Source organism: Dermacentor silvarum, chromosome 1 (assembly GCF_013339745.2).
Source record: "Dermacentor silvarum isolate Dsil-2018 chromosome 1, BIME_Dsil_1.4, whole genome shotgun sequence".
NCBI lineage: Eukaryota > Metazoa > Arthropoda > Arachnida > Ixodida > Ixodidae > Dermacentor > Dermacentor silvarum.
The window spans coordinates 123,756,667-123,981,881 of record NC_051154.1 but is presented as its reverse complement, the minus strand read 5'-3'; the positions used below and the strand labels follow the sequence as shown (position 1 = coordinate 123,981,881).

The 225,215-nt window shown below is 44.6% G+C and overlaps 4 protein-coding genes and 1 non-coding gene across 8 annotated transcripts; 2 read left to right on the top strand and 3 right to left on the bottom strand.

Annotated features, from left to right (window-relative positions):
• Positions 1-10,051: 10,051 nt before the first annotated feature.
• LOC119435984 (plasmanylethanolamine desaturase-like) lies at positions 10,052-138,600 on the top strand. The gene is made up of 5 exons (XM_037702702.2): positions 10,052-10,414; positions 66,431-66,550; positions 125,319-125,410; positions 126,388-126,606; positions 126,923-138,600. Exons 1-5 carry the CDS (start codon positions 10,222-10,224, stop codon positions 127,178-127,180), a joined length of 882 nt encoding a protein of 293 aa, XP_037558630.1. The 5' UTR covers positions 10,052-10,221; the 3' UTR covers positions 127,181-138,600.
• Trnaa-cgc (transfer RNA alanine (anticodon CGC)) lies at positions 32,745-32,816 on the bottom strand. The gene has a single exon. It is a non-coding gene; the product is annotated as a tRNA-Ala (tRNA).
• A 13,356-nt stretch (positions 138,601-151,956) lies between the features above and the next one.
• LOC119435977 (uncharacterized) lies at positions 151,957-181,756 on the bottom strand. 4 transcript variants are annotated; one of them, XM_037702697.2, is made up of 6 exons: positions 181,201-181,756; positions 173,552-173,658; positions 170,485-170,669; positions 168,619-168,823; positions 163,344-163,491; positions 151,957-156,532 (listed from the first exon to the last, which is right to left on the bottom strand). In XM_037702697.2, exons 2-6 carry the CDS (start codon positions 173,639-173,641, stop codon positions 156,354-156,356), a joined length of 807 nt encoding a protein of 268 aa, XP_037558625.1. In that variant the 5' UTR covers positions 173,642-173,658; positions 181,201-181,756; the 3' UTR covers positions 151,957-156,353. The 4 variants fall into 4 exon arrangements, with proteins under 4 accessions (XP_037558625.1, XP_037558626.1, XP_049529143.1 ...); XM_037702698.2 differs by having other exon boundaries at positions 173,552-173,652; XM_049673186.1 differs by lacking the exon at positions 181,201-181,756 and having other exon boundaries at positions 173,552-175,141.
• A 2,306-nt stretch (positions 181,757-184,062) lies between these two features.
• On the bottom strand, positions 184,063-201,176 carry LOC119435978 (uncharacterized). The gene is made up of 4 exons (XM_037702700.2): positions 200,976-201,176; positions 200,571-200,818; positions 195,306-195,411; positions 184,063-186,408 (listed from the first exon to the last, which is right to left on the bottom strand). The coding sequence occupies exons 1-4, from the start codon at positions 201,080-201,082 to the stop codon at positions 186,183-186,185; spliced, it is 687 nt and encodes a 228-aa protein (XP_037558628.1). The 5' UTR covers positions 201,083-201,176; the 3' UTR covers positions 184,063-186,182.
• A 203-nt stretch (positions 201,177-201,379) lies between these two features.
• Positions 201,380-216,260, top strand: LOC119435976 (gamma-soluble NSF attachment protein). The gene is made up of 10 exons (XM_037702695.2): positions 201,380-201,598; positions 201,707-201,774; positions 201,887-201,971; positions 202,100-202,117; positions 202,551-202,691; positions 206,633-206,699; positions 214,617-214,687; positions 214,839-214,997; positions 215,127-215,247; positions 215,326-216,260. The coding sequence occupies exons 1-10, from the start codon at positions 201,522-201,524 to the stop codon at positions 215,533-215,535; spliced, it is 1,017 nt and encodes a 338-aa protein (XP_037558623.1). The 5' UTR covers positions 201,380-201,521; the 3' UTR covers positions 215,536-216,260.
• The last annotated feature ends 8,955 nt before the right edge of the window (positions 216,261-225,215 follow it).

Genomic DNA, 225,215 nt, shown 5'->3' with positions numbered 1-225,215 from the left:
TATAGTTGAAAATTGCATAGAGCTGTAGGAGATTGTGACACTGCTGAATTTTTAGCACTGTGGTAGGAAGAGTTGGTAGATAACATTGCATCTTTGGCCTCATCAGCAATGCAGTGTGCACTGAGCTTTTACCTTCGTGGAATGTGAGTGCTGCTGCAGTTATTTTGTCATGTTGGTTTTAGTTGACATATCAATCGTGGCATGATGCTTTTTGTCGATGCACTTAACCACAGTCGAACTGGCATGGCTCAAAAGTACTTAGGCTGTTTGTGCATGATGAACAAGGAAGCAAGTGCAGGGGCAATGTCCCTGAATGAGGATCGTAAGTGCAACTTCTTCCTTCATTTTCTGCAGTTATGTGTTGCACCTTTGGCAGAACTTCATGTGTGCCCGCTAAGCTACATTTGAAAGTGATGGCAGAAGAGCAGATTGTGCCTTAGAAACATTTTTTTTCCACAGCTGTCACACTGCTGTCGGTAAAGTGGTCTTAAGTCAGCACATGCCAGAATATTAAGCTCTGCAAAAACAAACACAGGCAAATTGTGTTTTATAGAAAATTGCTTTGTGCACATTCTGCAGCCAGAAAAGCATGCCAAAACATCCATTATGCATGGAATGAATATTGAGTTTTCATATTAGGCCATGTCAAGCATAATGTGCTCATATTTTGCCAATTAGGCTGTTGCCATTGCATTTTGCAGGCAGCTATGTTTAGATGAGCAAACACCAAGATATTGCATATGCATGTTGTTCTTTCAGGAAGCTATGCAGAATAATTGCCATGTAATACTACCGTTTATATGCTTCCACTGTCTTCTAATACAAGTTGGTAAGACTGGAAAATTAACTAGTGTCTCATTTAACTCATGAAAAGCTGCACAACTAAAATTGATCAATGGCAACATGTGATTCAGAGGCTTTCATATGTCCAATTTTATGGATAATTAAGAAGTTTGCCTCTTTAATGTTTTTCTTGCTTTACAATATTGCTTACTTCTCTCTTCTCCAACCCCCCCCCCCCCCCCCTTCCTTCCCAATTTCTACATCAGCAGAATGTGCTTCTGTTGTTATATTTTCTGTCCAATTTAAACATTCTTGAAGCCAAAATGGCTGAAATGCTTTGCAAGTAGTCGTCGTGGTTTCAAACTGGTAAGGGGTTAAGAAATTATCGTAGCATGCACTGTTGCAGAAATGTCTCCCATCTGTGGTTTATTGTGCTTTATTTGTCATTGTAACCCATGCCTTTGCACCCAGCCTTGGTGTGGAAGGCTTAGTGCCGCTTTTCTAGTACAGGGTTTGCAGTGCTTGCCTTGCTGTTGCAAGCTGTGTTATTATACAGTCACATACGCCTGCTTGTTCTGGATATATTTTTCTGCTATAACATGCTGCGCAGAACGCATTATGCAGGGAACACTTTCCCACGTATTGCAATCTCTTGGTATGCACATTGCTGTGGCTCCTTCGCAGCCTATCTTTGTAATGTGCCTATCCTTGGTGTTGATGGCCTTGCAGCACCACGTGGTGCATCTGTACTGTAGGCGCGAAAGGTTTATGTGCTGTGGGGTCTCGCAAAGGACCTAAGTTTCAGCAGGCAAGCAGCCTAGAATTAGTGCTTGCATAGTATGTTATTTTTTTCAGGGAGTGCAAGCTACATCTCTGAGTTTTAGGCAATGTGCAGTGGCGCTGTGGAAATTGACTGTTTTTTGTGTATACTGCATCTAGTAAAACTTTGGCACCAATAGTACATGTTAATAGTGCTCACAAAAGTTGGTCATGAGAAGCTTTGGAGTTCTCTCAAGAACCACGTCTGTAATCATGTGCAACTGCCTGCTTATCAGTAAAAAATGGGCTGTCAGTCATCAGTTTTAGGCTTTGATATTGAAAAAAGTCTGAAGTTGGCATTAAAGGGTGTCACCACCTTTCAGGAAAACATTTGATTTTGATTTTAAACTTATTATTACATGTCAATATTCTAAAAGATGGTTTCAAAGGCTCTTCAAGTCTGCTAGACAGTGAAAAAGTTGAAAGTTAGATTTCTTTTATTGATAAAGAAATGACTCAAGTATGCTTTATTATACCAACTGCAACTGGAGTGTAAGAACAGGAAGCGATTTGGTGCTAATGTAGTAAAAAAAAAGAAGCTGTGCAGTGAATGTAGATGTTTGCCATCTAATTAGTTGAGTGCGTTATTGCCAAGAAACTAAAAAGTGGCAAATTTTAAATGAAGCAGCACAACATTAAAAGTTATTTTCATCTATCATAATTCAGTGCACAGCCTCATATATAAGTAGGGTTCTGCGTTTTCGGTTCCGATTCTCAAAAAATTTGGCATACTTTTTTCGGTTTTCATTTCATTCATAAAATTCGGTGTCTTTCAGTGAATATACTTTTATAGATAAACTTTCACAAACTTTTTTCAGTAGATAAGTTTTGCTTCGAGCTTATTGGTTTTATTTTTCTGTGAAAATCTGTAGAGGCCCTAATTTTGAGCTAATTTTGTTGACGCCAAAGTGTGTTAAACTGCAAATCCTGCTATTCAACACTATTATATTGAATACACAGAAAAATAAAGTTTTCGAGGAGCCGTCTAGCAAGGGCACAATGTCATACGACGATGTGACTAGCATAAATTAAGAGTGAGTGCATTTGGTATACAAGCACAAAATGGAATTATACTTTATCTGTAATACTATGCAGGTACAGGGCTTCAGTGAATATCTCGGAAGATATTACTAGGTTGATGGGAGCCCACGTCAATATCACTGAGCTTGCCCAACTCGAACGCCACAGTGACCTCAATGTGAAGACTGTGAGGACCCAGGCCAGGGCACTCCAGTCCCCTGTATGTACTCCCACATCATTTCTGTTGCAATGGCAGGCAAAACAGATGCAAATAAGAAAAAGCAAGGATTGCTTCGGTGGCAGACTGATGCATGACCTTGACTTTGCCAGGCTGCTTTGCATTCGGAGCACATGTAGGTTTGCAGCTGCAACCCCCCGGATCGCTGTCTTAGCTCTGGTAAATCTGCTTTCACTGACCCTTTCCAGTTAAAACCAAATTCCAGAAAACTCTCTGTACTTTTTTTTTATTATTCAAACCGAAAACAATGAGCCCTATGTGTAAGGAAGGAGTATACAAAGTTTCATTCGAAAAGTTTTATTCATGATGAAGTTATCTATGTTTAAGTAACATGAAATTGCAGAAAAAGTGAGATTTAAAAAAAAAAAGAATGCTTTTCAGACACTGTACAGCTGCATTTGCCTAGCAGTTTACAATTTGTCGATAACGTATTAACAAAGCAACATACTAGTGTAATTCCTTCTGCAACACAGTTAAATATCTGGGGTTCTCAAAATGCCCAAAATGTAAAATTGGCTTTTTTTAAAAGAAAATGATGAATTTCCAAAGGTGGTGACATACCTTAAGCATGTCTTCCTATGCTTCTTGAGGCATAGCTTTATATTGTAGCTTTTGTTGTAAGACTGAACAAATGGTAGGGTTGCCCATCTTACAGGTAATATAATGTGACATGGCATTTGCCAGATGTGGACACATGCCATTTGCAAGCTAGCCATATTCTATTTCATGACCATGCTAGTTACATGAGCAGGTCACATGTGTAAGCTTTTGTTTTTCTATTTACCCATGTACAAGTTGTTTGTTAATGGAAAACCTTATTTGTAAGTGTTTAACATGCAGTTAACTTTAGCAAGCATTTTTGAGTGGTATGAAAACATGTTGTAATAACACCTCCATTACTGAGCAGGCACAAGTGCTGATGTGTCTTGTAGCTGCACTGTCTACTTTTTTTTTTCCCACCTGGATGGCATGAGCCTAAGCATAATTTTAACTGGAATGTATGTGTATACCAAATGTGTATATAACAGAGACATGTGCAACATGTTTGCTTGTCCTTTTGAGGAGGCGTTTTTAGATGTGCTTTTGCACAAACAGTGTTTGAAGTTATGTGTGGCGTCTAGTCTCTACTACACATGCAGTCAAATTTCAACTGCTCACAGCTGCATCATTGCCAGCTGCATTTATGAACACATGCAAGTCTAACAGGGCTCGAAAGTTTTGACTGTTGTGTTACGAGTCAACTTTAGACACAGTATGTCACTAGTTAAACCACGTGCAATTGGTTTGAATAAGAGTGTAAGTGCATATAATTCCAACATAATGAAAGGGTTCTTTGTGTTGGACAGTACTTGATGAAGTCTTGTTTACCGTTTCTGCAAAAATGAGTCACAAATTATAAAGCATTGGATGAAAAGATATTCAATTAGGCAGAAACATTGTGAATGGGCCTTAGTTGTTAATGAAAGCATGCTTTCATTATCTGTTGACTGTTCCATGGTGTTTTGTTTTCTTGCATGTGATGGTAGTGTTGTGGTAGCTAGCATTGCATAGACTGGTTCATTTTAATTGGTTAAAGATGCAGTACTTTTGTTGTTTGGTTTTTGAAGCATTTTGCTAAATTTATACATTTCTGAATATTTTACACCAGTAAAGATTCTGCTGATAAAGTAGGAGAGTTTAAATGAACAAATTCCGTAGTGTCTCCGAGTGTCTTGTAGTAGTGGTTGTTTTTTGCAACCTGCGAGATTTGAACAATGTGGGCCAGTAAATTTTTGATACTGGCCTTTGCCATGCCCGCGCTCCTGTAGTTGGGGCTTGCAATCACTGCACAACCAGCCACTATCTTGGCTTACTCCATTAATTAAAACACTTCCTTGGTGTCCTTGGGTAAAAAAAAAAATACTGGATCAATGAAATTCCTCAGCATGTTGGAGCAACTCCATTTTGCTTCAATACACTCGATATGTGCATAATGAAGCAGTTTGTTCTTAATGTTTAGCTACTGTTGTAAGAGGCGTACCACAATACCTTGCTTCTATATTGTGCTGGGCGATCTGTTTTATGACCCGTGCTTGCGCAGTGCAGATGCAAGTAAAATTCATGTCCGTTCCATACCTTCATCTTTGGATAAAGCTGTGGAATGCATGTCATGCTGTGCATATTCTTGCAACCTTTACAACCATGAAGCAAGGATTTTCCATTTGTACATAACTGTATATGTTAGATGTTCATGGTCTTGCCGTCTTTGGCAGTGTGCATTTTTTTAATGAATATTTTTACTTTGCCTTGAGTGGGGGATGTTTATTACCATTTTGTGCATGTTGCACAGCTGCTGAATAGTCAGATTTGTACCACCTGGTTTTTGTTGACATTGGTGCACTTGCAATACTAACTGTAATTATCTGCATGGATTTCTTGTGTGTTGTTAGTTTGTTAAAAAGCAAGAAATAAAAGGAGAAAAATTCATGCCTCCCTATTTTGCTGTCACTATGCTTTAGGGCCGTAGCGGGGGGTGGTCACACTGGGCAACTGCCCCCCTCCCCCTCCGCCTCTTCTGAAATATCTGTGTACTAGGATGCCGCCTGCTATAATACTATGAGGGACAACAAAAGTTTTTTCTGTCTACAGGGGAAAAGACAGATGCAAGTGGAGACTCTTGCGAATGATTCTGCTGTAGTAGAATCGCAGCTGTTGTGCAGACACACTAGTTCGATGAGCAAACGATGGAGGAGATCAGATATGCGCAATAGTTTCTAGTTGTTAAATAAGCATGGCTCACCTTAGGCCACCTACAAACTTGCTGTCTCAATTTATGCCAAGCTATATATCATTTGCCCAGTCTGACCATGTTTGGATTCTTTTAAAACGATGTGTGGTGCTGTAGTGTTGCACTTGACTCCTTCAACAAGCACTAAACTCTACTATGTGCATCTGGTGACATGCTATTTCATTACTGTCATTGTCATGAGACAGCAGATACAACCACCTTTACTTTGTTTCTCATTCACAGACTAAACCATTGAGCATAAATGCAGTTAATAACGGCTTTAGATTACCAAATAACATAAGGAATTTGTTGCCAAGCAGACTCCACAGTTTAGAAATTGGAAATATTCGGTATTAGATTGGATATTTGGAGGACATTTTTCTTGAATATTCATATTCAATTAGAAAATTTAGCTATATGAACATCTCTACTAAACAAGTTTCTGAGGCACCAGCACGGAGTAAGATAAACAGGAGCGCCGACTCCGCCGCCGCGCAACGCATTCGTTCGGGACAAACCGTGCAATGCAAATTATACATCGCGTAGCGCCATTTGTCGAGGCGCGTGGAAAACACTCAACAGCTTGCTTCCATGTGCGCATGCGCTGAGTGGCGGAGACCGGCGGCGACGGCAGCGCAGAACGGGCAGCGCGGCACCCGCAGAGCGTGTCGTCTGCTACAAACGTGAACCCTCGGCCGTCTCAATTTGACAGCAATCAAACACAAAAAATATATGCGCACAAATAATAAAAGCGCAAATAAACACGCGGTAGCGCTTTTATGCACGCATACGAAACATTTTTAGATGTCTTTAGAGGAAACAGACGATAAATGATGCTGTACAAAAAGACACGACAGAAGTACTTGTTTTTCACTCCTCTACGTCTGCGCGGAAATGAAGGTGCGAAATTTTCCTCTTCCTCGCTTTGTTTACCATGTCTGCAGTATGTTTATTCATGCCTGACGGAACAAGGTATCTTGATACTTGTGCGTGAAGAGACTGAGCAACAGGACAGTGTTTTGTTCCCGGCTGTAAATCTGGTTATGGCAAAGGTCACAAAAAGTTTTCACTTTTCGCTTCGCCATCTGATCTTCTACTGCACCAGTGGCATCAAAAAATTCCTGAAATAAGAGAGCGCTTAAAGCAATGGACAAAATATGTGCGCAACACTTCGAGAAGCAGCTTATTTTTCATAGTTACTTCAGCAAAGACAAAGGCGATGTCCTACTAGATGTAAAGAAAGTGCCTTGACTTCAAAGCGGAGCCGTTCCTTCAATTTGTTTAGGGAAGTCTGGCGTAGCTCAATGATGCTGAATGCCAGGAGGAACCAGAAGACGCCAATGCGGAAGGACGAGAGGAGCCCAATTTAAATTTGTCTACAACTACACACAGTGCAGGTGCCTTTCCTTTGTCCAGAGACATGGCGTAATTTATAGAGAGAGAGTAAGGCAAAGAAAGACAAGGAGGTTAGCCAGTGTAAATACCGGCTGGCTACCCTGTAATTTCTCAGCCTTGCCTTCGGGATGATTCCCCCAGTTATGCAGACACATAATCAGAGCTTCTCTTGTGAAATAATGAGCAGGAAACACTGGCAGGAATTCCCAATTATTATCTTTAATGAGAATGTGGCTATTCTGCTCGCAAGAGAACCGGGCGACACGAAAAGCACCGCGAGAAACAAAGAAGCAAGCGAAGCATCTTGGCACTTGATGCGTGCTCAGATAAAAAAAGTGATAAATGTCAGCTTTTCCATAAAAACTTATTTTCGTTGTCATCTGTCATTGCTTGAGACCACCCGAACTTTTCTTTCCGTCTTAGTTTCCGTAATTTGTTTATTTTCTGTTCCTGTGCCTTGTGAAGTTCCATATAGGCCACCTGACAAATGCCCTGCATTTGGCCTGTATAAAATAAATAAAATTATACATGACTTGTTTCTCCTGCTAACGTCACTCCGTGAACCGCAAGAGCTATGCGCGCTGCAGGTGTCAGGGTGTGCGCGGAGCAGCTGACAAGCAGGTGCCGCGAGAGAGTCCCCGCGCCTTTGCTCCTCTCCGCTGCAGAGTTTTTCTTCATTCGTAGCGCTGTCTGGTGAACACGCTGTGAAGCAGGAGCCGGCGTTGCAGAATGTGTCCCTTCCCGACTAGCGGAGTCGGCGCTCCTGTCTTATCTTACTCCGTGGGCACCAGTGTGGCCGAACAAAATATGTATGTGCTGCTTTATATTAGACCGATAACTGTACAGGCGGGTGCTGCCAGACACATTTGGGAAATGATCAACCAGCTTCAATCATTGTAAGCTGTTGAGTGCACACAATGCCATGCTTTACATCACTTAATACCTGCTCACTCAGTTTCATGAAAGGTGTGATGAAAGAAGTTTCTGATGTAATTATTTGTGGTTATACACATTATCCTCTGATCATTTCTTTCCTGCCCTGTAGTCTAGCTAAGAAACTGTTTTCCTGCCCCTCTAATAAAATACCTAGCACCTAGCATAGTGGTTGAAGTTGTATTGACTATTGGGCATGTCGTGCTGAAAACACTAGTTCTTGTTGAATCGCCAAAGCTAAGCAGCATCGCTAAGCAAATATTTTTAGTGCCCACTTGAAAATAACCGATTTCAGCTTGACCAATTAGAAGTTTGGTTCAACCTAGGAATCGGCTGGATGTGGTCACTAGGACCAGATGGGCCGAGTTTCAAGTTTTTACTGCACATTTGGCTACCAATTTAGTATGTGATTTGACAAGGGACAGATTTCAGCTGGCCAGAGTTTTTTGCTGGAACCATTTGGGGCTATTGTGAATGCCACTAACACATCTCCCTGGGTCAAATTCATACTGGCATACCTGGTGTGGTTATGCACTTGCATGTGGATTATTACTCAGAAGCCAGTGGAGTTCAGCACATTCTGTCCTGACACACTCTATGACCATTACTTTTTAGTGCAAAGAAGCAGTAGTTAGCCTAAAACAAAAACTTGATTTTGTCTTAGACTGTTGCTAGGGGATGGTTTCTACACTTGCTACATGATTTGTACAGGCCAGTCTTCTCAAGCATAATCTGTGTGGTGTGCACCATCATGGCTTCTTTAAGCGCCACTGAAAGGTAAAGTAGACGGTGTTAACTGGTGCAATCAATGCACTGCCTTTCTCTGTGGCGTCAGTGTTGTGCAAGCTCGTTTGTCTCCCTGGTGGTGTGGTACCTGTGTATGCACTGCTGTAGTATCAGAGCAGGACTGCTACCTAAACGGGCCGGCATTTTTGAATTTCTAATCGTGCACCAGCTGCAAAGTGACTTTATGCAGTTTGCAACCCTGCAGACTGATTCTATCACCAACAGACTGCACCAAGCTGGTACCATTTGTAACTAGCCAGTTACAGCTGGTTCAAGCTGCTACTTCATACATTTCGTATATTACTGTGGCCGAGACCAGTGAAGTCCTACTTTGAATTGGAGCTCGAAATCTTCTCTTGGGCTGAGTTTGGAATGTTCCTGGTCGGAAGACTAGCTGTGAGCGCAGTCTTGTCTTCCGCAAAGTGTGGTGTACCTAAACGGGCCGGCATTTTTGAATTTCTAATCGTGCACCAGCTGCAAAGTGACTTTATACAGTTTACAACCCTACAGACTTAGAGCGGTGGCGCACAGCTATTTTCCTTGAGGGGCCGTACTGGAACTGTCCTGGGGGACCAGACCTAAGTGCTAAATTAAAGAAATTATGAATTTTTTTGTTATTGCTACGGGTTGAAGAGTGTGGCGATAAGCATGTGGAAGTGCGGAACAGGCCCCTTCAACGCAGTACGCAATGCATTTCATTATGCCTTACAGGGCAGCACCGACAGGCTCGTCCAGACCAGCGTGTGCTCTGGCTGTGCGTCTAGCGTATTTCTAGATTCTTTCGTACCAGTACAAAATCGCATGTTCACTACTAGCAGCAGTGGAGTTTTCTGAATGCATTTTCCTAGTATGTGCTGAGCCCCGGCCGGTCCGCATAATAGCAATCCAAAAACGTTCGCTCGGCCTTCGCACAACGGTAGAGTGGTCAGAAATCACGCCTCGCGCCTGCTCGTACAGCATAGTACAATCGGTACAAACCACACTACTAATGCGGTACAAACGCCGGCCCAGCGCAAGCTTACCGACTACACTGTTACTGACTCACGGCCGGCGCCATGTTGCTACATAGCAGCATACCGGACCTTCAGGGCTTCAACTAGCTGGCACCCCCCCAGCGACTCTGCCGAGTGCATTTAATGTTCGGTAAGCGGGCCATATTATCTCGCATAATGCCTAGAAAATATGCTACATACGAAAAAATTAAATATTTTGTGCGTAGAGTACGCAAATTATTATTTTTTTAAATATTTGTCCAGGTGGCGCTCACCTCCACGTATTTACCTCGCGTGTGAGAGGCGCGGTCTGTTTTATTTTTTTTCCCCTCTCTATTGGAAAGCCTCTCCACTCGCAAATGAGGTTGTGATAGCGAAGTGTACGGACAGACCGGACGGTCTTCGAGTTCGGCTCTTCCGTTTCTTTCTTTTCCTTTAATTTCAAAACATTTTTATTTCGACTGTGCTGACTTGCCACTCGAAAACCGATGGCCATGGCGTGCAACCTGTTACCCCCCGTCAAAACTGAGAAACAGATCCTCGAAAACTCAATGCCCGAAGACGACCCGAACAGCAACTCGGACACATATCAACCGAGCAACGCAGTCGACGGCCAGCTGAAGCCAAGGTGGGGCCCACACCATGCTGGCGCTCGAGAGCTGGCGGGCCTCTACACCCGAGGTGAGACCAGCGCACGGATAAGCGGAGCCCGGAGGAGCATCCTTCCGGGTCGTTCTTTCTGCAACCGTGTTCTTTCGGCTGCGACACCAGCATCTTCATTATTTTTTAAATATATTTTGCTGCATGACTGCATATACCAGTGCCTTATTCCAAAGCAATCGCTTCGTTTCTCTCCTGGTTCGTTTCGAAACGGGTACCGAATGTGACCTTGTTAAAAGCTGTCTGCTATGCGGACTTGGGTATCGATACTATAACGAAGCAGGCTGACTAGGTACCGGGAACGCAAGCAGCATTGAGTTTGTCAGATGCGTCTATCGGGCACATCCTGGAGGAGTTGATGGCCCGCGCCCACACCACCGGCGAGATAGAGCGTGTGGACTGCATCGTAGCTGTCAATGTGCCGGCTACTGGAGAGACTCTAGGGAAGGGTCGGTATGAATCACCGTGCACGCGTTCCTTATATACACCTCTGGGCGGTTGACAGTTGTGAGACCTGCTGTTTATTCGGCAGAACCTCTGTTTACTTGAATGCGTGTTTGTAATACTTATGTTCAAATTTGACGCCGACATTTAAACATCACTGCCAGTAGCAGCACTACACCGCTTGGTTTCATTGATTTCCGACTGACATGTTCAGTGACTGCATGTTCGCGTAGGTCAACGAGATTGGTGAATGTGCTGTTTTAGTTCTGTCACCACGCGGGTCAAGCTGTCAACGCCCACTTTTTTTCTCCGCTCGGTCGAAGACAGAAACAGCAAACACTTAACACGAATTAAGATATATTTTCTGCAAAAATGCAAACCAGCAACACGTTTTTCTTATCTTCAGCAGCCTTTTATATACGCTGTTCGCTAAACCGTTAACGTTTCCGCTCCAGCGGTTCCTTGGAGTGTTATGTAGATATTAAAATTGTTCATATTCACCATTAAAAACGTAATTTACACCAGATAAACCTCAGCCTGGCTACTTTACGATGATAATCCGGCTTTTTGCTTATGCGCTGAAAAGAAAATCAGTGGCGATTTAGCAGTAAGTGCGAGAGAAAGGTGTCTGCATTACGTCCCACTGCTTTGAGGCCCTAGATCCATGATACCGCGTTCACGACATTGCAAAGTGTTGTTCAGGTCACTCGACACACGTCCTGCCCCTTCGAGCAGGGATGTGCAATGACTGCAGTGACGTCAGTTGGTGTGTGTGTGTGCGTGTGTGTGTGTGCGTGCGTGCGCGCGCGCGCGCGCGCGCGCGCGCGCCCACATACATGCTCTTCTAAGCTCTCCCATCCCCTCTCTACCGTGCACGTGACCGCGGCTTCCCATGCTTGACACACACGCTTTTTTTTTTTCAACTTAGACACTCCTAATATGCTAACGCATTAAAAAAAAAAGCGTTTTAGAAAAGCATATTAATGAGGACAAACTCACGGACCATTATTGCCTACTGAACTGGTAAATGAAAAAGAAAAGCTCGCCGTGCGGCCAAGCCGTCACTATTATTATTTTAGGACAAGCTTGATGATGTCTTTTACCATGAAGTATTAGTGAAACCATCATTGTTTTCTTTAACTCCCTCAGCAATTTGGCCATTATGGACGCCTTTGTTACTGTTGAGTTTTTATTAGTTATTGCAGTTAGCACGAGTTAAGTCGTAGGCTCGGTTTGAGTGGTGAATTAAATTTTATGCGTAAGTGTCAAATGACCCATTGAGCGAAATGCAGCGCCACTGACGTGAAACCTGGGGAGTTTCGAAGCATGCAGTGATGCACCGCTAATGGGCTCATACTGCCTTAACCAATGGCTCATAACCCCGTAAACGCGGCCTCGCGGCATCTCCATTACGATGACAGAAGAGAAGTGAAATTCTACGCTGGAATGATGAGCGGCAACGCAGCCAGCTGTGGAAGACTACGACGAACGCGGGAGCAGTGGCACGAGCGCGTGCCGAGCGCGAGCACGAGCCGCTTGCTTACCGTGACTACGACAGGAGACGCCGACAGCCTGGGCGCATAAGGTGCTTCGCACGTAAAACAACATATAAACAGACTTGTACATGGGTTCAAACGCTCGACTCCTTTTTGTATGAAGTTGGTGCATGACAAATACCAGACAAATACTTCCATGGGCTATATATATATATATATATATATATATATATATATATATATATATATATATATATATATAGTACTTTCTGGCAGTATCATGTTTATTGGTCAATTTTTTAAACATGTAATATCGTATAAAGGAAAATAATAAAATTCAAGCGCCGTTGCTAGCAATGTATGTCTGAGGCGAGCTTTATTATTGTACTTTTTTCAAGTGGAGCCGTTCTTTGCCTACCCCTTCTTGGTTTCCTTTCCGTCCGACTGTTTCTTGCCAAGTGGGCCAATCCCGGAGTCCGTGTAATAGTAAACTGGGTCGATCCTTACACCCGGGCACGATGTGTGTTGTCGCAAAGCTTTTAATGGGGTTTGTAGCGCGACCCGATCCTGCGGGATTGAAACTAGCTTATTTGCCTCTTCCTCCGGGTTTGGCGTTGGTGTCTCGTCAAGGTAGACATAATGGGTTTGTCTCCCACGCATGCAGCTGTGACACGGTGAGGAAAAACGCGAACATCTCGCCGGATAAATTCAGGAGAGGTCGCGTGGTGAGGGTGATTGGATTCATTGATTGATTGATTTATTGATCACGTGTTCGTCAGAGATGTTGAAGTGTGGACATTGCTGTTTCGTACTTATCCGTGCGTAAACCACTGCTCGAAATACTTCCTTCACCCGCCACTCGCAAAACGTTGAATTATGCTGTAGGTCATAGCTGCATCCACGTTGCATATTATGGAGCCATATATGAACTTGTGTTGCATTTGAGTAGAATGCAAAAGTGACATAAGTTGGAAATAAAATACAGTTGCACGCATCACGTGTCTCTTTACATAGGCACATGTCATTAACTTGAAATTATCCGATAAAGCCTCGTTTAACGCAGATCCCAACAAATACATTGGATCTGCCGTAATTATTTATTTAATTTTATCTCTGAGCAAATATAACTTTCGTTACGTTGCAGATTAATTTTCTGTTCTGACTTCAACGTATATGGTGGAAGCAACTTTCACTGGCAATAAGATGTGTTCGGGATTCATTAATTCATCTTCGACTAGTAGTCGCGTTACAAACAGTACGATAACTTCCTCTTCTGCACCCCTTGCCCACCACAAGCTCCTTCTGTTTAACCCTATCTTGCTAAAAGGCTGCGGTGTTCAAAGCAGAACTGCAACCTTTGCCATTCTGTCTGTTGCGACCGAAGGTTCTATCACAACCGGAAGGTTCTGGTCGAGGAGCGACAGCGGGAACTTCCGCGGTGACGCCATGTGGGAAGCGCAACTGCTTCCGACAGGGAGACGAGGGAAGCTCCTGAAACGAGGAGCAGAAGCGCCATAACGGGAAGAGCGTGAAGAACAACGGGGATTACGAAGCGCGGCGGCAGCAGTGGGAGTTCGTGAAGAGGCCAAGCTGCGGCATCTTTGAAGCTCGGAAGGAAGCGCCGCGTCTGGTACTGAAGTCCGCGAAGCGTTGAGTGAGTCGGCTCGGGACGATTCAAGAAAGGACGCCGGAGTGGCGTGCCGAGCTTTAGTGCCGAGAACAGCCCTCCTTGCAGTCTGCACAAATGACAGCACCAGCAGTCGTCGGTGCGACAGCCGTGTCGTTTAATTGTGTACGACGGCGGAATAAAGCGGTGCAAAAATGCGTATTCCTGACGCGCAGAGCCAGTGGTTGATGTTGCTACGCGTTATTAGGGAACTGAGGGATGCATTCTGAAGAGAGCACGGTGCTCTGGTGCGTCTCGAACGCAGACGAGCCACGGTTCCGCGTGTCGGCGCAGCCGCAGTTGCTCTGTGCGCATGTTTTCATCTGCACCGCATGTACTTGATTAACATAAATGGTGGACTATAGTTTTGAATCTACCTCAGCATTTGTTAGTTGCGCAGAACTCAACAACTACAGCTTTAATCGGTTCGCCTTTGGGGAGGCGGTAGCTACTGCATAGGAAGAGACACAAATGCTGAGTACAGTGAAGTCTCAGTTGATGCGAGTATCATGGAGTCACGTAAAATATTCGATCGTATCAAACAGAATAACTAAAATTTGTATGTTGAGGCGGAAAAGATTCATCATCCATGCTAATTTATTCACTGCTGCAAAGGCCCATCACAATCGGTGACTGATGTTTTGTTTTGGACTCGGTGACTACCGCGAAAATGTCCGCAAATCGTGCGGTCCGAAGAGAATTTTCGAGAAAAATATTTTGTTGCTTGTCACAACCCATGTACACGGAAAACTCAATATATTGTTGCTCATTCCCAGGGCGTCAGTAATGCCTATAGATTTCGATAGAGTGGGGCTTTTCGCGTTCGCCATTTTTGTAGCCTCATGTGAATCGCGCGTCACCGTATGTGCGTCATCGACGCTTTGGTCGGACTGCTTACGCACGAGCTTTCTCCGTTCCTTTAAGTTAGCGCGCAGAGCAACTTGCTAAAGAAGCGGGTCCGCGGCCGACCACCGTTCGGGCCCGCGCGCGCATGTGTGCGCGGGCCCGCGCGTCCGCCTGGCTTGATGTTTACAGAATGAAGACGGTGTGGATGGCAACCGCAGTGAAGGCGTGCATGCACGCGACAGTCAAGAGCCGATCGAGGCAAATGGTGTCCCAAATGGTGTTCCATTTGCCTCGATGTGTGGTGCCACACTTGAGGAACAAGGAGCTCCTCGACAAAAATGCGGTGACCGGACGACAACACGTCAAAGCTTGTCCTCTTGCCGCAGAAAAAAAAAAAAAAAAAACACACACACACACAAGGGCGTGGAAAGAGCGCTCGTATACGTGCTATAATTTTATAATTTTTAACATCTTACACAATGGACCTTCGGTCATTGAATTTTCCGTATTCGTATTATCCTGAAATTCGTATGAGCCGTGTTCGTATGACCGAGGTTATGGCTGTACTGCTTGTCACGTCTGCCTCCTTATACACCCCCCCCCCCCTGTGTGTGTGTGTGTGTGTGTGTGTGTGTGTGTGTGTGTGCGTGCGTGCGTGCGTGCGTGCGTGCGCACGTCGTCTTAAGCAAATTACCGTTCCCGCAAAGGCAGGTTAGCGGAGGAAATTGCACTATAACACAGATTGTCCCCTTTCTGACAATTTACGAATTTTTTTGCGAAACAAGGTTAGGTTAACGAATTCGCGTGATCTAATTTTATAAATTCCACAGTAAGCTCTTCTACGGAATGTGACTGTTGTCATGAGGTCGTCGGCATTTCGCTGTGTCTGTGCATGACTGATGCGTCAAGCTTTCGGGTGAGCCTATAGGATCTCACGTAGGCAGCGAGCCTTCTTCTTCTTCTTTTTTTTTTTTTGGTAACCCACGTGAGTAGGTGTGCGTAGCTTTCAAATCTCGCCTTGTCTCTCCGCTTCTCCTGACGCGTACGAGAAGCCGGTGACGCGCTCGATGCCACGCGTGAAGATGTGGAGGTAGGGTGCGATCGGCTGCCAGCGAGGTGCCCGCTGAAGAAAACGCTGTTCGAAGTCAACAACTACGCGGTACGTAGCGCGCTCGCACAACGTGACAGCTGCAGCCGTTGACAAGCTTCAGCAGCTGTCTCGTGACTGAAGTGTCTGTGCCGCTTATTGTTTTGGCATGCGAGACATGCGGAGCCGTAATCACTCGGAGCAGCCAAGCTGGTCGACCTGAGAGCCTTTCGCAACTCCAACTCTACAGGGTTCCACAATATGTAGTCCTCTGTAGGGCGGTGCCTGAGACACTTTGTCTCGAGGTACTTGTGTCGGTGTCCCTTTGTATACGCGCTACCCCATGGCAAGTGTCATGCGTTACTGGACGGCCCTCTATCGCTGCAGTCGCTCTCCACATGAAAATGCTTACATGTCTGAAAAATTACTTGCTATGTGCTAGTTCGGTCATGCCAATTGGCCCATGCCATATTGAACTGTAGCGAAAAAAAAAAAAAAAAAAGAGCAGAGAGAAGAACAGAGACGCATTCGAGCGTTCCTTCGTTCTTCCAGCTGCTCCGTTTTTCGTGGTTCTTCGAGCTGCTCTGTCTTTCGCATGCTGACCTACAAAGCAGTGCCAGTAAGCGCACCTCTGTGCTGCGTAATAAAAAAGATGAACTCCTACGTAAAACTTAATTGAACATACAATGTTGACACGTATGGGTATCTAAAGCACACCGGCCTCTTAATGGAAGAGCGCATTATATTGAACGAATTCTTTGGCAGTTTATTTTGTTTGATGTAAATATTCCTTATGTGCCGCTGGGTGTGTGCCCATTCTTAGCCAATGCTCGAGAGTGGGTATGTACCACTGTGACACAAGAGGTGCAGAAACCTTAATGTATAACCAGGTGTTTCTGCGAAGGCTTTAAGAAATTTTGTTTTTAAGTCTCCTGTGGCAGGTAACACAATCCTAGTCCATGAGCTGGTGCCCTCGAAGAGGCGGATATTACTTGCACGATAAATCGAAATACGTTATCGACTAATTAACAAAAAAAAAAAAACTATGGGGGCACCTAAACAGTTCTTATGATGTGTAAACCCGACAGCATTACTTGTCGCCGAGTTTAGTGCTGCTGCGTTAGTTTTCCGAGTGTAATGTTGCTGCTTATCAAGCTTGTGTTACTTCGTGGACCCGCCACCGGTTCTCGCATCTCGTAGCGCTGCTGTCGCTCCTTGCTCGGTTAGTACGGCGCGGACGGGGCGGCGAAGCACTGTCCGCGGCTGTTCACGTGGTTTGGCGGTGTGTATACATGTGTGTTTTGTTGCAGTCTCGGTGTTTTTTGCGACACTCTTGGGCGTGTTGGATGCCGTGTGCATTTTGAGTAGCTTACGGGCCCGTATTATCAAATTTTATTTGGTGACGCGAATGCATTTTTATGCGCGGTAGTAGAACGTGCCTTGGTTGTGCAAGTCTGCTCGCAAGCGAGCAAAGCTCATGTAGGATTGACCATTGCACTTGTGAGTGTGGTGCTCTGATGAAAGAAAATAGCGCTGGCTTCATTTCTTTTCATGTCGAAATAAAGTGCTGAGAGTGTGTATATATCGATAAGGTCACTTGCATTTTTTCGTATTATTTTAATAGAAATGCACCAATTGGCGTACTGACTACTACAACTGCTGATTAGTAGCAACTATTAGCACTAAATAATTAGTTTCCCGGTTGCCTGCTAACCGCTACAACTGCTGATTAGCAGCAACTAGTAGTACTAATTAATTAATCAATAATTAATTAGCACTTATAAGGAACAGCTGATTAGTAGAGCGCAGTGAACGGCCAGGGCTGCTGGTGCTGTGGACTCCAACAGCGCACTCCGGGGTAGCGCAGCAAGTAGTTTAAAAAAAAAAATCAATCTGCTAAACGCGAGGCTGTACAAACATTAGAGAGGTTTAGATTAGGGGGACAAGCGTTGGGGCCCCCTAGCTCCTGGGGCCGCGGTACTGCGCATGTGCAGACCCATCTGCACATGCGCAGTACCGCGGCCCCAGGAGCTAGCTAGGGGGGCCCAACGCTTGCATCCCCCTAATCTAAACCTCTCTATTAAACGCCAACGCAGAACTGCACCCGCGTAGAGCTACCTGCGGCGCTCTCGCCATCTGTCGGCGAGGAGAGTTCAACAACTGAACCTAGTCTAGTAACGTTGGTGGCAACAACGCAAGACGATCTGTAAGCCGAGTTTTATTTGTGGAGTTCTCATTAAAGTTGTGTTTTGAGCTCATTGCGTTGAGTGTTCTTTCTCGATGACACCACTTTGCCGAGCGATGACAGTATTTTACGGAGCGGCACCATGGTGTTGACTTTCTTCATCGGTTTCGTAGGCGAACTCCACCTCATACTCTGGGGGGATGTCGTCGTCCATGGGCTCTGGCGACGGCGTCTGCGGGCCCCCGACAACGCGAAAGGCAGAGAGAGCGGCTGCAGCTCGCTGCGCTCGCTCCGCAGCAGTTACGTTGCAGCCGCTCGCTTCGCCCGCCAGGCAGAGTCCTATTAATTAGTCATATTAATTCCCGAACTTTGCGGAGAAATTCAATGGCCTTACAGTTACTTTTGTGCTTTAATGCATAAAACGATGTTTTGTTAAGAAGGTAACTGTGTCACATTAACCATAACTGATCGACGCTTGCCCCGTCTGCGTTGATACATTCAAACGACAGAAATTGATTTTCTATTTGCGTTGATATTGCATCGTAGTTGGCTTTACTGTAAAATATTCTCCTCGACTCGCATGTCTCTGTTTTAATAGTAGCTTTAGATAGCTTAGCGACGACAGCGTTGTGGTCGCTAATACCAGGAATAGCATCTGCTTCGGTAATAACATCAGGGGTATTACAGAACAACAAATTCAGAATATTGTTACCTCGCGTAGGCTTTGAAACATACTGCATGCACGAGGCCAAGCACGTCAGTCAACGTTTTCAATTCACAATATGTAGCTGCGTTAGTTTTTAAAGCACAAGTGCCGTTAGTCCACTCAGCGTCCGGCAAATTGAAGTCACCCGCAAAAAGGACGCAATCATTAGAAAAACTGCAGGTAGTTTTTCTCAGCTGACGCATAACGCTTGGCTCAAAAACAGGAGGGCCATAAAAAGCACCGACAACGAAACTAGAACGGTCACTCTGCACTGTGCGACACCAAACAGATTCAGTTTCATTCTTATCAATAAAGATTTCCTCGGGCACAAGGGAATCCTCCACAAGAACGAAAACACCGCCATCATGTTTTGACCGGTCCTTCCGATATATGCCTGAAAATTACACGGCAACATCTCAGTTCAGTACTGTTCCATCAAGCCAAGATTCTGACCCAATGACTTTGTCAGCGTTTACTGACTTGATAAGCTCATCCAGGACATCAACTTTATTCTTCACACTACAGCAGTTTATAATCAGCAAAACATCACGGGCATAGCGAGGTTTTTTTTTTTTTTTTTCCTCTCTTTCCTCGTCACGAGCGCCTTACTTTTACGACGCCCTGCGCATCAGTATCTCAAGTATAAGTTTTACCATCAATGGTAAGCTTATCAAAAGAGTTTCACAACGTGGCCATCCCCTTTTGCTTTTGCTGTTGTATATTGCATTCGCAAGCGTATAGGTCAGAAGGCATAAGCTGATGAACGAAAAATGACTGTCGGTGCTGCAGGCACCCCGCGCTTCTTACGTTTATTGAACAGTTATTTATACAGAATCTTCGGCGGCGACGACCGTAGTGCGAAATAGCAAGCGTATATGAAGCAGGCCTGCGTCGCAGGTGTTACCTGACCTGCTGCAGAGTTTCATTAGCGGGCGCTGCAGCGGGTATTGCGTTTTCCGCGGAAAGAATATCTCGGTGGGTGTATCGCATAAATAGCTACACTTATCAACAGCATTATCGATAGTGTATCTATATGGCGGTTCAATATCTTTATCGGCAGCGTATACATACATCACTAATCGTGTTATTCCTTCGCATTTCACGGATGTTGCATGCAGCGTCATGGAGGAGCATGCAGATCCCATGGCTTTTTTCAATTATATACCAAGTGATTTGTTACTTTTATAATGTGACGTAGATAAGGAGTAGGTAAAATTATATTTACAAAATATATACAGAGGCGCCTCAGCCAAGATAGCAGAATAACTACAACCACGAACCTGCTCTTTCGATCGTCATCTTTGTCGTCCTGCTGAGCGCCTTCTTCAGAATGCGGTAATGGCGCAATCTGTTGCATTACTCACTGAAGCGCATCCCTTGATGCAGCAAGCAGACCAGAGAGCTCTAAATCAGATTGAGCGTGCACCGCTCATCGAATGGTCAATCGCTCCTTGATCGACTGATTCACCGCCCGTTTTCTGGCATGAGGAAAATGGCGGCGTTATTTATGAACATTGCTGGCATTTCTAAAAATGCTGCTTCAGTTACGCCTCCGCCTCCGAAAGATATCACCAAACACGTATTCCCCATTTATCTCACAATCCCCGACATACACAAAAAGTCTGATATGCATCTTTTGGCAATATTCCAATTGGCTCAGTCGTACATGTTCGAAAGATTTCCGGATTATCTTCAACTATTCAGATGCATTTGTACACAGCGACGGTCAAGGCGTCTCTGCAGCTTTTTTCTGCCCTTCGACTGAAGTACGACGTATATTTCGTATACCCTATCAAGCCTCGTCAATGACTGCGGAGCTAGCAGGGATTAATGTTGCACTGGAATACTTGCAAGAGGAGTTAGCCGCATCGAAGATTGTCATTTTTACGGACTCTCGCGCTGTCCTTATCATATTGATTGCCCAGTTGTGTGCAGCATTACTGACTCTGTCATCAAAATTGCATCACATGGGGTATCTTTCGTTGCCCAATGGCTACCTTCACACGCAGGGATCGCCGGAAATGAAGAGGCTGATTGGCTGGCTTCAACTTCAGCTCGCAACTATACTGTATATGCCCTGAAATTTTCTTCAATCTTGATGACGCTCGTCTGCTGATTCGTCGCAACCTGTCGCAACCTACACAAGCAGCATCGAGACCAACGCGTAGTAAATAGAACGTTCCCGCCCCGTGGTCGCGGTCGAGGCTTGCCTCGTCGCGCTAGAGCACGAGTTACGGAGTCGCCATCTGTCGGAAGCGCCTCGTAATTTTGGCTGTCAGCGCTCAATAAAATCACCACGCAGGAGCCCTCCTGGCCATTTCTCCAAACGAGGGAAGTTTCTTACTGTCAAAATAACCTTGGGCAAACAGAAAGCGCAGAATATTTTGCAGACGCTATCTATTTACCGAATACGCACAGTGAACGCCCATTGCGCGCAGTCGCCGCGATGGAGTCCCCCGAACCAGTTTCTTGCGTGAAAGGGGGGTAATCGCTGAGAGCAGACTATGTGAAGTATGTTCTTATAGTGCGTTGTCTGTATTACCAAATGGAGCATAACAGAATGAAGCCTCAATGCAGCGATCGCACGGGTTGGCATGCATGCGACCGACTGCGCGTCTGCATTCGAGCGCGTTTTCGCACCGTGCCGTGAGCTTTAAGCCGCAGTATATCAACATTTGACAGTACACAGGCAATCATTTTTGCGTGGACGCTATCAGAGCTGTTCAAAAATAATTTCGTTATAACTAAGGACTTCAACGCTATACGGCGACTCGTGATGTGCCATCGCGACGATTCAATCATTTTCTTTCTTTTGTTCTAAATTCTAGGACATTTCAATATCGTTATTTCTTAAGTTGCGTCGCACTGTATGTTTATCGGTCTTCTCAGCGAGGAATTTCCCTCTGCTTCTTTTTGTTAATCCAGTACATTCATTGTTTGGGGCTAACAAAAACATGAGCCTATGCCATGCCTTAGAAGGAACGTGCTTCTTACCGTTCCCTTTCCATTCTGGTGTACTTGTCAGTATCTAGCATCAACAAGTTCATAGACCAAATCTTCATGACATTAACCAGGCAGGGCGCGCGGGCGAGTTTCTCAGTGTGCGCTTTCTGCTACTCAATGAACATCGCAGCCCCAGCGCCGTAGCAGAAATCTTCCTCGCGGAAGTTCTTGCTGTACACACCTGAGTTATAGCCGATAGCTCCTTTCCATCCGCCGCGGTGACTCAGTCAGCTAAGGCGTTGCGCTGCTGAGCACGAGATCGCGGGATCGAATCCCGGCCGCGGCGGCCGCATCTCGATGGAGGCGAAATGCAAAAACGCCCGTGTGCTTGCGTTGTAGTGCACGTTAAAGAACCTCAAGTGGTCAAAATTAATCCGGAGCCCTCCACTACGGCGTGCCTCATAATCAGAACTGGTTTTTGCACTTAAAACCCCTGAGAAAAGAAGATAGCTGCTTTCCAGTTCAAGTTTCGTAATCCAAGCTACATGCACATTCTTGGCCTGCAGGTACGTGTAAAGACTGACACCGGGCTCCGTTGCGTGCGCGTCCGACACTGCGGTACCGAGTGATAGTCTACCACGTCGGACGCCTTCAAAGGCAGCCACTACCTGTTATAGTGCTTTCAAGTGTTGTCAAGCAGACACCCGAAGCGGGAAAACATCCCCACTTGATCAGAACCGTAGCGCAGGTGGGACTAAACTTTCGTTATCAGCTCGCCTCGGCACTTCTGAAGCAGACGACGCGGCCGCTGTGTCCACGTGATCCCTCATATCACGTCACGCCGACGGTGGCGCCAGCTTTTTCAGTGGTGGAGGTCGCCCCCAATACTCAAGCTAAGGGTTGGCTGTGTGAACGTGTGCGAACGTTTATACCATCGTGTACGTCTTGCGGTTGCTGCGAGACACTTCAGCACCTGATATTATAGTGTCCCGCTTTCACTGCGCAGCGCACGTCGCTAGTGAGGGACTATCCTCTCCTTGGCCTGCGGTGTACGACACTCGACGAGTATATGTACCCCAGTAGCTGTGCGTCTCGACGCAATCAGGCTCATCGCGCTCTCCTTACTTATCTAGAAGCAACTAATTTAGTTTCACGTTTGTAGTCTATTTCTATTTTCAAATGACAATACTTCAAACACCATTTCTTCTAAGATTCTTTAGTAGCGTGACCTACAGTGACCGGCCCCACTATGTGCGACCTGTGCTGTGTGTATTCTGCTTTATTTTTGAGATTTGCAATCTTTCTCTTTCTTTCCTCCCCTTCTTCCCATCTTACATTTCTATGTTTCTGTCTCCTCCTTTTTGAAGGATACGCAGGCGTTGTGCCCCTTCCCATGACAGTTGCCAGCCTGCACCTCGCTTTGCCTTTCCTGTCATGAGTATATATGCTTTCAGAACACAACAACAATAATAATAATAATAATAATAATAATAATAATAATAATAATAATAATAATAATAATAATAATAATAATGGCCGGTAACATATAGGATTATATGCTAAAACATACGGCTTGAGACGGGACACATGCACGACGCCGGTGGAGGGCACTGAAGTTGACGAGGGACCATCCAACGAGATGATCTCGTGTGACCTCGGTGAGCTGGCGTAAAACCGTGTAGGGCCCAGAGTAGCGGGAAAGTAGTTTCAAAGACAGGCCGACGTCGCGGCAAGGCGTCCAAAGAAGGACCAAGGAGCCTGGTTTGAAGTGAATGGTTCTGTGCTGGCTATCGTAACGGGCCTTTTGAGTCAGCTGCGAGGCAGAGAGACAGTGTTGTGCGATGTGACGAGCCGTTTGAGCACGAGCAGCAGCGTCGCGGGCATATTCTGTAGAAGCGTGCGTAGCTGATAGCTGATTGAAGGAGTGTCTCAAAGGACAACGTCGGGTGGTGGTCAAACAAGAGTTAAAGGGAGAAAAGCCGGCGGTGTCGTGGCGGGACGAGTTGTATGCGAATGTCACATTAGGCAAACTTTTGTCCCTATCACGGTGATCTGCTGAAACATGCTGTACATGGATAGCATCATGATGAGCGTGCGGTTGAGGCGTTCTGTAAGAGTCTACGGGTGGTAGGTGGTGGTTCGCTTGTGGCGTATAGAGCACGAGCGAATAATATCGGCGATAAGTTGTGAAAGAAAAGACCGCGATCTGTCAGCAGCTGCCGTGGTGGACGATGACGTCGTGAAGCAGCAAGTCTGCAACGTCAGTGGCCCAACTGGTCGGCAGTGCCCGTGTGATGGCGTATCATGTCGCGCAGTCCGTAACTACGGCGATCCACTTGTTCCCCGAAAGAGACGTCGGAAATGGTCCAACGAGATCAAGGCCGATGCGATAGAACGGACTAGTTGGAATGTTTCTAGGCTGAAGTGGGCCGGCAGGCTGCAAGGACGAATACTTGCCGCGTTGGAAGGACTCCCAACCAGCAACGTACCGGCGCATGCCTGGCCAGAAGGACCGAGGCCGCACGCGATCGTACGTGCGAGATACTCCGAGGTGGCCGGCTGTTGGGCCATCGCGGAGTTGGTCGAGAATAGTAGAACGGATGGTCGCAGGTACTACGAGCAGAAGCTTGGTACCATCGGAGTTGGTATTGCGATGATAGAGAATATTGTACCCGCCGGGGTGGCTCAGTCAGCTAAGGCGTTGCGCTGCTGAGCACGAGATCGCGGGATCGAATCCCGGCCGCGGCGGCCGCATTTCGGCGAAATGCAAAAACGCCCGTGTGCTTGCGTTTCAGCGCACGTTAAAGAATCCCAGGTGGTCAAAATTAATCCGGAGCCCTCCACTACGGCGTGCCTCATAATCAGAACTGGTTTTGGCACGTAAAACCGCAGAAGTAGAGAATATTGTTATGGAGCACGAACAGCTGGAGGGACGGGTCGGAGTGATTCGAGCTTAGACGATCGATTATGAACCGCAAGTTTGCATCGCTGAGCTGCTGTTTGCGTACATCACTCAAGTTGGAGATGGCGAGGACGCAGGTCTCGGAATCATGGGAAGTGGAGTCGGGAGTGTCCACTGGATGATGACGTGATAGGCAATCGGGGTGGTGCATGGCGCCGGACTTGTAAAGAACATAAAAGCTGTATTCTTGAAGCTTTAGCGCCCAGCGGCCAAGTCGTCAAGTCGGGTCTTTGAGGGACGAGAGCCAGCGCAGCGCATGGTGGACCGTGCGTGATGACCGAAAAGGTGCGGCCAAACAAGTACGGTCGAAATTTTGTGACTGCCCAAACTAGAGCAAGGCATTCGCGTTCAGTGATTGAAAACTTGCGCTCTGAAAGGGAGAGGAGCCGACTGGCGTGGGCGATGACGCGATCTTGGCCTTGTTGCCGCTGCGCGGGAACAGCGCCGATACCGTGTCCACTGGCGTCGGTTCGAACCTTCGAACTTCTGTAGGCGCTGTGGTGTCAAAATGGGCCAAGATTGAGCAATATGGTGAGCGTGCGGAATGCACCGGCTTGTTCAGGACCCCGTGAAAATGTGATTTTCTTCAAGAGCTGTTTAGCGGACGGGCAATGTCGGCGAAGTTCTTGACAAACCGTCGGAAATAAGAACAAAAGCCAACAAAGCTCCGAACGTCCTTGGCCGAACGCGGCGCAGGGAAATATTTAACGACACGAATTTTGTCGGGATCAGGCTATATACGCCACGAGAACTCGCACGGTGGCCTAGGACAGTAATTTCACGACGGCTGAAGCTGCACTCTGAAGAGTTCAATTGAAGGCCAGCTCATCGGAAAATGCCAAGCACTGCCGATAGGCGAGGCAGGTGGCTCTCAAATGTTGATGAAAAAACTATTACATCAAGATAACAGAGGCATGTCGACCATTTGTAGTCGAGAAGCAGAGAGCCCATCATTATTTCAAACGTGGCGGTGGCATTACATAAGCCAAAAGGCATAACATTAAATTGGAAAAGACCGTCGGGTGTAACAAATGCAGTCTTTTCGCGGTCTAGGTCGTCGGCAGAAATCTGCCAGTATCCTGAGCGGAGGTCGATAGATGAGAAGTAGGTAGGTCCTTGAAGACAGTAGAGGGCGTCTTCAATCCGCGGCAGTGGGTAGACGTCCTTACGCGTGACTTCGTTCAAGTGACGGTAGTCGACGCAGAAGCGCCATTTGTCATCCTTCTTCTTTACTAGGACTACAGATGATGCCCAGGGACTATAGGTTCAGTGACGTTTTTGGTGAGCATCTTGTCGTCCTCGCTCGGAATCACTTGCCGCTGAGCATGGGACACGCGATAATGACGTCGTCGGATGGGGCTGGCGTCTCCAGTATGAATCCGATGAGTTACAACGGATATCTGGACAACAACAGGTGCCGGAGATCAGCAGCGTGTGCTGGGACGATCTTGTCAAAACGGGCGTCGGCTGAACTGTACGAGGTGGTCGCCGCAGCGTAAGACGAGGAATCGTCAGCAGCGAATGCAGAAATCACATGCTCATCGACAGAAGAGACGTTGGCCAGAGCCATGCATGCCTATCGGGATAATTTGCGTGCACCAGCTAAAGTTCAAGATGGGCATTGACACATTGTTATTAGTGATGGTAATGAGGTTGTTGGGTACGGCATTATTTCGGGCCAATAGAACATCGGATATTGAGGTCAGCAAGTAATCACAATCAGAAATGGAAGGCAGAGAAGTCAAGTTCACGTACATAACAGCTTGAGGTGGCAGCCGAACGTGATCGACGGAGCACAAACGCGGTTGTCGTGCGGGAGTGAAGAGGTAGGTCGAGCTGGAACACACCACTTCCACAATCGAACAGGGCGGAATCGGCTGATAGAAAGTCCATGCCGAGGATGAATTCATGGGAGCACTGCTCGAGCATACCAAGCAGTACAGTCGTGGAGCGGTCGGCGACACTTATGCGTACTGAGCACACCCCAAGGACATGAAGTGTTCCACCATCGGCGACACGGATAGTTGATAACATGCATAGTGCGAGGACCTTCTCCAGGCGATGACGGAGCTCTGCGCGCATCACATATATCTGTGCACCCGTGTCAACGAGAGCAGCGACGAGTAAACCGTCCACTTTAACGTCTATTAGGTTACGTCTAGTCGGCAGTGTGGTCAGATGATTTTGCGGACAGATCGTCAATGCAGCGTCACCTCCGGGCGCTGCATCGTCTAGTTTTCCGGAGGCAGACGTCCAATCGGCGACGACGGGCGACGGAATTGGGGCGAGCGAGATGACGGGCGACGAGAGTGTGGAGCACGGGACTGGTGTCCACGCGGAGATGGTGAGCGTCGATATGACACGGCAGGAGCGTCATTGCTGGTGGCATGCGATTGTGCGAAGTGAGGTTCGAAACGGTCAGAATTGCTCCCAAGTTATCTTTTCGTACACTTTGTTTCCTTTTATTCATTATTTTCTACATTACAGTTATGCTTTCCTTGGCTTCATTGTGTGTCGGCTTTACATATATATATCCTCCGAAGACCCCTTGTACAATACATTGCTCATTGCCTTCAACATTTTTTTTTTCAAAATTCACTGAGAAATGATTACGCAAAATATTTATTCGGGGTATGAAGTACGGTGCATGTGTAACTGTAAAGAAGTGGTTTACTCATATTCTGGTCATCCGGTTTCGAGAAATTTGACACTAAATTGACCTATACCTCCCTGTCGTCCCAGACGGCCGAAAACAACCTTGAGCTGTGTTTCGAAATCACTGGGCTTGCGCTAAAATACCGGACGCGGCAGCAACATGGCAATGTACTAAACGTAGTTCCATCTTCATCATCTCTGCGTTTAGACAGTGAAATGCAGTTTTTGCCATAGCAAAAATGAGGAGATGGAGATAGTGGAGACATGGAGGCGCAGCTTTTGGCCCCCCATCGAACCATGGTATCTAAATTTTAAAAATTGTTTTTTCAAACTCATAACATAACATTAGACAATAAAAACCACCGTGAAGAGCGATGATGTCCCACAATTGTGTTCGGGTCTCAGGAAAATATATTGACACGTATATATATATATATATATATATGTGTGTGTGTGTGTGTGTGTGTGTGTGTGTGTGTGTGTGTGTGTGTGTGTGTGTGTGTGTGTGTGTGTGTGTGTGTGTGTGTGTAATTTTAGTGGGTACGCTCATTGAAGATCTTCTTTGCCAGCTGGCAAAGAAGATCGCAATTTTGACGCATCAGCTGGATTACTTGAAGAGGCGGACATAACTTGCGCGACAAATCATAACTTCGCGTTAGCTAATTAGCCACGTTTCACTGAGTTTGTAATTATTCACCTTAGAGCACATATCGAACGAAGTCTAGCAGTAATGAGGTGATCTGCATTTAGGCCATATGCGCAAGAGAGACTAAATACACTTTAATGACTGAAATTTGGACGAGTTTGTAAGAATTCATTCTTGACTTAAAGCGCGAACAACGAGGACACAAGAAGGACGACCAGAAAGCGCTCGTCCTGTCTGGGCTTCCTTCTTGTGTCCTCGTTTTTTGCGCTATAAGTCAAGTATAAATACACTTTGCTATGCACTAAGCATGTATAGGCAAATAACTTTTAAACTGGTTTACTTTACGCCACATATTGCAGTTTACGAATTGTAGCCGGTGACTTTAAAGTCATGCTCCCTTGGAACGAATTCAAGAATGACACCAATTTCGAGATGTGAGTTCCCACAGTTGGCGACGAGATACATTGGTGTTCCAGTGACTTTTCAGCTTCAGTGCATAAAATGGCGTTTTGTTAAAAAAAGTATGTGAAACAACAGTGCATTTTTACTGCAAATTTGACGGTGGTTATCTCGAAACTGGTGTAACACACACTATAAATCTTGTCATGTGTCCCTGCTGTTGTGTATATTGAATCAATGTTCTCCATTATGTGAGAGGTTTTCACAATCTACAAGTGCAATGCATCTTTTATATTGTGTAAATTTCGATAGTACGTGGCATGCAATGTGTGATCTGTTGTGTGTACTATTGTACAAGTGGATGGATGGATGGATGGAAACAACTTTATTGAAATCCGGCGAAGTTTAACGACCCGGGCTCAGGTCTCCCATGAGGGGACTTCGAGGCCTTGCCTCGTCGCCGCCTCCCGGGCTCGCTGGACTGCCCACTCTTGTGTCTTGAGGTTGGAGCGGCGGTGGCCCACTTCGACGCAAGAGCCTCCGGAGCTACTGCCCTTTTCGCTGCTATAACAGGACACTCCCACAACATCTGTGAGTGTCGCTCTAGTTGCCTGACATAACTTGCAAAGAGCACTTGGGTATTGCGTGGGGAAAATGTGTTGCATTCGCACCGGACTGGGAAATGTGTGTGTCTGCAGTTGTCGCCAGACGACTGCCTAGCAACGTTTCAGTTTGGGCTGAGGTGGGGGCAATATCCTCCGGCCTAACTGGTAGTGCTTGGTGATATCATTATAGCTTACTAAGCGTTCTCGCGTGTTTCGCACCAGGAGGTCCGAACTCGAAGTGGGTGTCTCAGACTCTGCGCGGCGGGTCAGTTCTCTTGCAGAGCGGCTTGCCACCTCATTTAAGTTAGGGGGGCCCTCGTCGGTGGGGGTGGCGACGTGTGCTGGGAACCACATGATCGCGGTGCTATCGAAGTGCTGTCGACCAGCTTAGGATCTGAAGAGCTTCGGACGAAATGCGCCCCCGCGCGTAGTTACGAACTGCGGATTGTGAGTCGCTAAGAACTACCTCGCAGAGAGGGGGTCGGTAAGCGCAAGCGCAATCACAACCTCTTCCGCTGTACCTGGGTATTCCGTGCTGACACTACACGCGTACAAGTGACACGTTCTCGTAACTCTAGGACAGTGTAAAATATCGCGTTGTATATCTTCTCTTGTTCAGCACAATTTTCTTTTCAATGCTTTGTAACTGCATCGCTCCGAACTGTTGCGGGGCAAAGGCCTCGTCAGGCACAAACTGCCTTTAGCTTCTGTCCCTGCATCAGGTTTTATATTCGGTGTGCTGCGAAAACTGAAAAAGGTATATGTGCGCCGAATGCAAATATCGGCCAACGAAAATAAATTACTTCATAAAACAGAAACACATGTTGACTCTCTATAAAGCACACCGACCTGTTAATGGAATAGCGCATTATATTCAAAGGATTGCTTCATTTACTTGATTTTCCTTGACTGCCATTCGGTATGGGCAACTGGGTGTGTGATCGCTCTTGCCCAATCCTCCAGAATTGGGTATATGCCACTGTGACGCAAGAGGCACAGAATCCTTAAATGTAGCGAGATATGTGTCGCACTTCTGTCATCGTCATTCTTCCGTCGACGAGCATTCGATACATCGCTCTCGTCTTCGTGACATCGCTGCGTAGACATCTATGACACTGTGCAACCTCCTAATTACTAGACCAGGAGGTCACCAATAGGATTCGATCCGATTGGTGACCATATATATCGCGTAGGTTACATCAGATTTTGTGAAATTTCCTGTAAGCAGGCATTTCCGCGCATCTAACTTGCCCTGTACAAGATGGTCGAGCTCCTCATAGAGCACTGCTGAATATTGAGACGCGCTTTGAAAGCTAGAATGGCGCGAGGAACGGTGGGTGGCAGGAATGGTGCCACCACCCCGCACGGCTTATTTACGATTCTGGCCTGAGGTCCGCCATCCTTGTCAGGTCTGACGGCATGTGTGGAGAAGCGCCCTTGCGGGTCTTGCATATCCTAGCTCTATTGTGTTTGAATAGTGCGTGCCATAGAAGGCCATGCATGGTTTGAGCTGTTGTGAGTAGCCCTCCGAACATGCGTGCTAAGCGAAACTGTTGTCAGAAATACTCAGAACCGAATATAAGGCAGACTAGCGTAAATGAAGCCTGAAAAATCTTGAAACTTTAAGCGCCAGCAGACCCGAAAGGGGAGAAAAAGTGAGTTACGCGCCGCGATTTTTCTTCACAAGTATAGAATCTAACATCGAGGTATTTCATATACCGCATTTAGTGAGTGAGTAAGTGAAATAACTTTTATTACAGGTCCGGCGAGGACGCGAACTCGTCGCGCACCCGGCAGGTCTAGCCCACCGGCCCGGTCGCGGGCACGCCGGACAGCCAGGATTTGCTTGTCTTGAGCGGGGCTACGCAGAAGCGAGTCCCACTCATCCTTCCTGAACTTGGGGTATCTCGACCCGCACTCCCAGAGCATGTGTGCTAGAGTGGAGGTCTGCCCGCAGGATTGGCAGGCGTCGTCGCGATATACGTCAGGGTAAACTTCGTGCAGAACGGCCAGACACGGATATGTGCCGGTCTGTAAAAGTCTAAGCGAAACAGCTTGCGCCCTATTCAATTTGGGGTGAGGGGGTGGAACGACCCTTCTGGACATGTAGAAAAATTTTGTTACCTCGTTGTGTGTAGCGGGAGCATCCCTGTGGCCGTAGGGGGGAGGGGTGTCGGCTCTCCTTACAGAGGAAGCGCGGTCGGTGAGGTCGCGCGCAGCCTTGTGAGTAGACTCATTGAGGTTCGGGGGAGCACCCTCGACCGACCCTACGTGATCGGGAAACCAGTGAATCGAATGATGCGTGAGAGCATCTGGACCCGAGACGCTAAGAAGACGAGCAGCTTGCTCGGCGATGCAACCCTTCTGAAAAGCCCTAACTGCCGTTTTGGAATCGCTGTAGATCTCAGACCCACGACTGTCTAGCAGGGCGAGGGCGATGGCGGCTTGCTCGGCGACTTCGGGGTCTGAAGTGCGAATGGAAGCGCTATTGGAAAGCTTGCCGCTGGAGTCGGCCACGACGACGGCAAAGGTCTTTCCATCGCTGTACTCCGCGGCGTCGACGGAGCGTGCTCTGATGCCTTGTTGATAGATCTGTTTCAGAATTGCTACTGCTCTCGCCTTGCGTCTGCCCTCGTTGTGGACGGGATGGACGTTTCGAGGCACGGGGGCCACTTCGAACTTGTCTCGAATGCACCTACGGATCGGGGTACTGACCCTCGAAGATACCACAGGAGGGTAACCCAGCTCATGGAGGATGCGTTTACCTGCCGCTGTGGTGGTCAGGCGAGCGAGTTGCGCGCGTTCTTGGGCTTCGGCAATCTCCTCGGCGGTGTTGTGTACCCCCAGCTTGAGATCTTCGGTATGGGTCCTAATGGGTAGCCCGAGAGCCCTTTTGACTACTTTGCGGATGAGAGCATTGAGCTTGTCTCGCTCCGCTCTGAGCCAGTTGTGCATAGAAATCGTGTACGTGAAGTGGCATAATACGAAGGCGTTGATAAGGGTGAGGAGATTGGCTTCCTTCATGCCTCTGTGTCTGTTTGCGATTCTGTGAACGAGGCGGAAGGCGTTGTCCGTCTTTGCGATGATCTTGCGGAGAGCCGTTCCGTTCCCGCCGTTGAATTCGACAAACATGCCCAGGACCCGAATGACGTCGACCCTGGGTATCAACCCTTACCGCATTTAGTGTGGGCAACGTTCGAAAAGTGAAAATTTCTAGTCGATAAGAATATTAAGAAAATGCGTGCTTCGAATAATTGGGTGCCGTATACTCTTTTCTAAATAAATGCAAAAAGAAACATGGAGATGAAAAGCTTTGGTTTATTTACTTCGGCATACCCAATAATCCCAATATTACATAAATCAGTGAAGTAAAGAGTAACAGGAGCCGGCACAGAAGTAGTTCAAAAAATAGAAGCACGTAGGAAAAACATAACAAGACTTTACTGACGTTTCGGCCGGACCCCGGCCGAAACGTCAGTAAAGTCTTATGTTTTTCCTACGTGCTTCTATTTTTTGAACTATATATATATATATATATATATATATATATATATATATATATATGTGCGAGAAGAAACGGAAACGAGGGGCTCGATTTTTATTAATCATAAGAAGCCAACAAACAAGGACAACATAGGGGAAATTACTTGTACTTACTAATTGAATTAAAGAAATTATAAATTAATGAAAATGGATGAAAAAAAAACAACTGGCCGCAGGTGGGGAACGAACCCACGTCTTCGCATTGCGCGTGCGATGCTCTCACCATTGAGCTACCGCGGTTTTCCCATCCACTTTTGGGGTAATTATGTTTTACCACTAGAACTAACCCTGGGAGTGTTAGCCAACGCCACCACTCACAAACCTAGGCGGCGTATGTGGAACATCCTTTCTGCCGCAGGCGTCACGAGTACGTGATCTTTTTGGGTGAAGGCAACTGGTCAATAAACCCACATATGCCATCTGAAGGCATCAATGTTGCCGGATTCGAGCCCTCGTTATGTAATGAACGAGAAGAAAGGGAACCGAGGGGCCCGATTTTTATTAATCATATCACAAGAAGCCAACAAACAATGACACCAAGGACAACATGGGGGAAATTACTTGTACTTACTAATTGAATTAAAGAAATGCTAAAGTAATGAAAATGAAAATGGATGAAAAAACAATTGGCCGCAGGTGGGGAACGAACCCACGTTTGTTGGCTTCTTATTATATATATATATATATATATATATATATATATCGAACATAATTATAAAACCGTTATCCTCCTGTATGCAAATATCATTATTAATTAAGGTACTGTCAAACTAGCGTGTGAGTTTCCTTTTTCTTTTTTTTTTTTTTAAAGCTCCCGCCCACCATTAATTGTAGACGAAGGTTCACAACGAGCGTGCTTATTGTAACGTCGAAAACAGAAACAAATAAAATGCCTTGCGACCTCCTCGCCGTCTCGCTGCCAATCGACAGAGAATGGAATTGAAGTAACAGCACCGACTTGGCACCGCCTGTCGACAGATGCGTCATGTCGGAGTCAAAAAGGAAGCACGCATCAGCATGACTTCTCTCCTGTCTAGTTTTTGAGCAGCGACTCGTTTAATAAATCACTCGCATTGTGTTCCGTCTCTCTTCCCCAGATCGCGTGACACGGACACACCAGCTGCCGCGGTATGTCGAGCCTTTCCCTCTACCATATAGCGCTCGCCTGTTTTCCGCCCTTAACTCTGGGTCAGACAGGCCAGGGTGTGCGCTGTTTCGACGAAAGCGTGCTCGCCCATATGTCATCGCACGGACGCCACCGTATTTTGATTATACGTTATCGTCGCTTGCTTCTGGGCATCGTTTCGGAACGCACTATATTGACCACGCGTCTGCTTCCCGGTTGTTATACGGTTCGCTGTAGTGGACAGCATGCTGTCTTACCGAAGCTCCAGAGGACTCGCCTGCCATTGTTATAGAATGTGTTGTGTGGCTAGCGTCACATGTGCGAATATGACATTCTATACAAATAACGGTGAGCGATTCACGCGTGCACGTCTCTCTCTCTCTCAGAGAGCGGGAGAGAGAGAAGTCATGCGCAAGTTGAGTGAAATAACTACAATACCTCAATTGCTTCTTCGCAAACATTTGTGAAGACGAAAATAGTTTTCTGAGACAGCGCGCACTTTGCATTTCATTAATTGAAACGGGATTCTTCTGCAGAAAACCGCTGCGTTACAGAGAATTTTCGTGCATAATAGCTTGCGATAAAGGAACACGTTGAACAAACGGCGCTCTTAAAAGAAAAGTACCAGCTTTAGATCTAGCTATAGGTAAGACGAAGGAGAAGAGAGCCGCAAGCAAAGGAGTTCGGACGGCCTTTATTTAAGCGTTTTGTGTGTGCGCAATAAAGTGTTGTTGTGGATTTAAATTAGTATTTTGATAAAGGCAATATGCGGCTATACGGTTTTCAAGCAGCCATTTGTTTTTTTTGTTTTTTTTTCCCAGTAATTTCAAAATCAGCACCTTTACGCATATCCATCGCTGGGTTTCAGTTGCGTACGTAAACTGTTGAACAGTGTGAGCGCAGGGCTTCACGCGTATTGCTTGAAGTTTTTGGGGGATATTGTCTGCGCGATGGAGGAAGACGTCTTTCAACATATTTTCACGCGAAGACCATGGTCACTGCGCTTTATTTATTAAGCACGTAGTACTTGCCAAGGCGCCTTGTTTGGTAATGTTATCGCAAAAAAAAAAAAAAAAAAAAAAAACAGTGCTTCGGAATCGGCTTTCTTTATTAGCGGGGAAAATAGGCAATGAAGTTTTAACCTGTTTTCTTTTTTCCGGGGCAATGTAGTATTTTGTAGAACTTCCAAGACACGGTACCTTCTACTAAAGGTATTCTAGAAACTCTTGTAAGAATAATACTGAACATTTGGTTGGCAAGGGTATAGTTCTTTTACTACAGGACGTAACAGCATTTTTTGTTCCCGCTGCATCCGTATAACGTTGCACAGAATACCATCACGCGCTTTAGTGTGCTTTCAGTGCATAATACGGCGTACGCCACCATAATTTACATCACAATAATGGCAGGCCTCTCCACGCGGCCGCGGCATTCGTTGTATGCAGATCTACACCGGGTTTCAAGAAACCTTCAGCGCATGCAGCTGGCGTATATACCATCGACTTGCAAGCTTCGCAACGGTGACGCGTATGCTTGGAGCTTTTAGACCGCTTTCATGTAGTTGAAAATCCCTCGTACGGCATAATATCCTTGAGCAGCTTCTCCGTATTGTGGAGGAGACAACTTCGGCGAACCCCTCTGATACATATCCATCCACGCGTGCAGGCAGGGAATGCTTCTGAGGCGCGCAGCAACAAGGCTGTACTATAATAGGGTGCATAATAGGTTTTCTCGTGCTATCGCCTGTGAAATTAACACCTAAAGTGCACCTACCTGGCGATTACCCAAGCAAATTAGTCGCCTGTCGCTGACGGAATCGACGCTCCATCGAGCCGGCGTAATTCTTTTTACGAAATTACAAGGATGTAGCTGTCATCTCGAATTAAGCGGATCCTGCGAGTTGACTATGGGAAAAAAAAAAAAAATCGGTGCCGATTTAGCGGTAAATGTGAGAGAAATGCGTCATCATTACGTGGCACCTCTTTGAGGTTCCGGATCCATGATTTAAGTCGCGTTCACCTCACTGCAAAGTGTTGTTCAGGAGCTCACACGACACCCGTCTTCGAAGAGCAGCTCACGGTGGTCAGTTGAACTATATGCCAACCGGCTTCCCACACTTCACACTTTTTTCCCGCTCCAAATACTGACGCATTAACTATTAAAAATCAAGAAATGAATCTGTTGTACTGGCATATTCCGCCGTTATTCTTATATTCTTCCCGCCTTCTCACCCCCCTCGGAACATAAATGCGGTGCCGTCAGTACGTGTAGCGAGCACGGTGGAGGTTGCTAATGTGCCTGAGGCGTTCCCCCATTCCCAGAGATAGTATGTGGTGTACAAAATACACGATCTTAACGGAACGTGTCACATGGTGAACATCCAGAGTGGTCCTGTCAGTACTTCCTTATAGTGGAACCTGCGCACTCGATTGCGTGACGGTCTCGCTACTTGGATCGGCGTCGCCGTGCGTGTCGTGATGGAAACGTGAACGCAGTAATTGTCGATGCTCGCTTGCTGGCATCTCCATTTAACTGTATGGCCGTTAGTGGTCCAGCTAGTGTGCGTGACGTCACGGCATCGAGTGCGCAGGTCCGGCCTCCACGCGTCGTCTCCGGCCGTTCACTGTTCGTTTTTGGTGCGACCCGTTTGCTCGGAGTGCGGCGACAAATCATTGCGGACGTGCGGTCCTTGTATTTGGCGATGTGTTCGGCGTGCTGTTTACTCGGGACGCGCGCCGAGGATGGCGTGCACTGTTTCTTTCTCGCGGCGCAGGCCTATCAAGCGTCTTCCCGACCACTTATTTCCTGGTTTGCTCTTTCCCCTCCCTGCCTCCCCTCTCCTTATTCTTCGACGTTACGTGTGCGGCGCCGCCAACTAACCCCTGATGGGCGTCTCTCGTAATGAGTTTGCTGTTGCGGGGCGCGCGCTGACCACTCTCCAGCAGCATACATACAAGGCTCTCTGAGAATTGATCGTCGCATGCGCCTTTCTCGGCACGACACAGCAGCTATATGTTCCGCGTCCGACCCACGCACTGTGCCGGGCGGCAGGCCGTCGCTACGGGGCGTGCGCGAATCCAAGTGGCACGCGTTTTACTGCGATTGAGCTGGTTTTCCATTGCATGTGTATCTGTGTGCCTCGCAGAGTCCGACTCTCGAGCTATATAGTGTATGCACGTGTAGAAGCAAAACAAAGAAAAAAAAATGAAAGAAAGACAGAGAGGGAGAGATAATAGAAAACACCGCCGTGCCTTATGAAATTTCTACAGGCGCATACGCTTCCGCGTCTGTAGCGTCACGCTAGCAACAATCATATCCCATGCAGTTCGTGTAACGACAGTCGTATCGATTCAGTCGCTGTCGGAACGCTGTCGCAAAGAATAAAGCTACCGATTTTCAATTCCGACGGTAAGCGTCGTTTCATGACTAGCGGAAGCGTGTCGACAAGGCAAACCCATCTTCCAAGTCCCGCTGCAAACAGAACGTGCCGAAAAGCTTTTCTTTAGCGGCGGTGACGGGGCTTCTGTGGACACACGCGCTGTGCTCAGTGAGCGATCGCTCTTTCGTGCGCCGCCGTCGTTCGGTTGTGAGGATCGTTTTATTGTTTTGTCTGAATTAGCTGTTGAGATCCAAAGAATTGTCATCTGTTGAGAGGAAAAAAATAAGGAAGGGCATCTGTCTGGGCTTTCTGGCCAACTTAAAAAATTGAATGCAGGCAGCCTTTGAAGATGTCAGGTTTGGCAAAATGCTAGTAATTATTCCGTGTAGTAACTTTCCCCTCAAGTTTTATGGCAAGTGTACAAATAACGACAAAAAGAAAGGATCGTGACTGCGCGTTTTTTTTTTTTTTTTTTAATAGACGAAAGAAGCCATTTCCCAACTTGACCAGACAGCCTAGTCAAAGCGATACGTCGCACTATATAAATATAATTGTTTATTCCTGATGTTCTGTCGGTGCACGTACCTTTATTTCTACAGTTTTCTCTTTCCTCGTCCACTTCAGTTTTGCCAAATTAAAGGGCCTCTCACCAAGCCCCGTTGGAAATTTTGGTTATAGCACACTGCAAGCTATAAAGCGCCTTCAGCAGAAGCGTTCTACCACACGAAATTTTCGAAAGGATCTATAGTAATCACGAAGATAGAAGCAAACGAAATCGCGTGGCGATGGCAACATTGATTGATATAAATTATTCACAGAGCGTGACCACTGCTTCAAAAGCTTCCATTCGGAGGATGGCAACAAAAGTGGCGCCTTTAGAAATTTTTAATAAGTTCAGGTACTAGTAAATTATGTAGCGGAACTTCGTGACCGCTGGTACATGTTATATATATATATATATATATATATATATATATATATATATAGCTGTTGTTTTACGTGCCAAAACCAGTTCTTATTATGAGGCACGCCGTAGTGCATGGAGGGCTCCGGATTAATTTTAACCGCCTGAGGTTCTTTAAAGTGAACTACAACGCAAGCAGACGGGCGTTTTTTTTTCATTTCGCCTACGTCGAAATGCGGCCGCCGCGGCCGGCATTCTATCCTGTGATCTCATGCTCAGCAGGGCAACGCCTTAGCTGACTGTGCCACCGCGGCGGGTTGGCACATATTCGAATCAGTGACGACGATATGAAGTGAATTAAATGGTCTTCTTAGTCAGTCATAGTTTGTTGTCACGAAGTCCAGCAGAGTAAGCCTTTCCAGTAGTGACAGAAGGTGGAGTTTATAATTTAGCACTCTTGGGGGGGGGGGGGGGGGGGGGCAGGGCGGTTGAGTCTGAAAATTCTGTGGACACAGGAGTTTTTTGCTGCTCGCTCGACATAACAGTATACTTTCGGACACCGGATTTGATTCGAGAAGGACAAGTAAACACTTGCTGGCATTAAGCCGGAAAGAGTCATTTTGTCAGCACTTGGTGTTGTTGGGCTATAATTGGTTCATTCATACTTGCGAAATGAATGATGTTTAAAACTATAGAAAGTTCAGCTAGTCGGTATGGATTCACCGTGAAAGAAGGTAAGGCTTGCAGACACAAGAGAACCAGACAACAGTGTTGTCTGGTTCTCTTGTGTCTGCACGCCTTACCTTATTTCACGAAAAGAATAAGTAGCGCACATTTAGAGGAGGACGAAAGGCGGAAATACACACAAGAGTAGCGCTTTCTCTCTTTAAAAAAAAAATTAAATCGTCTCTCACAGGAAGCGCCTGTCCTGAGCGTTTGTCCTCCCCTTTTTTGTCTGCGTCAAAGGTTGCGCTGCTTATTCTTCCACATGTTGTCAATACTGCAAAAAGTGGCATTGAGTATAGAGTCGACCCAACGAGGAATAAAGTCTGGGACGTTGTAGTGTTCGCCGTGAATAAAGGCTCGACACTGCAGCCCGTTTTCTTGTTTTCTATTGCCTTTTTTTTTTCTTTTTGCCCGAAGTGCTATTTATTTATTGTGTCGGCCACCTAACAATCGCCGTCGATATCACTGTACTATTTCTAGTCTATTCACTTTTTGAAGCACGCCTGATAACCTTTGCTGAACTTGATACATGTCTCTATCACTTCAATAGGAAACTACAATGACGCACTAAATCAATTTATAGACTGGTGAATAATTATTTCGGCGCTCTATTTTAATTACTTGGGTGCAAAAAAAGTTGATTAGCGTTGAAAATGAAGGCAAACTTCCCCTTTGTTGAATTTTGCGCCATCTCCGCAACGCCGGTACATACAGTATATATACGCCAGTGTGACGCGCCACGGGTATGAAATATTTTAACTTATTTGGACCGCTTCAGCGCCTGAAAAAAGTTTCTTAAAATGCTACGTATTCCTCCTTCGTCGATAAACAATTAACTAGGCAGGAGGAGACGCTGTCGAAATCTATGACGTCACGGGAAACTGTTCCGGGAACGAATACAACTTAACTTATAATGTTCCTCTTTAGTGTTCGAATGTTTCCGTCACCATGGGCAACGTTGTGAAAAAAAAAAAAAACTTAAAGGAACACTAAATAAGTTTATACCGATGAAGTATTCTTTCGAGACTCTTTATTTTCGTTAGTTTCGCTGTAAGAAGTTGATTACTAGAACGGAAAGCTATGACAAAACTGCAGTTTATTGACACTCGCGCCGAAACCCTATGGCACCGGTACGTACCGTCAGTGTGATGTCATGAGATCCAAGTTATTTTCTCGCATAGTCGGGCCCAATGTATGCAGGGTGCTTCGGTTAACTTGGGCCAAACTTTTAAAATATACAAATGGCTACGTAGCTGGACAGAACCAAGGTAATGTTTGTACGTCACTTGGACATATTCAGACTATTTTCTTGCATCCCGCCTAACCAGGTAATTAGTCTTAATTAATTAATCAACTTCTCAATTAATATAATTATATGAAAAGTGTCAATGAGAAAATTGTAGAGCAACATGAGAAAGTACCGATACAGCTTTTTGTTTCTCAATACGTGCTACATAAAAGTGCTACAAAATACGTGTACATAAAAGCGTGAAAGAAGCCCGCGAATACATGCAGAGTGCCTCGAGTGACTAGTCGCGCGGCAATTCTGCGTGTATTCGCGGGCTTGTTTCACGCTCGGAAAAACACTTTTATGTAGCACGTATTGAGCAACAAAAAGCTGTATCGGTACTTTCTCATGTTGCTCTACAACTTTCTCATTGACACTTTCATCTAATTTTAATAATTGAGAAGTTGATTAATTAAGGCTATGCAATTAGGTGGGGTGCAAAAAAGTCTGAGTATTTCCAAGCGACGGCAAACAACATTACCTTGGTTCTGTCCAGCTACGTAGCCTCCCCCCCCCCCCCCATTTGCATATTTTTAAAGTTTGGCCCAAGTTAACTGAAACACTCTGTATGTAAACTGGTAGCGAACCTTCCATAGAAACACATGTCTAGAAAATGGCGGCGTGCTGCAACCGTCGCCATCTGTGTGTCGCGGGGACAACTTCTGGAAAGAAAAAAAAGAGAAAAAACAGAGAGAGAAAACTCAAGAAAAGAGTGTGACGTCACAGTCGGAAGTGGAAGTGACGTCGAGATCTTATGCTGCTTGGCGCAAATGTTTGAATTTTTTAAGTCCGGCATTTGTACCGCTACGCGAACATTTTTTTTCTTCTTTCTTTATTTCTTTTTCTCTTTTTTTCCCCTTTTGAGCTTGCAACTCACCTCATCTAACGCCCGCCAGCGTGACAAACTGTTCGAGTGGCTTGTGTCTTAAGGTGAACATAATTGGGCTGTTGATGACGGCAATTGCTTCTGTACGTTCTTTAAGAGGGAGTAGGATGGGAACAAATGACAGTGCCAGAGAGGTTTCAAAAGCTACTTCAGTTTTATTCGCTTAGAATTATGCACCCAGTATAGAGGAAGAAATTAAAAAAAAATGTGTTTTAATGGGTGAAAGGTAGCATATGGCCAAAGCACAGTCACAATACGGGGTGATCATTTGTAAGTTTTAGGGAATACTTTGTAATTGCAGGAGAGTGGATAACCGGGCCAGTTGGTATAGATTCATGGTTGTTTGGGAGTGCAAACACACAACGTAGACGAGGCACAACGAGCGCAGACGTTGTGTCTCGCACAGGCATTTGGAATGAATTTCCAGAATGAACTCGCCGTAAAAAAATGCACTGTTGTTCCACAAAATTTTTTTAACAAAACGTTTTTTTTTTTTTTTACATTCAAGGAGAAAAGCAGCTGAACGCCCATGTATTTCGTCCCACACTCTGGGAAAGATCTCGAAACTGGTGTAATCCTGGAAATTCATTTCAAGTGGATACGCCTTATAAATCGCAATATGTTCCGTAAAGTAATCCCTTAAGAAGTTAGTTCGTGAATCTTCGCTAAATACTTGAATATGTGTTTAGATTTCTAGTGCTTATAGTGATGTCCGCCTATTCGAATAATTTAGCGCAAGGACATGCAAGAATGATGTTATCTGTCACAGGCGACTTTTGAAAATTCCGTAAAGCTTAAAAAAAGATCACCCTGTATAGGCTAAAGCTTCTCACAGAATACCTGAAGCACTCGCATTCTGTGCGACACCGTGCACTCATATCCAGCAGTTGTCAGACAAGACTGCGTCGCAAGATATTGTCATTTGTAAAGCACTCCAACCTGTTTATATTGCTGCCTGTAGTGCACTCAGAGACTGCGCTATGGAGAGTGAACAAACATAGAGCAGCGTTTCTTCGCGTAGCGCTATACGGCATTCGTTGTCACGGCGGGGGACAGCGCGTCAGACGCAGCAGTGTGAACATGCACGATGAGGAACCGTCGGCACTCGCACCTTTTCCCAGTAAATGCCGTGCGCTAGCTCAGATGAAATTTCGAGTGAAGCACATGCCACGCCTCGAACAAACGCGCAAGAAATGAAAAAAAAAAGAGAAAAAACTTGGAAGAAACCGTTGTGCTTATACTGAGCAACACCATTAACTGGTCTGTGCAAGCTTCAGTACAGATAAAAGCTGTACTGAAGCTTGCACAGGCCAGCTAACTCTTGCGCCAGAAGCACGTGTGGGTGGTATAGGGGTCACTGAGTAAGTCCCAACTAATACATTGTAAAATAAATAAAAAATGAATAACAGAATTGTTACTTTATTTGTCAGTATTCTGATTCGACCGCGGCGGCCGCATTTCGATGGAGGCGATATGCAAAAACTCCCGTGTGCTTGCGTTGTAGGGCACGTTTACAGTGTACTGGAATAGTATACACTGTAGTACACTGTAGTACACTGTAGGCACGTTAAAGAACCCCAGGTGGTCAAAATTAATCAGGAGCCCTCCATTATGGCGTGCCTCATAATCAGATCTGGTTTTGGCCGTAAAACCACCAGAAAAAAGTGTTCTGATTAAACATTCTAGATTTTTTGTAATTCTTTTTTTTTTTCACATAGGTTTTCTTGTTTCACTGTTTGTCCGCTCCTCCCCCTCACCTATTCGCGCTGCAATCGAGCTCCCCTAAGGAGGTCTCAAATACAATCAGCTTGTGCTACTCAAGGAGGTTATACAAGTATATAACCTCCTTGGTGCTCCCCTAATTGATGTCTCTGGCAATAGGTTTTGGCGCGCTTTTCATTCCAAGCTTCGCGACCTATATGTAGATCGACCTTGGCCGGGCCGCTTCAGAGCTTTGCTGTGTTCAGTCTTTGGCTCAATCCATTACACTGCAATGCAGTTGATCTTTGCCGATAAAAAAATAACTGTAGGCCTGAGCAGACGCCTTCAAAATTCATGACGTCACGGCTGGCTGGTGAGGAAACTACAGAGCGACGTCGCCACCCGTTTTTTTTTTTTTCATATTTTAGCAGCATAATTTATTCATGATTAGAAGAAACGCAACTTGTTTTTCTCTTCAATTTTTTCAGGATTGGCTCCTCGCGAATTTCGCTCGAGCTTCCGGCTTTTCTCCTGCAATACCTGAGGAACCCAGTAAGCAGGGATTTGTCGCGTTCAGCGACCCTTAATGTTTTTATCGGGAAGTTGCATTTGGGGTCTCTCCGTCGGTAATCTTCGCGCTTTCATTAGCAAGCTTCAGCCAAAGCTTTTATTGCTCGACGTTCACGGGAATCGGCGTGTGGCGCTGTCGTGTTCTGTCTGGAATCAAGGCAACTGCTTGTGCATATTCTGAGAAGTGATTCTTGATGGTACGTAGCTTACCGAAGCTCGTTGCTCACGCAGTTATATATATATATATATATATGGGGCTTTACGTGCCGAAACCACGATGTGATTATGAGGCACGCTGTAGTGAGAGACTACCAATTAATTTGGACCACCCGGGGTTCTTTAACGTATACACTCAATGCACGGTACACGGGCGTTTTTTGCATTCCGCCCCCATCGAAACGCGGCTGCCGAGGCCGGGATTCGATCCCGCGACCTCGTGCTTAGCAACGCAACACCATAGCCACTAAGCAACCACGGCGGCTCGCAGTTATTAATGCTTGCTGAAATTCGCACGACAAAAGCGCTTGCTTGCTCTCAGCAGTGCAGCGCCTCCTCGTACTTGGAACCTAAGTTATGTAACTCCGTCCCACGGGGAGCACGAAAGTTGTCAACTGAGGAACGCTTTGTTCGTGAAACAATTGAGGACGTATGCGACAGAATTTTCGTGGTTGTGTGAATCTGTATTCGTGGCGTCGATACCTACCCGCTGAGAAAAAAGTATTTTTTTTTTAATCTTTAGCACAGAAAGTGTACGAGCCAGTTATGGGTGTTGTCCAAGTTAGCTTAGATTCAATAAGTCGTCTGTGAAACGCCGATACGGTGACTACATGGACGTAGTAGGCGTTGCGAAGACCGGCAGCGCGGCAGGCAGAAAGGAAGATTTATTATCGTCTACGTGATTGTAGGAGAAGATGACGAAGGGAAACCCATATACGAATTGCTAGAGAAGGACACGTTGTGGATGCAAAATTCGTCGTCCTGGTCCATAAATAGAGTCCGGGACCTCGTGCCAGATTCGGTCAGTCACTGTTGCACACGTAGCTTTACTTGATATTTTTCTTTACCTTCTTTTCTCGTCCTGCGCGCTGAAGTTGCATGGAACAAATAAACATTTATCAGGAAGCGTGACATTGGTCTGGTGTCAAGTGTTATTTGTTGCATTTTAAGAGGAGCTAGATGTAACCATTACCCCGGTAGATGCGGGCTGGAGTGACTGCTCCTATATAGGCTGTAGACCCATGTTTGATTCCCACAGCAAGACAGAATTATGCCACGTTATATTTAATTTTCGAGGGACTCGTATATGGAATTCTGTTTGTAGCATTCTTTTGCAATCAGGTGGATGACAAGTTTTCTCCCGATGAAACCACTTCCACCGTGCGGATTCCCTCAGAACACACTAATAGTTCAATGGTTTTCTGAGAAACTCAAGTTCCGCTGAAAATTCCGCAGAGGCTTAAGACTGATAAAATCACACTTTCTATTTGGCGCAAGTTCGAGAAAAGTCTCATTTCAGCGACCAAGCTATCATCGTCATCATAATCATCATCAGCCTATATTTTATGTCCACTGCAGGACGAAGGCCTCTCCCTGCGATCTCCAATTACCCCTGTCTTGCGCTAGCGTATTCCAACTTGCGCCTGCAAATTTCCTAACTTCATTAACCCATCTGGTTTTCTGCCGACCTCGACTGCGCTTCCCTTCTCTTGGTATCCATTCTGTAGCCCTAATGGTCCACCGATTATCCATCCTACGCATTACATGGCCTGCCCAGCTCCATTTATTGCGCTTAATGTCAACTAGAATATCGGCTATCCCCATTTGTTCTCTGATCCACAACGCTTTCTTCCTGTCTCTTAACTTTAGTCCTAAGATTTTTCGTTCCATCGCTCTTTCTGCGGTCCTTAACTTGTTCTCGAGCTTCTTTGTTAACCTCCAAGTTTCTGCCCCATATGTTAGCACCGGTATAGAATGCAATGATTGTACACTTTTCTTTTCAACAACAGTGGTAAGCTCCCAGTCAGGATTTGGCAATGCCTGCCGTATGCACTCCAACCCAATTTTATTCTGTAAATTTCTTTCTCGTGATCAGGGTCCCCTGTGAGTAATTGACCTAGATAAACGTACTCCTTTACAGACTCTAGAGGCTGACTGGCGATCCTGAATTCTTGTTCCCTTGCCAGGCTATTGAACATTATCTTTGTCTTCTGCATATTCATCTTCAACCCAATTCTTACACTTTCGAGATTAAGGTCCTCGATCATTTGCTGTAATTCATCTCCATTGTTGCTGTATAGGACAATGTCATCTGCAAACCGAAGGTTGCTGAGATATTCGCCGTTGATCCTCACTCCTAAGCCTTCCCAGTCTAAGAGCTTGAATACTCCTAAGCATGCAGTGAATAGCGTCGGAGAGATTGTGTCTCCTTGCCTGACCCCTTTCTTGATAGGTAACTTTCTACTTGTGGAGAATCAAGGTAGCTGTGGAATCCTTGTAGATGTTTGCTAAGATATTCACGTATGCCTCATTGTACTCCTTGATTACGCAATGCCTCTATGACTGCTGTTATCTCTACTGAATGAAATGCCTTTTCATAATCTATGAAAGCCATATAGAGAGGTTGATTCTACTCCGCGGATTTCTCGATTACCTGATTGATGACATGGATATGATCCATCGTAGAATATCCCTTCCTGAAACCAGCCTGTTCTCTTGGTCGGCTGAAGTCAAGTGTTGCCCTGATTCTATTGGAAATTATCTTGGTGAATATTTTATACAATACTGAAAGCAAGCTAATGGGTCTATAATTCTTCCAATTCTTTAACGTCTCCCTTCTTATGGATTAGTATAATGTTGGCGTTCTTCCAGCTCTCTGGTATACTTGAAGTTGTGAGGCATTGTGTATAAAGGGCCGCAAGCTTTTCAAGCATGGTATCTCCTCCATCTTTGATTAAATCTACTGTTATTCCATCTTCTCCAGCAGCTTTTCCCCTGGTCGTGTCTTTCAAGGCCCTTCTAACTTCATCGCTACTTAAAGAAGGAGCCTTTGTATCCGGTTCATCACTATTTCGAATGAAAGTAGCTTGGCTGTTTTGGGCACTGTACAGGTCAGTATGCTATACGTAACGTTATCAATAGTGTGCTTGTGACTCGAGTTGTGCATATGTCCGTGAAGCTGTGATCTGAGGTTAAACGCAACAAGTCATTGGTAGCGTCGGTTCATCTGTAAAATTTATTCTGCCCGACCGCTTATTTCTTTCCCCCCCCCCCCCAATTTGTTCAATTCCCCGCCGCCTTCTTCCTATAGGGCCTTTGAGTACAACACAGAGCTCTTCGATATATATATATCTTGCGATATATATATATCTTGCTGCGCACGGTTTCATACTGTTCGTGTACGAGTAAGAGTAAAAAAAAAGTCGCAGTTTCGCCCGAATGCGTAGCATCAACTGTGATAGCAAATTAGTGGAGAGCTATACGGAGTGAAGATAGTTTTATCGGCTGCGTAAACTTCGACACATTCGCTTACGAACTGAATTAACAAGCATGGTGTCAGAGGGCACAAGCAAACATGAAAAGATCACACTAGATGACCGCAGACAAACCACTGTCAGAACGCTGGCGTGAGCAAGCGTGGCTTAAGCAGCGAGAGAAGGTTCGTATGGTCTATTGCTACAACGGAAACTGAGCGGCGAAGCCACAGCGACTTCAAAGGTCAAAGCTGTGTGGAGATCGCTTTCAAGATACGGTGCGCGCGACAGCCCGGATCCGCGTAAAGTACAAGTGTGCTGTTGCTGGCAGAGTAGAAGCCGCACCCCTTCCCTCCCGCGCTGCCTTCCTGCTTTCCTCCTTTCGCGTGGGTGATTGAGTCGCCAGTTCCTCTTGCGCCCGGTCGCAAGATGCGCATTTGGTGCCGCAGCTAAACGTCGCCTCCCCTCCTCCCTCCCATCCCCCCACGGCCTTTCTCACGACGGAAGACGTCGTGTTTGCTCTCCGCCGTGCGTTCGTTCTCCTTGAAAGCGGGTGTCCCTCGCGCGCTTTCACTCGCACAAACAGCATACGACGCGCGGCGACGATTTTATCGCCCTTGCACTTTATACGGAACCTCACGGCGACGGCAGAAATCCGCTTTTATTGCTATGGCAATAAAAAAAATACCTGAGGCGCCCGCCGTCCGTCGTGTGGCGTCGTTCATGGGCATGATGCTTCGCCGACAACTCGTGTAACTTGTTTGAAAGATCGCGAGCGACTGCCGGCAAGGTTGATTTCGTTTTTCGAGAGCTATCGAAGGTGAATCGTTGTGTATTGGATCAGTTCAGATGTATGCTCAATACACACAGACTTCAATTGATTCAAGCTGCAGCTTGATGATCCCAGTAATGATGTCTTCACTTCCATCTGTTCGCGACTTTCGGCTCAGCAGCGTTAACAGCTTACCTATAGGGGGAAACAGGACTAGTGGGAGTCGAATCCATGTACTCCTTAATGGCGTAACTCAGAGTAGCTCTTTTCCACGAGATAAAGAAACGTTCCCGCCTAAATGATGTCACGCTGAAGAAAATGGCGAAATTTGCGTCACGTTCGCCGCGCAATTAGGTGGCGCTGGCTCCGCTACATAATCCCAACAAGGAAAAGACAGCTTGGGTAGCGATCATAAACGTCAACTTTGGGCGAGATACCGACGCACGAAGGGAAACAAAAATAAAATAGCAAAAAAAGAATGCAAACAAACAAACAAATGGGAAATAAATAGCTGTGATCGCGAAATGCATAGTGAAGAAAATACGTACAGGCTCTTTCTAGGGGATCTGCGATTACAAGGAACCAGTAGAGTGCATGCAGCAGGAGCTCGATCATGTAAACGAGGTTCAAGAAGCGTTGGTGTGGAAAGAGGAAACCACGAAGGTGGTGGAAAAAAAATTAAATCATGGGATTTTACGTGCCAAAACCAGTTCTGATTATGAGGCACGCCGTAGTGGGGGACTCCGGAAATTTGGACCACCTGGGGTTCTTTAACGTGCACCTAAATCTAAGTACACGGGTGTTTTCGCATTTCGCCCCCATCGAAATGCGGCCGCCGTGGCCGGGATTCGATCCCGCGACCTCGTGCTCAGCAGCCCAACACCATAGCCACTGAGCAACCACGGCGGGTACGAAGGTGGTGGAACAAGGAAATATAAACAAGCTGTAGAAGGGACGTTCAACAGGGCTTCGACTGGGGCTAGCTGGTACGACGACAGTGTTCTGTTTGCAGCACTGGTATTTCCCACAAAAGGCAATGAAATGGACTTTCGCACTTCTCTATCCTTGTCATATTTGTGGTCTTTTGTGCGAAATATCAGCCCAGTAAACCGAATGCTGTAGAAGAGCGTAAAGAGCTAGGTGTCTAAAGAACGCAGAGAAGCCAAGAAAGATGGCACTACCAGAAGTAATACTGTTGATATGGAACCAGTAGTGGTAAAAAATAAGCATGGAAGAGATGCGTACGATAGGTAACTTTACAAGATAGGAAAATAGGCAGAATTGCTAGATTGCAATACAGTAAATCCTAATTAAATTAGCTCACGCAGGTTAGGCGACTATTTGTTGCCACCTCGAGTCAACGGGGATGTCAGTTGCAATAATCGATCAGCGTTATCAATACGCCATGTTCTGGACGTATGGGCTTCATGTAAGCTTCATTACCATGTTTGCATATAGACCTTGTTGACGGCACTGCGAGAAAAGTATTCATGCACGTATATCTTTTTCGCGACAGTATGTTGTTGCGTCCGCTCACCGTGGGCTTTAATAGTGCGGTGTGGATGTGCGGATGATCGTGTACGGCTGCTGCTTCACGTCGTAGCCTGCATGGCAGGGTTCTCTGTGGAGCACGGGCTTCCAGCCATCCCGTCGACCCACGCTGCGATGCAGATGATGCGCAACCAGCCGTAACTGAATACAAACTGCCCAATACCACAGCTATTCCGGCCCCTTTAGATATACGGCCGTCTGTTCATCTGTGCGTACGACGACGCGTGCCAAAAGACTGCGATCATCATGGCGTGACAGAAATTGGACGCCATAGTGCGTGCTCAAATGAATAGAAGTGAACTGTTTCCAACGTTTACCAACTGAGCAAGTTGGTAAACGTTGAATATGCTGAAAAAAAAAAAAAAAAGCAGCGCGAACAAAAGGCACAAGAAGGTCGTTCACGTCTCGCCCTACCTGTCCCGTCTTCTCGCGTCTTCTGTTGTTCGAGCTGTTTCTTCCACCTTGTTCAATTTAAGTGATTGTTGTGGCAGCTCCGCCATAGGTCGCCCAGGCTTCTCAATTCAAGATTCAATATTTAAGTCGGCAATAATGAGGCATACAGCCTCATTATACAGATAGTTGGACTGTATAGCAAATTAAGTAGAGGGTGTTTCAGCTAACATGTGCCAAAGCTTTAAAAAGGGAGGTGCGCGCAAATGCTACCAACTCAATATTGTTCAGCGTCCTCTTGAGCAACTCAGTCTCTCTTTTTTTTTTTTTTTCTTCTCGCTTCCTCGGGTTTTAATAAACACTGTCAGCAGACACACTGGCAGAGCATCGCAAGTTTCCACGCGCTCTTTATCGCTTTCTGTCGTGGCCCCATCGCTCTAGCAGGCAAGTTGTCTGGGCAAAATGGGAGGTCAAGATGGTTGTGATCGATCCATCACCGTCGCTTACGGCCTATTCACGCATCCTGTCTTCGTGCAGCGGCGATAATTCGTTCGAAGCATGTTTGAGGGCACTAACATCGCTGCGCGAGAACGCCTGGTCACGTGGTCCGCTCGCTTTTACTTGAGCTCGGGAACATTGAACCCACAACAGATATCTTCATGGAAAGAAACCGCTTAGGGGTTTTTCGGTATGCTTAACTTTTGCTTTTTACAAGCCGATAGTTATAAAGATTGCTACCGCAAGATCACAAAATGAGTATTTTATTCATTTTACTCGTATACTACTACTTGAATACTACATTCATTATACTTGGTAATTGCATATTTGTCTATTTGTAAACGTTTCCTATTTTTGTATTGACTTTTTGTATTGACTTTTTGTATTGACTTTTTGTATTGCCCTCCTGCTATGCTCTCGGTTGAAAGCAGCAGTATTCAAAATAAATACGCTCCACATTTTCAGCATTATGAAAACACGACATCTTGTACACAAGATAACACATTTTAAACTGATTCATAAACCACCTGTTAAATATTTGGATGAGAAGCTAAAATTTCTAGCCAGTTGGTAAACTGTGGTAAATTCAAGTGGTAAACTGTTCTATAGTTTTACTCCACTAAATTCAATCACTTTCGCCGTAAACACTTCAACACTTTAAACAAGACCGCGAGCGTCGTCATTGAACGAATGATTGTTGTCTTTCTCTTTAATATGAAATTAAAGGAGAGCTTGGCACCGTTATTGGCGCCGGCTACTTTTTTCGCAGAGCTAAGCAAAACTAAAAAAAAGAAAAGTGGTATGCACTCGCGACGGTCAATTCTAGGCGGTGGTCAATATGTTTCGTGGTATGACGTACCTTTCTTCTTTGCCATATGTGCGAAGGAGCGCCGCCATGTCATGGACTGATAATCCGGAAATAGTATAATATTATGCCACCAGAGCGCTGTGCTTACAGGATGAATAGGTTGCATTGAGTTGGAAGCTTTACACAGACACTGTAGCTGTCTTGTTCAATGCAGAATGCACACAATATAACTACTACACGCCGGGGAGTACAACGCGGAAACGTGTGTAGGAAAGCTCTAAGTAGGTATAATCAAGAAATGAAGGGTGAGGTGAAGGCGAGGCGGTGGCAGCTGACCACTCAAGGTGACTTGTCCCGCGCAGTACAGAACTTCAATGCCGTGCCGCTCTCTTCCATTAGGTCCTTGACGCGCGAACCTAACGGCAGAGCTTTTTCATCGTGTCCGTCTGGAGCCCCAGGGCGCCGTGCGTCGCTCTTCAAGCAGTAAAGCAGCTGTCCTGGCGCTTCAGAGTGAGTTTAATTGGAGCATTGCGCATGCTACAATGAGAAATCGATCCCGAATGCGCGTAGCGTTTTCAATACGACGGCGCCTCTTAACCGGCACGATATGCCGAGGAATGAAGAGGAAGACGGGGAGGATATAACCGGCCAGGCACTGACAATGAACAAGATTTACCGACGTGCGTGTCGGTTTGAAGAGGATGTCCGATGTTTGCTTAAACGAAAAGCATCTCTCTCTGTGTGTACGTGTGTGCGTTCACGTGTGTTGGGCATGGCGACGAATTGCGACAGCGAGCGGACGCAACTCAGTGGCAGTGGGAGACATGTGGAGTTTAATGAAAACTGAATATGTCAGAGTGGCAGTAGGAAAGGCGCAAGCTTCTGTATGTGACTGAATGACCTTTAAAGTGACCTTCAGTAAGCATGCACCACATGCGGATTCCTGAAAGAGCCAGAAATTAATTAGCTGCAAGACAAATTGCAATATTCCAGTAGTTTTTAAGAAGTTACTAATTAACTTTAATTATTCACTTTAGGGTAAACATGTTACAGTTGCGAAGTTAATGCCCAGCAGTAGTGAACTCTTGTCTGCTTATCAGAAATCTTAACTCTAGCCGCACTTTGAGAGATCCGTCCCCCACATCTGCTGAAACGTGCGTTGCTTTTCCAGCTATGATCGTCTCGAACTGCGAGATGGAAGCTTGTTCTAGTTCCTTAGTGAAGTGGCGCAATCCACTCTGAGGGATCGGCCATGAATCGGGCGGTGAAAAGAAATCACTTTTTGGGGAAGAAACGATGAAATAAATTTAGTATCTTGTAAATGTGAATTAAAATGTCTACTGTTACATATATGAGTGATTAAATATCTAAATATTACAGTAAAATTATGTGAGCATAAGAAGTAAAAAGAACAATTTTAGCATGCAGTTATTTTTGTATCGTGCAGAAAGTTGCTGAGAGCTTCACAAACGCTCCTGTGGCTATAATCCAGTGCCGTAGCCTCAAAGGAAAGACGTACTGGAAGAGTCAAATTCAAGCCAATGTTTTTTAAGAGTTCTTCCAAAAATATTTTCCTTTATGTAATGAACCGGCGACATGTTAAAAAGAAGTGTTGTAGAGATTCACTCTCGTTGCATAAATTTGACACATAAGATGTATAGCCAGACCAGACCTGAGGAGGGACTCGGCACCGTAGTCTCGTAATCGTTACTTAAATTTTTCTAGTGGAGCGCCATTTGTTGTTTCAAGGAAAATTGAGGTGCGGGAAATCAGATGTTGACAACGATGATTTGGCGAAGTTATTTGTAGTAGTATATTTTCTTAATCGCGCCGCAGTGAGGAATGCTGACGTCGGTAAAATGGGGATTACAGAACCATCACGGGATGCTACTGCGAGTGCATCAGCTTGTTCATGTAAGGCTAGGACTTTCTGGCCTGGCACCCACACTAAACGAACGAGACGTAAGTGTTTTGGGACAAGAGAATAGACTGCTTCTAATGAATTTGACGTTGGGCGTGGTTAAGGCGAAGAACGTACAGACAGACAATTAGTTAAAATTACGGCTGATGACAGAGATGATGGTAATTTGTGTTAATCTAAAACAATTGCCAATAATTCCGCCGGAAAGATAGGTGGGAAGTCAGGTAGTCGAATGGAAAGAGACCAATTTAGATATGGTGATACAATGCCCACACCTACCTTCTCTTCACAGATGGAAGCATCAGTCGCTATCACGGTCTTTAATTGTATCTAGGTGTGTAAGGTAATCTTCCAAAATACCATTCAGATATTGATAGGGCAAATGTTTAGCATTGTTTGGGAAAATATCATCAAATTCAATTTTAGCGACTGGAACAGAAGCATTTAGTAAGAACACCTCGCATAGGTGAACATTTAATAGGTCCAATAGTGTCTTTTCTTTTTTTTACGGAAACAACTTGAGGGCAACGTGAGCGAGACCATTGATGGTTAAAAAATGATGCCGATTCAATAATAAAAAAAACATTGTGACCTCCTCTGTGGAGATGCATACATCTTTAGGAATGTTTGTACTGCTAGGATATGACATCGCATTAGAAGAGTAGGCAGGCCTGCTTCTTGAAATATTATTCATAACATCAACAAAAGGGGGTACTAGCTGTTCCTGGTGAAATACTGATTGCGCACGAGATTATAGACGCCGAAAAGCTGCGTGGAAGAAACTTTTTTTGAACCAATGCCCTACTAATTGGAGTAATTAAAAGTATACTGCATGTGTGTTTAAAGAAACAATTTCATTGGCGAAGGGTAATTATGATGAAAAACGTTATACTTTTCTATAGAAGAGTGGTAATAAAAAAGCACTGTTTAGGTTTCTTCGCTCTCGCAATGCTATTCCAGCGCCCATAAATATTATTCAGTTATGTCGTCAAAAGAATCGTTATAATCATCAGATAAAATTGCGAAAGGTTTAGAAAAGCGCTTCACAACTGAGCTACAGATAAACTTCGTAGGGCCTTTGTCCAGGAATTATTTTATCGAGGTAACAATTGGAGAGATTGCGCACGTTGTTTGGCTGCTCCCTGGCTCAGCTCCAGGTCCAGATGGCATTGCATCAGGCACGTTGAAAATATTGTTTGGCCTCCATTATGAACGCTTCGATTCCTCTTGACTGGAGAAAAAACAAGGAGCGGGAAAATAAAGCCAATTGCACTAACTTTTAATGTTATGGAACTAATAGAAAGGACATTCGTATCACGGAATTTTTTTAGAGCCCACTTCAGACTGGATTTAGACCAGGATACTCGATATGGTGCGTACTTGTCGATTTAGAGAGACGCATTAAACTAGCTCGACACAACGGCAGTATGCAGCTTTAGTGACCCTGGATTTTCTCGTTATATTTAAATTTTATATATGCATTTTCAAAGATAGGAATATATACTCAATCAAAATATACTCAATCAAGAGAGCTCCCCAGGGTTCTATCCTTTCTCCCATTTTATTTAACGTTTCATGAAGTTCAATTCTAAATCGTGCTACAACAAGTGTATGTCTATGCAGACGATGTGGTATTCTTAGCGTCTGCAAGTGGCATTCACTCATTGCAAAAAACACTGCAATCATATTTAGGAACACGTGAAGCTTGGTTTGCGAATATTCGAATGTCGCTAAATGTTAACAAAAGTACCTTGATTGTTCTTCCTTTGAATGTAGCGGTTAATATCTCTCTCCAATACTGTCAAGAAACAATTCCACAAGTTGACTTTATCAAATATATAGGTGTAATATATAATGCAAAACTGAACTAGCGAAATCACATGGCAGCGCGCGCTGTTGGCATAATTAGCAAACTCGGTCGACACCGCTCTGTTCTACGCAGGTACACTCTCATCATGACTTATCGCATGCACATTTGACCGATACTGGAGTTTGGGTGCGTTCTCTTCTCTGGTGGGCCAGCGTACAAGATCAACCACCTTGTTCTTCTAGAACGGGAGGCTCTTCAGAATCGCCTTGGTTTACCTAAATTTTTTGCATATATCAAGAAGCACGACTGCCTACCCTTGCCTGCAGGTTCCGCAGTAAAAAGATAACCGTAAACACTAAAAATATAATTAAACATTTACGAATCCTCATTAAGACGATCACAGTGTTTATTTATTGGTGAAACGGGGGCATTTTTTGGTGAGCCATGGTCCCGCGTTTGTATAGACCTCGGTTTCTATTTGTGCAAGCTGAGCTAGCTAGAACCGCCATAAAATATGCGCGAGTCATTTGCCCAGACAAGCCCCTGCCTAAACTACAGATTGAATTTGATTATACATATAACATATCCATTTAATGTTAAACTCTTGCCCACTATACTTAAATGGCATGTTACAAGATCATTTAACGCAATTGGGAATAGATAATGTAATCGCGACTGATGCGCCAATGAGTGAGGAGAAAACGGTGAGTGAGTATTTTCTCTGAGTCATTATCCATTATCTGAGACATTACGCGTTCCGGATTTTACACCCGTATTTCAGGCTGAACCGTTAGCTATTGTTTTAGCTCTTCGAAAACTTCATTTAAATTATTAGCGACTGACCCGGCCGTGGTGGCGTAGTAGCTATATCGCGCTGCGCTACTAAGCTCGAGGGGGCGGCGCGGCCGCATTTTGTTGGGCTCAAAATGCAAAAGCGCCCGTGTATCGTGCATTGGGTGTACATTGAAGAACCACGCGTCGAAATTAATTCGGAGTTCCCCACTGTGATTTTGGCACATCAAACCCCACAATTTCATTCATTTTTTTATAATGACCGATTCACTTTCAGTATACACCGCACACACTTCATCTTTATATACTGCTGTAATGAATACATTTAAATCATTAATCCCTCCAAACTTACGACTTGTGCGATTGCTAGTTATATCAATTATGCCTATTCTTCAGCTTATGGCCCTGTGGACAGGTTTAGAAAATTTTCTCAATTCCAAGATTCTTTAAAACTGAAAATCTCAACACCGGAATTTAACCATTTGCGTTTTTTTTTTTCATTGGTCAATAAATGGTGCCCCACGCGTAAATTGGAACTCTCCCTTACAAGATTACGCTGTCGCATCCTACCGTTAAATATTTACCTGTACAGGTCCGGTCTGGCACCGTCCCCTCTATGTCATACCTGAAAACATTGACCATTTTCTACTAACCTGTCGTCGATTTACAAATCACAGGAAGAAATTCGATCTTTCATTCCGAAAATTAGGCATTTCTTTAAGTGCTCAAAATGTTCTCACCTTGGGGGTTTCAATATTGGGCCACAGGAACATCTGCGTGGCCATTTGTGATTATCTCTGTGACGCCAGGAGGATACTGTGGTAATTCTGCTGGAATAATTGGATAACTCGTCAAATCGCTGATCGTGTATTCTAAATTATTTTCAATACCGCCAAATTTGCTATTTATGTGTATTAATTAAAAAATTCAGTCTCTGTCAAGTTAGTCTGTTTCTTAATTCTCAAAAATTTTCTACCTTACCCTGACTTACTTTCTCTAAGTTCCTGCGGCCTACGGGCCTTCACGATATACATTAAGAACGCCGCCCCCTACCGCTCCATAGTGTACGCGGTTTGTTTTTGCTCGTCTCTCTTTCTCCCCCTTTCACTCTTTCTCTTTTTATCCTCCTACTCCTTCCCCATGTGCAGGGTAGCCAACCGGAACTACCTCTAACCTCCCTGCCTTTCTCTGCATTCTTTCTCGCTCTCTCTCTCCTTCCATTTAACTGCCGGGTTCTTAGCCAATCCCTCGTAGTGGGTAAGCGCCGTGAAATGAGGAGCAAGCAAGCATACAAACCATGACAGGCGCCCTTTCATTTCACTTTGCTACCTTGAATGTGAGTGACTTGCGCAGTAAAAGGAAGCAGCGCTATCGCGCAGTTTGGGCGCTTGGTAATTTGTGCACGCGGGGTTTTGTGCCGCTCACAGACTCCGAAAGCGGTGGCGTCTGTGCGTGTACTTCGGAGACCGCATTAGGGCCATACACAGCAGCGGACGAGGTTGTGCACGTTGCAAAGAAGTTGTTCTTCAGAACGCGGTATGCAGTGACTGCTGTAGCATAAGCGTGCTACTGTCGCAATAAATGGGTTCGCGTCGGGCCAATCGGTGGGAGTCCGCTGATTGAATCTTTCTTTCTTCAGTAATTGTACTATCGCGAAGCTAAGGACGGGTGATCTCTCTGTGACGGACAGGGACATGTTCAGCATTTAATGCCCACGTTCGCATCGGACTTGACGGAAGTCCACCTCTATGCGCACGCATTGTATGCACATATGTAACGCTAGAAAACGCGTATCGACGCATGGTGAGCGAGCGCACGTGTCGCCGCCCCTCTACTTCGACACGGTACAGCTTACCGAGAACTTCATCGTATACTGTACGTCGAACTCCGAGGGGGAAAAAATGTTCGTTCTGTTTTTTTGATGAGCTTCTTGATGCGCTTCTTGCACAACCATATAGCACCGCAGTACTCTTATCCTTACATTCGACAGCGTTGTTTCTTCCCCGGCCACCCGTGCACGGCGCTACTGTTACTGGTCTTCAAAACGCGAGGTTCCACACACTTGATACACCGATCACAGAAGCCGAGGTGCGCCACGCGTTGGCTAACCTCTGCACGACCTCCGCTCCTGGCCCCGACCAGATAAATAACAAAATTCTCCGAAACCTGGACGACAATTCTGTCAAGGCACTCACAAACTAAAATACTTCAACCACTGCTTCGACACTGGCACTCTTCCATCCTCGTGGTAGGATGCCGAAGTCATCTTTATTCACAAACCCGTAAACACGTCAAACCTCAGACCAATCTCACTCACCTCATGCATTGGCAAAATTTTCGAACACATTATCCTCAACCGCCTCAATAAATATATTGAGGACAACAACCTCTTTCTATCAGAGATAGTGGGATTCCGCCGCTCCCTGTCGTGCCAGGACGTTATGCTTCGCTTGAAGCACGACATCTTGACACCCAACCCTACTCACGACACACAAGCAATTGTGGGTCTTGACCTTCATGGCGCTTTTAATAATGTGGATCATTGCGTCATACTTCGGGAGCTAAACCTTCTTGGGGTACGCGAAAGGATCCACAATTACATTACCGCATTCCTCTCCAACCGCACCGCGACAATATTTATTGGCGCGGAGCAATCCCCCACCTATCACCTTGGGAGCTTTGGCACGCCCCAGGGGTCCGTGCTATCTCCCCTGCTCTTCAATTTCGCCATGCTCCACCTTGCACGCTCCCTTAAGACCATCCCAGGGCTGAACTTCTGCCTATACGCGGACGACATCACCCTCTGGGTCACAGGTGGCTCAGACGGTGAGATTCAAGACGTCCTGCAGGCCGCCGCCGATAAGGTGGAGGCCATTGCGGGACGCATGGGTCTCGTCTGTTCCCCCGAGAAATCTGAAATCCTTCTCCTTCCTGCCCACACCGGGAACCGTAGACACACTCCCGAAATCCACATCCTCCTCGGCAACAAACATGTCCCCAGGGTAGACAAGCTCAGGGTTCTCGGTCTGCATATTCAGAGCAATCGACACAACACGCACACCTTCCAGACACTCCAATCCACCCCACCGTCGGCAACACTTTCAGACTGCTCGGCCGCGTGTCCAACCGACACGGCGGTCTGCGGGAAAATGATCTTCTCCGACTAATACACGCCTTTGTCATCACAAAGGTAACTTACACACTCCCATACTTACACCTTCTCAGAAAGGAGACTAACAAGGTCAACACCCTCCTTCGTAAAATCAATAAATTCGCCCTAGGCCTCCCACTACGCACGTCCACAGAACGACTCATGCAGACCGGTACCTTCAACACCCTCGACGAGCTCGTGGAAGCCCATCTCACCTCCCAACACATCCGTCTTTCCAAGTCGAAAACAGGACGACACATTCTTAACTCCTTAGGTATTTCTCCACCGTCTCTCAATCACCCCAAACACACCATTCCACACCACATACACGCGAATTTACACATATACCACGACTCCCTGAAAACATGCGCCCTATACATCACATCCCACGCAGGAGGCAAAGTGCCAAGGCCCTACACAGAGGAGGAGGAGGAGGAGGAGGAAAAAGAAGAAAGGAAAGGCAGGGAGGTCAACCAGACGCACGTCCGGTTTGCTACCCTGCACGGGGGAAGGGGATTAAAGGGATGAAACGAAAGGAGAGAGAGGGAAGAAAGTACTCGCAGTATGAACATGTGCAGTTGTCCAACACTTCACAGTCGGTCACTGAGGCCAGTCGACTTCATGCACAGAAAATTCATGCCCTACACAGAAAATTCTCCAATTCAACCGACGTGCTCTTTGTCGACGCCGCCGAATATAACACTGGTTCCAAATATGCCCTCTCAGTAATAAATTCTCAGGCCGGTTAGCTACGGCGGTCTCTGTCCATGCTTCTTCTCCGGAGGAGGCGGCCATAGCCATGGCTTTCGCTATTCCAAATTCATCCGTCATTGTCAGCGACTCAAAAACAGCCATCAGCAATTTCGGAGCGGGCAGGGTGTCATGGCAACCCCTTTCCCTAACCCTCTCTCACCCTCCCACACAAGACGTAGGCCTGATTTGGACCCCAGCACACGCGGGTCTCGCCGGCAACGAGGTGGCTCACGCCAGCGCCCGAGGATTAACGGACCGGGCGCGGGCATTAGGTGAGTCGCAAATCGTTGCTTTCGAGAGGCCGTTTTCCGCGCGAGATCGCCTTCTCACATTCCACGACATCTGTGCACATTATACACTCGATCGTCTGACATTTCCTCCCTTGGCACGTAATTCTCCACGTAAACGCGAGATCCTGTGGCGGCAGCTACAGACTCGCACATTTCCCTCGCCTCACTTTCTACACGTCATTCACACTTCTCTCTACCCTTCCCCGGCCTGCCGCTTCTGCTCAGCGGCCAAGGCCAGTCTCGACCACATAATGTGTGGATGCCCTCAACGCCCATTACCCCCTCCCCTTAAAAATTTCATTACTAGTGAGGAGCAGTGGGGGGCTGCCTTGCGCAGCTCCAGGCCCGACGTTCAGGAGGCCATCCTGGGGTGGGCTGAGAGGGTAGCGGAGGACTACCTCGAGTAGGACCCCTTCCCCCCTCTACCCCGCTGCCCCTTTCCTTGTAAAAAGGATAAATAAAGTTGTTACTACTACCATAGTCCCTCTACTACTGCTCCACACCGCATCCGCCGCTGCACCGCGCTTAAAATTTTTGTTGGAAAAATTCGGGGGCGAACTTTGGCGCGTCTCTCTTGTGCGTCTTTGAAACTTCCTTTTTTTTTTTTTCGATCTCTCAAGCGGAACCTTGGCACCTGTACTACCTATATACGCAAGGTCCCAGATTTCTTGGATTTGTGTTCTTTTTCCTAGTTAAACGAAAGTGAAATAGTTGTCAGGTGGAATTTTGTTTTATTTCCTCGTGTGATATGCCATTCTATAAATAATTAGCGGTTTACTAACCGTGGTCAATCGTCATCTGACGCGTTCGCTCTGTGACTATGGCATTCTGAAGCAATTTCGTTGAGCACAATGTCGCGGGTTAGGTTCCCACGGTGGTGGTTTGAAGAGTTGGGCGTATTCTTCAGCGTTCAGAATCCGATGCTGTTCACTTCGGCCTCTCTTATGATCCATTATGGACGCCTTTCTGACCTTAATGCCCGTTGATCAATCATCAGCCAATCGTCGCCACAGTGTGCGACATCGTAGTGATATACTAAGGGAATTGGGAGGTGGAGCCGCCACCAACAATATATCCTGTAGTGAAGAGGAATGCCCGGCGCTGCAGCCACATCGCCAGTCATCCGGGAAGTGCGAGCTCGAGATTGTCTGAGCTGCTCTGGTTGAGACACGCTGCGAACGCTGCCTGCTGCTCTCTTGTCCTGTGTTCGCTCCTCAGGAAAAGCAACGGGAGTCGGCACCGGCGGAGTCTCGCGGGCAGAAGGGAGAGCTGCGCAAACTTGCTCTTGGATGACCTGGCTAAGGTTGGCCGGTAAATGCGAGGGTGATGACGTGGCTGAAGACAGCAGCGAAAGCTGACGAGCGACCTCAGCACGGACGAACTCTTTGATCTGGCAAAGCAGGGAGTCCATGTCAGGAGCCGCGGCCAGGCTCGCGAGGCTTTCATCGGACACAGGTGGGCGCCGTGTGAGAAGACGCCGCCTGCAGAGCTCGTCGAAACTCTGGCAAAGCTCAATGACCTGAGAAGGACCTCAATGACCTGTCAGGGCTTTTTGACAGCAGCATATGAAAGGCATCGTCGGAAATGCCCTCATGATGTGACGTGCCTTGTCCACCTCCGCCATCGTCGGATTGACACGCCGGCAGAGGTCGACGATGTCCTCTATATGTAGCTGGTGAACGTTTCACCAGTTTGCTGGGATCGGCTGCGTAGGCGTTGTTCAGCGCGAAGCTTGCGTATACGCCAGGGCGGCCGAAAACGTCTGCGATGCTGGTTTTGAAGCGAGCCCACGTGTGGAGATCGGCTTCATTGTTTCTAAACAACAGCTTGGCGACGCCCGAGAGATAGAACATCGCGTTGTTGAGCTTGAGGGTGTCGTCCCATTTGTTAGTGTTGCTGGCGCGTTCATACGATTCCAGCCAATCTTCAACGTCTTTCTCATCGGTGCCACTGAAGATGTCAGGATCCCGCTGACGCTGGGCACCGGCACATACGATGGCTGGAGTAAACGGTGGGGATGTCGGGCTGCGGGGTCGTCAGGCATGACGGGCGGCAGAGTTCGGGTGCGTGATTCCAGGTTGGGGGAAACCGCAGCACCTCCACCAGAATCTAATGCGCATGATTCGTAGAGTAACTTATCACCGAAAAGGTTTCAAGGAAACTGAGACGATCCGGCTCGTTCAGGCTTTTGTGCTAAGTCGTCTCACATATAGTCTCCCTTTCCAGTACCCCACGAAAACTGAACTAAATGCCCTAGATGCGTTGATCAGAACGTCGTACAAAGCGGCTCTCGGCCTACCACAGGGAACCTCCACTGAACGTCTGGTGGCCCTAGGAATACATAACCTCCACTGCCAGAGCATTACTCTGCCACGTTGGTTACCCCGCTTGTCCACAGTACGCGGGAGAAGAACTGGAATCTCTACCTAAAATTCTTCGTGAAAAGGTCACAGTAGCTCCAATCCCCAAAAACATGAGTCCGAAATACCACCGGGGTCGTAGAAGTGCACGAGCACGCAAGTTAATGCAGCAATTCGGTAGAAATCCGGATACGGTCTACACAGATGTCGCTCGATGCAATACTTATAAGTACGCCCTCGCAGTAGTAGGAGCGGCCGCAGATCAAGGGCTTCTGACTTGCGCCACGGCTCGAGTCGCATCTGCGAATACCGCAGAAGCTTCAGTCATCGCGCTAGCTATAAAAACTAAGGACGCTCTGGGAAAATCGTCGATAATTCTTACAGATTCCCAAGTCGCATGTAGATTATTCCTCACCGGGAGGATACCACATAGCACCACTCACCTATTAGGATCCAACCTAACGCAGAACCACATGATCATCTGGTGCCCGGGTCACATAGGACTCGATGGCAATGAGAGAGCGGACGGCGCAGCTCGTGCTTTTGTCAACCGAGCGGCCGACCACTCTTCAGAAAAACCCTTCTTACCGCGAGACATCCTTGAGTACCAACGGCGCGAGCGACGAAAGTACAGTCCACCACACCCTGATCTATCCGGGCGGGACTCTTACGACTGGCGCCGAATACAGACGCACACATATCCAAATCTTTATTTGAAACATGCCATTCACCCCACATTCTACAGCGCTCACTGTCCGTGGTGCGGAGGCCAGCCAACTCTAGCCCACATTACGTGGGATTGCCAGAACAGGCCACCCAAAATTAATACACCGCAAATAGCCGGCAAACTTTCCGGAAAGGAGCAGTGGGAGACTTGGCTCGCCAGCGAGGATCGGGAGATGCAACTAGCTCTCCTCGACCAGGCACGGCGGACCGCTCAAGCCAGTGGAGCCCTGGACTAGGGGCTCCACCCACCCGCTCCCTACACCTGTTATTTTTAATAAACGTTTTGATATATATATATAATGCGAACACAGGACAACAGAGCAGCAGGCAGCGTTCGCAGCGTGTCTCAACCAGAGCAGCTCAGGCAATCTCGAGCTCGCGCTTCCCGGATGACTGGCGATGTGGCTAAAGCGCTGGGCATTCCTCTTCACTACAATCCTAACGTTGTTTTCGGGGATATGCATGACCTGCTTTTGGTTGATGTAGCCCATTTGTTATCTTGGAAGTGTTGAAGGGACAATAAAAATTAGTATAAAGTATTGTTTTAATGCGAAGCATTCTTGACGAGTTCAAGGCAGTTTTCTGTAACAGGTATCTGGCCGTTTTCGTGGGCCGATCCACAAGATAGTGCAGGCTAAAAATGCGGGTCGTTCCCGTGGGTATGTGCCAGTTGGCATGTACCGATTTTCAGTGAACCTCTTTGACGCCAACTTGGGTCACTGGAAAACGACACCTACGTAGTGTTTGGATAATGCAGTTGACTGTGAATTTATTTGTTTATCTTTATAGATGTACACTACAGGTGGCGACGCCATCCAGCTCCATATCCCCTTGACGTCGTGGATTTTGACACTGTCTACTCCGGGCTAGATAACTGCTCATAAATTATGAATGATTACATCGCGTTCGAAAGCAAGCAGGCAGGCCTCAGGGTGAAAACTTGTGCGGGAAGTTTTCCTGCATAAGCGTTACGGAATTGTGCGAAAATAGGAAGAAATATGTTACGTCACATTGATAACATCGGCACCGTGGTTTGGGCGCGAAATTAAAAAAAAAAAACTTGGCTTTCAATCCCCCCCCCCCCCCCCCCCCCCCTAATGACGAAGTCCTCCAAAGTATCGCAAACAGAGTTTTGAAAGAATAATTCCGCGAGATACTCATTTAGCTCATTAGCGTCCCTTTATCTGCCAGCTTGGTTTGACATTTACTCGTCGTGCACCTTGTGTCTGCGCTCTTTCTTTCACTGTTAATTAAAAGCACTGTCCGGACCATGCGTGCGACCTAGGCGCGGCCGGCGCCCCCGCTATCGGCGTGCCCGCGCAGCTGTGTCCGGGCGCCGGAGCGTGTCGCCATCGCCGGTGTGCGCCGTTCCGCGAAGGCTGTGCGCGCTCGCGCTCCGCTGCCGAGGCGCGCACTGCCTCGGCTTAGTTTGGTTTTCGGTACACTGCGTCGTAATGCAACTCCTGCTGCACATCGCCCTCCCTGCACCCCCGCCTATTTGCTGTACACTTTCTTTCTTTCCTTTCTTCTTTCCCACCGTGGCACACTGTGCAACCATCGTGTTGTGATTATCTCTTCAGCTCGGCTGGAGTCTTTCCTCAGGCCCTCAAGGGAGATCCGATCGGTGGTGATGTCTTACGGGACGGGCCGGGAAGATAATGAGGCGCGTGTCGCGACTCGAAGGTGAATTGTCGGTGCGAAGGTGAAGAATCGGTTTGGTTAGTATCAGAAAAGTTGCAAAAAGGATGAAACAGACCAGCCAAGGCTTTGAGAGAGGTTGCGGGGGCCGCCGAAGATTTGAAACCGAGGCTTGGATTCCTTGATCATCAAAAAGTGCGACTGAGCAGAGTGACAAACCATGCCGATTTCTAAACGCGCCGTAGATCAAATTTTGTGTTTTTTGTCCTTCAGTTACCAGCCGTAGGCCGCTGCCAGAGTGTTTGCGTCAATAATTTGGGTCGCGCGAGGCAGACATTGCTGTAAAGCTGCCCTTGCAGCGACTGTTGTGGACGTCACGGGTAAACTTTGTCCAAAGCAATGGTCTAGCCTGTTCGACGGTGGTCAAAAGTATACCGGGTCCACGGCCTGTGATCGAGAGATGACTCCCAGTCGTCCATGACAGATGAAGAATTCAGCAGCGAATGCTCCTCATTGGGAGCGTGTATATGTATATGCACCAGTGAACCACTTCGTTTCCTTTCCATCTCCTTTCCTCTCCATGCTATTAACTTACCCACCTTCACCTTTCTCACATCTTACCGTACAGTGAACCCTGCATGAGGTGGAGAAAGTGTTCGCAAGTTATAAAAATATATTCCAGTCTCTCATCTATAAAAGATTAGTTTCACCTTCTAAGTTGTGCGCGAGGAGGTTGGACGCCAGATGGCGTTACACTTTGGACCACTCATCTGAACGACTCACGGCATATAGACATGCTCGTCAGCAAGGGTTAAACATCCGTCATGGGTACACCGAAGCGCTCGGCCTATATATAATTATTCCACCGAAAAATCCAGAACATGAGCGCCTGCGAAAACATAACCCGCAGTAAACTAGACAGACGGCCTGAACCTGAAGGTAAAGTCACAGGCCTTCCCTAATGTCGAAGCCATAAAATTCCTTGGTCCCTAAATCCATGTCTAGTAACGTCAAACAGTGGACAAAACACGTAGGCCAGTCCAACAGCATGCAGAGCCATATGCATACTGATTCCACCTTGCTCAGTTCGGGTTACGCCTCTGGTCTGTTCCGGCTTCAAAGTGCAGCTGCGGCGCAACCGAACTGGGTGCGCTGTCACTGCATAGTGGAGACGGGAGCCTCACCCGGCGGGCAGGTGAGGCTCCCGCCACCTACTACATGTGGAACTGTCAGAGAGAGTGCGGACGGACCGCCAGTGCATTGTATAGTCAACTAGATAATCATTACAGTACAGTGTTTCCGAGGTGGGGATATGGGCATCCGACCGATATGCCTATACCGGACCAGTTCTAGGGCCGCCCTATTGAGTCCTCTTTTTCGACTCCCCTATAGGCCTGCGGGAATTTTTATTTAAAGTAAGTATAACCTAGAATTGCACGCATCAAGTTCGCCCAAAGGCCGTTCTCTGCGTCGTATACAGCAACGTAGCATTACTTCAGTATCCAGGAGTATAAAATATTCCGGACATGAAATGCTTTGCCGAGGGCGTTTTCGCCTGCGTAAATGCTAACCACCTTCTCTGTTCAGCGTAAAGGTGACGAGCACGCCAGGTCAGTGGCTGCGCTTCGCGCGCTCTCGCCGCCCTGGGCAGGTGGCATGCGAGCGCGCGCTGTTGTCGGGGAACAAGAGCGTGCTGTGCCCTTTAATATTCAGGCGTGCAGCGCCGACACCTCAGGGGGTCCCGTATACAGTCTTGTGGCTTCTGTCCCCACGGGCCTCTGTCGGAGCGCGTTCGTTGTTGACTGCGTTGGTGTGCGATAAGCGCCAAGTGCTGCATGAACGCACGTGAACACTTTGGCTTTGAACGCCTTTAGATCTGCGTGTGTCACTGAGATAAAGGGGGTGGGGGGGTCTCTTGGCAAGGTATATTAATATATTAAATACCTTTTGCATGGCCATTCTACTCCTTAGGGTGTGCTGCCGGCTTCTAGGTTGCATGGAAGGCACCGTATAGACGCGGATACATCAGGCCTTTGTGAAGCAGTGTACCTGGTTGCCGTATGAAATCGAGGGACGCGCATCTATAGGCATCACCGCCTCGACCGATTTTTTTTTTTTCTCCGAGACGCTTCGCCTAGGGAAAAGTGAACTTACTGAGCTTAGTCCGCCGGTGGTCGCAGCGTATACACACGTGTACCGCATTGCACGTGGTCAGTTGACGCCTGCGCACTTTGTCGGGTGTGGAACATGCGGTTGTTGTAGCAATCACGACCGGCAGCCCGAACCGCGTCTGGATTTGCGGCCTTCTTCGCTTTTGTAACTCCAAGTGTGGTTTGCTTCGCAGGGAAGCGCACCCAGGAGACGGTGTGCATCGCCGTGTGCCTTACACTGATGGGCTACAACCTGTCCCAGCTGCTGCTGTACTTTCAGGCGTCCCGCTGGAGCACCATCATCGCCGCCGCACGTAAGACGACTGTCCGCATGCACCCCGTCTATCTCGCCCTGGTTTACCATTTGAAAGGGACACTATATAAATGCAAAAAAAAAAAAAAGCAATCAGTTTAGTCTGGTAAAGTATTCTTTCAAAGACTCTGCTTTCGTTAATTTCAATATATTAGGGTGATTAGTATAGAATAAAAAATAAAGGTGAAAGTCCCATCTTTTTTTAATTTTGCGCCGAAACCCCATTCAGAGCCGATGCGTCGATGTGACGTCACAGATCCCAATGTATTTGTTAACGTATTTGGGGCGCGTTGGCTCAGTAAACGTTTCTGAAACTTGCCATATTCAATCTTTGGCTCCTTTAGATCACAGTATAGTCCTTTCTTACCGATAAGCAGTTAACTATAGGCTCTAGCAGACGCCGTCAAAATCCATGACGTGACAGAGCATGGGGCGGTGCAAAGTTGCGGAGTGCGAGCTTCGGAGTTGGAATGATTCCAGAATCGTTCCACATTCCAGGCCACGAAGCGTGTTCGTTATTGCGCAAAAAAGTAGCACATAACATTATTTTTAACACAAAGAGGGACGCAAAGAGGATTACTTATAACGCAGGCAAAGAGGGACGTATCATAAACAATTGTAGAGAAATCGTTTCATTTACTGGAATGGAATGCATGAGCTCAGCCCCTCCACGAATGGGACTGGTCCAACCCTCGCCATTCCGAGGAATTAAAAGGAGTGGAATTAGCGGGAATCGGCCATTCTCCGCAAATGGAGTGGAATGGAACTCCGCAACACTGCAGGTGCGGGAACTTCTCAAGGCGGCGTCGCTATATACCCGTCCTTTCTTTCTTGCGCCTTTTCTGGCTAACCAAGCCTTTTCTTGCGGTAGGAATGGCTCCTTTGGTATTGCTACTGAGGTGAGCTTATCTTTCTCTTACGCGTCCGTTTAAATTGCATTTCCACGTGCAGATTGGGAGTGCCGTGTACGGCAGGAGGAGGCCTTAATTCCTTGGTTACTTAAGCGCGGACAGGAGCGCGTTGCTGGCAGAGTAACACATTGACCGATGAAGCACTATAAGACAGCAACGGCGGAGCATTTTAATTAAGAATATTTAATTTGCTAGCAGAGTGATGTTAATAAAACGAATACACGCACGAAGCAATCCAAATGTTAACTCCGTGTTTGGCACTGTGTTCCTCTGCCATATGTAAAAGTTGTAAAAGGGAAAAAAAAAAAAAGCCAGTTATGAGTTAGATTTGAAGGTAAAGATGAAGTTATTTTCTATCTTTCGCTCAGAAAAAATATTAATGCAACCGCGATCATCAGTAACGTGAAACATTGGTCGTGAAAATGCATTTGAGAGTATTGATTTAAATCTCTGTAAAAGCGAGAAATCGTTGGGCATGCCACGCTCCGGCGGCTTTGTTGTAGCCGCCACATATCACTACTTTGATTTCACCGCGTAAATTGTTTCCAAAATAAGAAACAGAAAAAAAAAACTTGTGGAATGCTTTTTTTTTTTTTTTTGTACGTATTTTTTTCAGTGATGCGCGTGGTTTTCACGGAAAGCAGTGTTCCCGCCGCTTCCATATAGTACAGGCTATGGTACAGGCTACTTCGTACAGTCGTCGACAACTGTGCGACACTTGGGCGTCTTTTGCAATCGCTTCTTCGTTATTCCCCTCACATCCTTTCGAGGAAAACGCTTGCCAGCTCGCCGGTGCTAGTTGCGCGCTTTCGGGTGGAAGGATGTGTGTAACTGAACGAGGTAGATTAACCGAGCCCGCAGTCGAAGAACCGGTTTTCCATTGCTCCGGCGGTTTGTTTGTTTTCCCCTTCTTTTTTCTTTCTGTTTATTGCTGGGAGCTATAAATCTCTACTTCGACGAAAGCAAGTTTTCTCATTGTTCGTATAGCAGCTGCAGCTTTACTAAACTTTAATTCTAAGCCGTGCGAACGTCGTGGCACTGTGATAAACTGGCTAGCGTGAGCGAATTCAGTGCAGGGATTTGCAGAGCACGTGCATTTGAGCGCGACATCTGTGACCTTGAGTATTCTAGTTCACTAATAACCATGACGAAATGTTTTTATGGCGAAGCTGTTAAGGGGAGTGCCGCCGCCGATTTCGTGCTGCGGAGGGGCGTAGTTGATATTAATCAGGAACGAAACCTGCGTCGGAGTCCAATTTATTTTTTCGCTTTGAAGCGTCATTATCGATTAATATAAAATAAGTGACCTTGCGTACACCTCACACGAATAGACGATACCTTCTTTGCACGGCATTTTTTAACTTGTTTCTCGCGTCATGTTTTCCCGGCTCCACGTTGGAGGTAAGCTGAGTTTGTATACGGCTGCGTGGTGGCAAAGAGCAGCCAGCACTGCAACATGCGTGGGCGCCCCGAAGCGGCCAGGATGTCGTTGAGAACGCGCAGGCGGCGTCGGCGATGAATCATCGCTAAGAACAGCCAGCAGAGAGATTCCTAATACTTCCCACGAAGGGTGTGAGAACCTTCGATGTCTTTGATGTAGCAGTTGCTCAGATCAGCATACACCTGCTCCTTTTTTAAATACTTGTTGCTCCGCGTCGCTGTTCACTGACCTGCCTTCAGCATTTTGCGCAGACTCCTGAGCAGCAGGCTGTAAGGCTGCCACGCGGATGAAAGGTCGTTACCTCCCTTCGACATTAGCCATGCCTCTAGCACGGAACGAAAAAACAGACTGCTGAGTTAGAGTTCACTCGCTTGTGCGAATGCAAGCGCGAGTAATTGTTGCGTGCAGTGATCAGCTTTATCGTATAGCTATTGCACATTACTTGTTAATTTTTGAGACCGTATACCACACGCCTGTGTGTATATCGTTCACTTTTGGGTAAATTTAAGCCACTCCTTGGCTGAAAGAAGAATAAAAAACCTGCCATATATGACAGGGTCGTCTCCTGCGTGTCACTGATGTTCAGCTGGATCGCGAAATACATCGATTGCTTCAGCATGCACTTGCGAAGCGTGCTGGTCCCTTCGAAGAGAGAGAGAGAGAAGAGATGCCTGCGCGCTAAAGATTGGCAACTCTGCGGTTACTGAAGGACGAAGCGAATGTGTGCGTAACACATATTTTACTGAAAGAGAGGAAGCTAGTGTTCCCGTTAAGAATATGTCTGCCGTGTCGCAGATGTCCGAACCAAGTTGTGGACAAATTATTTTTGCCCGAATGGACTTATCAACGTGTACTGTGAACATGTGGCAATACTCCGATTGTGAAGAGGCCGCCCGTGATGGGTTAACAATTGTATTGTTATTGTCTGTGCCGGGGAACGGCCGGAAAGAACTGACAGTGGTTCGCGGGCTTTGTCTTCACAAGACTGACAAACAGAGGAGCGCTAGTAAGGCAGTAAACACAATACGCTCTATGCTATAGTCACAACGCGAAGCTGTCAGAATTGGCAAAAGTCTGGTAGCTGGGCTCATGCATGGCGCACGAGAATGCCCAGAATGACCTAAAAAAAGATTTACTGCAGTTGTAACCCCCCCCCCCCCCCCCGCTTTTTTTTTTTTTTTGCAAGCATTTTACGTGAAGGCACAGAGCCCCGCCCTCCGTGCTTACATGGTATACAACAATAGGTATTTGAAAACACTTTACTTTATGCGCTACAAATTATACACGGGCTTTCACAGAACAATGGCAAGTTGATAAAAAGTTACAACGTAATACGCCATTGAATATAGTATATGTATGCTGCATGTTCAACCCAAATGGTTATAAAAAAGTTACTTTATTGAGTAATAACGGGAACTGCGTGAAGTATAGCATCTGCCTTCCATGTTCAGTGCAGCAAAGCGGAGTGCACCAATTTTTTTGTATTAATGCGACAGCATTATATGGCTCATGAAGCGGAAAATCCGCCGGCGTGGCCGGAGATGCTACAAAAAGTCACATGTTCACAGAGACGCCCTGCCAGTCGATCGGTCCGGTGATTTCGGTGAGTTCTGTCGGGCGCGCCAATGGCCCACACCCAGAATTGGATTAAGGTGGATTAAAGTCGGTTAATGTGGATTACGGTGCGTGTATTAATGTTGGTACAAATTAGAGCAAGGTGGATTAATGTAGAGCTTTAATTTAAGGTGATAACTTTGAGAAGTCATTATGCTTTCGCATTCAAGTGGGGCACGTGTATTTGGTTTGTCTTGAACCGTTTGATATTTCCCCTCACCAAGGGACAGCTTGTAGTTGAGAAATGATAAGAGCTGCGTATTATATAGTATAGTCTATGGAAAACTTTACTGGTGGGTATGTTCAGATATAAGGACATTCACAAGGGGGTCCCCATATTTTTTCATTTTTTTTTTCAACGAATTTTTTGTCGTGATGGGCGGCCGTGTAGCGCGCACGCCAGGCTTGCTCCTCGGACGAAGTCCAAACGCCTTGAACTCTGGTGACAGAAGACCCCCGTTTTATTCTCGCTGCCCGTCTTACACTTCCAAACACAACATCACATGATCATCTCGCGACTCACCTTGCATACATATCCAAGCACAACATATAGCATGATCAATTACAGCCTATTAACTGTCGCCGCTCGCCGCGTTTATCACAGGTGGCGTGGCGCGTGACATATGAAAGAGCAATCCCAGCACAGTTTTTATATGACACAGCGAAATCCCTCCGTACATGCCAAACGAGCTTTATTTCTTTTCAGTACTCGCCTTGTTTAAGCATGAAAAAATCTTAACTGAGACAAGGTAGCAAGTGCGGCTTATAACGCAATTGCACGACGTTCGGCTTTGAGAAAGTCTTAAAAAGGAATGCAATTTCCTGTGTTTTCATCCATTATACCTGACTTACACAACTTTGTTAATAGAAGGGAAAAAAAAACTACATTGTTAGTACTAACCCGCAACATAAACAAAAAACTGGCAAATTTAGCTTTTGAATAAAAGGCTAAAAAAATTGTTCCCCCTCTCCTTTTTTTGGGAGGGGGGGGGGAAGGGGAAATTTTTTGTGTCATGTAACTGCTCGATTCTCTTATGGTTTTACAGTGAATAGCTTTCTGTGGCTCTTTCGGCTGTTTTCGTGGTTGATCGGTGGTCGGTCGGTGGTCGGACTGGCGGCAAGGTTTACGTTCGTTCGATCTCTCTCTCGTTCGCTCGCTTGTTCGTTCGGGCTATTCGCTTACATTGACAGTCATAGTCGATGGTTTCATCGCAATTTTTCTTTCCGTGTATTTAGTCTTATTTTTTCTGGTACCTCTATTTTTCATTTCGGCGGCAAACTTGGAGAAATCGCGAAACGTGGAAAATTTGCGTAACGCACGGGGATTAAAGAAAAACAATAATTTCCAATGGTGCTCTAATTTACTCTAATTATTTTGTCCTGAGTGCAAAAGAAAGCAATGAATAGGGACGCTGCTGTGTTCGGCGCCCCACGGTTTCTCAGCCACGGCCGGGTTAGAAGAGTCTCGGGCGCCCACTCCCCCCCCCCCCCCCCCCCGCGCGCGCGCACTCTTGGTCACGTGACCTCCAACATTGGGCGCGCAAGAAGACGACGCGCATCAAGCCACCATCCTTTTCGGCCCACCCTCGCATGCTCTTACCAATTGAGTTACTTCAGATCACTTTTGGGACCGCTGCTGTCGCGGTGCGCGGGCGCCTAATCACGTGGCGCATCTTTCGCGCGCTGCGAGTAAAGCGTGGAAAAAGTAATTACACAGGACAGCGCGGATGTAAACGATTGACTGGGTTGTTTTAGGACGCTATGACAGTTTCCCATTGGCATTCAGGCTCTGAAATTAAAAATTATAAAAAGTTTTTTGATTAATCTTCTGTAATTAGCCGGATAATTAGTGCACAGAAAGTATCCCTGGTTGCCGAGGAGGACAGATGACCAGACACCTTAGGTCTCATAATCGTATATTGTGCCAGTTTTTTTTTTTAACAGTTTGGTTAACGTTAGCTGGGACACCATGTATAACGGTTGTTCCACATAACGTAGCCAAACGTGAAAGATACGCAAATGCCACGTACCTGGACGGAACCAAGATAATGTTGTTTGCCGTCGCTTGGAGATACTCAGACTATTTTTTGCATGCCGCCAAATGAGACAATTAGCCTTAATTAATGATTCAACTTCTCTAATATTATAATAAGATGAAAAGTGTCTATGAGAAAATTGCAGAGCAACATGAAAAACTCCCGATCCAGCTTTCTCTTGCGTAATACGTGCTACTTAAAGTGTTTTTCCGAGCGTGAAAGAAGCCCGCGAATGCACGCAAAATTGCCGCGCGACTGGCCGCTCGCGTCATTTTGCGTGTATTCGAGGGATTCTCTCATGCATGGAAAAACTATTTTATGTACCACCTATTGAGCAATAAAATCTGGGTCGGAAGTTTTTCATGTTGCTCTACAATTTTCTCATTGACGCCATCGAATCCCAGCCGCGGCGGCCGCATTTCGGTGGAGGCGAAATGCAAAAAATGCCCGTGTGCTTGCGTTGTAGTGCACGCTAAAGAACTCTAGGTGGTCAAAATTAATCCGGAGCCCTCCACTACGGCGTGCCTCATAATCAGAACTGGTTTTGGCACGTAAAACCCCAGAAAGAATTGACGCTTTTCATCTAATTATAATGTTAGAGAAGTTGAATAATTAAGGCTAATTGTCTAATTTGGCGGAATGCAAAAAAATTGTCTGAGTATCTCCAAGCGACGGCCAACAACATTACCTTGGTTCTGTCCGGCTACGTAGTATTCGCATATTTTTAATGCTTGGCTCAAGTTACGTGGACAACCGGTATATATAGAGGAATTCACTTCATGCATTTAACTTTGCTATTGTTCTTTTGCTAGTAGAATAAGGTACTGAATGCTGCTCACTCTGAATGGTGCAGGCTTGCGTCGTCTGCATATAAAATATGCTTTGGTTCGCAACTAATAGTTATGTCGTTAAGTATAAGATAGTCAGTAATGCTGCCACTACATGCTTCCTTGCGGGACGCCATTTTTATAGTTTGAGAATTAGAGATGCGCTTTTATATTGCTGCGGATTCGCGACGAATTTTTAATATTTTAAGAGGGAGCGCTGCATCGATGCGGATGCAATATAGACTAGTTCTTATTCTTTTAGCAGCATTTTATGATTGAGGCGGTCGGACGCCTTTGAATAGTCTACACACACGCATACCTACCCCTTTGTTTGCGAATGCCTCTTTTTCTTGGTGTTAGTAGAACTGGCTCTGCGGGCTTCTTCGGAATAAAATACCACGATGGGTTCATTGACTGAAACTTCATTCAAAACTTCACGGGATTCATTGGTAAATTTTGATGCGATGAGCATTCTTTGGGACCTTCACTCACTTTTCGGTATATGTCCGATATAGGTACCTAACCTCTTTCACGCCAACGAGGTCCACTGGATAGACAACTTGGGCCACAGGATATATGTGCCACTGGGCCAGTTGGCCAGATAGACGAGCAGAACAAGAAGAGCAAATGAAAAAGTCGGCAACAGAAATTTGAAGAAGTCAGTTACAGAGAAGTGAAAAACAGTCGGCATCTAAAGCTGCCGAGTGTGCAGAAAGAAGTGGACAGAATTGGGACCAGAACTGGGACTTGGAAGGAACTGGGACCAGTGCATTGAGCGAGGAGCGTTCAGGATGCCTAAGTGCGTTCCTCCTATACCCCGCTCGCATCTAGGCACCCTATAGGAGCGTTAAGCTATACAGAAAAGTGAAGATCTCCGTAACAAAAAAAAAAAAAAAAAAAAATGAACTCGGCTACGCATGTGAAGAATTCGGCAATAGGATGTGTTGATATACATTGCTTTCAATGCTAATCGCATTAACGTCGACATTCATCGTGAGGTGGATTCTGCATGCATATACCGAAAATTTTTTCTAAGGTTTTTTGAAGTAAAACAAATCGCAAAACCGGAATTCGGCCTGTAGTTGGACATATCGATCGTTTTGGTCACGATCTTTAAGTAGAACACCCACCTAGCTATTTGCATGATTTTTTAGGGGGCACAGTTCATGCGAATAAAAGGTCATGCATGAAATGAGCTTGTCGATCGGTAATGCTAGAACCTCTTTTTACCGGGGCAACCAGGATGTAGTCGTTGCCCCGTGCTTTGCTGTTATTGAATGAGGAAAATATAGATATTGTTTTAGCTTGATCAGTAATTTCGAGGTAAATGTTTAGGTGTTTCTGTTTGTCGGGATAAATGAGGGCATTGCGGACCACTGTAAGAAATGTTAAATTGTTCTGCGAGTTCTGGTAGGCTGCTGCCTTGTGGCGGCTCGAGAGGATGGTGTGGGGTAAGTAATTATAACAGTACTGAAAGTTGGGCGAGTTGGTAGCTATTCATTATGAAACTGCAGGCGCGCACACAAGAAACGGGGACACAAAGCAAAGGTAACACACGGTGTTGCCTTTGTGTTGCCTTTGTGTTGCCAGGTAACACACAGTGTTATCTTTGTGTAGCCTTTGTATTGCCTTGCTTCCCCGTTTCTTGTGTGAGCGCTGCAGTTTCATAATGAGTAAGTAATTAAGTTTAATCCGTAAGCCTGTAATTCCATTATCAAATTTCCGACTGAACTGGTCGTGTAGAAAGCAGTGCTTTTAATTTCTGAGAATAGCGTTTAACTTAATTGCTTCGATATATTGTTGAAAAAAAAATCATCGGGTGATCCGGTTTTGTGAAAGAAACTTGTTTCGTTTTCTTTCTTTCTTTCTTTTTATTATTCTTGAGCATTCACCGTTAGTTCGATGTTTTCGACTTTCGTTGCAAGTTCGTGTAGTTTTCCGTCTTAACTGAAAGACAAAAGACGGCGCTTTTGAAGAAAGAAATGAACGATTCGCATGCTACACCTGCTGTGAAGGAAATGAGAAGCATAATCCCAACCTTCTTTTTCAAGACAAGCGCATAGCTACGGTTTAGAGTTACGCACGCGATATTCTTCGCCGTTGACAATCAAATAAATCGGGAGGTGGTCGTTGATATAACTGCACAGAACGAAATGACGTGAAGCATAGGCGGAAAGTTTTCATTTCATTTTCCGAAACCGACCCATATATATATATATATATATATATATATATATATATATATGTGTGTGTGTGTGTGTGTGTGTGTGTGTGTGTGTGTGTGTGTGTGTGTGTGTGTGTGTGTGTGTGTGTGTGTGTGTGTGTGTGTGTGTGTGTGTGTGTGTGTGTGTGTGTGTGTGTGTGTGGCGAACCACATCGCCAGCGCAGTTATGAAGAAGAGAAGACGACGACGAGGTTAGACGGAAGAATGTAGTAATAAATGGATTCTGCCTACGTACAGTACCCTACAATTATATATATACCCTCTGCTAACAATTTTCTATTTCTAGCTTTATGGCGAAGGCAATTATATCGACACTTCACGCAAATTGTCGCGGTTGTCGTCGCCGTGATGTTCCGCATTAAATCCAAAAGCCATATTGTCACGTAGTAGTGACGCTGAACAGTCGTAAAACTGTGTATGACGAAACCTATTCTTTATTGGGCGAACCTGTGCCCACAAAAGCAAGCTACGCTCGAAGCACAACGAAAGCGGCGAACACGGTCGACGATCGTCGAAATCTGCTCAGCGGCGAAACGCGTCGGCTTTTATACCTGAGTCATCGAAAGTTCCAGATTAATCCCTGATGCCCGCGGGTCTTCCAGAAAGTTCTAGACAATTCGCGTCGGTCATACAATCAGATAACATAAGCGTCGGTGAAAACAGGCAACGGAAAGAAGCATCGATAACGTTCTAGAAACTTCCGATACAGGCGCGTCCTGCGCCGAGCGATAACGTTTAATATTTGTTAGCCGGTGGAAAGCTGCCACCGGTGAAAGATAAACATGTATACGTGTCAATACCCTCCCCTTAAAAAACATCGTCCCGATGCTACAAACACGAAAGCGAAAACAAAACCACGCGTTCAGAAAGGGACAAAAATAACAAAGCAACAAAGGACCTATATAAGTTCGTCAGCGGGCGTAGAAAGGCTTAAGACGCACCACGTGGATGACTTCAGGTCGTGTGCGGCGCCGCTGTGATTGCGAAATACCGTCTGGGACGACCTCATAGTCCAGTGCGCCAATACGTCGGATGATCTTATATGGTCCGAAATAGCGACGTAAGAGTTTCTCGCTAAGTCCTCGTCGGCGTATCGGAGTCCAGACCCAAACACGGTCTCCGGGCTGGTACTCGACGTAGCGTCGTCGAAGATTGTAGTGTCGGCTGTCGGTTCTCCGCTGGTTCTTGATGCGCAGGCGGGCGAGCTGTCGACTTTCTTCGGCACGCTGCAAATAGGTGGCAACGTCGAGATTTTCTTCGTCGGAGACATCCGGTAGCATGGCGTCAAGCGTCGTTGCCGGTTTCCTTCCGTAGACCAGGTTGAACGGCGCCATGTGCGTTGTTTCTTGCATGGCCGTGTTGTAGGCGAAGGTCACGTACGGAAGGATGGCATCTCACGTCTTGTGTTTTACGTCGACGTACATTGCCAGCATGTCGGCTATGGTCTTATTTAGGCGCTCGGTGAGGCCATTCGTCTGCGGGTGGTAAGCGGTGGTCCGGCGATGGCTTGTCTGGCTGTAGCGCAGGATGGCTTGTGTTAGTTCAGCCGTGACGGCCGTACGTCTGTCGGTGATGAGGACTTCTGGGGCACCGTGACGCAGGAGGATGTTCTCAACGAAGAATCGGGTTACCTCGGCGGCACTGCCTTTGGGCAAGGCTTTTGTTTCGGCGTAGCGGGTGAGGTAGTCCGTAGCTACGACGATCCATTTATTCCCGGACGTCGACGTCGGAAAAGGTCCCAGTATAAGTCCATCCCGATCTGCTGGAATGGTCAGCGAGGTGGGTCGGTCGGCTGTAGAAGTCCGGCTGGCCTCGTCGGCGGTGTTTAGCGTCGCTGACAGTCTCGGCATGTCCTTACGTAATGGGCGACGTCGGCAGAGAGGCGAGGCCAGTAGTATTTTTCTTGTATCCTCGCGAGCGTACGGGAAAAACCGAGGTGTCCAGCCGTTGGGCTGTCATGGTAGCTGCTGCCGAGGTCGTGCCTTTTGTCCTCTTGGTCTTGTCGGGTAGGGGTTCGTACTCCGGTGGCAGGTTCAATAGCCTACGGCTAGCTCGCTGGTCGGGGTAGGTGTCGACGTCTTCTGGACGGTTTGGGCTTGGCTCACGGCTGGACGGGGGAGTCCGGTACAAGGACATAAAAGCACCTCCACCAGATGTCACGTAGTAGTGACGCTGAAGTAAACAGTCGTAAAACTGTGTATGACGAAACTTATTCTTTATTGGGCGAACCTGTGCCCACAAAAGCAAGCTGCGCTCGAAGCACAACGAAAGCGGCGAACACAGTCGGCTCGAAATCTGCTCAGCGGCGAAACGCGTCGGCTTTTATACCTGAGTCATCGAAAGTTCCAGATTAATCCATGATGCCCGCGGGTCTTCCAGAAAGTTCTAGACAATTCGCGTCGGTCATACAATCAGATAACATAAGCGTCGGTGAAAACAGGCAACGGAAAGAAGCATCGATAACGTTCTAGAAACTTCCGATACAGGCGCGTCCTGCGCCGAGCGATAACGTTTAACATTTGTTAGCCGGTGGAAAGCGGCCACCGGTGAAAGATAAACATGTATACGTGTCAATATACATGAGCTACCCATACCCTTTGGGTGCGAGAAAAAGCACGTAACAGTGAGCCGAAAAGGATGGCGCCTTGATGGGAAGTATTTTCCACGCGCTCAATATTCGGGTTAGTTGTAGGTCACATAATCAAACGCGAATGGGAAGGAGAGCAGGCGTCTTCTCCTCTAGCCCTGCCGTAGCTGTGAATGACTGCGCGGCTGACGCTTATGGGGCCCGCGTGCCATATCTAATTGTTGGTAATCATTGGTGGGTGCAATGATAAAGGGCGACCAGGGATGGCTGCTAACTTCGTGCGCGCTATCTTCCTTGCCAGGCTGTCTTTCTGCGCCCCTAGTGCTGCAGAGTTAAGAGGCAGAGGTCATCGCAGATCACTCACAGAGGCCGTCAGTAGTGGACATAAAAATAAGCAGATAATGATGATGAATAAAATTTTCAGAGTTGCGATGAATCGCGCGGCTATACGAACCGTTCGCCTCCGCTGCCGGCGTTCTTCATAATGCTTGCGTTGTGAAAGCGAGTGCCCGAGGTCATCCAGTGAGGTATTTACAGGTTTACATGGTCCGTGCTTACTATGTCCACTATGTTGACTATTTTAATTTTAGGTGAATGTTTACTACAATTTATATGGCCACTATAACTAACGTATAGACTCGTGTAAGGGCCACACTTTTCTGTCGCGATTTTGACGAGCCTTTCATGGGACCGGGCCATTTGACCTCATTTTTCCAACTACGAGTATGAAATCCGCCGTAAACCTCCGCGATCGCCTCCTCTCGACATCCAGTAGCGACGCGCGAAAGTACGCTGCGCGCGACAATTCGCTGTTGAGCCCGATCAGAATCAGTGCACGGAACGCGATTGCTTCTCGGTTGGATGTCCTTTTTTTTTTTTTTTAATGTTGGCTGTCAAGTTATGGGTGCGGCGTTTACACGGGTGCGATCCTTACACCGATTTACACGGTAACAATTCGTGTGTCTTCTACTTCGCTATCACTAATACTGCTTCGCCTTCCCGGCCAAACTGCACTCTTTTTTATTTTTTTAGTACTTTGAGGCCGAGTATAAGCGCTGCTGCGCATGAATTCTAGACTTCTATTTATTCTGATTTTGAGCGAATCCGGCTTGACATCATTGCGGTTACTGAGTGAATTCTGTACAAGGTGTTTCAGCGAACAGTTTCCAAAATTTTTAAAGGTGACCTGTGGCAGATGGTACAATTCTAGTTCATGAGCTCGTCTACTCGAAGAGGCGGGCATTATTACTTGCACAAAAAAATTGAAATGCATAATCGACTAATTGAAAAATTAACCAATTAAGTTTTTAGCTAATTACCTTATGGCCCATGTTGCAATTTACAAATTCTAGCCGTGGAGTGCGGATCCACTTTGAACTAAATCTCAGGCTGACACCAGTGTCGAGATAATTCTCTAACTGTGCGGAGAAATACATTGGCGTGCCAGTCACTTTCTCAACAAAACATCGTTTTATGTATCAAAGCACAAAAGTATGAAAAGAACAAATTATGGGATTTTACGTGTCAAAACCACGATCTGATTACGAGGCACGCCGTAGTGGAGGACTCTGGAATAATTTAGACCACCTGGGGTTCTTTAACGTGCACCTAAATCTAAGTATACGGGTGTTCTAGCATTTCGCCCCATCGAAATGCAGCCGCCGTGGCCGTGATTTGATCCCGCGACCTCGTGCTTGGCAGCCCAACACCATAGCCACTAAACAACCACGGCGGGTAAGTGCAAAAGTAACTGGAACGCCAATACATGTCTCCGCAATGTTCGGGAATTAATATCTCGAAACTGGTGCCATCCTGAGAATTAGTTTCTAGTGCATCCGCCTTGCGAATTCCACAGCTAGAATTTGTAAATTGCAACACGGGCCATAAATTAATATATTAAAAAAGCCGGCAGATCCCATGCCCTGTTGGAATCGATGTTATGCGAAGCAGTGTGCGGGGAGCCTAACAAGTTAACGAAACGACCATGAGAGCACCAAGACGTAGGCGGCTCTTTCATGACCTACATGACATGCATGTCACGACATTCATGTCATGAGTCCTCAGGAGTCCCTTTAGCTACACCTAAGAGACCTTAGGGCGAAAGCCTTAGTCATACTCGCGACTATGACTTCTACCAACATCCTATAGTGTTTCCTTCACTTAGTACCCACCACCGAACCCATTTCAGTGTTTTTCAGTGTTCATGATTTTTTCGCTGAGTGTCATTTTTGCTGAGTCATGCTCATGACTACGATTTCTATCATCATCCTTTAGTGTTTCCTTCACTTAGTGCCCATGTCCGAACCCATTCCAGTGGTTTTTGAGTGTTAATCTTCTTTCGCCGAGTCATTGTCATTTTTGCTTAGTCATGCTCATGACTATTACTTCTACCAGCATCCTGGTACTTGGTACCAGGATGCTGGTTCCGTCACTTAGTACCCACGTCCAAACCCATTTGAGTGGTTTTTGAGTGCTAAACTTTTTCGCTAGGTCATTGTCATGACCTACATGACACGCATGTCATGACATTTTTGTCATGACCTATCACTTATGTTCGTCATACACTCCTGTCATAATATTTCAATTTTGGTACCTACCAAGTTAACGAAACGACCATGAGAGAGCAAACGTAGGCCTGGCTGTTTCATGACCTACATAACACGCATGTCATGATATTCTTGTCATGACATATCATTTAAGTTCGTCATATACTCTTGTCATATTATGCCAATTTTGGTACATAACAAGTTAAAAAGAATTATCGGGTTTTACGTGCCAAAACCAGGATCTGATTATGAGGCACGCCGTAGTGGAGGACTGGAATAATTTCGACCACCTGGGGTTCTTTAACGTGCACCTAAATCTAAGTACACGGGTGTTTTCGCATTGCGCCCCCATCGAAACGCGGCCGCCGTGTACATAACAAGTTAACGAAACGACCATGAGAACACGTACAGTCGCAGGCGGCTAGATAGATAGATAGATAGATAGATAGATAGATAGATAGATAGATAGATAGATAGATAGATAGATAGATAGATAGATAGATAGATAGATAGATAGATAGATAGATAGATAGATAGATAGATAGATAGATAGGATAGATAGATAGATAGATAGATAGATAGATAGATAGATAGATAGATAGATAGATATAGATAGATAGATATAGATAGATATAGATAGATAGATATAGATAGATATAGATAGATAGATATAGATAGATAGATAGATAGATAGATACGGTCAAAGTAGCAAATGTTCGCCAAGAAATGCTTCGCATTTAAAACCTAATTGGTGATTTTTTAATTAGACGATTATGCATTTCAATTTTTTGTGCAAGTAATGTCCACCTCTTCGAGTAGACCAGCTCATGAACTAGAATTGCGCTATCTGTCACAGGCAACCTTTAAAAATTTTTTTGAAAGTGTTTGCTGAAACACCCCGTATTTATGGCCTCTGCATGCAAGAGGCGATGTTTACATCCCTAATGTGTAAATGTTGTAAATAATTAGAAGAGCTTTTTTTTTTCTTTTATTTTGTCGCCAGTCGTTAGCATTGCCTACTGGAAAGAGAATCAATATTGAGACACATATCACTCACGTGCTTTTCACACGCAGTTGCTAGAAGACTCTGCCGAAGGGGTCACTGAAGTCTGCTGGTTCTTTTCAGGGTAAAAAAAAAAAAAAAGAAAAAAAAAGCACGCAAAGTAATTTGAAGTGAGGTGAACATACATCAACATATTCATTCTCTAGGTATAGCCTATCCATTTAGTTGGCTACCTCCTTCTCTTTAAAAAATATAATAAACTTTGTCCTTTGGATATATTTAAATATATTGTGTCTGTGCGTGGTGTTCTCAGCGGAAATTTTTAGAAAATGTTAAAGTGACAAAACACGGATGAGGTAGCCGCCGCTGGTGCTTCTAGTGCGCTTGTCCCCCTATTGTCAGGATTTGCCGAAATAAAGCGAAAGTATAAATTAAAAGCCGGGCACGTCCGCGCCAACAATGGTGCTGTAAGCTTTTAGCCACAACAAAAGTGAAAATGTGGAGGCAAGGCAAGAGAATCCTCAAATTATGTGGGTAACAGAACTCCGGTAATGACATTTTAGGGGCGGGGGGTAGGCTACGGATCTCCGGCGGGGGGGGGGGGGGGGGGGCTCAGACAACCCCCCCCCCCCCCCCGCTCCGGAGATCCGTAGATCCGGCTCATTTCTATACGAAATAATACCATGCATAAAGTTAGCACGGAAACCCGTATGGGGGAAAAAAGTATTCATATACACGGGCATGTTCTTACGCGGGTATGTTCGATTACCGCTGCACCGAGTTGCTCGCGCGTTTCGGACAAAACTCGATTCGCGACTCCGCAAGCACAGCTGACATGGATAAACTTATCGGTCATGCTTGGCGCATACTGCATTCTTCTTTATTTAGTTTCATGTACAGGAGATAGCGAATTAGGACACTCGACCGGTGTTTTTCGAAGCGTATGGAATGCGCATCGCTGCGTACAGAGCTTTTGGTAGCAGCTATTGCTTTCTGGTGGTGAGTCTTATAGATTGTGTCAAAATAACACCATAAAATAATAAATTGCATCCTAAACATAGTGGACGTACGCCTGCTAGGCAGAGAAGTCTCAGTAGTTCGCGGGAAATGTCTGATTCGTCGAGGGAATTGGTGCTCTGGAAAAATTGTCGACAATCTCTATAAGGTGAACAAGAACTGAGTATAAGTCTCTGTCGTTAGATTGCCAGTTTCGGTTCCTGCATTTGCGGAAAATATCGAAAAGCAGCAAAAAAAATTTAAGCTGTTGTTCGGCATCCTGGCGCGGGCTCACAGTCTGGTTCCTAAAGCAGTTACTCGGTAGCACCGCAAGGCAGAAAAGGAGAGCGAAAGAAAGACTTCCGAAATGAAAGTTCACAAATATTTAGCATAGATACTTAATACTTATAGCTGCTACTTAACGAATATTTCCGGCACCAAGTTGATGTGTAGACGCATGGGCCCTGAGAGTTGGCTTTTTATATGTATCACATATTCATGCGTCAATTTATGCGTCAATTTATATCATTATATGATGCGAATTGACGTCTGACCCAAACTTGTCGCGGTACTCTTGGTCGTTAATATTGTTATGAGCCAAATGCACCTATCCTGCGGACGATATAGAAGTGGCATAGCAGACGAGAAAGAGGACGAGCTGTATCCCGGGTCCGCTATATCGTTGTTGTTGTGGTGTCACTCGCTGTCACTTGTAAATATTGTATATAAACCCTTTTTGACATCTCCCCGTAGCAATATCTTACTTTTATTGCGACAGCAGTTATATGGACACTCCAGCCGATATTTCGCCGGCTTGATGTTCCCTACGAAGACCAAGATCCTATCGCGCCCGCGCGCCGTTTGCTGTGGGTGCGAGGTAAAGCGTGCGAGGGTGAGCCGAGAAGGATGGTGGCTTGATGTGCGCTAAATGTAGCAGGTCACGTGATGAAGCGCGCGTTAGGGTGGGGGGAGTGCAGGTGAGCGTACGTCTCTTTCGCTAGCCCGACCGTGGCTGCGCCTGCAGCTGTCAGCGCGACTGAGCGCATGTGCGGCCTACGCGCCGTATCTTGGAGGCAATCTGCGGCGGTTATGGATGGCTGGTGGCTTCGTGCGCACTGTGTTCCCTGTGAAGCGATAAGCATGCTCGAAGCGTTTGCTTCCCGCTACCGGCGCTCTTCATCACGCCAGCGTTGTGACCCGCCGCCGTAGCTTGGTAGCTATGACGTTGCGCTTAATGAGGTCGAGGTCGCGGGTTCCATCACGGCCGCGGCGGCCACATTTCAAGGGGCGCGAAATGCAAAACCGCTCGTATACTTAGACTTAGGTGTACGTTAAAGAACCCCAGGTGATCAGAATTCGGAGCGTGCCTCATAGTCACATCGTAGTTTTGGCATGTAAAACCCCACAGTTTATTTTTAACGCCATCGTTGTGACAGCGAGTGTTCGTTTCGTGGTCATCGAGTGAGAGCTGTTCATGTTTGCCTGTGTGCGCGTGACATCATGCTTGTTCATTTAATTAGTAAGCGAATGTTTACTGTAATTTATGCGACCGATAAAACTGCGAACCTTATTTTGTTTAATTGTCTAATACTTTGCTATTGCTATCAGTGTTTCACCTTTTGAGCGAAACAATGACTTTTTAACGCGACAGCGTTAAAGGCCCCGTGTCGCAGAAAATCGGGCGTCGGCGTTGGTGTCGGTCTCAGCGTCCGCGGTTAAGAAAATCATCCCGAACCACCCCGACTATGCAGGCCCTCCGCGTGGCGGAGGGCCTGTATAGTCGGGGTGGTTCAGTCACTAATCTAATCAAGGTTCAGTCACTAAACTAATCAAGTTTCTCAAAGCAAAACGCGTCTTAAAAATCGTAAAGTACGACGTAACCACAACCTGCAGACGTGATAGCGTCGCATTATAATTTGAATATACGAGAAAACATAATTCTCTTAGACGGAAACTCCACAAGCCCCTTTTCCAGCATTTCTACCACTCATACAGCGGCGCGCCGCGATTTGCGCCTTGCAAAAATACCATCCAGATGGCGCTCGCCTCTTCGGCAGCCTAAGGTCCCTGTATTTTTCGAAGAAACATAATTCTCTTAGACGGAAACTCCACAAGCCCCTTTTCCAGCATTTCTACCACTCATACAGCGGCGCGCCGCGATTTGTGCCTTGCAAAAATACCATCCAGATGGCGCTCGCCTCTTCGGCAGCCTAAGGTCCCTGTATTTTTCGAAGAAACATAATTCTCTTAGACGGAAACTCCACAAGCCCCTTTTCCAGCATTTCTACCACTCATACAGCGGCGCGCCGCGATTTGCGCCTTGCAAAAATACCATCCAGATGGCGCTCGCCTCTTCGGCAGCCTAAGGTCCCTGTATTTTTCGAAGTTAGCGCAAACTCCTCCGCTCCGCGCCGTTTCCTCCTCGCCCCTCCCTCTCGGCCGCCATTAGTGAGCGAAGCGCGCGGCTGCTACCGCCCGCTTCATTTCGTATCGCATGCGGCGCGTTGAAGCGCTTGCTTGAAAGGCGGCTGTTCTGGGCGCATTTTCACAAGGCTGTTCGTACGTAAGATATCTACGTGAGATATGTAGTACCTTCAATTATTAGTAGAATCTGCGTCGCTCAGATGAGGCAACCGAAAGGTAGAACAAGTTAAACGCAATCCTAAGCAGTCTTTACTACAGCTGATTGTTTCTCGGAATCGAATGGTGTTCTGTTTACCTGACGCATTTACAAAAACAAAGAGCTACATCAAACTATGCACACACAACACGGCGGAGACATTTACGTGCTAAATATCCTCAACGTGCTTTCTTTTATTTCCAAAATGCATATGGGCAGCTTCGCATTTGTTTCATTTTATAGCTGCACCAAATTTTAAAAAATTGCCTGTGGCAGATAGCACAATTATAATTCTTGATCTAAACTACTCGATGAGGCGGCCATTACTTCCGCAAGAAATCGCTTCCGCACAAAATCGCTCTCATGCGGTCTGGGCTTAAAGGCGAACCTTTAAGCCCAAACCGCATGAGAGCGATTTTGTGCGCGACGGCGACGAGCGACGTATTCAAGCGACGAAACGGGCCGTCGCGCGAACAGATCGCTCGTTCTTGTCGCTCGATCGCTCGGTTAGCTCGGTACTCTAGCTCGGTTCTGGAAATCTAGAATTCGTCGCTCGTCGCCCGGAAGTGCTATGAGCGACTAGCCAATAGCGCGAAGCCGGAACTGGATATACATCAGTCAAGTACTACCGATTGTCGCGCGGAAAGAGAAAAACGACTAAATTTTGATACGTGCAAGTATAAGAACGTAGTGCAAGACCTTTGGAAATGTTTGTGCTGCTCTTTACACTAAAACACATCAACTTAATAAACATAGCCTGTGTTAATGAAACACGCGTCACGCCAGTTTCGGCGAGTATTTGCTGTCCTCATACCGGCAACACCGGGGAGACGTCGCTCAATGTCGTCGCTCGTCTCGTCGCTTGCATGCGGTGCGGTACGACTTGTAGGCGACGAGCGAACGCGACAGCCATCTCCATCGCGTCGCTTGTCGCTGTCGCGCGCAAGATCGTGTCAATGCGGTTTATACTTAAGCGTCCTCCAATTTTTGTTATCTGTGTCTGATAACTGCTTATTGTAGGACGACCTCCGAGATTCATATCTTCTTTCTGTGACATACTTTAAGTCTACTCGATAATGTTCTATTCCCCCCCGCTCTCGAGAGCCAGCGCTCGCTCACGTCGCCTAATGGTCGGACTGTTGTTACGCAACCCTGCATGTTGCAAGTGTCGTGTAAAGCGCTGTCGCGTCCTCCGAGGTGCACTGACCCCTTGCCGTTTTCACTCATGCAGAGCTCAAAATCTTGCCGTTCAGTCACGCTGTACGCCGCTCGTTGGTCACGCTGCGCTTGTGTACAGCTCATGCGTGGCCTGCGAACAACGATCGTTGTGAGGTTAGCTGCTGCATGATTGCCATGATCCGTTTTCTTTTTTTTTTTTTTTTTTTTTCCTGCGCTGACGTGCTTTTTAGCTATAAGTGGAAGCCTTTATAAGGCCGGTGCTGGCCGAACACACAAAGGCTCGCGTCATTGGAATTCGGATCTCGATGGCGACTAATTTCTCCTCATAAGGTCGAACACATATCGAATAGTTGCAAACATTACGCAGGTGTTTCGACTTAGTTTTCGAATTTTGTTAGTTGCCGTAATGTTGTGTTAGGAATATCTTCGTTGAAGCGAAATTTGGAAATGGTTTAACAGCAGACAGACTTTAGCCTTAAGGAATTAAGTCATTCCTGTCGGCATACGTTTGTTTCAGCACATCGAGTTCACTGTGACCTCTGCGATGAGAAAGCAAACGGCGGAAATGAGTTTTCACACATTTGCAAGAAGTGAAAACTACACTAAGAGCAGCGCATGCAAGTTTATAGCGTTGTATTAGTCTGCACATTCATGAAGATCTACTTCGTCGACATACTGTTCAGCACTAGCTGTGCCGATGATATTCTAAAGAAAACTTGAGCAGCTTTAGTTTCGTACATTGTTTTTCATTATGTGATATTGCAAAGCTTCTGGCAACCTGAAGAACCCGTAAACATAGGTGGGCGAGGGGGAGGTAGGTGGTCACAAGGCGATGTTGTATATTCTTGGTAGGTCTCGTTGCACTAGAGTTCAAGAAGCACTGAGCTAATGGACAGTCCCATGGTGCACCTAAATAATCTCAGTGGCGACTTTTTGCCGCAACGACGTTATTGCGGTGACCATGTTAGCAACGCCTTGGAGCTGTCTTGGTATCCTTACCATGTCAGCTCATGGTTGGCGCCTAATGTCGAAAAAGTTCATTTTCGTATAGCGAAGCGACTTACTTGGGCGAAACGATTAAGCGACGTCAACAAGCCAGGCGCCATACTGAATCCTGAAAAGATAGGGGCTTTATCTGGTTACTTCGTTCGCTGCTCAGCAAAAGAACTACTACAATGTTTCGTACTTTTTGCATCACAATGCATACGTTTCGTAGAGTACTTTGCTGACGGTATTGCCCGGTAACAATCTTGCCCTGAAACGATTCTGACGATTTTGTACAAACGTACTGTGTCATTAGGGTGGGTCCTTCTGATCGTTAAGTAACACATCTAAGCGCTCCGCGTGAAGCGTGTAGTGAATTAGTGTTTTAGAAATGTACAGGTCCCGCATTTTTAGCTATATCGCGCGAGAGCGCTATAATATGGTCTTACGTCGTCCTGAAGGGAACATCGCATTAGACGACTCTTGCACAGGAGAGTGCTTAGTGCGCTTGAGAGTACTTCTGCCGGTCTCGCTGATTATCGCCGCTTAAAGGCGCTAAAATGGCGCGTGGTTGTTTACATCGCTACCGATCGCAGCGGCGCCGCTCCCGTGAGTTTTCAGCCGCCCTGTTTAAAGCCCCTCCATCCAACTGCCATCGCCGCTGTTGCTTCGGCGAAAACGTCTATCGACGACGACACAAATCAGCACGGCGGCCGCAGCCCGGCATGCCCGACTGTATAGTGCTTGCAGTAAAATTTTTGTAGCGAAATACCTGTTCAATGAAAAGTGCCTAATAGACGGCAATACATTTTGTATATCTCATAATTTTCGTAACATTTTTTTCTTAGTAGATACCCAAGCGTGCCTTTACAAACTTTGTTCAGTTTTATCGCACAATCTTGATTTTAACAATTTATATATTTTTATGACATACATCTCGTTAATAAAACTTTTATGCGTGAAAAGTGCATTCATTTTGCTTTCTGTTCATGTATTACGTTAAATATTGAGTGCAGTAGTTCCTTTAGAAAGAAACATCTGCTGTAACATACAAAAAACACATATTTTCCCCATGGTAGGGAAAGAGCTAAATTGTGGCGCGAATGTTTTACTGTAGCTTTACCCTACGCATCTACAAAATTTGTCTAAACCGTTAAAGCCCCTCCATCCACGCGCCACCGCCGCTTTTTGCACCATCGGCGAAAACGTGTATGGAGGGCCTTTAGAGTGACCAAAACAAGAAGCCGCATTCGCTTGCATCAAAAAGAAATGAAGTTCTGGATGTCATCGATTAACGTTGGCTTACTTTAACGAAAGTGAGCTCAGTGATCTGCACACTGCTACTGCTACTTCTGCTACTGCAAAAAATTTCCCCGTGTTTTCTCGTCGCACGTCGCCAGCTTTTCTGAGTCGCCGTTCTTCCGAACATGAGTATCTTGTTCGGGCCTGTGGGAATTTTCGGCTCTACACGTTTACGGTTGCCACTCTGCCGTCGCAACAGATTACATAGCGCTGGTGTATGATTTTGTACGTCGAAACACTTGACCTCTAAATTGACGCGCTAGTCACTATACAGTCCCGAGTGTAGACCTCACGATCGTTCATAGGATTTGGGCAGTCCGCCAGGGCGCTGAATTCTTGCCCTGCTTCCTTGTGCCGGCAGCAATCTGGGGAGGTTTCAACACTCACGCTTGGAATCTGAAATTTGCGCGTGTAATCTATTCTCATTCTCTTTACTGTGACATATCCGGCCAGCCGCCGTCGTATTTGAGGAAACTGCAACTACCCTACGGCGTGAACAGTGGCTTTCTTCTGCCAAATTGTTTTCTCGGACCAGTAGCGCATCCAGGATCTCTGCCAGGGGTGGTGCCAGGGTGGTGGGGGGGAGTAAGCACTTTGCATAATATGCAATTTCCTTGCTTTAGCCTCAGGAATCCAACAGTAAATAAAATGTCTAATGATTATAATAACGACACCAAGGATGACGATGTTTATTTCTTCAGCGTTGTAGTCAAAGTAACTTAAGAGTCAATGAATAAATACAAGACAGTGGTAGTGTTTTTGTTAATCCGGAAAATTCGACCTCGAGCCACCGCCTGAATTGTAATGACAATGTGAACAGAGCGCTGAAGGTACACGTTGGACTGGTGGGGCTGGACGGGTGGGGGGGTTTACAACAACCGACCCCCCCCCCCCCCCCCCCCCCTGTCCTCGTCGGTGCGCCACTGTGTCGGACGTCCTTGTGTCTGGTTGCCCGCGGTACCACTGTAGCCTGGCCTGGCTACTCTGCATGACACGGCAGTTTGGGAAGCCTTGACCGACCTATATGCAAGACTCTCGAAGCGTTTTGTTGGTACAGCGTGCAGCACTGTGTGAAGGCCTGCTTAACGTTTTATCGACCTTGGCAGTTTCGTAAGGCAGCTTGCGTAGTCGATCCGCCTACAGTTTCGGACTCGAATTGCGCATTTGAGGTCGTCGGCTTGGACAAGCTTAAATAAGCACGTGGTATCTTTTACAAATACTCGAAATCACAACGGAAACCGTCTCGTCACAGCAGTCGATTTATCACGAAGTGGGTCGAAGCCGTGGCATTACGTGACAATTCGTACGTCATGCCGTGACTGTCCGCATGTACAGCGGTGAGCACTGTTAGGGTGAACACGCGAGCGCGTGGCCGACGGCACTATCAGCGCCGCGTAACAGCCATCGTTGGAAACATTGCACATGCGCAGCATGTGCTTTGCGAAACACTCTTTCCACCGCGCGCATCACGTCATCGATACGCTTGTTCGTCGTCTGCTAGCCGCATTTTTTGTTCGCTGAGCTGATACCTTCTGCATTTCAAGGTCCATCTGGATTGAAGATTGGCGCGTGAAGGAAAAAAGTGAGTGTAAGAGGGATAATTATTAAACTTTTTATTCAAGAAAATTGCTTGCAATTCAAGTTAAACAAGACCATGAGAACAAATATAAAAACATGAGCAAATCTAATAGCGAGTCATGTGACCACTTACAGCAACGACTGCAGCTATTCTGGACGGTAACGAGTCGTAAAGTGATCGAACATATTCCCGATCGGCTTTCAGCCTTTCCCACTCGTTGCTGACTTGCGCCCACAACTGGTCCGAAGTCGCGGAATAAAGGGGCTTCCTTGCCAAAGAAGCTTTCAGACGGCCCCACACGTTTTCTATCACATTCAGGTCCGCTCCTTTCGGAGGCCATTCCAGTAGCTGCATGTGCTGCTCCGCCTGGAACTCCTTGACAGCCCGCGCCGTGTGTATCGGTGACCGGTCCTGTTGGAACAGGTAATCACCGTCTGGGAATAAACTGCTCGCATATGGCAACAGCACATTGTTCAAAATGTTGCAGTATTGTTCCGACGATAAGTGTCCACGTATACGTTGCAGGGGCCCTAAACCATATCTTGAAACAGCACCCCACACGTTCACACTCGATCTCCCACTGGCAGAAACACCTTGCACGTTGTCCGGGTCGTTCCTGCGTGGCATTGTGACGTTAACTAAAACAATTGCTTTTCAAAGCAGGAAGTTTGCCTCACCGTGTGCCTGGTAGTCTCCAAACACGCAATCTTTGGTCTTGTCGCGTCGAAAACGTCGACTCATCCGAAAAGATGACGCGACCCCACTCTTCTGATGTCCATGCTTCGTGCAGCTCAGCGAACTGCCGTCGTGCGTCCTTGTTTGCCGCCGTTAGTAGTGGCTTCTGCGCTGCGACGCGACTGCGAAGGCCCGCAGTACGCAGGCGACGTCGAACAGTGGTGTCCGAAACGTCCAAATCCAAGTCGCGTATTGCTGGGGCTGGCAAGAAAGGGTTACGAACAGCAGCTGCAACTATGAGGGCGTCTTCATCGTCTGTGGTAGCTTTAGGGCGGGGCGCGCGGAATGCATCCTGAATGCGACCTTCATACTTGTAGGCTTGAATTATCCTGTTCACAGTCTTCAGGGGCCTATTAACTAAAGCGCCAATATACCGCTGGGAATAACCTTTCAGGGAAAGATCGACAATTGAGCGCCGTTCATCATCGGGAACCCTAGCCATAATACGATCTGGCGACAGAATGAACGGCTGCGAAAGATGTTTGGTTGTTTTATATACGGCGTTGCATGCACAACAACTTTGAAGGGAACGAATAGACACGCCCCCATAGATATACAAGTTTTTTTGTCTTGTTCTGTTCAAGCACAGATGTTTAAAGAAATCTTAAAATGCAGGATGCATGGGCTTAGAAAACAAAAATGCGGCTAGCAGACGACGAACAAGTGCATTCATGACGTCATGCGCGCGGTGGAACACTTATTTGCGGAAGGCGTGATGCGCATGCGCAATGTTTCCAGTGATGACCGTAACGGGGCGCTGACAGTGCCGTCGGCCACGCGCTCGCGTGTTCACCCTAACAGTGCTCACCGCTGTACCAAGTGGTAACAGGCAGTAATGTACCTGATGTCCGCTGGTTGTGGTATTCGTGCAAAAAAAAAAAAAAAAAGAGAGAAGAAAATATATGGTCAGCGATAGCCATGTGAAACTTGCGACGTACCCTGAAAGCTTTTCCTGTCTAGAATAGTAGTAATTATATAGTAAACAAATGCATTCGGGGATCTTACGTGCCAAAACCACAATATGCTTATGAGGTACGCCGTAGTGGGGGACTGCGGATTAATTTCGACCACCTGGGGTTCTTTAACGGGCACCCAATGCACGGTGCACGGGCGTTTTTGCATTTCGCCTCCATCGATATGGGGCCGCCGCGGCCGAGATTTGATCCCGCGCCCTCGAGCTTAGTAGCGCAACGCCATAGCCACGATGCCACCGCTGCGGATAGTAACTGTAGCAGTAGGAATTGCGAAGTAGTTGTATAGTAGTAATGTATTTCGAATGCCTCAAGCGAGAAAGTAAATGAAAATGCTGCGGGCATTGTATCTGTCTCGCTTTTTCATGGAAGCCTGAATTCACTGTGCGGTGGTCGTGGAAAAGATACAAACAACATAGGAATACCAAGTGCAGAATCAGTGAAACGCGCACTCCACACGAAGCCAGGGAACTGTGTTGCTGCGCTTTTTTTTTTAAGTTGAATTTATTTTCATCAGTAGTACACGTAAAAAACAGGTGAAGTATAATTGCACAGTCGGAGGTCCCGAAGTAAAAACTGTCGGGGCGACCTCCTAACAGGAAACAAATGGGGGTTAGTACAATTGTAGCAACAGTAGCAGGCTACATCATACAATGGTTGTGTTTGTCAGCAAAAATAAAACAAACAAAAAGAAAAAAAAACGGCTTCGAATACAAAACTGTGGTAGTAGTATGTGGAACACGCAACGAAGAAGTCTTCATCGGGAAGAAAAAAAAAAGTGTTTTAATACGAAACTAGGTGGTGGTAGCATGGGGAAAAAGCAATGCTGTAAAGTAGTCACAGGGAGAAAAAAATCAATTATAAAAAAATTGGAACAGTACAATACACATATGTTTAATAATGTTTACATCGCACAATAAAAATACTAGGAGTTCGGTAATGACTTAATATAATACGCCTTAGCTTTGCGCTTGAAGGCTTCAAATGCGCATGATTTGACATCGGACGGAATCGAATTCCACAATGATATGCCTGAAAATATGACGGTAAATTTCCCATAGTTTGAATTGTGACGTGCGGAAAACCATGTGTTATTAATATTATTGAGGTCAGTACGGGTAAAACTTTCTATACCTGACTCCGCATTTATGAAGCAGAACATTATTAGCAACAGCTTATGACTGAATAACATGCGCAAGGGGAACGAAAAATGAGAGCAGAGTGAGGTGTAAAAGGTTGAAATGTCATCAATCGTACCGCTTGCTTTTGTAAAGCTTCTAGGTGACGGAGATGTATTACCCCATGATGAGAGTCTATATGAAAGATGACTGTGAATATACGCGTAATACAAAGACAAGAGAGTGCTTGGCTGAAAAAAGGAGCGCAAGTTGATGATGACGTGAATGCCGAAAGAAATTTTTTGAACAAGAGATTGGGCATGGCGGTTGAATTTTAAGTGCTCATCTAAGATTATGCCTAGAAATTTGGCTGACCCAGATCTTGTAATTATGTGATTGTTAAGTGATACAACTAAGGAATCAATCTATGAATAATGTTTGAGGGGAATTAAATATCATAAATGTTGTCTTCGATGGATTGACGTATAACGTGATTTTCATGCACCACGAATGAACATTAGCGAGATCATTGTTTAGTTTGTTTAGTAGTGTGACGGAATTTTTGTCGGATACGAAAATGGTTGTGTCATCAGCGTAGAGAAGGCAGTGGGCATGCGTTAATATTTGTGGCAAATCATTAATGAACAATAAAAATAACAATGGCCCAAGTATTGATCCCTGAGGGACGCCTCTATTAATAATTTTAGGTGAATGGAAGGAACTATTCACTTGGACTATTTCTGGTCGGTCTGTTAGGTAGTCATGAATTAACTGCAAAGGCGGGCCAGAAATGCCATAAGATTCTAGTTTGTGTAGGATGATGAGGTGGTTAATTGTATCGAACGCTTTAGTGAAATAAATAAAGAGCACCGACTAATAGGCCTTCGTCTATAGCTAATTTAACTTTGTCAGTAAACGTAATAAGTGTAAGTTCTGTTGACAAATGCTCTCTAAAACCAAATTGATAAGGAGATAATAGCTTAAATTTGGATAAGCAATTAGTTAAACGCTTGTGAATAAGTTTTTCAATTACCTTGCTAAAGAAAGACAAAATGCAAATAGGACGATAATTATTCAAACACTCACGATTGCATTTTTAATTGGGATTACCTTACCCATTTTGAGGCTTTTGGGAAAGACACCATCTTTAAATAATTTATGTATTACGTTGGCAAGTACCGATGAAATTTCTTTATGCACAAGTTTAATGTTCGACGACCGGATGAGATCAAGGCCAGGACCAGTTGTTTTGAGTGATGTGAAGATACTGCAAACTTCTTGTGAAGTTGTAGGGTATAAGTAAAATGAATAGGGACTGTGTGGTAAACTAGGTAAGGGTGGTTCATGCTGTAGATCATCTATAACACTAATATGGTTACTGAAAGCGTTAGCGACGTCCTTAGGGTCGGTTAAATGAACTGAATAGTAGCTGACGCATGAAATGCCATTTTCACTGGTATTATATAGTGTTTAAAAATTCTTTAATAACTTGCCAGTTTCTTCTGGTGTCGTTTCCATTTTGTCTAATCTTGTTTTCGTAGTAATTACGTTTAGCACATTTTAGGGTGGCTGCAACAACATTCGAATATGCTTTGAGTCGTGACCGCAATGTGTGATTGAATGGCTGAGCTTTGAGCTTCTTACGAAGGTTGTCTTTTTTTACTATGGACCGCATTAGACTGTTGCTGGTCCAAGGCTTTCTTGGTGTACTGAACCAGCGCGTCACGGTGAAGTCACTCATGCATAAGTTAGTGCACTCTGATATATTCGCTGAAAAAGATGCACAAGCTTTTTCTGCACATTGCTCCTGAAACACGTCAGTCCAGTCAGTCGCACGAATTAGGTGAATTAATTTATTTGAATCAAAGAATGATCTGATGTTTTTTCTAGATAGACTAGATGTTACGGAGCCTGTGCGAAAAATGTGAGATAGTGGTCTGTTATATCGTAGTTCGCTACACCGGCCGTGGTATTATCAGTAGGTAAGCTGGAAAGGACATGATATATTTAAGTGCTAGAACCGCCTTGTTCACACCTAGTTGGAGTATGAATTAGTGAAGAAAATCCACAGCTAAAAAAAAATGCTGACGTACTCGGAGCATGACTGACTGTTAGGGTCAATTATGTTAATGTCACCGCAAATTATAATATCCTTGTTCTTGTCAATTAACTTGTTCAGTAACTGTTCGAATTCTCTGCAGAACTCAATATAAGAAGACGAAGGTGAGCGATAGATGGAAGTAATTATAATATTACTATTGGTCGGCAACAAGTTACTGCTTCACTGAAAGTTACTTTGATCTACTTCCAACCAAACAGATTCGCAGAGAGAGGTGCACACAGTGAGGTCATGACGGCGTTTATATGACAGTTTTGAATTTGCTAATATGGCCGAACCGCCACTACGATGTCCTTCGCGATGACAGTTTTCAGAATTATAACCGGGAAGACAGTACAAATTTCCGTCATGTGATGACAACCACGTCTCAGACAGGCAAATGAAAGAGAAAGCGTGGTCCAGAATGGAAAGAAATGTGACAAGATCATCGTGGTGTCTACGAATACTGCGAATGTTAAGATGTACTAAACATAGCGTGGGCTGCATTTTTTCAGCAGAGAATTAGTTTGATCAAGTGAAAAAAACAGACTCAACCATGATTAATTGTAAAGATCAGAGCGTGCTAAGAAAACGACTTGTGATTACGTGAAGATAGCCGTGTGCACCGCATCTCCCGTGTGACTGATCTATCTTCCGACTTTCTGGCCTTGATAGCGCAGTTGTCGGTCCACAGAAATTTCCAACCTTTAGATTTCTTAAGTTCTAGCGCCTGCGCAAAAAGCCGCTTATTTTCCGGTGTTAGGTGATTGTTGACAAAAATAGGTGTCGGTGGCTTATGCGAGAGCCCAATAGCGGTTTTAGTGAGTCGGCCCTTTCGCGCTTTGCATGCAAAGTCAGCCTTTTTTGTCCTAGAGCAGAATCGTGCTATGATGTTGGTTCCCTGTTTAGCACGTGCGTGGTGAACAATATATCAGCAGCAGCCACAGGACAGCCGATCTTTTCGCCCAAGGCCTGTACAATTGACAGGCAGTTTTCTCGGTCTGTTTTTGGGATGCCCTTAATTTCCCCATTGTCTTGCCGCGAGTACTGCTCCAGGTCACCAACTCGTTGCGTAAGGTTCTTGTTACTATCCACGAGGGATTTGTTCTCTTGCACAGGACTCTCATTCCTTGATTTCACAGGTTCATACAAGTCGTTAAAAGCAATCAGGCTTTGGCGCATCTCTGCGACTTCAGAACGGAGTACTTCAATTTCCTTTGCCAGCTCAGCGTTAGTCGGCATCGCGGTTAAGCACACAGAGCAATAAACACAAGCAGTAAAACACAGTGAAAAGGCAGCAGTGGCGGCGGCACAGAGTATTTGTGAAGGGATATGAAAAAATTACTAAAGCACTAACCTGCGCAAGAATGCAGACAACGGTTAGGACCGTACTTTAGGCCACAACCACTGCTGCCGAAATGAAAAACACCGTCCAGAGCCAGCCGCTTAAGAAGGCTTGTCTTCGCCGGCAGCCACCGCACGCAGCGCAGTTGTCTCGATGCACGCAGTCGTCACGATGAAATGGTAGCCGGCTGTTCACGTGTCCGTCATGATAGTAGGTGCTGCCGCAGTGTTGTTCCTTGAGCTCAGATGCTACGTAATCTGCGCAAGAATGCAGACAACGGTTAGGACCGTACTTTAGGCCACAACCATTGCTGCCGAAATGAAGCTCAGCTCGCCGAAAGTTGTGATACGCGCCACCAGGCCTGTCATCTCCAGAAAATTCACCAAGCCATGCGTGGGCCCTCGCGCAAGTCCACGCAGCGGCTTCGGGGAAGAGCAGCGCGGTCTTGCATAGTGACCCAGGCTTCTGAAAGTAGGCACGAGCCCACAGCGCTCAGCAGTGTGCGCCGGGCAACGGAACCACAACTGTTCGATGGTATTGCAGACGGTTTCTCGCGAGTACTAGCCGCTGCCAGCAGCTCTTTGCTGGCGAGTGATGGGCTGTGCTCTCCCTGGCGACTCGGATGTCTGTTCGGTGCGCCAGACGAGGTGTCCACCAAACGTCTCGGCCCGCGAGCACGAAGCAAAATCTCGGCCGCAGGGCGATCGGCCTTCTCGTTCCCCGTTACCCCTCGGTGGCTGAAAACCCACTGAAAGCGCGTTAAACTCCCCGAGCAGGACGATTCTCGTCAGCTGCTGAACTGCACGCTCTGCTGTTTTGCGCTTGCCGCGGATGCCCGACATTTCGGCGTGCACCGCAACTGGCGTTTCGCCCTGCATGGCTTTTCAACGTCAAAGTTGGCTTCTCCACAGTGAAAGGCTTTGTGCGGGAAAGCCCGTTTCACCCGTTTCAAATTTACAGTTGACGCGTACGATATAGAGAGGAGGGTAAAGGAAGAAGGGAGGCACATAGCCTCATCGGCAAGCATTGTATATTAGTCAGGCAGATTGCTTTTAAATTAAGTAAACGTGTATAAACCATAATCAAACTTGGGCACCATATCTTCAAAGTGGCATTTAACCGATTGCACTATCTCTACTTTACCTGCAAGTCATTTTCACGAAGCGCCAGACATGCAAGCTAGTGAGTCTTCTCCACGAGCACAATGAAAGACGCACACACACGCGGTATACACTATAAATGTCGCTGCATAGGCAGAGAAGTTCAAACTTTTACGCATAATAGTTGAGACCAAAACCGTGGCAAGGATTCTTACCAATACTGGGTATCAGTCTGAGCTAAGTTCGCCGAACAAACAAGTCATTTAGTTGGAGACCAATTAGAGTGAAATGGCGCACCAAAGTGTAGTCAGTCAGTGGACATGGGTCATTGCATATGTTGCCTTACGATACAGCAAGTGGGGTGCGCCGCATGGCAGCATGCTGAACCCTGACAATTTGTGGCAACACTAACTCAGATGGCGTTATCTGCGACGGTTCAGTTTCAGGTACAGAAGATAGAGAGGAGCGCTGATTCACCCGAATCGCAATTCACTCCGCTCTGCTCCCCTTTTTTCTTTCTCGCGCCTTCGCGAAGTGCGAACACTATACACCTTGTCCGCAATACGATAATCGTAATCTGTCTTTCTTACGTTTCCTCTTTTGAAAACTTGACTCTCGCTACTTTCCTCACGCATGCACCCGTCGGGGCTTCTCTAGTCCCCAAACAATAATCATCTTGCGTGCCATTCCGTCATTTTTTTTTAATTGCGCGCTCGGTACTTCCAGGTCACGAACGGCGTGCCCGCTATCAGCGTCGCATAGCATTCTTGACAGGAAAGTAGCGAGAACTTTCAAGAAAGGAAGCGCAAGCGAAACACATGATGATTATTGTTTGGGGACAATTAAACAATATGTAAACATTTTATTGCGATAGCAATTATATGGACACTTCAACCGGATTTCTGCCGTCGTCGTCGCCGTGAGGTTCCCTATAGATAAAATCTTCGCCGCGCGCCGTATGCCCGAGCGGAAGCGTGCGGGGACGCGCGCTATCACGGAGAGCGAACGCACTCAATCACCCACGCGCAAGCAAGGAAGCGGGAAGCCAGCGCCGGAGGGAGCGCGGGGGGGGGGGGGGGGGGGGGGGGTCGCACTTCTACTCTGCCAACAACCGCACTCGTCGCTCGCTCGCCCGCACAGTCTCTTATCTCCACACGGCTCTGACCTTTATGCGCCGTGCATTCGCCGCTCAGTTTCCGTTGAAGCGATAGACCGCACGTATTTTTTAGGGCGCTGTCAAGAAGGCTACGTCACGCTGATTATGCGCATGCCGTTCGTGACCTCGAATCGTACTGTGCACAAAGCGTTAAAGAAAGGAAGGCGCGCAACACATATGACAACTATTCAGGAGTACAGATGTTTGGGCTAGTTGGTTCGTTGCCCAAACAATTCCTACACAATAATTGTTTAGGGACAAGGTAAGCCTCCAAGAGGGTGCATACTTTTTTTTAGTGTAGCGCTACTGTGTCCAGTGTATATAATTATACCACGTGTACCACGTAACTTCTGCCAAAATTTAAAAATAAGCAAGTGCCATGCATAGCTGGACAGTACAAAAGTAAAAGCAAGTCGGACTATATTTTGTATTTCGCCTACTTACATAATTATAGTTATTATTAATTAATCAAATTCTCAAATATGTTCTTCTTCTTTCTGGGGTTTTACGTGCCAAAACCACTTCTGATTATGAGGCACGCCGTAGTGGAGGGCTCCGGATTAATTTTGACCACCTGGGGTTCTTTAACGTGCACTATAACGCAAGCACACGGGCGTTTTTGCATTTCGCCTCCATCGAAATGCGCCCGCCGCGGCCGGCATTCGATCCCGCGACCTCTTGCTCAGTATAGCGTAATTTTCAAATATTATATTCAGAGCAAAAGTGTCAATGTGAAAATAGGAAACCAGTCTGAAAAATTCCCGATCTAGCTTTCTGTTTTCCAAACCTGAAAGAAAGCTCGCGAAACACAAGAGTGCCGCGTGATTAGTGGCGCGGCACGTTTTTGACATAGAATGCAAGTCATCGAAGTGTGCTCTACTCTTGCTTTTCAGCTGCGCTCGAGAGCTCACGGTGTTGCCATCATGGAGAGCGCACAGACACCAGACTGTGCGGCTGCTTCTGAATTTCAACGCCATCTGTGTATCGTGTCACGGGAAGCTGTATTAGTTGAACCGCCTTATCAAGCGATCTGGCATTCGTCTGTCTGTCTTACTCTGAAGTTTTAGGCGCGGTTATGAATTCCGGATATCGCTTGTTTGTTTTTCTTGACGCAGTTGTTCCAACTGAAGGTTTACGGTAGGAAGGAAGCTTGATATGGGGGGGGGGGGGGGGGGGGGAGGGGGGGGATGCGAGTAAAGCTTTATTTTGAAAAAAGGCGAAGCATTGGTAGCGCTAGCAAAGTGTTAGACAATTACACGAAGTACGTAATATCCGTAGTTTTATAGGCCGTATAGATTGCAATAAGCATTCGCTTACTAACTAAATAAGCAAGGTGTTATGCGTACACAGTCAAATGTTAACAGATCTCACTCGATGACCGCGAGCAGTCGCTGTCGTCTCAAAAACTCACGATTATGCGATCTCCAACACTATGGGCGCGGGAACACAGCGCGCATGAAGCCATCTCGGCGCGCCCCTTTTTCCCTGGCCAACATGCAGCCACGTATGCGCTCGGCTGGCAGGAAGGCGCAGACGTCCTTTAGCGCGGCAAGGCGGCTTGCATCGAGCCACCATCCTCGGCCCGGCCGTGCTTGGCCTCGCTCCCGCAGCACATCACGTGGCTAACAACATACGGCGTGCGCAGGTGGCGCGGGCCGCTCATTCTCCCTGCGCTTGGACTTTATTCGGGACAGCACGGCGGCGACGACTGCGACGGCTAAAATGCGCCTAGAGTGGCCGTATAATTACTTTTACAATAAAATCCCGGCCCGGGTTCGCGCACGAAGATGTGGTGTTGGAAAAGCCATGTAATGCATGTAGTGAGCAGCATGGGTCGTGCCTCGTACCTGAAAGGAAGTCTATCAGTTTGTGCATGACTACGTAATCGTTGCTACAGGCACCAATAAAAGTTGAATCTCTCTCTCTCTCTACAGGAGATCGAGGCTAATATGTTGAACGCCATTTTCCACATTGTAAACACGCATTTTCTTTACATTTCCAATGTGATTAGCAGTAGTTGCCTACTTCAGGTGGCAACGAATATCTTCAGATATCTGCCTATCTATCCTCATATGCCGACCCAGTGGTCCAAGTGTCTACCAGCTCGGGCTACTAAGTATGTGCTCGAGGTCGTGATGCCTTCGCGGTCGTTCCATCGTCGTCATTCCTGCTTTGTTATCAGACTCATGCCGTCATCGTCACGTCTTCGCTGACCAGTGGACCAAGTTGTCTGATAGCTTGGGAGCCACCCAAGCTCGTGACGCTGTCGTGGTCGTTGCGTCCTAGTAATTCCAGCTTCGTCAATCGCATCTCGTCATGCCATCGTCATACAGGCTTCGTGATTCAGTCGTCGTTACTCCATCGTCGTCATTGTGCCGTCGATCGTCATACCGCCGTCGTGATGCCGTCGCGGTCGTGCCATCGTCATTCCAGCTTTCTCATCCGGTTGTCGCCATACCATCATCGTCATCCCAATGTCCCCATGTCGTAGTCGTCACGCTGTCGTCGTAATACCATCTTCGTCATTTAAGGGGAGAAGGGGGGAGCGGGGCGTGGCTTTCGAAATCAACTTCATTTCTTCATGGACTTTGATGAAAATTGGCAGAGGTAGTGGTAATACTTCTGTGACGTTATCATAGAACAACTTTTCTATTGACAATTTTTGTCTCCTTTTGGGCTTGTGGCAAGGCTCAACTACTTACAAAATGTGATAGAAGACTCGTTCGAAGCACTGTGCGTTAAAAATGAATGGTTGAGGGCATGACATTCTTAGATTTTCTTATTTACAACATTTAGTTCTCATTTTTGAGGTGACTGTACAACAGGCATCTAGACTGTGAACTAGTTGAATCATTAATTCCGAAAAAGTCACACTAGAAAAGCAAGAATGTCACGCCCTGAACTGCACTTCAAAGAACATATAAAGAAAAAGCCGGCAGATCCCACGTCCTGTGGGAATCGATGTTATGCGAAGCAGTGTGCGGGGAGCCTACCAAGTTATTGAAACGACCATGGGAGCACCGAGGCGTAGGCGGCTTTTTCATGACCTACATGACATGAAAATGTTAAGTCATGATATTCATGTTGTGACCTATCATTTGTGTACAAATCCATTTCAGTGGTTTTTGAGTGTTAATTTTTTTTCGCTGAGTTATTGTCATTTTTGTTGAGTCATGCTTATGACTATGACTTCTAACCATCATCCCATAGTGTTTCCGTCACATAGCGCCCACGTCTGAACCCACACCAGGGGTTTTTGAGTGTTAATCATTTTTCGCTGAGTCATTGTCATTTTTGCTGAGTCATGCTCATTACTACGACTTCTACCATCATCCTTTAGTGTTTCCTTCACGAAGTGCCCACGTCCGAACCCATTCCAGTGTTTTTTCAGCGTTAATCATTTTTGCTGAGTTATTCTCATTTTTGCTGAGTCATGCTCGTGCCTATGACTTCTCCCATCATGATTTAGTGTTTCCTTCAATTAATACTCACGTCCGAACCCATTTCGGTGGTTTTTGAGCGTTAATCTTTTTTCACTGAGTCATGGTCATTTATGCTGGGTCATGGTCATGACTATAACCCAGCAGAAATGGTACCTTGGATTACCATCATCCTTTAGTGTTTCCTTCACTTAGTACCCATGTCCGAACCCATTCTAGTTACATACCAAGTTAACGAAACGAGGTAGCTGTTTCATGACCTACATGACACACTATGACATTTATGTCATGACCTATCATTTATGTTCGTCATACACTCTTGTCATACTATGCCAATTTTGATACCTAACAAGTTAACAAAACGACCATGAGAGTGCCAAGACGGAGGCGGCTGTTTCATGACCTACATGACACACTTGCCATGATATTCATGTCATGACCTTCATTTATGTTCGCCATACACTCTTGTCATACTGTGCCAATTTTGGTACCTACCAAGTTAACGAAACAACCACGAGAGCACCAAGACGTAGGCGGCTAGGTTGATAGATACTGTCAAAGTGACAAATGTTCGCCAAGAAATGCTTCGCATTTAAAGGGACACTAAAGCAAAACAATAAATCAATTTAGACTAATAAAGTATTATTCGAAAACTCTGATGTCGTTAATTACACTACAATAGGTCAATTATTAGAAGAGAAAATGAAGCTCAAAGTTATTTTTTTTTAATTTCGCGCGGAAACCCCTACGTCAGCACTTCAGTGTGACGTCATGACTTCTAAAGTAATTTTTCGCATTTGGGCCACGTTGGCTCAGTAAAAGTTCGCGAAACTTGCCATATTCAGTCTTGGGCTCCTTTAGAACACAATGTAGTCAATCTTTACCGCTAAAGAATTAACTGGGACCTAACAGACGCTGTCATAATTCATGACGTCACGGTGAGCTGGTGCAGGAACTTAAAGGTGGCGTCGCCACTCGCCTTCTGTGTTTTTGTTTCTTTCTGGCTTACCAAGCGGCTTTTCGCGCTAAGAGTGGTGCTTTTAGTATTCTGGAAGGGTAATCTGCTGATACAGAAGAAATGATTTTTCCCTTTAGTGTCCCTTTAAAAACGGAATTGAAATAGACCTAGCAGTCACGAAGAAAACAGCGGGACAAACTGAGCAGGAGGCAATAAAAACAGTTTTGAGACAATGAATTTCAACGTTGTACTACCTTAGATTTTACTTTATCAAAAGGCACCAGGGTTGTATTGTAGCCATTAATGTCCTATGAAATGCGGGGCTTCTGGGGTGTTTTGCTTTTAGTCTGAAGTGCTTTGCTTGCCCCCCCCCCCCCCCCCCTTTTTTTTTTTTCGCCCTAGACGTACTTCTCCGCTGCTTTGTGAAGAGCACGTTGGCCAGGTTGCAAACCAAATGTTGCACAATATCCCACAAAAACACAGCGGGTCCCATAGTTGCATTAGCATACTGCCTTGTTGACGGCTGTCCCTAGTGGAGCAGGGAGGCATAGCGCACATGTCTCTGTCGCATTCAATGGCGCGTTTTCGTCTTTTTGTAGCTATGACCAGATTACTAAATAAAGGCTTTCAGCAGCATTTAGAATTCTTTTTTTTTTTTTTTTTTTTTTTGCTAGAGAACGTCTGATGAGCTGCACATTAGAAAGGCACTGGTACACGGGCAGCAATGCAGCTGAAACATGCATGCCTTGTAAGCCAGCACTTATGTGGAGGTTTACCAGCTGCCATATATTGAGAATCGCACACACTTTTTCTCCTTTGAACCTTGTGAGGGTACGGAGAGTTTACGGATGGCAGTCGAAGGCTTGTTGAATATTGTGAGCATAGCTAAATGTGACATTCTTGGTCCCCTCCTCCCTCTTTTTCTTTCCTTTTTTTTTTCGGACATAAAAATTCGCATTTGCACTTTTCATTTTTTTGGCAGCCTTCATAGCAGACACATGCTTTGGGTTTTAATGAATTGAAATAATCAAGCCAGAAAAGCGAGAATGTCCCCGACCTACACTGTAGCTCAGGAAACCGTGACTAAAGAAAAATAAATAAAATAAAAGCCCGACTTCGGTGCGCGATGTGCTTGGTCGCGGAGCCCGAGGCATCATGCGCGAAATGCTTAGCCGCGGGTCCGAGGAGTGTGCGCGCGATGTGCTTGGTCGCGATGTCCGAAGCACCGATGCTCGAAAGGCTTATCCGCGTGTCCGAGTATTCCGTGCGCGAAGTGCTTGGTCGCGAAATCCGCATCGTCGATGCTCGGAATGCTTAGCCGCGGGTCCGAGACGTCCAAAACGCGGGGATCAGCCGCGCTTCTGCGATGTCCGCGTCGCGCCCGTTTCGACACTGGTCGAGATTACTGTGGTCGAGACGTCGAGAGCTCGCGAGGTGCAAGGAGCAGACGACGCCCTTACGGAGCGAACGCCAGACCAATGGCGAAGCGCGCTGGAGCCACGTTGCGGGCGCAGCCAATCGGAGACTCTGAAACGACCTTCAATCATTTGCTTTATGTGCGCTTGGCAGATTTGAAGACGGAGAAATTCGCTTTCCGACAAGACCAAGATGAGGGCGCTCGGTTGCGCCGTTCATGGAGATAGTGTGGCTTGAAAAACGCAGTTTTTTATTGATTTCCATGAAAATTTTCGCCACCTTAGCTGTTATAACAATTTCTTTCGAGCACTTCTACATGGTTTTCAGTGAAGATATTTCGGAATCAGATAGAAAAAGAGTTATAGAAACTGAAAATGTGATTTTCAAAAAATCGTTTTTTTTTTTATTTTGGCCATTTTTCGCCATGCGAAAGGCGCTTCCCCCTTAAGAATTGTCATTTCATTGTCGTCATGCCGTTGTCGTCATACTGCCTTCGTCGTTCTATCACGTCATTCCATCGTCGTTAATGCGTCAATGTCACGCAGTCGTCGTCATGCCGCCACGCTCATGGAGGACCTTGGCAAGCTAGTGCAGTAGTAACATGGGGGATACCGGATTATGTCACATATAGCTGAAGCAACGGAAGTCTCAGATTGACAACCACAGATGTTATTTGGCTTAGAAATACGGAGCGTCTCTACATTGCTTGAATGCTAATCGCATTACCATCGGCAGTCATCGTGAGATGAGTTCTGCTGTAATGTTTTTTCTCTCTATCTCTTGCAGTTTTATACAAAACCTGTTCACTTTGCATTAATTTGTTCCGTTCTTTTTAATATTGGTAATACCTTGTAATATATACTTAACATTATACCTAAGTTAGCGAGAAGAGAGTCATTGGACATTGTTGCTAATGCAAACCTTGGCAAGTCCCCCCTCATAGGTACGTGCCATACCATATTTACTCGCGTACGGCCTGCCCTCGTGTAAGGCCATTCCTAAGGCCATTTTGGTCATTGCTACATATTATCATAATTATACAAGGTGCATTGACCTACCAAATGCCGAAAATTACATGAGCAAAATCAGTTCGCATGTACTGTTTATAGAGATCAAACAACAATACTCAAAGAAACAACACAAGGAACATCTGATGGGCAGATCTAGAAGTTACAACTTGCTGTGTTCATATTTATCAAAAGTGTCACTGACTCACTCAGTGGCTGTGGGCAGGGCCGGATTAACAGTGCTGAGGACCCGGTTCCAAAAAACAAGGGGGCCCCTCCCCCCCCCCCCCTCCAACCTTACCCTCTCGTCATTCTTGAGACTTGACACTTTTTAGAATTCGCTACCAAAGAACACATGCCGTATTTACTCGAAGAATCTCCGACCATCGTCTGGGCGTCTACTTTCTCGCAGAGCACGTGGAGAGATGGTCATTGGAATTGAATTATAATAGGGGACGAAGAGACAGACAGCATTAAGATTTGTCGAGCTAGTTGGTACATACTGAAAGAAGAATAAAATGCGCGAGAAGTTAAGACGAAAGACATACTGTGGGGTCTCACACGGGCTCTTGGGACAAAGGAACAACACAGTAGTGTAAACAATCAAAAGGGCATTTATTGCACCTTTCATACACTAATACACACTAGCCGAATTACTATGAATAGAACAGTCACATGGGCGCGCGACAAATCAAGAAAGTCCGACTCACCGCGACCCGATAGCGAGCGAATATGTTCGCCCCATGCTGTGACACCATCGCCTTGTCGTTCACGTGTACGGTCACGCGAAAGGTGGCGCGTTCGAACGATCCGTGTTCGTCCATACCGGTGTCCTGCTCTTAGCCTCGCGAGACATCCCGCGAAGCGGGCCGGCGCACGCGCGAAGCGTTCGTGCGTATTGGTCGCCGATCCCAAGCCAAAGAGGAAGCACTTTCGACCTTTTCCTCCCAAGGCACCCCGCCGTTCGGTGGCGTGCATCGCGACACTCGCGCCAGCTCTCACAATGCGCCGCAACCACTACAACCGCCTCCGGCGCTTAGCCACGCAGAGAAGCCGGACTGCAGGAGACGCGAGCTATATGGAGAAAACATCTGGGGACGCGCGAGGGTCGCGCATCCCCACAATACATACGACACCTAGAAGTGCTGGTAGAGTGTACTAGACAATGGTCGAGCGCCGCGTGTGGAAAAATAGTGCGAGGGCGCTGCGAGCGAACTGGATTGGGGCGGAGACGCGCTCCGCGGCATATTCAACGTACTTTCGCTGCGGGCGCCGAGGCCGATTGCGCGTAGTACGCTCTTAAAATAGTGCTTTATTTCAACTGCAAATTTATGTTTCTACCATTCTGCCAAACATATATATTTGAGGCATGGATTATACAACGCGACGTCTTCAATTTTGCTGTCGTTGTCAAGCGCGTCGTCTGCTAGCGAGCGCGGGACGCCCAGTTTTTCTCGCAGAACCTCTGTGCAGTACATTTTATTGCGATAGCAATTATATGGACACTTCAACCGGATTTCTGCCGTCGCCGTGAGGTTCCGTATAGATAAAATCTTCGCCGCGCGCCGTATGCCCCAGCGGAAGCGTGCGGGGACGCGCGCTATCACGGAGAGCGAACGCACTCAATCTCCCACGCGCAAGCAAGGAAGCGGGAAGCCAGCGCCGGAGGGAGCTGGGGGGGGGGGGGGGCGCACTTCTACTCTGCCAGCAACCGCGCTCGTCGCTCGCTCGTACCGTCGCTTATCTCCACACGGCTCTGACCTTTATGCGCCGTGCATTCGCCGCTCAGTTTCCGTTGAAGCGATAGACCGCACGTACCTTCGCCCGCTGCTTGCTGCCAGCGTTTTGGCAGTCGTTGTCTGCAGTCATTCAGTGTGATCTATTCATGTTTGTTTGTGCGCGCTCACACCACGCTTGTTCAATCAGTTAGTAATACTAGGGCCACATTTTCCAACGCACGCTACACATGCAATGCTGCCCGGGTCGGCAGTGCAGCGCTACAGGTGTGTCCCTTCGCACGCGCTGCCCACGAGAAGCGCTTCTCATCAACACCACCGTTTCACACGCGCCTCCTCGTGGTCATCGAGTCTCTCTTCATGTCGGTCTACTTACGCCGCAGCACGCCTGCTTACTTAATCAGCTCTTGTTTACTACAATTCATATTGCTACCAAAGCCGCTCACCTTACTTCGTATGACATTGCTGTGTTGCTATCGCAATCATTGCTTCGCCCTTAGGGCGAAACTGTGACATTTTTTTTTAAATATTTTAGTTGCTTCGGTGTGCCCATGACTCTTGACGGCCGGTCCCAAATGTAGTTTTAGCCAGGTGAACTGCTGTTTTTACCACTGTCCTCTAAAAGTAACTGGTATCTCCGCACCATGAAGGCTACGTTGAAAATTTTATTATTGATACCGTGTCATTTTACGCGCGCTTCTTGTTGCTGGATATTTATCAGGGACAATGATTGAAGAAAACAATATTAGAGTGAAATAAACCAGGTTTATTAAGTGCATGGCGCGAAAAATGACCAATGTGTTTCTAGGTAATTAAATCAAAGGGTACATAGACATATATATTCACGATATATATGTAAGGGAAAAAATAACAAATCGTCTAAATGCAATGATTGAAAAAGTGAGAACTCCCGACCGGAATAAGCGCACGTGTTTGCAGTAACAAACACATTTACTAGTGAATACTGCAAATAAAACTCGCATTTGCAGAAATAATAGTCATAGCAGGCAAAACCATTATATATATATATATATATATATATATATATATATATAAGCATATCATAAGAAACCAACAAACAATGACACCAAGGACAACATAGGGGAAATTACTTGTACTTACTAATTGAATTAAAGAAATGATAAATTAATGGAAATGAAAATGAATGCAAAAACAACTGTCCGCAGGTGGGGAACGAACCCACGTCTTCGCATTACGCGGGCGATGCTCTCACCATTGAGCTACCGCGGAGCCGTTTTCCCATCCACTTTCTGGGGTATTTATGTTTTACAACTAGAACTAACTCTGCGAGTGTTAGCCAGCGCCACCACTCACAAACCATGGGGCGGATGTGGAACATCCTTTCTGCCGCAGGCGTCACGAGCACGTGATCTTTTTGGGTGATGGCAACTGGTCAATAAACCCACATATGCTACCTGAAGGCATCATTGTTGCCGGATTCGAGCCTTCGTTATGTAATGAACGAGAAGGAAGGGAACCGAGGGGCCCGATTTGTAATAATGTGTGTGTGTGTGTGTGTGTGTGTGTGTGTGTGTGTGTGTGTGTGTGTGTGTGTGTGTGTGTGTGTGTGTGTGTGTGTGTGTGTGTGTGTGTGTGTGTGTGTGTGTGTGTGTGTGTGTGTGTGTGTACGACACCGAATAGTCGTTCCCGTTCGAATGTAACGCATAACAGCACTATTGAAGTCTCTATTAAGGTAAGTGACTGCATGCAAGTGAGGACTGTTATTTCGAATGATTGTGCTGCCGGAGAGTCGTGGCTGTTGCGCAGAGGCGCAGTTCCTGAGAGAATTAACGGACGGGTGCACGTAATAAGTCCTGCTTAACAAGTTCCTAGCTCTCGATCAATATAAACGCCCCGTTTTAGGGCAGCCTGTAAATCTGCTAACTTGATTCAGACAAGGTTTTTTGACAGTCTCAACATGTTTTCAACCCATTAAAACTGAGTGCCCCGTGTGGTGCCAAACTTATCTTCTTCAGCGAACGCAACAGATCTGCACATCTCTACGTGTATGTGAGACATGCCGTTCCTTTAATTGTTTCATTATGGTCGTTATGATAGTGCACCGAATAACTGAAAGCAGCCGTTTATAATATACTAGCTGCTGAGTTAAGCGGTCATACATTTGGGAACGGCATTACATTTATGCATAAAATGTAGGATAAGCGTAACATGTTTTTCTCGGAAATCAGACTCGAGAATAATTTATGTTGTTGACACCCTCAGAAATAAGCCGAAGAACGCAGCCACCTGCTTTTTTTTTTCTTTTTTTAATATAAGCAAATTATTCGGTTTTACGTGGCAAAACCACGATATGATTAAGGCACCCGGTTTATATAGTTTTTGCCACCTGGGGTTCTTTAACGTGCACCTAAATAGAAGTACGCGAGTCTTTTTCCATTTTGTTCCCATCGAATTCCGCGACCTGGATTGAACCCGCGAGCTCAAGACTTTTCTTTTTCTTTTCTTTCTTTGAAGTATCGACTGGAAAAAAAATTTCCACGTACGGTTTACGGCCAAAGATTAGCATATAGAATGGCCGCTTTAGGCTATGGGACCAAATATCTTTGTACGCATTTTTTATATTATTGTTTAATAAAATTCCCCTTTGATTTGATTTAATTAACTAAAATCGTTTTCGGCGCTCGAGGTCCGACTGCAATAAATGACCCCGTACCAATTACTCCGCATTCTGTTACGCGAGAAAGGCAGAAATTTGAATGAAATGTTGCGCTGCAGCTTTTTTTTTTTTTTTCTTTTTTCTATAACAGTACTTCCCGTAAATCTGACGGCAAGGCGCTGGATGGGGCAGCTATGTTTTATTTGTTTGAAGCGGCAAGCAGGAAGGTTGCATATGTTTCTCCTTCTGCGTTTCGCAGGACCTACTGATGAAAAACTTTATGCGCAACAATACACACGAGAGATACATGCTGCTTGAAGAAAGAGAAAAATATTTTTTCTCCGAAGGGAACCGTGCAATAACATAGTAGAATGAAAGCCGATACTGCGGCCGCAATGCACGCGCAATGACCGAGTGGTATTAAAAAATAATAAAAAATAAATAAAGAAGAGAAAGGAAAGGAATTTATTCTTAAGGCATAAATACATGTCATATGCAATTATGAACCTCATTTGATCGGTCTGAACGCAAATACCAGCGCGCGAAGTAGTACGAATGACCCTGCCGAGCAGTATCGCCAGCAGTTTCCAACGGCGCGACCTTGATGCGGCCCAATCCACTTCGACCGCAGCGCCGCCCCAGTATTTTTCCACGTCGGGCGCCTCACTGCAAAGCATGCGCCGCCCCAGCCGCTCGTTCCACTCGACCATATTCTAATAATCTAGTGCTGGTCTCTTATGTTTCTTCCATTACCCTTAACCTTTAGCGCAGTTTACCCGTGTTTCAATAGACATCTTCCCTCGAAAGTCAGGAAGCGCATTCGTGAATAAAGGCTTCCTCTGTCTGCTTCTTTTTATTCATATTTTAAGAAAAGAAAGGTAGAGTCGAATCTCGTTAATTCCAACACGCTTAATTCGAAGTGCAGGTTTATTCGAACTGACGCTGTGGTCCCGTCAATGTTATGTGTATTTCAATGGGCGATAACGCTCGGTAATTCGAACGCGAAAGCATTTGCGATGGTTAACTAGAACATACCGCGGACCGACAATGCTCTCAGCAGCGCGCCAAATAACGCGGCGGCGCCTCCGACCGGCATTGCTCCGACACCGCCATAGAGCAAAAGCTTAGGAGAGACCCCTTAATGCAGCGGCGGAGACCCAGTCCGGCCAACGAAACTGCCCGCACCGGCAAACGCTCGCTTCCCGATAACGACAGAAAACGAAACTTCAGGAAGCGGGGTAAGCTGGCGCCGGGCCGTATTATTGCGATAGCAATTATATGGACACTTCAACCGGATTTCTGCCGTCGGCGTCGCCGTCGCCGTGAGGTTCCGTATAGATAAAATCTTCGCCGCGCGCCGTATGCCCCAGCGGAAGCGTGCGGGGACGCGCGCTATCACGGAGAGCGAACGCACTCAATCTCCCACGCGCAAGCAAGGAAGCGGGAAGCCAGCGCCGGAGGAAGCGGGGGGGGGGCACTTCTACGCTGCCAACAACCGCGCTCGTCGTTCGTTCGACCGCACCGTCTCTTATCTCCACACGGCTCTGACCTTTATGCGCCGTGCATTCGCCGCTCAGTTTCCGTTGAAGCGATAGACCGCACGTACCTTCGCCCGCTGCGCGGCGTATGCGCTCGCTGCCAGCGTTTTGACAGTCGTTGGCTGCAGTCATTCAGTGTGATCCAGGGGCGTAGCCAGGGGGGGGGGGGGGTTGGGGGGTTCAAACCCCCCCACCCGAAATTTTTTCCGCAACCCCCCCCCCCCACTTACCCACCCTTTGTTCTCGTCGCTTCGCGCTGACATAATTCATGAAACCGGTGCTACTATCACAATTTCATGCCTGAGCGCTTCCGTTTGGGTTGGTAATTTACAGAGAATCATGTCTGAATATGGAAAAAACTGTCACAGTGTTTGTAAGGCTTTGACATTCTGTGAAATTTTGGGCGAGAATGTGGCGGCCGCATTCTGAAGCAACAAATGCGCAACAAATGAAGCAACAAATGCGGCAGCCGCATTTTAGATGATGGCGAGAACGCTCGAGGCCCGTTTACTTAAATTTAGGTGCACGTTAAAGACCCCAGGTGGTCAAAATCTCCGGTATACATTTCCGCCGCTTCCCTTCAGGTGCCGGTTAGGCCGCGCTCGCGCAGGATCTTAGGCTACGTTCACACTTGGTCTCGAAGCTGTCGGAAGCGGCAAAATCTTGCAAAAATCCGCCCGCCTAGGTGGCAAAACAGGCAGAAAAGACAGGCTGCGAGCCAAATTGGTCTCGGGCCGATTTTTTCGCCATGGCGAAGCGGAAACGCGGCGGAAAGTCGTTCTGCTTCACTGGAAGCTACACTAGCATGTAAACAACCGGTCGTAAAATTGAACATGGCACCAAAAGTGTAGGCTGTAATGCTGATCGACGCGATCAAGAACCAGCCCTTGCTCTACGACAAGAGTGGCACTAAAACGTACTGTCAGCAATACTCGCGATAGTATTCAACGTCGCGCGTCTGGAGGTGCGGCAACGAAGCCTTGGCGTGACCCAACTTCTCGCGCTTTTGCAAAGCCAGGCGAACCCACCACCGCCGTTTCCGAGATGTCCGCGTCTTCCGTTTATTCATTGTCAATTTCTAGAAAACAAGTAGGTAGAAGTATAAAAGCCATTTCTTCTTCCACTTCCATGGCAGACAATAGTTAGGCAGATTCCTCGTTGGCGCACCATAATTCTCCTCGCACGTGTACGGTATGTTGCAGAAGTCGCGGGGTGCTTTTCTCGTCGCGACGATAGATTGAGAGCGTAGGTCTCACGTAGGACGCGCAGGCTTTGGCGAGCCCCAACACAACGGCCAGCCCGGGTTTTAGCTGTGGTGTTCCCGTTGCCCCTTTGGTGTCCTGGAGGCGCCGACAATACGAAATGATGAAATGTTATTACAACTTGTAAATAAAAGCTATTAAAGAAATATTATCACGCCTAGGCACCAACCTGTGACTCAGCGCTACCGCGCCCTTGTGAGAATTACGGAACGCCAACGAGGAATTTACCGAAGGTCGCAGATGACACGCGAAGTTGCGTAAAATGATCACTTTTGATGACTGTACGTGGGTCAATGAATGAACATACCGCTCGAAATAATGCGATAATGAGCGCCACCACGCCGACAAACGTACGCAGACTAGATGGATCTGGACGAAAACGGCAGCGGCGGCCGCGGCGGTAGCAAAACAAATGTGAACAACTTGGACAGGCACGGAAAAAATTTTCCGGCCGCTTTGGCCTTTCCGCCCGCTTGCCGCTTCCCAAGTGTGAACGTAGGCTTAGTCTGCGCGAGAAACGTCTCTTGTTTGCGATTGTGCCCCTACGGAAGGCTGGTAATTACTGTTGTGTTGTTGAATCCCAAACCAGCTATTACGGAAGGCTGGTAGTTGCTGTTTTGTTGTGGAATCCCAAACCAGCAATGTACACACAAAGGGGTTGATGACAGCAGTGAAATTCCACCGACTCGCAAAAGAATGCACGAAACAGACAGCCGACAAGCATGAATTACTGCTGTGCGCAGTACAGCGTGAGTAAATTCTTGTTGCAGGCGCTGACAGTTCTCGTCGGAGTTCACGCGTCCTGAGAAATTGATTATGTGCACTATGCACTGAACAAGACCGGAGTTCATTTCTGCATCACTAGTACACCAATCAGTCGAGATTCTGTGAGGTACAAGGCCGCTTCCTGTTTGCACCGGCGTAAGTGAAGCAGAAATTAGTTGCACGCACTACTTAAAATGCGTACACATGCCATATCTATGCTGTGCGGTGAAATATTCAGTACAATTCTGAATCTGATGACGTAAAGGCAAATGACGGCTGCATGCTCACACACAGCGGAAGACACAGCGGCCCATGCACTTGCCGCAGGAAATGCAACCCTCTCGTATGAGGGAGCAGGGCGACGAAAGCTTCGAAAAAAAAAAATCCTTACGCGTTTTTGCGCGTACTTAAGTTTTCTAGCGCAAAGACGCAGCGAACAAGCTATTGCTGTGGGCTGTACAGCCTGGTCACACGTGCATTTTCACGCGTATAGCCGTCCTTGACTGTGAAACGGACTTCGCCCCGACGAGGACGACGCCATCTACGCTTAACGTAAATGAACAATTAATGATGTCTTCTCCGATCGCACGGGTCATCTCAATAATGCGTTTTAGAAGACTGGTCCATTCAGTGGCGCGATGAGAGACCGTTGCTCCAAACGCCCACTGTACCTGCCGTCCTTACTGTATTTACTGAGCTTACATTACTTTTTACTTAATTTCTTCACAAGCACACACACACGTGAGGGGGGGGGGGGGGGGGGGCGGTCCCATGTCTTTGATATACATGTATAGCGTTTGCTTAAACTACCGATATTTATTATCGATCACCTGACGTAGAGGAAAGCAGAAGCTTGCCCCCCCCCCCCCCCGGTTGGGCCGGTGAACCCCCCCCCCCCCGAAAAAAATTTCTGGCTACGCCCCTGGTGTGATCTATTCATGTTTGTTTGTGCGCGCTCACACCACGCTTGTTCATTCAGTTAGCAATAGTCGGGCCACATTTTCCAACGCACGCTACACATGCAATGCTGCCCAGATCGGCAGTGCAGCACTACAGGTGTGTCCCTTCGCACGCGCTGCCCACGGTAAGCGCTTCTCATCAACACCACCGTTTCACACGCGCCTTCTCGTGGTCATCGAGTCTCTCTTCATGTCGGTCTACTTACGCCGCAGCACACCTGCTTACTTAATCAGGTCATGTTTACTACAATTCATATTGCTACCAAGGCCGCTCACCTTACTTCGTATGACATTGTTGTGTTGCTATCGCATTCATTGCTTCGCCCTTAGGGCGAAACTGTGACATTTTTTTCTATTTGCGCCCAAGCCCCAGTGCTCGACCGCTGGCGCCGCCATGCGCCGCTCGCGCGTACCATGTTTCTAACCGCCGCCAGGGTCCTTCAATAGAAAAGTATTGAAGGACCCTGCCGCCGCCGTTGGAACGGAGAACACAATGGGCTGGTGGTGCTAGTACTAGGCACGATTGTGGCTGCTGCTAAGGGATCGATGCCATTCCTAAATAAACGCATCACTGTTTTGATGATCCAGATATAATCTCACTATCAGGAAGGGAGCAGTCTACCTGACTAGAGCAGTATTTTTTTATTTGGGGTGTTGCTACGCTGCGCTCCGCAACACCCCAACGACCGCCGCTTCGCGTCGGCGCCCGGGACCGCGGCCCCGGGGTTCAACCGACCGCGCTGCAAACAGAGAGGGGAAAAAAAAAAGAAAAGCGTGATACCAAGAAAAAAGAAGTTTCTCGCAAAAGCGGCATTCGAACCAGCGTACGCCTGGTCCCGCAGCGAGCGTCGTACCCACTAGGCCATACAGCCACGCTTTCAAAGTTTGCATTCATGATTGCGGTCAAGCGCCCTCAGCGAAAGAAACCACCTAGAAACATGGTACGCGCGAGCGGCGCATGGCGGCGCCAGCGGTCGAGCACTGGGCTTGGGCGCAAATAGACACACGCCGCCGGTCTGGACCGGCACCTACGCCGGTAAACGCTCCCTTCCCGATAACGGCAGAAAACGAAACTTCAGGGGCGGGCTAATCTGCGCCGGGCTAAGGTCCCTGTATTTTTCAAAGGTAGCGCAAACTCCTCCTCTCCGCGCCGTTTCCTCCTCGCCCAGTGAGCGAAGCGCGGCCGCTACCGCCCGCTTCATATCGTATCGCATGCGGCGCGTTGAAGCGCTTGCTTGAAACGCGACTGTTCTGGGCGCATTCTCACAAGGCTGTTTGTACGTGAGATTTCTACGTAAGATATGTAGTACCTTCAATTATTAGTAGAATCTGCATCGCTCAGACGAGAAAAACGGAAGGTAGAACAAGGTAAACGCAATCCTAAGCAGTATTTACCACTGCTGATTGTTTCTCGGAATCGAATGGTGTTCTGTTTACCTGACGCATTTACGAAAACAAAGAGGTACATCAAACTATGCACACACAACACGGCGGAGACATTTATGTGCGAAATACCCTCAACGTGTTTTTATGCCTTGAGTCCCGTGTGTGCGCGCGCTTTCTACGTTATGCTCTATAATTGTCGACTCTTTCATTATGCTCATTTTATTAGAAGTCATGCTGGTATTCATATTGCCAAAATGCGCCCTTTTGTTCGCCGCAGAGCATAAACCGGGACTTTTTTTTTTTTTTTTTACTCAGTTGTTGGCTGATGGTGAACTCGCGAACGCACTCCCCTTACCGCGTTCATCACTAACTGGGTGAGAACAGCGATCAGAAACCGTCTCAGTAATGACCCCCCTCGGTGGCAGTCAAATTTCTTTCTTCCGATACGGTGGAGCCATATCGCTCGCCGATTGACGTTTCGTTTGCCACGAGGAACCGCAAAGAGCTTGCCCCCCTTGGCAATGCTATTCGTACATCCAATAGCACAGCAAGTCGGCATCGTGCTGCAGCCGAGCGCGTCTTCAAAAATGTAAAAAGCGTACGCTCACGCACAGCGCACATGTGCACGGTGTAAGAATAAGCAAGAGAGGTGCTGACACTCTCCCCACAGCTCGGTCGACGCCGTCGTAGAGGGCGCTGCGGAATGCGATCCCAGTCTCGGTGGCAAGGCGCGTGCTGCCGCTGCTTCGTCTTCCGGCTTGCAAGTGCGGCCGCGCTGCTTTGAAGGCACGTTTTTTGTTCGCGTGCGATTGATGAGCTTGTGCTTGGGTATTGTCGCCACGGGCCCTCGACAAAGATGGTAGCGGCCTTCTGAGGGGCGTTTGAAATGGGTATGAAATGCTTCGTTCCGAACTGTAATTCTGGATACCGGACTTGTGCGGAGCGTGCGCCTTTATTCAAAGCGCCGTCCGACAGCGGTCGTCTAGAGCAGTGGCGCCGTGCAAATGTGAGGGTAGACCGAACTCTAATGCCTATCCGACCATGTGTCTCAGCCAACCATTTTTCAGAGGATACGATATCGACGGCATATTGCGCGGAGCTCGATGAGATGGTTCCCACCTTATTTCCGAACTGTCCAAAGAACCTCACACGGTCAAATAAACCTCGATAGGCACTGCGGAAGAGAGAACCTCCTGTGTGCCACAGCAGTTTGTGCAAATTTTGCTGCATGTACAAGATATACACTGGGTGGCTTAATTATCACGCACCAAGATATAAAAATATGCAAATGTCACGTAGCTGAACATAACTAAGGTAATGTTGTCTGCCGTCGCTTGGAGATACTCATATTATTTTTTTTTCGCATTCCGCCTAATTATAGTTATTTTCATAATTGATTAATCAACTTTTCTAATGCTATAATTGGATAAAAAGTGTGAACGAGAGAATTGTACAGCAACATAGAAAACTCTCGATACAGCTTTGGGTTGCTCAATACTTGATACGTAAAAGTGTTTTCCGAGCGTGAAAGAAACCCGCGAATATACGCAAAATTGCCGCGCGACTGGCCGCTCGAGGCACTTTGCGTGAATTAGTGAGCTTCTTTCACGCTCGGAAAAAAAAAAAAACACTTCTACGTATCGCGTATTGAGCAATAGAAAGCTGTATTGGGAGTCTTTCATGTTGCTCTACAATTTTCACATTGACATTTTTAATCTAATTATAATATTTGAGAAGTTAATTAATTGATTAAGACTATATATGTAATTAGGCGGAATGTAAAAAAAAATAATCTGAGTATCTCCAAGGGACGGCAACTAGATCACTATGGTTCTGTCCAGCTACGTGACATTTCCATATTTTTAAATCTTTGCGCACGCTGTATAAGACTGCTGTTTTCTGTGCAGATGTATGCCTGATTTTCAAATTTGTTCCATCCTGGCTAACGAATTTTTTTTTACAATGTGCGTGCGGTGTATATTACACGCTTGCATGTTTTTATTCAACGTTTTCCCATTGTGGGAGTGTATGAGAGTGTAAGCTTCTGGGATGGTTATCCCCTATTAAAGCTATCGAGCTGCTTCATACACAAGTTTTTTCGTATTGTGTCTGAAAAAAAAAATGTCTATGGGATTATTCTGTGGTGGGCGTAAGTGTATTTGTGAACAGGCTGTATCATTCATTGTCAAACACGCTTACATTGGCATATTCTCATATGCAATTTAAGAAAAAAGAAAGTCGCCTCTTTTTTTAGATCTTGCTAGAGTTACTCAGTCATCAATGGACGAATACCAAATGAATAATGTACACGGCCTATGTTAAGTGGAATTGAAATAAAAAAGGCATTTGCTCAGGTTGTCACCAGTGAACCAACTGTATTAATGATGCTCTAATCCAAGATAAGACGCCTGCCTTCGTCCGCCTAATAAATTCTCATTTGAAAGAGTTTTAACATAGCTGATGTGCATTCTCATCTTAAGTTCTAGCCATGAACAGTCACTTTGCTCTAGTGCGTTGCATATCGCAAGCTTGCGCCGTTTCATTTCGTAATTTATACCGCGGCCACACTGAATTCGCGCAACGATGCTTGAACGGTTTTCTGAGTGTGCATGAAAGCAGCGATAAGCATGAAATACATTTTCCGGTGCAGTCATTATTTTCTTCTGATCGAGGGGTAGCACGTGGGCTATCGCTTTTGTTTTTTTATGCTTGGATGAACGGCTAGACCGGACGAAACAAATTGTGCGCGCGAGCGTAAGTTGAGTGGGTTTTGAGTGCTGCCCGATAGATCCGTGTTCACGTCGTTCACGCCCTGCACAAGGAACCTTCATGTTAGCGAAGCATTAATCCTGGTATACTTATCATTTAATCTGAAATAACGAATTTTCTTCGAGCTTTACTCACTCCACTGTGAACGAAAATTTAGCGGAAGCAGAGCAATGTCAAGCCGTCGGCGCCGCTAAGCTGGGACCGCTGACCGCGGCGTCATCTATCGGCTTGCAATAGAGCTACTCGGTGCGCCCGCGCGCTGCCGAACATAATCTGGACGCTCGCGCGCGCGCAGTGTCAACACAACTGTTCTTACACCGTGCACATGTGCGCGGTGGCGCATTTACATTCGCGCGCCCGTCCATGGATGGATGGATGGATGAGGCTGAACCCTTTAAATCGGGCGGTGACATACGCCACCTAGCCATGACTATTAAGATAATTTGTACTTTGTGGTGGGTGAAATTTCACCCCTGCCTTAATTTTATCCACCAATCAGATAACCTCTGTTTGGTTATTTCTACCCGCTTAAAGTCTATTTTGCCTTCACTGTCCCTAAACCCCAATGCTTTGAAAAAATCAGCCCCGTTGCCTTGCACTGTAGGGTTAAGCCCCTTACAGAAAAGTATGAGGTGTTCAGCCGTTTCCTCTTCTTCTCCACACGCACAGCACAACGTGTCTATACCTTGGTACTTGACTCGGTACATCTTAGTCCGCAATACTCCCGTCCTGGCTTCAAACAACAAAGAGCTTCGCCTAGAATTATCGTAGATATTTTCTTTGGCAATTTCTTGCTTGAAAGTTCGATATGTGCCCAGTGCTGATTTCGTCTGCATCCCTGTTTTCCACAGACCCCTCTCTGTTTCCTTAACCTTTTTCTTAACCGCTGTTTCCTGGTTTGCACCCCTCCTGCAGTCCAAATATTTGATTGACAGTTTTCTGGTCAGCTTCCTCCATTTTGTATCAACATTCCTCATGTACAAATAACTGAAAACTCTCCTTGCCCACCGCTTTTCTGCCATCTCTCTCAATCGCTCCTCAAATTCTATCTTGCTGCTGGCTTCCCTGCCCTCGAATGACGTCCATCCCATGTCACCCTGTACCCCCTGATTTGGTGTATTTCCGTGTGCTCCCAGAGCCAGTCTACCTACCCCTCGCTGCTTAACTTCCAACCTTGCTCGAACCTCTGATCTCATGCACAGGACCGCATTGCCGAAAGTCAAACTAGGGACCATCACCCCTTTCCAAATCCCTCTCACCACTTCGTACCTATTGTAATTCCACAGTGCCCTATTTTTCATCACAGCTGCATTTCTGCTACCTTTAGCCGTCACATATTTTTCATGTTCCGTTAGGTACTCAGCCCCATTGTTTATCCACACTCCAAGATATTTGTACTTATCCACCACCTCCAGCGTAACCTCCTGTATCCTATGCTCGCTGCCCTGATTATCATTAAAAGTCATGACTGCCGATTTTTCTTTACTAAACTTCAAACCTAAGCTATCTCCCTCTTTACCACAGATGTCCATTAATCTCTGCAAGTCTTCCTTGCTGTCAGCCATAAGTACAATGTCATCTGCATACATCAGTCCTGGTAATGACTGTTTAATCCATTCTCCCTGCTTGGAATAGGAAAGGTTGAAGCCAAGTCCGCTCCTCTCTAATTTTTTCTCTAATCCTTGTAAATACAGCATGAACAACAGAGGTGACAGAGGGCACCCCTGCCTAAGCCCCTGCTGTATCTCTATAGGCCCAGATACCTTGTTTTCCCATTTTATAAGCACCCTGTTACTTTTATAGATATCTTTTAAAAGATTTCTTACTCCATCTTCCACCTCTAGAGTGCCCAGTATGTCCCACAAATCCTTTTGGATTACACTGTCATAGGCTCCCTTGATATCCAGAAAGGCAAGCCATAGGGGCCTGTGTTCCTTTTCTGCTATTTCAATACACTGTGTCAATGAGAACAGATTATCTTCTAACCTTCTTTGTTCTCGGAACCCATTTTGTAGTTCCAGCCGGTCGACTGCAGCGCACCCGCGCGGCACCAACGGGAACTACGCATCTAGGTGCTTTTCGGTCCTAGAGGTCGCGCGTACCTATCGTCGAGCCCCTTAGTCCCCGCCACGGTGTAAGAGTACATATTACACCGTGGTCCCCGCTCACCGCCATAGCCGCGGGAATGCCTCTGCTGGGCTAGGCGAGCAGGAGGCGCGCACACTGCGGGAATCTATGTCTATCCTGCATTGTTTGAGATAAAACGAAGCGATACTAGGAGGAATAACGCGTTTGTGCGAACGGAGCTGTGCGTGCGCAAACAGCGCGACGACGACCACGTTGAGAAGACGATCGTTTTCTAGTGCGGCCGTGGCGAGCTGACTGTTGGGTTCTAGCGCAGGTACTGAACGGGCATTAACTAGAGAAACACGGGATTTTGACGCGATTAGCGGCAGTGTATACAACCGTACGGGCACTTACGTTTGTGTCATGTGGTCAATGTTAAAACAACGATGGCATTTGTGCGCCGGCGAAGTGTTAACGATCATGAAGTCGGAGGGAAGTATGCATGCGATCGTGGACCAATGGTACAGCATCAAGCTCGGAGTCATACCTGAAAGAACTTCAAACTTTTATTCTCTGATTATGCCAGAGTGCTAGAGCCTAATTTCTTGCCATTAGTAAAGAAAATACATTGCTGCTCTACTCCTGTCGCATAATGATGATAGCGGCTAACATTCAGGCCTTGCAGAATGGAAGAACTATGTGCTGAGTGCGAAATATTAATTTTGGCAGATACCAGAAAGCTTTAGCTTGTCCATACACGTATTATTCTTTACGGAACTGCCGTGTTACGGCAAATGTGGACGCCAGTCACAAAGCTGGTGGCGAGATCTTGTGACGCTTTGTCCAACAACATGTGAAACCTTTTTTTCTTACGTAGGTGTGTTTGTCAAAGCAATATATAAAAATAGGACTGTTTGTTGTAAATTGCACCGCTGCCGACACTTTACACCAGCAGATAAGTAGAATATAGTTAGTTACTGCAATAAACACTCGGCGCCCCCTCTACCTCACTAGATGGCGCCACCAACCGAAGTGTTTTTTTTTTTCTGCCACGCTTTATGTTCTGTTTCTTTGGTTGATTTTCGGTTATTTTAATTTTTTTTTTTTCATTCGGCCTGAGGATATTACTCGCCTGTACGAAGGGTACGGCCACAAGTTTAGCTCAGCTCAAGGTTATGCTTCCGGTTAAAGGGACTGTCATACTTGCCACGTCGCAGAAGGTGAATTAAATTTAACTCGTCCCTTGGTCCTACCATGGTGAAAAACACACGCGAGACGCGGACATGCACGGCGTGGGCTCTGTGGCCGACGCCACTTGCTCGCTATGTTTAGGCTTGGTCCGACTCGGCTCGCAAAACATGGTGCGCACGTTACCGTATGCAGTAACGTATGGTAAAACTAAAAGGGGAAAGAAATTGAGATCCAAGCTAAGTGACAAATTGTGTCCAGTCAGTTTTAAACACCGTTAACTCAATGCATCATTCTGACGGACCACGGCGACGCGCCCGCCTGGCCATTGCGCGGCGCGCTCCGTGAAGCCATGCAGAAGCTAGGGAGGCGGCGGCGCTAGGGCGCAGGGACTCGCAGAGCTAGGGGCGTTCGCGGTGACGCGGCCCCTGCAAGTACCTAGATTGTAGTTCCCTTTAGCACCGCGCGGGCGCGCTGCAATCGACCGGCTACTCGCCATTCTTAAAGCCCCTATATAAAAAAGTAGCGTCACGCTTTGAAGAATGCCGCCGCCTCCTCGCACCCTGTCCGAGGCCGACGCCGCGTCGGTATTGGCCTAATGGCATCGCGTGGACCGTCGAGCCCCCGGGCGCTGGCTGCGTTTGTTTACGATCACGCTCCATCGCCATTTTCGCCCGAGAAGCGTCTACCGACTGGCGAGAAGCACAACGATAGCGGCGAACAGTCGGCGATCGTCGAATCTGATCAGCGGCGAAAGATAAACAGGTGCACGTGTTTCGAGCGGTGTAGGCGGCGCAACGGTCGAAAAAGGAGCGCGAAAGAGATGAGAAACGAGAAGGAGGGAAGGTGGAGGAGGAGAGTGTCGCTACTTTTTATTAAAGCCCCTATATTTATACCGGCTGCACAGGCGTGCGAATGAATGCGCGTCCCGGTGTTTCTACGCTCACTAATGGCGCCGTTTTCCCGCGATAACGAAAGCCGCGCGCATTATTCGTCACGTGTCAAGCCTCGTCCAATGGGAGAGCGGAAAAGGGCGAAGAAGTCAGGAGAGGGGTAGAGGGCCGGGAGGAAATTCTCCTTTCCTATTTGAACAATGGTTTAGCCGGCTGTAGTAGTAAGTGGTTCGTGGGGAAAGGGAAAGGTTGGCGCTATCTTCTGCAGCCCTTGAGGGAGCACGGCTCAGCGCCAGCCGGCTGTACCGGCGGCGGGCGCGCAAGGAGACAGTCGAAGGGAGTTGAGAGAGAGGGGAGCCACCAAAGCGGCGGAGTTGCCGAGGCTGAATCCGCTTCCCTGCCGCCCTCCAACCTCACCTTCGACGGTCGTCGCGCGCCCGCCGCCGTCCGCTCCCTGAAGTATCGTTTTCTGCCGTTATCGGGAACCGAGCGTTGGCCGGCGTGGGCAGCTGCGCTTGCTATGCGCTTGCGGGCCGCGATATTTCACGGCTCGCACCGTTCGTGCATCGTGCTCGAATACTTCAAAAATACGTCCTTCCTTTAATTCGAATAAATTTTCAGGCACCTTGGAGTTCGAATTATCGAGATTCGACTGTATGTACGTTTCTACAAGCGTTTTCGTGCCTTTTGCTGGGACAGTTTGTTGACGAGATCTTCAACGTTGACCCTCCTAAGAATCTCCGTCACTCTGCAGCGACAAATCGCTGAGGTGGCTGTCAGTCATCGTTGATCGAAGCCTGTTCTTGATCAATTTCAGCTTGCTGAATGATTGTTCACCAGTGCAATTTGTGACCATCAAGCACAAAAAAATTCTAACAGCAACATGAACATCTGGGAATGAACCTTCAAGCTTTTCACGAATTAAAAGTTTCAGCATGTCTGCCACAGAAGAACAGCCTTTGTTGCTCGCAAATGAAATAAACTGTTCAAGCTCAGCGGGAAATGTGCCAGCCAGATCAGAAGGATACTTTTTCACGAGGTCCATTGCCTGCAGGTGCCTCTGCGCTGGGGAAAAGCAGTACTAATCAGTAATAACAGCAAACTGCAAGCAGACTTTGATGTAAGCGTTCAAGCAAGCTGTGAGAGCGTGCAGGAGATCGTTAATCATGACGAAGATGGTTTCACAGCGGAACTTAGCTGAAGAATCTTGTGGCTCTGGCGTGCTCATGCCTTCAGTGCTGTCATGTCGTGTCGATTGTTTTCGCTTTCTCTGGGTGCTTGCTTTGTACGAAGCATTGTCCGACACTTCCTACACAAGCTTTTCAATTTCATCGAACCTCTCTCTTAAGCCGAATACATAATCACACAACGATTTCATCAGGCTTACGGCAGCATTCAATGACAGTGTTGGGCTCTGAAGTGCCTTGCTGGTAGTGTTGAAGCACTGCAAAACTCTATCCCAAATCTCGCCATCAGCGCGGTTTCCAACATTGTCATTGCTTTCAGCAAAGAATTAGCCTCATGCTTCGTTTCTGCTCATTCATCGTTATTTTTGGATAGTTCCATCACGGCGGCTTTGATTTCTTTAGAACGTGCCACAAGAGCCCTCGTTACATCTGCTCACACTGACCACTATAAATCGGAGAGTTCCATACCTTATAAATATTTCATTGGGCATTGTTTACACTATCATGAAAGCATAATATAGCATAGAAACCTCTGCGTCAGCTTATTTCCGGTTTTTAATTTTTTGCAGCGCAATAAACGAGACTTCAAACAGAAACCGCTCTCTATGCATCTTTGCATTGCGCATTCCGAAACTGTTGGACCGTAGCTGCTCAAATCCCAGTCTGGCTGCTCTCTGTGTCCATCAGCTGGATCAGCTCTGTCGCTCTACACGATCCATGGTTTTGGGCGAGTGCAACATTTTTACCTCGGACTGAAGAACTGTGAGCTGACTTCAGGATTATGCACGTTATGCAACGAACAGCCTTTTCAAAGCATTCATTATTAAAATAGATAATCTCTGTTTCAAACAGGGGAAGTCAGCAGGAGGCTTAAACTTTTTTTAACCATACCACGAAGTCTGCCATTTTTTCCAGCCCTCGGGTGGGGACCGGGCCCTCCCTAAGCTGGGAGGGCCGGGGTCATTTGAACTCCTGGCTGTGGGAAGCCTGGGTCAAGTGAAAAGTAGAAACCTATCTAGTGCACACAGATTTGATTATGAAAATCTGGTGCACTAGACAGAATTATCTGGTTTTCATTTCTGTCATTGCAGTCATATGGGTTGTTTAAAACAAAGTTTTACAATATTTCTCACTACCTTTTTGTGGACATGAATTGAATGCATGTATATGTATGCTTGTCCTGTGCAGTGTGTGGAGTAGTGACAGCGGATTTTCTAAGTGGCCTTGTCCACTGGGCGGCCGACACCTGGGGAAGTGTGGAGTTGCCTGTCATTGGGAAGGTACGTACGTACACTACCTCTCATTGATTGTGTGAGCACTTGAGTTGTTACCGAGTCAGGGCTTTAGAAGGTACCCTAGTTCATGTGGTGCAGTTGCCGTAAGTGCAATGTTTCACACATTCATGAAGGCATCAAGAATGATTTGCCTATTGCTGGGCGCTGTGTAGGTATGCTGTGGTGCAGCCCAGACTAAAGTGCTGCCCTGCTTTTTTCCCGTTTCATTTTCTCACCCTTGTCTGCTAATGATTACCTGAGATTCTTCTTTTAATTAATACGCTACGTACATGAAATGTGTTGCCTTCTATGTTTCTTTCTTAATTGTAGTGCTCCTTTTTTTGCTTTGTCTTTATCGTCCAGAAACTGCAATCAACTAAAGACCATGATAAAGTGTATATCTCTGCATGAGTGTGTTTCTTTATTTGATTTTACTTGTACCTCTTTAAGGTCTACCTTGCTTGCACTTGTTGGTTGTCTTGCAAGATATTTCAGACAAGGTCAGGCACTAATGTGTATGTGGCTTTTTCTAGTGACGCTTCAGCCAGCATCAAAATGATGGAAAATACAAGCATCGACTCAATTTGGCTGATGGCTTTGAGTTTCATATGTAAATTCCCTCTCTGGCAATAGAAGTGTCACAACCATATTGTTAAGCCAATCTTGCCAAACATTTTATCTAAGATATTTTATTTTTGCATCTTTTGTGGCTTACCAAGTCTCTCACAGTAATAGTGACTTTTTGTCCCTTTTAATTGCAAGCTTACATTGTATGTGCCTTCAAGAGGCAACTTTTGGAATGGGCAGTCTGGATTATTCATTCATTGCATCACATTCATTGCTTCATTCATTGCATCAATGTGGATTCATTGCATGCACAATGCTTCCAGTGAAGTTGATGACAATCTGTCTGAAATTCTGTAAAAAGTACTGCAAGCTCTAGCAATCATTGCAGTCTTTCTAAATAATTGGTGTAACTGCAGGCATTTATACGTCCTTTCCGGGAGCATCACATCGATCCAACATCAATCACGCGCCACGACTTCATTGAGACCAATGGGGACAACTTCATGGTGCCCATTCCAGTGTTGGCTAGCATGGCCTGGGGCTTTGCCTCCAAGCCTCCACAGGCCATCCTGGCCACATACCACTGGAACTGTTTCCTTTTCCTTCTGGCCCTTTTTGTGGCGTTCACCAATCAGGTACGAATGTCAGAATTCCCGTATTTTGAATTTTTCAGCTAAAGGCTTGTCTTATTTTACTGCTTTTTTTTGCTTCCCAATTATTGTGCTAGGGCTGTACTATCTGTGGTTAACATTTCTTGAAGTATGCATCATGGAATGCACAATAACTAAATGCAGCACTCCTTGTTTAGCAAGAAGGCAAGCCATAGAATTTCTGATTTTCAGTGGTTTGTTGATTGTGACACACAGATGGCTCCCACTGACTTATGGGCAGAGTATGTAGTATGTGTGACGCAAGATCTTTGTTGCATGGTGGCTGGTTTCTTCATTGCAGATCCACAAGTGGTCACACACATACTTTGGACTGCCACGGTGGGTGACTCTTCTTCAGGAGTGGCATGTGGTGCTGCCCCGACAACATCACCGAATCCACCATGTGGCACCCCATGAGACTTACTTTTGCATCACTACTGGTTGGCTCAATTATCCATTGGAGAAACTCCACTTTTGGCCAGCGCTGGAAGCAGTCATCTCTGCCCTTACAGGCTGTCGGCCACGCTCGGATGACCTCCAGTGGGCGCTCAAAAAGTGACCATCCACATTTCTGCTACTGACCTCTTCCAGGATAGTGGCCATCAGTGTTCATTGCCCTCAGCATTACACCTGCTGCTTGCTTGACTCGGGACTCAAAGAAGCATGTAAAAGGTCCCCTGGCCCCTGGGTGACTTCTGGACATTTGTTTATAGTGCAAAGCCTAGTCGGTGCTTGGGGGTGTCTGTTGACAATGTTTTCAGCAGCTGCTATGTGCAAAACACCTTATCCAAGTCAAAAAGCATAGGCATAGGAGAACTTGTGGTAAATGCAGGATGCAACGGTCACACTGGCAGCCACTGCCGTTTTTGCCAATTCTTATATGCCGTGCACAATGCTGGCCTTTATCATGCAACATGTTGGCTTGAGGTTGCCCTACAACTTGCCATAGGCATTTCTTCTGTCACCGTGAGGGACCTCTGTGAGGCTTTATAATGGACTAAACTGATGCTGGTCCTTGATGGACATAGGACCAAATAGAAGTGGCACTTTGTAAAAATATATAAGAAAAGTGTAAAATGGAAAGCAAATGTTATTTTTCCAAGCAACATTGCATTTTGGGGATTAATGCAGTTATGTGGGCTAAACCACAACAAAAGCAAAGTAATTTCTATCTGAATTTTTTATACCTGTTGAGGTTTTTGCTAGGGAAGTTCAGTTTACACTGCTGCTGTTATTTTGTTTTCTGTCTCCATTAGAAGTAGCGCTTTATTTTTTTGTCTATTCATAGGTGCTATTGTACTTGAATATACATAGATCTCATTAATTGAAACATGGTCTTTGGCGACTGATCTCTATATAATTGCTCTTATGCCCATGTTACTGCAGGATAACAAATACTTTACCCTGTAATTGAATTATTAGTGCAACTTCTGGCTGCCTGTATAGCACACTCAACTTATTTCTCTGTTTCTGACCTTGCCATTTTGTGCATGTTTACATGTCAGCAGCTACAGCGTATAATGTATAATGTAAAAGTATAATGCGTAAATCACTTATCAGCAGTTGTTCTTGAATGAGGTCTTCACACTTGAATTGAGCGTTAATCAGCTTTAATAGTATTGTTTACATGCTGCAGATATATTTAGTGATCCATTGACTACAGTCCTTCACTTTGACTGAACCCCACTTCAGCATATTTGCTCTCAGTGGGCTTGAGCAAGTTGGAGCTTAAAGTTACCTTAAGCTGCTCGTTGCATGTAGAGACCTATTAACATCAGTGTACACTGCATACTGTAAGCCTTTCCAGAACTTGAGGTCCCAGCTATCACTGTGAAAAGATGCAGATAGAAAAATGCTACTGCTTGACTTTGATGCATAGTCGTATACGGCAGTTTATAGACTTTTCAGAAGGAAGTCAAGGCACAAATGAATGGCTGAAGTGGTCCAAGGTGCATTAAAGAAGCCGTCCACAGCTTCTCAAGCTGTTATCACTGTCACAAATAATAGCTAATGACCAGGCTCAAGCAGGAGCTTGTCTCGATCTCTACATTTAGGTACAGCCTCATCAGAACATTTCAGCACTGATGGTTCCCACGTGTAGGATAATTTTTCACTGCAAAAGAAAAATTTATCTTTGTTAGCAGCATTATGCACTACTCATTTCTGCCCATTGTAGAAGTGAAGTTGTTGCCATCATTTTCTTTTAAGTGGCTACAAATAAGGAAAGCGTTTTCGTCAATTTTTTTACATGGTGTTACTCGAAGCCAGAATGGCTATTTTTACATCATTAAATAGCTGCAAAAAATTAAAACATTTCCGACAAATTTTTTTTCATGGCAATGCTCAGAGTCACAATGGCTATTTCACGTCACTAGGTAACCACATTTTTTTGGCTGGAATACATTCACTGAAATGGACATTTCAGTACGTGACAGAATAGGACACATTTCAGCTGGCATTACATCAATCACGCAGCATAAAACGGACGCTGTGACAATAGGTGATGTCATGCCAGAAATATGTATGAGGTGCGTTTCTTGTAGCTACCACATTCTTTTTGTGGAAATGTGACAAGGCAGAATATTTTAGCACTCATTTAGCAAGTGCAACAGGTATCTTGACCAAGATTACTCGTCAGATCAGAGTGCCATATCAACATAAATGTTTATTTCTTGTATCTGTGTCTCGCTGCACTTGATTATCACATCTTGTGTTCAAGGACAAACACAGGCATAATGGAAGGTGACTGTGTAGAATGAATTATGAGTGAGAGCAGCCTTGCTTTTCCAGCCACACCATACCTTGTGTGACTTTGACTACATTCGGCAGTTGTGCAAGAGTACATGGCACAAGAAGAAAGTATGCATATAACAGCACTGCAATCTCAACTTTAGTTTACAGAGAGGGGAGTGTGTTTTTTCAGTGAACGTTGATTTCTGAGTACATATAGCACTTTTGCTTGTTTACCTGCTTTCCTCTTTTGCATTGCGTCTTCGTGTGCCATAGATCAGTATGATTTCCTTTAACAATTTGCCCAATTTCCTGCTCTGCACCTAGTAGTTAGCCACACTGCTCAAGGAGAAAGGTGAACAATAGTAATACCACAGCAGATCTTTTAATTTGCAGCTGCACATAGCCTTTCAATTCAAAAACATTATGGGATCCTCAGGGTCCCTTTTGTTTTTGCAAGTTTTGCTGCCACAGGGCTTACCAAGGAAAAACTACTGGACAAACTGCACCATACAACTGCTGTATTGCACTTCTAGGTATTTGGTCGGTCTTCAAAAATGAAAAATTTTTTCCAATTCCTGTTACATCTGGCAGATGATTGACCACAGCGAAAAAAAAAAAAAAAAAAAAAGTAGGAAGTGGAGTAGAAAACATTACTGCAAATCAGTCATTACCATTTACCCTTTCTCTGATGTGAAAGTCAGGCAAGTGTGCTTATGGTAGACAAATGTCACCTGTGTGTTTGGTTTCCACTGTGGCTTTTCGAGAAACTCTTTGCTGCTGCAGCACCCAACAAGAAATTGTAAAATATTTTACAAATGTTTCACTAGCTCACACATATTCTGTGTAAGCCTTCCGTACTCTATCCCAGGTTATGGTAGTCTCTAGTGCATGTGGGCCTGTGCATCTCACCATCTGCCAGTGCATTTACTACATGCACTCAGTCATCTAAAACAGTGCAGAATATTGAGATGCACTCTAAACTTGCCTGCAGTACGAGAGAGCCTAGAATGAATCTGATACATGTTGCTGCATTTTATGTTGCATGTTGCTGGCTAAGGCTTTACTCATGTAACCATGAGGTGTGTAAATGGAAGGAGGAAACAGAAACTGGCTGACAGTGTTCACCATCATACATATTGCGTGTAATGAGCATTATTTGTGGCCATTTATTGCATGTGAGTTGAACAGGCAAAAGTGGTTTGCTTTATGGAAAATCAACATTGGAAAACTAAAAGCATAAATAATGTTCAAATATACCATTAATGTTCTGATTCATTATGAGGAAAAAAAACAGGCACTATTTGGTTATTGAGTTAGGTGATATTTGTATAGATAAAACCTGCTGCAAAAACAGCAGTATAACTAGATGCATCTTTACAATGGAACCCCGATTATATAAGAGTTTCAGGCCACAATATGACAGCATTGTGTACTTGTGAGTCACGCAATACTAAGGACAGTAACTGTGGTTGTTAGCTTCACTTTTATATGACAAAGGTATGTAGAACCTCTAAAGAGCTTCTGAGTTCGTTTTAATTCCTTGGAATTGCCTATGCTCCGAGTCCTTAAACAGGCAAAAGTACATCAAGGGGCTGCAAGTAACAAGGCGTTTTGAAACCTTTGTCACCTTGAAACTTGTTCATTTCTACTTGACTCAAGTTTTTCTAGCCATGCAACACTACTCGAGGGCTAAATAAGGGCGGCAGCATCTAAACCTGCAGATGCTATAAAAGTATTGTGTGACAGCATGTGCATCTCAGAGCTTGTTAGCGTTCAATGACGAACATGCCCCGCAGCTAGGCTGGACAAGAGCAAGTGCCCTTAACAGAGAAGTCCAAGTATTAAACCAGGCAAAAGACCCAAAGAAAAGTATTTGCTTTAAGACGTGAGAAAGAGAAAAAAAAAATCATTTCAGTTTATTGAATAATGAGGCACTTAACAGCATGTATTTATTGCAGTGAGGATATTTAGGTAATGTTTGTTGTTTCATAGTGTAATTCTGTAGAGAACAGAGCTGGTGACTGCAGCATCTGTAGCAGTAGCACAGATGGCTATATCTACATGCCGACTTGTTATATGTCGACTTGTTATGGTGAGTGCTGTCCTGTGTTGAGCTATGCTGGGTGAAGACGTAGTTTCCGTGAAATGGTAGTCTGCTGGAGACTTTGAGCAAAACCACTCCTACAATAATGATGAAGCAGAGATTGAAAGGCAGGAAGGAGAAAAAGAAGAGATTAGACAGAATGGCAAAAAAAAAAAAAGCAAAGGGGGTGTTGCATGCTACTACTGGCAAAAAAAAGTGACTTGTCACTTCCTTATGGACATGGCCCCTGGTGTTCATTAAGCCAGCTATGGCCTTCCATGTATGTCTTCACTCTCTGTGGTTTGCCACAGTTTTGTGTCATTTCTATGGAGCAGATTGTTTGTTGTACAAGCTAAATTCTTAATGAATTGCTTTTTGAGGACAGTGACAGGCTTTGGCTGATCCATTGTAAAATGCAGGACATTGTGTAAAGCTAGGAGGCATAATCAAGGTTCCAATGTAACATCTATTCAGAAGGGCAGCTTGACGGCATACCTTGCCACTGCCAAGTGTGGCTTTCAGAAAAATGGGTACTGCTAGTGAGAGGCAAATGTTTAACTATACTTTGAAATATTGCATTATATTCTGCACATTGCAAGCCTTTGCACAAATGTATGCACTATTGAAAGAGTAAAGCTGGATAACTTAAATGTGGTAGTACATCAAGACTAAAATTTTATTTTATTTTTTCTTATTTTTTATTGTTTTACTTATTTTATTTTTTGGAACTCGGTACGGTGTGAAAAAATTCACCGACGATTACGATGCTCCCTAATGCAAATTTTGAGCACAGCCGTTTAGGTGTTTTGAATGGGCGATATATTGTGGCAAAGAATTTGATTCTGAAAGACAGGTTCCTCTCAGCGGTGGCACTGAGCCTCTGCTCGGGCAGCTCGTTTAGCAGCAGCGGCAGACGAAGCATTTCCACCGGTTGCGTGGCTCATTGTTCAGAAAGAAAGCGTGAACACGGGAACGCCTGGCTCGGGCGAAGCGCATTCTCTAGCGGCGGCGGCACAGGTGAAGTAGTGCCTGTGCCACCTGTAAAATATATTTCGTACTCTCTGCTGATCCCAGCATAGTGCAGGATGTAGAAGTGTTAGGTAGGGTAAAGTGCAGTGATCATAGGTTAGTGAGGTCTAGGATTTCTCTCAATTTGAAGAGAGAAAGAGTAAAATTAGTCAAGAAGAAACAGGCCAACCTAGATGCTGTAAGGGTAAAAGCAGACCAATTGAGGCTAGTGCTCACAAATATGCATTTTTAGAACAGAAAGATGAAGATAATGTAGAGGTAATGACTGAAACCGTAACTAGGCTGATCTCAGGAGCAACAATTGAAGTGGGAGGTAAGGCACCAAGGCAACCAGTAGGTAAGCTCTCCTAAGTAACAAAGGACCTAATAAAGAAACGACAAAGCATGAAAGTGTCAAACTCAAGAGATCAGATCAAATTTGCTGAACTGTCAAAACTGATCAACAAGGAGGAAGTAAGGGATATGCAAAATTATAACATGGGAAAGAGTGAGGAAGCCATAAATATGGACGTTAGCATGAAATCAGTGAGAAGAAAACTTGGCATAGGACAAGGCAAGATGTCTGCATTGAAAGATAAGCAGGGTAATATCAGCAATTTCGACGACGTAGTAAAAGCAGCGGAAGAATTCTATATTGACCTGTACAGTGCCCAGAGCAGCCAAGCTACTTTCATTCGAAATAGTGGTGAACAGGATACAGAGGCTCCTTCTGTAACTAGTGATGAAGTTAGAAGGGCCTTGCAAGACATGACCCGGGGAAAAGCTTCTGGAGAAGATGGAATAACAGTCGATAGAATGAAAGATGGCGGAGATATCATACTTGAAAAGCTTGCGGCCCTTTATACGCAATGCCTCGCGACTGCAAGTGTACCAGAGAACTGGAAGCCAACATTATACTGCCAACAGTATGCCAACATTATACTAATCCATAAGAAGGGATACATTAAAGCCTTGAAGAATTATAGACCCATTAGCTTGCTTTCAGTATTCTATAAAATATTCACCAAGATAATTTCCAATAGAATCAGGGCAACACCTGACTTCAGTCAACCAAGAGAACAGACTGGCTTCAGGAAGGGATATTCTACAATGGATCATATCCATGTCATCAATCAGGTAATCGAGAAATCTGCAGAGTACAATCAACCTCTCCATATGGCTTTTATACATTATGAAAAAGCATTTGATTCAGTAGAGATACCAGCAGTCATAGAGGGATTGTGTAATCTGAGTACGGGAGGCATACGTGAATATCTTGGCAAATATCTACAAAGATTCCACAGCTACCTTGGTTCTCCACAAGAAAAGTAGAAAGTTACCTATCAAGAAAGAGGTCAGGCAAGGAGAGACAATCTCTCCAATGCTATTCACTGCATGCTTAGAAGTATTCAAGCTCTTAGACTTGGAAGGCTTAGGAGTGAGGATCAGCGGCGAATATCTCAGAAACCTTTGGTTTGCAGATGATATTGTTCTATTCAGTAACAATGGGGACGAATTACAAATGATTGAGGACCTCAACCGAGGAAGTGTAAGAGGGGGTTGAAGATTAATATGCAGAAGACAAAGATAATGTTCAATAGCCTGGCAAGGGAACAAGAATGCAGGATTGCCAGTGAGCCTCTAGAGTCTGTAAAGGAGTATGTTTATCTAGGTCAATTACTCACAGGGGACCCTGATCATGAGAAGGAAATTTACAGAAGAATAAAATTGGGATGGAGTGCATACGGCAGGCATTGCCAAATCCTCACTGGGAGCTTACCACTGTCGTTGAAAAGAAAAGTGTACAATCACTGCATTCTACTGGTGCTAACATAGGAGCAGAAACTTGGAAGTTAACAAAGAAGCTCGAGAACAAATTAAGGACCGCAGAAAGAGCGATGGAACGAAAAATGTTAGGCCTAACATTAAGAGACAGGAAAAGAGGGGTGTGAATCGGAGAGCAAACAGGGATAGCTGATATTCTAATTGTCATTCAAAGAAAAAATGGAGCTGGGCAGGCCATGTAATGCGTAGGATGAATAACTGGTGAAATTGCCATTGTGAGGTTAATGCCCAAATGTTTGCATCTGTTTTTATGTACATTCACTTATCATTGTCACTATATATTTCAACCTTAGTGCTTTCTTTTCTTTTCTTCTTTTTTTAAAAATTTTTGCAAGCAACTGTGAAAGAGAAAAATATGTCACATGTGAAAACCAGGTGGAGTAAAGTAGCCATGGTAGCTTTATACAACTGTGCATTGACAAAGTTTCATTAGTGGTGGCCTCTTCCTAACTGGCAATGTACTAGCTTTTATACCCTTTTTACCTTTGAGCAGTGCTGTGTGTTTTGTATACATAGTATTGTTAGCTAAGAAAAATCATGCAAAAGTATGAAATTTACATTGATTGGGCCATGCAACTTTTGACTGCATGTTCAACCTCGGTAGTGCTTTGCTCATTCTAGCAGTGCTGTTGTAGATATTGTGTTAATAATGCTACTATGATGTGCCACTTTTAGTGCTAGTGTGCTTAAGACAGGGGGAAAAAAAGCTATCTTTGGAGTGAATGCATGGTAGTTGAAAGAAATTGGTGCAGAATGCACTGATGTGGAATGTGGCTATTGTGTATAGTGTAACGTTCAGTTCACATGAGTGTGCCTGCACAAGATGGAAGTGCGTGCATGTGCGTATGAATCTGTGTGGAAATGTGCAAGTGTGGAACTGGCTTAGGAACAAAAGATTATTAGCCTTATTTTTATATTGTGAAAAATGGAAACTGTTTATGAACAAGATAGACAGCACAAAGCATAGAAATGCCACGGGTAAGAAATATTTCCTCATATATGAGTGCGTTTCTTTAATAATTCCAGGAAGGGATTGCATTAGGCGAGCCTTGCAACCTATGTTCCTTTTTTTTTCTTCTCGCTCTTTCTCAGGTATAGCACCACAAGACAAAATATATTTAAATACAAATGATTTTGCTTGTGTAGTAGATTGCCTCTGTTAGTGGAAATGGCTTCTCATATTCCATTTATCATTTCACTGCACTGTGTTTTAGTCATGACCTAAGACTGAGAAAAAAAATTGCACATCGCATAATTGCAATAGAGAAACAGCTTTGGGCTTGAATTTTCCACTGGTAACTCCACTGGGCGAAGCCAAGCTAGGCTGTGGTACTGTTGCTCTTAATTGTTATAACACATTAAAGTGTACTTGTGGAAAGCGTAAAATATAAGTGCTTCATGCCTGCTTTTTTTTTTTTTTTATCTACTGATTTAACTGCACAAGTGGATGGTGTCCTTCTCCATTTTATGAGCCACTTTTGCAAGGCACACTGAAATTGTGATTTCACTGCTTAACAGCTGTGTATTTATCGTATGACGTTTTTGTAGTTTCATTACATTTAAACCTTATTTGTATGAACATATGAAACTTCATAATATGTTGCGAATTCGCTTAGATATGAACTTTGAATTCTTCCGTCATTCCATGGTAGGAATGCTGATTAAACGCACATTCATTAATTTCCAGTTGAGTGAGCTTTACTGAAATAGCATTTATTTTATTCAGTAGTTAGAGTTGGCTGTCTTGAAAGTTTACTGTGCACTTACATGTAACATGGTTCCAAATGTACTTGTCAATAGACCCAGGCTAGTCCCATTTTGTGGTGGTAGCTGGTACAGGAGCTGTAAGGACCACCGTATTGTCAACCTTTCAGTGTCTGGTTAGCTTTCATGGCACTTCACAGGCTGGAAGTACAGCAATTGTTGCTTCAGCATGCAAGATGTTCTTATTTTTCCCCACTTTTATTCATTAACTGAGGTCTGCCAAGCTGTTGCTTTAGGTAAAATGTTCTTTGACAAGGTTTGCTCAAGGAAAACACTGCAAATTTTGCACAGAAGGTGTTGGCATTCTTGCATTTATGTTCCCATTGGCTTTAGTAAAAAAAAAAAAAAAGAAAAAAAAAAAGAAAAAAACGTTTCTGCTGGCAAATATAATCTGTTCTTAAAAAACAACTTGTTCACCAGAGTACCTTGTTAATGTGCCATATTTCATTGGCATATCACTGTGGTGTTCTAATTAAAAAAAATGGCAGCATTTTGAAACATATTATTAAAGATAGCACAGATTTTTTTAATCCAGTGTGTGTACTGGTGTATGCCATAATCAAAGATGCTCTATATGTGTACTTGTGCAGTTTTTAACCATATGCCTTGGGCACCCATACTTGCCTTTGTTTTGTACTGAAAGTTTGAGTTGCAGTTTAGGGTTTTCATGTGCTTTCAGCTTTGTTTCAATTCCCAAAGTGCCGTCACTGACCCCAGCTTGTCAATTCTCTTCCACTTAAATATGCCTTGGACAAGCTGGGCTCGTCCATGGGTACCTAATCTTGCTGTCTGTGTGCTCCGCTCATCGGACTTGTATAATATCCTGAATGTTGGCAGTACCATGCGTTTTTGCCTGCTTCTCATCAAAGATGTTTGTAGAAAAAATGGACTATGTGCGCTGCCAGTTAGCATTTAATAAGCATCACCCATGTATAAAGTGCACCCATCTTTACTGTAAAAAAAGTCTTATGGAAAGCTCAGCTGTTATTAAGTATGTTAATCAGTGTTCTTAATGGTAAAAATTGCCACTTAAAAAATTAAGTACGCTTAGTGAAAATTATTATGTATAGGGTAGTTACAAATGTCATGGTTAGTCCCTTTTGTTATGTTGTAAATGCTGGTGTGCCATGTATGTCATACATTTTTTGTTTGTTTTGCTAGAATGACAGGAACGTGAGCAAGTTAGTAAGTATGCGTGGTTTGAAAAGGCAGGCATAGAAAACACAAAGCAGGAACAAAACGAGAACGATTGTAGCGCAGGTACACGGGGAAGAATAATAAGAAACAACATTATTCTTCCCCGTGTAACTGCATTACAATCATCCATTTAGAAATAGTGTATTAATAAGCCCAAATGGTCACAACTAGAAACAAAAATGACTACGCAAACACTGACCATCAACTGAAAGATTGCACAAAAGCAGAAAAGAAGGAAGACACAGAAACTATCTGCGCATGCTCTATGGAAGGCATTGTTCACCCGTCAAACATGGACACACATGCATTCTCAACGAATCAAGGTTCAGGAATGACAATTCTTGATCATGAAGGATAATTCCTCTTCATTCCTCTTTTGCCTATGTTTTCTGTTTGGCTTTTCAAACCATGAGTTTTTTTGCTAGTGCCACTGAGTTCTAATCAGATGAAGCTGTGCAGAGATATCATTGTCCAATCAATTTGTTTAATAGTGTCGCCTAATACTATAGTGTGCACCTATCCATGCAACATTTTGGAACACGGAACTTGTGAAAGAGCTGAACTGCCTCGTGGCCTACACACAACCTGCAGATGAGGGAGGCATTGAAGAGGTGTTACACAGACCTGCACAGTGCATGCCTTAATTTATGGCTGCATAAGTAGGCAGCAAGGGAACTTGGCTTTATCATGGTGACCCTCTTACCAAAAGCTTCTGTGTGTTCACAACTTAAATTGGCATGTGCTTGTGAAAGATAAGTCTCGGTTTTTTATACACCCTGTTTACACCATGCCACAGAAAACACGAATGATGCAGTTGACCGAGAAGCTTGTCTTTTTTGTGCATGTGTGGGTTTTGAAACAAAATTTGGCTTCAGGTGATGTGTTGTGCCTGGGAGTTGGTAGCTGAATTTAGCAGGAGTGAGTATTTTGTGTCCATAGACGCATTACACAAGCTGGTCTTCAGGCTCTCTAGGGTGGGTTTGAGGCGGCAAATGGTGCAAATGCCTGCATATGAGCGACTTTTGTGATCTCCTCTTTTTATAATGTCCATCAGTGTGCTGAGGTTGCAAAAACAGTGATCATGATGTGCACTATTTTTCTACAGGCGCATTGGCACGCTTTCATGCAGAGGCGTGCTTCATTCAATCATAGTGTCATAGTGTCTTCAAGCATGTGTTTTCTGTACATGATGAAATGTGCTGCTGTGTGACAGTGGCCACCTCCACTCTGCTACGCAGCTTCTGTTACTAGACTCATGTTGGGGGTCATTAGATAAGCTCTTGGAGTATATTTATTGCTTACAGAGCCTTTTTGAATATCGGGCTACATAAATAACTAAGGTTTCAGCACATGTTTTGCTTGATTGTTTCTTTTTCTCCCATAAAACATATAAAAGACCAACAAAGTCAACTTGCTTATCTTAGTGCTGCCTCCTTGGGCTCAATACTGTTCAAATGGATAGTGAAGATATTATTTTCCACCAGATCAGTGTAGGAGAGGGGCACATTGAACATGAGAGCTAGAGGTTGTATCACGGAACACTCGCAACATTATGTGATGTCATAGCTGGCATTGCATTCTAACAGAATCCAACGTTGTCTGTGACCCGCTGTTCTGCTGGTGAAACATGTTGATGAAATGGGGTGACGTATTACGAGGTGCGCTGCACCCTTCCTGAAGTGCCACCCTAGGCAGCCACCTGTTTGGCCTACAGGACAAAATGCCCCTGGTGTTATCCCGTTCTCTGCAAGTAAAGATACTGGCACTTCAGAAATCCTTTGCCATAGATTTTACTGTTGTATTCTCCAGATGCTAAGACATTTATGAATGCTCTTATACAGTGCCAGTGTAGATGAAAGCTAAATAAAAAATAACTACTTTTTAATGCCAAGTTTATGACATAGTACACTTTTCCATGAGAGTTTGACAGCTGCCACATATCGCTACTATATTAACGGATGTCCAAGGTATGTTCATGAACAACTGCAATTTTTCACATCACCATTGCAAACACCAAGATAATTTTCTTGGCACTTGAAAACTGAATATATATTGTTCATGCGTCAACATTGTCCCACAAAAATTTATTCCAATGCATTCTATGAATCTTCAGCACCATAGGAAGCAGAGAAGGGTGAAGTGAAAAGTAAATTTTAAGTTAATCTTATTTTCATCTGTCTACAAATCCGGACTCCATGCCTCAAGCTACAAATATAGCCAGGGTACTGGAAGAAAATTGTGTGCTTCAAGTTAAGTGTGCCTCGAAAACATCTAGCCATTTGCAAGAACTACCTGGAGTAATGTATTAATGGCAAAGACAAAAGAATACAAGCTTTTACATGACTAAAACTTGCACAGCAGTCGTCCTCGCATGCTTTGTTCCTAACACACTAAGTGCCTCTGACATGCATCAAGATTACCTTTGAATGATTTATGTTCAGTGTCTTGCCCTTTGTGTATGTTCTTGGCCTATACCACAAGGAAAAAGAGAGTACCGAGGAACAACGCCAACAATATCCATGCCACTGCTCCCCTGCTTTTAATGCATTAGCATTCTTGGGGTATTTCACACACTTTCCGGGGGCTATCTATGTATGTATTTTTGTATCTAACTATTTTCCCGCCTACTTGGGTCACTGGGTAGTTCGTGGTTGAGAGGGTAGCACATCAGGCTGCTGTGCTGAGGTAACAGGGTTCGAAACCAACCATCACATCAACTTGGGTCACTGAGTATGTGGCAATGCATACATCCGTGCCGATCTTGAATGAACCTCTTTCACGCCGACATGGATCACTGTAAACGCAGGACTGGGTAGGTACCGCTGTTCGAAGAAACTCTTTGACGCCAACTTGGAGTACTGGAGCCACTCGGTTTGTGCTGGTCTCTAGTGAACTTCTTTGATGCCAACTTGGGTAACTAGGTACGTGCCACTGGGGAGGTGCCGCTCTACAATGACAAAAAAGATCCCTTAAATTTCTCCAATGCTGAACAAAATTGAACCCATGCCACAAGGGTTCTTCAAGGGCAGCCACCCGACGCATTTGCAGGCTGTGCCACAAATGCACCGAGTATGTGCCGCTTTTCAATGAACGCCTTTCACGCCAACGCTTTAGCGAGCTGCGTCATGAATGTAATCTGTACGTGCTGCTCTTCAACGAACCTCTCGCCAACTTGGGTCACCGAGTATGTGCCACTGAGTGTACGACAAGTAAGGAAACTATTCTCAGTATTCGCAGGCACCGGCGCCATGTTTGTTGTCTTGGAGGCCACGTGTGGACTTCTCGGCAGTGCCGCTAGATTGTGCAGCAAGTCCAGAAAGAAGTGCAAGAGAGGAGCCTGGCTGCTGCATTACGCGTTTCTCGGCATTCACATGCACCGGCGCGTCATGCATTTCGGAGGCCACGTGCAAGCTTTGTGGCAGTGGCGTTAGATGGCGCCGAGTGTTCTTGGGAAAATAGGAGTCCCGCTGCAGTAGACACCTCATACATAACTCGTTTTGGTGGTGGCAATACCTTGTGTTGCTATATTGATTCAATGCTATTGCATTACCGTCGACAGTAATCGTGAGATGGGTTCTGCCGCAATGATTTTTTTTTCTCTTTTTACTTTTCCCCACCAATCAACAAATCCACGAAAAGATGAACAAGATATGCAGGAAAACTACCACAGTCTGCCTTCAGTATCATCCTCCTCCTTTTTATCCATGTTCGCACCTGCGTTATTCATAATGCATCACTGACTGCTAGAAAAAGCGATCGAGTTGGCCCACAAACATAGCACATTAATAAAAAAAATATGAAACAAACCCAAGTTTTGGTTTGAGACAACATTCACTTTGTGGTGATTTGACCCAACCTCATGGGCAATTCACTTAAAATGTATATCACTCTGTATTCAGCTTGTAATAAATAAAAAAATTTATTAAATTCTGCAGTTTTACGTGCAAAAACCAGGATTTGATTATGAGGCGCACCGTAGTGAGGGACTCCGGATTGGCCATAGCAATGCTGCTTTAGAATTTCTCAATTCATAACCTTGTGAACGGCTCATAACCTATCACTGTGAGAAAAAATTCTAATATGACAAAGAATCTCTGGTTCTTTTATGCCTTTACTAAACAAAACAAAATTAGGAATGTTAATTAGGAATGCTCGAATATAATAAAATTTTCAAATTGAATGCAAATATATTTGAAAAATATGGCTTTTGAATATCAAATTCAATTCCACATATCTTTCTCCAAAAAGTAAAAGAAGGTACTTAAGAGTGAAAGTGGTACAAAAATTTAATTTTTTTTTTCATACACACAATGCTGCTTGAAAGTTCTTTGGACTCGGCAACTTCTAAATGAGCAAAATATGACAGAATACCACAGTTACCGATTTCCTTACAGCAGTCATTTGAAGCAACCAATAGACCATTACATAGACTTTTTTTCCATCACAGGCAGGATCCAATAATTGTAGCAAATCTGTGTTATACGCAGCCATACTTGAATATCAAATTTTTTTTATTTTTCAGTCACAGTGGCCACATTTCAGTGGTGGCAGAATGCAAGAATGCTCATGTACCGATGTTTGGATGCACATTAAAAAACTGCAAGAGGCTAAAGTTAATCTACAGCCCTCGACTACTGTGTCTCTCATAGCCAGGGTGTTGTTTCGAGATGTTAAACCCCATGAATCAGTCAAATTCTTGGATTGAATGCATTGATTTGAAACAAACTTATTCAATTTATTTTTAACACTTCGAATATTCACACACCTCTAGACAATATCCCTGCTTCTTGTACATTTGTGCAGGAGTTTACCGAATACTGAATTTTTTTTACCTGGTTTTTATGCATGCTACAGCCATGCCAATGCCATCAATCAATAGTTTGAAGTGTCACCATTGCTACATATCCAACATACAGTGATGTCAGTCACATAGGTGATTTTCATTCAACTTTTTCAGTTTCCTGCTGACTAATTCATGAAATACGTTTTCTGGCCAAATGACTATCATTTGCTGTCACATGGCATGTGGCTTGACCAAACATGGCAATACGTCATGTAGACATTGATAGCACTGTTCATCACGAGAAAGTCAAAATGCTGCTCAGCAAGTACATCTTACCCATGGCACTACTAAATTTCTTCCTTACCGGGCCCAATGAAATTGACGAATTTGATCGACCGTTTTTGACACGTTAAACATTGGTGTTGCAGTTATTCCAGAAGAAAAGCGACACACCATATGAAATGATGACTATGGTCATATTTGACAATTTTCTGAACGTTGAGGAGTCTCGAAAAATAAAAATTCGACAGGAGGTATCATCGGAACTAGCTGCCACTGCTCTTAGCACTTCCCAAATCAAACAACGCAAAACTTGCGCTTTGGTCAACTCATTAACATAATTTTTAATCGACATTATGAGTGAAGACACAGAAGCTTCTTTCAGGTTGCCTAATTTTCTGATCTGATGTTTGCGCTGTTTTAACAATGTCTCAAACGTCTGTACGTGCTCAAAGTGCATGCTGTTTTGATGATTGCGTGCGATTATTATCAAGTGAAACTATTTTTTCTCCCGTGGGTTGCTTTTATCCATCAGCATTTCAACATTGCATGTACAAATTATTATGAGCAATGCTTCTCGTCATGTGGAGTTTTTATTCACACAAGAGCTCGTAGTAGATTTCAGACGAACCTTCGGTACAAGCTTGACTAACAGCCTAATCTCTTTTTAAACACCACCTGTACAAATGCCCTTATTCATTACTGTACATTACTGTGCAACAATGTATGTTACTGTGCAGTACTGTACAAGTATTGCACAGAGAAAGTGAAGGCTCCAGTGCCTGTTCAAGGTGCACGACTAGACCAGCTCACTTGCACAGAAAAGCTGATCGAACGCAATAATCAAGCATGAGGAGGCTTTAGGTGCTCCGTAATCTGAAAACCATTGCTTCGAGAGCATTTTACATTGTGTAATGCAGCAAAAAAGAAACCACGTGCTTGCTGCAATGAGTAAATACAAATGCTCCCTGAACTATAGGCGCCTCACCCATTTTCACATTTGCAAACCCACGGCTTTCCCCCATAGCGTGGGCATCATTATGGCTAATATTCACGCCAACAAATCTGCATATCTTTTTTGCATGGTCTAACTTGCCTAAGTTAATTAAAATTAAATTCTGGGGTTCTACGTGCCAAAACCTTGATCTGATTATGAGGGACGCTGTATAGTGGGGGAACTCCAGATTAATTTTAACCACCTGAGGGTCTTTAATGTGTGCCCAGTGCACGGTACATGTGCATTTTTGAATTTCGCCCCCGTCGAAGTGCGGCAGCCACGGCCGAGATCTGATCCAGTGACCTCGTGTTTAGCAGCGCAACACCAAAGCCACTAGGCAACCACGGCGGGTCTTGCAGAAGTTGGGAACTAGGATAGGGTGGCTAGAACTAGGAGCAAGGCAGATATTTTATATATTTCAGTTCTTTTTGTACTCTCAGTATCTACACTAAAAGAAATAGCAAATTATTACTTTAATTTATGCTTGTTGAGGTTATTCGTTGAAGTTTCACATAAAAATCTTCAAAAAAAAAAAAAAAACGAAAGAAACAAATTATTTCTGCTTTACTTCCATTTGAAACACCAATGATCAGGATACCATTTTATGCATCATGGTACAGAAGAGAAGGGAAGCGCAATCGAGGACGGCAGGAAACTAGGTGGGGTGATGAAATTAGGAAATTCGCATCAGCTAGCGCAAGACAGGGGTAACTGGAGATCGCAGGGAGAGGCCTTCGTCTTGCAGAGGACATAAATATAGGCTGATGATGATGATGGTATACATTGTGACATATACATCTTGAAATAAAAATATAATACATAAAAGCATCGAAAATGAGCATATTTCTAGCGGTAAGGAAAGAGTTAACCTTAGTGGGCATTTCATAATTCGCAAAATGTAATGCGCTGTTTTGTTATATGCTTTAACTTAAACTATTAATCCTTTAAGGACAGAAGACGAGCTCAGTTTGTCAAGCACGTGCTTGCTAAAAAGACGAACGACGAGACCAGCTCGTCCAGCACTGTATTGTTTTTCATGCAGGCCTGAAGAGGATTTGAGCTCCTGTGTTGCTCCGTGCTTCTTCTAGATGGTGCGTTATTTTGTGCTTGTTGTAAATAATATCAGCGCAAGGGAGCAGACTTGACTTGTGTACAGTGAAGACCACCTTTGTTACAGCGTAAAAAACTTTTTTTTTTTCCTAATAAACTTATCCGTTTGACAAACTTTTTGCATGGTTTTGATTTACATGATCGTCCGAATCATTTGCATGGGAAGCATAGCCAGAGCATAGACTTGCTTGTGTGCAGTGAAGCCTGCCTTTGCTAGTGTAAAAAGTTTTGGTAAAATTTACCTTGGGGCTGACAAATTTTTTCTCATGCTCTTGCTTTATATGATCATAAGAATCATTTGCAAGCGAAAAGAATTTCATTTTTCATTTTCAGCAAGCTTTTTTTTTTTTTTTTTACCGTCTTTAAAGGGTAAGGGATATCGATGACCTCAGCTCGTCATGAGCGATTGTCAATTTTTAGCTTATGACAAACCCACCTCTAGTGTAGACATTCTACAGTCATCATTTTTATTTAATTGCATTTCTACACTATTTGCGGATGTATTTCTGTGTTCTAACTATGCTATGCTTATGTCAAGAAAACGAGCCATTATGGTAGTATTTTCTTTTTTTAAGTGAGCCTTAAAGAACTAAGGTTGCTTCTATTTATTCTGCATGTAGCTACTCTTGCCAAACAGGTGTTAGACGACCACACTTGTTGACTCCTGTAAGACTGAAGCTCCAATACAGTTCTGACTGAAGGCATTACTTTAATGTTGTGGCACTTGTTAAATTAATGCTGACTGGCCTTTGAACTACAGTACATAAAATCTGTGTCCCTTATGCTAATATAAATAACAAAATTTGGCATATGTTAGTAAGCCCAAAGTTTTTTTCATTTGTAAGTGCTGTAATATTACAAATACAATTTAGCATCATGGTATGGACAAAGTTAATGGAGGCTCTTGTGGTCTTGATCAAATATACTGGTGATACTAGTTGCAAAGCTCCACTTGAAAACCTTATCACTTATAGTGACATACATTTAAGAGCTAGCAGATTTTTGTCTCGTATGAGCAAGAGATGGCCTTACATTTGTTGCTTTGGTAGCAGCAATCATGGTGTAGATCTCTTCTCTGCCAACAAGTGATGCTACAATCATTGGATTTCCATCCAGCACAGCAGCTCAGTGGCTGCAACATTCTGCTGCTGAGCACAAGGCTACAGCTTCAATTTCCTGCTGTTTTGGGTGCGTTGTATTTTCGAGAAGCCCTATACCTATAAAATTAATGTGAAACTACATCTGATGGTGGCAGAATGCAAAAAAACATTTGTTTACTGAGATTATAACACAAGTTAAACAACCCTAGATGTTAAGAGCCCTTATTATCCCATATTAGCATGAGATTATGGGCAGTTAAACAAGTGGTGTGAATAAATGGCTTTGTCTCTAATCCAGCTGCACTTTTATTTTGTAGGCTGGTAACTATCAGATGTTAAACAATTGTATGCTGCTCTCAGGAAGGTAAGGTGTCCCCCCCCCCCCCCCCTTTTTTTCTAGCTTTCCTTTTTCTCTGTCTTCAATTAGCACCGACCCACAGCAAGATTTAGAAATCATAGGAGCAGTAAGACATCTCTGCTATGGATACAAATACATGTAATGGATCTTGGCATTGTTTCATTGCTGTGGGAATCTCAAAATCAAAGTTTTTCTGATTTCCACTAAAAAAAAAAAAGATCACTACAAAATAAACTGTAAAAGCTCCAAGCTCTTTGCTTTAACTTTTCAACATGGCATTGTGATTTATACATTATCTGGATCTAGATCTCCAGCACATTTTCTTTCCAAGGTCCACTTAAATGTTCACTTGAATAAAAACAGACGAATCAAGATTAGCAGCTGGTCTAGCAATGGTGTGCCAGCCACATGAAGTTTTTGACCTTAGACTCACTGTCACACTTCGTGAACATCAAGGCCAACGCCTACAGTATTTCAGAATTTGATGACATGTGATATGGTCTCACTGTGTTTCTCAAGCCACCTGTGGCTGAAGTGTATGTATACGACATCCATCACAGGCTAAGGCACAGTGCACCACGAATCCAGGTGCACCACGATGCTTGCATTTGGTTTCTCAATGTAGAGCTGTACACATTTGCACTGTACAAGTAACTTTGAAAGTCGCCAACCTAACTCTTATAAACAACACTGCACACCCTACTAGGCTAGAGGCCAGTCCAAGTCAAACACTACCCCAGACTTCAGATGGAGCCTCTCGGCTACTCGAGTCAATGACACTACAGGAAAGGCATTCGGTGTAGCATTTACTTCCCAATATGGAATGTACATTACATAGCAGAGTCTAAAGAAGTGGAAAATGGCAAACACACTACAATATGTGACTCTGGAGATGTACTAGATGATCAAGACAAGGATACAAAAGGTACTGGAGCAACAAACCATGGCTCCCATCAAAGATGGCTCCCATCAGTACAACATGTACTTATATACTAAACCCAAACATAGTGGCCAGATCTCGTGCAGTAGTACAATTGCTCTCGATCTTATCAGCATTCATTGATGATAAGATCTGCAAACATCTTGCCCATGTGATGTAAACATTGCTCACACACACATGAATATTGAGAATTTGGCCCTCACCGGCATCCAACACACACTAAAGAATGCTCTTTTGCCTTCAAGCTGGATTGCAATACCATCCGAAGATACAGAACAGCCTGTTAGTATAAAGAGAAGCAATATAAATATAAAGAAAAGCAACACAACATAATTTAATGTTGTGTTGCTTTTCTTTATATTGTAATTTTCGACCAATGGAAACAGTGGTTTTTGACAAAGCCACTCACAAAATACAGGTCACAAAAAAAAAAAAAAAAGTGCACTTCAGTACCTAGATATGGAGCTTCTGTTGTGTACGAAGCATCTGCTAAATTCAGAGGTACCTATAAAGTAAAGTTCTAACAGGACGTTCACCATCAAATTCAAATACCTCTTGCTTGCATGTCACATAAGGTTCAAAACTTGATTACCTCTTCAACAATAAAATGGCAGACTTATGGTTTCTGTTCAGTATGCCCATACTCAGTTGGCCGGATATTTTACAAAACTTAAATTAAACTTTAAAAACATACATACAGTGATACACCTTAAATGAATGAGACTAACAGCATATTTTTTGTAGTCACTTGAGTTATTCAGACTGTTTATTCAGGTGCAATTAGTTAGCTCATTAGTTAGGTTTAATTATGCAAAACATTAAATATTGTTTTAGGGCACAAGTAGTCGTATTTGAAAGATTGTAGAGCATGCTCAGAAACACCCAATAAAGTTGTTTCCATGACATCTCTTATGTGGTTCTTTTTTGGGGGCTCTGAAGAACGCCCGTGAAGTATTGAAAAAAATGGCATCACTGCACTCTTGCACACCTGTTGTGCAATCGTAAAACTTTGATGTTCCAAAACAACAAAGTTTGCATTCTCATTGCCAAAAAAATCGATCAGCCACGGCGTCCAGCGTTCATCAGCACCTTCATTGTGAAGACTGAAATCCACCACGATCCTAAATGATGAGAGATAGGCCATTGCTGACCACGGATGCAAACATTCTCGTTGGCTATTTTTGTTATAGGCATAGGAGCATTGTTCTTTGAAAACATGATTTAGAGCACTGCAATCCAGACACAAAAACTGTCCAGTGATGTCACTTTTTCATAGTTTGTGCGCTTTCTTCACAGACCTGAAAGAACTACTATGTAAAAGTTGACATCGTAAAAACTTCATTCGGTGTTTCTGCGCACACTCTACAGCTTTTCAAATATGACTTATGTCCTAAAATGAATAGTTTGAATTTTGCATAATTAAATGTAACTAATTGGCAAACTAATGGAACCTAAAAAAATTGGAGGACGCTTAAGCTTCACCTTTAAGAGTGGAACGCGATAGTGTTATCGAGCCCCATTCGCATCACATTTTTCTTTGAGTACTCTTCACTGCAACACAGAACTTGGGAAAGCCAGCTTACAAAGGCCAAGTTGCACCGATCCCCTTAAAGTCGGCTTAACTTTTAAAAAACAGAAATGCGTTGCTGGGAAGAAGTTTTTCCAGGGGCAATATAAGTCGTCTTATATTAAAATGTGAAGGCCCTAAGACCTTTTTTATTATTTTATGAATTGTTTGCTATTGCCCCGACGTGCACGCGTGTCCAAAACGCATTAGGCAGGCCAAGTCCCAATTTGACCTGGCGAGGATGCGAGCGCCATCTGGATAAGATTTTCGCAAGTAGCCTACCCGAGTGCGCCGCTGCTCGTATGATAGAAATGCTGGAAAAGAGGTTTGTGTTTGAGTTTCCTTGTAACAGAGTTAAGTTTTCTCGTACATTCAAATTACAATCTAACGCCACCATGTCTGTAGGTTGTGGTTAAGTCGTACTTTACCATTTTTCTGACGGATTTCACTGTGAAAAGTTAAATTTTTATTCACTAACACCTTGCGCCACGCGGAGGGCCTGCGCGGTCAGGGCATCAGTGCATCAAGTGCGATAGCAAATTAGTAGAGAGCTATACGGAGTAAGGATAGTAGTTTTATTGGCTGTATAAACTTGGATAGGGGCAACTTGTTCTCGAGCTTCTTTGTTAACCTCGAGAACAAGTTAAGGACCGCACAAAGAGCGATGGAACGAAAAATGTTACGCCTAATGTTAAGAGACAGGAAGAGAGCGGTGTGGATCTGAGAGCAAACAAGGATAGCCAATATTCTAGTCGACATTAAGAGGGAAAAATGAAGATGGGCAGGCCATGTAATGAATGCATAGGATGGATAACCGGTGGACCATTAGAGTTACAGAATGGATACCAAGAGAAGGGAAGCGTAGTTGAGGACAGCAGAAAACCAGGTGGGGTGGTGAAGTTAGGAAATTTGCAGGTGCAAGTTGGAATCAGCTAGCTCAAGACAGGGGTAACTGGAGATCGCAGGGAGAGGCCTTCATCTTGCAGTGGACATAAATATAGGCTGATCATGATGATGAAACTTGGACACATTCGCTTACTAAACGAATTAACAAGCATGGTGTTAGCGCGCACAAGCAAACATGAAAATATCACACTCAATGACCGCAGACAACCACTGTCAGAACGCTGGCGTGAGCAAGCACGGCAGAAACAGCGAGCGAAGGTTCGTGCGGTCTATCACTTCAACAGAAACTGAGCAGTGAAAGCACAGAGCATACAAATGTAGGAGCCGTGTGCGGATCGCTTTCAAAATACCGTGCGCGCTACCACTTGCAGCCGCGCAAAGTACAAGTACACAGTTGCTGGCAGAGTAGAAGCCGCACCCCCTCCCTCCCGCGCTGCCTTCCTACTTTCCTCCTTTCGCGTGCGAGATTGAATCGCCAGATTCCCTTGCGCCAGGTCGCTAATTGCGCAGTTGTTTCCGGAGCACAACGGCACCCCCCCTCCCTGGCTTCCATCCCCCCACGGCCTTTCGCGTTTGCTCTCCGCCGAGATTTCGCTCTGCTTGAAAGCGCGCGTGCTTCGCGCGCTTTCACTTGCACATACAGCATACGGTGCGCGACGATGATTTTATCGCCCTTGGACTTTATACGGAACCTCATGGCGACAGCAGAAATACGCTTGGAGTGTCCATATAAATGCTATCGCAATAAAAGTTCACATTAATAAAAAACTTATGTCTACGAGTGTAAGAATTTACTGAAAAGGTTTGTTTTGGTGGATGTGAATGTGCTAAAAAGACCACAGTGTGATTTTTATAATCTTAGAAGTGTTCTATTTTCTTGCTTTTATATCTGACATTCTTACATTTCTATGTGTATTGTGGCTGCAAGTGTATGCGAATGTAAAGGTTACCGCTTTTTTTTTTTTTTAATTCACAGCTTCTGAGCTCTCTCTTTAAACTAAGTTTTGCTGTAGCACTTCTAAGGGTGACATGCCCTAGTCGAGCACGAGTTTTGCATTTTTCTGTGCTAGCCAAAACAATTTCTTGTAAACTGTCTGGAGCTAAGAAGGATAAAGGTGCAAAGAGTTTAGAGGTCCAGCATAAAGAAAGAAAGAATATATTTCAGATTTAATTTTAAGCAAAGTTTTTAGGTAAACACTTATCATAGGATAAAGCTTGCTTTGAGCAGTTACATTAACAAACTTTTCTTGAAACCTATGAAACAGGCTAGACTGAGTGAAATGGCTTTAAATTGCGAGGTTTTCTGTCCCGAAACTGCACAGAGGATTAAGAGGGATGCTGTAGTCGATTGCTCCAGGTTAATTTGACCTCTTGGGGTTCTTTAATGTGCACCCAAAGCACAGTATTTGATCGTTTTTGTTATCAATGAATATATTTCTGAAGAAACTTTTGATAAGGGCCTAATATGAATACTATTACATAATGAATGCAATGTTTACTTTACGCATCTCCTTTTCTAGCACGGCCATAGCTGCGCATGGCTGTCAGCGTGGCTAGGCACATACGCAGCCCACACATTGTTTTTTAGAAGTAATCTGCTGCATGTGAAAAGAGTAGGTGCACCAAGATGGCGTGACATCATGTGTGTTGTCTTCCCATGCCTTTAGTAGTGGTGTTTTGCTGCTGGCACTTTTCACGATAGCATTGTCCCACCACTGCGGACGGCACTATCAGTGGGAGGAGAGGCAGAGTGGACACGAAAGCGAGGCTGGCTTCGCTTCGTACCGCTGAGGTGAAGATATACTAGTCAACACAACATGAAACCGTATCTTTGGTCGCCGACTCTCTATTTCAAGAAAATTAATTTTCTTATCATTCAAGTTTGCTTTTTCCGATTGCCCAATAATTCAGAAAATGTTGTGGCCCCTTCCATGTAAAAAAAATCCATCGGCGAGTGTACTTAGTTGCATAAAAGGTTGTATTTCAATATAACAAAATTTCTATATAACGAAGCAAATAGCCAATTTTATCGAATTCGTCATATCGAGGTTTAACTGTATTTCATACTGAAAGAAAGACTGGCCAAGATTTGCACATAGTACAAGAATAAAGTGCCTCACAAGTACTTGGATCAATTCAAGCAACTGAGCAACACATTCAGCATGCAGCTAAGAGATATGGCTGTATTTCGGGCACAAGAAACCAATATATTTCATTACAAACCTGCTGCTTTTTTTTTCACAAACTACAATGGCATCAGATCCCCCCCATCTTCTGTCCTCTACTTCAAAAGTACTATCCCCAATGACTCCTGCCTATTTTCTCCATACTCTACTGTTCCTTCATTACACTAAAGGTCTGTTTGCAAACTTAAATACTTCAAACGCAATGAAAACTTCTCAATAGATATTGCATATAGACCCTTGCACACATATCTATAAATCTCTACACAAACATCATTCACACCAAGAGCTAATTCAATTAACTCAGAATTTTGATCAGATTGGCCTGTTCACTGACTGCTTATTATGCAACTTTAACTACAACCTATGCACAAAAATCAGCGAGGCGATTATAATATTCATGTGTGTAGCATTATTGACCTTGGAAACTAGTATGGTTCAGTGGCTAAATACAAGATGTAAAGAAAAGCTGAGACAATAGCAACTTTTCAAAGCAGCTTTATTCCACTCCAAAAGCAACAGAAAACTTAGCAAGGTGGTAAGAAATAATGATCTTAAAAGCAGGCATATAGACACATAAAAAACGGTGTTTCTGCTGTTCTTTTTGTCCCTCTCATGTCTGTGTACATGTATTTAAAAATGTATGTGTCTTTTAAAATAATTATGCACATGTCAAACACTTCTGAACAAAGATCCAGGTGCAAACTCAGTCAGATGTAGCCACTGTTACATTGTATATTCATTACAATATCACACTCTTGTGACAAACTGCTTTGTGTAAAAGAAAAATGTATATCTGCAACAGCATCTCTCACACACATTGTGTTCATAAGGAAGCGGACAAGATACAAGGACAGAGCATTTGCAATGACAAGGTTTGCTGTTAGTCAACCATACAAACATGGTGATAAAAGCTACTGCTAACCTATAGCATTAACTTGCAATAGACAAGTTACTTAAGATTTTGGTAGTAGGCAAGTCATATATTTAATAAAAACAACAATATTTGAACAAGAAAGCACATAGATTGCACTCAATAACTGAGAAGAAACAGATTCCATTGTGACAACCACCTTTGAGTTTCACTGTAGCTGCACACACACTAAAATGCCCTATTATACAGTGCTTATAAATGTGTACAATGCACTATACACAATATTAAGACAGACAGATGTTATGAAAAAGTGACTGATGCTGCTACAGTATCCTTAGCCTATAAAAGCAAATGTGATTAAGTGAAGCGTGCTTTTTAGGCAGAAACTTACAGGTTTGGTTGTGGAACCGCAGAAACAAGAAAAAGATTGTCTGGCAAAATAAGCCTTGAAATTTAATGAAGCAGACAATCATAGAAAAAGACCCCTCTTTACAAGAATATATGGCTTTGACGGAACCTTGATAAAATTGCATCTTTGTACAGTGTTATGTCTCATTTTCGCAGCTCTTGAAAATTAGAGTTCATGAATAAACAGCTGGGCAAACATGCGACTTAGTCCGCATATTGTTGCACCTTTTCATGCATCACAGGGCTATGAAAATGCTCAAATCATAGCCAAAATACCAATGCTTCAAAGTGCAAACTTGCATATGAGATACTTAAACTTTAAGGAGCATAGTTTCTGCAGAATGCATCTATGCATAAAGTACTGATGAAACATGCATTTTGAACTATTGTAAACTACAAAGTGGTTCAAATGGTAGAAGCTATGAAAGTGGTGAGGACTGCTTTTCCAGAAAAATACTTTTGTAGGCTTCAAGAATGCCTCTCCTGTTAAGTATTTGGCATCAGAATTTAATGAGATAACCCTGACTAGACTATGGTAACCAGCAGATTCAGCATTGTAGGTGCAAGCTACATCATCGTCATTGTGATTGCAGGAATAGTGCTAAGTCAAACCTGAACGTATTAGGGAGGAGCGCAAAATAGCCTGATGTACCGAAATTTGCTGTCAAGATTATGTGTTAACATAAATACTTATTCACCTCCGATAGGGGAATTTGATCTACACATCACAGGTGTATGTTAGCTGGTAAAAGTGGCCTTAATAAAGCAGTGCCACAAGTGAAGTGCATAAACATTGTGTACACATGGGCCAGTCACCTGGTCCAAAGCACCTGCCATCGATATATCTGTCCATACTTGTTTTTGTGCTCTCCAACCCTTTATTAGGTGCTATGAGGCCTCATGTGGCTAGAGCTGCATGAGCAGCAGCTCAAGATGATATGGACACAGTAGCTGCACTGACATTTTAAGTTAGCCTTCACCTGTCAAAACTGATCATGGTGGCAGCAACACAGGTACTCACGGGCAGCCTGCCAAAAAGAGACATGGTTTGATATATCAAATGTGCACCAGTGGCACTTTGATACACAACTACAATGTTTCCATACTTTTATGTGGGATTTCTGGTGATATATGCTCAAGAAAGGCAGCAATTCAATATATAAGACTGTGATATATAAGATTCAAAACATAATTTTTATTGGGAGGGTAAACTTGAGCTGCAACATATTACGTTACGAATGTAAAAGTGCTACTGTACTTCGTAAAAATTTAAGATATTTGCTATGATGATAGCACACATATTATTACAGCATTGAAATTTAATGCTGCGCCCAAACATAAATGAGCCTCCACTAGGTCACAAGAGTTTTTTAAAAAGTGATCAATGACTGTGGGAAACAGTGTTGGGACAAAGAAGAAAACAGGACTGATTGACAATGGTTACATATTGTTATGAATTTCTGGCACAAACTGCATGATGTGAATCACCTGTTTCCTAATGTCATGGTTTCAGTGCTGTTTCACAAAGGCACAGGCTTTATGTGGCTTAATATAACCAATGGTGAGACGCATAAGGTACACCCTATCACAATAATGCAAAGGCCAGCCAGCAGGCTATTGCTGGGAATGGCTAGTTGGCCTTTATTTTATTACAATATGTACACTATGTACCTGTACACTATGAAACGTATTACTGCGAAATGGAAAAAGGAACGGCCTACTACAGATGACAAAATTTTTAATCAACTGAGTTTTCAGTTTATGGCATCCCTACCAAACCCTTTTTTTTTTTTTTTGCTTTCTGTTTCTCTGCCCACTACATTATAATAGTTCTACTTCATACACTCTACAGTCATCTCCCTTCATTTGATCTTGTCATGACAGTAAAAATCAGTTTGATGTTAGGAATAAAACTTTCTTTTATGCAAATTTCAGACAGGTAATTTATTTACTTTGAACACCTTGAGGTGTGGTAATAGTCAGCACCGATGCTTGGAAGTGGACACTTAGAGACTATCTGAATCTGCAATATATGCTGTAGACCATGGTTTATATTGTCTTTGTATGCAAACTATTGTGTCAGTTTCCTTAGTCCAATTTTCAGTAAAGGTTCAAGTCCAGGCCAGCGTGCCTTTACTGTAGAGATACTGTCAACAGCTCACAATAGGTTACACCAACACATATACAGGGTGTTTCAGCGAACACTTTCAAAAATTCGTTAAGGTTGCCTGTGGCAGATAGCACAATTCTAGTTCATGAGCTGGTCTACTCGAAGAGGGGACATTACTTGCGCAAGAAATTGAAATGCATAATCGAATGATTAACAAAAATTCACTAATTAAGTTTTTAACTAATTACCTGATGGCCCATATTGCAATTTACAAATTGTAGCCTTGGAGTTCGCAAGGCGGATCCACTTGGAATGAATTCTCAGGATGACACCAGTTTCGAGATATTAATTCTCTAACTTTGCAGAGAAATGCATTGGCGTTCCAGTTAGTTTCTTAACAAAACGTCGCTTTATGTATTGAAGCACAAAATTAACTGGAACGCCAATGCATTTCTCCGCAAAGCTCGGGAATTAATATTTCGAAACTGGTGTCATCCTGAGAATTAATTCCAAGTGGATCCGCCTTGCCAACTCCACGGCTACAATTTGTAAATTGCAATATCAGGTAATTTGTTAAAAACTTAATTAGTCGATTATGCATTTCAATTGTTTTTAATAATGTTCGCCTCTTCGAGTAGACCAGCTCTTTAACTAGAATTGCGCTATCTACCACAGGCAACCTTAAATAAATTTTGAAAGTGTTCGCTGAAACACCCTGTATGTACCATTCCCAATCTTTTACCCCCTCTTGGTGCTGACCTCCCAAGTTCTGCCGTGCTGCTGCTTTTTCATTCATACTGCTTTTTGTGTCTTCTCCACATGAGCTGCAGGAGCTGAGCCTGGAGCCTTGGTGGTATGGACACCACAACTTGTACAAAAAGTCCCTCTAAAAACCTTGAGCTCAATTGGTAGTATTTATAATCTGTACCTCTTGGCAATTTCATATTGTTTGAATAGACTGATTTTCAACATACTAAGCTTGAAATAACATGCTTATTTAACCAAAAAAAGTATGTGCATCAATTAGGGCTTTGGTACACAGTCACATTAAATGAGAAGAGAAACCAACTATTATCTAACCAAAGAAAGTGTACAATCGCATAAAAATAAACTCGAAACAGTTTTAAAATAAGATACTGGCAATATAAATGGCTTTTTGCATAGCACTTGGGACAGACAAACTTGTCATCATCGTACAGCACGAAACACAGGTACAGTGAGCTTACAGAGGGTTTGCACGGTACAATATTAGGCAATTATAGGACTAAAGAAAATGTGGTTGCTTGGCTTTCGATTACCTGCATATTTGACTCACACTTCCAGTTTTAGTGAGCTGAGAAATATGCAACATAAGGGTTGCTTACAGTGGCACAAAATGTGTAGTCTCCCTTCTGTACTTGGCACAATATCGCCAGGATCCCAGCATCAACTGGGTGTCATGTTTAGAGAGCCAACATTCCTTGCAGAATACACACACTTGATTGAAATCAAATGTTTCGCACTTTAGTGCAAAGGGTACTCAGGAGTGTGATTGAAAGCTGGAGCTTGCCACCCGATGTGATTTGCACACCTTGCTCAAAACTCAGAGCCAATGCTTCATCCAAGAACGCCTGCCTGTTTTCCATTGGGATGCGTGCTACGAATGGGATGGCCCAGCTCAGGAACTCTGCACATAGCGGAAATGGCAGCTTTCTTTGCTTCTAGACAGCTCCAATGGAGGCATATTTGAGGTGCCCCATCATTGAAATTACTTGCCCTACTAGCATAAAATGAAAGTGGTACCTATGTTAACTCTACCATTCCAAAAATACTAGCATTAAAAAACTGTTTCAATGACCTTAGCAAGTACGGATAACTTTTCGAAGCAATGAACAAGGGGAAACACTTGCACACACTATAAAGACCAAGATGTTTTGTTGACTTTAAGTGAGTGAAAAGGAACAAAAGTTGCTGCCTTGAATATGGAACTATGAGCAGTGCATGATGCCCAGTTAACAATAAAACTAAACATTGACTTTGGTGGACATTCAAACAAAACTGAACAACACTTTATTTTGAGACAGGGGTTCTTCTTTGCAACCAAATTTCTCAAACAGTTTTAATTTCTTACCTTGTTAAAGGATACTTGAACATCCATTAACTAAGTTTTATTTTGAAGTGAGCTTCCTTTTCACCAAGTCAATAAGTTTATTAGTTTATTTTTCTATTTGAGTGGATAGATTGCTTTAATGCAGTGGTTCTCAAACAAGGGTTCCTGAAGCTTTTAATGTCTATAAGGACAGTTATAGGGAATGTGAAAGCCACTGCTGTCAGTAAAGTCTCCTTTCAAATCCATCTGCACAGCAAAGCCAGATGGAGCCATGCAAAATTACATGATCAGATTGGAGCTGAGAAATTGAGTGATAAGTTTTCTAATATATATTAATTGCAAATAATTTTTCTAACCATTCATCCAGCTACAGACATACAAGACAAATAAGTCAAATGTTTGCTTTCGTAGTTCACCATATACTTGAAAGAGAGTACGCTTCTGATTCAAGAAACTAATCTCCTAGTGCAACAGAATAAATAGAATGGTTATCACTTTAAACCAGCAGCTTGCTTAGAGAGTGTGACAATGAAAACAGCAAACCTAAAGTTCTAAAAAAAAGGAAGAAATGAGGCAATAATTTGTAAACACCACCTTATCTACAGTGCTATGGCTTGAAAATTTTTTTTTATTTCAAAATGTATGTATTTGCTCATTCCTTTAGATGCTATACATGTAAATCAACACAAGCAATTAATTAAACAAGTAATAAAAAAGTTGCAATTAATCTAGTTTATAATTTTAATCAGTGCTCAGTCCCAATTCATAACACATACAAATCACATATTTTCCAAAATTGCTTAAAGATTAAGTGCAGCAGTGCATTAGTACACATTGGTGACTTGTAAAATTAAGTGTTGCCAGCTTTCTTAGTTTGTTCTATCCTGTATATCCATAAAACAAGCAAAATTAAAAGCAATATTTAGTTTAGGCAGCTATCTTCTTATTGTCCTAATAGCTTGAGCACCCCCATCTGTGCTCCAGTGTCCTCTACTCTCCTAAAGATGGATTCATGCAACGAATGCAGTTGATTTTTCATTCTGCAGACCGTCATGTGGCTTAGTGGCACCAAATCACACCACAAGCAGCCAAACTGCCCTTATGGGCTACATGATTCAGTGCCACTGAACCATGTTACGCTCAGTCTGCAAAATGAACTGTGATTCTGTACATAATGTGAATCTACCTTTAGCTGTGTACAAAGGCTCTCTTGATACATTTATAGGTGAGAGCCACTGTTTCAGCATTCTTCATAAGTCCAGACTCTTGTATCTCTAGAGATAGAGCTACTGTGACCAACTGATCAATGGCAGTGAGAAAAAAAAAACATTTTTCTCTTTTGCAGTAGTGATAGTATCAAAGTATGACAGTCCCTGGGTATACAAAAAACAAGCACCACTCTTCAGCAGCCAACGATTATTCGTGTGAATGACATAAAACTAGGGAAAGACCATGAACTGGCATACAAGATTATATCCAAACTTTTGCATTTTCATGTCTAGAAATTATGCAAATATTTTGCATACCATTGTAGTCATACAGCCTAAATTTTTTTCAGAGAATTCGAGGCTCTTTATCGCTATTAACTACAATGCAAGAGAAAAAACAAAGGCCAAGAATAAAGTGAACATAATGAATCCACACAAACTCGCCTAGCTTTCAGCTCTTGATCAGTTTCATAGGGGAGAGGATAGCAAAACACGTCTGTACAGGCCAGAAACAGCAAGTCAGTGGTGCACAAAGATATGCACGAGCAACAATTCTTCATTATGTTTCCAAGCTTTCTTGTTCTGTGCAATTGCTACACCTTGACTGCATACTATTTCTTAATAAACATTAATTATTATGAATTGTTTGTCTCTTGCAAATGTCACCTCAGGCCAGGCACTAGCTACACTGTGCTATAGCCGTTCTATATTGAGAACCAAGATGCATTTTTCAATTGAAAGGTGAAAGCTTTACAAGCAGACTGCTCTCAATAAACATCATTACTACCAATAATTTGTGGGGTATCACATGTGCTCTTGGGACAAAGGAACGACAACACAGTAGTGCAAACAAACAAAAGGGCATTTATTGCACCTTTCATACACTAATACACACTAGCCGAATTACTATGCATAGAACAGTCGCATGGGTGCGCGACAAATCAAGGAAGTCTGACTCACCGCGACCGGATAGCGAGCGAATATGTTCGCCCCCTGCTATGACACAGTGGCGCGTTCGAACGACCCGTGTTTGTCCATACCGGTGTCCTGCCCTTAGCCTCGCGAGACCGTCCCGCGAAGCGGGCCGGCGCACACGCGAAGCGTTCGTGCGTGTTGGTCGCCGATCCCAAGCCAAAGAGAAAGCGCCTCCTTCCTTTTGCGCCCAAGTCACCCCGCCGTTCGGTGGCGTTAGCATCGCGACACTCGCGCCATCTCTCGCAATGCGCCGTAACCACATGACCACCGCAGGTGCTTAGCCACGCGGAGAAGCTGGATTACAGGAGACGCGAGCTATGCGGGGAAAACAACATCAGGGGACGCGCGAGAGTCGCGCATCCCCACAAACTTCAGCACCATCTTAACCTTTAGCATATCAAAATAGCATCCAAAGGTATTCCATATGGATGATCTGTTTAGAGGTAAGCATTACGCTAGATGGTTTAGAGCCACAAAAATTTTAATATCCACAGAGCTGTCCTACAACTCTTACTACCATGTGAGTAGAGGTAAAGAATGCAAGTGATGACTGGTAATGAGGGCTACGAAAGAATTTCCTCAATACTGCATTTTTTTTTCTAACTGAAGTTGCTGTGAGTATGCTTAAAAGGATGCTAAAGCAAAAAATTATTTCACCCGTATTTGTAAATTACCCTCTTACCATACCAAAATTACCACTCTTGCCACGAGAAGACACTTTGTAAGCCAGAAAACGCGCAATAACTAAAGACGGGTGGTGCCGCCGCCTTGGAGTTCCCGTACCAGCTCGCCGTGACTTCATGGATTTTGACGGCATCTGCTAGGTCCCAGTTAATTCTTTATGGGTAAAAATGGACTACATTGTGTTCTGAAGGAGCCAAGGACTGAACATGGCAAATTTCAGGAACTTTCACTGAGCCAACGTGGTCTAAATTAGAAAATTACTTTGAAATCCGTGATGTCACACTCACATACCTGCTTTGTGGTTTTGGAGCGAAATTCAAGGACTTAAATTTTGACCTTCATTTTCTTTTCTGATAATCAACCTATTATCACAAAATTAATGACATAAGAGTTCTCAAACAATACTTTATCAGTCTAAACTGATTTAGCATTTTGCTTTAGTGTTCCTTGAACACAAGCTACTGCAAAGTCATTTTTGCAGTGCGCTTTTGACAGTACTACCGTGTTTCACTTCAGAGAGCGACTTTCACTTTCTAAAATATGACAGGTAGTCCTATTCAGAAAACATCCAAAAGATGATGGTGTTAGCAGTTCCAAATGAATGTGACCGGTGCAGGCTGGTGTTGGGGAGCATATGTTAGCTGTAGCTCCCTAGCTTACTTGTATGTACTCTATGATTATATGTTGTTACAGTATAGCTCCAGGTAAATTAGTGGCATATATTACAGAGGAATGCAATCGAAATAAAACCAAGCACGTGAATAGGGCATGAAGGGAGGCTCGTTCCTGGATGTGCAGGAGCAGCATACAGCAGGAAACATTCATATCTTGTATCCGTAGGATGTTAAATTAAATTAAATTATGGGGTTTTACGTGCCAAAACCAGTTCTGATTATGAGGCACGCCGTAGTGGGGGACTCCGGAAATTTGGACCACCTGGGGTTCTTTAACGTGCACCTAAATCTAAGTACACGGGTGTTTTTGCATTTCGCCCCCATCGAAATGCGGCCGCCGTGGCCGGGATTCGATCCCGCGACCTCGTGCTCAGCAGCCCAACACCATAGCCACTGAGCAACCGCGGCGGGTATCCGTAGGATGTCATTATGCAATTGTAGTAATCCCCCCCTCCTCCTCCCCAGTTTAATCTTCAAGCATACTAACTATTTAGCATAACTGTCATCATGATACCATGAGCCAACAAATGCCCTCTTAACACAAACAACATTGAATGAGCCACATTCAATCTCAAGTATTGTGCTCCTATGATGTTAAGCATGCTTCAGTTGGAGACAATTAACTGAACAAAACTAAAAATTGCATCACAACGCAATTTTTCTCACCTTGATTTCTACATATTTTCCCTTGGCACTGCAGTTTATTTCAGTTGTTAAAAATTAATCTAAAATATTCTGATCATCTGCACTAAACCAAAATTTTTCTAAATCTAGCTTGGTCTTAATGAAGTAAGACACGTCAAGTTTGAGACAAATTTTATTTTTGGTTGCAAGTTCATTACAAGATTTGCAATAAGCATAATAGACATGACCACAATGACCACGCAATGTGCTCAAGTTAGCTATAAAACTACTCACAAGAGCTTCTGTAGCATGTGAGCCTAAAAAATTAAAAGTAATAAAAAATTTCGCAGTTTTGCCTGAAAGGCAAAGCATCGAGTACAATAGCAAATTAGTAGACAGCTGTATGAAGTAAGGATAGTAGTTTTAGCGGCCATGTAAACTTGTAAACATTCGCTTACTAACTAAATTAACAAGCATGGTGTCACGCGTGCACAAGCAAACATGAACACATCTCGCTCGATGACCACAAAAACTTGCTGTCAGAACGCTGGAGTGAGGAAGTGCGGCAGCAGTAGCAAGCGAATTGACCTTCGTGCTGCCTCTCGCTTCAAACTAAGCGGCGAAAACACAGCACACACGAAGCTATCAGCACTCGGCGCACTCTGTCTCCATTGCAGATAGCTTTCAAGATAGGGCCTGCGTGGTTGTGCCATACGCAGCAGCCACTGGAGTAAACTCCCCCTCCCCCCGGTGCCTTGAGCGCAACAAAGGATAGGGTGCTTCCTCCCCACTTTCCTCCCTTGCGTACATGACATTGAGCCACAATCGCACATACAGCATACGGTGCACGGCAATGATGTTATCACCCTTGAACTTTACACGGCAACGCCAGAAATGCGCCTGGAGTGTCCATATAACTGCTATCGCAATAATACAATGAACTTCTTGGTAACTTAAGGCAGGAATTTAGAGCACATATTGCATGTGTGTATATAAGCCAGGCACATTCAATGGCGAGCAGCATGTTTAGGCAGAAAAAAATTTGGTTCTTGCATGGATTGCATGTTCAGTAAACTTCCGTTTGGTTCTTTTTCGCATTAAATATAAATATTTCACAATTTGAAAAAAGATATATACATTTAAAATAATTTAAACCTTTTTGTAAGGGTGCTGTCCTATTCTCGTAATATTACTGTATGTGCCACTGTCTCCTGCAGGAATGGCACCTCTCCTCAGCCAAACTGCCCTCATCAAAGCATGGTGGCCAATACTAACGTCTACATGTCAACAGTTGCCAATACTGAAGCCTCCTTTATTTTGTACACATATACAGGTACCTTCCTTTTAGAGCGCAGCTCTTTGGCGCCCGTTCCTACGTCGAGCATCAGCGTTCCTGGTGTAACCGAGTGAACAAGCACAGCGCATGAAAGAGCAAAGGCGGAGCGCAGCGACAATCGCTACAAAATGGCACCAGAGTAGCGCGCCATTGTCTGTTCACCGATGACTTCTTTATCTTTCTTCGGTCACTGCTTTTCACTAGCTAAGCTTAACATGTTAAACGTTATCCCTCAACGCATGACGTGCCTGCATGTATCAGAAGTTTCTCAAATGTTATCGATAGTTCTATCCATTGGCTGTTGTCACCAAAACTTTCTATAATCTGATTGTAGGATGCGTGACGCGAATTGTATAGCACTTTCTGGAAGTCACGAGGGCACCAGCGATTACACTGGAACATCAGCAAATGTTTTGTATTTTAACAACTTTAAAAGAAGGTTCTGCGCATACCCATGCTTCGTGGTTGCTCAAATTTCACAGCAGAATGACATTTTTTTGGTCTGCATCGTTCAAAAAAACACTTGATGTCTTTGCCTACTTTGTCCAGAAAAAATAAAAAGGCACTGTCGTATGTGCACCTCACCATTGGAGAAGCAAGCCATTGTGAGACGTGGTCTAGTACTTTCATTGTTTGCCAACAGCTAAAGCCAAGACAAACCAACCGAACATTGATGCTGAGCGTTTTATTGATTAATGCACACCAATAAAGCAGCAGTAAGAGGTAGCTCTTCTATTAAATGCTTAGAATTAAATTAAAGGTCACTGTAGAATGCAACAATCTCCCATTTTCTCACAAAATGTGTGCATAACATCATCCCTATAAACCAGGGCTCTGCACTAGGCTATGTAAAGGAAGCTCATATGATCTTGAATATATAAACTTACCTTGAAATTGGCTACTGCTGTTAAAGGTAACCTCTGTGGTGTCAAGCTTAACATTTTTCACTTCCATGCCAGCTTGCTCTGCTTCTTTTCTAAACATCTCCACAGGTTCCTGCCAGTGGCTCTGAGGTGGTACCAGACGCATTGCATCCTAGCGAAATGAGGAGAAAAAGCTGATGGACTGTTGAACCTTTTTTTACCAACTTTGAAATCATATATGTATCCTACTGAGAAAACTTCTAGTGGCACAATAACCACCAAGTCAGACAATTCACAGTTTATTTACACTTTAAAGACAAACCACATTGTCATGAAATATAGACAAGAAAACATATTTGTTCTCAAAACATCTGTAATGCCCATCTGTAGCATAGTATATACTTGGCACAATAATGACCTAAAACACAGTGCTGTTTTACTTTAATTGCAAATGCAACGCTTAGTATATCGGAACAAATGCAACCAAAATTTCAAGCAATCAGAAGCATATGCAATATTCAAAAAAGCACGAAAATATCTGTCACACTGATTCACTTCCACCTTCTTCTCCTAAATACAGCTCATCATCTGTGTATTGACTGTTAACTGCTGAATACATGTTGTGGCAAAAATTCCCAACTCTCCCAAACTACCACTATTTTGAGTTTGAAGTATCAAGCATATTCAAGGAAATTAAATGCGATAAATCGAACCTCATTTTAGCAAAACCCAGTGGTGTAAAATTCTTGTATCAAATGAGTCAGCCTCTACTCCCATAAGGCCCAGCTTTGTAGTTAAGTACACTTGAATAACCACCCAGTCTAATATATTCAATAATCCTCTGCACTAAATATTAAAAACTGTGGTGCTTCTTAAAGCACTCTTGCCAGTCACTACGTGAGAATATAAATTGATGACTCTGCCTCACACCCACACATATTCAAGTTTGTCATTATTACAAAGCAGGACACTGTCCTCATGTTAGTGATTAACTGCTCAAAATTTTCATGATTTACAGGAAACAATTTTAAACAGGAGCTTTATCTTGGGACGAACTCAAATTTTTGCACACAAATGTTATGTGAGATATGCAAAAATGCTCGAATTAGGCACCCACCAATCCAGTTTGATTAAAATTTGTTGCATTTACAAGCAAATGTTGAAGTCTAGACTGCAGCCCTCAAATTTTATACTAATGTTGCTGACAATGAAGCAGAAAGAAACAGAAAACATTAAGCACCATGTTTACAATTCTGTAATTCTCCATAGATATTGCATTCCCATAAACTTTAGCTATAAGATCATCTGAAGTAGGCAAATATAAATGTATCAGTTAAAATTTCATGTGGAACCATTGATTTGTTAGAATTTTGCAAGAGTCTTACTCATGAATTTATTGGCATATTTCACAGCAATGTATATTAGACAAATTTTTTCCAGTTCAGATGCCCTGGAGAGGCAGTTTACAGAATGGTGATATCTGTTTTTTTAAGGCCTCATAGACGTGTAGACTTCATTCTTTATCTTATTTGGTTTATTTTTGGCAACCTCCACAAAAAAAAAAAGAGAAAAAAATTGAGAGCCAGAATAAGAAGTCTGCTTACAGAAGTCACTACAATGGGACATTTCCTTTTAAATTCAATAAATTTATTTTGAATCGATTAAACGGTTGCGACATGAGAGTATTTCTGTGTTTTACATGTGCATGACTATGAAGGACCCAGGTGAAATCTTTCTTTTAAATGTGTTTCTAGAGCAGACTTCACCTCATTACATTGCATGTGGAAGACAATCTGCACTTGACACTTGCTTGTGCTGGACCGGCAGCATTCCTGCATATACAGCGTCGTCCACTCTGAGGGAAAACACCTGAGTAGTATTCAAGCCGGCACAACTTCAACATATCTTTTACTTTAAAAGAAAGTAACCTGCAGGCCCCAATTTTAAATTTAAAGCTTCTCTGAGCACTCAATACTGGTGAAGTGTTCCCCTTCTGACTGGATGACCCTGTACACCCGTGCACAAAATAAAGGGAGAGTGCTTGAGAGCACTACTGCTATGACACGTAAGTGGGAGACTGTTTTTTTTCTGCCGAACTGCTTCAGAGCTGCCGTGCGCCGATATAAAGATATCCTGCATGTTCTAAAGGTCACAGCTCTTATCTGCAGGGTGTTAACAACCTTTAGTCACGATCATTTGCCGGCAGCCGCGCAGCGAGTCGAGTTTCAAGTGAAAAGACGCCCGAGAGTCGACCGTGGCATCCCGCTAGTCACTATCACAGCCACTGGGGGAAAAAACAAAAAGGTGCAGCCTGCCGCGTCAGGCAGCCCCTGCAATGGGAGTGAACGTCACAGCCGTAGTTGCAATGTCGACCACTTAGCTGGGCCGAATGGCGCTACCTGACAGGGATGCGACATGTTGGCTTCCACGGGCGACGTCCTTCCATGCGTGTTCCTGACGCATTATCTATGCCGATCCCAGACAGCAGTCCCCGACTGGTGGCGCCGCAGCGAATGACACCGCTTGCAATGCACACGGCAGGCTGCACCTTTTTTTTTTTTTAATCCAGTGGCCGTGTCACTATACTCCGTTTATTGTCACTATACTCCGAACAGGTGCAACACTGTTCTAGCCTCCTTAATGCTGTGGAAGCTACACAAGAAGTACGGCCATCAAAATTTACCACTCCGCATATTCTATCTATGCTTCGATGCGCGCCTGCGGCGTTTGCTCACGTGAGCATGCACGTGAGGCTGTTGTGACGGGCTGCAGATAAAAATTAAAAAGAAAAGCAAACTGATCTAAAACAATGTGTTAGCAGCCGTATAAGTACATGGTTTTTTTGTTTTTAAGGCTAAATTCTTTTTTTTTTTTCATTCAGAACTGAACTTATATAAAGTACATTTTCACAAAAATACGTCAAAAAACACTTAACTATTTCTAAGTCCACATGCAGCTACTACAAAATGTATCTCTAGCCTCCACAGCTTTGCACCTGATGCATGAATTGGAGTATTGTGTTAACGTCTTCTTATATATCGCAATAAATTTTTACATAGAAAGATGATATTTGCTGGAATACTGCACAGGTCATTTGCGTTGAATATGTATGCCCTTAATTTTTTTTTTATTTCTGTGTGGAGCAGCAATGACGTTTTTATATAACTTATATATTTTATTCAAAAGATATGTTTAGATATTTTTTTCCCATTTTTTTAAAGCATGTTGTATGGGAATAGTACTGTCGGAAAAAATTTATTCACCTTCGATTTTGTCTATACACTTTGGTATAAAGCATGCTCTGCGATATAAAAAAAAATTTTTTTACTAGACCACAAAAAAAAAAAACTGCTGCTTTTCCCGCGGGCAGGAAAGTGTTAAAGCAGAAAAAGAGATTTGCCAAATATAGCATGCCACAAAACTGAAACTGATGCTTTTCAATGTGCTCTAAAAATCTTGCATTGACATAATGGCTGCAACTTCAATCATTAAAAGATGAAATAATTATTCACAAAAATTTATTAGTTAAAGAGAACAAACGCACAAAAAAACAAAGAAACTGGAGTCTTCGTCAGGTAGCTCTTAACAATGTAGTGTTGCTTCTACCTGCATAAAAGCTTTGCTTTTTAAAGAAAACTTGGTGCTTGTTATCTGGGCCACTATATACACACACTATATAAAAGTGTGTAGATATGCAAACTATACATAAACCATACAAGTGCATCACCGCTAAAAGCAGCTTTCTGTTCAGGCCATGCCTAGAATTTAACAAGACAGTCCGGAGTTTCCTTGTACAAAATGTGCGCATGCAACTACTGTGTACATTTTATAAACAGTGTGTAGGTACAGAAAACTATACAAATAAAATGCAAATGCCCGAATCATGGTGCACCACATCCATGCATACAGACCAGTTTCACAGAAAAAAAGTTAAAACAGCTTTATAGGGGCGTGCGAATAGTGATTTTTGAGACCGAATTGAATACGAGTTGAACAGTGCCAGAAGCAAATTGAATCGAATTGAATATCGAACAGTTTTTGAATAACGAACAGCCGTTATCACAATTAGTATAAAATGATGTTCACATCCTAGAATTCGTAAAGTTAGCAAGTTTCTGTCATTACATAGTACATTATGAGGCATTGTTTATTAAAAGTGCATGTGTGGAGCAGTAGGAGAAAACAAGTAGTTTCTTCGCACGCACAGGACTCTTCAGAGAGTGCAAATGATCGCTGTATAACCTGTAAAGTATGGCTACCCAAGCAACGTAGCCTGTTCAACTACGCAAGTTCTCATATTTTATGTCTATGCTAGGCCCACGAGGGTGAAAATTTACCTTACTTTGGCTCCAATTTTACAGTTGACGTATTGAAATATTAGAAAAGTATTCGAAAAATGTTCACATTTACTAATAGTGACTATTCGATCCGAAGACCGAATCGAATAGGACACTATTCTACTCGTTATTATAAAGTTTCGAATATTCGCACACCCCTACAGCTTTCGCTGCATGCAGGCCATATCCGGAATCTGCCCAGGTGTCTCGAATTATTTGTTCAAAATAGGGACAGGAGTCCAGAGAAGACGCAGTTTTTTGGAGAGTGCTTTGCTCAGTTGCACACTCCGGGCACACACAGAGGTCACAGTGAAAAGTCTCAGGAGTAAAGCATATGCAACAATTCAGACTATCCTCATGTACAATTTTGTTTAGGTATTGCCATGTGGGTATTGGGAAATCAAGTCTCAGTCAACATAGCAGTGCTTTCTGGCTTTGTCAGATCCAAAGGGGAAGTTGGAACCTTAAACCTGCAATGAGTCTGTGCAGACGGTTTAGCCGAGGATTGGGATCAGCCCAATGTCCCTCCATGGCCGTTCTGACAAAATGTGAAAGAAGGACGGGTAACATCAACTCGTGAAAACGTGATTTCTATGGAGATGCCACAGATGTGTGCCAGTTTTTCTTGTGCATTGGCTTCACTGCCTGCTAGTCCTCAGTAATATGGAATCTGTAGCGTGATGATGTCTCCATTGACCTCTCTAGTGATGTCTGCACTTGCAGCTATGTGGACAGAACAGAGTCAATGCTGCTTGCTAAATTTCAATGCACCTATGAATGAAAACAATTGTGACTGGATGTGTCGAAAGTTGCGCATGTAAACACAGTTGTTTGCAATATGAGTGTTCATGCATTTGGACTGATGCTTTCTGAATTCTAGCCAGTGTCGCCACAGAAGTGAAATGAAGGAAACACAATGCTCGCATAATGCAATGCGTGAACGCATGCTTAAACAGACATACTCGCATGTAGGCCTTCCAGCGTGGACTGCTCGAAAGCTGCTCGAGCACGTCAAAGAGACAACAGCGCACGGGTAGGAGCAGAACACAGCAGCCTTGAATGTCCAGTAGTAATGATGCTTGGCGTAGTCCACTGACTTCACTGCATGGCAAAGCTCCACCATAGTGGAAGAGCTTGCTGAATGCCCCTTGCAGCTCTACTGGCACACTGGATATCAAGAGAAGGCATCCTAGGGCTGCAGCTAGCAACAAACCAGCGCAACTACAGTGAATAAATGAGGGAAGACTTTATGATCGCTATTTCGCTTTATATTCCATATCTTGCAGAGTATTACTTGCACATTTAGATAAACCACCACCAGTTATTACCAATTTCATACATGTCACACCTTTGTGTACGAAATATTCATTAAGTCTTACATAGACTGAATAATGAAAATCATTCATTGATCCCTATAACATTTACTGTCATTACAACATATCCTGTTTACCTACTTGACCACATCCTCAGTTATCATTCACCGAACTTTTTGTGGTCCTGAAAAATTTTGTAATGCACTCCTGCACAAAATTAACATTGAAAGCATTATTCATACATAAAACACATGTAAATATTATTTACACTCTATGCCACAAAAATTATCGTCATATATAAGAGATGGCAAAAACAGGAAACAGATGCCGACCAAGGTAAAATTTTTTAATCTTAACTGACGTTTCAGCCCTCACACAGGCGCCTTGTTTACAATGAAGAGCGAAGCAGGAATGGAACGAGGTTCTATGCAGTTGAGTACAATGGCGTAAGGTGCGGGCGTAGATTGGGTTAAGATTTCCGTCGTTATGATTCAAAGTGCGTGCTGTCGTCTGGATATGAGGTGACTCAAGATAAAGTCGTTGACTCAAATTTCTTTCACTTGTTAGGACGCAGGCCCTGTCCTAGCCTATCTGGTGACCTGTGGAGTCGGCATGTTCCGCAAAGGCACTAGAGGCCACATGGTGCTTGTTTAAGCCGTATCGATGCTCCTTGAGTTTTCTTTCAAGATTCCTGCTTTCACTGATATGTATTTGTAGTTGCACTGCGTGCAGGGGATAGCGTACACGACACCAGGGAAAGACGGTCCTTAATGTTCACGAGGGCATTGCTGAGCTTACGCGAGGGCACATGGGCCATCTGCACACCATATGGACGCATGACACGTGCAAGGCCTGTTCAAGGCAAATGTGAGCAGTTGGAGGACTCACTGAAACAAGTGGTCACAATATGTAACCCTTGAGAGCTGCATATTTATAGGTGCATCACCCAGATGCAAAAGAAAGGATAGAAGGGAACCAGCAAAAGTGTCAGTGTTGGGCTGCATAACCCAGGAACAAGAATTGAGTAGTTTCCAAGCACTGGTGATCTATGGTGAAAAGTAAACAGCTGTCATAAGCAGTGTTATCTGGTGACATTAAGGAAATAATAATAATATGGAATAAAATATAAACTTCCAATTAATGTTCATGTCATGCTACAAAATGTAATCGCTACAGTTTACACAATTGTTTGCACATTTCTAGCTGTCTCAAAGCAGTCACACAGGAATATAAAACACATGTGGCCATGGAGAGCTTCAGTGATCATGTTTCATTTTTGGCCAAACATATACTATTTTTCTAAAACCATAAAATGACATTCAGACAACATAACTTTTAAACTTTACAGCATTAATTTCTCAACTTGACCTCACACCAACCACAACAATGACATTATTTGTTATCAAGTAGACACAAGTTATGTGTACAACAATAATGTTTGAATGGAGGGCTACTGTACCCCACACTTCTAATGAAATTTTTCAGAAACTGTAGGGACACTTCAAATTATTTTACCTGGTGTGGAGATCAGGAACATGGCGGTATGTGATGTCCCTGTGGTGAGAATGCTGCTGAGCATACAGAACGGCCTCTGAAGCTCTGTCAACTGCAAGAAGGCGGGCAAAATGGGCCTCGCACAAGGGCTGTAGCACTTGTCGGCTTATCAGGCCAGGACCACAACCCAGTTCCAGAACTTGTTCCTGAAGGAAAAAGAGTTATCTTGGCCCTTTCAAATGCTGGTGACAAGGGCCAGAACAAGCTTAGCTTTGGATGCAATAGCAACCAATAATGTGGATGCCCACTCTTTCCTAGTGCCTAAAAGCAACATATTGAGGAAATGGTAGTATAACATTTCTTTTAACTTCAACCTTTCATGTTGATACTATGGGTTGGACATGAAGTACACATACAGAGCTAGACAACATGAGGCAGCATGTGTCGCGGAATCAACTGATAGTAAAGGCCAGCCGGTGCATGTTTGCAATATTTAGATTACACCCTGCTGTCATGATTTTAGTTCGACTGCTAGCTGGCACTTGTAAGTTTTGTATAAATAATATTCCTTCAATAAAAATACCAGATGAGAGTTTGCACTCTTGTCATCTAGTCCTTTCCTACATCCATGTATTTCTTGCACAATCCAAGTGTGAATATGAATAGGTACAAACTCGCCCAACTTTCAGTTTTTCTGTTTCACCCTTTTAGTATGATAAGTTGGTATTCAAGGTATTGCGGGGGAAAAAACCTCAGCAAGCCAAAACCATCACTGTGCACTGTGGCACCATTCTAGTGACAGTGATGTTGCAGACGTTACTGGCAGTGCTTTCGTGTGCACAAGTAGTGCTTACTAGTACATACTGTCTTTCATGTAATGTCTGACGTGGGTGAAAAGAGTGAAATCTTTTCAAAACTCTGAGTGTGAAAGCATTGATTCACTGAGCAGAAGTGAACAGACTTTTGTGATGTGGTAAGCACAAGCACATCATATAACTTTTAATTTTATTTAGTTTGATTTATTTTTATTTAATTTAGTTTTCAGAGAAACAAAATGCCACACACATGTGCAATTCAGCACACATAACGAAGACGCAGAGCTGATTTTTTTTTTTTTTTTTACATACATGGACCTAAATTCACCCAAGGAGTTCACCCTTTTAATCCTTCAACTTTCAAACCAGAGCTGTACTTTTTGTTCAATTGATGCGAATATCATGAAACACAAGCCCTTCTCATACAGGCCATATCTAGTTCATTTAGCACTGCTTGCCAGATATTATCCATGCTTGTAAACTCATTTTGGGTACTGTAGTTAAATTAGAGCACTCATGCATTTTATGTACATTCTTCATTATCATAAATTAAGGTAATTATAAAACTGACTTTCATAATTGTTGAGGGAAAACTACTTTTGCAGATGAGGTCTTCTCATTCAATCATTTGAGTGAAAATGTGCCTGACAATATAAAACACAAACCATACATTCATTATAACTTTCAAATCAGGATATCATGTCTGAAAATTGTGCAGAACAAGAATTGGAAGATTTCATTTATAAAGTCATTATAAAAAAGGTCATTGATAAATGTTACAGTAAAACACATTCATGTTTCAGGATGCAATCACTGCTGCCCCATCCTTGCTTATCAAATGGCCCGTGTTATGGGAATCTCTGTGAAGCAAAGCCTATCAGCAAGACTACAATTGTAATCTTTTATACAAAGTGCAGCAAGCATGATTAGGAGAAAGTTTTATCTTGTGGCCAACTCCAATTTCGCTATTAAAATACACATGAAGTGCAGAAATACTTTAATTACTCAAGCACTGAACCAATTCGGACAAAATTTGTTGCATTTAAGAAAGAAAGCTAAATTAGATTGACTCATAGAAGCAGAATTTTTATTTATAACCTCAAATACTTTACAAAAATTGTCTAAAATCAGCAAATTTCACTAAAGCAAAGCACAAAGTTAACTCCCCCCCATCTCCGCAACTACTTCGCACTAAAAACAAATGTCACACTTCCACAAACTGTATCTGTTAGACTGCTTAAGGCAGACAAATATGATGTATTAGCCTTTGTGAAATTATTACATTGCTTATGTGAGGTCTGCGTAAGTCCTACCAACAAATTAGAAGTATATTTCAGAGCAGTGTATAACGTATCAATTTTCTCTGCTTTAGATGTATAAACAGATGCAGTTTACATAATTGGGATATTGTTCTTCATTGCTTATTAAAGTTGTAAACTTGATGCTTCATTTTTTTTTCAATTTTTGGCAATAATTGTAAAACAATCAATGACCTAAATAAAAAGTCTGCTTCCTGCAAAAGACAGGTTTTAACTTTTTCTCTCAAGTGCAACAAACCTTGTCAAAGTTGGTTCTATGGATACCAAACAAGACAATTTGTTGATTCCCGTATATTTAGACAGGGACACACTAGTTCCTCCTAACTTCCTTCTAACAAATTGCAAGGGCAAGGAAACTTTACCTAGGTGCTTCTCATATCCAAATATGACTGCTCAAATATAAATAAGTGCATCCTACAACGATAAGTTCATATGAACAAGAGATCTGCAAGGACCCTGCAACATCACTGTTTGCTTTTGATGACATGTTCTATAATGATGCTTCAAACTGATCTGATGGCATCACATCAACCTCTCATTTAAACTGTGAGTTGAAGGATTAATGGACAATATTCAAGACTCCATAAGCAGGCTTTCCCACAAATACAACCTGGCCTAACTAAGATGGCCGCAATCCCGGTAGTAGCACCGTTAAAGCTCAGACACCACATTTTGAAAGCGTGTCACAACACGGAACTGAAGGTGGCCAGAATAATGTCACCAGCCCGCATGCCAACACCTAAAATATGATTATAGCACTATAATATGATTCTAGCCTGAGGACCGTTATCTTGCATGGTTCAGTCAAACGAGAACTGTAGAGAAGTGCACTCATAGGTTTTGCATATTGTCTACATGCTCTTAGATGTTTGTTGCAATTAACCAGACTTGCTTTAGACACTTCACTACACTGCAACTTGCGGGCAGGTTTGTTAAAACGTACTCATTACTAACCTGAGAAAGCCATGCCATCCAAGAGACGTAATTGCTGTACTCTTGTCGGATGTAGTTTAGAGGCAAAGGAAATGATGCTGCCTTATCCATTCTTGCACGCACTGCAGCTTTTGAAAGCAGTACATATTCTGTGTCAACAATTAGTGCAAGTTCCCATGGCCATAGTACAGTAGGTATTTTTGGGAAAAATAAGTACACATAATTTACTGCAACCCAGCAACTACACATTTATAAAGGCTAAGAGCAAAAACAAACACTACATGTAATAAACCAAAGCTACTCCTGGACTACAGTGCCTCCTTGGAGAAACACCACAGTGGAAGGCCTCACTTTAATATTGACCACATAGTGCTCTGAAAATCTCAGTATGTGTGCACTTTTACATTACCCCTGTATTGCCACCACTACTTTATTTTAAGGCATACGCAACATGACATACATCTATTTGGCCACAGAGAAAGGGCATGTGGTAATTGTGCAGCATTTTCCCATCTGTGTTGAAAAAGTTGTGCAAGTAGTTCATTACAAACTATATTCAAAATAAAATGGCTTGCACCTTTCATTATATCACTAAGAATTATTTATACATGCCACTCTCTATGTGTTCTTGACTTGGTTCGATTAACTCTGCTATGGCGCCACTATCAGTGGCACTATGACACTCATAATACTAAAAGGCATCTGTAAGCATTGTCAGGTAAATGCCAACAATGTCAGTTCACGGTAAAGCAAAAAGTAATTGTGTGCCATAAAATTGTTCTATCATCTTCAAGTAATACATGTTATAACAAGCTTATTATCATCTGCCTACACTGCTAAAGGCTTCAATCCTTTCCAAACCACATAACGAATGCGAGTAAGCTGCACTCAATTGTGGTAAACAATTTGATACATTTCTTTCAGAAAATGAAATCATTACTTAATGTGAATTTCACTGTAAATTGAATTAATTTATTAATAACTGTAACAATGTGACTTATATGCATAAATTCATAACCTTTCATGCAAATTTAACTTTTGCGAATTAGAAATGTTCTAAATACAAGATGTAGATAATTATCAATGTCAATATGGCAATCATAATGATGTAGATTATGCTATATAATACACATAAAGGTTTGAGGTAGGTTGATTACATTTATGAAGCCACCATCTGCAATTTCCATAATTCTTGATAATGGTAAAAGCACCCAGTGGTATTATTGCTGGAAACTATGAGATATGGAGCAAAAACATGCCCATGTTCACATGAACAATAAATGTCTGAGTTTTGGGCATGCAAGTCAAGACACTGAAATAGCTGATGGCCTTTATAAGTATTAACCAGCTGCCTTTCATGGAAAGAAGTGACTGTACATCAGAATAAGCAAACACTACTTCATATTGCAGTTGCAGATACTAGATCCTAACTTGACTTTGGTTTCACAACTCACAGTGGCACCTGGGCTTTAAGGGAAGGAAAGCTAAGAATTGACATTTATGGACTGTAACTCATCTTAGTTTTTATTACAGCATCACCAAAACCCAAGGCACAATCTGTACGAGTGTCATGGAGCCCTCACTTCACTTATCATGGATGACTCACACAGTGTACACCAGTGGCGCACCGACGGGGGGGGGATTCGGGGGTTGTAACCCCCCCCCCCCTGAGGCCGACTTAACCCCCCCTTTTGTATAACCCCTTTTCTTTCCTTACGCATTTGAGTGCTGCAACTAAGATGTAAGATGCGCAATCGTCTGCACACTCGCAAAAAGCGCATTTTTTACAATTTCCCGTGAAGAAGTCGAAATTAGTGCTGTTTAGATGGTATTGGCAAACTGTCAACCCCCCCCTGGCAGAGATCCTGGGTGCGCTACTGGTGTACACTATAAACCACACCAGCAATTTTTCTGCAGACCACTATGTACCAAGAGTTTAAGTGAATTTTGAATTACTAGTGATAGAAAATTTGACACAAGGGGATAATTTTCTTAGCCAAGAAATTTATAGCAGTGGTAGAGTTCAGAAATTGTCATAATTACTATCAAGCTATTTAACAAAATTTTACCAGTTAAATTTTAATAACGCTAGTGCACATGTTCCAATGTGTAACTGAAGCCTGTCAATGTTTAAGGTATGTCCACTTTCTAGGAATTCTGAAACAAGCAAAAGTTTCAAGATATCTGTCCTCAACCTTGCAGCAAAATGCACTGGTGTTCCATGTATTATTTTCCCACAAAGCCTTCCTTGAACACTGTGGGACAAAATTGTACAGTTTTGTAGCACAAGTAATGGGTCAAACCTTTTTATATATTCTGCATGCTTCACACCATCCTGGTTCCTATAATGTTACTGTTCCAAGTGGTTTATTGTTTTCAGGCACGAATTAATTTCTGTTGATATAAAACTTGATTTCACCACATTCCTTATATTTTCAGAATTATAAAAAGCATACAGCTGCACAACCGAATAAGAATTTCAAATTCTTTAGTGAGTTTTGTCAAGTTTACAGAATGCAGACTCCATGCAAAAACTCACTACAAGAACATCAGGTATGAGAACATCAACTATTTCATTTCTAGCAGGATTGAGAAGCACCCATCCAGTTCCTTTAAAATTATGCCTGGTTCAACACACTGAAAAACAATGAAAGAAGGGAACCCACTGCATATGACATAGTCACACCGAGCATAAGTACCGAACCATCATACCTTCCCACTTATTTTACTAAAACATCTTGCGTATATTATACAAGCTTGCAGCGCAATTCCAATAAGAATTGCTTCAAGATGTATGTGACACATTTTAAATATTAATACTTTCACCAATGTTCTTGCTGTTGATGCACAATCTTTGCATACACAATTGTGTACACAGCGCCCATAAAGAGTTATACACATTCCTCTCATTTTGCATGCTTATTTGTATCCCAGTCATTTCTTAATGTACCATTGCCATTACTTACATCTGTAGGGTCTTTAAGGGCAACGAATAATGAAAATGGTAGTATCCACCACATATTCAGCTCTATAGTCCTTAAGGACACAATAAAATGCTACTAGGCACATCTTTTTGTATCTGTTCTTGACCAAGACATCATAGATGCAGCAAACGACTGAGCTGGCAATCTCATGTTTAGCAACACCAGAATATATTAGATGCTGAACCATCATGATGAATAACACTGGACCCTCCATACAGTAAAACCTTGTTACAATAACTCTCTACATAGTAAACTCCAGTTATTCTAAATGTAAGCATTGGTCTTAATTGAAGCTTCATGCTTTTCGTGGTAAAGAAACCTGATTTAATAAAAAGCCGGACCCAACTAACTCAATAGAGCAGACAATGGTAGCCTCAGTGCCATTAGTACAGATTAGAAATGTGCCCCCTTAAGCACCAGATTATTATCCAATGCCTTAATGGTATCAAAGATATTTTATTTATTCGCATGATAGTACATGGAAACGGACCGGAGCTAAAAGCCACGAACATGGCTTGATGCAGAGCTTCTGGGGAATCTTCAGTTAGCTGAAGCTTTCAGGCTGCAAACTTCCTTGACATGTAAATGTGCCAGTGTGTATTAATAATATTAATTGGTGTCTGTCCATATGTTGATTCAATGTGTATTAATACACATTAATACGCTTTGAGTGTAGGTTGCTTTTGTTGGCACAGGTTCGCCCAATAAACAACCAGTTTTGTCATACACAGTGTCACGACTGTTTTCTTCACTGTCACTGCTACGTGACAATATTAATTGATGTCAACAGGTTGATATATCTATGTTCACACTGGCTGTCGAGGTCTGCAACAAACAAGGATAGTGGGCCCTGTCCTGTATTCTTCCCAGCAATCTTTTCTGCATTTTAGTGTTTGTGGAGATGGAAATTTACCAGGTTGCGTCCATCCTTGAGTGAACATGGCACACAGTGATCTTTAATGCATAAGAGCACTTGCTACAGCAATTTGTATCACTATATACATACATACATACATGCATGCATACATACATACATGCATGCATACATACATATATATGTATGCTAAAAGCTATGTATGTAATTGTACTGAACTGTCTGATTAGGACACTACAACTTGTCCCAATCAGAGTTATATATATTGTAAAGGAGAGACAGGAGACAGAGACACAGCACCCGTTTACTGGGCCGGCTCTTCTATCTTCTGCCTCGTCTGCCTCGTCGTCTTCCTCCTGCTCGCGCCCGCAGTCCTAGCGCGGAAGCCTCAGTGAGTCATTCTCTTCATTACACTTGGCCACGCTGCTGATGATAGCTCAGGTGATTGGGAGAGCGTGCTGGTGATGGACATCTATAATCGACATGACTTGGGAATGGGAGTCGTCATCGTTAGGGCTGTCCTGCGCGCAACCAGCTTCTCTGGGGGTCGGCACTGAGTGTTGCGCTCAGGTCGCACTTGGCAAAGCACTGCACACTGCCCAGCGGCTGGCCGCACTGATGCGCCATGTATACAGCGAAATCCTGTGCTCAACCATCGTGTGCCTCTTCGCGACATTGCCGTTGATGGGTCAAGGCTCGCAAATGCACTCGAATCGGCAAAGCTCAACAATATGCCAACTGCTGCCGAGTCGTCTCTGTCCGAAGGCGGAGTCAAAAGCGATGCCTGGTCAGAGCCCGCAATAATTTACACGCTGGAACCAGGGAACAGCTGTTTCTGCGCTTTAGTCTGTAGTATCTTGTTCGTAGGATAGGGACTTTTAGGCGGCACGATGAGGTCTTCGATAATTACGGTCTCAGCGATGCCAGCCGCCTGGGCTTCCTTTAGCGAGACCTCACTCAGTGCGTAGCGAATGGTCGCACATTCAGCCAACGGTTTCTGCGAAATCCCGAGGTGTGGCTCCGGCGGGTCCAGAAGTTTATCGCCTGCGCAATCCATAGACAGATCACGGTTGCGGACCGGTAGTTCCCCATCATCGCAGCTTGACGGACCCGCGATGTTCAGAGATGTAGACAGCCGTTGCTCGTGAACTCGAACTTCGCTTCCACCAGCCGTTATTATGGGTTGAATGGCTCTTCTGGAAAGCGTAAGCTCGGAGGCCGCCTGGTGGTGGGTCACAGCAAGAGCAGTGGTTTGCCGGGCTATTCCCGCCGGCTGCTGGAAGTCGCAGTGCCTCATCTCCGCCAGGCTGCTTGTCCAGCTGCCCGAGGTACCAGGGCCGGTGTCCACGGATAGTGCAGTGGTTGTGGTAGTCGTGGCAGCCGGTTCTACTACAAAGGAAGCATCAACGGCATACCTTGGTGGCTGAGGAGTCGAAGAAGTGCTGGGCATGATATTTTCGCCAAGGGAAGTGTGGACGGCGTTCCCAGGCAGGGCAGGTCCAAGACAGAGGGCCCGAAGCGCTGTCCCACTGTCTTCGGTAGAGCCGACGGCGACAGCCGGTGAGCCGGTGCCTACGGCGGGGCAGCCTGCGGCTCTCCCTGTCGAGGTGTTGCTGGGCACACCTGCCACAGGATCGAAGCGGTAGCTCCCCGGAGCGCCGTGCGCAGAACTGTGCTGATCGCACTCTCCGCAGACATAGGGAAATGGGCCAAAAGCAGCTATCAGAGCTGCGCTCCATGCAGACCAGGACAGCTGCTTGATGCCTTCATAGTTTTCCCATGCCTTGGCGCCACCGCAAAGTCGTTGTGCTGCAACCAGCCATCTTGTGTGGTCGGGCCAGGCATGACGATCACCCAAGGCATTAATGTTGCGGAGCCAAAGGATCACGTCGTCTGGAAAGTCGTGAAACGTTGGTATTTCCACGAACGCCGGCGGCAGGGAAGCATGGACGGCGTTCCCAGGCAGGACGCAACCGCCGACGGACACGAAAGCAGTCGTCATACCCTGGAGCTGTTGTGTCAGCTCGGCGATGTCGTGGACGAGGGCATCGGTACATCCCTGTCCGAGAGCCGCCGAGGAGGCTTGGACGCCGTCCCCGGACGGTGCAGTGAGTACCTGCGACGGTAGGGTGGCGGGCTCCATACCGGAGGAAGCGTGAACGGCGTTCCTGGGAAGGAGGGACCCGGCACGCCGAAGCACCGTGCGAGGAACACTGAAGGCTGGAACACCTTAAGGCAGGTTCATTGTCGGCTGCGCCATTGTAAAGGAGAGACAGGAGACAGAGACACAGCACCCGTTTACTGAGCCGGCTCTTCTATCTTCCAGCTCGTCGTCTTCCTCCTGCCCGCGCCCGCAGTCCGAGCGTGGGAGCCTCAGTGAGTCATTCTCTTCATTACAATATATATATATATATATATATATATAAACTCTGATTGAAGTTGTAGTGTCCTAATCAGACAGTTCAGTACAATTACATACATAGCTTTTAGCATTCTTTCTCGCTGTAGGTAGCATCAAGCAGTGACACTTGGCAAGTGACCACATCAAACACACTGCTATGCAAAGGACCATAATATATGCTCCAAGCAATTCAAGGCTTAAAATAAAAACTGTTATCTATTAATTATGAAAATATTCTTGGAACTTTCCAAGTTACATGGCAACACAATAAAACGAAAAATAATTTTGCACACCCATATCTTGGGCAACATTATTTGGCACACTAGCTGCTACACTGCACAGGCATGTCACAAGTATAGGCCAAATATCGGCAGCTACATTGTCTAGATTAGAAGGATTCTTCAATAATTTTTCAACTTGTAAAATTCTCTTGCACATCAGTGCATGGCCCACTTGTTGGTTGCTAACAATTACTTCTAAATTTTGTAGGGTACCTTATTGCATCTATTTTCACAAGTCTGAAACAACTTGAATGACAATGGCATATTTAACCCATGAAATCAGAGAAAACGACAGGTTTTGTTGCTTACACAAAACTTCGTTTTTTCTCAAATGAAGTATATATGCACAGTAGAGACCAAAAGCGTGCATGTTACAGATGTTTATAGCAACAATGAGGAATATGGCAATAGGTTGCTCTTCATTTTTATAACTTGTGCAAAGTACTTCACATACACAAGGAACACTTGCGCTCCAGTTGTGTTCCTTGTGTTTGTAAGACACTTAGCACAAGCGGTAGAAATGAACAGGAGTTCTTTCCCGAGTAATGAAGTGAAATGCTGTTCTTTTTGTCAAGGTTAAAGCCCGCAAATTGCAATTTTTCGTCGTCGCATAGCCGTGCCCAAGTTCAAGGACGCATGCAGAGATGGTCGCACACGATTGTTTGTTTCTGTGTTTAACACGTTACCATATAATTTGTAACCGCGCATATGTACAGTGTTGTCAGAAAAAAGAAAACGGAAAAAAAAAAGAAAAGAAAAAACGCAACAAGGAAATAGCTGAGCCCAGCATTTGTGGAACTAGCTCGTTACGCACACTACCAGCGCTCACTCCCACGTGTATCTCACGGAAGCCAGTCAACCACCTAATTCTGCGACAATTTTGTTTAAAGGGTCAATACATGTCAAACAGCTAATTAAATATATGCTGCGAGCTCCCAACAAGTGTGCAATGCTGACTTCAAAATTTTCCTAACAACACTTAAGGGCAGCCACACGCGGTCAGCTGAGATAGTTGCAAGTTTGAAGGTTTTCAGCTGTTAACGCGTCTGGAACCCGCCGATGGAACCCGCCGACGACTGGTTCCATTTGCAGGTGATTAGCACAAAACCTTACAAATAAAAAAAACGTACCTTCTGAGATAAATCAAACCACCTGGTTTTCTGTCCTCTGTGAAAAACGCAGAAACATCTGCGTTTCAGAGAGCCACTTGTGCGCCTCAGTTTTGTGATTACTTCCTTAAGTATAGATAGCATACACTACGAGTATACGCGGTGCTTACTCGACGCGAGCACCAGCAATCGCGCGTTCCGAGACTGTCGCGACACAAGCTTTACTAGCAGCGTCTTGATGACATCGTCCACGTAGTGTATTGCGAAAAGATCTTCTTGAAATCCTTTATCGCACACTACAATGCGAGTAGTCACGCTGTGTGCAAACCTACTGCTAGCACGTAGCAGCGACATTGCTAACGTATGCTTTTCCATCTCTTGCCGGCAAAATGTGGTTTTAAAAAAATATATGAGCTAAGTTCGCCCGCTTGAGTCTATCGTGTTATGCAAAGCGAGCGCAGGGGAGTGGACGATAGCAAATTATCTGGCGATTGCGCAGCACACAACTATCGTTCAAGGTTGATTCTGGGGACGCGGTTATGTACTTGAGAACGTTGTCTGAAGTGCCATGGCAACGCCTCCTATTTGAGGCGTTGGCCATGGCAACAAAAATAATCTCGGGCTGAGAAAGTAAACATATACGCTAAAAATTATTGATGCTAAGTCCGTTGTACGATTAAATAACATGTGGAAATATTTAGCAGTAAAAAGACTTAAAAATTAAAGTGGCTGTTTTAATTTGCTGCAAAGCTGTCTGAAATGCCAATGCAAGCCTCCTATTTGGCCAATGTATCAGAGCATGGGCTCAGAGATTTCGCGCGAGCAGAAACTGCGTGCACTGGTCAGCGCCTCTTCTCAGCGCGCGCCATTCTTTCGCGCTTCTCTTTGCGGGAAGAAATTTACGTTTACTGTGCGATTTGGTTTTATCGAACTCATCCAGCACGTGAAAATAAAAACAATACCGGCAGACGGAGACCTCAGGAGTGAATCTGATAAAGCGGGCGGCGGCGGTGGCAGGGCCCGGGGATGGGGGGACATCAACGCTGGAAACAGGGCGGCCCGTGGGTTGGTGCTGCCGAGGCCGGAGCGTGCCGGGGGCTGTACACACGCAATATCGACTGTCAGCTTACCTCCGACACGTGCAGGCGGCCTCGGCGAGTCCCAACCTGGGGAACATTCATGGTTCAAACATTAAAAGTCCCCATTGCCCCTTGTCCTGGAGACGCCGCCAAAGCACATGTATAATAATGACATGTTTATGCTTAGTACTTGCGCAAATTCTTACTTCCCTCGCGGCCTGGCAAAGGAGAAAACTTTAGCTGCTCACCTGAGGCCCAAAAAACTACTGCAGTATAGTAGCAAAAGTAGCATACACATCAACAATAGTCATTTTGTCAGGTAACCACAAGCCAACTGGTTAACTGTCACTTTGCCTCTGACACTCACAGAACTATGTAATTTGTTTTGTATGAGAAGTCATTAGGTGTGCACTCACATGGTACACTCTATCCATTTATATATATATATATATATATATATATATATATATATATATATATATATATGAACTAAGGAGATTTGAGGTAGTCAACCTATATAATTACCATGTCAGAATGGTTCCTCAAGCTCCCACTCCCCTTGGAGCTCTCCAAAACACTTCCTATGTTTTCTCAAGCAACTACAACATGATCAGCCTGCCTTTCTTTTAGTCAGCATCTCCCAGGCCACAATTTCATTAACATATGCATACACAAAAGGTTTCGTTGCTTTATTTTTTTTTTGTGTGTGTGTTAGCAAGAACTGTTTTCTTGTCGCACGCATCATGTCAGGACTATTGAGTAACTGCTTTCAGGAAGTGGAAGCAATAACGTTCGATAATGGTGCAAATTTATAACAAGAAAGTATAGAGGAGAAAAAAAAAAATCAAATGACAGTCATCTTAGTTAGACATGATGTGTGAAGTAGTTAAATAATGGCAGAAACCATGCGTATATTGATATCTAAAGGCAATCTCTATCATAGTAAAATTTATCGTTGCAATTTCTAGAGAATTAATATGCCAGTCATCATACATACTATATACTATACAGGGTGTTCATTTTTAAGTTTTACGGAATTCTTAAAAATCGTCTGCGGCAGGTAGCGTAATTCCTATCGTTGAGCTGGGTTACTCGAAGAGGCGGACATTAGTAGCACAAGAAATCGAAACACATATTCAACTAATTAACAAAAAATGACTAATGAACTTCTCAGTTAATTAATTTACGACACATATTGCAATTTACGAATTTTGGCAGGTGAATTTGCAAGATGCATCCACTTGAAACGAATTTCCAGGATGACACCAGTTTCGAGATATTATTTCGCAAAGTGTGGGATGGAATACATGAGCATTCCCATTACTTTTGTGCTTCAATGTACAAAACAGCATTTTGGTAAAAGAGTAAGTGGAACAACTGCATTTTTATGGAAAGTTTGATGGTGCATATCTCCAAACTGGGGTCATTCTGGAAATTCACTCCAAGTGGATACGCCTGACAAGCTCACTGGTTACAATTCATAAATTGCAATATGCGTTGTATAGTGATTAACTAAGAAGTTAATTAGTGAATTTTTGTTAATTAGTTGAATATCTGTTTCAATTTCTCGTGCTACTAATGTCTGTCTCATCGAATAACCCAGCTCAATGATAAGAATTACGCTATGCTGCCACAGGCGATTTCTAAAAATTTCGTAAAACTTAAAAATGAACACCCTGTATACTATACCTTCATACCCAAAGAAATATAACCAGAACATCAAAACCAACATCGTTGTTACCTTTAAATGTAAAAAAATGCACTTCTATAAGGGTAACAGTGACACAAGTGTATAGTTGAAGTGTGCACTTAAAACCAAGCTTTATTGCAATTTCACAGATAATCGCAGAAATTCAAATGATTAGATTAGGGCAGAAGGAAAGCTATCTCTCAAACTGTACAACTGGTACAGTGCAATTTTACATCAAATGGTCATTGGAAAAGCAGAATGCATTATAACAGCAGCTGTGGATGGCAGGGCACACAATCTCAAAATGACAAGGATAAATTCTGCCTTCAAGTCTTGCCAAATACAAGTTTATTATAGGAGTCCTGAACCACCCTTCGGACTTGGTGAAAAAACATAGTCTGCAGATAGCATACGCTGCTGTCAACATCTCACCCAAGTTTTGCAGTCGTGCGCGGCGTGTGGAACTCACAAGCGAAACACAGTCACTTTTCTCTGAAACGATCTCTTTTCAACAGAAGCCTGCTCCTCACTCTTTTATGGACGCTTTATTTCGTAATATAGCAGATTCCCATATGCGGCTGCCATTGGCCAATAGCTGCTGACATCAATCAAGAAGGGTATTTGGATCAGTGCGCTTCTTCCCACTGTTACTGTGCATATTCATTGACGAAGTTTATTAACAGGCTGAAGTCAGCGAAAATCTGCTTTCAAATTTCGATAATTACATACTTCCGGAAGAAGCCGACTATCGTCTGCTCACGCTCGGCCACAGCCACCGACGTAGGAATTAAACTTTGCCCATCCTGCTTATCGCCTGTTTATCGGTGTCATAACCGCCGAGTCTCCCTAATTTCGACTAGTTTTGAATACTCAACTAGCCTTGAACCACGCGAAACTTAAGGTCAAACCAGATGCACGCTTGCCAGCATGCGCTAACTAATGGCAGCTAGATGCCTTGGCAAACTTCGCTTCATACTGAGCAATTCATAGCGCTTCAAAATGTGCAAGTTGTACGTGGCTATTATTTGTCGGTCAAGCTGGTGCAGGAAAAGCCAGTCTGCACCACGTAGCACGGCCAGACTGGAGCATATGAGTGCCAGTGGACACTCAAGCCCTGTCGTGCACAAAGTAAACACTCCGTATACGCACTACAGTTGCATGTAGCTGCGGTCTGCTATGTCGCGCAGATACCGCTGCCGCCGCGGGGTGCCGCGACGATTCCGCTAGCTGAGTGCACTGCGGCTCACTGAGGACAACCGTTGGCTTACGTTTGGCGCGTCGTATGTGCCAGTATTGCCAATCAGCCTCTAGAGTCTGTAATGGAGTATGTATATCTAGGTCAATTACTCACAGGGGACCCTGATCATAAGAAGGAAATTTACAGAGGAATAAAATTTGGTTGGAGTGCATACGGCAGGCATTGCCAAATCTTGACTGGGAGCTAACCACTGTCGTTGAAAAGAAAAGTGTGCAATCACTGCATTCTACCGGTGCTAACATATGGGGCAGAAACTTGGAGATTAACAAAGAAGCTCAAGGACAAGTTAAGGACCGCACAAAGAGCGATGGAACGAAAAATCTTAGGACTAACGTTAAGAGACAGGAAGAGAGCGGTGTGGATCAGAGAACAAACGGGGATAGCCGATATTCTAGTTCCATTAAGCGGAAGAAATGGAGCTGGGCAGGCCATGTAATGCGTAGGATGGATAACCGGTGGACCATTAGGGTTACAGAATGGATACCAAGAGAAGGGAAGCGCATTCGAGGACGGCAGAAAACTAGGTGGGGTGATGAAGTTAAGAAATTGGCAGGCACAAGTTGGAATCAGCTAACGCAAGACAGGGGTAATTGGAGATCGCAGGGGGAGGCCTTCGTCCTGCAGTGGACATAAATATATAAGCTGATGATGATGCGCCAAAATTGGAAGTAGTGGCGTCTACGTGAACATCCAAAATCAAATTTAAACTGCGCACCATGATGTTCAGTAGGCGGAGCGTTGTGGGCACGCCCCATTCCGCCGCAGCCTTCGCAGAGCAAGGCATTGAAGAAGGAGCGGAAACACCGCGAAGGGGGTGTTTGATTGCCACTAACTGCACTTCTGCTGAATGCATTGAAGTACTTTTTGAGGCAAGGTATTTCTGAAATAGCCTATTTTACCTTCAAATGTATTTCTCCACTTCAATAAAAAGTGGTTCAGGGCCCCTTTAAGAATAAACCATCAGAAACTGTACATCTCATGTGTCTACAGCCATAGCACAATGGTCATCGTCAACATCTCCAACAATTATGTCAACCACACGATCGAGTAGGGAGCCATCAAGGTTGCGCTGAAGCAAGTCGAGCAGATAGGTCTCATCCAGGACAAGGTTTGAGGCCAGACCTCGTTCTAAATTGCGCACGTTCACTCGGAGGCGCTTAATCTCATGCCACTGCTTCTTGGCAATGCCCAGCAGCCTTTCTCTGCAACGAAATAAATCAGCACACCAATCTTCAGTACAACACAAGTACATAGGCAACTGACAAGAAGACGCACACCACAAGTGCCTCCTGGGGCTGCATTCTAAATTAAATTCTGGGGTTTTGACGTGCCAAAACCATGATATGATTAAGAATGCTTATATTTGTTTATCAGTAAATAAAGATTGATTTATTGAGTGAGGCATGCCGTAGTGGGGGCTCCGAATTAATTTTGACAACCGGGGGTTTTCTAACATGTACCAAATGCACGGTACAAAGGCGTTTTTGCATTTCACTCTAATTGAAATGCGGCCGCCACAAATGGGATTTGATCCGGCGCCCTCAGGCTTAGCAGTGAAGGGCTGCATTCCTAATTGACTATGACTTCGATATGATTGACTTCGATATCCCACTATAGGGATATTGCTTCAACACATGCTTTTTTGCCTAAACCAGACGAAGCAGACATTACAAAGGAAAATTGTAACCAGGCACACTTGACATACGAATTATTGTCACAGCATGCTACTGTTGAGAGCACTGACAGAGATATGCAATGGCAACATCCGAATGTAGATAAATGCTTCATGTTGCATGTTATAATGATCAAGTGGATAATGTTTTTGTTAGATGTTATACAGTATCGTTAAGTGGATAAAGCTTTCTATTATTTCATTTCTGTAGCTAGCACTTATTTCTTTGTGCATTGATGATGAAAAAAATAATTATCAATAATATCACATGTTCTTTTTAAGCCTTATACAGAACAATAGCTGATATTACTGATAATGCAAATGGAAAATAATTTTTTTTTTTTGCAATGCCAGAGGTGCTTCATTGATCTGGTGAAGTTCTTAGGATTTGTTCTTCGCTTTCAAATTAGCTCCTAAGTTAGCTAAAGCTAATTTGCTTAACTGAATAAATATTATTAGCTTTGTAAAAATGTGCTTGCTCACGTGAGCTTGCGGTACCTTGTCATGCATGGGAAAATGTTTCAATGCTATGAGCCACAAGAAGGGCCAAGGAATGCAGTTTCAACTATAAATAAACCTCTCACGTTCCAACTCTAATAAAAGAAAACATCCACTATAATTTTTGAAACCAGAACGCCAGAAAATAATTATTAGTTGTTATTCTTGAGTTAAAAGAGTGATTTTCTTAAAACCACATCTTTGCTTACAACACCATAATTTGCAAACTTACTATATACTAGACCAGGGCCGGTAAAACGTAAAACTAGTCCAATCTGTTTTTATTCCAAATCTGCCATTAGCGCTCCGTCAAAGGTCAAAATGGCTGGGGCTCCGCCCATGCAATTCGGACCTATGACAGAGGGCTAATGGCAAAATTGGAATAAAAACAGATTGGAATAGTTTTACGTTATACTAGCCCAGGCCTACTTTGCATAATAGTAATATTGCATGTTGGTGAAGACTAAATTTATTAAATCCATGACTGCTTATAAGTGTAGTCTGCAATGTCACTTTAGTAACTCTGAATATTTGTTGCTTACATTAAGGATCTGGGTAGTACTGCTCTGATGTCATTTGACTTGTTTCTCTAGTTCCAAAAGACATGTTTTTGCTACCCTGTAGTAAAGTGTGATTGCATATTTTGCTGCTAAACTGCATAGCTGTGCCTTTCTTTCTTTTTCTTTTCTTTCTAGGGTTTTACGTGGCAAAACCAGTTCTGATTACGAGGCACGCCGTAGTGGAGGGCTCCGGATTAATTTTGACCACCTGGGGTTCTTTAACGTGCACTACAACGCAAGCACACGGGCATTTTTGCATTTCGGCTCCATAGAAATGTGGCCGCCGCGGCCGGGATTTGATCCCACGACCTCGTGCTCGCTGTCGCGAGTGGCACTAGAGCAGCGACGCACATGCATGTAACATCATACCTGCCGGAGCGCCATATTGCTTTGCCTGATGAGGAACGTGGCTCGTCGACTAGACGTGAACGGGGCGCCGCTTCCTCTGCTTCGTCGCATCTGGGCCACTATTAAACTGAGTGGTTGCAGCAAAGCTGGCACGCGTGTACTTCATGCATCACATTTCTCCCATTATCACGCCATCTACTGCCTTCTTTTGTGCCTTTTAATGACTCACGCATAATGACTTTCTTTTTGCTGTGGTCTTATAGTAGAGAAAACACTTCCAATGTTTGCTGCCGTGTATTCAAGGATGGTTTTCCAATCAGTGTCTTTTCTCGCACAAATAGAGCGCACCAGAGTATCCACATTATAATATCTGAAAGTAACAGTAGCATGTTGACTTGCCCTAAGGATTCTCATGGGGGAAATTTGCAGACTGTCATCTCCGCCCATTACGCAACCTAATCTATCCGCAAGGGACAACTGTGAATGAAGCTATATTGCAGCTTGTGGCACATATTTGCCCCTGTTATTTTTTTGTGCACGTGGCAGTATTGCTGCAGCAGTACATAGGCTTTTATACTGCACTCTGTCGCACATCATTTGTGCAACGAAGGGCACCGATGCACAATAACTGAAAAATGCAATGCCTGACTGACACACGTGCCAGCTTTGCCACAGCCACTCAGTGAAAAAGCGGAGCAGATGTGACGGAGCGGAGGAAGTGGCACCCTGTTGACATTTTAGTCGACGAGCAGTGTACCTCGTCAGGGAAAGCGACATGACATGCCGCAGATATGAGGGGACGTGCATGCGCCTTCTTCTTCTTTCTGGGGATTTACGTGCCAAAACCACTTCTGATTATGAGGCACACCATAGCGGAGGGCTCCGGCATAATTTTGACCACCTGGGGTTCTTTAACGTGTACTACAACGCAAGTACACGGGCATTCTTTGTATTTCGCCTCCATCGAAATGCGGCTGCCGTGACCGGGATTCGATCCCGCCACCTCGTGCTCAGCAGCGCAACGCCTTAGACACCGCGATGACTGAGCCACCGCGGCGGGTGGACGTGCATGCGCAATGCCACTCTCATGCCCAATGTTGTACGGAATAGCCTTCCAAGGAACAGTGTTCCTGGAACTAGTTCCTTTTGGGAGGAACGGAGGAACACCACCATTGCGTTAAGGGTCGGTGGAACTGTAACGGTAACTCGTTAGGTTTACAAAGGAATGGCAGAGGGAACGGCATCTTTTTTAAATGTTCCACCGCATGGCAAATAAAGACAGAGCTAGCTGTGGTGACCAAACCAGCAAGCGCAGATGTTGCCACCTCGTCCGCACCCGAAGCTTTCCCCTCATTCAGGCACCAAACCCTTCCAACCAAGGCACAGGATGAACTGTCGCGGTACCTGCTGGTACCAGTTGACTACCCGCTGTCGCAGACGAACTTAAAGGAACTGAACCAACGTTTCCTCAAGTACAACACGGCAGTACCCTCAAGTGCTTCTGTGGGAATGGCTCTTCAACATTGCCAACGAAGTGCTGACGAAAAAAGGGGTTCGTCTGTCGGACACCAACATCGAGATACAAATCCTGCTGAATTCAAATAAGGGACTTTACTAAGTTGCGAATATGTATTCTGGACATTTTTTCCCCACTCATACTGCATTAAACGCCTATGTACAGTTCCTTTTGATGCGGTTTATTGTGCAAGAAATTTAATTATACTGGTGCATGTTAACTTTCTTTTTGCACATCTGAAGTGCAGTATCCTGACTACGCAATTGAAGACCGAAGTGGAAAGTGCCATGTGTGTTGCACTTGTAATAGACGAGCACCAAAGTTGCACTAAGACGTGTCTGGAGTATTTCCGGTGATCCCTGAAAACATTTGCCTAGGAGCATTTCTTTGAATTCTTTTTATCTCCATATAATCTGCTGCTGGCGATGTTCAAATTCGTATAACATACGTAGTACGATGCAAGTTTTAAATTGCGCACTTTATTTCACCTCAGTATTATCCGACACAATATTTTAATTTAAAAAATCAAATGTAATGTTAATGTAACGACACGTTATAATTTTCGAAGTGTAACTGGAAAGCGTTCCTTTCGCATTAACAGAACTTGGGACGGAAACTCGTTTCAAGATTGGCAACGAACCAGGAACGAGCTTTCGTTTCTGTTTTACAGGAACATGTACAACACTGCTCGAGCCTTTCTCGACAGCAGGTGTCTGGCATGCGTTCCTGTGGTCCATATACTTTTGCTCACGAGTGTGCTATGCACGTGCATTTCTGTGCTGCACAGCTTTTTGATGTGCCACCATTAAATGATTAAATATCACAGACCGATTTACAAAGAGAGCCCCTACACATCCACACAACATTACATTACTTTACTAGAGCTAAAACACTGGTTAGTTGGTTATTCACGATTGTCAGATAACAGTGCATAAAAAACAAGAGGCGAGCATAAAGAGACGTACACAGCGCTGTGCATGTCTCCTTACGTTCGTCCCTTGTTTTTTACACGCTGGTATTTGATAGACATTACTTTAACTAGCTGGCAGTAAATGCAATCAGTATGCAGGTTCAAAATTAGCTAGATAGAAATAACAATCACACGAGTTTTCATTTAACCATGTGTATGATGGGGCAAGAATGTGATATGCATGATTTAGGGTCAATTACCAGGTCAAGCAATTCTTCATAATGACTTCATGGCTTTTCTGTATAGGCGTAGTAACCACAAATTATATAAATTGAACATATTACAGCAAAAACAAGGTGAATCGATAAGTGTATATATATGAGCATCACAGTGAGGAATACGGTTGCTCGGAAGCCACGTGGCAATAGTACACCAACACACATACATCATTGCATATTATCCTGTAGATAGGCTTAGTCCCACTTCTTCCAGCTTGATGACACTTTGCACCATCCGTAGAAAATGCCAATCCTTTCTCTCTCACTTTTTTTGTTTCAGATTTAAGGCCCCGAAAAAGAAGAAATGCTTCACAGGCTTAAACATTCACTGCAACAACTCTTCAGAAATGTGTGGAATATTTCAAGATTAAAGGGCATCATATTGTAAATCTTTTCCAATAAAAAGTTCTTGAATGCATCTTGTACGAACTGAGTTATGTGTCCAGTAAAACGATTATCTTCATCAATGTCCACCTTTATTTAATCGACTTAATCGATTAGGCCTGTTCGATTAATCATTTTCGAGAGTTAGACAGGAGTGGCACGAAAATTTTGAAATCGTACTGGAATGGTGGCCCACAAGTAGTGACTGTGCAGCTGTGGTAGAGTGACTGTCGGCTGTTTTTTCGAGTCTCGAGCGACATGGAGCTGAGCGCTTCCCCTCTCTTTTGCCAAACCGCACACGCCACCATGCCACCTGAAGCTTGAAATACACTTGCAATTCAAGGCATACTATTAGCAACCCAGTCGTCCATTGTCGTGCCACTCCCAATCTACTAAAAATGTGGCACAGCATGCGCGCCGGCTTGGAGCATGTATTTTTACATAGCGATGAAGTTCATGTCGATTCCAGCAAATCTATAACGTCCGAGCACCTATTCTTGCATGCTGCTTGTGTGGCCATTCAAAAAAGGTGCCGGTTTCACCCAAACATCCAAGCCAATTGACATTCCTTCGCTCTGTAGAAAAGAGCATGTGGTTTAAAATCTTAAACCAGTAATTTTCTTTTCCTTTGTGTGTATGCAATTCCTTGCATATTTCAGTTGTACTTCACCTTTTGCTTTTGCTATTTTTCTTATTTCTTGTTTAACTGTACTGTACAGGGATTCAACAGTGCCATGTATCTTATTTATTTCTGCACTAAATGCCATTTTATAACAGATATTATATTTTCAAAAGCCACTAGTGCCAAGTATATTTAGTTTTTAACAAGTTAAAGATTATCCTTTATCAAATGTTTATACACTTTTGTTTCAAACTTTGTTCCACCTCTCAAACATTAAGATAAGGTCCTACAAAAGTCGATAACTTAGAAGTGCATGGAAAAGATTTAGATTAACAAATTAATTGATGAAAAACCCTGCATTGAAAGTAATTATCAGTTAAAGGCTAGAATGATGAAAGATTAATCGTTAATTGAATAAAAAAATTAATCGAACATCCCCAAGTTATGGGCCATAAAATGTTGCCCCTGCCCTGTTTTCACGGCTTTCCCCGTGCTTTTTGCCACTCCTTGTACACTGGAAGTAGTCGTTACAGAGCAGCGCCTGCTCTGCTCACATGGTATACATCAGTGTGCTGATGTATACTAGCGCAGTGACATCACTCTTCAACAACAGATCAGCTGTTAGAAAATTTCAGATTTTTTTTATTGTCTTGCCTTGAGCTGTTGGCTGATTTTGAATAAAGCACATGACTACTGTCGTTAAATGTGGTAGTCAACATGCCATAATCCAAATTTGTGCCAGTGGTTAGCTCAACCAATGAAGCATAGAAAAAACTTTCTACACAGAACATGATTCCACAATGCTTGCATGAAGTACCATGCACAAAAGGCACCAGAACATGCAAATGTAAATGAGGATAAATGAAAAGTAAAGCTTTAGTAACAGGCCATAGAGAAAGGGGCAAAACTTGAGCAGATGGCCATTCCCTATAAATGGAAATATAAAACTTAAATCCTTCACTGTGCATTTTCAGCTGATGGACATTTATAATGTTCATTTAGCAAAGTTGCAATGAACAAATAGCATTTCTGGGGACATTTTTGCTTTTCCAAGAGGCACCAATTACTCATGACATATGGAGAAATTTAGCCAATAATCAATGTGTTTCATGCACCTACATAATAAGCATAGAAGGTCACAAGGAGATGCAAATGTTGCAGGCAAGGACGGCTGGCATTTCGAGCAAAATTTAGGAATTCCTACTGTCTGTGCAGGAATAATATTTAGCAGTGTATTTGTCATATTCAAGAAGTGTTACAAGGCATTTTTATTCATCATTAACCCCTTAAGCGTTTGGATGAGCTCAGCTCATCAACGCAATCCTAGTTAATTTTGCTTTAGACAAGCTCAGCTCGTCAACAGCAATAATACCATTTTAAAAGAGATTTGGATAAGCCCAGCACGTCCACTTAGTTTCTCTCTACTACATAGACGGCTGCAGTGCCAGCGTTTGAAATCCACTGCTACTTCGCTCTTTCTTGTTTTACTACAGAGACGTCAGCACTTCTTCAGTGCTTCGAAGGCCACGTTGCTTCAGTCTTTGTGTCCTACAATATAGATGGCAGCCATTTCGTCAGCACTGGAGGGGCGCATTTATTGCAGTCTTTGTATTCTACTGGCAGCACTTAGTCAGCACTCGAAGACTGCGTTATTTGAATGCGCCTTTTGGCAGATTTGTAACGATGGTGTCTGCCACTGACAGCTCACATGTGAGTTGTGCGTGCAAAAGAAAGCCGCTGCTAGATTCTGACAGTGAAAGTGAGAGTGAAAGCACTGCTTGTTCTTTGAGCAAAGAGTAGGATGATAGTGTACCAGGAGAAAGCAAGGATCTGGTGTGAGCCCAGTGACAAAGCTATCTGTGCTGAAACAGGGTAAAATGAAGCATTTTCCCCCCTCACTTCTAACTATACCGTTTGTGGCAAGGACATAGTATGGAGATAAAATGAGGTTTTCATGCCTAAAATATAAAGCTAACTGGTTGAAAAAGCTTTAGAAGGGTTTTCAGTGAAGTAAGTTTGAAACCAAGTCATGAAAAAAGCAATGGTCAAAAAACAAAACAAAAAAAAAAAACACTTAAGGGGTTAAAGAACATCTGTCTGAGTCATTGCTTCAGCAAAGGAATATTTAGAATGACAAGCCTTTTTGGTCTTTCTCTTGGAAGTGCTTTATTGCATCTGGAGATTACTTGAATGATGATGATGTTAGTTCTCAGATTGTTGAATTGAACACTCTGTGATAGTCATTAGCAAATGGCAGAACTGCAGGGTATTTCACTTGGGTGCCAACATCAACAAGGTGTGCAAAGTGTTTATCAACAGCATTCTAAACACTACATATTTCCATTTTGTTGAGGTGTCGTAATTGGCCCAGTTCTGATAATCCTTTCGTGGGAACAGCAGCTGACATTCTCACATTGTAAATTTATTTAGCGCGCTGTTCTAAAAGAACCTGCTGTCCTATTCTGATTTTGCATTAATTTCTTTCTTCCAGAACGACACAACAGAACAAAGAATGTTCCACCCGGGGCTCACCAAATAGCTTTATAATTATTGCGATAGCAATAATATGGACACTCCAAAGCAGATTTCTGCCGTCGGCGTCGGCGTCGCCGTGAGGTTCCGTATGACGTCAATGAAGATGATATCGCCGCCGCGCGCCGCCGAACGCTGTATGTGCGAGTGAAAGGGCGCGAGGGATGCGCGCTTTCACGGGGAGTGAACGCACGGCGGAGAACAAACGCGCGTTATGTGCCGTGCTCCCTTAAGGGCTGCAGAAGTAGGCGTCTCTTTCCTCCTTTACAATCACCATATATGTAGAGCAAACGCGCCTTCTTCTGACGCGCGAAAGGCCGTGGGGGAGGGGGGGGGAGGGGGAGGGAAGGGAGGCGACGTTTAGCTGCGGCACCAAGTGCCTATTTATATCAGAGGCTCCGGCAACAGTCACCAACGCTGCACGCATTTTGAGCAAACGCGGGCAAAACGCTGACGGCGTCGACAACAGTTCCGCGTGCTGCCGGTGCTGCTGCATGTCCAAGTTTATACAGCTGATAAAGCTACAATCATTACTCCGTATAGCTCTCTACAAATTTGCTATCGCAATTGATGCTTCGCCTTTCAGGTGAAACTGCGACTTTTTTTTTTCAACTTTGTTTTCCTATCAAGTTTGGTACTTAAAGAGGACATGAAAAGCATCTACAAAGCCTCTCAGAAAATAAAATGCAAGTAGTAGCATATACCTTCCTATAACCAAAAGATGTTTACTCAAGTTCAGCTATCAACTAGAAAATCTTTCGCACAATGTAGTTGCTCACCTCCCAAATGTAGGCAGAGCAGCCATTTCATAGTCCTCCACGTTTACTCTTGCTCCTGGATTTACTGGACTTTCAGTTTCCTGGGAGGGTGGGTTGATCAGTTTCCCTGCAAACAAAGTGTTTCACCTGAGTAAAACATAACACAGATAGCCACCATAACGCACCAGCCATAACATCACTGTAACACTAATGACCATGCCAGTCTGTATTCTGGAATTAATTGAATTATGCCTCTTTGCTCTAACCTAACTCAAATTTTATGTTTGTCACTGTACCTGCTGCCAACTCATTTTCAAAAATACTGCATACAGCAGCAATGTTCCTTACTCTTTCTTTCACTAACAAATTCCTAATTCCTGGCACTTTCTTCCTACCAGTGCATAAAAATACCCACACAAAATGGTCTGCATATAATCTGTTGCTATGTATTTTATTTCTTTTGCTACATCATGCTAGTCTTCACTTACGTTGGCTGCAATATGCGTGTCAGCACACAGAAGCCATTAGTATCAAAAATCAGTTTATGTCTACCAATGTTTGCAAGCATATCTAACACCAACGTCAAGAACAACGACATCTGAGGGGTTAAATTTTTTTTTTTTAGTTACAACCATGTGAAAAAAACAGACAATAAAACCGGATAAAGAACAGGGGGAAATTATTTGCTATGTTCATATGGGGGTTTATTGGCCAGTTGCCTGCTCTTAAGTATAAACCGCATTCACGCGATCTTGCGCGCGACAGCGACAAGCGACGCGATGGAGATGGCTGTCGCGGTCGCTCGTCGCCTACAAGTCGCACCGCATGCGAGCGACGACTTCGAGCGACGTCTCCCCGGTGTTGCCGGTATGTGGGCAGCAAATACTCGCCGAAACTGGCGTGACGCTTGCTTTATTAATTTAAGTTGATGTGTTTTAGTGTAAAGAGCAGCATAATTATTTCTAAAGGTCTTGCACTACGTTATTATCCTTGCACGTATCAAAATCTAGTCGTTTGCTCGTTCCGAGCGACAATCGGTAGTACTTGACTGATGTATATCCAGTTCCGGCTTCGCACTATTGGCTAGTCGCTCATAGCACTTCCGGGCGACGAGCGACGAATTCTAGATTTCTAGAACCGAGCAATTGAGCGAAAAGACCAAGCGATCTGTTCACGCGACAGCCCGTTTCGTCGCTCGAAGCCGTCGTTCGTCGCCGTCGCGCACAAAATCGCGTGAATGCGGTTTGGGCTTTAAGCTCATGGACTATGTGATGCCTGTAAATGAAAGGATGGTACACATGTGCTGTCATGGCCGTAAGCAGCACCAGCCAACACTCCCAGGGCTAACTCTACACGTACACAATTAACCGAGTAAATGGTTGGGCGGACGGTCACTGTGGTAGCTTAACCCTTTCAGACACCAATAAATTCAGTTGATTGAAAACTTACTTTCACTGCATTTCTTGCATATTCAGAATCATAAAAAGCATACAGCTGCAGAATAGTTCAGAATTTTCAATTCTTTAGTGACTTTTGTCAAGCTTACAGAATGTGGACTCCATGTGAAAACTCACTGCAGAACATTACATATGAGAACATGTCTATCAGGCTTGAAAAGCACCTATCCAGGCACTTGAAAATTGTGCCTGGTGCAACACACTGCGAAAAACCATGAAAGGAGTGAACGCACTACATACAACGACATACTCGCACCGAGCAATTACACACAACTGTCTACCTTCCCATTCGTTTTACTAAAACATTTTGAGCTGTTATTCAAACTTGCAACACCAATTGCAATCAGAATAGTTTCAAAATGCATGCGACACATTTTAAATACCATTACTTTCATCAATGCTTTTGCTGTTGACACACTCTCTTGGCGTACACAATTGTGTACACAGTGTCTTAAAGGGCTAAATGGTAAAGTGATGCAGAAGATGTGGGTTCATCTCCCACCTGCGGCAAACTATATCTTTTCGTTCACTTTCATTTCCCGTTTCTTATTTGCTCTAAATTTCAATTACACATAACAAATAATTTTCTCTTTGATTTCTTTGTGTTCAATGTCTTGTTTTCTTCACGTGGTCGAAACACAAAAGGTCACATTTCGTTGTCTGCTTTAAAAAGTAAGGCATGTAACATCAATAGTGTGTGGTTAGTCAGGCAAAAATGACGAGCCACTGTTGTGTGCAGTTATTTGTAGAAATAGTCCATCAAAACCAATCAAGTACTGTTGCCATTTACCAGCGAAAAACCTAGCAGCTGCTATGCATGTTACTTGTTTCATTCACCACATACTGGCAAGTTGCAACAGCAATCCACCAATGGTTAATAGGGTTGCTGTACATAGTTAGATTATACAATTCCACATGACTGCAATACAGTGTCACCAAAATGACAAGAATTGCTTTTTTTTTTTTTTTCATTCACATCCATGAGAGGCAGAACATGTTTTGAAACTTATTAGTTAGACCAATTTTTCTTATCTGCACAACTTCCCAAAAATTCTACGCAGTTGTGCAAAAATTCCCTTCTATGCGAACAGCTGTTACAAGCTAGGAAATGATTCAAGTGTGTCTGTGTGCTAGTTTTTCACACTTTGATTCAGGCACACCACATTTAATGTAGAAGACATCCGGTCTGGCATTGAACCAATGAACAATCGGTTTGTAGCCAAGCATTCTAAACATTAGGCCACAGCTGTGTTGTACATGTGGACAGATACCACATGCATTGTGCAATGACAAGTGCCAAAGGTCTTTTGTCAGGATAATCTTGTACACTGCAGCATGCTCTTTTCATTGCTCAACTGGTGTTCATATTTTGGTATTCCTGGTGTCATATCTTTTAGACAAAAAATGGCAGAAAAAATAGAGGTCCAAAAAACTTTGCACTTCTCATCAATTTTTTTTTCTTCAAAATTTCTCATGGCAGTTAATGAGTTAAAGCAACTTCTTTATGATAACACCAAATGATGCACCTCTAGCTGCTTTAATGGCAGTAGGGCGACTAGAATTGGGAGGTGTGAAGACCAGCCTCCTGAGGCTGGCCCAAAAACATGTTCCTGCCGTGTGACGGCGCTGCCGGCAGGGGCACCGTAGTTTCTCGTGGTGTCTGCATACCTCCAGGTGGGCAAATGATTTGGTCCCCCCCCCGTGCTTAGTTTTTCCGCTTGTATGCTTTCGATGCTGACGAGTATTTTTTATTCAGCATTGTAGATGCTGAGAGAATTTAATGAAGTGTTTCACTGGTCTTATTCCACGTACAAACAGCGAGCACCGACCACGCAGCTGATACAGTGAGGGTTGTTGCGGCCACCTCTTGCCAAGGTTGGCGCCCTTATGCTGCTTATGCCTTGACGAAACTACAGTTCATAGGAATCACCGTGGAAGGCCAGCACGTTGGAACAACTTTGAATGTGATGCCTGCACATTAGTCACATATTTGCAATTGTAATAGTACTTTAAAGGGAGGAAGTTATTGCATGATATCAGGAATGTGGTAAAAGAATTCTAAAAAGTACTAAGCGCTGGTGCTGGTGACTTAATACAAGTTTATTGCAAATAGCACAGTCATTGCAGAGCATCACATTTTTACAAACCACAGGGCTTAACCCTCTTGACTTCGTTCTGAGTAGCACACTGGTTTAACCCTCTGAGCAAAAAGTGAACATGTGTGATGCAGTTTTATAAAACCTAGCCACCGATACTGTTAGAGCAGTTAAATGCTCCCTGCAGCCAATCTGTAGCACATTGGCTGCTAGAAGCAATAAATCCGTGACCATTTTTGCGTGTAGTCGTTTAGTGCTAAATGCACAAGTGAGTCTGTCCTCGAGGGTCTGAATAAGGTTGTACAGACAGACTGATGGGTATAGAAGCCCCCCCCCCCCCATGTCCAACCGTTTGCAAGCTTCTGCTGGCAATTCGTGCAGCACACTTTCTCTTGTTACAAGGCAGACATCCCTGCATGCCTTGCAATCAGTTGGAGAGATGCGCTTCCTGGTTATGTAGCCAGAAATTCATCTTTGCAGGCAGGTGCGTGGAAGAGAGACACTCTTTGTCTGCATGACTTGAACCCGGCATCGCAACCTGGCACAAAACACCCCCTTTGCATTTTTTTCTTGGTCATTGACGGCATTTTTCAGAGTGTGTCATGGAATACCGACAGCAGCTCACACCACCTACTTTGAAGAATTACTTAGGAAATGCAAGAAAAACAGAGCTGCATTACACAGAGCACGAAAGCTACCTCGTGCAGCAGCGCCGTGGCCTATGAAACTGACAGGCTCATGATGCCCCTGATGAAAGTGCCGAATTTTCCCCCAGCGGCAGGAATGTGCAGCGGGGCCTTGCTAGGCAATGGTGGCGGCGGCGTGGTCTTCACAGCCACCCTAGTGGCAGTGCATTTGACAGTTCCTTGTTGGCAGCAGATTTTAGGCCACTTTATGCAAGATATTGTGTACTCTCAATTAATGCTTTTCCTGATGCTCCAAGCTAGTGCACTGGTGTATGCCATTGGAATTTTCAGAAAAAGTGTTAAAAGATATGTTTTTTTTTTTCCTAAGCAACATATAACTACTTTCCAAATAACTACCATAGCAACAAATCCACAATTGAGGTTTGTGTAGCTGCCTAGAGGAAATGAACCTAACTTGCTCAGTGTCTTATGTGTACGGCGGTTCTGTTTATGTGCAATAACAACTTGAAAATACAGTGCACATTAATTTTCTTTAAAGCACACTTCCCACTCTTTGCAAATGAAAATATATAATTAAAACGTTCACAAATAATTTTACACTTTTTTTTGGCATAGCTACTTTGCCCAAGGACTGGCAGGCATTACACCTCATGTAACTACATCACAGCACTCAATGCATGGCAGGAACACAGTGCACAAGGCCCATTGCTAACACTTTGTGTGATATTACTGTTCCATCTTTAAATACAGCATCATCACAGATTGAAAAGGCGTTCTGCTATGGCGCTTTTGATGTCGTGCTTAGTACATGGCTTACACTTACCATTCAAGCAACTGAAGTGTACTTGAACAAAAGCAAAATGTAAAGCAAAACTGAATCCTGAGTACGCGCACAAGATATAAGCGCACCGAAACCAATTCGCGCGATCTAGTGTTCATCGTATGGGTGAGTTAATTAACCTGGTACAACGGCACAAACAACAGGTGCCTTAGCCAGTGCCGCAGTGTAGATGATGGACGTAAACAAAGGGAAAAGATTCAGTGCTATATTCAAAAGTTGTTGTTGAACTTCAATTTCACACTTACGAAGCGCGGCACACGACTCAGCGGCCTCCGATACGTTCTCCTCAGACCTCAGCGGCAGCGGAAACAGTGTTGGAATGGCATTCCAAAGAAGCTGCTTCGGCGTGTTCACTTCATTTCTTTGTCTAGGCGTCATGAACTGGGATCGCTTAAAGTGTTTTTCGCATAGGACAGCTCCACGCCGAAGCAGTGCTCGACGATCGCATCCAGACAGGTGACCGCGACCGCAGTTTATGCACCACTGCCTTGACCTGCGACAAGAGTAATTGAAGCACCGACTGAGCGATTGACATACACCAACACTAATTGGAAGTTCCGTGAAAGCACAAAAGAAATAAACTTTTCAAAAAAAAGAGAGATGTTCGCAAAGTCAACAAGCTTGTGTGCGTTCTCGAAATAAGCACTTACAGCGTTCGATCCGTTGGGAAGTTAAAGAACTGCAAACTTGGATTTTTATCCACTGAATTCTTACAGTTTACAGCCCAACAGTGGTGTGCTGACATGCTTATTTTCATCTAACCAAATGTCAAGACGCTTATTTGAAACTTGCTGGTTTCAAATGCAAGTGCAAACTGCGCCAAGACTCCAAGACTGCACCACTGTACTACATACATGACTGTAGTCGGCTTCAAAAAATGACTTTGAGTTATTTACAATGACTACCAACGCGTAATAATTTTTTGCATATTGTCAGTATACCTTTACTTCACAAAAACGTATTAATAATATTATATTAACTATAATAGCAATTAAAATATAATTTTATGTAGCATTTTGATCATTTTGATATGGCGCAACAGCGGCTTGTGTCAATGCCGTTACTTAGTGTCATGCGGCTTCTGTTGCTGCAGCCGACGGGTTGACGTCTGGTTAGTTTCAATTCGTATTGATGTAGTTGTTGGTCGTGTTAAACGGTTGCTCGTATCCGACACCTATTTCTTATTATATATTATAATGGGTACACCGGTCAACTCTTCGGCCAGTCGCAAGGTTGCTGAGGCTACGGAGGCACTGCGACAAGCTGAGAAATGGTAATGCTATATGTGATCACTCTAAACGTCACTACTAAATTAGTTTCGCAGTCCACAGAAGTCACCAGTGCACGATGTCCCGTTTTAATGTTCAATATTTCTTCACAGTTTAAAAACAGGCCTGCTGAAATGGAAGCCAGATTTCGACAACGCTGCAAGCGAGTTCAGTAGAGCAGGTAATGCATATTTCGCGCGTTCTGTGCAATTCTATGTAATGTGTAGCGCACACGCGTTACTTTGTGTACTTTACTCGCTGATGTTTCTCTTTCTTTGTCGCACTGCGACTAGCGACTTGCTTTAAAGCTGCGAAGTCTCTGGATCAGTGCAAAGACGCCCATCTCCGCGCAGCTGACTGTTACCTCAAGAATGGATCGTATCCTTTGAATCTTCTTGCTGGCTGTTGCATTGAACTAGTGACTCTTGTTGCTAGTTGCTACATTGAACTAGTTAATGAGCGCATGCTGAATGAGCCCCGTGGTGTCCTTAACTTTGTTCATTCAGATTCTTCGCTAGCGGCAAGTAAGTGGATCGTTTTGAACATTCTGTCTGTTCTGCAATGATGACATAACTACGGCTTTAGTACACCGCTGCTGGTTATCTAGTAGGTACACTGGGTAATATGCTGTGTACTCGGCATTTAGTACCACGCTTGTCAGGATCGCTGACATATAGGCCCGGGGGTATGCACTGACTAGGTGCACGTGCTATAGCCAAATATTTAGCACCATAGCATAGAGTAATTACACTTTTGCAAGCAGCTGTTGCCACTAATGGTGCCAACTTCATTACCGAACTGATGAAACATTTGTACTTGTTCAGAATGTAGTCACAGTGCAGTCAGCAATCAGCATGTTAATCAACAAGTGTCTTAATAAGCTGAACAATTTACAAGAATAAAATGAAACAATAATGTATTTCAGTTTTGTGACTAACTTGGTATTTTGTATTTCAGGCAGTTAGAACAAGCAGCACTGGTCAGCAGGGATATGGGTAACCTGCAGGCTGCAGCTGAGCTCATTGATAGGGCATCTCGTTTGTTTATTGACTCAAGAAGCCCTGACACGGCTGCATTAGTTTTGGAGCGAGGGGCAAAGTGAGTTTTGTGATTGCATTCTTATAGTCAAATTATGTACTCGGCCATGCTCTCAGTTGTTTCATTTTATGATGTTTAGATTGCTTTTAAAGTTTTCTGCACATATATTTAGAGGGGTTTTGGGAGGTGTGGTGATTAATTCTCAGTTGAATGGTTTGTAGTCTGTGGAAGTTGCTTTATGGCTATTGTCATGTGGGTTTGTTGGTCAAGGGTTCTTGCAGTGTGATACAGGTAGCTAACCTTGTCATAAATTCACATGACACGTCTAGGTCAGATGGCTTGAAGCTCCTTGAGGATGTGCAAGTTCTTTCTGTTCTCACCTAGAGCAGACAAGTAAGCTACACCGGTGTCAGATGGGCATTTTTAATTGCATTCAAGTCCGATTGCAATTGAATTTCTACATCGTGGTTGGCTTCCATGCAGAAGGGAGCCAATCATGATTGAGCAATACTATCCCGATTGAGCTAGATCATGATTGAAGGTACACTGTTTAATTGGGGTATTAGAAGGATGAAGGCTAGGGCAATCGAATCTCTCAAAAGAATGTTGCACGCGATGTGTCGAACCAAAACAGATACTGGTTCGCTTCGGGTTCAGTGCGCTCTAATTTCATTCCAGTTCAGCTTTATAATGGTTCGCAAACCGATTTGCAACACTGAACCAGTTTGCGAACCGATTGAGCACAGTAAACTTTATCCTGCCCTATGGCAAAATGCTGCAGAGTGCTTTCGACTTGTCCGCATGGTGCATGCGCAGGCTTTGTCAAGAGGTGAAAGAAATGGGCTTTCTGGCACATCGGAGACAACAGTTAATGTTTTTTACTTGAATATCAATGAAGTTTAATGTTTTAAAGCTACAGTAGCCATACACAAAGATACGCTCATTTTAGTGTCGTAGCAAGAGTGTGCAGCGCCCGGTGTGGTGCCTCGCTTCATCCCTCCTCGTTCCTGCGTTTCGGTTTATTGTCATCCATACTGAGTATGGGGAAAACAGTAGAAATTTATAGGGGTGTTCGAATAGCAAATCTTTCTAATAGAATCGAATACGAGTACATGAGAGAAATGGCCATCCAATATCGAATGAAATATAGAATATTTCCACTTTCTAAAACAGGGAAATGAAAAATTTTGCTGAGCCTTTTCGGCAACAAAAGGCATATTTACATTATTTTATACATGTACAACGTGATACAGTATGGTCACATCTGGTGCACAATGAAATTGAAAGTGATAAAAAAAAATAACCGACGATTACAGTACTCCCTAATGCGAAATTCTAGCGCAGCTCTACACCTGTTTTCATTACGCATGTCAATATTTTGTATTATGATTATATAGGCACACAGTTTATCTTAGGAAGAGAACGCTGTGAGTAGCATAGCTGGTATGGACAATCTGTCTCGTGCGGCACATTGCAAACGTAGTGAAATGTGGTGCGACTGCCTCGCTGATCGGGAGAGGCAGCGCGTGGGTGATGCGTGGGCACGATTCACAGCAGCCACCTCAGACAGACCTCTGCTAATGCGGCGCTTTGTTTCCATACAGACGACTTGCACTACTCTGGCGCCATATCGTAGACATTCTCGCCACACAGCCCATCTTGCACGGCACTGTGCTTTTCTTCGCACGCTTTCGTTCCACCAACGACGAGAACGGCCCTTTGTTGCGGGGAAATCGGGCCACCAGTGTCAGCGGCAACAACACCCAAGGGAGCGTCACATAGAGCCTTACTCGTAGCCACTCGCCAACACTCCTTGCAGGAGCAGTGATCCCCGTCACACACGCTGGTACCGTGGACTGATCTCAGCAGCTGATGCCGCGGACGAGCGTAGCCCTCCCCACCTCTTGCCACCCTGCCCCCCTCTCCACGGAAGCACAGATGAGATGATATCATCGGCAGCCACAGATGCCTTGGCCGCCAGCAACTCGGCACATGTGCAGGCCATCTCCCCTCCGCACCTCCTCCGCTTTCCGCCTTGCACTTTCTTTAATCTCCCGCTGCGCTCCACATTCACTTTCATCTTTCGCTGAGCTTGATTACGAGATACAACAACGCATATGCTCACCGCAGGAATGGGCACCTCAGAGCTGCGCTCTAAAACAAGTAATAGCACAAGACACTGGACATAAGAAGGATATGAATGCCTGTGTCTTTGCGGGGTGGGCTTAGTTTCTATGCCTTAACAGCAGCCTAGTTAGTTATTATTGTTATTTTTTGCTTTGAGTAAATATTACTGGACTGGTGGTGCAGTGAACTGTAACAAAGTGTGGATTCACATTACATAGATTACAACTCCAAACTTCTAGTCTGTAAGGAAGAAAGACGCCAGCAAGTGACATTTCACTCAGTTTCCTGCTTTTAAAAAAATCAGTGCAGACGAGGACATTCATGTTTCTGAACCACGAAGAAGGACAGTTTTACAGCGAAGCTGTTTACCTCTAGCCCTCGTATGTATTCCTCGCATGCGTTCCAACGGGGGTACCCTGGGCGGCTTGCGTCCGTATTGACGACAGGAGTGGAGACGATACGATTGGACAGGATTGTGCACGTGGCCTGTGCTTCTGTTGTTATAACATCACTGTCGCATGTTTGTGGGGAGAGGTGGAAAGAATGTGGCAGACGGCGCCTGTGTACGTGGCTTGCACATCTGTGATCATAACGCCACGCACGTCGAAGGTGCCGCCGCGGCTGCAGCAGCGGTTGCGGCAGATGCATGGGAGGTGCGGTGACCGCGGCGGTGCTTGTGTCGGCATAGTGTGGTGCTGTATGAAAAAAATGTATGATTTCATTATGTATGCAGCCCATGTATGCAGGATAAACAGCTTTTCTGGTACTCCATCCCTTTATGGATGTTGTGGCCCCACGAAATTTTTTGCTACACACCGCAATGAAATTTCTTACGCAACTGCATTTGGTGCACAGTGTCGTGCTAAGCGCAGACAAAAAAGTCCAAATCACGCATATTGTGCCCCGAGAATTATTTGCAAAAATCAAAGAGCGTTTTGCTCTGCTTGGAGGCGCCAAACGTGCATTGAACCATGGCACGCAACAAAAGCACATTTCCTGTGCTGTTTACCGTTGTTACCAAGCACTGAGAAAGTGATGCCATTGATTACTGAGCGCAGTATTATTCTTGCAAGAAGCTTTACCGATGAAATAGTTGGTCTTTCCATTTTCACATGTCAAGGACGCCGTCGTTATTGTGCTTCATGTGTCCTGACGTGGGCGTTTTACAGTGTATCAGTAATAGTAGCGAGCTGGCCTAACGGGCGAAGTGGGAGCTGCAACAGTACTGCGATTCTGCAGCAACTTTGAAACAGCCATTCAGTGGCAGGACATAATGGACGTGGCCGAGTTCATAAAATGCAAGCGTCTGCAGAGTTGGCTGTATAGTTAGTTACCAGCACGTACCAATCATCTATTCCCATTCCCGCACATAACTCAACTCGTAAGTCGGAATAATGTTCTCGTGGGGTGCGCCTGCTGAAAAGTAATTATTTCAAAGAATCGCTGATGTATCGAGCAACCATTTGCATCCTATATGCTTGAATCGTTTCATGTTGAACTGGTAACCGTTTTTTTTTTTTTTTTGTCAAGTTCAGTTTCAGTTCAGGCATGCTCTAAGAAAATCGGTTCTGGTTCAGTTCTGGCTAGAATTCCAGTTCTAGTACAGTTTTCAGTTTGGTTTGAGTTCGTGTTTGGTTCGACATCCTGGTTGCAGGGGAAGCAAATCATAGTTCTCTTGTAATATACTCGCTATAACCTGCACTAAACCTGACAAGACCTCCATTGTGAAAATTAAAAGCACATTTATAGTTTAAGCCATGCTAAAAGCATGTATCATGTTTATGCCACATTTCAGTGGGCTGTAGCTTGAAAGTATTGATTTTTTGTGTGTGAGTTGTACACGCCTTTTTAATTTGTGTGCATCTTTATTTCAGAATTCTTGAAGGCAAATTTCCTGAAGTGGCTGTGGAATTCTTCAACAGAGCAGCTGAAATAGTTTCAGTAAGGCAATACTTTATCATGTCTTATTTGTATGGTTGGTCATTGATTAAAATTTAAAACCAGATTAATCGGAACCTTTTAACTGAAGTAATAGATTAACTGGATTGTGGCTTTATGTACATGAGCTAAAAATAATAACGAGCAGTTTGTGTGCATAAACTTTGAAAAACAAACCGTGCTATTTGAATTGGCAGTTGCCCTTGATATTATATCAACAAAACTTTGTGCAAGTGGACATTCAAGCATGTCAGGCCCTCACAGATCCAGCTTCAGAGGCAATGAAGCATATAATGTTCTCTGGCTGTAAAGAGTTTCTAAGGTTATTTAAGTCATGCCAGCTGCACTGAAGGAGCGCTTGTACGGCATTGATGTTATGTGATGTAGATGGGAGTTTTGTGCTAGTCACCACTGCACAAAGGCTCCAAGTAATCAGTGACTTCTGACATTAAAAGGTATAACAACAGCTGACTTGGAGCTGTTTCCTGATTGTTTTCCACTGAAAATGAGCACTTCCTTTGTTTCTTTGGGGCACATTGGATTTGCGTGTGCAATGATGCACTGGCTAGCCTCTAAAGCCATTCCTATACACTCCCTGTGGTCTTTGCTGAAGCATGCGAGGCTCCTGAACATTGGATCAAGAGAAGCAGCCACCTCATAATCATTGTAATGTTGCCATGCTAGAAGTTTCTTGTCATTGGAATCCACCAGAATCATGTTGAAGCAGGAGATAAATGCCAGATCACAGTTCCTTGTTATTGACTTCTTGAGCTCCTTGACTGGAGTGGAGATGATATGATTGGACAGGATTGTGCACGTGGCCCACACTTCTGTTGTTACCAACTTTTGTAAGGCTGGGTTGGGAACAGATCGAGTCATATATACCTTTCTTCCCCAAGGAGCTCTGTCACATCAAGCAGAGATTTCAGGCTGTCTCTCAGTGTTTATAACATGTTGCATTCCACACCAATGACGCTTGGAGGCTTGCTGCCGTTCTAGTCTTCCATGATGTGTGGTGCAAAGGCTTCCAAAGTTCAAGCACGCCATTTATAATTATGTATGTGCTGTTCCATCATGTGGCAACATCCTGTTGGAGCTTCTTTCTAGGTGCACCTAGTAGATCCGCTATATGCTTTAAAAGGACTGACTGGTAGTTCAAGGTGTGCTTAAAATGACATGCAGCGCCGACAAATAGCTAACAGCCAGTCCACGTAAGTCACGTCGGGTACCTTGGGAATGCACACTTGCAGCATGTGCGCCACACCCTCCAGGCTCTGGAAGTTGCCTTATTCAACCCCGTGGCAGATGCTGCATGTGTAACCTTTGCAGAGAGCTACCACATTTCCATCAATTAACTGAAAACCTCATGGGCTTATTGATAAGCTGTGTGCCATTTTGGCACATTTCGCACCTGTAATGTTGTCAATCAAAGCACCCAGTTATGTATCTAATGCACAAAGACATCAAGGTGACAATAGCTGGCGAATTAAGTTCAGAAGTCAGCTGTTGAACTGATGGAACCATCAGCGGGAAGTTCCTCTTGGAGACTACATTATTGTGTTAGACAGGATGCCCACCCCAACGTTAGTAGACTAGCTTCAGTTGTAAAACTCTCCGCCCGTGCGCTTACCGCCACTGTCGCCACTCCTTGGGCAGCCGCCAGATGGCGGCACCGTTCCATCGCGCTCCATTGCAGACACCTCGCCGCAGCCTTGAGCTCGTGTGGACGGGCAGCTTGCGCGTGTTTCATGTTCGCTGGCGTTCTCCCTATAGTCCGAATTAGTGATACCATGCGAAATCGGTACCCACCTACAGCGATAACATATATCAGGCTAGTTGGTTCATACTGAAAGAACGGTAAACTGCACGATAGGAAGAAACGCATACGACGAAGCGCATACGACGAAGCGCAGAAGCTGCGTTTTTAAGTGTCGTGTGTTTCTTCCTGCCGCTTAAACTTTTCATGCAGTTTACTTTTCCCATACAGCAGCGTGGCACGTTTTCTCGCTGCTTTTACTTGCTTAACGCTTTGGTCCAGGGCAGTTATACGCCAGCTAGCGAGACCAAATTTGTTATCCACAAAAATAACAGCACAACTTTCTTGTAAATCAATGAATGCTTTATTAAAGAAAATGAAGTAAAAAACAGCTGTATGCCCCTATATATAGCTAAGACTTACTGTCACAAAGGACATAATCTACACCAGGGGTTCTCAGGTGCGTTCATCCCAGGGAACCCTGCTAAGCTCCATAAAGTGCCAAGGAACCCCCCCCCCCTCCCCCCCCCCCCCCCGATTTAACCGAATTATCAAGGGTATCAAGAAAACAAACAAATGCTGCACTACGTCAACACGCTTTTATTTACTCAATGAATCGTGAAATCTTGTTTCTATTTAGCACAAGACCAGTGCGCAAGCTGAAATTCTCTTCATCTCATGACTGATTAGCGCTAGCAGCGGCGAAGGCCTCGCGACATCCTTCGCGGCGCACGTTTTCATCTGAGACGCGCTTTGCACCAACGGGCGCACATCCCGATTATTTTTTCGCCACTCAGCTGCTCGCCAACAAATTGTCCGTCCATCGCGATGTAGCCGGTGCTTTTTATCTTCGACAGCTTTGCACTGAGTAAAAGCGAAACTACTGCTTGCCGCAACCGCTGTCGACGAAACCGCGGCCGCTATCGACGCGATCATGGACGGCCACTTTACGGTTCAGAAGGCAGGCGGCTGACAGACGGACCAAGTCAAAACGAAACTACCTTTCGCTGCAAGAAGTGCGGACGAAACTGCGGTCGCTATCGACGCTGCCATGGGAGGCGACTACGCAGTTGTGAAGGCACGCAGCCGACGCGCGCATCGAGTGAAAACGTAACTACTATTTGCCGCAACCGCTGCGAACGAAACTGCGGTGGTTATCGACGCGATCAGAGATAGCGACTACGCACTTACGGAGGCACGCGGCTAGCCGCCAACGCGGTGTTACGCGCGGCGATAAACGCAAGAATAAAGGCTTTAAAGGCACAATTAGGCAGGAAGCGCTTCGGCGTTGCTGTCAGTCACGTGCCGCGTACAATTGCTGCTGAGGACCACGGTGCAAGCTGAGGACCACGGCGATGCGGACTGCGCCGCTTCGTTTCGGTTGGACGCTACGCCGTTCTTGCTCTTCTGCGGCGCGCATTTGCGGTTCTCCGCGTTTTTTTTTTTAAATTTTCCTCCAACGTATAGGTCAGTGCGCACGCTATCGGCACCTATCCTATCTACAAATAGGAGAAAGGCGCATGGGGGTAAGTTACGGCCTCCGAGATTCAAGTGCGAAAGCTTAGGCGCGCTGCCCGTTCTCAGAGGTTGGGTGGCTACAAGCTGCTTGAGTATTTATTGCGCAGTTCGCGCGTTGCTGTTACGCACTGTGATGTGCTTTTTGACACTCTGGCATGGGTAATGGAGGTTCTTTGGATCAAGCGCACCTCGTGTTCGCCGTTTTAGACACTTGTCGAGAGCGGGACCAGGGAAAATTTATCAGTGGCTCGCGGAACCCCGAGCAGGGGCCTGCGGAACCCGTAGGTTCCGCGGAACCCACTTTGAGAACCCATGATCTACACAAATGATTTGGGCCTACGTGGAAACCAACTCCACCTACAGCAGCTTTGCACGTTTCCTCACTGTCTTCACTTCAAGACTGGATCCCTGCCGCTGCTCCAGGAACCTTGCCTAAGAATGCATTTTTATGCAAGGTATGCGTGTATGCATGCACGTGACTAAATAGAAATTAGCGTAGCTTGCACAAGTGGCGCAAAGCTAAAGAAACAGCGGAGCTGATCGGCACCTAGCTGATCCTGGCCTTATACAGGTTATGCTTTTCTGGAATTTATTGATTATTGATCGATTACCTATTGATTGGCTATTGCAAGGTATTGGCCACGTATTTGGGCTTGACTAATCACTACCAAGTCATCCCCAGAATTTTCCGGAATTTATTGATCTATTATCGATTAGCTATTCGTTGGCTATCGCAAGGTATTGGCCACATATTTGGGCTAGACTAAGCACTACCAAGTCATCCCTAGGATTTTCTGGAATTTATTGTTTATTGATCGATTATCGATTAGCTATTGATTGGCTATTGCGAGGTGCAGCTGTGCGCAGTGACGTCATCACTAGGCGAATTTTTGCGAACATACGCGGGGAAGCAAAAAGCTTAAACAGTTCTGCTGTTAAAAATTTTATGATGCGTGCACTCAGTTCCTGAAAGCGCAAGGGACACCCAACATGACTCATCATATTCTCTGACAGCTCTTCTCTTCTAAGATGGCCCAGAACAGGTCACCAAACATCTCTCTTCGTTTGCGTTTTTTTTCCCCCCGGTTGGTTCGACAGATACGAGGGAACGTTTGGGAACACTTCAGGCACCGCACCCTCGGCAAGTGTCCACTTGTCTCGTGGCACCTCAACCGTCTGTCCATTGATAATATGCACAAACACTTTAAGATGTCCTGCTCATGAAAGTGTAAATCACACACCATGGATTTCACAGAGAGTTCCCGGTCGGTACGAGGAATCGCTCTGTTCAATGCTGAGCGCAGTGTCGCATTGCTGGGAGCACACAAGAAGTGGTGCGCCAAACTGTCGACATCGTTCGATAGCCGCTTGTTGCAGTCAGGAACGCAGCACGTTGGCATTGTCTGCTAATATCCTTAACAAACACGGTGAAGGCTACAGTTTCGCAGATGACATGCTTCCTGAAATTCGCCGTCAACAACCAACCACAGAATACACCAACGCTGCACCGCGTGTTTCGTCCGGCCAGTTCGCGTAGCCAGCTAGTGGGAAGTGAAGCTGGGTGCGACGGCAGCCCCAAAAAGGCGTGGGCAGGTGGCAGTTCCACGCAACGCCGCTGAGTTTTACAACTGAAGCTAGTCTAGTAACGTTGGCCCATCCTAGCATTCACTGCTGGATGTGATGGCGGCTGTTATGAAGGTGTGTCCAAGGCTGTCTGGAGGACCTTTGCTAGTCAGGTGTCTTTAACAGTAGCCAGAGGCTGACTAGCAAAAACAATCCAGAAAGTAAGAGTTTGCACTAGGCTTTCTTCTATCAGTCCCTGAAGTGGGTGCCTGGCGTAAGTGTTCATAGTTGCCTGCTTTTTCTCGGGACTCTAGCTGCATTAGCAAACCTGGGCGCTTCACTTGCTTGCGATAGTTAAGCTTGGCGATTAGGGGTGTGATAATATTGTAAACTTTCGAATATCGAATCGATTAGTGTCCTATTCGATTCGGTCTTCGAATTGAATACTCCCTATTTCTAGATGTGAATACTTTTTGAATACTTTTCAAATATTTCAAAATGTCAACTGCACCCATATAAACATAAAATAGGAGCAAAATTACGGTAAACTTTCATACCTGCTGTCATAGATAGACATAAAATTTGAGAACTTGCGTAGTGAAGCAGGCTATGTCACTTAGGTAGCCATACTTTACTGGCTGTACAGCGATCATTCGCACTCTCTGAAGAGCCCCATGCATGCGACGAAACTACTTGTCTGCTCCTAATGCTCCATTTGTGCTTTTAATAAACACTTCATATTGTACTATGTAATGACAGAAACTTGCTAACATTAAGAATACTGGATTGTGAACATCATTTTATATTAATTGCGATAATGGCTATGTATTATTAAAAAAATTGACCAACGATTACGATACTGCCTAATGCGAAGTTTGAGTGCAGCTCAATACGTATTTTTGTTTTGCAATATATTGGCTGGCATGGACAATCTGTCTCGTGTGGCATGTTGCAACGGAGTGAAGTGTGGCGCGACAGCCTCGCTAATCTGGAGATTGCGAGAGGCAGTGTGTGGGTGACGCGTGGTGTGGTGACGATTCACAGCAGCTGCTGCAGACAAACCTCCCAGACGACACGCGCTACTCTGGCGCCATCTCGTAGCCATTGTCGCCAGACTAAGCTTTTCTTCTCACGTTTTCGCCATACCTTCCTCCTCCGCTTTCTGCGTCATGGTTCTGCTGCACCCTTATCCTCCGCTTTCCTCCTCGCATCTTTCGTCACCTGCTCCTTCGTTTGCTCTTTCATCCTTTGCTGTGCTCGTTCGCTCGGTTACGCCGACGCTCGCCGCAGAAACAGGTGCCTAAGAGCTGCGCTCTAAAATTATTTGATAGATTCGCTTCTGGCACTATTTGATTCGTATTCAATTCGGTCTCAAAAATCACTATTCGCACACCCCTCTAGTAGGGATTCTTCCACTATACGAAAATGCCTTTTTGCTTATACTAATGCAGTAAACATCACTAGGATTACTGACTTCACCCCTGGAGTTTGCTGTGACTGACTGAAGGTGCGAACGCCATTGATCCGCGTGGATTTTCTATCTCTCTCTCATTCCTGCTCTCGCTTTCCTTAGCAATGGTGGTGGCAACTGGAACCACTACCCCCGCTCAGATAGCTCAGAGATCGCGACAGTAGTAGTAGGTCTTCATCCCAGTTTACTCATCAACAGCATCACCATGTCCGGACGTGGCAAAGGCGGCAAGGCGAAGGGCGAGAGCATGATCCGTTCCAGCGGTGAAGGGCTCCAGTAATATTTCCAGCAAGATTGCCCTTCATACTCCTACACTCGACCATACGTGCGCCTTGCTGAACACTGGGTGAAATACTAGCAGAGCATGGAGACAACACGTCAATGCCGAGGAGGAAGTTCAGGTAGTGCTACAGTAAGGGATAAGCATTGCACATGCTCCATTCTTTCATACAAAATTTTTTAAATGCAGAGCATTTCTTTAACTCACATGTAGCGTGCGCCGTCCGTCCGCAACAGCTCGAGCACAGGTGCGCCCTCTCCCCCACTCCTCCTCTCGCGCATCACGCTTGCAGCACATGTGCAGCGCGCGAAGCGTCGTAGTTGAGTCGCGCTCCAGCGCTGCAAGCACCGTAGCAACAGCAGGTGCTGGCGTGATAGCGCGCCCTCTCTCCACCCCTCTCCCTCTAACGCGCGCACTAGGAATATAAAGCGGGTTGGCGCGGGCTCCACTCGTCAACTCCTGCGCTCTCTTCTCTTGCGTTCGTCGGCGGTCGCAGTTGATAAGCGATGGAAGCAAGACCTTCAACTAGTACCTCGACGCAATCCAACATCAGCGCCGAAGCACCAGTTCAAGACATCGCAGTGATGCCAATAAAATAATAACTTTACGTTACCTACTTACGATTCTCTCTTCTCTCTCAACCCAGACCACCACCACCACACCAACAACACCAACACCACGGAACACCACTATGCTCCGCATTTACACGTGTCCCTCGCACGGGGGCATGCGACGGAGCTTTTTCTAGATGAGCAGATTCGCTATTAGCTTTCTGCAGTCTTCTTGTGAAGTGTTTGTGAGGCAATAAAACTGCAGTTAGGACTAGTTGATTCATGCTGAAATTAGGGGTATTCACCTGTCCATTTGCGCAGCAGGCACTTGGACAGGTGAATACTTGCCAGGAAAACACTGTGAAAGGTGCAGTGCATTTCACCATCGTCAAATCATAGGACATGTAAACCTTCTTAGCATGTCGTTGGCTCTTTATTCAGTGCCCGTGCACTAGAGCTGCAGCAGAGACGATTTTGTCTCCACTGGCTCGGAAGTGCAGCACACATCAGTGGCTTTTGTCCTGAGAGAACCACAAGTGCCGTCTTATTCAGAACATTGTAGCTCAATCTGTCATTTCCTTTCTTGCTGTTCAGCAAGTAAAGTGTGAATGTCAGTGCTGGTGTTGCCTGAGCCTGATATTGCTCATGTTACCTGAACCGATTGACAATAAAAAATACAGAACAGTAAAAGAATTATTCAATTAATAGGGAGGCTTACCTATCAGTTGGCCATCCATAATTATTTACATTGAACTTATGCTAGCATTTTCTTTTTCCTTAGGTTGAAGATCGCCCAAGGCAATCAGCTGAGTTCTGTGGCCATGCAGTTCGTCTTCTGCTCAAGCTCTCTAGGTGAGGCACTGTCTTATGCCTCTATGTAGTTTGTACCCACAGATTATTTCACTGTCATAGGGCTTATTCCTGATGCGCTGCCTAGCCTGTAATCTTACAAGAACTTTGTGTGCCCAGTGTTTCACATATTTTGGATCTTTATTTTGGCTAGGTGGGACGAGGCAGCGGAAGCCGTATCTCGGCAAAAGCAGCTCCTGACAGAAGCGCAGGATGAACGAGCTGTTGGGCGCCTGGTGGTGGCACTGGTGCTTGTGCACTTGGCAAGAGATGACTTTGTAGCAGCCAGCAAGGCCGTTGACCATGATGGAGGGTGAGCAGGAGCAACCTTTCTGCTGTTGCCACTTAAGTGGAACACCAGAAATTTGAGTGTTGCCACTGCCACTTCAACATCAACTTGAGTGTTGCCACTCAAGTTGCCATTCAAACATTGTGTGTGCAGGTTTCTTGAAGCACAAGAACAGGACACCCTCTCGTGCTTACTGAAAGGATACGATGAAGGGGACCCAGATATGGTTACTCGTGCCCTCAATGCACCCTTCCTCCGGCACATGGATACAGAGGTGAGCAGGAGATTGATAGGGATATGTGCCTGAGAAAGTGCGTGGCATGTTGTACACAATGCTGCATACTCATTTCAGTATGCCAAGTTGGCCAGAATGCTTGGGCAGCAGGTAACAGAGTCTGCCAAGAAGACAGCCTCGGAGTCTAAGCCCAGCGCTGAGGCAAGAGATGATGCCAAGGATGCAGACACTGGAACAGTTGATAAACCAAACCGGGACCACCTTGAAGTTCCTGATTCAACAACTGCTGGAGAATCTGATGATGAATATGCTGGTGGTCTTCTGTAAGAATGAGGGCGGCCATTGTTTATCTTGTAATTCACCTTAATGCAATCATTCCTATCTTTATCACGGCCTTCGCTCAATATTGGTTGCTACATATCCTGTCAGGAACCCATACAACTGAACTGTTGAATGTCATGTAGCTGTGGGATGAAGATTTTCTGCCCTGCATGGGTGTTCAACATGCTGCTTTTATTAATACTACACTGATGGTTCAAAGAGAGCTAAAAAATTGGTGTTTGCTGAAGGGCCTATATAGTGCCATTATTTGCACCAGTAATTAGAAGTACATTGCAACATGGTGCTTGATGTAGTCATCTTGGCTTGGGAGGACTGTTGCTACATGTGATATGTATCATTGTGGCTTTCCAAGTCTGCTCTTTAATGTGATGGATGTATGCATGTTGGCCGTTCGGATTCAGAAGTACTCATACATGCTTTGTAAGTGTATGTTTAGATCAATTTTCTTTGGTTATTGAGGCACGTTTTTATTGCTGTTAGATAAGAGCATTGTTTTTACTAATGAGACGTGAAAATTTTAGTATATCTTTTTACAGTGCTGAGGATCAGTACTTTATATAAGTTTGTATACTTTATTCGGTTTACGTTATGTAAACATGTCGCTAAACATAATGGCATCATTGTCTAGCTGATGGATTGTTATTCTGCAGAGCATCTGTACTTTATAGGATGTACTTCAATTTTGGCAGAATAAGAATTGTTGATCCTTACATTGTGTTATGTGTTCGTCATATCTGTAGTTAGTGATGGAGGAGGTTCTGGAAATGGCAGTGTTTGTCATTGATTGGAATAAATGAAGCATGCCTATGTTATAGACTTCATCATTATCAGACAGCAGCTGCTGTAGGCACTGAAATGCAATGGAAATTTGTTATGTTGACACTTGCACAGTCAAATTTATGTTTGCAGTTGGTTTGAGATTTTTGAACTCTTTATTACAGTACAAAGTGCTACCATAATGCTATTAACTATTAATGTTCTAGTACTTGGCCTGAAACTTGTGTTTCTTTTCCTGTCTTCCCTGTTCTCGATGTGACAACAGTCATCAGGGAACAGATGTCTGGCGGCCAGAGCAGTGATACCTCAACATGCAGTTCTGCAGTTTACAAATTTGCCAAAAACAACAGCGTTGAGCCATTCTTACACTTCTGTTACAGCTCAGTTCACCTTATAGTTAGCACTTCAAATTCATCTTCAATTACCTCAGAAGCTAGCTACTCAAGTTTTTTTCAGAGTGAAAACTGGCTATGAAATCGCCACTATGACTGAAGAGTGGCATTGGCCTGCCACTTTTGCTGTCCACGTGCTACTTGCAGCACTGCATGTTGCAGTGTCACTGCTTCAGTCACTTGTGCAAATGTTTTTCCCGGTGGCTGTTCCTGTTCCACAATGGCTGCAAAGGACTTAGGGTGATCTCATCTTCTGGTATTTGCATGCTTAACTAGAATGTGAATCAATCCTCTGACGTGCAATGTTTTATTGTTATTGTCTTCATTTTTTGTTCTCCAGCTATTACACGAGGCTGAGTAAGGTAAAATGAAAAGGCAGCATGGCCATCGGTGAGGACTAACAGACAATCTTTCGTTGTCAGATACTGGGGCTTAGTCTCGGTCGATAATTTTCTGCAATATGATCACTTTCATTAGGGTTCGCGTGACTCGGCACTGGACGCATCAGCATCTGTGTTCCTTTCACAGTCCCAAAAACGCTGTTGCTCATAGGTGTCGACATGTCCGGTGCTGGGGTACGCGAAATCTCACAAAAGTAATCGTATCCCTGAAGTGATCGACCAGTGCTTCTGTACATCCATCACCCATCATCTCTGCCAGCTTAGTCTTATGCTAAAAACTAATGCCAGTTAAGACTTATCAGCACTGAATTTTCCATGGTGCTCATAAGTTTTTTTTTTTGCATGTGTAGCAATATGTGCTTTCCCTGTGGCACATTAAGTGTGGCACTGTTAAGATCAATTTAGCGTCCATCACCGCACCCTTCCGTTTGTGCTTTGACGCCGCGGTGCTCGCAGTGCATGTTCACGGCGTCCATACGCTTGCGCGTAACGCGCATTCACGAAGTGAAACATCCCTGTAACTTTTTTCTTCAACTGTGGGAAGCTTTCTGAGAAAGGTGCGTGGGTTTAGTTTGTAGCTTTGTACTACTCTCAGGTGGATCACACTTTTTCCTGTTCAAGATTTTAAGGATATATTTCTTGAAAGTTGGGCTAAGCACTGGATTTATGCTAAATGGATATGAGTTTATTACTGCTCAGCTTCAGTTCCACAGTTGGGACGTGTGCCCTGAACTGAATAATTTAGTCAAGCTTTGTTCAGCCAACATAATGGAGGGTCGTGTTAGAGGATATGAATGCACGGCCGGCTCGATGGTAGATTTCAATTGTGTAAGCAGAGAGTGAGTTCGAGGTTTCAACCCCCCCACCTTCCCGAACAATGTTTCAGAGGCGGGCTGTTGAGTGGAGGTTGAAGACATGGATGACAAAGAAAGGTTGAATGTGAAAGGGAGTCAGGGGCCAGTGGCGATCCTAAATTGGGGTGGGAATCACGGGGGGATGCCCTCCTACCCAGGAAACATTGTCAGTGTCCCACCAAGAACAAATGGGCGAAGGGCCTGACGTACTATGTGTCCACGTCAACGTCCGTCCAATTATGGAAAAAGCTGCTGCTATTTGAGATTGTTAGAAGCAATAAAGGAAGAAGAGTATTCTGCAGGTTTCACCAGTGACGGCTGACACCTGAACAATGGCCAGCCAGAGGGCTGCATCAATAAGGGAAACCATGGAAGGGGAAAGACAAAAGAGGGACTACTTTGTTATATTTGCAGTATTTACAATAGCACCTATTGGCATGATTCACTTGGGAGATTCTGACTCCTGTGCAGGGCACACCATGAGTGCATGCCAGCTAGTGGGCACAGTATGCCATTGTAGCCATGCATGGGCAATTGTGCATACACTGATATTCCAGAAATTTGTAGGGTCTCCCATCTTTGTTCACAGGCCAATGTGGAGGTGTTTGAAGTGAGCACACAACTTGCCCCCCACCTCCATTTACAGACTTGAGGCTGGTAGGCTGATATCTGGCATGTGCAGGTCTGGGCGGAACTCGTGAGTTTCCCCTGATGAGACACATCAGACATGTCAGGAACAGATAGCTAACCGATTATAAGCAGCTAACCAGCACTTTCGTTTCGATCCCCAGAAGAAAATTGCACTCTGCACCAAAGCATTCCGTTACATTGATCAGCCTCCAAGTATGTAACCTAATAATCCAGTAGTTTCGTGCTTCATTTAAAAACTTTGGGAATTCTTTAAAATAATTAATACCACACACTTGCCTTGCGTTAGCCTACATTCACCTATGCACGACTAAAGTTCCATGGCGATATTTTGGAGCAGAAAAAGATGCAGTAAACTGCAAAGCATTGTCGCTGACCTATTGTGAAAATTTCTTGTATAAAGGTGAGCAAGTGACAGGCATTCAAGCAAAACTGTCGCACCACCTGAAGGTGGCGGTCTCACTCTGGCGGCACAAGCCCCCCGTTTTCAGTACTTTTGGAGCAACCGTGGCAGCTCTTCTACTTAGGATATAAAGTTGTCGTATATACCGTAAAAAAGCTGAATTCTTTTAGATTCCAATTATATATAATATAAAGAAATTTATTAATGTGATTTAGATATAAATGTTCAAGAACAAGCATGAGATACGTGGTTTTTGCCAACTGTGTCTCAGTTGTGACCATATTTCGAAGAAACTACCACATTTACTGCATTGCGGCTTGCTCTGTAGCTTTAGCACATATTTATCTATTTCCTAGACAGAGCTAAATAATGTTGAATTTTTACTTTTCAGATAATTTGCTTTTGAAGATTGCCAAATATCGCAATCTTCTGTAGTAAACAGCCCGGCAACTGCATGCTCAAGGAAGCTAAATTTTGGATAAATTCGAGTTCAAGGAATTTCCATTTATTACGCAAAATTTCAGTCTCGTACCCTTATTAGTTTTCCTAATAATGCGACCGAAATTGAGCAATATTTAGAATTCTGGTTATACTTATGCCCATTTTTGCGGAAAGGTACTAAATCTACGAAGCTTCGGTTTAAAACTACTAATAAAGGTACATGAATGAAATTTTCCGTCCTAAATGGAAATTCCTTGAACTCTTAATTTATCGAAAATTTAGCTTCCTTGCAAGCTGTTTACAACAGAAGTTGCAATGTTTAGCCATCTTGAAAAGCAAATTATCCAAAAAGTAAGAATTCAGCATTATTTTGCAGTGTCTAGACTCTAGGAAATAGATAAAAAAGTTGTCGCAGTTTCACCTGAAAGGGGAAGCATCAATTGCGATAGCAAATTTGTAGAGAGCTATACGGAGTAATGATAGTAGCTTTATCAACTGTATAAACTTGGACATGCAGCAGCACCGGCAACACGCAGAACTGTTGTCGACGCCGTCGGCGTTTTGCCCGCGTTCGCACAAAATGCGTGCAGCGTTGGTGACTGTTGCCGGAGCCTCTGATATAAATAGGCACTTGGTGCCGCAGCTAAACATCCCCTCCCTTCCCTCCCCCTCCTCCCCCCCCACGGCCTTTCGTGTGTCAGAAGAAGGCGCGTTTGCTCTACATATATGGTGATTGTAAAGGAGGAAAGAGACGCCTACTTCTGCAGCCCTTAAGGGAGCACGGCAGAGAACGCTCGTTTGTTCTTCGCCGTGCGTTCACTCCCCGTGAAAGCACGCGTCCCTCACGCCCTTTCACTCGCACATACAGCGTTCGGCGGTGCACGGCGACGATTTCATCTCCATTGACGTCATACGGAACCTCACGGCGACGGCAGAAATCTGCTTTGGAGTGTCCATATAATTGCTATCGCAATAATATGTGCTACAGCTACAGAGCAAGCCGCAATGCAGTAAATGCGGTAGTTTCTTCTAAATATGGTCACAACTGAGACAATTCGCAAAAACCATGTATCTCATGCTTGTTCTTGAACATTTATTTATAAATCACACTAATCAATTTCTTTGTTATATATAGTTGGAATCTACAAGAATTAAGCTTTTTTATGGTATATACAACAACTTTATATCCTAAGTAGAAGAGCCGCCACGGCTGCTCCAAAAGTACTGAAAACGGGGGGCTCATGCCACCGAAGTGGGACCGCCACCTTAACATTGACACAAGACAGTTTTTATTTATTGTGATAGCAATTATATAGACACTTCACGTGGATTTCTGCCGTCGCCGCCGCCGTGAGGTTTCGTGTAAAGTCCAAGGGTGATAAAATCGTCGCCGCGCGCCGTATGTGCGAGTGAAAGCGTGCGGGGGACGCACGCTTTCATGGAGAGCGAATGCACGGCGGAGAGCAAACGCGACTTCCTCCGTTGCGTGAAAGGCCGTGAAGGTATGGGGGGGGGGGGGGGGCGACGCTGTGCTGTGGCACCAAATGCATATCTTGCAACTGGGCGCAAGGGGAACTGGCCACGCAATCTCCCACGCGAAAAGAGGAAAGCTTCCCAGCGCGGGAGGGAGGGAGGGGGGGGGGGCGACTTTTACTCTTCTAACTACTGCGTACTTTGCGCCAGTACGGGCTGTCGCATGCACCCTATCTTGGAAGCGATCTCCAGACTGCTCTGACCTTTGTATGCGCTGTGCTTTCGCCACTCAGTTTCCGTTGAAGCGATAGACCGCATGAACCTTCGCTCGCTGCGGCAGCCGCGCTTGTTCATGCCAGCGTTTTGACAGTGGTTTTCTGTGGTCATCGAGTGTGATCTATTCATGTTTGCTTGTGCGCGCTGACACCACGCTTGTTAATTCAGTTAGTAAGCGAATGTGTCCAAGTTTATGCAGCCGATAAAAGCAGTTGATGCTTCGCCTTTCGGGTGGAACTGCGACATATTTTTTTAATGCATCCCTTTATTGTGGTGTTTGAATGAAAAAAATACTTGCAGGGCCGGTATTTTGTAACGATGCGTTTCCAGTAATAATGCCTTTTCGCGCTTTGTCAGTGGTCAGAGCGACGGTCCGCTCGCGTTATCGACGGGATCACCCGGCCGTGAACGGTGGTTGATAAGACTAGTGTAGGATGTCATTAGCCATCGCTACAAAATCGTGGCCCAGTATGTGTCATACAGCTGGGGCGGTGACATCTCGCGCAGGTAGCGTAGCGCGGAGCAGATGACTTCAGCAACATGACTTGCCGCTCGGAAATGACAATTAGATAAACAATACGAGAATAATTAGATAAATAATGTCGGCAGAAATGAGAGAAAGTATGCTCACGAGAAATACGGGTTCACTTCGTTGAACGGGGTAGTTCTTTTTCTCTTTAGTGTCCCTTGTCTATTCCAAGTTACCTATCTGTTACCGCGGCCAGGTGCGGCTGCTGAAATTGCTATGTGGAGTAAGACAATGTGCTGACGAGTGCGTTTGCGTAATAAAAAAAAGTCGCAGTTTTGCCCAAAAGGCGGAGCATTGATTGCTATAGCAAGTTATTAGACAGCTATATGAGGTAAGGATAGTAGTTTTATCGGCCGTATAAACTTGTAAACATTCGCTTTCCAACTAAATTGACAAGCAAACATGAACACATCTCACTCGACGACCACGCACACTTGCTGTCAAAACGCTGGAGTGAGAAAGTGCGCAAGCAGCAGCGAGCGAAAAGAGCCTTCGTGCTGCCTCTCACTTCAATGCCAACTAAGCAGCGAGAACACAGCGCACACGAAGCTATCAGCGCTCGGTGCACTCTGTCCCCATCGCAGATAGCTTTCAAGATAGGGCCCACGCGGCCGTGCCATAGGCAGTCGTCGCTGGAGTAGAACGCCCCCACTCCTTGGTGCCTTGCGCGCGATGGAAAACGGCGCGCTTCCTTCCCGCTTTCCCACCTTGCGCACGCAAGATTGAGCTACCATCGTCGGCTCACCCTCGCATGCTTTCACTCACACATTTTTTTTTTTTTTTTGATACTGTCAGTCTTTGACAGGCTATTACAGGAGTGGATTTAACATACATAAACGGAGAAGTGCATTAGTGCACTTGGTCAATGCACTAAAAAAAAAAAGAAAATTAAGCAGCACTTCTGATATAAACACATATCATAACAGTATAACTACAGAGCATGTTATTGACTTATTATAGCACAATATTACAGAACTTCAGGGTAGAGAACATCAGGGTACACAAGGCAGTGTATTGCTTCTAAGCATGCACTAAACAATTTTATTGTGACAAATGAATCAGGTAAACAATTCCACTGCTGTATTGCCCTGGGAAGAAAACTGTACCTGAAGCAGTCATTGTGTACTGTGGAAGGGGGTACATACATACTGTGTCTGAGCCGAGATGTTTCCTGTGTCTTGATTTGGAAGTACGTGTTGTATCTTATTTTGACATGATTATGCATTACTAAGAACAGGAATTTAAGCCTTTCATACTCGGTGCACTTTTGTAGAGGCGGGAGCGTACTCAATTATGGGTCTTAGCAAGGTTTTGTAAGCTAATGACTTATTTTCAGGCACAGTGCAGGTTACGTCTGAAACCCCACAATACCTTGTTAGCTTTTGTACAAAGTTCATTTACCTGAAGATTCCAATGCAAGTCGGGTGTAAATATGGGACCTAGGTATTTATATTGTTTTAACTCGAGCAAGTTCATGACCTTTGATACTCTATGAGAAATTTAGAATATTCTTCTTTCTAGAGATAGACATAAAAACCGATTTAGTTTGTTTAAGCTGCATTTGCCACCGATCGCACCAGTTCTTAATTTTCTCTAAGTCAAGTTCGGCTTGATCACTTAGTGACTCTATTCTTTTGTACATTATGCAGTCATCGGCAAACATACTTATTTGGGTAGTGATGTCTTTTGGCAGATCATTTATAAAAACTAGCAACAAGAGGGGCCCTAAGACACTAACCGGGGGAACCCCAGATACCACGGGAGATCAACTAGATTGCTGATATCTCAGAACTGAGCCACCGGGTAAGAGCAGACTTTTTGAAAGTAACATTGATTTTAAGTATAAACTTTTTGTGGGAGACTGTATCAAAGGCCTTTGCAAAGTCTAAGAATATTATATCAGATTGGCCGCGGGTATTAATTGTGCTAGAAAGGTCATGTAAAATTTCAATAAGCTGAGTGACGGTGGACAATCCTTTCTGAAAGCCTTGTTGATCTGGTAAAATTAAGTTATGGTTCATCTAAATAGGTCAGCAGGTGCTTTCATACAATATGCTCTAGTAGTTTAGAACAGGTGCTCGTGACTGATATTTTATTTATTTATTTATTTATTTACAATACTGCCGCTCTCGATCGAGAGCATAACAGGTGGGCATATTGAGGGTACATTGTAGAGTAAAAGTGACGCTTATGTTTCACGCTTATATAGGGCGGTAGTTGCTAGTATCAGATGTGGAACCGCCTTTATGTATGTGGACACAATTTTTGTGCGTTTCAAAGTGATGGGAAACAAGCGACCAGTAATGGATGATTGAAAAATTTGTGTTAAAAACTTGGATGTCCATTCGGCATATCTATAAATGAATTCATTGGGGATTTTGTCACGACCGGGGCTTTTTTTTTAGCATTAACATGAAGCAACAGATTCAAAACGCCCTCTTCAGTAATCCTGATATCCTGAACAGGAAGTCTGACCGAATAATCATTGAAGGTAGGCAAGGTACCGTCACCGATGGTAAAACAGGAAAAAAGGAGTTGAACGCCTCCGCTTGATCATGGCTAGAATTGTGGGTGTGCATGCTACATGACAGCCGTTGGATTTAAGTACCTCCAAAACTTGTCTGGGGCTTCCTTGAGAAATCGTTTTAGCATTGAGTTATAGAACTTATATATGTCTTCAGGTTATGCCGGAGGTTTTTACTTAAAAGATGAATGTCGTGTTCCTTTTCACTGCTAGGACTGAGGATGCAAGCCTTTCGCATATGTTTAAGCTTTCTTTCAATGTGTATTATCTCGCGAGTTACCCAGGGGTTTCTTTTTCCTGCATTTTTAAAGCGCTGAGGAATGAATTGTATGCAAAACGCTGTCATATGAAAATATTTCCACAGTTCTTCAGTAGTACCTAATGATCTGTACAACTCCAGAAGAGAATAATATGACTGATCCAGATGTTCCCGTATAGCCAGGTCATTGGCGGCTTTAAAATTTAGAATCGCAAGTTTCTCATCCTCGTGCGTGATATTAACATACAGATCTAAGGGCATTATAGCAATTTTATGATCAGAGAGACCTTCATCAATTTCACACATGTTAAGAAATGGGAGTAACCGACCAGATAAGAATATCAGATCAAGGATTGAGGAAGCAGTTGGACCCACACGTGTACAAGCTGAGATGACCCAAGTTAAATCATAGCAGAAAGCGATCCCTAGCAGCTCTTCACAATTAGTGACTTCACGTCCCTCTACACAGAGTGTCAACCAGTTAATTCCAGGGAGGTCGAAGTCGCCTGATAAAATAATATTCTCTTCATGCTTTAGGTGTACGTCCATAAAGCTTCTAAAGTTATTAAGCACATTCACTGGGGAGTTTGGAGGTCTGTGCATAGCACCAAGGAATACTGTACAATTATTCAGCTTGGTTTTAATCTGCATAGCTTCGACACAAGTGGCATGTGCGGGAGAATACTGA

Coding starts and splice junctions, on each gene's coding strand:
- LOC119435984 (XM_037702702.2), top strand. CDS start 10,222: ATGGCCATGGCGTGCAACCTGTTACCCCCCGTCAAAACTGAGAAACAG. Junction 66,551..125,318: donor CACCATCATCGCCGCCGCAC/GTAAGACGACTG, acceptor TGTCCTGTGCAG/TGTGTGGAGTAGTGACAGCG. Junction 125,411..126,387: donor AGTTGCCTGTCATTGGGAAG/GTACGTACGTAC, acceptor GTGTAACTGCAG/GCATTTATACGTCCTTTCCG.
- LOC119435977 (XM_049673186.1), bottom strand. CDS start 173,779: ATGTGTAGTTGCTGGGTTGCAGTAAATTATGTGTACTTATTTTTCCCA. Junction 170,670..173,551: donor GGATGGCATGGCTTTCTCAG/GTTAGTAATGAG, acceptor TTTTTCCTTCAG/GAACAAGTTCTGGAACTGGG. Junction 168,824..170,484: donor GTTCCTGATCTCCACACCAG/GTAAAATAATTT, acceptor CTTGATATCCAG/TGTGCCAGTAGAGCTGCAAG.
- LOC119435978 (XM_037702700.2), bottom strand. CDS start 201,082: ATGAAAATAAGCATGTCAGCACACCACTGTTGGGCTGTAAACTGTAAG. Junction 195,412..200,570: donor TGAGTCGTGTGCCGCGCTTC/GTAAGTGTGAAA, acceptor CTTTGTTTGCAG/GGAAACTGATCAACCCACCC. Junction 186,409..195,305: donor GCTCTGCCTACATTTGGGAG/GTGAGCAACTAC, acceptor ATTTCGTTGCAG/AGAAAGGCTGCTGGGCATTG.
- LOC119435976 (XM_037702695.2), top strand. CDS start 201,522: ATGGGTACACCGGTCAACTCTTCGGCCAGTCGCAAGGTTGCTGAGGCT. Junction 214,688..214,838: donor CTTCTGCTCAAGCTCTCTAG/GTGAGGCACTGT, acceptor TATTTTGGCTAG/GTGGGACGAGGCAGCGGAAG. Junction 214,998..215,126: donor GCCGTTGACCATGATGGAGG/GTGAGCAGGAGC, acceptor TTGTGTGTGCAG/GTTTCTTGAAGCACAAGAAC.